The sequence below is a fragment of the Petromyzon marinus genome, chromosome 33 (assembly GCF_048934315.1).
Source record: "Petromyzon marinus isolate PM22_M1 ecotype Great Lakes invasive population chromosome 33, UKy_Petmar_22M1.pri1.0, whole genome shotgun sequence".
In the NCBI taxonomy this organism is placed as follows: Eukaryota; Metazoa; Chordata; class Hyperoartia; order Petromyzontiformes; family Petromyzontidae; genus Petromyzon; species Petromyzon marinus.
The window spans coordinates 180,532-435,701 of record NC_133699.1 but is presented as its reverse complement, the minus strand read 5'-3'; the positions used below and the strand labels follow the sequence as shown (position 1 = coordinate 435,701).

At 45.0% G+C, this 255,170-nt stretch overlaps 4 protein-coding genes and 1 long non-coding RNA gene across 18 annotated transcripts; 3 read left to right on the top strand and 2 right to left on the bottom strand.

Annotated features, from left to right (window-relative positions):
- Window positions 1-1,359: 1,359 nt before the first annotated feature.
- On the top strand, window positions 1,360-26,628 carry LOC116948266 (poly(A) polymerase beta-like). 4 transcript variants are annotated; one of them, XM_032964766.2, is made up of 23 exons: window positions 1,360-1,555; window positions 4,450-4,620; window positions 5,467-5,533; window positions 5,671-5,752; window positions 6,020-6,129; window positions 6,964-7,017; window positions 7,490-7,601; window positions 8,036-8,125; window positions 10,783-10,921; window positions 11,456-11,528; window positions 11,883-12,003; window positions 12,246-12,330; window positions 13,125-13,178; window positions 13,605-13,724; window positions 14,464-14,573; window positions 14,675-14,796; window positions 15,524-15,663; window positions 16,775-16,920; window positions 17,740-18,056; window positions 19,643-19,714; window positions 21,386-21,442; window positions 22,180-22,281; window positions 22,388-26,628. In XM_032964766.2, the coding sequence occupies exons 2-22, from the start codon at window positions 4,460-4,462 to the stop codon at window positions 22,273-22,275; spliced, it is 2,328 nt and encodes a 775-aa protein (XP_032820657.1). In that variant the 5' UTR covers window positions 1,360-1,555; window positions 4,450-4,459; the 3' UTR covers window positions 22,276-22,281; window positions 22,388-26,628. The 4 variants fall into 4 exon arrangements, with proteins under 4 accessions (XP_032820657.1, XP_032820658.1, XP_032820656.1 ...); XM_032964767.2 differs by having other exon boundaries at window positions 19,646-19,714; window positions 22,180-26,628; XM_032964765.2 differs by having other exon boundaries at window positions 22,180-26,628.
- A 10,454-nt stretch (window positions 26,629-37,082) lies between these two features.
- On the top strand, window positions 37,083-67,776 carry ZFYVE1 (zinc finger FYVE-type containing 1). The gene is made up of 12 exons (XM_032964756.2): window positions 37,083-38,308; window positions 45,401-45,682; window positions 48,471-48,693; window positions 51,144-51,355; window positions 51,726-51,832; window positions 52,420-52,528; window positions 57,341-57,438; window positions 59,599-59,716; window positions 61,818-61,988; window positions 62,653-62,830; window positions 63,785-63,907; window positions 64,620-67,776. Exons 1-12 carry the CDS (start codon window positions 37,460-37,462, stop codon window positions 64,853-64,855), a joined length of 2,706 nt encoding a protein of 901 aa, XP_032820647.2. The 5' UTR covers window positions 37,083-37,459; the 3' UTR covers window positions 64,856-67,776.
- A 187-nt stretch (window positions 67,777-67,963) lies between these two features.
- On the bottom strand, window positions 67,964-87,645 carry DCAF4 (DDB1 and CUL4 associated factor 4). 8 transcript variants are annotated; one of them, XM_032964763.2, is made up of 14 exons: window positions 87,466-87,645; window positions 85,816-85,883; window positions 80,815-80,918; window positions 78,479-78,636; window positions 77,698-77,777; window positions 77,175-77,253; window positions 76,311-76,448; window positions 75,952-76,001; window positions 73,937-74,028; window positions 72,857-72,943; window positions 72,012-72,109; window positions 70,670-70,849; window positions 69,941-70,055; window positions 67,964-69,061 (listed from the first exon to the last, which is right to left on the bottom strand). In XM_032964763.2, the coding sequence occupies exons 2-14, from the start codon at window positions 85,881-85,883 to the stop codon at window positions 68,868-68,870; spliced, it is 1,443 nt and encodes a 480-aa protein (XP_032820654.1). In that variant the 5' UTR covers window positions 87,466-87,645; the 3' UTR covers window positions 67,964-68,867. The 8 variants fall into 8 exon arrangements, with proteins under 8 accessions (XP_032820654.1, XP_032820652.1, XP_032820651.1 ...); XM_032964761.2 differs by lacking the exon at window positions 87,466-87,645 and adding an exon at window positions 87,053-87,458; XM_032964760.2 differs by lacking the exon at window positions 87,466-87,645 and adding an exon at window positions 87,073-87,458.
- Window positions 87,646-93,305: 5,660 nt separating this feature from the next.
- Window positions 93,306-223,982, bottom strand: LOC116948262 (regulator of G-protein signaling 7). Of its 4 annotated transcripts, XM_032964754.2 has the most exons (17): window positions 210,048-210,835; window positions 209,054-209,526; window positions 152,632-152,728; window positions 148,219-148,269; window positions 140,500-140,603; window positions 139,076-139,127; window positions 138,322-138,386; window positions 137,674-137,750; window positions 136,546-136,627; window positions 135,314-135,388; window positions 127,800-127,898; window positions 126,233-126,294; window positions 118,927-119,037; window positions 117,551-117,676; window positions 115,228-115,414; window positions 111,894-111,983; window positions 93,306-98,533 (listed from the first exon to the last, which is right to left on the bottom strand). In XM_032964754.2, the coding sequence occupies exons 2-17, from the start codon at window positions 209,165-209,167 to the stop codon at window positions 98,483-98,485; spliced, it is 1,443 nt and encodes a 480-aa protein (XP_032820645.1). In that variant the 5' UTR covers window positions 209,168-209,526; window positions 210,048-210,835; the 3' UTR covers window positions 93,306-98,482. The 4 variants fall into 4 exon arrangements, with proteins under 4 accessions (XP_032820645.1, XP_032820646.2, XP_075927522.1 ...); XM_032964755.2 differs by lacking the exons at window positions 209,054-209,526; window positions 210,048-210,835 and adding an exon at window positions 223,872-223,982; XM_076071407.1 differs by having other exon boundaries at window positions 209,054-210,835.
- On the top strand, window positions 179,078-183,601 carry LOC142929701 (uncharacterized). The gene is made up of 3 exons (XR_012945858.1): window positions 179,078-179,567; window positions 181,098-181,166; window positions 181,346-183,601. It is a non-coding gene; the product is annotated as an uncharacterized LOC142929701 (long non-coding RNA).
- Window positions 223,983-255,170: the final 31,188 nt, after the last annotated feature.

Below are 255,170 nucleotides of genomic sequence, written 5' to 3'. Positions count from 1 at the left end.
GTAATTGTATTATTTCCGTGTTTATAGCCTTTGTTAGATGTGTGGACTGCGTGTTGCCAGGGTTACTGAGATCCTCTGTGACGCGGGGCTTCCTCTCGACCCACCAGATACAATGTGGGAGTGGATTTTACTTAAAGCTTTCGTGACTGCAGGAATTCATATTCTTTGGGTGTTTCGATAAAGCCACGTAGATAGAATAAATAATAAAAGATTAAAAAAATTGGAGTGGTATTTATAGAAACCGTGGTGTATATATACTATATATAGTATATACTATATATAGTATATACTGTATATATAGTATATATGTATATATAGTATACATACTATATATACAGTATATACTATATATAGTATATACTGTATATACTATATATAGTATATATACTATATACAGTATATAGTATATATACTATATAGTATATATGTACTGTATATAGTATATATACTGCCCTCTCGTGGTGGGAAGCGGGTAGTGTAGCGGTTAGCGCCGCTGCTCGACAACCCAGCCACCCGAGATCGATTCCCGCTCATGGCCACCAACACCAGTGACGATTATCCGAACCGATTCTGGGCCTCCCCTAGGTCGATTCAGCCTGGTGCGATGTGTAAAAACATTTGCCATTAGAGAGACAAAGGCGACCGGGAGTGGTGCTGGCCACCCAGCCCCTCACGTGTGCCGTTCCAGCCGTCGTAGGTGCTGCTCGCTAACAGCACTTGCCTAAAAGTATTTTAAGTTTTTACGGGGGATTGTTTTTGTCTAATAGTTGAACACAACATACACAAAGTGGTAGATGGAAGTGAGCTCAATAATCATGCGAATAAATAAAACTCGTGTTGCAAGAGTGACCCTGGGTCACCGAAATGGCAAAAGTTATATCCGCTGCTGGATGAAGGCCACCCAAAAAATGACGACCATTTAAAGTGATGTCCATTCCAAGGTGTACGTAATGACGTCATACACAAGCGTGTCCTTTCGGTATCTACGAACTTCGCTGTGCGTAATGACGCGGTTGATGCGTGATGACGTCACTGCGTTTGAACTTCTGCCGCGTTCTTTCGCGTAATGAGGACGGTCACGCCGCTGCGAACCGTGCGTCATCACGTCATCATAACGCGCTTTTGTTTAGTTTAAAATAGACGATCCTTCCGTGATGACGTCACCCTCATTAAAACAGCGCGACTTGCCGTGCGCGATGACGTCACCACCTTGAACTTCTGCCGCGTTTTCACACGAGAGAACGTCGCTCGATGGCGGTAACCGTGCGCGATGACGTCATCACAACGCTGCTTTGTTTAACTTGCGCGGACGCGCCCTTTCGCGATGACGTCACCGCCGCTTCAAACAATAGCTTGCTCGCCGTGCGTGATGACGTCAGGCTCTCTTCCGCCGTCGTGACGTCAGCACGCCGCGGGAGAAACGCGTTTGGTGAGGCGCCATGTTGGAAAGGCGAGGGTTAGACGCCGCGGCGACCATGGTGGTTTTTTAAGATTTATTTTAACGACAAAGCTCCCTCGACCGCCTGGGGAGGCTCGCCAAGACGACAATAACATCGTAAGTGTTTGCTTTTGGAGACGGTGGCTTCCAAGCCGCGTTAATCGCTGTTGAACGGGACAATAGTGTACCTAGGCCGCAACACAGTAGGGGCTTCCTTAAATCACGCGTGTGTATCTCAAACATCGCTGGATTATGGGAGAAGCTGCTTACTCTTCGAGTGATATCGTGCTTTGATGTATTGTGCTTTGTAATTATTATATTTGTAGAGTCCTAAGTGTGTCGTTGAGTCGCGACCGCTTTGTGAAGCTTCCCGCGCCCGGGCCGCTAGTCTAGTGGTACTCGCTGGTGTAGGCCACGCGTGGTAAGTATTTGTAGTTTTATCAATTGATAACAACAAAAATATAATTTGTTAAGCCATTGAGTTATTGTTGAAGGGTTTATACACGTAATTTAACGTGTAGTGGTTGTGAAAACTGACATACATCTTCATTAGCTCTTAGAGCTCGTGTGTTGTGTAAGGGTCGTTCGCTGGCATTGTTGCTTGAGAAATGAAAGTGTTTGTTTAAGATACTCTTTGGTTCTATTCGGTAAAGTCACGTAGGTAAAAAATAAAACAACAAAAATCACGACGTTTCGGCCTACGTGACTTTACCGAATAGAACCAAAGAGTATGGATCCTTGCAGTCACGAAAGCTTCAAATATAAAATTCTTTTTAAGATGCCACGTTTATAATCATTACCTTAGCTAAAATGTTTTAACCTCCGTTCTAATTGTTTATAAGAATAGTATTGAGTTGCTGAATGCTGAATACGTTCTCTCCTGTAGTTGCATGGTTACATAAACAAAAGACGTCACGATTTACTTTGGGTGAGCTTGTTTCAATGATGTACACAAAAGTCGGGGCGACGGGTTTGGGAGGCTTTCATCCAGCAGTTGAATGATCGTGACTGATAATACAAACGCATTTAGCGTGTCCTCGGCATTGTGCTGTTTACCATTTATTTTTTAAACGATGGCAAACGTGGAATGTGTTCATGCCTGTGTTGGTAATATGACTTATGTGGGAATACAGTGTGGCCCAAAATTCAGGACACGACGTTTTATTTATTTTAACAAATCACGTAGGGTTATACCATTTATTTTAACAAACGTTCAAACTCACTTCCTTGAACATTGATTCATGTAAGACATTTGAAATTAATGTAGGTATTTTTTAAGACCACTTGTGTAATCTTTATACATTCATCAATTATATGTTGTCTCAATTCATTCAAGGTTCTTGGTCTAGTTTTGTAAATGTCATCTCAAGAAATAATATAAATATATAATTAATTCACTTAAATAATAAACAATTAAAATGTTTAATACCAGTATTGACTTTTGGGCAACCCTCTGAGCTGCATGGTGCTGTGAAACGCAGGCTGTATCTTACATCACTTTAACATGTGCACACTGGAGATGAATTAATTTAATACTCTGTTTTTATTTGTTTGGAAAATCATAACTTATTTCTTTATTTACATTCATTACGCGTAACTGATTGTTCAATACAATCTGAAGATTCTTAAAAATGCAACTCATACCCCTGCAAAAGCAATTCATATAGACCTGTGGCTGGTTGCATAGAACGTAGATCTGAGACTACCTCTCCCTGCACATACGGCGAAGAAAAGCAATCTTATGGATTACTATCTCCAACTCCTAAACTCAAACCCTCTCCCCTAACCCTTAATCCCCATCCGAAACCCTAAATACTAATCCCCTAACCCTACACGAAAATTGAAGTAGTATGCTTTAATATTTTATCAACGAAATTCTGAAGCGTGAATTAAAAAGGACCGCTCATGGGTAAAAACCCAAGGAAGGTCTGTGATAATAAATATATCCTACGGATGAAGAATTCTGTGGGGACAGTAGTTACGGTAGAAGAGTAAGTTATAACAACATAGATGGTAGTACACTATGGTACTGATTACATGCTTAGTACAAATTGCATCACATTAATGCCAAATGTGAATGAAAATCGTATACTTTTTGTTTTAATTTTATTTGAAACCTGTGTGTTTTGAAGGGTTTTTTTAATGGATACAGGTGTCTTGTGAATCCAATTACTAGTGTGCAAATCAATGGCATAGAGGTACTGCTACGAACTTAGCCACCTGAGTTTGATTCACAGCCATAGCAAACAATGGCAAGTGATATCCTTTCTTGACTGGTCCTGGGTCTACATCCTTCACCAACCCTCATTTATTAGTATGGTGAAACAACCTAAGACTAACCCCTGATGGGGAAACCTTCAACCATTAGTGTATTCACAAATGGATGTAAATTATTATGATTACGCTATTACAAAATCATCAAAGCTGAATGACAATGCGTTTGCAGTGAACTCCCACAATTAGTAACCTCAACTCACGTTATGACGTCTTTGTTGTATACTTTAACAATTAACGATGAAATAGTGACTTACGTAATTGGCGTTGTGTGGGACTTTGTGGACATCTTAATGTACAATTTGTACACTAGATTCTTAAAATTTTAAAAGGCATATAATCCATAATTCATCAAAGCATTTAAATACTGTAGTTGCAGTGAGATTTTACGTGGTTGAAGATAACTGGGCTTGCTTTGGAGACTGGCTGGCCTTTAAGCTTTTCATTGGGCACCCTATGAATCTGATGTTCCGTTTCTGTGGGCGTTATCAATATAAAATATGTGTTCAATAAGTACATTCATTCATTTAATACTTGACATTTTTCTCATGTAAAATACATCACTGATTAATTTTTTAAACGGTATGGAATGCCTGTAAAAAATGTACTTTGCCTGTTGAAACCTCTGGATAAATGGTGTGTTAGAAATATCATTGATGTTAATTACTTGCATACAGTGCCTGTAGTTAGATGTAAAATATGACCTTCATTTTTTGTTGTTTTGTCTGCTGCTGCAGCCTTCTCATAATGCAGGGATCTCAGTCTTCCCAGTCAGGGAGGCAGCATGGCATCACGTCGCCCATCAGCCTTGCGGAGCCACGCGAAGCCGACCGTGTTCTCACACGACACCTCATGAATACTCTTCTGCCATTTGGGGTCTTTGAAGAGGAGGAGGAACTTAACCACCGGTAAAGGAGTAGATTGTGCTTTTGGTTGTATCTTTAATTGGAGGTCCATCTCATTTATATCATTGTTTCCACAATGACCATGGCTTATCAGCTCTTATCAGCTCTTCTCGCTTTAAGAATTATGATCCACTATTCCTTGTTTAACAATTTCTCATTCATACGCACATTAAGCCTTTGTACTTTCATCACACATTATGAGTCTTCACCATTAAAACTGCAGTACATCACAGACTGGAGCACACAAATGCCCATTGTGAAAGTCTACCTGCTTTCGTGTCTTGTGATTATAATATGCTTTATTTATTGAAGGACAGTACATTCGTCACAGATTGTTGGATAGGCAGGCATTATTAGACCATCTTTCGTATGGCATTGTGAAAAGCAACAGTTTTTATTTTTTCTTAGTGATCATCATAAATTAACGCAAAGGTTCCTCATCCAGTCCAATGATGTGGTTGACGCAGTGTGGATTTCAGCGATACCGCCAGGATGTGCATGGATGGAGCATTCATCAACAGTCGCTGATGGGCGATTCCTTGATCTTCCATTTATGGGACGTGTACGCGCATCTGCCGTGTTGTGTTTTAGTGCTGTTTAGCGTGGTCCGTCGTCGTGGAAGAGAGACCATTATTGATATAGTCTGGAATATGATTAATATGATTATATAGCCTTATAAAAAAACTTTGATTTTGTCTGACCCTTGACCATTGCATATATTGCGATGCAACTTCCATTGTCACAGGGAAAAACTGCTATGAAAATTTCAAGTCGGATCAGTGCATAAGCCTGTGTTTGGATTTTACATTTTCTTCAAGATTGTTAACTATTAGACGTGTGTTTTTACAGGATGGTTGTTTTGGGGAAATTAAATAACTTGGCAAAAGCATGGGTCCGAGAAGTTGGTGAAAGCAAGGTAAGCTACAATATTAAAACAATGGTAATAAAACAATCATCACAGTTGCAATTACACGTCGTAGTTTACAAGTTGGTGCAAGTTAGGGTGCAGTTTAAGCCAATGCGCTTATATGGTGATGTTTTTTTCTTCTGCAGAATCTTCCACCAGCAATTTTGGAGAATGGCGGGGGTAAAATATTTACGTTTGGGTCCTATCGGCTGGGAGTTCACACAAAAGGTAATTGTTGTTCCCTTCTTCCTTGAAGCATCAATATAATTGTATTGAAAGGAAAGATGCCACCCACCTTTTCCAAAAATGAGGAAAAGTTATACAATTATTTTTGTCCTCGTCTGTGTCACATTTAACTCGCTAACTTAACAATTAAGAGTATGACCTGTGTTGTAAGTAAAAGCCGTCTTGTTCAAGAATGGTTATTGATTCATATCAATAAATAAAGTGACGTAGCACATCTATAATTATAACCCGTCACTGATGTATTTATAGGTGCCGATATTGACGCCCTGTGTGTTTCGCCGCGACACGTGGAACGTATCGACTTCTTCTCGACTTTCATCGAGATGTTAAAGAATCAGGAGGGAGTAAAAGACCTCCGGGTGAGAACTTCTGCAGAACCACACAAGCTTATTTTTCTCATTGGGGAATACATACAACTTTCTGTATTGAATGTATTCAATGGCAACTGTTTGTCTGGTCGATCAGGTGTACAGTATGAATCCATTCCTCCAGCTGCACCCTCAAGCACACACCGTGCTGTTCCTCTCCATTGAAGTTCACCTCTTTCCATTCACACTGCTAATAATAAAACAACAAAAATGTCTTGATCTGGATGTGTCTCTGATCATGAATTGTTCAGCATGAATGTTTGGTGTCAACAACACAGCTACATATTCTTGGTTCTTTCGGTAAAGTCACGTAGAAGGGAAACAAAAAATATTGTTTTATATTTTTATTATTTTATTGTTTCCCTTCTACGTGACTTTACCGAAAGAACCAAGAATATGAATCCCTGCAGTCACGAAAGCTTTAAATCAAAACACAACTACAGTTGAGTCATTTTGGTACAAGTGGCGTACGAGTCATCCATTGTATTTATTTCACATGGACGTGGTAGGCCTTGTTCATATTTCACAACCCTTTAGCTTCACAGCTGTGTTAGCCTGCTAGTACCTGTGGCAGAGTGTAAAAGAAAACTCCAAATTATATCACCATATTGATGTTCTTAAATGTAGTTCATGACTTCTGATGAGTTTTTAACAAAATGTGAAGTCCTGTATTATGCTCATTGTGAATGTGATTGTTTTGCCAGTTGTGTTTGCCCAAGCCTTTAAGAGAGTCAGGAAATCACGTTGATGTTTGGTCTCTTGATAGTGCAGGTTGACTTCCAATATGGACGCAGTGAAACTAATTTATGACCTTTTGTCCTACAGTCTGTGGAGGATGCCTTTGTACCTGTCATCAAGCTTACGTTTGACCACATTGAGGTAAGAAATACAAATCCACTGCGTTTTTAGTTGCACAAAGTGATAAGTAGCAGAAGATAAATATTAAATACAAGTGTTTTTCCCCAGAAACACACTAAACCTCTGCCATATAACTTTTGTACATATTTGCACGGAAAGATTTTACTGCATGGCAAATAATCATTTATATTGTTTCATTACTTTTCATTGTGGGATGTTGCAAGACAACAATTTGGTACTGTCCTTGTTGCAGCATATGCTGGATGATATTCAAATGCATTTCCTGCTTAACATAGCTTTGGAATTCAGCACGGTTATTTGTAACGGCCTTCACCCCAACAGTATGAAAACGTTATTTAAGCCTTTCATTGCACTGTGGGAAGTAGTTTTGTGCCATCCTGGCTTTGTGCCGACTCTTTCTCATTGTTTAATTTCGTGCATCTGTTGTACGCCATCACTATCGCTTGTCTCGCCTCGCCCCCCAAACACCTAGATCGACGTGTTGTTCGCACGGCTGGCTCTGCAGGTGATCCCCGATAACCTAAACCTCCGTGACAACGCACTACTCAAAAACCTCGACATCCGATGCATCCGCAGCCTCAATGGTAACGTGTGGCAGCAGTGAGCTGCGTCTTGTTGGAGTGTAACAGGCTGCTTTGTGCAGTTTCTGTTTTACACCCATATATTTTTTTGTTGTTGCCCAGTCTGCTGTGCTTACGTTGATTCATTTTAAGGTGTTTTTAATGTGGTTTTATATGTTTGGTTGTGAAAAAACGCATTACATTAAATGTCTGCTGGTCTATTATTTGATTGAAAATGTAGTTAATAAAGTAGTTTGTAACATAACTGTGAATAAACTTCTTTGGAACAGATTGTTGATATGCTATGCACCTAAATAATGGAATTGGCAGTGGAACAATTCCATTTAGATCACTGACTTGGGCACAATAGTAACATTCGCGTTCCAGCCATTGAGCAGGCGTGTATTTTTCTCTGAGAAAGTGAATCCTGCATTTATAACCACGTTATTCTCTTGTAGGCTGCCGCGTGACGGATGAAATTTTGCACCTGGTGCCCAACGTAGAACACTTCCGCATGACGCTGCGCGCCATCAAGCTCTGGGCAAAACGTGAGTGTCGTATTTCAACATGTCACTTGTACAATCGGCTTTATAATAATTATTTCGCACCTCCGATTAGCACGGTTGGCTACGTAAGGTGCGAAAGAAGTTCAACAGACGTACGTTATAGTTCATCAATGCTTTGGCTTAGTCTAATTTGTAGATACCGCAGCTACCGTGATGGCCGTTAGTAGATACGGTGGGACTTATTTTCGCCGACGCAGCAAGTTCACTGCTCAGGTGTATAACCCTCACCAACAGTAACAGAGAGCATGCCAAGGGTGAGAGGCAAAGCTTTTACTCTTGCCCGACCGAGAGCTCTGACAAACCCCTACTGGTGTTTACACACAGCGATCCAACTTGACTCGGGTACACTCCCATGATCTTGATGCACATTTTGAGTACACAGTGTTCCCGGTCAATGTTGACTGAATCAGTTTTAAATAACTCTCCTGACTTGCTAAAAACACACTATGAATGGTGACAACGTATTGTTAGCGCAAAATGCTATTACGCTTCAAGTTTCGAACAAGGAGCAACTTTTTTATCACAAGTGGCTAGTGATGCCAGGTAGCATTGATACCACCACATTTCATCATTGCTTCCTTCTGTTAGATATCTTAGCTCTTTTGCACTGTCAACACCCGACCTTTAAGGTTTTCCCTTACAGTATCCCACTACCTACAGTGAGGGGAAAAAAGTATTTGATCCCCGGCTGATTTTGTACGTTTGCCCACTGACAAAGAAATGATCAGTCTATAATTTTAATGATAGGTTTATTTGAACAGTGAGAGATAGAATTACAACAACAAAAATCCCGAAAAACGCATGTCAAAAATGTTATGAATTGATTTGCATTTTAATGAGGGAAATAAGTATTTGACCCCTCTGCAAAACATGACTTAGTACTTGGTGGCAAAACCCTTGTTGGCAATCACAGAGGTCAGACGTTTCTTGTAGTTGGCCATCAGGTTTGCACACAGCTCAGGAGGGATTTTGTCCCACTCCTCTTTGCAGATCTTCTCCAAGTCATTAAGGTTTCGAGGCTGACGTTTGGCAACTCGAACCTTCAGCTCCCTCCACAGATTTTCTATGGGATTAAGGTCTGGAGACTGGCTAGGCCACTCCAGGACCTTAATGTGCTTCTTCTTGAGCCACTCCTTTGTTGCCTTGGCCGTGTGTTTTGGGTCATTGTCATGCTGGAATACCCATCCACGACACATTTTCAATGCCCTGGCTGAGGGAAGGAGGTTCTCACCCAAGATTTGACGGTACATGGCCCCCGTCCATCGTCCCTTTGATGCGGTGAAGTTGTCCTGTCCCCTTATCAGAAAAAACACCCCTAAAGCATAATGTTTCCACCTCCATGTTTGACGGTGGGGATGGTGTTCTTGGGGTCATAGGCAGCATTCCTCCTCTTCCAAACACGGCGAGTTGATCTTCTTTGGTTCTTTCGGTAAAGTCACGTAGAATTAGAATAACATAATAAAATAAGACAATAAAATTCTCACGACGTTTCGGCCACAACACAAGCGGCCTTCAGGTGAAAGAACAGAACTGTCGGGACGACAGTGCTTCAGTGAGTGCTGCTGACGGCGAGTTGAGTTGATGCCAAAGAGCTCCATTTTGGTCTCATCTGACCACAACACTTTCACCCAGTTGTCCTCTGAATCATTCAGATGTTCATTGGCAAACTTCAGACGGGCAGGTATATGTGCTTTCTTGAGCAGGGGGACCTTGCGGGCGCTGCAGGATTTCAGTCCTTCACGGCGTAGTGTGTTACCAATTGTTTTCTCGGTGACTATGGTCCCAGCTGCCTTGAGATCATTGACAAGATCCTCCCGTGTAGTTCTGGGCTGATTCCTCACCGTTCTCATGATCATTGCAACTCCACGAGGTGAGATATTGCATGGAGCCCCAGGCCGAGGGAGATTGACAGTTCTTTTGTGTTTCTTCCATTTGCGATTAATTGCACCAACTGTTGTCACCTTCTCACCAAGCTGCTTAGCAATGGTCTTGTAGCCCATTCCAGCCTTGTGTAGGTCTACAATCTTGTCCTTGACATCCTTGGAGAGCTCTTTGCTCTTGGCCATGGTGGAGAGTTTGGAATCTGATTGATTGCTTCTGTGGACAGGTGCCTTTTTTACAGGTAACAAGCTGAGATTAGGAGCACTCGCTTTAAGAGTGTGCTCCTAATCTCAGCTCGTTACCTGTATAAAAGACACCTGGGAGCCAGAAATCTTTCTGATTGAGAGGGGGTCAAATACTTATTTCCCTCATTAAAATGCAAATCAATTTATAACATTTTTTACATGTGTTTTACTTTATTTTTTTGTTATTCTGTCTCTCACTGTTCAAATTAACCTTCCATTAAAATTATAGACTGATCATTTGTCAGTGGGCAAACGTACAAAATCAGCAGCGGATCAAATTATTTTTTTCCCTCACTGTAACTGCAATGCCTGTCTTGATAAACTGTTCTCCACCCTGTACACTTGCCCCACCCATACCAATCTTCTCTTCCTGATTACATATTTAACACTTAACACATCCTACGATGAAATTCCTAGTATCCCGTGCATCCACCAATGTTTGCACATCATGTTTAACAACGCCGTGGTGACATATGTTGGTGTGTGCGCATTATCCTGCCCGTTGTTGTCCAGGCCGTGGAATCTACTCGAATATGCTGGGCTTCCTGGGTGGCGTGTCATGGGCAATGCTTGTGGCACGAACCTGCCAGCTCTACCCCAACGCCATCGCCTCCACCCTCGTGCACAAGTTCTTCCTTGTCTTCTCCAAGTGGTGAATGGCAGCTGCATTCGTCCGCTTATTCGCTAATTCATTTATTCAATACATATGCCTTCTGCAAACCAGTTGACAGTGCGTTGTTGAAAGTGAGTAATTTATTATAGTGAACTTGATTAGGTGCAGTAATTTGTTGCCTCGCAAGGCTTTCTTGAATTTAATTAATAGCCTAAGAGCTCAGTGAGTGTGTGGATGCCAAGTCTCTTGTGCAAAGGAGACCCACTTGTAAGTACAGGAGAAATATTATCATGTAAAAAATCAGTCGAGAGAACACAACAATATAAATAGAACATGGCAATAAAATCTAAGTGCCTTTCTTGGGCCGATGGTGGCAATTCCACATTACCGTAATGGTTGAAGCCTTTCCATAGGATGACGGCTGTTGACTGCCCCACTTCGCGGTTTAGTAGAACTATAGTACAAACAAGCAAAGCATGAAAACCAAATAATTTTTACATTCATGTGATACCATTGTCTCCAATAAAATAAAAATGTTCAGCTGTGATGACATACATTTCTGTGTTTCTGCAGGGAGTGGCCTAAGCCTGTACTTCTGAAACAGCCCGAGGAATGTAACCTCAACCTGCCTGTGTGGGACCCACGGGTAAGCACTGCTTGTCACAACTCAGAGGTCAGATGTCCTGTCATGTTTGCTTGTTATGTTCCACATTCGATCAACTTGGCTGTCTCTCCATCACTGGTTTTGTAATTATAATTAATCTTGTATTCCTGCACATGCATGCATGTTTAGCATGATATATTTTTTGTTTGAGTCGGTCGTTATATAATTGATGTGTTATTATTTTCTCAAGGCATTATTCTGTTTATTAACCCTTCTATGATTTATTTTCCATTTCTGGCAGACCATTCTTTTCATTACACTGACAGCTTATATGCCATCATCTGCTGGTCAGCGTTTAACACATTTGTTTGGCCACCTTGATTCTTGTCCACCCAGGTGAACCCAACAGACAGGTACCACGTGATGCCCATCATCACACCCGCGTACCCTCACCAGAACTCCACCTACAACGTCACCATGTCCACACGCACCGTCATGGTGGAGGAGTTCAAGCAAGGTGGGAACTACGATTACCTCTTCTGTTGTAACTTCTGCGGGTGACTCGGTTGTAGTTGTGTAAATGGTTTCACCACTGTTATTCGATCGGCAGGTCCCGCCTCTTCCAAGATGTCTGGCCAGTGTAGAAGAGTCGGCCAACTACCCTCTGAAGCTCCCAATAATGGGGAGGCCCTTCCACCGGCTGTGGCGTGAGTGGGAAATGGCAGGGCTGCACCTTCACCTTTTCATGTCATTTTGCAGGACTCGCCATCACCGATGAAATTCTGATGGGCAAAGCGGAATGGAGTAAGCTGTTTGAGTCGCCAAACTTTTTTCTCAAGTACAAGTAAGTTTCAAATGTGTAAAACGTTTCAAGGGGCATCTTCCTGAAATACATTTGTATTTTTAGACAGGATCATTTAAACCTCCTTTGTGTCAGGGTTTGTTTCTAGAAAGTTGATGGTCTAAACCTGGCCATAATTAATTGCACTATAATGATTTTATATAATTTGGTGTTTTACTTGAATTAGGCTTTGGGCATGAACATGTGTAAACATTAGAAAGTTTATAAGAGCATGCAGGAGTAGCTTCTGGTGTTGGATAAGAAAGGCCTATTGAAGCGACTCCAGAAGTAGTTCTGTGGTGTCATTTTCCAGGGCCCTTTCCTGTGGTGATACGAGGTTCTCTTGACTGAAGGAGTCCTTGAAGTATGTCTATTTACCTCCTAGCATGGCTCCATTAGCACAATCAAGATATATTCTTGGTTCTTTCGGTAAAGTCACGTAGATGGGAAACAGTAAAATAATAAAAATATAAAACAATAAAATTATCACGTTTCGACTGCAATACAAGCAATCATCATCAGCTGTGAAAACCACAGCAAGAAATTTTTTCTTGCTGTGGAAATTTTTTTTCTTGCTGTGGTTCACACCTGATGATAAACGTCGTGAGAATTTTATTGTTTTATATTTTTGTATTGTTTCCCTTCTACTTGACTTTACCGAAAGAACCAATAATATGAATTCCTGCAGTCACGAAAGCTTTAAAAAAAAAATCAAGATATAGTTAGAAAAAAAAGTTTGTGTTTTCTAAAACATCTTGGATCTTTTACCATGATTAAAAGTTTGCATTATCTTGTAGGCATTACATCGTACTGACAGCAAGTGCACTCACGGAAGAACAGCACCTAGAGTGGTAAGTCCTGGATACCGTTTGGTCTTTTTATACACAAACCTTTTGAATGAATACTGCCTTATAAAATAAAATATATAAATAGTGGTTTGTTTTGGTGACAGGCAGCCATTCTATCATCCTGTACGATGACTTGTCAACAGTCAAATTGATCTGACATAAAATACCAATAATGGTTATTGCAGGAGGTAATTTAATTTATATTGCCTTTTTAAAATAATGAAGTTTGAACGCATGAAAACAAGTGCGTGAAATTGTTTACATAATAGACATTAACAAATAGTAATGATTATGTTGTTAAAGGCCTAAGGACATAGCGCCTGTATCTCTATCAGTGATATTGTAACTTTGAAATAGGTTTAAATCGTCACAAGCTGGTAATGCAACTAATGAAGTCGTGACACTGCTGCTAACCTGACCGTGTGTCAGGGTGGGACTCGTGGAGTCGAAGATCCGCATCCTCGTTGGAAACCTTGAGCGCAACGAGTACATCACTCTGGCTCACATCAACCCGCAGTCCTACCCCGGCCCCAAGGACAACCCGGACAAGTAAGCGGCGCGCTGAGCTCCCCTCCCCTCTCTCGGCAAACCCTGCACACTGATTCGCCGCAAGTGCTGAGTCTGCTTCACAGTGCAGTACAACGTGGGTTTATAGTCTCACTGGTAGCAGTGAAGAAAAGTGGTGAAAACACTGCGCAATGAACCTGGTTACCTGAGTTTGTTTTATGGCCACAACTAACATTAGTGATGAGTGATATATAAACCGATCCAGCCTCCACCAAGCAGTATGGTGAATTATGGGCAAACAGTGCCCATTACCAATGTAAAATTGGGAGGCCTCCATCCAGAAGTGGATTAAAATAGGATCAAATTTTTTTTATGGCACCACATCTTCAAACTGCTGAAGCTGCCCAGAAGATACAAATCTTTTCTGCAGTTTCCTTGGAATATGCTTTCCTATAACACTTCTAGCATCCCAGCAGAAGTTTTTTTAACAATCTGACTGCTGATGAGACCATGAAGGTTGAAACTGATCTAGTTCATACTTTAAACACTACAAACATTGAAGGTGTAGGCAGCCATGTTTAGAAGTTCTTCCGATTGCCAGGTTCTTCATGAATTGTATCTAAAACTGCATGATTGTACAAAATTTTAATGATTTGTATTGTTTTAGTTTCGTGCTCACACACAATCTTAAAAGCAAGGAAGCTCATCTTCATAAAACATTTTAGATATCTCCTCGTTTTGGTATTTCAGCTGTTGATTTCTATAACTTTGTTTTCAACAGGCAAGGCGTGACAACGGTTTGGTTCATCGGGATCATCTTCAAAAAGTTGGAGAACCCGGAGAATGTGAATGTGGACCTGACGCTAGACATCCAATCATTCACTGACACGGGTGAGTGCTCACCCACGGCCCTGGTCTCTTCTTTGAAGTGGTTGAGGTCTATGATTACTGGAGAACGGACATTACATGAACCGTGGCTTTGCGTGCTGCAGTTTACAGGCAAGCTGCACACATCAGCATGCTCAAAGAGGGCATGCAGATCGAGGCCATCCATGTCAAGAAAAAGCAGCTCAGCCAGTTTCTGCCCGGTGATGTTCTTCAGAAAAAGAAAAAGGTACCTGCTGATGAACATACAGGATTTTACGAAATAAAATTCCATTTTGTTGTGGTTCAGGCATCATGCCTCACCAGCACTTGTTTTCTTTGTAAATTCGAATTCATTCTTAACTGTTTTCATTCACATGATCCGTAGTATAGAGCACAGCATTATTTCATTGATTTGTGTACTTTTTTTAAAGGCAGGTCAGAGCCCAGTTCAATTAACCATCACCTTTTCAAGGATGACCTGGTTAAACCAAAGGAAAAACAGTAAACACTTGCTTAAAATGTAAATTGCAACATTGTAAAAAAAAAAAAATCCGAAAATATGTAGCATTAATAACAAACATTAACATTCAACTAGAGATTAAGCTTATATTGATATACATTTTAAGTGAAGTATCTGATATTGTTTAACCCCACATACATTCAGAATCAGAGTATTTGTTTTATTTATCCTGGAGAAATAGTGAGCTATGAAGCTCTTTTTTCACAGATGTCCAGTCGGTCCAAATTCATATTGCTATGTCAATTCATGTTGAACAATCATTCCAGCTTAACCACGAATAAATATGGTCATGTTTGCTCGTTCATTCACCTTCCCAAGACGTTTCACTTGTCACTCGTCCGAGCGTAAATGTTGTCACAGGCCACGGGGGGAGGGGGGCGGGGGCCACTCTATATGAGCTCTGACAAGGACGTTCATGATTAACCCACCGACGGCTCGGCTTGCGCTTTGGCAGGAGAACGGGCGAAGTGGCTCGGCGCGCACCTCCCTGAACAGCGGCAGCGTGCTCGACTCGTCGAGGGACTCCGACTGCAGCTTCTCGTCGCCCACCATCATCCGTGTCCTCAACTCGGACAGCAACCAGCCGTCCTCTCCGTGCGTAGGCGCTGCTGCTGCTAAGTGGAGCCGCATGCGTAGACATTTGTGGAGCCGCATGTATAGTGGTCGGCACACAAGGAGCAACTTGCTGTTTTGTTTTATTCTGGTGAACGCTAAGGTCCCCGTTGTAGATTTGATATTTTTTGCTCTAGTCCATGACAGGGCAAAGTAGCAGTACATGACAGTACTTAATATTAATGTTGTCCGTTTCCCTGTGGCTCAACAGGCCAAGCTGTAGTTACTATGTAAAATATTGGTTGATGTGTTAGCAGAAAACACTTGTCGGTAATTGTTATCGCATAAAAATTGTTAAATCAGATTTTTTAAATCTTAGTCTTGTTGGCTGCCATTTGACAAAGACGAATGCCTTTCTGCTGAAGTGTGAGTATTCAGCTGCCTCAATTATTTAATGCAGTTTGTTTTTACAGTAATAACTCGCTTCATGTTGGGGATGTGTTCGTGAAAAGAGCGACCAATATCGAACCGACGTCAATCAAAGCAATTTTTCCAAAAGAGCTAAACGACAACGGATTGCATGGTGAAGCTTTATGTTAATGCGTGCATCTTCATCCTAGACATACCCACAGCGTTACATAAAATTACAAAAAATTCTGTATTCCACATTAATGTACAACAGTAAGCTTTAAGATTAATTATACAGAGTACAATAAGATGCAGTCCACTATAAAAAAAACAATACAGTACATAAATACTATATTGTACTCGACAGTGGTACATTTCTTTATGCTCGACAAAAAGTAGTTCTTGTACAGGGTTGGTGAAGGCAAAGGCTGAGGTAATGGATAACAAGAAAGAACGGATGCTGTGTGGGTTAAGGCAACAGAAATCAGGTAGTGGCATTCATAAAGTGACGACGTTAAAGGAGACGTAAATCGGGGTATTGTAGAAAAGGGCAGACAAAGACCAAAGTTGTGATTAGGCACCCGGTAAAACACCGCGAACGTTGATGTCTTTCCCCGTTAACACCGACGCGTGCCTCTCCTCCCCAACCCTCGCCCTTCAACCCCCTATCCGATCTCTCTTCCTTCCCGTCCCAATCCCCCTCCCGCCCCCCATCATCACCCCGATTCCTCATTGCCCCCCACAGGGTGACCGGTGAGAATGGCAGTGTCTCCAGCCCTTCGGCGTCGCCCCCTGTGGCGGCCGACGACAAGTCGCCCTCGCCTCGGACGCCATCGCCAGAAAACCCCAGCATGCCCGTTGCCGGCAATGCCATCCCAGTTATCTCCACCAGTAAGCTTGCTCATCACGGCAGTTAAAACCTGCGCCAAAATGTCCTAATTCTCCGGCAGTTTTAGTCTAGCGTATGGCAATATGTTCAGGAGTTAAATGATCATGTCGACGTCAACTGGCCCACGACCGGAGGGCTTCAGGCGAGAGGTCCACGAGTTTTGCTGTTCATTCTCCATTGAAGGGGGCGCAGATTACAGTGGTATGATAGTGCTCTAGCACGATCATACATTCATGGTTTCATACTGTGACTCATATTTCACGTAGCCCGTTTTATGCACGATTAGTTTTCATTTTGTAAAATTGCAGCTGGGCAGTATTTATGTATGTTGAACTTGCACACCGTACATAGCTAACTGTGCTAATCGGCGGTGCGGGGGAAGGACAACAAACTAAACCCAAATCATTTCTACATCATTTTGTTTTAAATATAGATTTAACCATCGATGGAAATTTTTACTTTAAAAGCAGTCATGTGCTCCATCCTCATGTTCTAATGACATCACTGCATTGCCATAAATGCACAAACTGACAATATTTCATGCCATTCTAACAGTATCGCTGATAAATGTGTAAAAAGTAGATTTTGCAGACAGGAGACAAAGCAACTTGCTGTTTTTGGCTTGATGTTTATACAAGACATATACATAGTATGTTGTACAATTTGTGCATAGTTAATTTAAGAATATAAATTATTTTTTATATTATTTGAGCTACATCTTTGTTAATTTCGTACGGGAGAAAGAATTGTATTTGTTTTTAGTGTCGCATCGTCTTAAAGCAGACGAATTCTGATTCTCAGATTCTTCCGCCTTCCCCCAGGGTCCGTGCGTGTACCCCCCCATCATCCCTCCCTTCAAGTGTTACGGCTGAGTTACCGTGCCACGTTTGCGCTCGCAGGGCCTCTCCACGCTGCCTCCGTCCCGTCGGGGACGGTCGTACGGGTGGTGACGCCCACGCGGCTCGTGAACACGCCGCCGCCGGCCACCGGCGCCCCCGCCACTGCCGGACATCCCACACCGCCGCAGGGAGTCAAGCGGCCGCAGTCGCCCGGAAGCAAGACGTCCCCACCTAAGCGGCACAAGAGCCCCCCGAGCGAGGCTGCCCCGGCTGGCGACTCGGATATGGACACTGACTCCGTGAGCCTCTCTCACCATCGGACATTTACTCTGGTCAATGACGACCTCCGCTGGAAAATAAGAAACAGAGGTGGCCGCTTGCCAAAGGAGCCTCATTATGGCCGTTATGGAACGATGAGCCGATACCGCTGAGGGCCTAGGTTCGATACGGGATTTAGCCACGCGCAACTTAAACAACCTAATTTATTGTTATGGGTTTTTTGTGCAGTCATTGTCAGCTAAGCTGAGACCATCAGCTGTCTACACTTGAATTTGCAACCCAAAGGACATTTCTTTTTGTGTTTATAAGTATACCTAGGTTGCTTGTACTGGGTTATCCAACGTGAGTTTGAAGCATTGTTCATCGGAAAATTAGACTTTCAACTTAACAAGGCAAACCAGAATAGGATTATTGTGACTTAACATGTACTTTTAATACATCCGTGCAATGACATCACTAAAGTGCTGTGGTGTTTTTTTAAGTCTTTGTTTTCCCGTCTCATGAACGAAGCTTCACACTTGGGTAAAATAGCCTGGGACAGCTTCGGTGAGTAACTACAAATAATAACCTCTGCTTTTCATGTTGCATATTATTTTAAAATGTGTTCCCAGTTGTTGAGTCATTGGTGAACAGTCTCCACCTGTTCACAAATAGCTGCACAAAATTCCCATTGTGTTAAATTTCAACTTACAATTCATCGTATACTACCTCTGAGATTATTTGTAGTGTGGCCATGTTATTACATGGGTTTGATGCGGGTTCTCTGGTTTTCTTACATTTTTACACTGCACCAATGAGGTAACAGGGTAACACTCGCCCATGCAGCACCCTCCTGAAAGTCTGACACTCTCGTTGAGGCTTTCATGATAAAGGACTTGTAGTTCATAAAAGAAAAGATCGATATACAAAATGTGTTTTGTTTTGCATCGAATGTTTTGCTTTGGGCTGATTTATTTTTCTGCACGTTTTATTGGGATTTTTTGCTTCATTTGTTAATAAACATTTTTCACTGCATTCCTGTTTTATTCCATGAAACTCGTAATGGGATTTTACCTGTACAAAATAAAGATTGATTTTACTTACAAGTGAGAGTTCATTGAAATTCGTTTGTAAATATTGCAAGAAAGACCTAATAATGTAAATGAGAGTATTTTGTGTATTACAAACGTCCCAGTGAGATGCCGTGCTTTGTTGGTCTGGATATTTCATTTTGGGCCAAACTGGTTTTTTAAGTGTGTTAAGCACATTCCATTACTTCGAAGCCAGTTGTGGTGTGCACGCCTGTAATCCAGCACATTGGAAAATCGAGGATTGGTGGATCATGCAGTTGTGTGAGACTCCCCAAACCCACTGGGATACCAAGTGGCCAGGAGATGGCAGTACAGAAAATGGGTTCGTGAACCCTTCTGTGAGTTTACTCCGGGTACTCCGGTTTCATCCTGCACGCAAAACACTTCTAACAAAAATGTGTCAAACATTCCAACACGGGAACCAGCTGAAAGAGTCTTGAGGCTCGATGAGACTTTATGGCTTGCATAAATAAATGACATTTCCTTGCAGTGTTAACTAGGATAACGAGAGTACCTGTGTCTTTGTCATTGCGCAGCAGCCACTGAAAAACAGTGACACAGGCAACGCTGTCACGAAAACTGGCGCATCTGAGGACTGCGACATTCTGGTATGACCGTCCGCAAACACAACAGCAAGGCTTTTCCTAAATGGCACTGACACGTTTCATCCGTGGCCATGGAACATTTGAATTTCTTTTTTATTTAAACCAGGGCATACCCAATTTCCCCGTGCACCCATGTCTAGATTAATTCATATGGACTGTTATTGGAAAAACTCGACAGTTAATTTGGTGCATTCTTGATATGAGCACGCTGGGAAATTCTGTACAGATAATCTGCAGTGTTTTTGGGATTTGAAAGTTTTGTACTACAATTGGAAATTCTGTACATTAGATGTGAATGTGTTTAAAGTGGCTTGTGTAAACAAGAGCTCGTTGCCAGATCCTAATGAAAATACTTGCTCGACATGTCTTAAGTTTCCACGGAAGGCATTGACCTTTGTCGGCCAAAGCTCCAGAAAATAATTAAAAGTTGGGGACTGCACATTGTCTAAATTATTGTGGAAGCTCTGCAGATAACAAACTCGTGGATCCTGGAATGCAAATAGCCGTTTCTACGCATTGTTTAAAAGGTTCCAATGCTGGCAACCAGCTCCTAATTGCATTTTGATACAATTGCCTAGAGCAGTTAATGCCGCGCAGAGTACTGTTTACACACATACAATACGTAAGAGAAAATACTTCTCAGGGACGTGTAAGAGTTAATATTACTGTTCTAGTGATACTGGAGATGTATTTAGATATGTTTTTTAACGTTTTAGTGGACCCCATTCTACAATGTTCTGCTTTTTTTTAAACCCTAATAAAATGTTAATGTAAGTTTAAGTCGTATGATCTCTTGAATTTTATAAACGCATTCAAAGTATTGACTCCAGCTGTCATCCTCATTCCCTGAAGCAGCAATTGGTGTCTGCACACAGCACTACCCATGTGTTGCATACATTTCCGTGGTCTCCCAACAAACCAAATGAATTGTTTTCAGCTGACTGAAACTAAGTTAAGTTTTCAGTAACAAATGGAGCCTATTCCTGTAGTTGTGACAAACAATCCCAGTTTGCCTCACTTGTATAAACGTGCTGTCAGCCTATTACAGACATTGTACTGCATTGTACATTACAAGTGAGGTTTTTACTGCAATACATATAAGCATGAGAGGCTTTCCTTTTCCAGTTCTAAAACCCGAGGTGGAGTTTTGTTTTCAGGCAGTTGCCCATTGAATTCCACAGCAACCCATCGAGTTGGATTAATTATCCTTTCATTCAACAACTACCCATCCCCTCCCACTGGCCCAGAATTCAGTGGCTGCAAAGCATTGCCGTGATTAGATTTAAAAAAGGACTATATATTTTTTATTTTGGGATTCAATACATATTAAATCGTACAAGAAAATATTGAGTTGTAGCTATCATGTGATCCTCACCGTAACATTTAACCGCATCTTAAATCATACCTCGATGCGGTACGCGGGAGATGTGCAAGTTGTTTATAGAGAACTGGTCAAGCAATTGCAGAACTCATTGTGCAGTTACTGAATAGGAGGTGCAGCTGCTTGTTCATCCTCTTGGCCAGAACTTGTAGGTTGACCAGGGGCATCAACAACTTGACAATGAGAGCCACTGTGGTAGGGCAACATGGTGCCCCTGGCTGTACATTTTGAGCTCTTGCAAGCATGGAAGCCGAGGTGCTGCGCTTAATCCTTGCCTGCCGTCCCGTGAGCAGGAACTTCGGGAGGAGACGACGCCTATACAAACAACCGACGTGCAAACGGAAACGCAGGTGGGCTTCTCGCACCCTCCAGCACACACCGTCAACAGCCCTTGAAGCGTACTGTACATTATAAGACAATCTAAAAAACAGGTTCCATATTGCAGATGCACACCTAATCTGTGTGTCCCAGTCCGTCTGACACGAGTGACACTTTGTTAATGTGTAACAGAAATCAACTTTGTTGTCCAGTTTATCATGATGGTACTCGAGCAATATTACCGATTTATTTTTATAACAGCATCTCTTGAGCGCTATGACAGTCCCTGACCCTGGTTTTAAAGGCTCTGTTGTTGGGAAACCTTCAAATGTATGCTCAAGTGTGGGTGACTAGTGACATCCAGTGTGTATTTGTTATTATTGGGGAGAAAAACCTCATGCGTAGAGATTGTCATCCCACGCGTGTGAACATTTGCACGTGACCACATGTTTTGGAGAATGGAATTTATGCAGACATTAGTGTGGTGTCTTCGAGCATAATTGTGGTTTTAATAACCACACCTCTTTCACAATTTATTATTGCAGTTCACATGCTGCCATATGGAAAAAAAACTATATTTCTGTAGGTCTCCTTATTTTTATCACGATTCATGCTACATTATTGCACATTTTGACGACTGAATACTGGCCTTGGTCACATCCTAAATGGTTCACTTTGCTTGAAAGTTATACCAAGTGCCTTTTGAGACCCGCAGAAGCATATTTAGTGTCATGAATCCAATGACCACCTGGTGCATTTATGTTGGCAGAAACAGGCCAGCAACGAGCTGTCTGATGGCTCCGCGCCAGTTCCCACCGCCGTGAAGGTTGTAAAAAACTCCATCCGTCTCAAGCTCAACCGGTAGAGGCAGGTAATGCTGCCCCTTCTCGTGTGCCCTGCCAAAAGTACTCGCTGCACCAGTTGCCCTTCCTGGAGGGCGGTGTTGCTATCATTACTTATTTTTTTTACATTTTTAGAATGTGTTCCTTCGTTGCGTATTGTCACGTTCTTCGGAAATGCTGGAAGCCGCAGGAAACCTGAAAATGGCGCAACATAAAGAGCTGCTGGAATCATTTCAGAACTTTTATTTTTATCCGGGTCTTTTTTTTAGCTTCCACTTTTTCTTCTCCAGCGGCGGTGGTAAGCATGCCTCGTGTACATGAGAATGTTGGCCGAACTAAGAAGGAACATTTCTGCTAAAAATGTTGATACGTAAAAAGGTGGTGATTATTTAATATATACTTTCCTGTTCTTATTTGAACACGAGAGGCTTGTGTTGGGAGTGAGCAAGTGAGCAAACTTGTTTTTTTAGGCGGAACGGATTAAGGGGTGTCAGGGGTGCAGGGTGGATTTGGTTGGACAGCAAGTTTTTTTTTTCTCATGGAATGAGACCCAACAAAAATCTTTAAAAAAACATTTGGGGGGTCATATGACACCAAGCTCCCCCCCACCATTTAAATTCTTTACTGAATAATAAGCCCAAAAGAATCTCAGAGGAACTTTGGTTTTCATGTTGTTGACTTATCTTGAATTTGGCATTGGTCAAGCCACATTTTCGCAATTTTTTCTTGTTCTCATCAACTACATACGTGCAGCATGTAATTGTCTTTTCTTTTTTAATTTGCCTTTGGTTTTGCTTACAAAGACTCAAAAATGAAAAATCCTACCCATTAACAGTTTGAGACAACAATGTTATCCCCACTTTTAAATGTCCCGATAAAAAACTAGCAGCCACTTTTGTAATGCATACTACTGTGCAATTTATTAAGGAAAAACATTTAAAAACTTTGAATCTAAATGCCCTCAAAAGGGCTCCTGTTCATAGTTACAGTAAAACAGTTTTCAGTCAATTTCGCCATGAATTCTAATGTTTGACGTGAGCGGCGTGGGATGTGGATAAATACACACAGTGGCATTATTTGATGCTTGAAAGGGTGCATGCTTTTGTGTGTATATGTGGACAATTCTTTTTTCCCTCATTTTCCCCCTTTTTATCATCAGAGCGAAGTATATATTTTTTCCATTAATTTTAATGTTCATTGCTGCTTATGCTGCTAGACTGGATCGATCTGGCCACGTTGACGCTTGCCAATCTGCCTAGGCCGAAATTAACTTCTGTGAAACACTGGCGGGTCCTTGGAAGAGGGCACGTCTTGATTTCCTCTGATTGCTTTGTCTCACTTATTCTGTCAGGATGGCTGAATGCAATTGTTGGAATGCACAGTTGGCTGTCTTGCAGTTCCATGAACTGTTACAGTGGCTCTCCAAAACTCGCCTCGTCTTCTCCAAAGGAATGGGAATTTCATTGGAGTTGGCCCATTCATGTAAAAATGTTTACTCTTTTTACAACAAATCACATCTGCATTTGAAAATAAATGTGTATTTAGTGTCCATATTCACAGTGTTTCCTGTTCTGAAGGGAACTATTTGTCATGAGAGTAACATTCGTTTTACCACTATTCATCAGATTTGATTTTACCTGTCAGTCATTCACTCACTGCTAGAGAGTCCCCATTAGCTCATTTCATTTTGTGTGCCATGGCTGCACAGGGAGTGGATATTGATGATGATAAGCTCCGTTCACACTTGTGTGTACTAAGATGACTTGTAAACTTCTTTGGAACCATTGGAAAGATCCATTGGAGCATTTATGAAATATTTTTGCGAGCTGGTCATCCTTAGAATCAATTTATGCCCTTAGAATTATAGTGTGAACAAAGCTTGATGCATCATTTTGCCATGCCTGGCCTCATTAAAGCTTCCGTAATGTAAAATAATAAGCATTATAGAATATCCTTTTTTTTGGGAGTTGAGTCTGTATGAACTTTCTATTCAGCAGTTCCATTTAGAGCTGGAAATTATGAAATCACTGTTCACTGCATGCAGTATTGCTGTCATGGTATAACCATGAAAACACCGTTTTATGTTTTCCGCCATCTGGCGTGGAACAATCTAATCTAATTACCAACTTGACAAGTTGCAGTTACATTAGGACTAAAGTGAGAGTAAATCAGCTTGCCCCCTTAACCTGCTACCGTACTCTAATCCTCATACACATTTCAAGCCTGTACACTTGAATAATGCTGGCAAATGAATGAGCTATTTTTTTTTCATTTCTTTTCTAAAAAAAACTTTGCCTTGGCCTGTGCTTGGTTAGCCTCCCCACGTGAGTCTCCTAAAACGTCACACATGCAGCCGGGAATCCAACATTGACCTCTTAGATGTATTTATTTCACTTAATCCTAAATAATTCCGTAAGTCCGTTTTAAACATTTTAAATTTAATTTGTTTTATTCTGTTCGTTCCTCTTCGTTTTAACCTGAAGGTCTGTAATATATTTTACTAATAAATCAAATTGCAGGTTTTGTATATCTGGCTCCCTCTCCCGCCAGGGAGGGAGAGACGGATGTAGGGGAAGAGATCGGTCAGTGGTTACTTTTCCATTCCATTACCGCTCTCTCCTCCTCGCGATTCTTTTATAACCTGCAGGATGCGTTACATATTGGGGATGATATTTTTGTAACGGATGTCTGTTCTGGAGTTGTTTCTTTTCTGGGTTTCCAATAAACTTTAGAACATTTTCTAGTCTTAAAGCCGGTGTGAGACGCGTGTTCTTTGGTTTACAGATTTTTTAAAAAGTCTTTTGTTTTCTTGGGTGTTGGTGATCTGTTTTTCTTTGATTTAAACATATTTCCACCCTCACATTTAACAGGCAATATAAATAACAAATGTTTCATCTTAAACTTTACATTTATCTGGAAGTGCACCATACTACCTGTTAATGAGCGATTATATTTTGTTAGCTTGGAAATATTTACATGTTCCAACAGGCAATATGGTATAAAGTATGAGTAGCTCATTGCACAAACTTAAGTTGGGCAGTGCAGGTGAGATGCAAAGTTAGCATGCATTAAACATTCTAAACTGATCACTTGTAATTTGTGTTGTCTTAAGAGATTAGATCAAATATCTAAAACAGAGTGGCCATGCAACCAATCACATGAGCATTGGAGACACTGTAGAATTTTTGTATTTTTATGAAGTGCAACCTTGTAACATAACAGTGCGCACAGATGTAAAATATTCTCAAATGCTTGCATGTGATTGGCTGCACATCGCCCATAGTCTCGTGGCATTCAATCTGGACTTATATAAAGTGGGGTGGAAACTAATTAAATTAATCTTTGATGTTGTACACCCAAAGTTGCACAAGTTTCATATAGGTTAGACAAGAGAATGGCCCCATTGATCAATTGAGTGTATTGTGGTCAGACAAAACGAATCAGTTACTGAGTGTGCAATCTAAACCACTCGCCTCATGGTTTCAACCCTGCCTTAGCATAAGCCTATTAAAATGAGTGAAACCGTTCATACGTAACTAAAGGAAGGGAATGAATAAGCACTGCATAGGATCCCGTCACGTTTGTGGAGTTTATTCCTCACATGATTGCTTGCAAAAAAGGTTAAATAGGTACCTGCTCGCACCACATGCTGTCCTTTAGTAACTGCACACGATTGTTCCTGTCCTGTAGATATTTTAATCAACGAAGGAGAATGGGAGAGCCGTTATAAGCTCGCTCCGAGTTAATTCTATTCATTTAGTCTGCATCTAATTTTGTCCACGTAAACGGTCATTAAATTGTTCACAAGAGCAAGCCATTTTAACCTGGTGGCAATGATGCATCATCCTAAGGAGTATGTTACCAGGTTAGCGATTCTGTGTTCTTGCCCATATATAATCTTGGAGGGATTCGAATTGATTCAACTGCCACAAAGGTGGATTGATCTACAGGTGGTGATCATGGTGATGCCCCTGAAGTTGTCGACTCATGGTTGGGAAGCGCTGGTTTTCAGAAATTTGGATGCATTGTGGTGTATCCATGGAAGTCACTGTGGGAATGTATTGAATTTAATTGGAACTGAATTGAATAGTAAGCTTTCTTAAGGATTATTACTAAATACTTTGGAGTTTGTGTCAATAGCAGAATATTAACATTTACTACCTGGTCATGTGGATATCCCACTGTCTGGACAGAAAAATCTACTTTGCAACTTGAGCTTTGCTAGAATATAGTAAATTTACATTTGGTGATCTCTTTTGGCCTTTATGTCTATGAATTGAGTGTCTTTGTACTGTAATCTTTTAAATAAGTTGTCATGCCTTTGCATTGATTTTTTTTGTTTTGTAATAAATGCACCTTTGTATGTTTCTCTTCGATACTTGGCCGGTGTGTTTTAATTTTGTCTGGAGTTAGCATTTCGTTTATATGCACATTAAAACCTCCATAAATGGAGCGAAAGTATGGGTATACCGATTTTTGCATTTCACAATACAATGCATAATGACATGTTCCCTTTATATTAATGGTAATGGCCTTGAACAGACAAGGTCCATATGTCATCATAGCCAAGATGCTGATCCCACCACCACAACTCGCCAAAGCTTTCTACCTTCTTGCTAGATCCCACAGCTGCTGTGCGGTAGACATGTGACCTCCCAAAATCTGCCCTAAAAGTATCCCACAATCTGGTCTTCCCCTTGGTTGCAGAAATCGTGGAGACCATTACAAATCCTGTATCGATAACTGCTTAACTGCTCAAAAAGAGTGGGAAACAATACCAAAAACATTTCAAAAAGCTATTTGTACATAAACACATGTTTTGCTAAAAACGAAGATAGGGCGACCATTCACATGCAGCCAACTACCGGGTCGTGGTTTCATGAACTGCATGCAAATATTATTTTAAAGGGTTATTCTTCAAAGAATGCCTCCAACACATTGGACTGTCTTGGATGTGGAACTTGCTAGTTCCAGGTTTAACTTTTAAAAAAAACTCCACCTCCTGGAGATCCCAAAACATCGACCGACTGCAGGGATAACTTTATGCAACGATACTTTTAAAGTTATTCACAAATGACCTCAGCAACCACAGCCAGGCACTTTGCCTATGCAGATATGTAACAGTAGAATACGTAAGATTTCAGTCGCCTAGAAGAAACCCTGAAAGCTGATGAGAGATGGCCCGCTATCACAAAACACGGAGACTTCAACCAATTGCCGAATACAGGGTGTCCATAAAGTCCATATCTATTTTATTGAAATCAAAGGAATTTAGGGTAAATTAGGCAATATAATCAGATGTATATTTATTAGAAACACTTAAGCAATGGATTCTCCATGAGTACCGTCAATCTCTGCACAGCTCAAATCTGTCAGCTGCATTGTGGAACACATTTTGCAGCATCTGGAGTTGTTTTTGTAACTGCAGCCCTTATACAATCTTTGAAACCTTGCGGATCTGTAGCTCTTGTTTGATACCTCTGACTTGATAAAGCCCCGTGAAAAGACATCATAAGACGTTCAATCCGGAGATGGAGCTGTCCAGGGTCTGTTGTTGCCACCGAATCTGGCGTTTTAAAAACGTTCATTGAGGTACTCCAGAAACGATGTTTGCGTAATGACGAGGAGCCCCCATATTATTTAAAGGGTTACTACCATCACTTTCCTGTACATTCATATCCATGGGGTCCTGCAAAGAGACTACTATATACAGTATCTATCCTAAGCTCTCAATAAAATAGGGACTTTCTGGACGCCCTGTATATATGTTCTAGCTGTTTCTATTTAAACCATGCAAAGGACAACCAACAGCTCAACATCTTGAATGGCCACAAAAGGTGCTACCACAATTCAAAGCATGTGTATCATTTAAGAAACACCTAATGGGTTTGCTGAAAATAAAGACAAAAACACACTCGATCACCAAAGTAGCTGCTTTAAACCCGAGTTTACCAACTCACACGGTAAAATCAAACCTGTGCGTGGCTTGTGCTGTTATGTCGCTCAGCTCTTCTCCCACAGGCTTATTGCCTCGTGGCAGTATTGTATATGAAAACAGGCCTCGGGAGAGGCGAGGAGAAAAGACACACTGCTTGGCAGACCAAGAGGGAGCGACGTCAAGAAAAAGCAACAAACACCTCTGGAGCTGCCACTGCATTCGCTTGCAATTGCTGTGGCAAGGATTGCCACTCAAGGATTGGCCTACTAAGTCATTCTAGGCGCTGCGAAACCTACAGCTGACCTCGTAAGGCGCAAAAAGAATTTTCTCTCTAGACACAAAGGCCTATGAGAGTATTGTATGTCACCTGAACACCTGTGTGCCGTAAATCACCCCCACAGTGCCTTCACTATCATTGTCACCACCACCTTTCATCGTCATGTGATGTCCACTGCAAGGTGTTCAGTCGAAAGGTAAGTTGATGCGTGGCTGCATTTAAACTTCACATTACAATACACGCACAATACTTACCATGCTTGCTCCACGTGACAAGAAATTAAGAATGCTGCTGCCCATCCCAATCCTTATGAGCTAAGATGCTGGTGGCAATCAAACCCCATGATCAAAATCGCATGGGGAGGAGTTATTCAGCAATGGAATGCCAAAGTACTTAGTTATAGCTCGAGATATTGAATACATAAAAAGCCTGTACTTTTTCTTTATACCATTAATGGCTACTTATTATTTGAGGACCGCCCGTCCTCTGGACGGGGTGTATCTTTCCAATCGGCCCAGTCCCCTTGTCACAACTCTTCCCTCCGTGTACAAGTTTATCCGTTTTTCTGTTGGCCACTCAACACGCACCAGACACCTGGCACTACTCACGAGACACCTCACTACTCCGACGACGCCACTCACCAAGTCATCCACCTAGAGCTCACCAGCAGACACCTGGCACTACTCACTAGATACCTCACTACTCAGACGACACCACTCACCAAGTCATCCACCTAGAGCTCACCAGCAGACACCTGCCACTACTCACTAGACACCTCACTACTCAGACGACACCACTCACCAAGTCATCCACCTAGAGCTCACCACCAGGCACCTGGCACTACTCACTAGACACCTCACTACTCAGACGACACCACTCACCAAGTCATCCACCTAGAGCTCACCACCAGACACCTGGCACTACTCACGAGACACCTCACTACTCAGACGACACCACTCACCAAGTCATCCACCTAGAGCTCACCACCAGACACCTGGCACTACTCACGAGACACCTGGCACGACTCACTAGACACCACTCACCAAGTCATCCACCTAGAGCTCACCACCAGACACCTGGCACGACTCACTAGACACCTCACTACTCAGACGACACCACTCACCAAGTCATCCACCTAGAGCTCACCACCAGACACCTGGCACTACTCACTAGACACCTCACTACTCAGACGACACCACTCACCAAGTCATCCACCTAGAGCTCACCACCAGACACCTGGCACTACTCACTAGACACCTCACTACTCAGACGACACCACTCACCAAGTCATCCACCTAGAGATCACCACCAGACACCTGGCACGACTCACTAGACACCTCACTACTCAGACGACACCACTCACCAAGTCATCCACCTAGAGCTCACCACCAGACACCTGGCACTACTCACTAGACACCTCACTACTCAGACGACACCACTCACCAAGTCATCCACCTAGAGCTCACCATTAGACACCTGGCACTACTCACGAGACACCTCACTACTCAGACGACACCACTCACCAAGTCATCCACCTAGAGCTCACCACCAGACACCTGGCACTACTCACGAGACACCTGGCACGACTCACTAGACACCACTCACCAAGTCATCCACCTAGAGCTCACCACCAGACACCTGGCACGACTCACTAGACACCTCACTACTCAGACGACACCACTCACCAAGTCATCCACCTAGAGCTCACCACCAGACACCTGGCACTACTCACTAGACACCTCACTACTCAGACGACACCACTCACCAAGTCATCCACCTAGAGCTCACCACCAGACACCTGGCACTACTCACTAGACACCTCACTACTCAGACGACACCACTCACCAAGTCATCCACCTAGAGATCACCACCAGACACCTGGCACGACTCACTAGACACCTCACTACTCAGACGACACCACTCACCAAGTCATCCACCTAGAGCTCACCACCAGACACCTGGCACTACTCACTAGACACCTCACTACTCAGACGACACCACTCACCAAGTCATCCACCTAGAGCTCACCACCAGACACCTGGCACTACTCACGAGACACCTGGCACGACTCACTAGACACCACTCACCAAGTCATCCACCTAGAGCTCACCACCAGACACCTGGCACGACTCACTAGACACCACTCACCAAGTCATCCACCTAGAGCTCACCACCAGACACCTGGCACTACTCACGAGACACCTGGCACGACTCACTAGACACCACTCACCAAGTCATCCACCTAGAGATCACCACCAGACACCTGGCACGACTCACTAGACACCTCACTACTCAGACGACACCACTCACCAAGTCATCCACCTAGAGCTCACCACCAGACACCTGGCACTACTCAGACGACACCACTCACCAAGTCATCCACCTAGAGCTCACCACCAGACACCCGACACGGCTCCACGAGGTAGGCACCAGACAAGCGACGCTCCTGAAACACTCGGTACACATGGCCCACCACTCTCGCCTGCCAATCACCAGTCGACAGCTTCATCGCTTATAGACGCTCACCAATCCAACGGAGGAAACTCATCACGCACCCATGACAGATCAAGTACCGTACCGTACATGTTTCCCTCGTTTTATGCGGTAGATGTGTTCCAAAAAAGGGGCGCGCAAAGCGAAACCACACGAGACAGCTGCCGACCCAGTAGCGCGCAAACAGTACACGGTACACACACAGTACAGGGTACACGCACAGTACACACACAGTACACACACACAGTACACACACAGTACACGGTACACACAGTACATGGTACACACAGTACACGGTACACACAGTACACACAGTACAGGGTACACGCACAGTACACACACACACAGTACACACACAGTACACGGTACACACAGTACATGGTACACACAGTACACGGTACACACAGTACACACAGTACAGGGTACACGCACAGTACACACACAGTACACACAGTACACATACAGTACACGGTAGACGCACAGTATACACAGTACACACACAGTACACACACAGTACACGGTACACGCACGGTACAGGGTACACGCACAGTACACACACAGTACACGGTACACACACAGTACACACACACAGTACACGGTACACACAGTACAGGGTACACGCACAGTACATACAGTACACACACGGTACACACACAGTACAGGGTACACACACAGTACAGGGTACACGCACAGTACACACACAGTACACGGTACACACACAGTACACGGTACACACACAGTACACACACAGTGCACGGTACACACACAGTACAGGGTACACGCACAGTACACTGTACACACACAGTACACGGTACACACACAGTACAGGGTACACGCACAGTACACGGTACACACACAGTACACACACAGTACACGGTACACACACAGTACACGGTACACACACAGTACACACACAGTACACGGTACACGCACAATACAGGGTACACACACAGTACACACACAGGACACGGTACACACACAGTACACATAGTACACGCACAGGACACACACAGTACACACTCAGTACACGGAACACACACAGGACACGGTGCACACACAGTACACACACAGTACACGGTACACACACAGTACAGGGTACACACACAATACACAGTACACGGTACACACACAGTACACACAGGACACGGTACACACACAGTACACACTCAGTATACGGTACACACAGGACACGGTACACACACAGTACACGGTAGACAGACAATGTTGTCCCACGTCAACCGCACAACCGCATTTGAGTGGATTCAAACCGCATTCAGCGAATTTTGTAAATAAATAGATTATCCGCATACACCGCGAAACCGCACAAACCGAACCCGCGTCAAGCGACGTCACACCGTGTGTGTAACAACAGCTGTAGATGGAGCTCTTCGTCACTTTACTCGACGAGGCAACGCGCTCAGTCAAGCAGGGAGCGCATCGCCCAGAGCGAGAGGGTTCCTTGACCTGGGGCAGCGATGTCTCCTGCGTATACGTCTCTCCGTAAAGACAAATACAAGTGTTTGTTCGGTCAGTAAAAGTCACGTTCGGATGACTTTTATAGAGCCGATTAGTTTTACAAACGATTCTTTCTTCGTATGTGGAGAGCCCTTGCCAATAACACGTGGTATTCCAGCAGCATTTAGTTAACCATCCTTACTGCTGACCCAGAAAGTCCAAACAGGTGCATAAGTTGCTCGATACACTTGCATAAACAAATGTTGTATTATAACATTGATCTGGAAAGCCAATAAGCTGATGGACTAAGATATGTGTGTATTCATGTATTCATTCATGTAGAGGCACATCATGTATTATCACTTTACCCATATACCTTGCTTGTGACATTGGTTTAGGACATAGATAATAAACGAAAACTTTGGCCAGACATACGGTACTATATCATTGTCTAATTATGATTTAATATGGCTATACGATAGCAAAACGTTGAGGCAAACACAGGAAAATCCACCGTGCTAACCGGGATGGTGAAGTATACTGAGTCCAAAAACACCCCACAACTCGCACGGGTTGGGGAGGCACTCATCCAGCAGTGGACTGACGTCTACAAATTATAGCAAAGGCGTGGGTGACCCTGACACAGTCTATATTTTGCATATTAATGCATATCCGAACGAGTCTATTAGTAGGAATGGCTCACAACAGACGTGCAATAGTGATGCCCCATCATCAACATGGAGTACATTATCTCATCGTATACGTCTGTGGCTTCCATTGCACTGTTCCTTGTCTAGTTTTTTAAGTTAACCTTTATTTTGTTTAACCATGGGAGAACTCGACAGACCCGGCTCGTTTCACTTGAAAGTGTCCTTGGCCGGCAACTCGAGTCCAGATCCCATCCCTTCTGAATGTGTGTATGTTCAACTTCTTTCGCACCGTACGTAGCCGACCTGGCTGATCGAAGGTGTGGGGCAGAGGCAACAGACTAAACATTACAAGCAGCTCTCAAATGAATTTTCATTCTGGATGATTTAAAAGTGCATGGCTCCAGTGACTTCCTAAAATCGGATGAGCGTTCCAGACGGCCGCAGAAGCACATCTGAAATCTTTGTTTGATGGCTAGCCACGTAGTGACCGTCTTTGTTTGATGGCTAGCCACGTAGTGACCGTCTTTGTTTGATGGCTAGCCATGTAGTGACCGTCTTTGTTTGATGGCTAGCCATGTAGTGACCGTCTTTGTTTGATGGCTAGCCATGTAGTGACCGTCTTTGTTTGATGGCTAGCCATGTAGTGACCGTCTTTGTTTGATGGCTAGCCACGTAGTGACCGTCTTTGTTTGATGGCTAGCCATGTAGTGACCGTCTTTGTTTAATGGCTAGCCATGTAGTGACCGTCTTTGTTTGATGGCTAGCCACGTAGTGACCGTCTTTGTTTGATGGCTAGCCATGTAGTGACCGTCTTTGTTTGATGGCTAGCCATGTAGTGACCGTCTTTGTTTGATGGCTAGCCATGTAGTGACCGTCTTTGTTTGATGGCTAGCCATGTAGTGACCGTCTTTGTTTAATGGCTAGCCATGTAGTGACCGTCTTTGTTTGATGGCTAGCCACGTAGTGACCGTCTTTGTTTGATGGCTAGCCATGTAGTGACCGTCTTTGTTTGATGGCTAGCCATGTAGAGACCGTATTTGATGGCTAGCCATGTAGTGACCGTCTTTGTTTGATGGCTAGCCATGTAGTTACCGTCTTTGTTTGATGGCTAGCCATGTAGTGACCGTCTTTGTTTGATGGCTAGCCATGTAGTGACCGTCTTTGTTTGATGGCTAGCCATGTAGTGACCGTCTTTGTTTGATGGCTAGCCACGTAGTGACCGTCTTTGTTTGATGGCTAGCCATGTAGTGACCGTCTTTGTTTGATGGCTAGCCATGTAGAGACCGTATTTGATGGCTAGCCATGTAGTGACCGTCTTTGTTTGATGGCTAGCCATGTAGTTACCGTCTTTGTTTGATGGCTAGCCATGCAGTGACCGTCTTTGTTTGATGGATAGCCATGTAGTGACCGTCTTTGTTTGATGGCTAGCCATGTAGTGACCGTCTTTGTTTGATGGCTAGCCATGTAGTTACCGTCTTTGTTTTATGGCTAGCCATGTAGTGACCGTCTTTGTTTGATGGCTAGCCATGTAGTGACCGTCTTTGTTTGATGGCTAGGGTACGTGCCTCTGCTGTTGTCACCATCCTAACATTTCCCCCAGATCCGGGAGAACGCTGCTGCTGCTGCTGTGTGGAGAGAATGAAAAGGCGCAGACATCCAGAATCAACACGTCAATCGAAACCTAAACATCATCGTACTTTATCCTAATCATCATCGTACTTTATCCTGGCTTTGACATTTATTTTATCCTCGCAGACTTGATGATGTAACCATCAACCGCAGCAGAACATCAACAGGCCGATGCACACATTTCCTTGATCATGGAAAATTAAAGACAAGCCACAGTCGTGCGATTGTGGCCATGCACCACAAATTATGGACCATATAGTAAACCCAGAGAGACACACAGACCTACATAGAAACTCACGGAGACACAATTAGATGCACAGAGACACAGAGAGATGCATTAAAGACAAGTCACAGTCGGGTGCTTATTTCCATACAACCCAAACTACGGAGCAGATATTAAACCACTGTACAAGGGTGGTCCAGATGTTTTGTGACCCGTAACTTTTGTTTCATTTTTATTTGCATTTCTGTTTTAAAGAATCATTACTTTTAAAAAGTAAGTTTTAGAGAAATTGGGGCCACAAGACATGTGGACCACCTTGAATACACCCCCTTGGGTTCCTTCAGCAGAGGAGGACGCTCGAAACGACGCGAACTCTCTCCTGAAGAAGCCCTTCACGTTGTGGATAGCAGAGCACACGACATGGCATTTAGCTCCTGAACATATTGCCATCATACGCAAGAATAGAATATAAAGGGTTAAAAATAGGCGAGTATACATGCAGTGGTGATATGAGCATCATGAACACAGAGTACACCGTAAGTTTACGGTTTCCATCCGTACTATAGCTGGTGGAATGTTATTCATCACGTTATTCGACTGTATTTTGTATCGCCAAGGTGAGAGCGCTTTCAGAGACGAGGATTAGTCTCCATTACGAGTGGGCTGGCTCACACAAATAACGACGACATTAGAAATCAGTGGCAACACAACTTTTGTCACATGACAAATCTAAAAGACTGTACAATCACGCCAAAGTGTCTCTCAAAGAGACACTTTGGCGTGATTGCTGCTTTCGCCAACACGACGCGCAGTGAGATTTCATGAAGAATGTCACGAGACTCGTCCCATCTTTTGTATAGGCACTGTCCGACCTTGGTCAACCCTTGACCGGTTTCTGCTTCATTTGACTGCCATCAGCAGGGAGGGGGCCTGTTAAACAAATTGGCAGGTGACAGTGCTTAGCATTGCAGCGATAGCCCAGCGCCATACAAAGTACAGCACACAAAAAACTGTTCAGTCGTAAAGGAAACACGGTATGAGCTGGGTTATATGATTACTTCATAGGTTACAAAGGATTGCAGTTGTATTGGACTAATCGGATAAAACGAAAACGCGATACTGTTGGAGGGAGGTGGGTGGAAGTAACACGTCAGTGTCCATATGTGCCGCTGGACGGGAGGTGACAACAACAAAGGGTACATTCTTCATCGATTATATTTTGGACAGTGTTCGCTTGACTTAATCGTTCCATCTTTCAAAAGATATGACGTGATGTGTGCGTTAATGTATCCGTGTGAGATCGCAGTCACTGCCTTTGGTAATCGATTTTTATTACATTACTGTACAGTACATCGTATAATTTTCGAGTCGATGAGTCGACTGTGTTAGCTGGTAAAGAATTGAACGCAATGATAGCCGCATTGTATTGTTAATGTATTGCTGTGGGTTCGCAATCATTGCCTCCCTTAATCTATGGATAAAAAAACATTTCAAAATCCAAGTCGAAAATCGATTAGGGGTCGTCCATAAATGACGTCACGCGATTTTGGACGATTTTAGACCCCCCCCCCTCGTCACACGGCGTCACAAAAAGTCTGACCCTCCTCAAATATGACGTCACAAAGCTCTGTCCCCCCCCCCCCCAAAAAAAATATATAAAACATGCTTCAAATCGCTTTAAACTATTGTCATTGTAGTGCGTATTTCATGTGGCGCTGCACTCTGATGTAGGAGAAAACATTTATTAAAAAGTCTGTTTAATTTGGTAGAACGTGTTTATATTTATTTAAAGTTGCGCATTTTGATGTGACGTCACATTTCTCACCCCCCTCGTCACACATCGTCACAAATGTCTGACCCCCCCCCCCCCAGGTGCGTGACGTCATTTATGGTTGGCTCCTTATGCCCCACCTGTTTAAACATTGTACATGGAATCACCATTGTGTTGTTGTGGGTTAACAGTCACTTCATCCCTTGGCAATATATTATTTATTTTCACAGTATATCTTACATTTTAACACGTAGGCTTTCGATTTAGAAAATCTAAACATTTCTAAGTCGATTAATCGATTATTCCCCCCCCCCCCCCCTGCTAAAACCTTGTTACGTCACGCCATTCGGTTGTTGTTGTTGAAGTCGTGGTGGGGGCTTCTCTGTCGCCCCCCCCCGCTCCCTCCCTGTGTCGTCACTTCCCGTGCCGCCCAGCTGATGGCGGCCAGACCGGGCCTGCTTCACGCGACCCTCATCATCATCAGTAGGGGCTGTGAAGCAGCCACCACCAACACTTTCGCCGCTGTCACCATCGTCCTTGCCGTCAGCAGCAAGCAAGAGCTCGAACATTATTATTATGACGATGTGTTTGCTTGTAGGCAGTGTTAAACTGAATAACGACGTTTATAGGCATGGGTTGTTATTGTGGCTTTAACAGCGCTGTCGTGACAAGTATAATTGATATATAGTGTTAGAGTTATAAACGTATACTAGTGTTGCTATTATTATTTCTACCACTACTGTTATTGGTGTTTTGTTTTTGTGGATCGGAATGAGCTCCGGAGTGAACAAAAACGCAAATGGCTCCTCGGCCTCACCGACCAAGCCAGCGACGTCCACCACCATCTCAACATCAGCAATAGCTCCATCAATCTCGGGCAGCATCACCTCCACTGGCCGTGGCTCCAGCGGCCATCATCATCAACAGCAGCAGCAGCAGCAACTTAAGCAGATCCTCCAACCCTCGGGCACATCGACATCATCACCATCTCCAGGTGCTGCTGGTGGCCGTCCCAGCAGGACCCAGCAGCAGCATCATCAAGGAGGAATCCCCGTGACTGCAGCAGCGACCACCCCACAGACATCACCGTGGGGCCCCCCTTGTCACGAACGTTACGCCTGTGGGGGGGCCGCCCTGGCCGAGATCGAATGTGACGAGTGTGGCTCCTTGCAGTGTGGGGACTGTTCCACCTTGCTGCACAACCAGCCCAAGGTAGCCAACCACGACCGGCGGCGCCTCGTACCTCCACTACAGCCAGGCCACCCTGCTGAGGCCACCCCATCTGCTGCTGTTGCTGCTGCTGCTGCTGGTGGTGGAACTGCTGGAGCTGTGGCGACTGCAGGACCTGGAGGGTGGCAAGGCCCTGCGCCTTGCGAGGCCGAATCGTGCCGGCCGCGACAGAGGGCCACCATACGCTGCGAGCCGTGCGGTGTCAACGTTTGCCGTGCTTGTGCCGACAAGGCGCACAACGGACGAAAAAAGCACAGTCTCGTGGTGTTGGCTGGCCGTGGGTGGCTGGACGGGCCCATGGAGCAGGAGGGAGATATGGCCAGGAAGAGCAGGATGAATGCGGTGGATGCGAAGAGCTTCTTGCTGGTGGACGAGACGGAGAGGCTGCAGGTGAGTTGGGTGGACTTGGGTTGAAGTATTGGGTTCTGTGCTTTTAAATCGTGGTGTTCGGTTGGCCAAGGGTGCCAATGCCAGTGAGATTGGGCATCCTTAACCAGGTCGAGTCCTTTGGGATGAATGTGTCCGTTTTTGTGCTTCATTTAGGTTAGGTGAGGGCCCATTGCGATGTAGATTTAAGATGGCTCTCTTTGCGTGGTCCCGGTGAAGGGCCCATTGGTATGGACCTTTCAGGTGGCTTTCTTTGTCTCATTCAGGTGAGAGTCAATTGAGTTTCATGTACAGTAATGTTATCTAGGGGAGGCTATTGACATTTATTACCATTATTCAAAGTGTATTTGATTTGGTTTATTTAATTACATATCAGTCCATGAAGGTGCATCCTTAACGAGGAGATCATTTGATGTACAGTACTTATGGTGTTTGAATTTGTCCTTCATATAACCCAGCTGAGAAACCATTAAGATACATGCACTGTATTTTATTGAATGTGCTTTAACCTATGTGAGTGCCGTGACAGGTTTTTTTACTCAGCCAATTAAGATACAAATTTGAGGTGTCCTTTATTTAACCAAGGCTAAAGACCATTGTTTTGATTCATCTTTCACAAGGTGAGTGTTTATTAAGATTAATTAACCAGGTGATTCTATATACAGGTGGGAGGCCGCTGAGACATGGGTTTGAGTGAATGTCCGTTATTTTACCCAGGTGGAAGTCGATTGAGATATGGATTTGGGTAGCTGTCCTTTATGTAACCCCAGGGTGTGGTTTAATGCTTGTTAGCCAGATCAGGGTGCATTGAGCTATACACTGTGATGCTTTTCACTGCAGGTGCAGTACTGTACTTTATTTAAACCAAGTGGGAACCGTTTGAGGTGACTTATCTGTTAATCAGGCGAGAACCCTGACCATGCAGTTGGCGTCTCCTTTGTTTAAACTAGGCGAGTGCCCGAGAGGATACCTCGTTTAGCTGATGTCATTTGAACCAGGGGAGAGTCAATTGAGACGCATGTTTATCCAGGTGGGTCAATTGGATACCCTACAGTATTGGATTTGATATCCTTTAAATCAGGTGAGTGTCCACTGAGAAACATTTGGTTTGATGATCATATTTAGATAGGTTACAATTTCGACAGACTACAGTTGCTTAGTACGACAAACTGGAAATAGAGTACCCCCAATTAATCTCAGGTTAAACACTTTAACTGGTTTTCTGTAGAAGACTTCTGCACCTCTAGTCGAAACGGGGCCCCTTATCCATGTGTCTAGACGTTTCTTTATCTGCAGACACTTCTTTATTTGTCTGGAGGTATCTGTATTTGTAGATAGTATATGTACCATGGTGTCTTTAGAGATGCCATCATATTTCCAAATAACGACGGGCCAATGCTGATGAAAACATAAGTATGGGGGGACAACATATAACCATATAAACAGCACCGTACATACTCTAGCGTATTCTGTTAGACAACTAAGGGCAGATACATAAATTAGTTCTTGACATAATTTATGCATGATTGTAATTTAAAGCTTATCAATGTTACGAAATAATTTCATCCTATATAGGCTCTACTGTAACCATATTTCACCCACTTTACCCTGTAATGGGAGTTATGGGCGGCTACCAGGATGTGTGGTTTTATTTTATTATTTGGGGTTTTTTTGGGGGGGTCTTGGACAAAACAAAAGGCTTGCTGGAGCTGTGCACTCCGTTATGTAACCAGCAGCATGGGTTTAACATACTAAATAATAATGAAGCTTTGTTTGGCAGTACTATACCAACATACGTCCGACTGGAGAGAGTCCTGCACTGAGACACGGGAGATTAATCTCTCACTGCAGACGTTTACAAGGCAGTAACTTGGCCAACGGATGATTATCACAGAGAAATAACCCACACAAAAACTACGCAGTAGGTCCACTGTGTACATAACATTGTACTTTCCTACCAGACAGTATGAATTGCTCAACGCTCGGTGTGCTTGATTCACAATTGGAAAGGTTATGGGTTCAAATCCTGCGTGGTTGTTGACTTAGCCACCGTGTTTCTGTGCTCGTTTTAAATGAAAGTGAACGATAGTGGTCCTCCGAAAAGAACTGTAACCCACCATGGGAATGTGGAGTTCCCACGACTGGCTAAGGGCTGCTGCCATTGGAGACGAACTCCCCATCCCCTTGTGCCTTTAGAGCCGCGTGACTTTTAACTCTACACTGCCTTGAGAGCATATTCAATTGACCTGGCAAGAGTTTTGTAATCTGTAGATGTTTGTCGTAGCTCTAAATAATATATCAGCCTCTCTGGGTCATTAAGAACTGGAGTTGAGTCATGTGTTCAAATTGTAAAAAAAGGAATAGATTTTTAGTTTTCTCAGTCGTATATAATAGATAGGTTTTTGAAAAGTTTATATAATGTCTGACCGGTGTAAAATCTGTCGTTTGCAATGGATGAGCGTTCATATTTAACTTAAAGCTTTCGTGACTGCAGGAATTCATATTCTTTGGGTCTTTTGGTAAAGTCACGTAGATAGGTTAAAAGACGGCCGCTTGTGTTGTGATCGAAACGTCGTAGTTTTTTGTTATTTTTTTCAACATAGCTATATACGTGACTTTACCGAAAGGCCCAAAGAATACGTTCATATTTAATAACGCACAGTTATTTGTCAATGCATCGCTTGACCATACTTCACTATGCTGCTCAGTGCAAGGTTAGTGAAAGTGGAAGGAGCCAAGACTGGTACAGATATCACTCGCTACTGACGTTAGCTGTGGCCGGGAATTGAATTCGGGTTGCGGAGTTCGTAGCGATTTTCCGGGCCATGTCACAAATGTGGCCAAATGGCAAGCTCTGTAAGACAACACTGCATGACATCACACTGCAGCAAACAAGTATGTTGCCCAAGTACCATTGTCTTCCCCGTCTCGGGCGTGGTGTGTGTTACTTCTGTTTGGACAGTTGACCTAAGGCCGTAAGACCCGAAATGTTAACGACCTCGCCTGATATACAAGGAGGTCGTGTGTTCAATTCCGACCATGACGCCTGCTGTATATTTGGAGTGTGCATGTCTCTGCCTCTCTAGTTTCACGTGGATTTTTTTGGGCCCTCCGGTTTTCCCCTCCACAATTAGAATCAACGTGTCTTCAGAGTGGATGGCTGCTGTACATTTCCACGTGATAAGGCACTTTGTTGAGCTATCATTTGTCGCGAGGTCGCTGCTCAAAACGAGCTACATAGCTCAGTTAGCCTTACCTGGTAAAATAAGAAAAAAATATATATAGTTTAGTTTACATTCTTATAACCTTTAGGATCCTTTTAAAGGATGTGTATTTTCACGTGCCGATTGTGACGTCTGCTCACACACCTCAGGTTATTGCCAAAGACAGTGTTTGCTTGTGCCTGTGTGGTACATTTGTGAATGCACTGTACATCGGGCTATGTTTATTTTAGCGCTGGACACCAAGCTACCAGCGCAGGCTCCGTTTCCACATTTTATATTACATGAGACTGCAGTAGCAATAACAACAACAACCACAGCTTCAACAACAACAAAGTAGCCACGAAGAGAAAGGTACTGTTGTTACAAAGTGAAAGAAAGCTTTTGTTTGTATCGAGGCTGTGCACTGTGGTACATTCTGCGACATGTCTAGGCATGTGACGCTGACAGAGCCGCTGTCACTCACTCCCCTGCATTACATTGGAGCGTGCGATGTGATTCGTGGATTGACGGTTCTACACTGAACATGTTTATTGAAGCGAGAAGTGGGCGCAGTCGTTCCCGGACTGCGCTAGCAACCAGTTACGCACGGCTGACGATTTTCTCTTGGGCCTCTCCTAGGTCGACTCAGCTTTCAGTGAGTAGTGTTGTGCAAGATAAAGGTGCCGTGCTCCTGGCCACACCATTCGTTTCTGCACCATGGTAGTTCTAAGAACAACAGCTGGCTACGAAGGCTGCAATAGGGATGTTTGAGTTTAGTTTGTTTCGTCACTGTTTGAGCGTGTGGTATGTGAACCTGGCCTCGGCTGCTCCCAGGACAGCTGGGAATAAAATCAATACCTGGCGGCGTGGGGTCAGCAACTTCGGCAATGGGGATCCGGCAAAAGAAGGGTGTTTGGAGATGGCCACACTGCACCCTTGCGTGCCGTGCTGGCCTTGATAGGTACTTGCCAATAGTGCTTACTCCAACAGCATAAAACAATTATAACATTGTATCCATGTACGTATATACATACAACAGGTATTTCACCATCATAATCAGCCATGGTCAATCCACTGGTGGATGAGAAGGCCTCTCCAAGCCGCCACCATCTTTCACGATCATACGATCTAATCCACCAAGCTTCTGTGCATGACCTAATTTCATTGCTGCATCTCCTTGGCAGGTGTTCTCTTGAATGCATTCCATTCTTTGGCTGCGATTTCATTATTATTGACATTGGCCGTCATCAAAATTTGGCAAATTACCCACAAAATTACTAAAATTTGGTGACTATAAATAGCAATCAGACCTCTTCTGGCAGTCTACAGCCCCAGGTGACTTTCGCAAGTGATACTTTCCTGGTCTCTTGAGTTCTCACCTGGTTACACAATAAACTTGAAACATTCTTCCAGCTGTGTCCTGCCCGAGCCCACTTTACACTTGTGTTTTATACTGTACGCATTTATATGGTTATACAGTAGGTACATGTGTACGTCTAACGTGAATACTATATACACTAATTTACACATATATACACAAATTTACACATGTCCCACCAAGTGTCATACGCCCTATTCTACGTCAGTAGACCTGATAGAACGGAATGTACTGCTTCGGCATTCTTGGCCAGTCCCTGTTTCTGTTACTCTGCCCCTAGTCTCCTTCTGTCTTTGCCTCCTATTAACCGTGAATGTTAATTTCTCCATTTTTCTTGATCTACCTATGTGTATTTGTCTATCTTTGTCTCTATCTCATTTGCTAAATGTGTCCGTATCCTTTTGTGTTTTTGCATCTCTGCCTGTGTCTCTCTCTTTCTCCTGCTCTCTGGCTATTTGTATCTCCCTATATCTTCCCCTATATCTGTCTCCCTGTATTTCTCTCTGTGTCTCTGTCTTGCTTTGTCTGTGACGATCTCTCTCTGTTTCTGTCTCACTTTTTGTCTCCCTGCATATCCAACCGTCCGCCTCCCACTTCCTCTGTGTCTCTGTCTCTCGCTGTCCCTGGCTTTCTCCCACTCTTGCGTGTCTCTTGTTCTCTCTCTCTCCCTGACCATGTGTTCATATGGTGGGGGTTATTGCCGTCACAGCTCTTCCTTCCGAGCCCTTTTCACCCCACCCCGCAAGTCCATGGTGATCACATGACTATCGTGGCCTATGGTGTTCAAACCTAATATCTGCCTTAATATGTTTCACTACTTATTTATCGAGAGGATGCTGCTGTAGTGTAATCATTAACACACTCGACTTGTCATCCAGAAGTCACCGGTTCGATCTCCGAGCGTGACGGTTAAGAATAACGGTGCACGCTTTTATTTTGTTATTCCCTTGCCTCTGTCCATCCAGCGGTATAAATGGGTTTTTCACTACAGTAAGTCGATCGGCAGGTTGCGTGTGGTGAGGTAAAGTGTGAGTACTCCCACCTTTTCCAGGATGATCTGGCGAGTGTGAAAGAGTAGGCCAAATACCTTCTAGAGGGGCTCTGTTGCTTACACTCTAGGATACCCTGCTGCCATCAGTGGTGTGAGCAAGTAGTTGAAGGCTCCACCTTTTCCTTTTATAGATAGAGAATCGAATGCTGAACAAGTTACAATCATGCATACATGTGGAATGTGTAACGCTTGAGCAGCATTTTCACATTTTTACTTGTCATTTTTGCTCTGAATGTTTTGGCAATCCTTGGATCAATTTGGTGAATTTACAATAGGGTCCGTGCCTTATAGCAGCACCGCTTTTCCTACATGGTAGGTATTCAGTCATCTTTACAAGAGTTAAGCCCCCCCCAAAACAGATGGATTGACAGATAGCTCATGCATAAATACTTTAATTTGTGGTTGACAAGTGATAAAAAACTGGTATTTGGCTGGATTTTGAGTATTTTCGATTTACACGGGCTGAAGCCAGGATGTCCAAAGAAAACCCACAAATTTCAAGTTTCATTTATTAGGTATAGCCCTGTGAGCCATGCGGCTCTTAAGTCGGGTGCAACCGCAACAAACAAAATTTGAACACAGAACATCTTAAAGCGACAATGCGTAACAGAAACATCCTGGAATAAACCAGCAAATATTCCACACAAAAAAAACGTATTAAAACGCTGCGTGCAAAAATCAATGTGGTGCAAGCCAACAACAACAACCATAAGACAATTTAGATTAACCATATGTTTTCTAATCACCAAAATAAAGCTATAAAAACAATGTAACAACAGTAATCACAAAAAATACATCAAATTAACGCTCAACATCTGCAGACAAGGCGGAAATCCACTTTCTGCACTACCTTTTGCAGGCAATATGTTGCCCAGAAGATTAGTGCTTTTGCACATGGCTCCATCTCAATGTGTCCCGCAACTTTTAAGTCACTGGACACCATGCAACAACTCAGACAGTGTGCATGTGGGTTTTTAGAGTTCAATTATTTTTCCCCAGCTACATTCCAATCGTGTTAGCGGTGTCATGTCGTGAAGTGACTAAACGGTCTTTTGCAATATGTCAGCGAGCAGCATATCACTCTGTCAGAGAATGGCCCTGGTACATATTTTTAATGTCAGTTCAAGAGGCCTCTTTTTCCATATTTTTACGTACCAATTTTTGTTAAGTCTCCAGAGCTGAAGTTTAGTCAAATTAATTGAAACCCCAAACTTAATATGAGCAGTTGTTTATGCAGTCATTGGGGTAACCAGACTGAGACAAGAAACTCGCTACCTTTGAGAACCCAGTTTAATCACACGTCTTCCCAGAATCAAACCCGGGATTAGCAGCCGTGTCAGCTCAGTGATCCGAGCCAACTGGCCACCTCCTGATCTTTGTTACATTTTTTAAAATGTACACCTTGGCTGCAACATCTCGACCTTAACCCCTCCCTATCCATGTTTTTGTTGTTTCATCGGCAGATCTCCTCCGAGCAAGAGCTGATTGAGAAGCTCAGTTGCCACGCGGAAGACCTGCTCAAGGTGGTGTCGATCATAGGCAACACGGGCGATGGAAAGTCGCACACGCTCAACCACACGTTCTTTCACAAAGCCGAGGTCTTCCACACGTCGGCCACACAGGAGTCGTGCACGGTGGGCGTGTGGGCAGCATACGACCGCAACAACAAACTGCTCACCATCGATACCGAGGGGCTCCTGGGTGTAACGGCCAACAGCAGTCAGCGCACGCGACTGCTGCTCAAGGTGAGCTCCTTAAGTGCCTTTCCCTGGCAGGCCCCAATGGTGGTCGGTGTCCAGGCCCCACGTGCTCCGTGAAATAGCTCGCGCATGCGTTTGGAGTTGAGTAGATGTCCGCATTTTTTTTTAAACAAATTTAGTGGTGAGAATACTCTTCCATAAAGCGTTTTTTTACATTTTAGCCAGCGGTGATGATGATTTCGTGAAAATCATTGAGCATGCCGATGGTAGAAACTATAAACTATTTTTATTCTACCAGGTTAGGCCCACTGACCCTAGCTTTTTCAGAAGCGATCTGGCCACAAATGATAGCTCAACAAAGGGGCTCATTACATGGAAATGAATAGCAGCCAAATAATCTAAACACATGTTTCTAAATGTGGAGGTAAAAGCTGGAGGACCTGGAGTAAAATGCACACTACTATGGGGAGAACATGCAAACTCCAAATTTACAGCCATCTGTACCAGAATCGAACCCACGACCTCCTGTATACCAGGTGTGGGAGATGATAACACCTCTTGATCGCGAGATGTTTTGACTGCCCACCAAAGACCAAAGTATGACCGACCATGACGAGACAAATTAACTCATCTCATGAAGATGCAGACTAAGTTCATTTAGCAACGTTCGTCAAGACTGCAGTGACTTGAGGAAGAACATGACTGGTAATTGTTGATATATGCATTATAGAAGATTTACTGAGTTTTATCTGGTTTGGCTAACAAGATAATATTGAGAGGGAAGGAAATGCGCAACCCTCACACCAACATTTGTTACTGCTTTCGTCAACTAGACCGAGAGTACAACTAAATTAAATCCACGGACCAAGACTCAACTATAGTTCCACCGGTTGTTGTTACCTTAGGCTGAGACTATGACAAAAGTAAAATTGCTGATTAAATTATATCTGCTCACACCTTGATGGGCAGGCTGACCAGCGGTTCGCTTTCAGGTTGCATGCTTCATGAGATGCCACGCACTTGTTTAGAGTTGAGTAAATGTGCAGCGCCCCCGAGTAGACTACAACACCTGATTTATCCATTGCGTTCGCCTATCCAAGCAAACGCTGTTAAGGCTCCGAGATATGATGACATTGGCGCATTCCAGGTGATTTGGTTATAGGCTGTAGGAACACCTACATTCCGGAACTTTGTAGGTAGGGTTTGTTGATCACGCAAATATCATTAGTGCCAAACCAGATGGAATAGGTGGCCAGCAGATGGCAGAAGAAAACAATTCGGTTTGGAACCCTTCAATGTGTTTTCTTAAGCATCTTATCCTGTTATGAAACTTTCTCTGGGTAATCTTGATTCTGCTGACATGCAGAATATTAATTGCAAAGGAATTGTCCCATAATCTCAATGCAAAACCCTCCTGAAAATAGATTTTTATTAGTCGGTGAGGCTCACCGAGACTAATAAAGGAGTTATTTATGAAAGGCAGATATTTTTGCCGTTCAGGGATCATTCATCTGTCCACCCGTCCACTCGGAGCACTTATTCACTTTCTACTTGTCGTAGGAGCAACCAAGGACTGTAGCTGTTTGTGCTGCGCTGACACTGCCTGAAGCACTGATGAATGTAACTGCGCTTACCACCGGAGTGTCATGGCACAGAGATTTATAGCCGCTGAGCTACGCCGAGTGACAGGAAGAGACGGACTGTCTTGGAGAATGGTCGTTAGGGAGATTTTATTCCATCAGATTGATGTTCACAGAATCTGTCTTATGAAGACCTTTTGTGCTGAGCAGTGTAGAGCTCTCAATCTGTGATTGTTCAAGCAGTGACATGTAAGGCCCATTTTATTTTCATAAAATGTTCGATATTATTTGATTATTTAAATGCAGTTCTAATTTCTACTTGTTAGTCTCAGTACGGGCTCGATTGGCCTTTATCCCCGAGGTGATAAAATGAGTTTCACTTTGTGTTGTGGGAGCACTGAGCCGTGGAGGCATGGGAGAGTGCCGTGCTCTCTGGAGTTGATACCACTGGCTGAGGACCACCAATGCAGATGACTGCTGCTGCCCAATGCTTGTCTGAAGATGGAGAAATTGTGGGTCAGATTCACATATAAATGAAACAGCCAAAGATACATTGACTTTACATGACCCCCATTGGTGTTAATGGAGAAATCACCATAAGACAGACAACAAGGAGCATTCGTTGTCACGTGAATATGGCCCTACGACTTGGATAGTGAAACATAAAGTGATAATTTTGAGTCTGAGCATGCCTGTAATACCCCCTTGTAAGACCCACGATTTCAGCTGTAGATGAATAAACCAAATAATATAAAGTAATGGTCAAAGCATATCCATTCTCATTTCAGAGGCTCTCAGCCAAGCACAGTAGAAATTTTACATTCACATGGTAGGGGCCAGCCCCCACAGAACAGATTATAACTGGCCTGCGAATTTATTTCATATGGCCATGGCCACATGAGGACTAGCATTTTGAAACAATAGTTATCTGTCACTGCAGCATGTTGGCTGCACTGATCCGATACCAGAGGAAAATATATTCGATCTGGCAACACCTGTGTTTATAAATTCAGCACGCAGTTACAGGAGAGTGTATGTTAATGTGTGGCCCACGAAAGAAATTTGGCCCTCAGTAAGGAAATGGTTTCCCACTCTTGCCCTCGAGCCACCACGATTGGGCAGACCAGATGAAGGGCCGGACGTGAAGCGACACAGAGGCCAAAGCCATGATCATGAGCAGAGCAGCCACACGCGGGACCGCACTGGAGCGAGCGTGCGGAGAATCGCTTCTCACTCGATGACGCACGCGCCAGGTGATGGCCGTGTCGGACGTGGTGCTGTATCGCACACGCGCCGAGCGACTGCACAGCGACCTCTTCAAGTTCCTCGGAAACGCGTCGGAGGCGTACCTCAAGCACTTTACCGGCGAGCTGCGCGCCACGTCGGCCCGCTGCGGCATGGAGGGCCCCCTTTCCGTGCTGGGGCCTGCCATCATCATCTTCCACGAGACCCAGCACACCAACTTGCTGGGGCAGGGTGAGTGCCATGGTGATTTGTGCGAGTTGGGTCGCGGTCAGACTTTGTTTGTTGATCGCACACCGGTGTGTTGGAGAGTAAGACCACAACATTTATTATTGGGTTTACTCTCCAACACATGGGTGTGCTGAACTAGTTACTAATTGACACGTTTAGTTTACATGACAAAGCTTACTAATTGGCTGTGTTGGGTGGTGCCGGGTTTAACAACACATGAATATTTACGCGATCTAACCCAAAAAAAATGTTTTTATTGGATAATATTGGTCACGAAAGCCTACTACTATGCGTTAATCTATTGAGCGTGCAGGCAGTGCAATGGCACTGCAACTGCACTGGGGCTCACGGGCCAGAGAGGCCCAGCTGCCGGCCTATGAATAAGGGGCAACATTGGAAAGGGAGCCACAGATTTTATTCCGTGCTTCAGGGCCCATCCAACCTTGCTGCACTGCTGAAGCACCAGGCGTGTAACGATTTCTTGGTCATAAATTGGTGTCGCGATTTAATTTAAGAATAATTTGTTTCAGTTTTTTTACAGTTTTGTTTGTAAAATTAGCCAAAGCGTAATAAATACTACCATATCATTTGATTGTTATTTTCATAAGTTGAAGATCGTAAATCTTGCGTGCATTGTTCAGAATGTGTATTGTGAGCACAAAGATCAAATACGTGAGTATGATTCTCGAAAAATTCAAGGCAAATGGATTTTTCAACACATTCAGTGAAGGAAAAAAGTATTTGATCCCCTGCTGATTTTGTACGTTTGCCCACTGACAAAGAAATGATCAGTCTATCATTTTAATGGTAGGTTTATTTGAACAGTGAGAGACAGAATAACAACAACAAAAATCCAGAAAAACGCATGTCAAAAATGTTATAAATTGATTTGCATTTTAATGAGGAAAATAAGTATTTGACCCCTCTGCAAAACATGACTTAGTACTTGGTGGCAAAACCCTTGTTGGCAATCACAGAGGTCAGACGTTTCTTGTAGTTGGCCACTAGGTTTGCACACATCTCAGGAGGGATTTTGTCCCACTCCTCTTTGCAGATCTTCTCCAAGTCATTAAGGTTTCGAGGCTGACATTTGGCAACTCGAACTTTCAGCTCCCTCCACAGATTTTCTATGGGATTAAGGTCTGGAGACTGGTTAGGCCATTCCAGGACCTTAATGTGCTTCTTCTTGAGCCACTCCTTTGTTGCCTTGGCCGTGTGTTTTGGGGTCATTGTCATGCTGGAATACCCATCCACGACCCATTTTCAATGCCCTGGCTGAGGGAAGGAGGTTCTCACCCAAGATTTGACGGTACATGGCCCCATCCATCGTCCCTTTGATGCGATGAAGTTGTCCTGTCCCCTTAGCAGAAAAAACCCCCAAAGCATAATGTTTTCACCTCCATGTTTGACAGTGGGGATGGTGTTCTTGGGGTCATAGGCAGCATTCCTCCTCCTCCAAACACGGCGAGTTGAGTTGATGCCAAAGAGCTCCATTTTGGTCTCATCTGACCACAACACTTTCACCCAGTTGTCCTCTGAATCATTCAGATGTTCATTGGCAAACTTCAGACGGGGTTGGCTATGTGCTTTCTTGAGCAGGGGGGACCTTGCGGGCGCTGCAGGATTTCAGTCCTTCACGGCGTAGTGTGTTACCAATTGTTTTCTTGGTGACTATGGTCCCAGCTGCCTTGAGATCATTGACAAGATCCTCCCGTGTAGTTCTGGGCTGATTCCTCACCGTTCTCATGATCATTGCAACTCCACGAGGTGAGATCTTGCATGGAGCCCCAGGCCGAGGGAGATTGACAGTTCTTTTGTGTTTCTTCCATTTGCGAATTATCGCACCAACTGTTGTCACCTTCTCACCAAGCTGCTTGGCAATAGTCTTGTAGCCCATTCCAGCCTTGTGTAGGTCTACAATCTTGTCCTTGACATCCTTGGAGAGCTCTTTGGTCTTGGCCATGGTGGAGAGTTTGGAATCTGATTGATTGCTTCTGTGGACAGGTGCCTTTTATAAGGTAACAAACTGAGATTAGGAGCACTCCCTTTAAGAGTGTGCTCCTAATCTTAGCTTGTTACCTGTATAAAAGACACCTGGGAGCCAGAAATCTTTCTGATTGAGAGGGGGTCAAATACTTATTTTCCTCATTAAAATGCAAATCAATTTATAACATTTTTGACATGCGTTTTTCTGGATTTTTTTGTTGTTATTCTGTCTCTCACTGTTAAAATAAACCTACCATTAAAATTATAGACTGATAATTTCTTTGTCAGTGGGCAAACCTACAAAGTCAGCAGGGGATCAAATACTTTTTTCCCTCACTGTATACTGTACTCCCATTTCCGGCCACCTCACAACCTCTTGAAACGAAAGTCGAACGAAGGTAGACTTGTGACGTGCGCATGCCGCTTTTTCACTCAATGGCACGACATTCGTTTGTTCGTCTGCACAGGGGAAGGCCAGACGCCTGAGGTCTTGCTGCAGCGCAACTTCAAAGAGCTGAAGTGCACGCCGGAGGCGTTCAGCACGGTGGAGTACGTGGGCACGCGCACCTTCAACCCCCCGACGGACTTTGGCGGACTGTTGAGGGTCATCCAGTACCGCCTCAAGAGCAACAGCAATCGCGCCTCGCGCACCCCGGGTGTCATCTTCAAGGCCCTGGAGGTGAGCGGCACGGCTTGGCGTGCGTGCATGTGACCCTCTCAGCCCGCAGTTAGCTAGAATTCCCAGTGTGACCCGTGGTGAACTTGGAGATTCTCAGTAGCTAGGAGAGGTATCCAATGTTACCCATGAGGAACTAGGAAACCCTCAATGTGGCTTGTTGGGAGCAAGGAACTATCGAATGTTGCCTGTGAGGAGCTAGAAGATTCTTAGTGTATTCTGTTTGGAGCAAGAATATTTATGTCTCCCACAGGGTACTGAGAGATTCTCACTGTTGACCTTTGGGAAGCTAGGAAATACTCAAAGTCGACCTGTGACGTACAGAGGCTGCGTCCCCTTGGTAACGGCGTGCGGTCGCCTGTTGTGGGTGCAGGCGCTGAGCGAGCGATTCAGCGGAGAGATTCCTGTTGGCGACATGGCTCGCAGCTCCTTCTTCCCAGACGAGTACTTCACCTGCTCCGCGTCCTGCCTGAGCTGCGGGTTTGTGTTCCGTCCTTAACTACCAACTAATCTCTTCATCAGCGGAGAGACTGCCCTCCGCCATAAGAATGTGTAATTTTCATCACTGGCTTATTGTGTCTTGTTGTTAAGCACGTAACGACGCATCGATTCGTCAGTCGATTTTTAAGGTCATTATACGTGTATGTGAGCATCGATTAATTACGATTGATGCAAATCGTACACAAACAGTCTGTGACCAAATCACCCAGAATGCACCTGATACCGTCAGGTCTCGGAAGCTAAGCAGGTTCGAGCATGGACAGTGCTTGGATGGGCCAACATCTATGAAATAACTGTTGTGGGCCACTGCTGTGGTGGTATGTTGTCAGCAGAGGGCAGTGCAGACAAGTCCAAAGTTATGCTGTGGTGTCTGCTTACCGCCTACACCAACCCTCATTAACCAGTGTGGTGAAGTGGCATGGAGCTCCTCATCCAGCAGTGCTTTGACAAAATGTCGTGAAATACTGTTACCATGACAGGGCTTGTCTGTATTACATATTCATAATTGTAAATTACATCCCATTTTGCCGTCCCCCCCCGCCCGCTTGTTGCTGCCACCCATGCAGGCTTCGCTGCCGTAACAGCATGAACCACCACAAGGACGGGGTCCAGCACCTGGCAGAGGGACGCTGCAAGTACAACTACCAGTGCGACAATCGCGTGTTCACCTGCAAGGTGAGGTTCCCACACCTACACAAAGATCCCTCCCTGTAGCCTACACAGGCTCTTGGGTCAAGTGTTGTTTTAGTTAGAACCTACGAAAGACCCAACATGGCACACGAGGCAAGTGGGTGGCCAGCACCACGCCTGCTCGCCTTTGTCTCCCTAGTGGCGATGTTTACACATCGCACCAGGTATTCATTTGAGGCTGAGTCGACCTCGGGTAGCCCCAGGACCGGTTTTGATAATCGTCACTGGTGTTGACCATGTGCAGGAATCGAACCCGGTTCACCAGATTTGTCATGCATCGCGCTAACAGCTACACTACCGCTCCCCATATGCACACGACTCCATACACACTCATACCCCAGTGTTCCAGAAACGAGCACGAATCGATGGCTGTAGACGCTGCTCCAGGAGACCAGGTTCAGGCTGCGTTGTTGGATTTTCTCTGGGTTCTGTTGTGTACGCCTCCAACTCTTGTGACTCGGGCGTGGAGTTTGTGGATTGCTCCGAGATCATTGTGCTACCGGGCAGTGGTTGCGCATGCCTATAATCTGGTACAGTGTGGACGGGGGATGGTAGGTTTTTTTTGGGTTGTACCGCGTATTCCCTAGGATGTCAAAGTGTCACTCCATGTGCTGGGAGCTTCCAGAACCGAATGAGAGCAGTGAGATGAGTGCTTTCACCACTGTGCCGCCCGGCTCTATTTCATCACGACTTCCCGTGAATTTAGACCGTTGACTTCCAGCGAGCAGCGCACGCCAGTGCAGTGGCGCGTGACCTTTGTAAAGTGCGCAATCAGCAGGTCATAAAGTCCGCGATGGCCTTGTCAATGTAGCGGTGTCATGCATTACACTGTGCTCAGTTGAGTGCCAGGTGCAGCACCTGTTTGTCGAGTCAGCGTTTGCGTGACTTTTTGGCCTGGGGCGGTCTCCGATGAACAAAACTGCATGTCACACTGATGCCATGAGAGGCGGTGGTGTTTGGGTAGTAGAGCAGTTGCGGACCACATGGCTGCTGCTCTGGCTAGGACTGCAAGCGAAGAGGGATGCCGGATCTGATTTGCTTGTGGATGGGTGTCTGTGTCATGAGAAAATGGATGTAAGAACAGTTGTAGAACTATAATAATAAAAGGGATTCATCGATTAAAATCCACTTATACCCTATCCACGCATTAAGCAAATTGTGTGCCTCAGAATCGGTTATGATTAAAAAACAAGTTTTCATTGTAATTTACAGACTTTTGTCAATCCACTACTGGATGAAAGCCCTCCCCACCCTGTATCAGTCATGGTGGTTGATGAAGGGGGTCACGCAGGACCAGGTCAGATATTATTCGCCGGTGATGTGATGCCGGCTGCGGTCGGGAATCGAATCACGGATCTGTGGGTTCATCGTGGAATGGCCCAAACAGCTGGGCTACCACTCACCTTGTCAATGGTGTATACAAATGTCCATCCTAGTCTATATTTAGGCTATTGGAATAAGCAACACAAAACATAAGAGAGGGACAATACAATACAAAAAAACGGTCATTAATTTTCGTATCAAATTGTGATCTCGAATTGTGACAAGTCATCGATTTTCCTGATTATTTACTTGCATTAATATGATTCATGTACAAGTTTTAACTCCCACGTACACAAAAAAACATGATACCGAACACACAGTAACCAACGCATGGTAACATTACACGGAACACTCGTCGGATTGTCAGCTTTGTTGGAGTCGCTTCAAGATAATTTTTGAGCCAGCGAGTTGCACCACAAATACTGTGGTCAAAAGTCAGTGACCCCCCTCACTCGCTCTAAAGAGCACTGGACAATGTTCTGAGCCAGTTGTGGAAATTACTCATTCCTGTGGTGGAAGTTGTCTCTTTGGGGCGGCCGATATTGGATTCCCACCAGGCGTTGCTTATTGTAGCCACAGTGAGGCTTGCTTGAGCTTGGCCAGGTTTTAAACTCGTACATTGCTTTATAGGGGTGCCTGGATGCAGCAACAGCTTTGCCTTTCGTGTACACACAGACGATTGTGACATTCCTTGATGTGTTCATGTTTTATTGTTGGGTATCAGATAAGCTTTAACTGTTTATTTTCTTTCGTGTAATATTAAGTTTCATTCTAGATTTGAAGCTTTCATGACTGCAAGGATTCATACTCTTTGTTTTTTTTCGGTAAAGTCACATAGGTAAAATAAAATAAATGAAAAGAACTAAATTAAATCACGACGTTTTGGAGGCAACACAAGCTTCCGTCTTCAAGTGGAACAGTCACAGCAGAATAGCTGTATCAAGTGGAGAGCTCTGAGACAACCGAGATTATATACAGGTTAAGGGGGGGGGGGAGGAGCCAAGAAGGGACCTGGGTGGGGGGGAGGGCTGAGTTAAGCCGCCTTTTGTTATGCTGCAGGGGGTTCGGGGGGAGAGATACACGAGTACATACAACCCACTGAAAGCAATGGCAATGGCTGTACAATTATATAGCAGCTAAAGTTTGACTTGGTTTATAACATCTTTCCAATGGTTGCTCAATTTGAAACCATTCTCTCGGTTGAAGTTGTGTCTGTGTTTGTATATCTGGATGGCTTCATGGACAAATCTTTGGTAATAACCGGGAGGTTTGCAGAGCACTTTGGTGTCGGAGAAAACAATGTCATGAGAACCCGCTGTGTTGAAACAATGATCAGCCACGGCCGAATAATTCGTTCTGCCGTGTTTCAAGCTAGCCCGTTTTTTATCGGACACCCTGCTTCCCTTCACTGGCAAGACTACCTCAGCAGTACTTAACTCAACCCAATTGGTTTCTATGGTCAAGGACATTGTAGTGTCTTCTTGACGATATCCTCGTCAGCTTTGATGTGGTCTCTCTGTTCACCAAGGTCCCAGTGCCTCATACCATAACAATAATTGAAGATTTGGTCCAACATGGCCTGAACCCTGATGTTCCTGCGCTAGTTAGGCACTGCCACACCAACACTTACTTTACCTGGAATGGTACCTTCTACAAACAAAATGAGGGTACCCCTATGGGTTCCCCCTTGTCACCAGTGATAGCCAATGTTTTCATGGAGAAATTTGAATCAGACGCTATCCAGACATCCACCCTTCGTCCTTCCCTATGGTAGAGATGTGTGTATGACACTTTCGTCATTTGGCCACATGGCCTCCCAGCATTGAACCATTTTCTAGACCACATCAATTCCAGACACCCATCCATCAAATTCACCATGGAAGTGGAGAAAGATGGCAAGCTGCCATTCTTGGATGTTCTGTTTGAGAGGAGGACTGATGGCTCTTTGGGACATTCTGTTTACAGGAAGTCCACCCACACAGACTCCTACTTGAAGCCTGATTCCCACCACCACCCAGCTCAAAAGAATTATCTCATCAAACATTATACCATAGGGCTCATTGCATTTCTGACCAACACCACCTGGCCAGTGAATTAAAACATGTACATCTGGCCCTCAAGATGAACGGATACTCTGACCGTACTATCCGCCAAACTGTCTCTCCCACCATACAGAAACAACCACCTGATACTCCGATCAAAATCATCACGTTACCATACATAGCAGGCGTTACCAAAAATATTTCCAAAATTCTAAACAAACACAAGATCCAGGTCTGGTTCAATACAGTACACAAAATCCGTGATCTGATCCCATCCGTAAAGGATGTCATTCCTGACTTGCAGTACCCCGGTGTTTACAAATTGAGTTGTACCTGCGGTGACTGCTATATCGGGAAGACGAAACGACATATTTCTGACCGAATTCGCGAGCACAAATCAGATTTGAAACACGGCAGAACAAATTCTTTGGCCGTGGCTGATCATTGTTTAAAAACAGCGTGTTCTCATGACATTGTTTTCTCCGACACCAAAGTGCTCTACAAACCTCCCGGTTATTACCAAAGATTTGTCCATGAAGCCATCCAGATATACAAACACAGACACAACTTCAACCGAGAGGATGGTTTCAAATTGAGCAACCATTGGAAAGATGTTATAAACCAAGTCAAAGTTTAGCTGCTTTATAATTGTACAGCCACTTCCATTGCTCTCAGTGGGTTGTATGTACTCGTGTATCTCTCCCCCCGGAACCCCCTGCAACATAACAAAAGGCGGCTTAACTCAGCCCCCCCCCACCCACGTCCCTTCTTGGCTCCTCCCCCCCCCCCTTAACCTGTATATAATCTCGGTTGTCTGAGAACTCTCCATTTGATACAGCTATTCTGCTGTGACTGTTCCACCTGAAGAGGGAAGCTTGTGTTGCCTCCCAAACGTCGTGATGTAATTTAGTTTTTATTTATTTTATTTTACCTACGTGACTTTACCGAAAAAACCAGAGTAATATTAAGTTTATTTGATCATTCGGTATTTAGAGTAGAGACCATAAATGCAGAGAGGTCGTAACGTTTTGTAACACAGCGATTAATGAAACACCAAATCTAATACATCATGAACAACATTAAAGACACGTGTAAAGGTATCCTCTCCAACTCTGCTGGACTTACATATATGTATGTGGATGCTGCCGTGGTGTAATGGTTCGCACATTGGACCTGCAAGCCAGTCGATTAGCAGGTCGTGTGTTGCCCACCTTTTGCAACACGACGTCTGGTCACCGTGGCAGAGGAGACCAGATATCCCTCCAGAGCTCCCCCAAGTTGGAGGCTCTTTTGCCAGCGGTGGCGCAAGCCAGGGCTGCACCATAACAGACTGTGGGCTGATTGACATTTGTTGTGCGTGGCTGTGTCTAGCCATTGTACTCTTCTTATGCGCTAATCGCTCATGGTTGCTGCTGTAATCTGTGTTCCACAGCATTGTTATGAGAATGGGAAGGAGGTCATTGTGGTCCCCAAGACATCGGCTTCAAATGAATCGCCGTGGTTCGGCCTCGCAAAGTACGCCTGGTCTGGGTGAGTACTGGCAGTGTCAGTCCTGCTCACAGCGCCATTCCATCATTCCACTATTCTAGTAATTACGTAGCACTTTTAATAATGAGAGTAATAATACTAACGCTAGCATTTATACTGCGCTCATAACGTAAAAAAATATCTTCGGAGCGCAGTTTTCTTAGCTTAGGAGACCCCCTAATGTCAGCTCAGCACTATGTCGCACAAGGTGAACACAGCACTGTCCTGCAAGTGGACATCAAGTCTGCTGGTAAGGAGGGGGGGGCAATGTTGCAGTTCATTGTTCCAATTAAGTAATTTTCTGGTAATTTTTGAACTTGGGCGTGAAATTACCCAGTTCATTACACTAATTTGGCAAATTTGGATAATGATGCCGGCACCCATCACGGTGGCGAGATGTTAACTTCCTCGCCTAGTATGCAAGAGGTTGTGGGTTCGATGCCGACCCTGATGCCTGCACAATCGGAGTTTGCGTGTCTCTCTCTCCCCGTGGTCGTGTGGCTTTTTCTCCAGGTCCTCTGGTTTTCCCCTCAACATTAATAAACATGCTTTTAGAGTATTTGGCTGCTGTACATTTCCACATGATAAACCATTTCACTGAGCTATCATTTGTGGCCAGATCGCTTCTGAAAAAGAGCTACATAGCTCAGTGGTCCTTACCTGGTAAAATAAAAATGTGTTTTTTTAAGTGTTTTTCTTCAAATAACATTACTGGATTTTTTTTTTACCTCCACTGTGATACGAACGGCATGTATTTATGGTTCATACACCCACCTTATTGACCCAGGGTGCCGGTGGTCTCAATCCGCAAATCTCTGCAAAAAGCGGAAAATGCACTCCCGCTTGACAGTGCCATGGTCGTACGTGCACACCCTTTGTGTCAGTCCGCTGCTGGATGAGGGCATCCCCTCCCCTGTGCGGGTGGTGAGGGTTACTTGGCCTTACTTGTCCAAACTTCACCACTGGTCAGTGCGAGTTGGTGAAGGCAGGGGAGCATAAATGTGGAGGCATGTAAGTACAGTACAGCAATACATTTTGCTTAACTGCCAGGCCCTACAACAATCTGTTTGTGCATAGAGGTCACTCATTCGAGTATTCGTCAGGCTTATTCCTCTTAGCTTTTTATAACTGACAAGGTAGCTCTCATATTTCATTAAGTTAGCAATACATAGCTCGATAACTGCTATGTATGAGGCATGAGTCACAAGGCACCTATGTCACAGTAAGTCACTTAAAATTCTTAAGAGTTTAGTGGAAACACCCAAAGCTTCAAAGGCCAGATGTGTTGACTTCTCTGCCTATTTTGCTTTTCCTCCAACACAGGAACTCGTGACTATCTCAAGGTGCTGCAGTGTGTATGTCAGGAGTGGCCAAATTCTGTACCCTACGGGTTGCATTCCAACATCTTCACATGGCCAAGATCCATGAGATAAACGTGCACCGAGCAGCAGGTCACGTTAGTTGGTTACACTGGTTGCTTTGAATTTTTAAATCTAGAAAAATCTGGGAGCATTCATGTCTGGCTCCACTGCCAGGGACTTGTGCCCCATGCCACTCCCACTTCCGCAGACATACATAAAAATAAATTAGCTGCATCTCGATCGAACCGCAAGTGAACTATCCGAAAGCAGCATGGTTTTGCCACCGCTGGCATATGGTTGTGTGCATGTGTGAATTTTGCCTGGAACAAATTTCCCCTGGCGACTGAGTGACTTATCAAGATTTAGGGCCATAATTCCATGGAAGGTTTATTTATTTTACATTGCAGCTCCTGGACGTATGTGAAATAGAGCTGCATGGCTCATCGGATTCCTCCAGTCTAAATAAATATTATGATTTTCAGAAGAGACCACGTGAACTTATCACTTTCAACTTATACAAAGAAAAAATGTCTCACACTCATGATTTAATCTGTATTGTGAGCATAAGAATTGGATAATTAATCGATGGATTGTTACACCCCTAGTATACACGTTTCTTCATTTTAATGTTATCAAACCAAGGCATCGTACGGTGCATTATAAAGCCCGCAGGAGAAACCTGGCAAACTGGCCTACACGTCTGCCTTGTTACAGACAAGGGCATGCACCCAGGTTCGCTGTGCCTCCTCACAGTGTTGATCGGTGCCCCTCGTTCACCGTCCACTCGCCGTGTCCCCCGCAGCTACGTGCTGGAGTGTCCCAACTGCGGCGTGATCTACCGGAGCCGCCAGTACTGGTACGGCAACCAGGATCCCGAGGACACGGTCGTCCGTACGGAGCTGAAACATGTGTGGCCCGGGGTATGTCCTGCTGAGCACGTCCACAGCTCTGCTTTTAATGTGCAATAAGATCAGGAATTAGAGTGTTTACTTAAGAGCATCTCGCTTCATTGCAGAGCAATGACACCTTGAAAATATTTAATCATTTGTCACTTAGCCTGTTGGCCTTACGGAACGGTGGTGAACTGCAGCATTTGTTTAATCAGGCACACCTTTGGACCAATTTTTTTTCTGGGGCTCATCAGCAGTCAGGCCTGTTCAACAAATACAGCTGTATTGCCATGTCATTTCCAAGGGCCGTCTACTTAAGCTAGGGACCCATTCAGCACAAAACTGTAGAAGAATACAAATGTGTTATGCGCTGACATAGAGGATCATGGTTAACAAATAAAGAGACGATAATCCGTATCAATCCATGAATATTTATATAGTGCACTTATCTTTACCTATAAACATATTTTTTTGTCTGTCTGTCTTTGTCTGTGTATGCAACTTGCAACGATTTTAACTCGCAAACTGTGGGGTTTTCGTTTCTACAAAGTATCCATATACCACGCACTATTCGTATTTCACATCTGTCAACTTTAAAGTAATTAAATTAACTATTTATTAACATTAATTTTTGTATTACTACGCTGAGCGCGTGCCAAAGCCCGCATCTGCGCATGCGCGAAACGTTGACATGTGGTTCCCATAGCAACGTACACACACAATCGGTGGGAGCGGGGAAAAATTATCATTCGTGTTAAAAATGCAAAAAAAAATACGCCCCAATGTGTGCAGTTACTACTGTAGGGTCGGTAGATACTACTGTAGAGTTTGTAGTTACTATTGTAGAGCAGGCGGTGGGGGGGGGGCGGTGTAGCAGCCCAGCCCCAGCCTGCCAAGGTGCCACCTCGGCCGGCTGGGCAATCTAGGCGAGGCCAGGGACTCTGCACAGGACTAGGCCTCACCACAGAAGTTTTGAAATATATTTTCCCCCGGGCAACGCCGGGTACTTCCTGCTAGTTATCAATAAAATCATCTCAGGATCTTTTGATTTAAAGCTTTCGTGACTGCAGGGATTCATATTCTTGGTTCTTTCGGTAAAGTCACGTAGAAGGGAAACAATAAAATAAAAATATTTTTATTATAATAAATAAAATAATAAAAATATTTTTATTGTAATAGAAATATTTTTATTGTTTCCCTTTTACGTGATAAAATAATACAAATATTTTTATTATTTTATTGTTTCCCTTCTACGTGACTTTACCGAAAGAACCAAGAATATACATCTCAGGATCACTTGACATAAAATTAAATTGACACGAATGCCTTACATTCAGGACATGTAAAATAAGACATTTACTTTAAAATGACACTGTAATGTACCTGAGGCAATATAAGTGTAGTGACATATGTCACTACTGTGTCGGGACTGCACGAGCGTAGGGACATATGACGTCACTACTGTTGGCTCGATATGGGTACTGTAGGCAGGTGTCACGGGGGTTGTGTTAGGCCGTGACACTCTGCGTGAACCCAACAGGACACGTGACTGGATAAAGGGGGGCTAGGGACCCCTGGGGGAGCTTGGGGGTCACGTGGTTGGGGGCCCGGACCTTCCCGAAGGATCGAGAAGGGGGGCGTGGCCTGGGGCGGAGCCGGCCACACCACAGGAGTTATAAGCGGGGTGTGAACAGAGAGAGGGGCTGTTCGACCCCGGGATGAAGACGCCATCAGCGCTCCTCCAGGCTCCGACCTTCGTGACCAGGCAGCCCGTTAACCTGCCCTAGTCACGTTATGTAGTATTCCCTCCCCGAGTGTTAGTGAGATTAGGAATGGTGGTCACCACCCTGTGTATAACGTTTTGTTGGTTGGTATGCATTAATAGTGTTGCCTCCAAGTTGAGTGTGCACCTCAATCGAACCCATTACATAGGTAAAAAAAATAGTTATTTATATATCTGTACTTGACAATAAAGCGATTGGCGTACTGTACCGGGCTCGCGTTGATTTGCAATAAAAAAAATTGATTGAACTCCAGTAGATGATGCTGACATACTGAATGAGCTCTAGGTGGTGTAGTTATCAAGACCCCTGCCACTGTCTATTGTCACGGCATCACTACTCCTTTGCAGGCGAACGGCTTCATCCGGGAGAACCACAACGCAGCGCAGCGGCTGCTGGACGGCGTCAACCTGGTGGCGCAGTCGGTGTCGGACATTAGCTCGGGCCCGGCGCGCGCCGTCTCCGACTGGCTCACGGACCAGATTGCGCCGGCCTACTGGAGGCCCAACGCGGTCGTCATCGTACGTGCCCACACACACACGCTGTGTACAGTCGACAGCGTAACGAGCTTGGGGGCCAAAGCTACGAGTTGGGGCCCCCTTGACAACCACCATGAGTGACAAATCAAATATTGGGGCCCCACCTGACCGATTGCCACACCACCTGAGCTAACAATGTAGTTACGCCACCGACAGTCGACTCTGCGTTCTCCGGGGTGGTGAGGTTTAGAGGGTGGGGGCACAGCCACGAGATGTTGTGAGTGTCCGGAAACCTCTACTGCTATCGCACCAGATCTGCAATGAGTCGTGCGCCTTCCAGCTCTTGTTGGCCACTAGCAGCACTCCGTACCTCCAGAGCAGACAGGCCCGTACCCATCTCCATAGGTGTGACAAGGCCAACTGGCTAGACGCACCAGGAATATTTAGGTATGGCTTAGAGACGCCCACAAACTTTTTGACTCCAATGTTTTCTCCCTTTCAGAAAGGTGATCGACATAAATGTTGATTATGCCAATGATGGAATCTGGAAACATACACAGCGGCACAAAAATAGTAGGCTTAGTACTACATTGGAAACGAGCAGTTCTGTAGATGTAATTATAGTGAATGTGTGTTATCGATAACCCTCCGCGGCACGATTCTTGACGACGAAAATCCTCGCTTGGTGGCGGCGTATCACACACAGGCGTGCCACAATTGCAATAAGCAATTCGAGGAGAAGGACACGAAGCATCACTGCCGGGCGTGTGGGGAGGGCTTCTGTGGCGCCTGCTCGTCCCGCTCGCGGCCCGTGCCCGAGAGAGGGTGGGGGCCGAACCCCGTGCGTGTGTGCGATGCCTGCTTCCAACTCGCCCGGCCCCAAGGTGAGAGCCGAGCTGCCAGGGAAGCCCCCACGGTCAAGCCACTTTGCTAGCACAGCTTGCCTGCGTTATGAATAAGAAATAAAAAAAAAACACCCTGGTGCCCCCCTCCGTATTTTGTGCCAGCAGTCGAATCTGATCTGACCTGCACAATTCCATGTATAGAACAATGGTCCGCGTGCTTGGCTGAAGTGGCTGGGTGGGATGAGGCTCTTCATGATGGCAATGTGTTGGAGCACTGTGAGCCAGAAGCACTGTGATCCTGGATTAAAAATCAGGTTTTGTCCACTTGTGATGATATATCTTAAGGCATGCAGCAGCCCTTGCAGTTGCCAACGGAAGGACCTATGCTCGAGGGAGCTATAGAGAGACCCTGTGGGGGGCATTTGGCAAACTCATCCATGCTGGCCAAACGTCTTGGAAGAGGAGGGAGTACGTCCACTGTACACCACATACGACCTGCCGATCGACTCAGAATATTTATACTGCAGGAATTCGATGAGCTATAAAGCTATTTTTCACAGATGTTCAGTAGTATTCCAAAGTATAATTTTGGGCAGAGGTGTAAAGATTTAAGAAACTTTATCATTTCAACTGCCTTGCTGGAAGATCAAATCGAACTGGTGTCCTCCAGTGTGCTGTTCATTACACCACGACAGCATGCCTATACATACATGTCCAGCAGAGTTGTAACGGAGACCTCAATAAATATATTGCCAGCCTTTTGTACAGAACAGAGGCACTGGGCATGGTTCTAATGACTATTACAGTTCAAAACTAGCTATTTAATGTGCTTGTTAGTAACATTTTCCCTGATATGTCTGTTGAACTTCTTTCGCACCTTATGTAGCCAACCATGCTAATTGGAGTTGATAGCCTGGCTGACTACTAGGTTCCCTTGTATTTTGTATTAATTTGTGTGTGCATGTGCTGTGGTAACAAACCCGGTCTGCTCAGAACAAAAACAACAGGCGGAGGGGGGCGAGGAAGATGAGTCGGGCAAGGTGATGGTGCGGAAGGTTGGCGAGGTTGTGCAGAACACACTGGGAGCCGTGGCCACCACCTTTAACTACCCACTGGGTGAGCACCAAAACACGCACCCCCACTGGCATCCCACGTGTACCCTGCCACCCTGGCAAAAACACACACAATGAAGTTGTTGTGTGCTAGGCATCCCAATGTAGCAGGACTCTCCTGAATATGAGTCTGCAGACTACTCAAGCATGGCTCTTCTGTGTAAATAATTAATTATTGTCATATACTCCCTTGCCAACCTGCATCGCTGTGCTCAAACACTGGGAGACACCGCTCCAGGATCGAGATGCATATTGCGATGTTGTGAAAAGATTAGTACTCTGGCATTGTTAATATTGCCCAATAAAGGCATTGCCTGGGTATGAAACGGTGTTCTTGTATAAATTCCTTGTGAGGTGACAGAGATGTAGACAATAGATAGAACGGTAATAATATAATGTAAATACAGACAAAAATATTTAAGTTCTGGGAGATAAGAAAATAGATGGATGTAGGCAAGACACAAACACGACATTAAATGAGGAATACACAAGATAGGGATGAGAGCAATTAATTAGATGCTTTATAATCATTAGGATTTAAATTTAGGATGACATTTCGTTCGAGTTTGGGGGCCCTGGAGCTACTTGGGAGCCTCCACCTTTGCTTCGTGTTCTTATGCCCGAGCGCCATCACTGCAATTGGGGTACAGCGACGTGATGTTTTTGCACAGCCATTATTTCCCGACCGTGGCCGTACTTGCTTGCTTCCCCTGCAGGCCTGGTGAAGGACGTGGCGCGGCCAACCTACTGGGTCCCCGACCACGAGATCGCATCCTGCCAGGATTGCAACAAGGACATGACCTCAGGGAAGCTCGCCAAGCACCACTGCCGCGCCTGCGGCAAGGGCTTCTGCAACGAGTGCTCGACGGCGCGCCGGCCTGTGCCGTCGCGCGGGTGGGACCATCCCGTGCGGGTGTGCAACACCTGCAGCAAGTGCAAGGGGGAGCTCTGAGACAGCCACCATCTCCTGTTACTCCACGATCCTTTGACTCTAAACCTCTTGACTTCTGCCTTCCTCCTTCTCCTGCTCCTCCCCTTGCCCATTCACATTCTTGTAACTCTCGGAAGCAAGGGGCGATGTTTGGTTGATCCCCCTCCCCAAGTGGTGAAGTCTGGATGTGTAGTGAGAATGGTTGTGCGGTGACTTTTTCTGTGTTAATGCGATTCAAGAATCACTGCAGGGAACCCCGTGTTTGGTTTCCAATACCCCGTAAGACTTGTGTGTTTCCCCCGTGTATAAATAAGGGAAGCCAATACAGATGGATTCAATCAGGGGAGTTAGAGTCTGCGAATTAGGTGGCACATGGTTGGTTTGGGAGTCAACTGATTGGGGATGCATTAGTTGTTTTAGAGTTGTGGTGGAATAATTGCATGGCTGGTTTATTTGGGAGATTATCATCTTTCTTATGAGGACCATGGCTTTGCTTCCTTCCTATTGCAGGCCATAAATCGCTTGCTAAAGAGGACCGCAGTTGCACAAAAGGTAGAACTGCAGCTCAGCTTAATTGCAGGGACTTTAAAATAATCAGAAAGAGGGACGTCACTTCGTATTCAGGGAAGTACCACTGACGTGATGGAGGAACTTGGCTCTGTAGTGGGCAGGAAGCCAATGATGCTTTCGTGAAGACGGCTTTGTAATAACTGCATTTGCTAACAGTTGTTGAGCAGAGGGTGACCAAGGATGATGACTTGGGAGGGTGATAATCCCAGTGGATAGCCAAACATTTTCAAAATCACTCACCATTCACATTGCCACTGACACTAACCAACTGCATTTCTTTACCTCTATCATCTGCGGTGTGAAGAGATCTGCCTAATTTTTATCCAAACCAAACAGCCTCTCTGAGCCGTCGTATCTTCCAAGTTGTGAGGTTGATGTAGGTGCTTGCATCGATTGCAATTTAAGCTCTTCCTGTCCTTATGCGTCGCCTCTCCCTCCGACTCCTCCCTTTTGCAGTTATGTCGCTTTCGAACAACCTCAAGGATTACATATCTAAAGCCTTTAGAGCACATGCCCAACATTCGACCCTGTCATCGACAATCCGCGAGCGGCGACTAAGCGTTGGCATAAGTGTGCTTTGCATTTATTTTCCCTGTTTAGTAGTTCACAACTTGTGTATAACCCAGGCAAGCCAAGCACCACAAGCCGTGGAAGGGAGACTTCAAATGATCAAATTTGAAGTTTTAAGACAGTCCTACCTGTATCCAGCAGCCGTTAAGTGGGATATATATAAACACCACGCAAAGACACATTTTTGCTCGCACAAATATTTGATTTGTGTCGTGCTGCCACGATGTGGGGACAAGCAATGGGTTTGCTTCATTCACTTTAATGTAGCAGTTCTGCAGTAACTCTTAGCACTAGCTTTCAGAAGACGTAACATCGGTTTGTGGGAAGTTCCATGAATCTGGTGCTCTTGTACGAGGTGTGACTGGGTCGTCGTGGAACCGACACTTGGTGCTCTACTCTAATCATCAGATTTTTCTCTGACTTTATCTTGCAAGGACCCCATGGTCACAAAGTGTGATCACGAGCACCGCTTCAATGTCCAGCACGTCATCATTATGATGTATTGTCAATCACGGTAAACTGTAAACAAATTGTATGTTCTGGAAGCAATCTCTTTCATTTGCTTTTGTTTTGGAGGGGGGGGGGCTGTGATTTTGTAAGATAATTGTAGTGTATCTATATTAGCGTTCATGAGGATGTACTTACTATATATACACATTGTGTTATACCTTTGTCCTTTTTCAGGTGAAATACAATAAGATGCAAATGTTAAGCTATAATTACTATACAACAAAAATAAGTTAATGGTTACATGCTATAAAGGCGAGACCCCAGAATAAGTGGTAAATGATACGCACCTTGCATTGTTAGTGAATTAGATTTCCTTTAACACGTGAGTTCCGTTGCGCAAAAAAGGCACACTTTAAATTATTAGTGAAATATATGTAAATGAATAACTGCTTAAATATGTTTTAGACCTTTTGATGTTTGTAACTTTGATTTCGAATTTGCCACTCCTTATTCATCAGAATGATAAGCCCCCTATGACCAATCTGGGTTACCAGTCAATACATTTGTTTTGCCATCTCGTCCGAGAATATCATCCATCAGTGTAGCAGCAGAGAGGTGAGCGACAGACTTTTGAAGAATGTTGAATCACAGCGACAGGATGGCAAGCGACGTTGCCGTTACACCAAGTGCTGAATTTGGGTTGTGGCAATTCCAATGGCGTGTGTTTATACGAGTAATGTACCTGTGTAGATGTTTGTTTTCTCTTTTCATTTTACAGTTTGTCATTTTAAAAAAATGTTTAGCTTATTTTAGTGCTCATTGTTTAAACCAATTCATCATAATTCGACTCAAAGCCTATCGACAACGCTAAACTTTCAACATTTAACATCTCCATCAGCATGTTTTAATAAACTAACCTGCAGGCCTGCATTTCCATTATCTTAATCTTGGGCTAATTTTTTGTCGGGTTTGGCATTTTAATAAAATTTTGGTTGATAGGCATGTATTTAAAATCAAGTCCAGCATTGAAGCTGTATTCACTGCCAGGTCTCTTGATGTGTGGCCCCCCAGTTGTAGGTTTATCAAATTAGGATTTTTTTTTCTTCACTGTCAGTAGGTTTCATGAATACACCATCCGTGTTCATACAAGGTACTGGCATTGAGCACAAAAACCTAGCATTCGGTTATGAATACTTAATTTCCTTATCAACTAAGGAGTTTAATTTGCGACAAACTCTAATAAAACTTCTCAGATGCACTATTATACAATTTTAAGCTTTTAACTTGTCAAAAGTGATATTTTACAAGTTCTTGTCACTTCCAGGTGGAAAATAAAAAAAAATTACAAACTGTAGTTTTTCCATGTCTTTTCTTCCTAAACATGTGACATAAATAATTTGTCTATGTACAGTGATGTAAATATTTCCACAATTGTTTTTTACAGGCTGTGAGTCTACATGATGTGGTGTTTGTTCATAATGTAAACTGAAGCCAAAAATGGGGGAAAAATCAATCTTGCAATGCATAAACACAACTCCCTTGGAACACAAAGCTAATTTTAATGTGCAAATGGTTGAAACTAATTTTTTTATTGGACAAGCTTTAATTTAAAAAACAGGGATACTGACAGGATGAAGAATTTAAAAGATGGAAACAGTTTTGTCAGCTGATTTGTCTGAACTGCCAGAAGAAACTGAAGAGCTAGGGATTTTAAAGATTTAAAGTGAAACCTGGGTGGAGACAGAGCCATTGCAGGAAGAAGTAGGAACGAGAGAAAGGGAAAGCACCAGGTATTTTCACTATATGCCTACAGTCCATGAGATAAGCTGGATAAACAGATGTGTATCAATCGGAACAAACAGCTTCAGGATTGGAGGAAATTAGGTTTGTGCCAATACCAAAAAAGTGGGACTTTAATTGTATTACAAATATAAAACAATTGGCTTAAACTATTAAAATATGAATCAATAGAATAGTAAAATTAATAAATAGAAGAGCAGGCAGGGTTCTGGAAGGAAAGGCAAGCGGGACCTAAACATTGAACTGGAGGATTGTCATGGAAGAGTGTCGAGAGCATGTAACACGCTTGATCACCCTTGCCGACACCAAAGTGGTACACTGTCCAAGACACGATGTGGAAGACTGAACACGATGGGATTTCGCTGTGGCCAGGAATATTATTTGAATGTTAGCTGTGACTGGGATCATATTCAGGTAGCCAAGTTCATTGTGCAGTACGCAACCCACTGCACCCCGACTTCTATGCCGACGAGGTACGTACATGCACGTAACTAGTTTTTCAGGGTTGTCTTTAAAAACAGAATTGTGTTCTGCAGCGGTTTTTGAAACACCAACCTCGTACAAAAAGCTTCAACGGAGGGTGCACTGGAACACGGAGAGTTCTGTCTCACCAACCTGCCTGTGGCAACAGCAGGACGCTATGTCAATAGCAATAGTGGAAGAGGCGATGGCCGGCGGCCACGAGCAGACCAGGCGCCCCATGGGGGCGACTTAGACTCGGCATCAGTGCCACGCTCAGGGCGGCTTTGGTGCAGGACACGGGCACGGCCGACGGAATGGTGCGGAGGAGGAGGCCGTCGCGAAGCCGCCAAAAGCGCGTGGAGTTGTCCTGTCCAACTGAGCGATGCGCAGATATAGCAGCGGTGGACAACGGCAGCATGGGAAACAGTTATCTCGGCCACCCAAAAGTAGTAACAAAAGGTATGAGCAATAAGAATTAGGTGTCAGCAATCTGAATACAGCAGCAAAGCAGCAGTAGAATCGGCTATTATAATGACAGACGTGCACATCCACAATCTGAATGTATTCAAATACATCTCCAGTATAGACTACATAATTTGTAAGAACAAGTGCTCTTTACGAGCAACTTCTAAGGCTGGTGCAGAGCACGAGGGGTTGGTGTGGCCAACACCATGCTGGACGATCTGTGTCCCCTCAGTACCGACATTTACACACTGCACCAGGTGCTCATTTCAGGCCGAGCCGATCCAGGGTAGGCCTACGAAAATATTAGTTATGACGCACTACTGGCATTTGCCATCGCTTGGAAGTGAACCTAAGTTGATGGCATTGTGACAAGGGTGCGAGTGCATTCACAAATGATTAATGTCCACTTGGTGATTTTGGAGCAGCCAGTCCAGCTGTTCAATCAATGCACAACAATGGGATATTCTCATACACTAAAAACTATGATGACCTGTGGCACTATGCCTGTGGAGTGCATCTCACCACACCCTGGCACTCACGGACAACTTCCTGCTCCAAGGCAGCTTTACAACTGCTCTGCACTCCCATGCGTTTTCGTTTTACACAAAAACACGACATCCCCTTGCCATCAGGCATTGTGATGTTTTGAACACTGCAAATAAAAATCTTAGCCACCCATCCCCCCAAGTCACTGATCCAACAATACCCTAGATGAGTAAACATCTCTCCTGTGTATTCCACACTGAAGAATGCGACTTGACAAAGTGCTCTACGTGGGTGTGTGTGTACCGGCCACGATGAAGTTCTCGTCGTCGCTGACATGCAGAGGGAGGATGGCGTGCTCGTTGCGATGCCCATGGTACTCAAGCACGGTTCTCTGCGTCCGCACGTCCCACAGTTTAATCTGAATGTACAGGTGAGGCGGGAGGGCAGAGGTTTACGGGGGCGCGAAACATCCATGAGCCTCCCTAGCCCAATGTGTCTTGCCTTACCCTCGGCCACGCAACCCATAAGCTACAAATTCCACTGAGCTGCCAAGTCAGCCACCTATCCCTCTGAGCCACCTATCCCAAGCTACCCACCCTTCTCAGGCACCCATCCTTTTAAGCCACTCATCCATCTAAACTACCAGAGCCACCCATTACACAAAGCTAGACTAAGTCTGTGAAACATAGCGCCTTCGTGCTAGCATCGTGCTATAATGGCACGAATACCAAATGTATTGATGATACTATTCGATCGCCAAACGTGGCCTTTTAACTTTGAGTTTCCTTTCCACATGTGGTGCTTCACTGCATCGTGCGCTTTCAGATGCGCTTCTGCAGCTATCTGGAACATGCTTCCTTCCGACATTAGAAGCCACTGGAGCTACGCACTTTAAAATCTAGATAGAAAATAATTTCTTGAGAACTGTTTTTGTGTTTATTTTGTCCTTCCCCGCCCCCGCACCTCCGATTAGCACGGTTGGCTACATACAGTGCAAAACAAGTTCAACATACACACACACATACAACGCACCTTGCCGGCCATGTCACTGGCGAGCAGGTAGTTCTCATCGGCGAGCGTGCGCAAGGCCACGATGGCCGACTCGTGCCGGAGTAGTGAGCGTCGCCGTCGCGAGCTGTTGGGCCCTGTCCTGTCCCGCAGGTCTGCCCGCCACACCTTGCCCGACCGACAGCCGCAGTACAGCAGTGGGCTCTAACGGGCAGAGGCGGCGCGTACGCACACATACCTCTTGGTTAGAACAGACCAAATGTGTTGTTATTTCAACCTCGGTTTAGCACGTAGGCTTTCGCTATCAACAATGTCCATAATAAAGGTAAAAACAGGAAGACTTCTTCACCATTGCCTGATGAAGCTGGTTGTAGTCACCAGCAAAACGTCGTACTCGAATTGTAAATGTTGTGGGTTTACTCTACAACACACCAGTGTGTTGTAGTAGTAACTAATTGGCACGTTTTGTTTATGCGACAAACCTTACTAATTGGCTGTGTCAGCTGGTGGCGGGTTTAATGACATTTATATTCACACGATCAGAATATTTTTTTACTTCATTATGGATTAATTAACCCTCTCGTCCATCACATCAACTCTGGTGTGCAGATTTTCCGTGCTTTATGTAGTCAATGCATTCCAATAAAAGGGTGCACAAACCGCAGACAGCTGCCTGCCGACGAGCACAGACAGTACACAAGTTGTCCCACGGCTAACGGTATAGCCACACATGAGCGAATTCAAACTTTCTTGTGTTCTTTTGATATCACTGCTGTGATGTTACATTGAACAGTATGGCAGCATGCCACATTGAGCTCATCACAGAACTCCTAAAAGCCACCTTGATGTATTTTGCCAACTGCTGAAGCCTCCTCGTCACGTCAGCCACACCAAGTCACCCAGCCCAGGTGTTTAGCTTCAAGAGATCATACATTGCTTTAGTGGTTTGCTTCTTCCTTTTAAAAAGCAACTTTTCAAGATTTACTCTTTGGTTCTTTCGGTAAAGTCACGTAAAATAATAATAGAATACGTTTCGGTTGCAACACAAGCAACCATCATCAGGTAAGAATGAATGATAAAACACAGACACGGGAACAAGATTCGCTCGGTGTCTTTGTGCATCTGTGTCTGCCTATGCTGTTCCCATGTCTGTGTTTTCTCATTCATTCTTACCTGATGATGGTTGCTTGTTGCAACCGAAACGTCGTATTCTATTATTTGATTTGATTTTCTACGTGAATTTACCGAAAGAACCAGAGAGTAATTCCTGCAGTCACGAAAGCGTCGAATCTAGTTTTCAAGATTTATTTAACAAAACATCAATGGTAATGCTTTTGCGTTTGTGCGTGTGTGGGCGTGCACACACCTGCTCTGCAAAGCACTGTGCTAAGACGTCGCTGTGTGTGTGGATGGTCTGCTGGTGCCCGGTAACAACATCCGTCACCACCGCCTTCCCCGAGCAGCCTAGATGAGTGAACACAGAGAGGGGGACATCTGCCATCTGGCTTGGACAGGAAGTATTCTTTAAGTCATCTGCTGAACGGCAGGCGTTTGGCTCAAACTCCCTCCAACCTGTTGACCTTCAGCTTTCTTCTTCGTTTCACGGTGTGGATCCCCTTCCTTCAAGTTATTCAGCAACATTCACTTTACTGCCTCTTGGCCTCTTTCCCAGAACTTCCTTCATCAAGCTGTCACGTCTGAGAATGTGCCTCCCAATCCACATATCTTGCTTTCTAGATAGTTCTAATTAGACTTATCTCCTACTGAAGCTGCTCTGGAATTCCCTCATTTCTCTTTCTCTCCAAATTATTTTCTCCATCCCATGTCACAAACCACATCAAGACTTTCCAGTCTTATAAGAACACTGCGGCAAGTAGTCCCTCTTTTATGCCGAGTCGATCTTGGGAGAGATCCGAACAAAGGATAAATATGCAATGTAGCTATTATTTATTTTTACTGCAAACATGTCAGTCAGTAAACCAATCACTTTAAGAAGGAATAAATACAGATGACACGTCCTATATCTTCACCCCTGTTCTCAAACAGATAAACAATACATGTTCTCTCGACTAATTTTCATGTTGTGCACTGTCCAGTTGTTTTAAGTTCACTCCTACCCCATTAACCTAGATAATCGAGAGTTGACTGCATAGAGTTCTATGAAAGTAGAACATCTGTAAGTGTTGCATCATGCCAACGGGATAGGATCACCTGCACTGAAGCAGTGGTTGTGTTGAGGATGACGGCCATAAACGCAGGAAAAAGTCAGGATGGTGAAGTTGAAGATTGCATCAACGCCTGTAGAGTGAGAGAGAAGCATAAAGGAATCGTCTAGCCTGATTGTATTTAGCAGGCAGAAAAATACAGGTCTCAAGACTTATTTAGGAGGGTCTTGCTTCAGAGGGGCATTGATTGGTTTGCTTATGTGTTACTTGAGCGTGGGAGTAAACCTAAGGGCATGGCATGCGACTAATCCACAACGCCCCATTCCCATAGTTACAATAAATGCGCGGTTAGCACGGTTAGCTACATACGATGCAAAATAAGTTAAACATATATCAAATTCATATTCTTAGTTTTTTCGGTAAAGTCACGTTGAAGAGAAACAACAAAATAACAAAATATATAAAACAATAAAAAATTCTCACGACGTTATGAGTTATGGTCGAAACGTCGTGATAATTTTTTATTGTTTTATATATTTTGTTATTTTGTTGTTTCTCTTCAACGTGACTTTACCGAAAAAACTAAGAATATGAATTACTGCAGTCACGAAAGCTTTAAATCAAAAATATATCAAATTGTGTAACACAAATGCCACAAATCAAGATTGCCACGAGATATAAGACGAAACATTTTTATATATTCTCCAGATTATAAAACACTCTGCAAAGATGCACCACAAACTTTGGAGCCATGTTTTTTCAAATATATATTTTAAATCGGGAGAATATGGTATGACCAAGAGCCATCTTCTAAAACAGGATTATGAAGATGCCAATTTAAATTCGGGAGATGTCTTCCATAAGATGATTCTTTAGAGCTGGTGGGTGTCATCTCTCCTCTGGGTGATTATGCCGGAAGATGATTCTGAACTAGTTAAAACATCGGAAAATAATGTATTATCTGGAAAAGACATACTCCCAATTAAAATACAGGGAAGACATCACATTTTATAATTCCGAGAATACGCTATTGCATATAAACATGATGTTAAAATTCCAGCAGGTGTATGGGGTTAATTCTGTACAAGCAGAATCAATTCAAGCAGACACGCCTGACGAGCAGGACCTGTGCCTTCTTCGGTGAAATATGAGACGGGCACCAGCTCCACCGACGCGTGCATCGCGCCGTCACCCACCGCCACTTCATTGCGAGCAATTCTGAACGATACGGGCGAAGGTCAAGGAAGTGAAAGTGCACGGCGTGAGCAGTGAACAGCTAACGAGTGACACCAGTTTTGGAGGGGAGTGGGGGCAAATAACAGGGTTATGGCTACGAAGAGAAATTTCAATGTGCAGTAATACTCGGGTTTACTAAACTTACTAAAACTAAGCTTTTAATTTCACCAAGTAAGCCCCACTGAGCTGTGTAGCTCTTTTTCAGAAGTGACCTGGGCAGATAATAGCTCAACGAAGTGGCTGATCATGTAGACATTTATAGCAGAAGCCAAATATTTTGAACCACCCATCCAGAGCGTGTGCCTCAGTCAACCTCGTTGCACCATCTCCAAGGAGGATGACTTCTTGGGTGCATCCCCTTCCTTGCCTGCCACTAAGAAGTTGTTTTTGGCATCAGCCATCATCCTCACTAGCGACATGTCCGGCCCAAAGCCACTTAGTTTTATTCCCAGGTAAAATTACATCTTTAACGTACATATGTTCCTAATCCATATACTCCTCTTTGTCTGTCATTGTAGTCCCAAGAATGTATCTTTCTATGAACTTATGTTCCATATACTAACCAGTGGCCATGTTCCTGTATAGGCAATATGCACTGATTAATACATTCTAATTTAGATGCTTTAAGCTTGTTTAAATGGAAAACTACTTTGACTTCTATGTGAATGTTAGACGACCTCACTGGAACGAGCTTGCACTCTGTTTTTGTTCAAGAGCAGTGTCAAGGCTCGGTGTCCCAGCTCCCACGATCACGTGACTCCGTAGTGACTCATTGTACTACTCATGTACCATTTCTCTACAGCAGTAAACAGAAACTGTAACCAGAAACCAGGTCAGGTAGGAAGGAGAGTTATAATAGGTGTTTGTGAATGGTGCACAGGTTCTCGACAAACAGACAATTCAACTCAAGTCCTGTGCAACTAATGCTGCTTATGTTCCAACGGAATGTATAAAATGGAATTATGGCAAAGGTATTAAGCATGCAGTCATCCCAGTGGAGTCTCAATTTACCCTGCAAACAACGGTCTGTGTTGAACCGCGTCAGAACATCGAACGGCAGATGCGTCAATCTCTCACATCGATGGACGATTACGAACAGCCCACAGTGCGACTGCGGTCACCAATCTCAAACCATGGGCAACAAAAGAACACTGCTGCCCAATTTGATTGTTTCCACACAACTCAGACATGACTTCAACCGAGAAGATGGATGCAAAATTTAGCAATCTTTGGAAGGACGTTAATCAACCAGGTACAGTGTTAATTGTTGTGTTGGCCGACTCTCTGAGTTGCATTACATTTCTAAATGTTGCTAAGTTTCATATCTTTTTTCTTTTTTAAATCTCTATCACCTTTTCCCTCTGTAAATTTCACCCCCACCCTCTCGCCCTTTCCGGCAGCCCCCCCTCCCTCCTCCTCGGATTAGCCGAGGCCACCCACCCCAACCCTCTCTGCGATTACATTGACTTGCAAATTCCATCCCTAGTCCCGCCCACTTACCCCCTTGGGTTGTAGCCACCACAAACGTATATAACCTTTGGTTACAGTAGCTCTCTCGCTACATTTCCTCCTCAGCAGTCCACCTGCTGTATTTTTTCACCTGAAGACGATGGCTTGTGTTGCTATCGAAACGTCGTGATTAATTAGTTATTATTTTCTATCTACGTGACTTTACTGAAAGAACCAAAGAGTATGAATTCCTGCAGTCACGAACGCTTAAAATCAGCATTTTTTGTTATTCACCGGGCAACTGCTAAAGTTATCCACTGGCGCACTCATTCCGAAATGAGCATATGAACATACAACTGACACCATATCCACCCATCATGAAAAATCAAGGTTAAACCACAATGTATTGTGTAGTGACAAAATGGTCGTCACTTTGTAATAATGGGTAAAGGATACAAAATATGAGAGTCCTTCCCATTGAACGATGCCCAACTCATGGAGTTTAGCTGTTGAGGCAGACAGGCAGGCAGACACACGCACACACACCAAAACGTACACAACAATTTTAAATTATTTTAAAGCGTATATGGGTATGTACTAAATAACACTATTTATGGATTGTCTTTTTTTAAATAAAACGATCATGATACATATGTAGAAGGTGAGAACCATTGAGACCAAACTCTCTTTTGTAAATTAAGCACAATTCAATATTATTTGGTCACATGGTCCCAGAGTTTTCTATAAACACACGAACGCTCCAGAATGCTGCAGTGCACGTGGCCAATCAAGCGCTCGCTTGGTGACATCCCTACCTTGCAGGGAGAAGCCTTGAGCACACCGTATATCTTGGTATGGAGCTTGCCCTCCCGACAGGACAGGTCAAAGAGCCCATACTTGTAGTGGGTGTGCTCATTGTACAGAGCGAAGATGCGCTCCGATTTTGAGTCGACCTGTAGCAAATAGGACGTGCCAAATCGCGTCATACCAGCCACCGCAAATGTGGATGGGGAAAAAATGTTCCTTATAAAGATAGGAATGGTAGCTAAGTCACTGTAATTGTCCCAACAAGAGTGGTCAAACAACAGTTGCACAGTGTGACCTGCAGTTATTGCACCACAACTGTACCCATACGGAGATTTTTATTCACCCAGAAAAGTGTTAATAAATCTTACAAGATTTTTTTCAGGAAGGTCCTTTTCGATAAATTGGGCCAATTCCTTTGGTATGAAGAATCTGAAATTCCAAGCAAGTCTACATATTAGTAGAAGAGATAAACCTCATAAAACGGAACATGGGTCAGCAAACCTACTTGCAGTACTGCATAATACGAGCATCACTTTGTTGACCGGCTGGCGAGTGTTACACACACACACACAAAAACTCAAATCGCTCTCTGTGATTCACAAATACAGCATCCAGATTACAGGCATGGACTGCAACCAAAACCATCAGTGATAACTTAGCCTGACTCCAGAATCATCAATACTTTCCCTTCATTCATAGAAAATTGGTGTTGCCAAATGCCTGGCCTTCACACGGCCTTCTCACTGCAACTTTAAGCTTCTCATATACGAAGTTAAACAAACAGCATTAGACAGAGGTCCAACAGCGGTTAATCCTGGACCCAGAGGTTAGCTCATTGGACCACTCCGTCACCGGTAACGGGGCAGCCGTACCTCCATTAGCCCGAAGTCGCCACTCACGGAGTGCACCACCCGCCGCTGCATGGCCACAAGCTTCAGCTCGTGCATCAACCTGCATGGGAGAGGGGAGGTTACCAAATGCATGAATGAGGCCCGTCAAAACCAATCACTGCATTACTCAAGAGGTTAATTAAGCAATAATAGAGCTTAAGAGTTAAAGTTTAATAGCCTTAGCCTATGAGCAAATCACACGGAATGTGCCCGATCTCGTCAGATTTTGGAGCTAAGCAAGATTGATCCTGGATAATGCTTGGAAGGGTGAACACTATGCATAAATAGGTTGTCAGGGCTACACAATGAGCAGCAGAGGTTGAGTGCAGCAAAATCCATTGTTCTATACTCCGATGCTTCCACATCTACAGCTCCACACCTTCACCAACCCGTGCTCACCAGCGTGGTCAAATATGGTCAAATAACCCTCACAGCCGGCACAGGGTTTAGAGAGGACCTCAGCCAGCAGCGGATTCACAAAAGTGCTGTACAAAGTTGAACGGACCTGCTGTAGGATCGTGTTGAGTGGAAGCCAGCTCTTCGCTCGTTGAGCACCCTGGTGACCGGCACTCCATTTTGAGGGACCTCGCAGGGAGAAAGGTTAAGACACGCACACGCAAAAATCACAAACAGCGGTGAATTTACACCAGTTGGAATCATTCACATGACCGTGGGATTCATGCCACATGGTCAGGATAAAGCCAGCAGATGGAACATGGCCATTATTTGCAAATGAGCGGTAGGCAGCTCAGCTGAGCTACAAAGAGAAGAAAACTGACCACGTCACTTATTAACACTGTATTGTGAGAAACTGGCTAAGGTTATAGGGCACTCGGTATTCTTCAGAGTGAAGAGTCCAAAGAACGGATATTGCATCATGAAACAAAAGCATACAACACGTTTAAAGTGATCATGCAATGTGAATGGTGAACAGGGTGAATGTTTCTATATCCTGCTTGTGTACCATTCCCAATGTAGTTCCTCAATCTTTTATTTCAATTGCACTCCTCAATGTAAATACTGTTGTGTCAGTTAACATTCATCAGTGTCCTGTTAATGGTAATTTCAGTTTCAGAATTATGATTGTAGTTTTACAAATTAATAAAAATTTACGTTTCATTCTACAGTTTTGGGTAAGCGAGCAGGTGAGCGGGTGAGCGAATGAGCAAGTGAGAGGGTAAGTGAGCAGGTGAGCGGGTGAGCAGGTGAGCGAATGAGCAAGTGAGCGGGTAAGTGAGCGAGTGAGCAGGTGAGCGGGTGACCATGGGTGGGCAGTTGACCCTTACCCTGTTGGTGCTCTCATCCTGCTTGAGCAGCTGCAAACGCTGGCGCTCCTTCTCTCGTGTGCAAATGCTCTCCGTCGTCAAGGGGTTGCAGTTGTTGTGGCCGGGCAGCAGTCGAAAGTAACGGTTCTTCTCCCGGTCAAAGTAGAAGCCTGGGAGTTCTGAAACAATTACAAAGAACTCCCGTGAATTTTAATATGAACAAGTCAGGAAACATCGTGCGTAATCGAGGATAATATGAAAAAAAATGTTCAGAGTTATTTATGTTTTTTCGTAAATATTTGATTTTCAAAACATATACAAAATGTTTTTGTATATTTGCAAGTACAGCAATCCGTCGCCAGACGCGAACTTGTCAACTACGGAATTCATGTATACACGGTTTATTAGCTGTATACCCCCATAAGCCCCTTGTACTTTACCAACCGCGGCTTTGCCTACCGCGGCCTTTTCTAGGAACCTAACCCCCGCCAGTTGGCGAGGGATTGCTGTAGTAATTTTTTCACTGCCTTGTTTACAACTTTTGGGTAACTCTTAGATCAATGTGGCCAGTTTACAGTATGGCAAATCACTACTAGCTGCACAATGTTACACTTCAGTTTAGTTCACTCATCTCAGCACATTATAATTTAATTGTAGCATTTTTCTGTTAATCCAGTCTAATGTAGCCATCGGTGTTATACTTTTAAAATAGCGAATAAAGAATGACTGGCAAGCAGTCAAAAAATCTTAAAAGCGTATGAAGGTGCACAATCTGGTGTGAGGTGAGAAGCCGATTGAAGTGACTATAAGTGTGATCTTTAAGGGTTATGGCCATTCCCTGACAAGATGCGATATTTTGCTAACTTGGGGAGTTTTGACAAAATATTTCGTCACCTTTTCACTCTGATAGCACAACTAGCATGCAATGATTAGAAACAATCATAAAGCATAGTTTGTCAAAATCAGAATATATATTTAGACTGGAGGAATCCGATTAGCTGTGAAAATCTTTTTCACAGATAACAAAATATGACCTTCAGAGTAGAGTCACAAGTCATTTCAGCTTCCACCAAGGTTGTTCCTTTGGCTATTAGACATGGACATACGAGTATGCTACACAAAGACATAGGCAAGAAAAAGTCAAAAAGTTTCTAATATAATCCAAGCCGTGTAACATTATAATTGAATATGTGGCAGCTGCTAGTTTATTCCGCAATCCTCTAACTCGCCCACTAGAGTGTGCTTTCGTTTTGTGACCACCATCAGCAATGCATTTAAAAGACAGAATTGCATGTACAGTTTGTGACCTACAAAAATGAATTTGAAATATGCACAGGATCGAATATGCTTTAGCTACCAAAAACCTCTTAACTCTATCCCAATCATATTTGCAATGTCACTCACTTGCTGTAATGCCATTTCCGAGCCACCTCATAGCATAATAAATTTGGGAGTTTCAGAAATCTTTACGATCCTCCGACCCTTGCCTCCAAAACAATGGATTAGAGGTGTGTGCCTGCCTCCCACGATCAGCTCACTGCAACAGCGGGCATGTTCAGTCAGTGTGGCCAGCACCAATAACCGAATATATAAAAGCCCCTTTTCCAGTCATTGACTTTTGAAAGTTATTTTTGGCAACTCCTGACTCTGACTCCTATGTGTGTGTTTTTTTACCAGTTAAAGTTCACTTAGATATAGAGCTCTTTTTCAGAAGTGACCTGGCCACAAATGATAGCTCAACGAAGAGTCTTATAATATGGAAATGTATAACAACGAAACACTCTAAAGGTATGTTTCTAGATAGATAGATAGATCCTTTATTGTCATTGTCACCAGTACAACGAAATTTAAAGTGCTCACCAGTCAGTACATCATTCATAAATTAAAATAAATAAAAGAAATAAAAATAAAATAAAAGATAATCAATACATTTTATATATAAAAACTACCCAAGTATACCTACATACCCACATAAAAGTACATTTTATCATTGCACATACCTATTTTACAGTCAATTGTAAACAGTATTACTTAATAATGAATTAGCAGTATTGAGTGTGGTAATTGTTGTAGGATAAAAGCTGTGTTTGAATCTGTTTGTCCTTGTTTTGACTGATCTGAATCGTCTGCCTGATGGCAACAGCTCAAACAGAGTGTCCAGGGTGAGAAGAGTCCTTTATAATGTTGGAGAGAAAACTGGAGGACCCAGAGAAAAATCCACGTGACCAAGGGGAGAGAGACACGGAAACATACAAACTACACATATATAGGTGTCAGGGTCTGGATCAAACCCACGACCTCCTGTATACTAGGCGAGGTAATTAACATTTCGCCACCACAGCACCCCCGGCATTGACCTGGTGCGTCGCTCGTGTTCTCCGTCTGGGCCACCTGTGAGACGGCAGCTGCTGAGGACGTGCCCTCCCCATGTGCTTCACTCTGTCGGTGTCTGTGTCTCATCCTGACAAAATAGAGAACCCACAATCATCCCTCCTGCACATAACAGCGTCTGAGTTGTACCCACAGACACCTGATAACCCAAAAAGGCCAATAATCTTCATGAAAGAAGTTGAGACCAGGGCAATCAATAATGGTCATATGTAATTAAAGTAGATAAATCAATTCTAGATTTGAAGCTTTCGTGACTGCAAGGATTCATACTCTTTGGTTTTATTCGGTAAAGTCACGTAGGTAAAATAAAATAAAACAAAATAAAACAATTAAATCACGACGTTTCGGAGGCAACACAAGTCTCTTTCTTCAGATGGAACAGACACTGCGGAACATCAGTGTCAAGTGGACAGCTCAGAGACCGGGTCTATATACAGGTCGGGGGGGGGGGGAGGAGTCAGACCGGGATGTGGGTAGGGTGGGGGCTGAGCCAAGCCGCCCCTTGTCACGACGCAGGGGGCTCGGAGGAGCGGAGGTGCCTCTTGTGCAAAAACGGGTAAAACCCCTTTGTTATGCTGCCGGGGGTTGGAGGAAAGGGATGGCGCACTACAAGGGTGCAAGTACAGCTTCATTTTTTATAAAGCATTAGAAATGGCTGTATAATTATAAGGTAGCTAAAGTTTGACATACAACCACTGAGAGAAGGAAATGACTGTACAATTGAAAGGCAGCTAACGTTTGACTTGATTTAGAACATCTTTCCAGTGGTTGCTCAATTTGAAATCATCCTCTCAGGCCATCCAGATTTACAAACACAGTTGTGTCTGTGTTTGTAAATCTGGATGGCCTCGTGGACAAATCTCTGATAATAACCAGTAGGTTTGCAGAGTACCTTAGTATTGGAGAAAACAATATCATGATCACCCACAGCGTTTTAACAGTGATCAGCCACGACAGAAGAATTCGTTCTGCCGTGTTTCAAATCTGATTTGTGCTCACGAATTCGGTCAGAGATATGTCGCTTCGTCTCCCCGATATAGCAGTCACCGCAGGTACAACTCAATTTGTAAACACCGGGGTACTGTAAGTCAGGGATAACATCCTTTACGGATGGGATCAGATCACGGATTTTGTGTACTGTGTTGAACCGGACCTGGATCTTGTGTTTGTTTAGAATTTTGGAAATCTTTTTAGTAACGCCTGCTATGTATGGTAACGTGATGATTTTGATCGGAGTGTCAAGTGGTTGTTTCTGTATGGTGGGAGAAACAGCTTGTCGGTTGGTACGGTCAGAGTAACCGTTCATCTTGATGGCCAGATGTACATGTTTTAATTCCCTGGTCAGGTGGTGTTGGTCAGAAATGCAATGGAGCCCTATGGTATAACGTTTTCATGAGAGAATTCTTCTGAGTCGGGTGGTGGTGGGAATCAGGTTTCAAGTAGGAGTCTGTGTGGGTGGGCTTCCTGTAAACAGAATGTCCCAAAGAGCCTTCAGACCTTCTCTCAAACAGAACATCCAAGAATGGCAGCTTGCCATCTTTCTCCACTTCCATGGTGAATTTGATGGAAGGGTGTCTGGAATTTGTGGTCTAGGAAAAGGTTCAAAGCTGGGAGGCCATGTGGCCAAATGACTAAAAAATAAAAAATGACCCTACTAACAGCCTAACTATGAAAACCAACAAGATCATCACAAGTTCGACTTCCCTAATCGAACCAACTAAACGTCCCTCCCTAAAACCCTCCGCTGCAAGACCTCCCAGATTCTATAGTCTTCCCAAGATCCATAAAGAAGGTACCCCACTACGACCCATCGTGTCCACTATCAACTCCCCTACCTTCAAGCTGGCCCGTTTTCTGTCAGATACTCTGCTTCCCTTCACTGGCAAGACCACCTCAGCAGTACTTAACTCAACCCAATTGGTCTCTATGGTTAAGGACATTGTACTGTCTCCTGACGATATCCTCGTCAGCTTTGATGTGGTCTCTCTGTTCACCAAGGTCCCAGTACCTGATACCATTACAATAATCGAAGATCTGGTCCAACATGGACTTGACCCCGATGTACCTGCGTTGGTTAAGCACTGCCTCACCAACACCTACTTTACTTGGAATGGCACCTTCTACAAACAAAATGAGGGTACCCCCATGGGTTCCCCCTTATCACCAGTGATAGCCAATGTTTTCATGGAAAAATTTGAATCAGGCGCCATCCAGACATACACCCTCAGTCCTTCCCTGTGGAAGAGGTATGTGGATCATACTTTCGTCATTTGGCCACATGGCCTCCCAGCTTTGAACCTTTTCCTAGACCACATCAATTCCAGACACCCTTCCATCAAATTCACCATGGAAGTGGATAAAGATGGCAAGCTGCCATTCTTGGATGTTCTGTTTGAGAGAAGGTCTGAAGGCTCTTTGGGACATTCTGTTTACAGGAAGCCCACCCAAACAGACTCCTACTTGAAACCTGATTCCCACCACCACCCAACTCAGAAGAATTCTCTCATCAAAACGTTATACTATAGGGCTCATTGCATTTCTGACCAACACCACCTGACCAGTTAATTAAAACATGTACATCTGGCCCTCAAGATGAACGGTTACTCTGACCGTACCATCCGCCAAGCTGTTTCTCCCACCATACAGAAACAACCACTTGACACTCCGATCAAAATCATCACGTTACCATACATAGCAGACGTTACTAAAAAGATTTCCAAAATTCTAAACAAACACAAGATCCAGGTCCGGTTCAACACAGAACACAAAATCCGTGATCTGATCCCATCCATAAAGGATGTTATCCCTGACTTACAGTACCCCGGTGTTTACAAATTGAGTTGTACCTGCGGTGACTGCTACATCGGGGAGACGAAGCGACATATCTCTGACCGAATTCGTGAGCACAAATCAGATTTGAAACACGGCAGAACGAATTCTTCTGCCGTGGCTGATCACTGTTACAACGCTGTGGGTGATCATGATATTGTTTTCTCTGATACCAAGCTACTCTGCCAACTTACCGGTTATTATCAGAGATTTGTCCACGAGACCATCCAGATTTACAAACACAGACACAACTTCAACCGAGAGGATGGTTTCAAATTGAGCAACCACTGGAAAGATGTTATAAATCAAGTCAAACGTTAGCTGCCTTTTAATTGTACAGCCATTTCCATCTCCCAGTAGTTGTATGTCAAACTTTAGGTACCTTATAATTATACAGCCATTTCTAATGCTTTATAAAAAAATGAAGCTGTACTTGCACCCTTGCAGCGCGCCATCCCTTTCCTCCAACCCCCGGCAGCATAACAAAGGTGTTTTACCCATTTTCGCACAAGAGGCACCTCCGTTCCTCCGAGCCCCCTGCGTCGTGACAAGGAGCGGCTTGGCTCAGCCCTCCCCCCACCACCCACATCCCGGTCTGACTCCTCCCCCCCCCCCCTTGACCTGTATATAGACCCAGTCTCTGAGCTGTCCACTTGACACTGATGTTCCGCTGTCTGTTCCACCTGAAGGAGACTTGTGTTGCCTCCGAAACATCGTGATTTAATTGTTTTCTTTTGTTTTATTTTATTTTACCTACGTGACTTTACCGAATAAAACCAAGGAGTATAGATAAATCAACTTTCATTCTCGAGCTCAGAAAAAAATACATTTGTTAGTCCATCAGCATATTGGCCTTTTAAACTTATATTAAACAGAATATGTTTAAGCAAATTCTGGCCCTGTTTTGACATTCTGGGTCTCATTTGCAGCCAGCCTTGGTTATCAAATACGTTTGCTTTACCGTGTTTTTGGTGTGAGCACTCGCTCTCAATAGGATCCGTGTCTGTGAAAAATAAATCCTTTTCTACAACTTAAGTTTATTCTGAAGCAAAATGTTTTATGTAGCCAAACTGTAGTTCAGTTCTCAAGCTGCCAATCGCTTATGGGTTCAAACATCAGCCAGGGTGAACCCAGTGGGTTAGCCTTTTGGAGTAAAATATCTTCCCACAAGTAACTTCAAATGTGGTTGCATTTAGATTAGGAATTTAAAACGTTTATTTTAAAGTGCAATTAAAGACTTCAAGGTCTGCGTTGCAACATTTTAACTTGGACCTTAATGGGCTCCCACCTGGTTAATGTTGAAAAGTCTTCAAGGATTTAATCAACACCAAAGTAATGTATTTATCCAGAAAAGTCTCAGTGAATCTCGAGTCTATTTATAATTACGGTCCTGCATTGGGATATTGTACCATTTACATTTTAATGAGAATTGGACATTTGGGAGTAAGCCAGGCAAACTGCAGAAAAACCCCATTCATATTCAGGGAATAATGCTCAATCGTCCACACAAATCTGTGCAGAAACCCACGTGCTGTATTGCCATTTCTTCATCAACTCACAGTGCAAGATATTCGGGAGTTTCACAAATCTATGTGAGCCACCAACCCTTGCAATCATCTCTACTCTGTGTGATAATGGCCACAGCTATTATTGGACTGAAAAAAAAACAACCAAGATTGGCAAGCATATGCAATGTGCATGTAACAATTAAATTCATTAGGATACATTTTCCCTCGTTTGTATGGTCTCGTTTGTTGTTGTCTCGTTTGTTGTTGTTCGCCCTATAAATCTAATGAAAACTTTAGCATATAATTGATAGTAAAGCTCTATCCACAAATACTACAATATATGTCGTCTACTTATCAAAATCTTTTTTTAATAAATTAACGATTATATGTCCTATCAAGGCACAATTATTGTCGTTGGTTGTCTGGGTCAGTGACACAGAAAATTATCCGCACACGGCACACATGCAGTATACCTTTCTCAATGACTCCAGCTACAAGCCACGTACTTTCTTCCAGTCTACCAGTGTCCTAGAAAATATTCATTGAGAAATTAAGCCCTGTGTATTAATTAGTACGTGACTTAAATCTAAATCCGTGAACCATCGTGCACGATTGCAGGCCCGCCCTCACCGCCTGTGCCCAGGCTCTGGTGCCACCCAGTGGCCTCGCTTCCTTCCTCCGCGCCACCTTCCACTCATCTGTACCCATTCGACAAGTGGGGCATAGTTTGTCACACGTGAACAATTTGTTCATTTAAAAAATGGTCATCACATTACAAAGTAGGCAACACGACACAGAATTTGAATACGTTACAATCTCACCATAATTATCACAATGGCTGACAAGATATGGACATCTGTGAAAATACTAGACATTGTGAAAAAGAGCTTCATAGCTCATCGGATTCCTCCAATATAAATACAGATTCTGATATCGGCCTGAGACAGCCACATCGGTACTTGATATCGCAATTTGACTTGAAACTTTATACGGTCCTACGTACTCCAGCCATCACTGGACAATTCTCGGCTATGGTTCAGAAAATGTTCACCTGCCACATCTCTTGGAGGATCGATCAGCTGTTTCAAGCAGTTACGTGCACAGTACATACACAGTCCTGTTGTCAATTCACTGCTGGATGAGAGCGTCTCGAGCAGGTAACACGCACTGCACTACGTGCTGATGTACCCGAGTGGATATGTATTCGGTTTAAGGGCTTCACATCCCGGTTAAGCAAAAAAGTTAGAGCGGTTTCCTTTTCAAATGATCATGAGGCGATGCTCATACCCCATTTACAGCCATGAGGTAGTTGCGGAAATTCCACATTGCTTTGGTGGGGGCGAGGCTATCATAGGCAAACTACTGAGAGCTCTAATTTACCAGCACAATGCGAGGATAATAAACGCCATTAGTTATTATTCTAGAAAGTATATTAATGTTTTGTTTATATTTCAAAAGTTAAGGCTCATTGAAGCTGAATGCTAAACCCAATGTGTAATGCCCAAGAGGTTGTGAATTCGCTTAAGCCAGTGTGGCCTAAGTGCCCTGCTAATGCTGAGAGTTAGTCTCAGCTAATAGAAATATTTAATGGGATATTATTTTAAGTGCTTAATGTTAATTATTTAAATTCTAACGAGGCCTGGCAGTGTGACTTTACATTATTGTAACCATTAAATAACCGTTTAGAATAACCTTGCTGACGCCACTGCTTGCTGAAGAAGCCTCCACTCGAGGCAGATTTCGAGAGCCCCTCGAGAGGGTTTGTGGCCTACTCTTCCACGCTGCCGAGACGCCCTGCAGGTGAGGATACCCACACTTTAGCCCGCCACACGAACGCGACCTGTCCATCGAAACGACGGTGCTGTACCGAAAGTGGGAGCTGCTTGCCTGTATCGAAGTATGCAACAGTAGCTGGCAATGCAGCGGGAGGCGTCAAGATGTTCAAACACCAAATAAAAACTTGTTGTAAGGAATCAAAGGGGCCGTCGACATTTACACTGCGGGGTGAACAGCGGCGGAGGGGACGGCGCACGCGGACCCAGCGGCTCGCCTGCCGCGCCGAGAGATCGAACTCGCCACTCGCGCTCTCACCATTACGCAACGGCAGCAACGCACATTTTAAATAATCCGCGTTTTTTTATTACGAAAAAAGCCACTGCCGTGTCAGCTCCAGCAAGCAGCGCATGTTAATAAATAAAATTAAACATTGAATGTTTGTAAAAGTCGCGATTAATGTCGTTAAGTGTTGTACAGTGTAACTGTTTATACAGTATGCCATACCGTAAAGCCGAGCGTGGTGATTGGCTGCTGTCAATGGTCGGCGCGGCGACCAATCAACGCCCGCCTTGCTCAGCGCGGTTTTTACGTGAGCCTTGCTACAGCGGCCTCTGGTGGACGCTGAGAAATGTTCACTGCACATTGTAATGTAACAAATATATAATGTATATGAACACTTTGCAGATTCACTGCACATTGTAATGTGACAAATATATAATGTATAAAAAAAAGATCTCCAAAATCTTGAATAAACACAAGATCCAGGTCCGTTTCAACACATTGCATAAAATCCGTGATCTGGTTCCGTCTGTAAAAGATGTGATTCCGGATATACAGTACCCTGGTGTCTACAAACTAAGTTGCCTCTGTGGTAGTAGTTACATTGGAGAAACCAAACGCCATGTCTCGGACCGCATTCGTGAACACAAAGCAGACCTTAAACATGGTAGGACCAACACCTCGGCCGTGGCAGATCATTGTTATAATTCAGTAGGCACACATGACATTGACTTTTCCAAGACAGAGGTTCTTTTTAAGCCATCTGGCTACCATGTGAGATTCGTTCATGAGGCTATCTACATATACAAGCACAGAGACAATTTCAACCGAGAAGATGGATTCTGGCTTAGCAATCATTGGAAAGATTTGATAAACCATTTCAGGTCTTAATTGATTGTTCACGCTTACAGTGGCTTTCAGAGGCTTTCAGACAGCATATATTAATTTTTCGTCTCCCCCCTCCTCTTTTCAGAACATGATGGACTCGTCCTTCTAAATAAACTGCCAAATCGCTGCGCGTGGCGCTGACGTTTTTATAAATAAATAAATACACCGTTTAAAAATAAATACAGTTATGCAAACCGACACACCTGATGACGACCGTTTGCGTTATGGTCGAAACGTGAGAATTTTTATTGTTTTATATATTTTTTATTATTTTGTTTCCCTTCAACGTGACTTTACCGAAAGAGCTAAGAATATGTATATGAACACTTTGCAGGTTCACTGCGCATTGTAATGTAACAAATATATAATGTATATGAACACTTTGCGGGTTCACTGCGCATTGTAATGTAACAAATATATAATGTATATGAACACTTTGCGGGTTCACTGCGCATTGTAATGTAACAAATATATAATGTATATGAACACTTTGCGGGTTCACTGCACATTGTAATGTAACAAATATATAATGTATATTAACACTTTGCGGGTTCACTGCGCCTTGTAATGTAACAAATGTATAATGTATATGAACACTTTGCAGGTTCACTGCGCATTGTAATGTAACAAATGTATAATGTATATGAACACTTTGCGGGTTCACTGCACATTGTAATGTAACAAATATATAATGTATATGAACACTTTACAGGTTCACTGCGCATTTGTAATTTTAAAAAATATATGAACACTTTGCAGGTTTTCGCACTCAATTACGCGTATTACGGTTAATGATTTATGTGTTTTTTTGGGGGGGGGGGATTTGGAATTAGGCCACGTAATGATCTGGTCACGTTTGTGTTACAAGTCCCCTCCACCACCCGACATAACCAAATAGACCACCGCGTAAAAGTCCGTCGAGCATCTTGAAATTAAGAAAAATTAAGAAAGTCAGAGGTCTCGCTTGATAAAGACGCTGGGTGCCACGGTGGCTAGGAGATGTTAACTCCCTCGCCCGGTATACAGGAGGTCGTGGGTTCGATCCCGACCCTGTGACGCCTGCTGCTGCTGTATATTTGAGTGGTCGCGTGGATTTGTCTCCGGGTCCTCCGGGTTTTATTTAGAAAGCACGCGTTCAGAGTATTTGGCTGCGATACATTTCCACGTGATACGCCACTTAATTGAGCTATCATTTGTGGCCAGGTTGCTTCTGAAAAAGAGCTACATAGCTCAGTGGGCCTTGCCTGGTTAAAGAAAATAAAACATTGTGTACTTTGAACGCTTGCACGCGGTGGTGACGGAGTAATTCATTTGGCTCTGTCGGGTTATAGTGGAGCGTCCTGCCACTGACATTTGGCCAGATAATTACTGTTCGTGGCCTAATACGTAAATCAATTGCGAATTGCAATTATCGGCTGCGGAAAACGCCCGCATGTAGCCACGCAGCACAGGGAGGAGGCGCACTGCTGCCCCCCAACCTTGCTGAGATAGTTGGGGGCGGCGTTGCGCCTCATTGCAGGGCAGAGGAGGCGTTCGTCAATCAGCTGCCACTGACACCTCCCCACCAAGACACATCCCTCCTTGGTGCTGCTGTGGGTGCATTTGGACACCATCAATGCCTTTGGGAACATCAATATTCCAACCATCACACAAATACGGCGTCCTTGTATAATGTAGAATACTTATTCCCTCGGTGTCGTTTTTTTTCTCTCTGCGCTTGTGAATATGGAAAAGCCCCATGCATTTTTTGTGCGTGTGGAAAAAATGTGTCGGTGTTTGTCAAGGCCAAGTTTTATATTTGCCTCCACAATGATGCAAACGTTTGCTTAATCCGATAATAATACGGGAATGTAAACAAGCCGTGATTCAACCGGGCTTTTGTAAATTGTTCAAACACATCGCATACATAACCATGGTACCATGCTTTTAATAGTACTATGAATACACTGGCTACGTTTATGTTGTATGCCAAATATAATTGCATACATAAATCACTGTCCTCACATTTAAAAAACCTGGTTAAGAGTCCGAGTGCATGATCTCTCTTACAAAGGAAAGCTGGGGAACCATGTTTACATAGAGACATAGATCTGCAGTACGATTATGCGTACAGGATTGGAAAACTGTTTATTTTCAGGTAATTTTTATATTTTTTGAATTATTGCATTAACTACACAGTATAATGTAGATGTTTTACATATAAAGTCTAATAATCGGAATGGACAACCACGGATAACAGTGGTGCTACTGTGCACACATTCTTTAGCATGTGTGAATAAGGTTAATTTGTGAATCGGGACCATTTGAACGAGACTCTTGCAATAGAAACAATCTAAATATGCTGGATACTTATGCTGTATATGTTTAGGGTGGGTAATGTAGAGATGGTGTCAGGTTCGCTGGATAAATACAATGGATAAGGAATTGTGCTTGTTACTGTCCCTTGTTCAATACACCGTGGGATAGCTACGCATACACAACATCTATGGGGAGCGGTGGTGTAGCGGTTAGCGCACTGCCTTACGAACCTGGCCACCCGAGTTCGATTCCCGCTCACGGTCAGCACCAGTGACGATTACCTGAACCGGTCCTGGGCCTACCCTAGGTCGACTCGGCCAAAAAATGAGTACCTGGTGTGGTGTGTAAAAACATCAACAATCTGGGGGCGTCTTCTTTGGTTCTTTCGGTAAAGTCACGTAGAATGAGAATAAAATAATAAATTGATAAAATAAAATAACACAATGATATTCTCACGACGTTTCGGCCACAACACAAGCGGCCTTCATCAGGTGAAGGGACGAGACTGTCTGGAGGACAGCGCTGGAGTGAAAAAGCCACGCTCAGATCACGACATTTAAGCTGTGTGAGAAGAAACAAAGCGCCTTGACAAAGGAATTAGCATAGAATTTAGCATTGAAATGGCTGAGTGATTAGCTTGTGACTGGTCACAGAAATGGCTGAAACGTTGTGAGAATATTATTGTGTTATTTTATTTTATCAATTTATTATTTTATTCTCATTCTACGTGACTTTACCGAAAGAACCAAAGAAGATGAATCCTTGCAGTCACGAAAGCTTTAAATCGAAATCTGGGGGCGATAAAGGCGGTCGGGGGTGGTGCTGATCCACCTACCCCCTCGTCTACCGTGGCAGCCTTCAAAGGTGCTCATTTACAGTACTTGGCCTAACAGTCTGTTAAGGCTCTGAGGGGAACCTTTGTCTATTTACACATAATAGATATTGGACATGTGATTGAATTTATGTTTATTTTCAAAACTGAATATACAATGGTAATTGAAATAACCCTAGCGAATCATTCTGATTAAGCGCACCTTAATTCCTTACTCAAAGCCATATCCCAAAGAAAACGAGAAGACACAGGCAAAGGTTTGTCTTACGTAGACCAATAACGCATGGATGATTCTGTACACTGGTGATATCACCTCAGTGTGTAAAATTATTCTCTTACACCACAAGTACAAAAGCATTTTGCTTTAGTCATTAGCTGCAATGTGATTTTGCACCTGTACATTTTCAGCAGAGGGCAGTGCACCAATATTCATTGATGATCTTCACAATGGTCCAACTTCGATGCTCCTCACCAAACTGTAATGACCAACGTGGTGATAGTGACCATATCACGCCCACAACCTGCACGGTATGAAGAGGCCCTTAGGCCTTATCCAGCAATAGATTGACAAATATTGCATTAACCATTAAGACTACCGATCCCCATAATATCCCACTATCACACAATTTTGCTAAATATCACGATGGTGGATTCACAAATGGTTGTTGCTTGAGTGTGATTGCCTATAAGCCACGACCACAGACCTCAAATAACTATTATTATTTCGCGTGTTTAGCCAAGAAAGCCTGAGTCTCAAGAATATATCGAGGGTCCTGCCAAGTATTCACAGAAGGGGAAGATGTTAATTGAGTAATTTGCAGGTATTTTTCCAGTTGGCCAACACCAGTTATATGTTGGTCTTTTTCAGTATGGGAGGAAACCGGAGAACCTGGAGGAAACCCAATCAGAACAGGTGGAGAACATACAAACTCCACACAGAAAGGTGCCCGAGTCGGGACTCTAACCCAGGGGCTTCAAGCAGTGAGGGACAAGGGTTACCACTACGTCACTCTGCTACCCTTACAACGGTTAAATCTACTGCAGTACATGTAACATGAAATTGTATAATAGTAACCATGTGTGTTTCACCCACATAAATCAAAAAACAATAGAAAACTCGGCAATGTGGGGGACGGACATTGCAGATCCATCTTTGGGAATTATATCTACAAAGACACTTAACCTAACCATGAAAAATTTGTGGATAATGGGATAAATTTGCTTTCAAAATCCACTTATTTGCAAAAAAATCACGGATAATAGGAAGTCGATTTTCAATGGATGGACAATACTTTCAGATAATTGCAGATACTGTTATTTGAGTTTTTACGGATCCTAAAGCTCCTACGGATAATAGGAGGCATGGGTAATAAGGTCACACTTAAGATGAGTTCGAATGTACAATGCAAATCCTGAATTCAAAACTAAATATAGTTTTGGAAAAAAGTGTTTTAAAAAGATCTGTCCTTTAAAATCTAAAAGTGCCCGTGGTGTGTGCCAAAAGGTTAATGTACAGGTTACACTGTGATATTTAAGAACTAATGGGGTACTGAGTGTAGCTGCCAGAACTGCATGCCCAGAGGAAATAAATAGCCTCTGAAGCACGTGGGCACATCACCTAAATATTATGCACTTTCTTAATCTGTCATCTGCCTAATGTTCACACACAGCAGGATACGGTATTTGCATGCAGTGTGTGGTATTAGCAAACCATTTTATAATGCGTGATATTATGGGGAGTGGTAGCGTAAGGTTAGCGCAATGCACTACGAACCAGGACGCCCAAGTTCGATTCCTGCTCATGGCCATCATCGGTGACAAACATATCGGAACTGGTCTCAGGCCTCATCTAGGTTAACTCAGCCTTAAATTAGAACCTGGTGTGGTGTGTAAAACATCATCACTGGGGTGCTGGCCACCAACCCCCTCGTGTGCCATGACAACCTTAATAACGTGCTCACTAACAGCACTTACCCAAACAGCCTATTGAAGGCCATACGGGGGACCTTTGTCTTCAATTAGCAAGAGACGGTAGCGACACTTTGGCTGAGTGACTTCAGCTTTATTCACTGAAGTGTTGCCTTTTATTGCCCCATCAAACTATACATTGTGTTTACACATACAGATATACAGTTACACGTGTGCTTCTGTGCCAATGACCCTTTGGAGTCAAACTGTCACAAGGCAGTATTGCATTTGCCAAGTGTATGATAACATACCACATCATATAGGCTGAATACATTTATCCTCTGCACATACATAACACTACAGTACTGTGGTTCTCATATACGAGTGTAGGCATATAGATGTACATATGATCACATTGAGCATGGTATATTCGGTACTTTTACGCAGGGTATTTAAATAATAATAATAATGAAGTGTGAGGAATTGATACCGTAGCTTGGGGGAAACCTCCATAAAAAGGCATCTATTGATTGAATATAGTGCCGCTCAATAATTGGGAGTAGTTTCCACGTTGTCACATGATAGAATGTCTCAACCTTGTGTCTGCTATCAAGTGCTTTGTTACACACTCTTTTGCATTCTCATCCATGGGTCAAAGTACTCTGCAAAAACCAAGCCGAAGACACAGCATCATGTGAGACCGCCCTTCTAAAACAAGCGTCCTCCCTTACACAAATACAGGTGCTTTAGTTAATTAATGGAAAACAAACAAAATAATATTCACAACGAGAAAGCCAATGAACCCCTTCTTGGGTAAGAGCACAGAATCAACACTGCTGAGATCCTGGGTTCGAATCGAGCAGCCAACGGTGATTAAACCATTTTTTCAAGAGTAGTGAGGTGATATCTTCAACCTGGTTATAACAGTCGCTGAACAAACTGCTGATTCGCACATATATCTGACTGAGGTCCTTATATTGAATGAAGACTCTTAATTGAAGGGAGTACGAGATGGAGTGCCCTTTGGTATCTTGGTAAGAGAGATAGAGAAGAAATCACCTGGAAGGATGGAATTACGCTTCAATTCCTTGATTAATATTTGTCTCGAGGTGCGTGATCATAAATATACTAGGATCACGTTATCCCTATGGCCATTAAAGGTGCTTCAATTCATCGTGATATCCCCCAGTTTTTGTACCTCAGCTCATCATTCCTCTGAAGTAATTTAAATAAGTACCACTTTGTAAGGAAGTCAACAGTGGTTGTACAGTGGATAGACTCGCCCCCACCATAGGAATGTTGAATTTCAATCACTGGCTCAGGGAAGTAAACAGTGGACATTCAGGGCAAGAAATAACTTTGACTTTTAAATTCTGTTTTTGTGCCTCAGAAGTGGCAGCCCTGATCTGACTCCAGTAGCACAATTGGTACATGCCCATGCAGAGACTGGATCCTGCTTTGGCAATAAATATACAATATCTGACATTGGCTCAAGGCTGCTGAGAGAGATGATGAATGTCCCAAGCTCACTGGAGCGGGGAGAATGTTGACAAGACTATTGACTTTGTCATAAATTACCAAAAAGGTAGTGGAAGAACATATAAATAATTGATTAAGTACATCTTCTACATGATGTCTACGTTGTTTCATAACATTATTTATTTACATAGGATTTGAGACCTAGAAAATTCACCACACATTCAATATAGCACTGTAATATGAATGCAGGAGCAGTGTTAGCAATTACGGTGGAATAAGAGGTGGGGGAGAGACTACGTGTGGGTGGTGGTGGCCGTGACTTTCGACAATGTTCCATCAACTACAGAATGTGGGAATTTGTGTTCTTTATCTACGGTTGCCGATTCAACGCTGTACATTCGCGTGCATCAGTCCACTGATAAATAATTAAAAAGTAAGGCCTCCTGCTTCAAAATTAATGACACTACGAAGAATAACGCATCAGAGGATGTGTCTCAGAAAATCAAGTAATACATAGCTTCAAAGGGATTATTACTTGCACGTAAGGTTTTCTTATTTCTAATTATTAGTGTCGGTACAGTCACGTTTGAGCATTCACGAGAGACGTCAAATGGTCACGTAAGTGAACCGCGCCTCACTAACCAGGCCCCCTCAACCACAAGGCAGTGAACATGGCCTCACGGCAACTCATTCGCCGCTTGTTGCAGAGGTTCACCATTCGAATCTAGCGGCTGCCCTGGTTATTACTGTGGTTGTAACAACCATAATCAGAGTATATGTTAAAGATCAAATGATGTAATTTGCAAGAGTAGGCCATTGCGTGCCGGTATCACGGTCCAAATTTGCCAAATTATAAAAAAAATCCCACAAAATACTCAATTTGGGATTATACATACTAATCATCGCCCCCTACTGGTGGACAAATGCCTCAGGTCACTCTTGCAAACGGGACTATCCTGGTATCTTGAAGGCATGGATCCCAGCAGGAGACACGACGCTTCACGAATGTGCACTAGAATGACCTGCACACTGCAGTCAATGGGGGCGATCTGGACTGAGGCTCATGGCACGCAGGCAGCACATCACCGTGGCAGCACAACACCATGGCAGCACATCACCGTGGCAGGACAACACCGTGGCAGCACAACACCATGGCAGCACATGCGAGTGGCTGTTTGGAACAGCAGCCTCGCGTGCGCTCTTTTCACTGCGTGTTTCATTTTAACAGCGGTTTATTACAGCGACGATCCATTTGTTATCTGTGGAGTCAGTGCTGATGCGGATTTCCATTTGCCCTGAGCATGACTTACAAAGTTTTTTTCTCGCGTCTATTTCCTCTTTCACTTTCACGTAATGTGCCCTCCTCACTTTACACAGGCTTTCAACCCCCTTTGCGCATCACCTCTGCACAGATTGTCATATCTACATGGTGCAGGAGTTTGCTAATTGGTGCCCGTTGGTAGATACATCATCTTATATTTTATGACGGACTTTATTCCAATCGGCCCATGGATGTTATGTCATGAGGTGAATAAACCTATTTATGTAATTCTCACAGCCAACAGAGCACCGCATCACATTTGGGAATGGCCCAAGAAGAGAACACCACAGAACCACTGCTGAAGTCACTTCAAGTGGGGGTTTTCTCAACTAACAACGGGCAGCAGATCTGCGCTTGCCTACACGACCAATGGGAGCCGATCCGGGCTAGCTTGCACTAAGTCAACACCCACAGTTGACATAAAAAGCAGCGACTTTGTAAATATTTAATGTACAGATGGTGATGAGGGTGAGGTCTGTGTTTACATGGTATTCCTCCTATGTGCCATGTTGTAAGGTTCACTCATTTTAGTGTTAAAACAAGCAGTAGCAACAAAACATGCACAATTTCTTGTTGCATAGCCTTCGACTACAGAACATTTCCCAAACATTCGCTCATTCATTGTCTCACCGCTTTAAAAGCTCGTGTAAAAACCTCAACAGCAGAAACATCTCAAATAAATATTTTCAATTTATACACTTTACTAATTTTATCCACCGACCAACGATACAGTGCGAATATTAAAAATGTACATTGTACAATTTAACACCTTTTTAAAAAAAAACTAGCTCTGTGATATCGTGCTGGCAGTTGTTCAGCGACGAGCTGTGTAAGTATAGGTAGGAAGATGATTTATTTTATTTTATACCTACGTGACTTTACCGAAAGAACCAAAGAGTAGGAAGATGATCTTGCTCTGGCTGCTGTGTGAATGCAATCAACACAGAGCGTTGACGATTAGCAGGAAATCGGTGCTGAATGACTGGATAAACTAAGCCCTGCTCAACAGGCTGTGATCAAGCCAAGGCCCCCTGTGGGTCTGACGTTACGAACCGACCTTGAGCTGTGGTGCAAGACAGAGCGCGACACACGTTGTCTGAAGACCACGTCCGCTAACCAAGCCGAGCGGCAGGTCCGAGGACGCTGCTGCTGCTGCTGCTGCCTGGCTCGGCGCTAAATGCAGCAACTGCAAAAGCCAGACATGGATTCATAACATTTGGAGCCAACTGCTTGCATTTGCGGCATTGGCATATACACGTCCCATTTCCATTTTGCAACAGTGAGAAGTGTTTACTTGTTTAAATATTGCCACTGAAATACAAATGTGAAAAACACACTGCTGTTGAAGATTTAAAGAGAGCGAGGTGATGTCCAGCTGGCTGTGGTCTCCAGCCCCTGGGGACTGCCAGGCCAATGGCTCTGTGGGTGGCCGGTGACATGATGCACAACAGCATCCTCGTTACAGACACGAAAACAAAGACGTCGAGGGGGGTGCCTTGACCGAGCGTCAGGGCTGCGCGTTTCCTCCCAGACGAATGGCGCACACTCGAACGTTCGTTGTGGTTGCATCACGTGACGTGGTTCTGTACTCTCTCTGAGGTGACCTTTCCAGGGAGAGGTCTCGGAATGTTTCGCAAAGGAGGTCACTTCTGATGTACTCTATATGCGTACATGGGAAGAATGGATGACGTGTGTTGCATCCAAGTCGACCGCTGGAATATACCACAGCCGACTGTTGCCATTCGTCACTCTAAACCGTACGTAGTGGGCGCTTGTATCCCTATTCATATTCTTGGTTCTTTCGGTAAAGTATCTTTACCTTGAAAATACAAATAAAATAAAAACCTAATGATTGCAGAGCAGGGCTTGTTAATCCAGGTTTTCTCCACTGCCCACTTGTTAGACGGGACTATGGCATTGAACCCCACCAATATCGACTGGGAATTCGTCAACATCCGGCAGATACGAAACCCGAACAGCTGACAATGAGAAAATGACTTTCATTTGCAAACTCACTGCCGCCGAACTCATTCATCAAGCAACTGAATCTGACAAACTCTCCACAATGGATCTTCCAACATTCGGCACATTTAGGCGTGCCTGTTCACTGGTACATGCTGCACATCCGCTCGTTTACCATCAAGTCGAGAGCTTCTGGTAAAGGCTTTAAATAATTGCTTGACATTGACGTATAGACCAGGGTGCGTTTAAGTGGAATGGAATTTGCGTATTAAGAGTCAGTCTCTTCAAGGGCTCCACGTGCTCTGTTAACCCCCCCCCCCCCGTTAGTGCAGAAAACTTGGTCTTGCAAAACCTGGTCCCAAGAGCTCAACGATGTCCACATTTCTATACCGACCATTCTCACAGAAATCGGACACCGTGATTATAAATACGTGAAAAGTTTTTATAAGTCAGTCTTCGACCGCTCGTGTTGAGAGGCTGGTGCTTCTTGAGATGACTGGACGGTGTTGGAGGCGTTTGGAGCACGGCGACTCTCCCGGCTACATTGTTTTCAATCAGGACGACTGCACCAGGCTGGTGAGTCTCTTGGAGGTCAAGGATTTCCCCTGCAAAACAAAGATGTTCGAGAATAATTAGCTCTATGCAATGACACGGGTTTGACATTTCGATAAAGAGGCACACCTTTACACTCGGACTGCCACTCAAGCTGACCCTAGCCTCCCCTTCACTCAACTGTCATCAACTCCACGAGATGCCCATTGCGTTGGGTCGTTGAGCTGCGTCCTTAGCACCTGCAACTCGGAGGCGATTTTACGAATCATGGTAGAAGCAAACCACGTCTATATGCACTCATGTCAGAGTGGATGACCGCTGCGATGAGATCACATGGATTGTTATCAGTGAGGACATGGATAGGCCTTGAATTACCAATGTGTAGAACAAGAGTGATGATGAAAATGTACCTTGCAAATGCTGTACATGGTGATAGACTTGGGAAACTCACTGTCCACAGTGATAAGACCGATGCTTTTTCTAAAGATGTAAGACCAAAAATGCCTTTGCTAAACGTGATTTTGTGTGATTGTGTCCCAAGCTGAAATTCTGTTACCAAGGGACTGACAAATGATACTGAATTTTGTATGCAAATGACAAAATACAGTTACAAAAATAATTTTAAAAGCCTGGTGAATAGCATAAATATAATATATGGATAAGGCTGGCCTTTATTTAAATTAGCAATTAAAACATTCTCGAAAAAAAACCCATCGCTTGGTGCTAAATATATAAATAAATATAATTGCCATCTGGTATCCTTCCCCTTGCACCAGCCTCACCTGATGACTAATGTGGGTCCCTAGCGGGTGCAGCGCCCTGCGTTTGTTTGACTGTGGGCCTCGAGGGACTGTAGCAAGGTGGAGATGACGTCGTCGTCGTCGCCGCCGTAATAACGCATTTTTAAATGACTCTCGCAAGACCGCAATGAGACCGATGGGACAATGTTGGTACTGACAGGTGAAGGTCGAGAGGTCACCACGGATAACGTGGCTATCGCTTCCTTCCTTTTTATAGATTCCACAGCTGATGCAAAGCTATCATTTGACCTACAACGTCTGGCTTTAGGTCTTCCCCATTGGTCACAAACATCGGGTAATGACGTCAACTTGCAACACGCTGCACATCATTCGCTCGCTCTCCAAGAGAGAGAAAATTACTTTGAGGCGGCACGAGGAACCACAGACATGTGGGAAGGCAGCCACGCCGTGAGACGGTACCAACAAATGCCCTGGCTCTTCGGTACTCTATATATTAAAATGTTATCAGCCAATTCATGAGTGCTTACGTGTGGAAGAAACCGAAGCACCTGGAGAAAATCCACGTGTGCGAGGGGGGAAACACTATCCGACACTCGCTCTAGTCATCCTCTGCATGAGCTTTTAGCTGATCATCGAACAAGGATTGTCACTGCATCACGACCTTTCAGAAGCACTTCTGCGGCCGTCTGGAACGCTCTTACTTCCGAAATTAGGACGCCGCTGGAGCTATGCACTTTTCAGTCTAGATTGAAAACTCATTTCTTTCTAACCGCTTTACGTGTTTTGTTTGTTGTCCTTCCCACACACCTCCAACTAGCACAGTTGGCTACGTACGGCGCGAAAGAAGTTCAACATACATACAGAGAAGGTGTAATCCACATTTTTGCTGCACCGCGTTCTCCTAGCGAGAGAGGGTATGACAACTCAAAGCCTATGGCAAGGGAATTTCACAACATTTGTGCGATCCACCAACCCTTGCAGCCTCCACAGTGCTGGACTACAGGTGTGTGCCACTCCTGGCCGTTCGCCACTCCAACGCCTCTCTCAGTGACATGCCCTATTCCACACCCCATTCACTAATTTCCATGGGCAGTCAACTCGGTTCAACTCAAGTTGGCTTGATTTTTCCGAGAAACTCGGGTTTACGGATAACTCAAGTTGATGGACAATTCTAGTTGGTAATAAAACGAATTTCTATAAATTTCCCCAAGTTGTTCACGTTACCTCAACAGTTGGCCAGCTCCTTTCCAGAATTCTATACATCTGCTCGGCCCGAATTTCCACGTGGCCTTCAGGTCGAGCCCGAGAAATGAAACTGTGTGGGAGAATTTGGACTCCTGCCTGAACTTTCCAGACAAATAAGAGTCGTCTACAAACACGGTCATGGGATGGCCGTGTGGGGCTTGGAATCTTTGCGAATGCACTCCAGTTCTGTGATTAGGGTTACGGTTTGGAAACGGGATACGTGTGTTAACCTCCTCTCCCCCACTATGTTTTGAACGCTTTGTTGACATGTTTCATTCCAGACTTCCAAGTTGCTTAGTCTATCCCATGAACTTCCTAACATCTGTTCTGTAAGCACTCAATGCTGCGACTAAGAATAATGTTGAACAAACATTTGGTGATGCTGCTCTTGGTGGCAGTGGTGCACACACCACCAAAAACAAACTCAACACCATTCGTCAATAACAATGTGTGTGGTCTTAATAGGAAAATATCACATAGGTGACGTTTCAGGCAATGGCCCTTCTTCATAGCATCCAGAGCAGCCAATGATAATGTCGGACGTTAATACTCTATTGTAGCAAGAGCAATAATGCAAACAAAATTGGCGAAAGACTACGTGTTAAACCAAAATAACATTGTCGTAATATGATTATTACTCATGATGACACTGAAATGTAACCTGATTTTTGCAGTTTGTACATGTTATTGAAAATGCTACTGAAATGTCATTGTATTTTTGGTTCATGCATATCAAACATAAAACTATTAACATTGATAAGAGAAAAGTGATTACATGAATGATAATACATCATAAAAGAAAGCAAATACTCATGTTGTGTAGAAGATTAAATGGAAATAAATAATGGAAGATTGCTAGCCAATAAAGTCCCAAGTAAAAATGCTACATTGATCACGTACCGTTGTTACAACAACAAAAAAAACATTCTTATAATTTATGAATTAAAACACTTCTAGGAGTGACTCTGGTCCTTTCATTGATAACACAGCAATGCATAAATCAACGGTGAACACGATCCCTGCAATAACATTACGCTGCTGTTCAAAAGCAATGATTACCGTTAGTCTTAGAATGTATATTCGGTCACTGAGGACAACTCGTTTTGTACACGAATGGTGTGAAATTGTTTCACACACACGCGCACGTGGTGGGGGGCGATCTAGAATTACTGGGTCACCGCTGCGATCTCCACTCGGCAGGAACCAACCATGCACCATGCATGGCCTGCAGCCACGTGCAGCTACTGCGTGGCTGCAGTCCATGCACAGAAGCCACTAGAGCCGTGCACTTTTAAATCTAGATTGAGATCTCATTTATTTAGAACTGCTAATCGCGTTTAGCTTGTTGTCCTTCCCGTGCACCTCCGATGAGCACGGTTGGCTACGTAAAAAGAAGTTCAACATACATGCATACAACCGCACACTTGGGAGATTCATCTCCAGCTAAGGAGGAAATCCACTGCTGGATGAAGCCCCCCCGCTTTCACCCCTCACCTCCAGAAGCCACTGCCATCTCCCACAATCCTACGATGTTACAACTCACCCCGGCGGCACACATGCATGAGCCGTTTTCATCACTCCTCCTCAGTGGGCGTCTTCTTTTATTCCTTGGCTGCCTGCTCCTTCACTATTTTTGACCATTGGCCATTGTTTTGTTCTACTTTCCTGAACAGTTTGGTATGACGTCTTAAACCTGTGAGAATTTTATTGTTTTATTTTTATTATTTCCCTTCTACGTGACTTTACCGAAAGAACCAAGAAGATGAAACCTGTGTATGTTCTCTAAACCGTGTGGTCCTCTTCCTGTCTCTCAATGCACTTCCGAGCGTGCATTCTTCCATACTTCCCTTGTGCACCTTCCATTTTTTGTTCCAATTTCTGGTTTAATGACCACGTTCCTGAGCTGTACTTTGTACCATACGCCATTAGAGAATGCAGTGATTGGTAGCCTATCTCTCAAGATGTTTCATATGAAGAAGGATCATTCCCCCAAAACGTTGCCTATCATGTGCAAGTTTATTTTTCGGGCCACAGTGTTATTGAGGAACATGTCGAGTTTCGCTATCTTGCGTAGAGACGTACATCTTGCTTACCGTACACTCTTTCTGCAAATGCAGTTCGGGAACTGAACACAGAATGGACTGATGGGCAGAAAGTGCACCGCAGTAAAACACCCCATGAGAGAGCTAGCTGTCTGCACTTAGAATAACATACGAGATGTCCCATGTTCGAGCGCACGGTGAAGCATGCAGCCTTGTGCTGAACATGCATGCGTAACATCCCGGGCGCACGTACACATCACTCACGAACGTATATTTTCAATAGCGGTTCGGATGCAACGATAACTGCAATCGTGTCGGTGGATTGGCGCCGATGTCAAATTTGCACGAGACACTTGCAGGGCAATGGGTCGTGAATGATGGTGCTGAAATGTTGTTAGTCGTTCAACAGTAAATACATTCGGCAGCACAGAGTCGCCAACGTTGTTTTCCACGTGTTGTTTCTTTATGATCGTTCAAGATGAGACAACACAAGTGTCACCGACACGGTATTAAAACGAGACCGTGTTTAAGCGTGATGCTTCGGGTGTAATGGGAAATTATCTTTTTTTCAAATGCTAATAATTTAAATCAAGCGAGATGCTATATTGCGAGCCCTTGCACTCTGGTGAATCTTGTAAAAAAGTAGACACGGGTACATTAAATTGAATAAGATGAATAGGTGCATTAGCAAGAGGAATTTCTATTCCATGCTCTGACCTATTTAGCTCTGAACCGACTGAATTTCACATCACTGCTCCAGACTAGAAACCCTGCTGGTCTACTTAAAACCTATTTCTCATGTAAATAAATAAATAGGTAGAAAACTTCTAATGCAGAGAAGCTTGTTTGGCTGACATGTCAGTTCTTCCCTTTCCTACTCTTTGCATTAACTATGCAGAGTCACTCAAGCGGCAACATTTTATTTTAAGAGGATGGATGCAGTGACGGGAAGATTGATTGAATGGATGTGCAGGTAGACAAATACAGGTAGGAGTCATAATAATAAGTGCAGGTGGTAATCGGCCAAGTCAGAGGCACGTTGTAAGGCAGGCAGCCAAACAGACAGAGAGATAACAAAGACAGACAGGTAAGGTCGGTAATAGACAGATTAACGTACATGTATTAGCTCTTTGTTAATCTACTCCTGGATGAGGGCCTCGCCACGCTGTACAGGTGGCAGTGATTATTTGACCACACTTCACCATGCCGGCCAGTATAGGCTGGTGAAGGTAGGGAGTATAGATTGAGAACAGTGCAGTACAACAATGGATTTTGCTGCATTGCCCTCTGCTCACCACATGGTCCAGCAGAAGCCCACAGCACCTGTTTCCTCATGCTTAGTTTCCGAATTATGACGAGAATCGGGTGCACTCCAGGTAATTTGATCAAGGACAAGATAAATACATACACCTACGCACACACGTCCATATATATAGGTGAAGTCATGAATAACATTAATTCATTCGTTGGCAAAGATAATTAGTCAAGGAACACCATGAATGGGTGAGATTCAGCCTGTTGGGAAATCTGTCACATCCAATCGCCCGTACGCATGACTTAACATCTCTCTCCGGAAACACGCGCCTGCCAACATGCATTATTGAGGCTCTCAACACATCACAGAACTAAGGGCAAAAACTCGTGAGACCACGAGCGAGGAGCAAGACAGTTCTAGGACAAAGAGAGGAATCATGTTGTTGTCTTTAAAAACAAGAGAAGGAGCAGGTTCAATTAACGGGATGCGTACTCGCACTGTGCTTCATGGCGCTGCATAAACACAGAAAAGCGTTCCCCAAGTCTCAATCAGTTATTCCATTGCGGTCTCAATGACGTCGCTAGCTTTCGTTTTAAAGCTTTCGTGACTGCAAGGATTCATCTTCTTTGGTTCTTTCGGTAAAGTCACGTAGAATTAGAATAAAATAATAAAATAAAATACGACAATAAAATTCTCACGACGTTTCGACCGCAACACAAGTAGCCTTCATCAGGTGAAAGAACAGAACTGTCGGGACGACAATGCTCCGAAGAGCGTTGTTAAGATTCGTAGCGTCTTTTTAAGCTCGGTGAGAGGCGTGAAACCTCTTGACAAAGGAGTTTAAGTATCAAACCATGAGAATTTAGCTTTGAAATAGCTGAGGGATTAGCTTGTGACAGAAATAGCTATGTTAAAGTCAGAGTTTACCTATCAACAGATGCTGGCATTACCTTACCCAGTTGCTTTGTGATTAATAGCTCAGCTTATTGAAGAATATATTAAGTACATTTGTTATATTGATGTAATACAGACCCAGTTTTTTCACATCGGTTTACTGTATGATAGTTGGGTAGTTGGAGGCTTTTAGCGTCCATATACTAAATACCTCGGTTGATAGGTAAACTCTGACTTTAACATAGCTATTTCTGTCACAAGCTAATCTCTCAGCTATTTCAAAGCTAAATTCTCCTGCTTTGATACTTAAACTCCTTTTTTAAGAGGTTTCACGCCTCTCACCGAGCTTAGAAAGACGCTACGAATCTTAACAACGCTCATTGGAGCACTGTCGTCCCGACAGTTCTGTTCTTTCACCTGATGAAGGCTACTTGTGTTGTGGCCGAAACGTCATGAGAATTTTATTGTCTTATTTTATTATTTTATTCTCATTCTACGTGACTTTACCGAAAGAACCAAAGAAGTCGCTAGCTTTCATATAAAAAAGCCAAGTCAGTTCCGGTATCCCCATTTTACTCTTTGTTTGATTGAAAATCTTCACGCCCTTTGGCTTAACAGCTGTTTCAGTTACCAACGGGTTTTTTAGCTCTTGTTCTTGCTGGAAAGTCGGCCGTGAATGTACGAATGTATTTGTGTATTTCTTTGGTTTTTGATGTTGTCGAACGGACTACATGAGAATGAATATGATCGTATTGCTCACGTAACGATTCTGTCGCAAATTAACCTTATGACGGGACCCCGGGGTCCCATAAGCCCCCGGCTCTCGCATAAACTGCGTTGCGACGTCATTTTATGTCTGTTGAAGGCGAACGACATGGCAATCTATTCCCTCGACGAGCTCTGCACGATGCGCTAATCAACGTTTCAAAGTTTTGTTTATGACTACGGCACTTTTGGCAACGGTGGGTGCTTGGTGAAGAACGAGGAGAGGATTTATTTCTAGCCCGTGCCAACGGCGACCTTCTTCCTGGGGCGTCCCGGCTAAGCTGCCGGGCCGCTCTCAGCGGCCGGCTCCACCATCGCGTCAACGGCGGCACGCTTCGGTTTTATCGAGGGCGCAGCTCTTCTGCATATTCGTCCTCGCTGCTGCGCTTGGACATGACACGGCAACAGGGTTCAAATATCCGAATACACAAATGCACCAAACTACAGGGCACTTGGGGGCCGTCCATAAATGACGTCACGCGATTTTGGACGATTTTTGACCCCCCCCCCCTTCGTCACACGGCGTCACAAAAAGTCAGACCCCCCCTCAAATATGACGTCACAAAGCTCTGCCCCCCCCCCCCAAAAAAAACACATGCTTCAAATCGCTTTAAACTATTGTCATTGTAGTGCGTATTTAATGTGGCGCTGCACTCTTGTGTTGTAGGAGAACACATTTATGTAAAAGTCTATTAAATTAAGTAGAACGTGTTGTCTATATTTATTGAAAGTTGCGCATTTTGATGTGACGTCACATTTCTCAAACCCCCCCCCCTCATCATACATCGTCACAAATGTCTGACCCCCCCCCCTCCCAGGTGTGTGACGTCATTTAGGGACGGCCCCTTGGTGCTAAAGTTTGGTTCGATCGTTTACACGGGACGAGCGATCGAACCACGGGAGTGCTGGTATTCGTTAGTTGATATTCGGATTCATGGTGGAGCCAAACTGAAGTGCAGCTAGCACTTGGGTGGCATGGAATTGACCACTTAGCTTCTTAAGAAACGTCTCTTACCCGTTCTGGAAACGACTCAGCGTTTTTCCATTACATTTTTAACTACTTCTGTTAATGTCACATTTTAATTACTTGTGTATTCATAATTTACCAACGACAGGGGTCCGCTGTACGTGGTAAGGTGAACTAAATTTTGATTTAAAGCTTTCGTGACTGCAGGGATTCATATTCTTGGTTCTTTCGGTAAAGTCACATAGAAGGGAAACAATAAAATAATACCAATATAAAATAATAAAATTCTCACGACGTTTCGACTGCAACACAAGCAATCATCATCAGGTGTGAAAACCACAGCAAGAAAATCAACCACATTAATTGATTAAACCAAACAGTTCTCGTTGTAACCTTCTGCTGCCAGGCCACCAAGATTATACAGCTTACAAATAATACATAAAGTAGATACACCCCTTCGTCCCATCGTCTCTACTATCAACTCCCCCACCTACAAACTGGCTCATTTTCTGTCTGAAATCCTGCGGCTTTTCACTGGAAAAACCACCTCTGGGGTACAAAATTCTACTTACCTGGTATCGACAATCACGGGTATTTCCCTGTCCCCAGACGACCTGCTTGTCAGTTTTGGTGTAGTTTCCTTATTCACCAAGTTCCTGTACCTGACACCATCACAATCATTGAAGACTTGGTTCATCAAGGACTAAACACTGAGGTACCCTCCCTGGTGAGACACTGCTTAACCAATACATACTTCACTTGGAATGGAACTTTCTACAAACAAACTGAGGGCACCCCAATGGGCTCTCCCCTATCTCCAGTTGTAGCCAACATTTTCATGGAGTTTTTTGAGACTGACTCCATCCAGACTGCCACTCTGCGCCCAACCTTATGGAAGAGTTACGTGGATGACACTTTTGTCATCTGGTCACATGGCCGGCCTGCTCTAGACCAATTCCTCGACCACATCAATTCCATACACCCAGCCATTAGATTTACCATGGAAGTCGAAAAAGATGGCAAGCTACCTTTTTTGGATGTCCTAATAAAAAAGAGACCTGATGGTTCAATGAGCCACTCTGTCTACAGGAAAGCTACCCATACGGATGCTTACCTGAAACCGGATTCCCACCACCATCCATCCCAGAAGAATTCCCTCATCAAGACTCTGCACCATAGAGCCCAAGGCATATCCGACCAGGAACACATAGCCAGTGAACTCAAGCACGTACACCAAGCTCTTAAGGCGAATGGTTACTCCGACTACACAATCCGCAAAGCTATCACTCCAACCATGAAGAAGGACCCTCTTGAGGAGCCATTCAAAACCATCACTTAGCCTACATTGTGGGGATCAAAAAAAAGATCTCCAAAATCTTGAATGAACACAAGATCCAGGTCCGATTCAACACATTACATAAAATCCGTGATCTGGTTCCGTCTGTAAAAGATGTGATTCCGGACATACAGTACCCTGGCATCAACAAAAATATAGAAAACTAAGTTGCCTCTGTGGTAGTAGTTACAGTGGAGAAACCAAAAGTCACGTCTCGGACCACATCCGTGAACACAAAGCAGACCTTAAACACGGTAGGACCAACACCTCGGCCGTGGCAGATCACTGTTATAATTCAGTAGGCTCACATGACATTGACTTCTCCAAGACAGAGGTTCTTTGCAAGCCATCTGGCTACCATGAGAGATTCGTTCATGAGGCTATCCACATACACAAACACAGAGACAATTTCAACCGAGAAGATGGATTCTGGCTTAGCAATCATTGGAAGGATTGGATAAACCATTTCGGGTCTTAATTGATTGTTCACACTTACGGTGGCTTTCAGATCACATCCATTATTTTCGTCTCCCTCCTCCTCCTCTTTTCCGAACATAGATGGACTCGTCCATCTGAATAACTGTCAAATCGCTCTCCGTGGTGCTAACGTTAAAAATAACCAACACTTTTTTCAAATTTTCTTGCTGTGGTTTTCACACTTGATGATGATTGCTTGTGTTGCAGTCGAAACGTCGTGAGAATTGTAATGTTTTATATTTTTATTATTTTATTGTTTCCCTTCTACGTGACTTTACCGAAAGAACCAAGAATATAAGGTGAACTAATTTACTACTCCGCCTGTCATCTGCACTGCCTCCCGGCAGGTTAGTTCATCGGAACAGGATTGCTTTTTTTGCTCGTGCCGAATGTCTTGTTTAAAATCTTAATGTTTTGGCCCGCTGACCTCCATAAAGAGAGGAGTTTGGAGCAGATGTTTAAGAGGCTCGGTCCTCTTAAATAAAGGGGGTTAAAATCCCCGTAATTATACGAATTGTCACCATGCAATTCAACAGAAGAGTTGATTCCTGTTCATCTTGTCTCTACTGCAGTGTTTTATTCGTTCAGATTTTTCGTCTCATTTGCACAGTTTTGTCTTATCCATGCCCTTTTCACCACGCTGGTCGGTGTGGGTTGGTGAAGAGAGGGCCAAGGACCGGTTCAGATATCACCCTTTAAAAAAGTAAAAAAAAAAAATTACTAGGTAAGGCCCACTGAGCTATATAGCTCTTTTTCAGAAGTGACCTAGCCACAAATGATAGCTCAACAAAGTGGCTTATCACGTGGACATTTATAGCAGCAGTCAAATACTCTAAATGCGTGTTTCTAAATTTGGAGAGAAATACTGGAGGACCCGCAGAAATATCCACGTGACCACGGGGAGAGAGACATGTAAACTCCAAATATACAGGCGTCAGGCTCTGGATCAAACTCACGACCTCCTGTGTACCAGGCGAGGTGGTTAACATCTCGCCACCACGGCGCCCAAATGATATTAGCCGTGGCCAGAATTCGAACTCATCTTGCTCATTTCACAGCGCAACGCGTGAAACCAATGCGCCCACGCTCCATGCTATGTGCATATATTTTGTGTAAATCATAACTAATAAAATCTTACACGCATGATCAGATACATGTGTCGTGAACATAGGATTATATTTTGATTGGTGAATCAATGCATAATTACTTGCTTACTAAATATACTGAGAAGTGCCATGTGACTTCAGTACAACTCAGTTGGAAGGATAAGTGTCAATCATGGCATTTCGAGTGTGAGATTTAACGGTGTGCGAACGTGCACGTGTGTGGCCTTATACTCTGTCTATAAATAAACAATAACCGACGTGATGTCGTCTACCGGTGTCCCCTATCCGATTTCCCACGAAACAATTATTTTAGGTGTTTGCAGGGTCAAAGAACAGGTCAAAAGTGTTGCAACATTGATTTTTAGTTTCTAATTAGGCCAGGGACCCTTGAAAAGAGTTATTGGGCGTGGAATCTGGCGCGGTGCATTTCTTCAGAAGCCGGGGATTTATAGAAAAGCTTCGAATTTTGTCTCATGCACGAAGTAGACTGCAGCGGAACCCTATAGTGGAAAAGAGCATTAGTTACATCACTTCCAGTTGGCAAGTGTGAATGCGGCTTAAACCTAAGCCTGCTTGCTTGTGAATATAAATGCTAAATATATATTTTTTAAATCTATATAATAACAACGTCCCAAGTGGCACAGCGGCACGCATCCCATTAACGGATAATTTTATTCGCATGCCTCCCCAGCCCACGTGGGATGAAGAGCATGAAGCGGATTGAGCCTTGTCCCACTCATCACCTCTTGGGTGAATTTCTCAAACGAAGTTCTGCAGTCTTGCTCAAAGTCAAACTTAATGTGAAAACAAAAATGAGGAAGCGAGAAAGACAGCAGCAGCTGTGGCAAGCGGCACATGTCAAAAAGTAGCCGGGCATCGTGTCAACAGGCGAGTTGTTCCCAGCGCGGATTTTCATGCGTCGAATGTGAACATTTTCACAGCCTGTGTTGTGTGTGTGTGGGGAGTGGTAGTGTAGCGGTTAGCATCTACAATGTGATGGTGCTTGGCTTCAGGGTGCGACGTTGGCGAGATGTTAACTACCTCGCCTGGTATACAGGTGGTCGTGGGTTCGATCCCGACCTTGATGCCGGTATATTTGAAGTTAGCATGTTCTCCCCATGGTCGTATTCATTTTTCTCTGGGTCCTCGAGTTTTTCCCCCCACATTTGGAAACATGCGTATTAATAGCAGTATTTGCCTGCTATAAATGTACACATAAGCCACTTTGTTGAGCTATGCTTTGTGGCCAGGTTGCTTCTGAAAAGGAGCTACATAGCTCAATGGGCCTTCCCTGGTAAAATACAAATGTTAGTAAAACAAATATTTCAGCTGGTGATTGAGCTGCGTCCATAACTGCCCATCCCTTCCTCCACAATCATAACCCCAGTGTACTGTGCTTCCTCTAATCGCCAGCTACATCTTGGTGGCAGCGCGCTGGTGGTCATGTTTGTGTCTCATAGCAAGAAACCCCTGGGTTCGATTCCTCGATGGGGAGCCTGTCTGTGTGGAGTCAGTTATATCGCCCTGTTCTGCACGGGTTTCCTCCGGGGTCTCCAGTTTTTTCCCATAACTACAAAAGAAAACGTTAAACTTACAATATAACTGGTATTGGACAAACATCCCAATGCTGAAAAATGTACCTGGACATTACCCGAATGGGATTGTCCAGGTACTCCGAACACCTGGCAGGACCCTCCTGAATAAAAGTCTTCAGAGTTAGTGAGGCTTCCCAGAGTAAACAAGCATAATAATCAAATAATATTGAGTGGGGAATTTCAGGCCAATGTTGACTAAGGCCGATGATAAAATCATCCAGAATGCGTCCAATCTCATCAGATCCCAGACGGTTAGCCACCTAATAGGCTTGAAGGTCTACGATGTGGCAACATAGGGTAGTGCATCAAAATCCATTGTTGTACCAAGACAAAAATCCCCTGTATAGCCTTAACAGACTTTTAGGGCAAGTGCTGGTTGCGAGTTGCGCCTATGAATGTGGGCACAGCACACAATGGGGTGGGTAGCCAGCACCACACACGCCCAGTCGTACCATACCACTATTCTTGTACTTTACCATGATGCTCCCACATTTAAGTTCCCTGCCTTCACCAACCCACATCATGGTTAGATAACCCCACGAGGAGGCCCTCATCCAGCAGTGGAACAGCAAAGGGGCTATATATGTACAGGATGGCTCCTCTCTCCTCGTTGTAGACAAGACATTAACCCATGTGTTTAAAAAATGGTGGGTGGGCCCCAACCCCCTGTCATGAATATTCTTAATCTCAGCTTTACTGTGATGTATATTCACTTTCACTTTTGATTTCTAATTCAATAAAATCCAGTTGTCCACTTAAAATTGCATTCGGGCCCATTCCCATGCCATCTTGGTGGACTAAGATATCACAGTTTCTGGAGGTGCACTGCTCTGTATAAACAATTTGATAGTATAAATTAAGAATGTTTCCGCACGGTGTCCGTTTTTTATGTTTTAATTTACAACCAATCCCCCACCATGATAGTAAAATGTTCTACAGCCACGAGAGCAACGGCAGTGGTGGTGTTTACCTTCTTCTTGGCTTGCAGAAGCTCCTGGTAAGCGCTGGAGCGAAGGAACCGTGCGAAACTGTCACTCTTCATCAGCTTGTATATGTGCTCCTGCGACGGGAGAATGAGGAGCGCGTCGTTATGCTCGAGAATTAAAATGCCCGTCTCGTGCTCATGGTTGAATACACGAGGTGGGAATTCAATTGAAGGGCGCCTTTGCAAACACACGAACGACGTTTACGCGAGGGAAGCGCACGACTGTTGTGCGTGTCACTCCTTTCATTTTTTTTACTTGCTATAAAAGTGTTTTATTTTTAAGATGCAAGTTTTTGTTTTTTAAGCGGGGGTTTAAAACAACATTGCAGGTTTTCATTCAATCCACACCGCCCCCACCGCTGCTGCGCCTTTATCGATCCAGCAGCATTCATTGCTACACCACAATTAGTTACATCAAATGGGGTAAATGTGGGTATTCTCACCTCTTGCAATAAAACTGACCAGCGTGGAAGATTAGGCCAAATATCCTCTCAGTGGCTTCATCAATGACTTGCAGGGCATGGTTTTAACCATTTTTACCTTTTTATTCTTTAAGCTATGAAGTGATGTGTGCGTATGTTTTCTTGGGGTTTCATGCGCTTTATTAACAGTAAGAGGGCATTATTAGGCAGGTTATAACCCCCTCGCAATTTGAAGATGTGTCATGATTGGAGGTCATGGCTCAGAGAATCGATTGTTTTAATTTGTCTCGCTTTTTCTGCGAAGCTCGTTTGGTTCGTCATATATTTACTTTCATCCTTTCTGTTAACCTCATTGTAGCAATAGCATGTAATGTATATACAGCTTAAATAGATCGTAAGTAATCAAATAATAAACGGATGAAGTGATGCATGCATAGTTGCCCAACGAATCAGTACAGGCCTAGACATTATAAGTCGACGCTTTTTTGTCTTTTTTTATTAGCATGGTCTGAACAAAGATGTCATCGAGTTGTCATGGGAATATATCAGTGACACCAGGGTCAACACCTACCAGGGTCAACACCCACCAGGGTCAACACCCACCATAGTGAACACCTTCCAGGGTCAACACGCACCAGGGTCAACACCCACCAGGGTCAACACCTACCAGTCAACACCTACCAGGGTCAACACCTACCAGTCAACACCTACCAGTCAACACTCACCAGGGTCAACACCTACCAGGGTCAACACCTACCAGGGTCAACACCCACCAGGGTCAACACCTACCAGGGTCAACACTCACCAGGGTCAACACCTACCAGGATCAACACTCACCAGGGTCAACACCCACCAGGGTCAACACCTACCAGGGTCACCATGCACCAGGGTCAACACGCACCAGGGTCAACACCTACCAGGATCAACACCTACAAGGGTCAACACTCACCAGGGTCACCACGCACCAGAGTCAACACCTACCAGAGTCAACACCTACCAGAGTCAACATGCACCAGTGTCAACACCCACCAGGGTCAACACCTACCAGGGTCACCACGCACCAGGGTCAACACTTACCAGGGTCAACAATCACCAGGATCAACACCTACCAGGGTCACCACGCACCAGGGTCAACACTTACCAGGGTCAACAATCACCAGGATCAACACCTACCAGGGTCACCACGCACCAGGGTCAACACGCACCAGGTTCAACACGCACCAGGGTCAACACCTACCAGTCAACACTCACCAGGGTCAACACCTACCAGGGTCAACACCCACCAGAGTCAACACTCACCAGGGTCAACACCTACCAGTCAACACTCACCAGGGTGAACACCCACCAGGGTCAACACGCACCAGGGTCAACACTCACCAGGGTCAACACCTACCAGTCAACACTCACCAGGGTCAACACGCACCAGGTTCAACACGCACCAGGGTCAACACCTACCAGTCAACACCTACCAGGGTCAACACCTACCAGGGTCAACACCTACCAGTCAACACGCACCAGGGTCAACACGCACCAGGGTCGACACTCACCAGGGTCAACACCCACCATGGTCAACACCTACCAGTCAACACCTACCAGGGTCAACGCCTACCAGTCAACACCTACCAGGGTCAACACCCACCAGGGTCAACACCCACCAGGGTCACCACCTACCAGGGTCAACACGCACCAGGGTCAACACCCACCAGGGTCAACACCTACCAGGGTCAACACTCACCAGGGTCAACACCTACCAGGGTCAACACCCACCAGAGTCAACACTCACCAGGGTCAACACCCACCAGGGTCAACACCCACCAGTGTCAACATCTACCAGTCAACACGCACCAGGGTCAACACTCACCAGGATCAACACCTACCAGTCAACACTCACCAGGGTGAACACCCACCAGGGTCAACACGCACCAGGGTCAACACTCACCAGGGTCAACACCTACCAGTCAACACTCACCAGGCTCAACACCTACCAGGGTCACCACCTACCAGGGTCAACACCTACCAGGGTCAACACCCACCAGGGTCAACACTCACCAGGGTCAACACTCACGAGGGTCAACACCTACCAGGGTCAACACCCACCAGGGTCAACACCTACCAGTCAACACCTACCAGTCAACACCTACCAGGGTCAACACCTACCAGGGTCAACACCTATCATGGTCAACACCTACCAGGGTCAACACTCACCAGGGTCAACACTCACCAGGGTCAACACCTACCAGTCAACACCTACCAGTCAACACTCACCAGGGTCAACACTCACCAGGGTCAACACTCACAAGGGTCAATACCTACCAGTCAACACCTACCAGGGTCAACACCCACCAGGGTCAACACTCACCAGGGTCAACACCCACCAGTCAACACCTACCAGTCAACATTCACCAGGGTCAACACTCACTGGTCTTTATCAGAGAATGCCTTAATTGGTTCTCACTCACAATACTTGGCTCAACCGTTTAAACTGTTGTGTGTTTATACCTATATTAATTAGTTAATAGTAAAAATACATCTCAAAATGACATGTTTAACAACTAATGAGCGACTGTGTAGGAAGACCTAATGATTCATTACAATCGCCCCTTCAGGTCACCTTATTGCACGCAGTACTGCATGTCATACTGACGATAACAATGTCCTGATGATATCTGCCGCAGCAAACGATGGTGATGATGACTTGGGTAATGTCAATGGTGACAGCAAGACGATGGTGTCAACGAACAGCGACGGTAAAAACGTCAACGATGGTGACAATGATGATGCCGATGACAAAGATGTCAACAATCACGGTGACAATGACGAGGATGATGAAACGATGTTGTCAGTGATGACAACGATGGCGATGATGACGACCGGACTAATTTCCGCAAGTGCGTTACCTGCGCGTCCTCGAAGGTGTAGCGGCCGGGTTCCTTGACGTTCTGCAGCGTCTTGTCGTAGCTCTTCGAGTCGAGGTTGATGGCGCTGGGCGCCCCCGACGCCAGGAACTCGCGCCAGATCTCCTGCACGCGTTCGGGGACCTCCCGCATGGGCCGGCACTTGAGGTCCTGCACCGCCAGCCAGAATCTGCGCAATGTCAACCCACAACCCGACACGCACAGCTGTAGTAGCATGTGGAGCAGGGGCGCCACGGTGGCTCGGAGACGTTAACTGCCTCGCTTGGTATACAGGAGGTCGTGGGTTCGACCCCGACCCTGACGCCTGCCGTATATTTGCAGTTTGCGTGTTCTCCCTGTGGTCATGTGGATATTTCTCCGGGTCCTCCAATTTTTCCCTCCACATTTAGAATCCACGTCACGCGTTTACAGTATGTGGCTGCTATAAATGTCCACGTGATAAGCCACTTCTCGTTGAGCTATTATTTGTGGCCAGGTCGCTTCTGAAAAATAGCTGCATAGCTCAGTGGGCCTTACCTGGTACATCATGATTATGCTTGTTTTACCTGGGAAAGCTTCACCGACTCTTAGGACTATTTTTCATGAGGGTCCTGCCAATTTTTTGCAGTAGGGGATGATGATTGCTGTGTAAATTCCCAATGAGTAATTTGAGGGATAGTTTTCAAAATTGGATGATGATGGCAGCACACAATGGCCCCATGCTTGTGAATGGCATCACGGGATCTGTAACGTTCACTGTGAAGCAAATAGCACAGAGTATGTCGACGGTGAATACATCTGCAGTATTAATCAGGGTGGCCAATGGATTCGAACTGTGAACCTCTGCAACTAATGACAAACGTGCTCCCGCTGAACGATTTCACCACCCTTTTCTATGGCTAGGAAACTTAAAATCGGGAGAAAATGACTTGAAACATACGGATTTTCAAAGCTAATCATACCACTTTCCAAAGTAAAAAAATATATTTAAATAACTCATTATATATTTTATTGGCTTTTTCTGCGAGCCATCGAATTAAATGGGTTTAAAACTCGGCAGCCTGGAAAGGAGGCAGACTTCAAAAAAGATCGTGAGGTCCATTCTTAAAAAAACACATTTTAAACCCCCCCATTCCATTTCTGGAACCCTCAGGCACAGTGACACCAGAATCCACTTCTTGTTAACTGCGTGAAATCCACCCTCAGCCAACGCGCGCCGTAGCTCTTTACCCTCCCACGTGTTAGCCACCCCCCCCCCCCTGTACATTTCACCCCCCCCACCACCACAACTTTTACTGCACCTCTCGCCTGTTTATTTTAAGAAACGAACGGCCAACGATGGAAAATCCCAACTCTGAGCTCTATGCACCTGTAACCCCGGGTTTATCCTTGGAATGGACCATGCGTCCGAAAATGTGAATAAAGAAATATTTTTTTTTTAAATAAGCAAACTTGGCAGCCCTAGTGCTTAAACCTACAGGGTTAGCGAGTGTGCGTTCGTCGCGTGCGCGATGCTCGGCACGTCCTGACCACCTTCCCGCGTGCACCGCGCCGGGCGCGAGAGCAGCACTGAGTGTAATTGAGACGGATGAGGCCAATGACCCCAATATTTTGACCCGTTAGCGCGGCACACATTTGCATGAATGTATAATCACTGGCAACTTATCACGCTCTCGTGACATGCGCTGGCATGTGTGGGAAAGCCTCACGGTTTACATTGAACTATTCCAGCCCCGGCAACATCTCTCAATGTGGCGAGATTAGTTTAACCACATTTTTCACGCGATAATGTATTTAATTACTGTTTGCACGGGAATTATTTTTGTAAAATAGAATTATCTCTCCATCATTCTTATATTGAAAAAAAGCTGAGAATTTTTTAAAGAATTATTGTTTCCCTTCTATGTGACTTTACCGAAAGAACCAAGAATATAATTTTAAACCGTGAAGAGTTGCATGCTTGAAATTAGACTGAGATACAGAAAGGAAGGCATGGAACAGCAATTTAGAGACATCGTATTTCATGTTAATAAAACTACATAGGCTTGGGTTTGACATGCTACGAGTGGCTACCAAAAAAGAGAATATGCATCAGAGGGTGCCCACTAATGGAGAGATTAGAGCGATGAGATCAGCTCGTGATGGAATTTTGCATCACGGGACCATGACTGATAGCGACAGCATAAGGGGGACTTTCTCCAGCAGTGGATAGATAATGGCTTATGAGAAAGATGATGATGAACATTTTGGTCCCTCTTGGAACTTTTCGTCTATTTCCTTTAAACGTCACAAGAGCCTACTTGCTGCACTGCAGTCACATTCCCACCTCAGATTTTCGGAGCTGAACTCGGACTCGAGGAACCGCAGGAACTGGTCCCGGCCCACCGAGTCTTTGAGAGCCTCGTCGATGCCGAAGCCCCACCTCTTCACTCTCTGCTGACTCGGCTCTTTGCTGCGAAGAAGAGACAGCAACATGGCACAACGGGAACACCTTCCTGTGAGCGGTGAGTGGCCTCAAACTCCGAGCTAAAACACGACGGAGGAGCACGCTGGCTAGGTGGCTTAGGAAGCTAACGCCTCATCGGAGCATTGATCATGGAGTTCACGTGTGTGGAGCCTACGCGTGAGTACAAAAACCAGGTTCACAATATCCATACCTCCAATTAGCATGGTTGGCTAGGTACGGTGCGAAAAAAATTCAACATACACACATACGTACATACGTCATGTGGCGCATCATGCTGCTCTTTGCTACTGGCCGACTCAAACTCCGAGCGAGACTTCTCTGTATTTTTCCTCAGGTTTCTGACCAGGAAGTCACTCGAAGACCTCGTCTGATCAGTTTCTAGCCCTGAGAGGAGATTTTTTTTTTCAGCATTTAGGTCTACTTCGAATAAACGATGTCCATTTCGCCTAGGTGATGGTATTGTTTTTAAGGTAACGAGAGAGCATCTGAATTCCCACGGAACCGTAGCACCACAGAGTGTTTCCTTGGTTACGGAATGGCCAGAACCCTGAGCATGAGATCCAAAAGCTGAATCTGTCTCCCTTACAAAGGGGAATTTGCTAGGACGTCTGTGTAAAAGAGCTCCATAGCTCATTGGATTCCTCTTTTCATTTACATTATTGTCTTTCCGCAAAGGGCCTGTTCGCTTTTATCGCTGCAGCTGAAACATTCCATACATTTTGGTCTAATCGTAGTGAGACTGCTTAAACCAGATGGCTTCGCGAGTCCTTGCCTGGCCTCACCATTAACATTCCACTTGTGGTCATGAAATTTAGTTAATGCAATGATGGGCAAATCACAGAGATCTAGAGGCAAGGCCAGTTATTTATTTATTAACTCAATATATAACCTACATTTACTTATTTTGCTAACTCGGCAGGCACATTGGTATCAGGTGGGGATATTATTGTTCTCTGTCCTTAAACAGTCACACATTTCGGGTTGTTTTTTAATTTCAATTATTATCCAGTCAAGGTCAGTAAAGACATCTGACAAAGGTGGGAACGCACAGCACGTTGCAGGCACGTGACAGGGTGTGGCATGCTGCACCCAGTGCATGCTGGCCGGCCCTCCGAGGGACACGCTTGCGTCGTGGCTGGGATCGTAGCGGGGGCCATAGGGGGAGATCGTAAGGAGGGGGGGGGAACCGTAGGGGGGGCGGAGATCGTAGGGGGGCGGGGGTAGGGGGGGCCCACCTCGCCTCCACCTCCCACAGCGTGGTGTCGTCCGTGATCCACGGGTTGGAGGGCTCAGGCGTGGTCAGGAAGGGATCGTACTCCGTGTACTGCTCCCTGTAGCTGATGAGGCTGTGATGGAAACACAGCACCAATACAACACAGGACAACAGTACAAATATGGATCAGCGATGCCAGTGGCAGTGTTTTAAACAGCCCAGTTGGATATTGGAATCATGTCCCCAGACAGTATGCATTTTAATTTTTATCTTCTTAATTGCGTTTTTTTTATTGTGGGTTCTTACACATATGTACTTGCTAAAGCAATAAGACAAGAAATATCTATTCTGTGCTCTCCAGTTGCCTGGGTCTCTTGACCCAATCCTGGCTAGCTGGCTCAGAAACTCAATAAACAAACAGGTCAAGTCAAGTGGTTTATTTGTTTGACCAGGTGAGAAGTCCAGAGACCGGGACAGTCTTGTTTGCAAGTGACTTGGGTCACAGGCTGTGTCACATGATAAATTGAAAATATTGCAATGTAAAAAAACTCTGGAAGCCACATAAATAACCTCTTGTTGTTGTAACAGCTCTCTTCCTGGTTCCGTAGTTCCACTGCTGGATTATTTTTTCCGCCTGAGGACGACCGCTCGTGTTGCGATGGAAACGTCGTGATATATTATTTATTGTTTTATTTTTCTACCTACGTGACTTTACCGAAAGAACCAAAGAATATTGCATGAACATAAATAAACGTGACGTAACATATGTTTTGCAACACACGTGTTTTGCAACACACGTGTTTTGCAACACACGTGTTTTGCAACACACGTGTTTTGCAACACACGTGTTTTGCAACACACGTGTTTTGCAACACACGTGTTTTGCAACACACGTGTTTTGCAACACACGTGTTTTGCAACACACGTGTTTTGCAACACACGTGTTTTGCAACACACGTGTTTTGCAACACACGTGTTTTGCAACACACGTGTTTTGCAACACGTGTTTTGCAACACGTGTTTTGCAACACGTGTTTTGTAACACATGTTTTGTAACATATGTTGGCTCAGGTGTTTGTTCCAGCCGGCATAGCAGCAGACTTCCTGGTCGAGAATTTGAATCTTGAACATGGTTAACTCTGATTATTACTATTAAAAATCATGACCATTATCACCAACATGATAATCGTCATCATTACACTGTGTAACAATTTTTTTTGTTACTGGCTAGTAAGTGTTATTTCCTAATTGCTTATGCCTCAAAAGTACAGAAAATGGCTATTATTCCCCACAAACTTTGCTTTTGTGAACAAGACAGTGATATTTTGAAATTTACCTACTTTCCAGAACATTCCAGAGATTCAGTGCTGAGTTAACTTGGAGCAACTTCTAGAACATTCTAGAACTTTCCAGTAATATAAATAGTAGTATAAATGCAGGGGCCTTAAGCCCACCAGTTCAGTTTAGTTCCAGCTGCCTAAGTGGATACATATCTGCATTTTTCTGAGAGGCTGCAAGCATCCAGCAGACGCATTTTGCTATGTCTGCGGCCAATTTATCAAGACAAGAGCGAAAAATTACTCTGTGGAAGCATCTGCTAAGATGTGTGAGGCCTACAAGGCATAATTCGGCATGCCTGTCGGGGATCAAGATAGTTCATTTCATATTTCATAGTTAATTTATTTGGTATAGCCCTGTGAGCCATTCGGCTCTTGAATCGGGTGCAACCGCAACAAACAAAAAAAAACATGAACAAGAAAACATCTTAAAGTGATTATGTGACTGTGCAAACAGAAAATCCAGGAAAAAAAACATAAAAACTATTCCTGAAATAGCACCGTACACCAACGCTGTGTGCAAAAAATCCCAGTGGGATGCAAGTCAAAATAACAACAACAACAACCACAAGACAACTAAGATTAAGGACATCAGTCCAACTCCGTATACAATAAATAAAAACATGGCCAAAACAAAAAAAAACTTTTCGAAATCTCCAAAATAAAAGCCATAAATGCAATGTAACAGTGATCATAGGGACTGTGACCAAATTTTTAACAATAAACTACGTAAAAAAATTATAACACCAAAATCTAGGGCCATATTTTAGGCCACTGAATAGCAGTGGCAGCTAGGGGTGTACAACTCCTCTAGAGCAGTTTTGAGTGAAGATCTCATAGGTAGTGATTCAAGTTGCAGTTTATTGGCAATAGCATTCCAGACCCTGGGGGCATGAATAGCAAAGGCCCTTCCTCCGGTTTTTGTACGGCAATAGGGAATGTGAAGCTGGTAGATGAGCGAAGACCTGAGGTCAAATTTCTTCTATGAAACAGAGAGGAGATCCAGTAGGTAGTCTGTGGATTTTTTTTAAGTACATCGTGAATAAATAAGATCTGGCGCACAAGCCGTCGAACATTAAGATATGTTAAGTTAGACCCAATGTAGAGATCACAGTGGTGAGTCCTATATGGGCAGTTCAATGCAAATCTTAAGGCCGAGTGATAGATGGAATCAAGCTTTTTCAGTACAGTACTTGGGGCTGATTTATACACGATGTCACAGTAGTCAAGTAGAGGCAATATGGTAGCTTTTATCAATTCCAAACGGAACATTTGGGGGGAAGCAATGCTTGTGTCGATGCAGAAAACCAATTTTTATTTTTGTCTTTTTACCAATATAATCAATGTGATCTTCAAAATTAAGTTTTGAATCCAGGATGACCCCAAGATACTTATAGATCTTAACTTGCTCTATTTGATAATTATTGAAGGAATGTAATTGGGGAAAAATAACTTCCTGCTTTAGTCCCGGTGAGAAGCATAGCACCTTGGTTTTGGAGGTATTCAAGACTAGTTTAAGAGAAACTAGCTGATGTTGTAGTTTGTTGAAATCACCCTGGAGCTTAGCAATCACGTCATCCGGAGAGCGGCCAGCAGTAATCAGTATCGTGTCATCTGCAAAAAGATTAACCCTGGAATGATCCAGGTCAGTGCCCAAGTCATTGACATAAAGAGAGAACAAGAGGGGGCCGAGGATGGAACCCTGTGGAACCCCTTTTGTTATCTTAACACTGTTTGACCTCCAGCCATCTGTGAATACAGTTTGGGTGCGAGAAAAGAGGTAATTTTTTAACCATTGTACTGTGTTCTCGGAAAAACCGAGGCAACTTAGTTTACTAAGCAGGGTGTTGTGGTCTACTGTATCAAAAGCTTTGGACAGGTCAAGAAAAAGACAGGCACAGTACTGCTTATTATCAAGGCTATTGTAAATTTGATTGAGAGAGTCTAATGCAGCAGATGTGGTGCTGTATTTTTTTCGGAACGCAGATTTTTTTAGATGTAGTAGATTGTTGGTGGACAGGAAACTGCTAATTTGGTAGTTCAATCATTTTTCAAAAATTTTCATCAATGGGGACAAAATTGAGATAGGTCGGTAGTTATTGGGATCATCTTTAGGGCCACCTTTGTGAAGTGGACGGACATAGGAATGTTTCCATTCTAGAGGAACTGATGCTTCTTTGATGGACAGGTTGAAAATATGGGCTATAGGTTTGTATATTAGCTGACCAACAGTTAGTAGAGCAAAGACGGGAAAACTATCTGCTCCGGTAGAGGAGGAACCTTTGAGGTAGGACAGTTGTTTCAGAACATTACTTTCGTGGATTGGTTGGAAACTAAATTCGTTTAATGTTTGGACAGGGGTGTAGGAATTTGCAGGAGCAGGGGTGACTCCCAATACATTATCAAAAAGATTACCAGCTTCAGAAAAATGAAGGTTAAAATTGTCAACTATTTTTTGGGGATATGAAAAATATTCCCCATTTCGGTTAAGCTCAACGGGCAAATTGTCTGTTTTGGATGCCTTTTCGATAGATTTGATTGTTTTCCAAAAAATCCTGGCATTTCCATGTGATTCCAGGAGAGTGGAGGAAAAGTAGGCATTTTAGGCAAGATAAAGCCTGGGCACCTCATGTCACCTGTGAGCAATGCAAAAAAACTCTGGAAGGTAAGATGGACAATTGTTTCTCGGAATTTTATGTTATAAAATTAGTTAACATTTTAAAAATTGTAAACGTTTTTTATTTTTAAATGTTTTACAATTTTCAATGTTATTGAAAAAATATATCATATATGAAAAATGTTGCGAGAATCTCTTACACATTAGTCATGGGTGAAATTAATGTTTTTGTAGGATCGTACAGAGGGGAAAAGAGAGCCATGAAGTTCGCTTTCCCAATAATTTGGCGGGAAACCACTGACCACTCTAGCAACTGCTACTTCTGCATGATGGACCCTTCCAAACATCGAACTGGAAAGAATGCACCTGCTATCACGTATCGGACCTTCCTTCATCCATCGCCCCGGTGCCACGCTACCATGAGTTCCCCGTACCCACTTATCCGGTGAGAGAGCAGCCGTCTTTAGAAGAGAGCAGCAATTCAGAGAGCAAGGAAGACGTAGATCCAGATGACAATTTCAGAGGTGGAGCTGTGGAGAGAAACCCATACTACCCCAACCAAAAAGACTTCAACGACTTGATCAGAGATCTTTGTCTCACCAAGTCCAATGCTGAGCTTTTGACGTCTAGGCTCAAGCAGTGGAACTTGTTGGATGAAAGTGTGCAAGTCGCAGATCAGAGGAAGCGTCACCAACCTTTTTGCAGCCTTTTCACCCGTCAAGATGGGCTCTGCTTCTGCCACAATGTGACCAGTCTGTTCGAGGCAATTGGAATTGCCTGTAACCAGAATGAGTGGCGCCTCTTCATTGACAACTCATCCAGGAGCCTCAATGCTGTGCTGCTCACTAATGGTAAGAAGTACCAGTCTCTTCCTCTGGCTCACTCGGTGCACCTCAAAGAGGATTGCAAAAGCATGAAGACCTTGCTGGATGCCTTGAAGTATGATGAGTACGGCTGGGAGGTCATCGGTGACTTCAAAATGGTGGCATTCCTGATGGGTCTCCAATGCGGTTTTACCAAGTGTCGCTGCTATCTTTGCTTTTGGGACAGCAGGGACACCAAGGCGCACTACCACAGGCGGGACTGGCCACAGCGGACCGAGGTCTCTGTGGGGAGGAACAATGTAAAGTGGGAGCCATGGTGGATCCCCAGAAGGTGCTGATGCCACCACTGCACATCAAATTGGGCCTCATGAAACAATTTGTCAGAGCTGTAGATAAGGAGTCGGCAGCCTTCAAGTACCTTCAAGACTTCTTCCCTAAGCTGTCTGAGGCAAAGGTCAAAGCCGGTGTCTTCGTCGGACCACAGATAAAGAAGATCCTGGAGTGCAATGAATTCCCCAAGAAGCTCTCTAGTAAGGAGAAAGCGGCTTGGAACAGCTTTGTCGCAGTGGCTCGTGGCTTCCTGGTCAATCACAAGGTCGAAAACTACGTGGATCTGGTTGAGATTCTGGTGAAGAACTACGGCACAAAGGGCTGTAGGATGTCCCTCAAAGTCCATATCCTTGATGCTCATCTGAATAAATTCAAGGTGAACATGGGAGCATTCTCGCAGGAGCAAGGCGAGCGCTTCCACCAGGATATACTGGACTTTGAACGCCGCTACCAAGGACAGTATAACGAGAACATGATGGGAGATTACATTTGGGGACTGACTCATGAAATTGATTTACAGTATAATCGTAAATGTCGAAAAACTACTCACTTCTAAATCTTTTGTAGTAATTTTTGCGTTACTTTATTGTAAATACATGTTAATTTTGATTCATATGTTGGTTTTTTCTGACTTTATGTGAACGAAAAGACACAAATTCGCCCGTTTTCTCATTGAAAATAGGTACATTTCAAAATATCACTGTCCTGGTCACAAAAGCAAAGTTTGTGGGGAATAATAGCCATTTTCTATACTTTTTAGGCATAAGCAATTACGAAATAACATAGTGTAATCAATGCCACCATCTGCATCTTCATAGTCGGCATCATCATGAGAATAATCATCATCAGTATCTTCATCTCCACCATCATCACTATTCTCAGAATCGGCACCATGGTCATGACAATAATGATGACAATGAGGGTAGTGCTTCGCCACTTGAGCTACTCTAGCGGATAATAACAACAAAATCAACTGAAACTATAGTCTAGCAGCATAGTTGTCCATCATTTGGCATACTTTAAAGGACAATGCATGTTCACACTCACAGTATGAATCCTTTTAAATAATGTTTCATCATTTATTTATATATGATCATTCTGGATGGAACTTTCCGTCACTGGGGAAGTGATTTTATCGTAAGTGCAGCGATATTAAATTATCATGAAATAATACGTGCCTTGACTTAAAGCGAAATAATATTATTAAAGCACAATCCTTGCTTGCTGGTGGTTACACAGCAATAACGTCAGCAGCGACCATCGCTGCTTTAGTGGCAGGACCAGAGGGGCGAGCGCCGAATAGTGTGTGATGGCGTCGTGTGAGAATGTCGTGTGTGACGGTGTCATGTGACAATGTCGTGTGTGACGGTGTCATGTGACAATGTCGTGTGTGACGGTGTCGTGTGTGACGTGACAATGTCGTTTGTGATGGTGTCGTGTGTGACAATGTCGTGTGTGACAATGTCGTTTGTGATGGTGTCGTTTGTGACGGTGTCGTGTGTGACGGTGTCGTGTGTGGCGGTGTCGTGTGTGACGGTGTCGTGTGTGACGGTGTCGTGTGTGAAGGTGTCGTGTGTGACGATGTCGTGTGTGACGGTGTCGTGTGTGACAATGTCGTGTGTGACGGTGTCGTGTGTGACGGTGTCGTGTGTGGCGGTGCCGTGTGTGACGGTGCCGTGTGTGACGGTGCCGTGTGTGACGATGTCGTGTGTGACGGTGTCGTGTGTGACAATTTCGTGTGTGACGGTGGAGTGTGTGACGGTGTCGTGTGTGGCGGTGTCGTGTGTGAAGGTGTCGTGTGTGACGGTGTCATGTGTGACGGTGTCGTGTGTGACGGTGTCGTGTGTGACGGTGTCGTGTGTGACGGTGTCGTGTGGGGCGGTGTCGTGTGTGACAATGTCGTGTGTGACGGTGCCGTATGTGACGGTGTCGTGTGTGACGGTGTCATGTGTGACGGTGTCGTGTGTGGCGGTGTCGTGTGTGACGGTGTCATGTGTGGCAGTGTCGTGTGTGGCGGTAACGTGTGTGGCGGTGTCGTGTGTGGCAGTGTCGTGTGTGACGGTGTCGTGTGTGGCGGTGTCGTGTGTGACGGCGTCGTGTGTGGCGGTGTCATGTGTGACAATGTCGTGTGTGACAATGTCGTGTGTGACAGTGTCGTGTGTGACGACGTCGTGTGTGACGGTGTCCTGTGTGACGGTGTCGTGTGTGACGGTGTCGTACCTCTCTGCAACCTTTGACATCTTCATGCAGTGTCGGTCGAGTTGTCCCCTGAGAAAGATGATCTGCAGAGTTTAAGCAGAAATACTTCAGAAAAACAGGTCCGCCAAATTTCGATTTAAAGCTTTCGTGACTGCAAGGATTCCTCTTCTTTGGTTCTTTCGGTAAAGTCGTCCGACAGGTTTGTTCCTTTCACCTGAAGAAGGCCACTTGTGTTGTGGCCGAAACGTCGTGAGATTTTATTGTGTTATTTTATCAATTTATTATTTTATTCTCATTCAACGTGACTTTACCGAAAGAACCAAAGAAGACCATTCATGATGTAATAATAGGGTTTTTCCCCTTTTTTTCTGGCAACAAAACTGAAACCTTTTTACTAGGATTCATGTCTGCATTAACCACAATACCTGCTGTCAAAATGCATCAAAATGCATTTGACTGCAGGTATTTGACTGCAGGTATTGTGGTTAATGCAGACATGAATCCTCGTAAAAAGGTTTCAGTTTTGTTGCCAGAAAAAAAAGAGGAAAAACCCTATTATTACATTTTGGTACTGGCAAAGGAGGTCTAATGATGACCATTCATGATGACTGGCTTTTGTAGACAATAAAGCAGGTGTTTGACTAGAGAATGTAGCTGCCTGAATATTGTATTAGTTTAATCGTTTATTTCAGATATTACAGAAACCAGTTATTAGGATAGAGCAGCTACACTGCAACTGCGTGAAGATAGCAACAACGTACCAATTAAACACCAAGTCAGATGAGGAGGTGTGCTCTTCACTGAACACTATTCGCGCAGCAGCGACGTCAAAAGACGTTTTCCAAAAATTCCATTGGAGACATAATGGCATCAGCATAAATGGAAACTGTACTCAGAATCAAAATATTTATCTAGACTGGAAAAATCCGATGAGCTCTTGAAGCCCTTTTTCAAAGATGTCCAATAGGGGCGAGTCATAAAGTCACAACAACAAACAATACAAATCAATCAATAGGAGTGCAAAGTATACGAAAGCTGAGAAAATCACTATAAATAAAAAATACATATATGTAAATAAAGTATATAAGCTCAAATTGCATAAGTACATAAATTCCAAAGGTTTGGTAAGGCAGAAAAACAACAGCAAAAACAGTTCCAGACCACACCAAGACAACAACATACAGTCCCTCAATAAAACTGCACATTCACATTGAACTATTCACCATCTCAGATTAGCACACTGCAAGGGGATTGTCCCAACCAATAGGAGCGAACGAAGGGATCTATAACGGCTGTGGGCAACGTATTGCAGCGTTTACTGAGACCTGAATCTCCTTTTAGCACTTTAACATGAAGTATTAGTAATAAAAAAAGCATGTAAAGATATTTTAAAATAAAAAAATGTTCTGCTAGAGACTCCCCTATTTCTGATAGGATCTATGCTCGCTTCTACTTGTTCGGTGATAGGTGATTTGTCCCGAGCTCGCGTTGAGTCGAAATAAAAATGTAAAAGAAAATGCAGGAAAAGTTAATCCATAACCCAGAAAGCCCACCCCATGGACAATGAGAAGATAATGGTTGAACTCGCCTGGGTCCTCAGCTCGTCCTCCGTGGGGGGCTTGGCGTCGACAGGTAGAGCGTGCGTGGGACTCTGGGAGTGCGAGTCGCCTTGGAGACCGTAGACCGACTGTGATGAAACACGGCAACGGGGTGACTCCCAAGAAACACACGGCAACAAGAAACACATGGCAACGAGGCGACTCCCAAGAAACACACGGCAACGGGGTGACTCCCAAGAAACACACGGCAACGGGGTGACTCCCAAGAAACACACGGCAACGGGGCGACTCCCAAGAAACACACGGCAACGTGGTGACATCCAAGAAACACATGGCAAAGAGGCGACTGCCAAGAAACACACGGCAATGAGGCGACTCCAAGAAACACACGGCAACGTGGTGACATCCAAGAAACACACGGCAACGAGGTGACTCCCAAGAAACACACGGCAACGGGGTGACTCCCAAGAAACACACGGCAACGTGGTGACATCTAAGAAACACACGGCAACGAGGTGACTCCCAAGCAACACACGGCAACGTGGTGACATCCAAGAAACACACGGCAACGGGGTGACTCCCAAGAAACACACGGCAAAGGGGTGACTCCCAAGAAACACACGGCAACGTGGTGACATCCAAGAAACACACGGCAACGTGGTGACATCCAAGAAACACGGCAACGAGGTGACTCCCAAGAAACACACGGCAACGGGGCGACGCCCAAGAAACACACGGCAACGTGGTGACATCCAAGAAACACACGGCAACGAGGCGACTCCCAAGAAACACACGGCAATGTGGTGACATCCAAGAAACACACGGCAACGAGGCGACATCCAAGAAACACACGGCAACGTGGTGACATCCAAGAAACACACGGCAACGAGGCGACTCCCAAGAAACACACGGCAACGTGGTGACATCCAAGAAATACACGGCAACGGGGTGACTCCCAAGAAACACACGGCAACGAGGCGACTCCCAAGAAACACACGGCAACGGGGTGACTCCCAAGAAACACACGGCAACGAGGCGACTCCCAAGAAACACACGGCAACGGGGTGACTCCCAAGAAACACACGGCAACGTGGTGACATCTAAGAAACACACGGCAACGAGTTGACTCCCAAGCAACACACGGCAACGTGGTGACATCCAAGAAACACACGGCAACGGGGTGACTCCCAAGAAACACACGGCAAAGGGGTGACTCCCAAGAAACACACGGCAACGTGGTGACATCCAAGAAACACACGGCAACGTGGTGGCATCCAAGAAACACACGGCAACGAGGTGACTCCCAAGAAACACACGGCAACGGGGCGACGCCCAAGAAAGCAACGCGGTGACATCCAAGAAACACACGGCAACGAGGCGACTCCCAAGAAACACACGGCAATGTGGTGACATCCAAGAAACACATGGCAACGAGGTGACTCCCAAGAAACACACGGCAACGGGGTGACTCCCAAGAAACACACGGCAACGTGGTGACATCCAAGAAACACACGGCAACGAGGTGACTCCCAAGCAACACACAGCAACGTGGTGACATCCAAGAAACACACGGCAAAGGGGTGACTCCCAAGAAACACACGGCAACGTGGTGACATCCAAGAAACACACGGCAACGGGGTGACTCCCAGGAAACACACGACAACGGGGCGACGCCCAAGAAACACATGGCAACGTGGTGACATCCAAGAAACAAACGGCAACGGGGTGACTCCCAAGAAACACACGGCAACGTGGTGACATCCAAGAAACACACAGCAACGAGGCGACTCCCAAGAAACATACTGCAACGTGGTGACATCCAAGAAACAAACGGCAACGGGGTGACTCCCAGGAAACACACGGCAACGGGGCGACGCCCAAGAAACACACGGCAACGTGGTGACATCCAAGAAACACACAGCAACGAGGTGACTCCCAAGAAACACACGGCAACGGGGTGACTCCCAAGAAACACACGGCAACGTGGTGACATCGAAGAAACACACGGCAACGAGGCGACTCCCAAGAAACACACGGCAACGTGGTGACATCCAAGAAACACACGGCAACGGGGTAACTCCCAGGAAACACACGGCAATGTGGTGACATCCAAGAAACACACGGCAAAGAGGTGACTGCCAAGAAACACACGGCAACCAGGCAACTCCCAAGAAACACACGGCAACGTGGTGACATCCAAGAAACACACGGCAATGAGGTGACTCCCAAGAAACACACGGCAACGAGGTGACTCCCAAGAAACACACGGCAACGTGGTGACATCCAAGAAACACACGGCAAAGGGGTGACTCCCAAGAAACACACGGCAACGTGGTGACATCCAAGAAACACACGGCAACGGGGTGACTCCCAAGAAACACACGACAAAGGGGTGACTCCCAAGAAACACACGGCAACGTGGTGACATCCAAGAAACACACGGCAACGGGGTGACTCCCAAGAAACACACGGCAACGAGGTGACTCCCAAGAAACACACGGCAACGTGGTGACATCCAAGAAATATACAGCAACGGGGTGACTCCCAAGAAACACACGGCAACGGGGTGACTCCCAAGAAACACACGGCAATGGGGAGACTCCCAAGAAACACACGGCAACGTGATGACATCCAAGAAATACACGGCAAAGAGGCGACTCCCAAGAAACACACGGCAACGAGGCGACTCCCAAGAAACACACGGCAACGTGGTGACATCCAAGAAACACACGGCAACGAGGTGACTTCCAAGAAACACACGGCAACGGGGTGACTCCCAAGAAACACAAGAAACACACAGCAACGTGGTGACATCCAAGAAACACACGGCAATGAGGTGACTCCCAAGAAACACATGGCAACGTGGTGACATCCAAGAAACACACGGCAAAGGGGTGACTCCAAAGAAACACACGGCAATGGGGTGACTCCCAAGAAACACACGGCAACGTGGTGACATCCAAGAAATATACAGCAACGGGGTGACTCCCAAGAAACACACGGCAACGGGGTGACTCCCAAGAAACACACGGCAATGGGGAGACTCCCAAGAAACACACGGCAACGTGATGACATCCAAGAAATACACGGCAAAGAGGCGACTCCCAAGAAACACACGGCAACGAGGCGACTCCCAAGAAACACACGGCAACGTGGTGACATCCAAGAAACACACGGCAACGAGGTGACTTCCAAGAAACACACGGCAACGGGGTGACTCCCAAGAAACACAAGAAACACACGGCAACGTGGTGACATCCAAGAAACACACGGCAATGAGGTGACTCCCAAGAAACACATGGCAACGTGGTGACATCCAAGAAACACACGGCAAAGGGGTGACTCCAAAGAAACACACGGCAATGGGGTGACTCCCAAGAAACACACGGCAAAGGGGTGACTCCCAAGAAACACATGGCAACGAGGCGACTCCCAAGAAACACACGGCAACGGGGTGACTCCCAAGAAACACACGGCAACGAGGCGACTCCAAGAAACACACGGCAACGGGGTGACTGCCAAGAAACACACGGCAACGTGGTGACTCCCAAGAAACACACGGCAACGGGGTGACTGCCAAGAAACACACGGCAACGGGGTGACTCCCAAGAAACACACGGCAACGGGGTGACTGCCAAGAAACACACGGCAACGGGGTGACTCCCAAGAAACACACGGCAACGGGGTGACTGCCAAGAAACACACGGCAACGAGGCGACTCCCAAGAAACACACGGCAACGAGGTGACTCCCAAGAAACACACGGCAACGAGGCAACTCCCAAGAAACACACGGCAACGGGGTGACTCCCAAGAAACACACGGCAACGGGGTGACTCCCAAGAAACACATGGCAACGGGGTGACTCCCAAAAAACACACGGCAACGAGGTGACTCCCAAGAAACACACGGCAACGAGGCGACTCCCAAGAAACACACGGCAACAAGGCGACTCCCAAGAAACACACGGCAACGAGGCGACTCCCAAGAAACACACGGCAACGAGGTGACTCCCAAGAAACACACAGCAACCAGGCGACTCCCAAGAAACACACGGAAACGGGGTGACTCCCAAGAAACACACGGCAACGGGGTGACTCCCAAGAAACACACGGCAACGTGGTGACTCCCAAGAAACACACGGCAACGTGGTGACATCCAAGAAACACACGGCAACGAGGCGACTCCCAAGAAACACACGGCAACGTGGTGACATCCAAGAAACACACGGCAACGTGGTGACATCCAAGAAACACACGGCAACGGGGTGACTGCCAAGTGAGGTTTCATGGTTGTGACGTGCAGCCTCTCTCTGATGCAGCACAATGTCCAGCGTTTCGCTCCAGGTGCCGGGAGCTTCTTAAACATTCAGTTCATCAACGTTTACCTCCAGAAGAAGCTACCAGCAAGTGCGGCGATATGTCGGACATCGTGCCAAGCAGCAGTAAAACACTCTGGATGGCTAAACATGAGAACTCGCCCGAGGTCAGTCGCTTGTCATTCAATTTTGTACATACAATGTAACACCGATTGGTATCGTGAAGCGGCTAAATAATATCACTAAAATCTCCACCGCAACTTCTAATAATGCCACCCTTTATCTCAACCAGTTCAATCATATGTACCATTTTTTCTATTTCTGTAAAGCATTGAATTAAAGCGCTATATAAATCTATATAAGACAAGTGGGACACAAAAAGACACAAATCCCAGGTATAGCCTTAACAGACTGTTGGGGCAAGTCCTGTTAGCGAGTAGCACCTATGAAGGCCAGCACAGAACACAAGGGGGTGGGTGGCCAGCATCATGCTGTATGGAAGCTATCTCAAAGCTCAGGGTCTTCTTGGTCACTGTCATGCCCTCCCTTTTATTTGCTTGCGAAACGTGGACCGTTCTAATAGAACATCTCCGGTTTGAAACATTCAGGCTGTCCTGCCTATGATCCATCCTGGGTTAAACGACACATTCTGATCAGCGAGCTCCTCCGGTGCATGTAGCCCGCATGCCCAATCATCTTCTTTGGGCTGGATAGAGGGGACAAAATGGGTGCAGTGGGCTGAGAAGGGATGGATGCGGTACAGGAGGATGTGGAGCTGAGTGGACTTGCCGAAGACCGTTACCAGCAGTGTCAAGATCAGCCTCTATGGAGGAGGCTCGTGAAAGACGCTACTGGGCGGTTGGAGGCAGTTACCTTCCAAAAAAAACAGAGGAGTCACGCTCATAACAAGTGGAGTGCCGGGTAGCTAAAATGCAGCAAGTTGGCACAATTGGAGGCACAGGTGGTGCATCTGCCAGTCATCTCGGTCAGAGATGACTCCTGTCAACGAGCCTTCAACACGTGGTCTCAGAGTGCACCTGGCCTGGTACAAGCGCCACGGTGACGTCACTGCCACTTAGTAGGGAATGGCGGCTGTTGTTGTGTGTGTTGTATGTACAGTGAGGGAAAAATGTCAGTTTAACATGTAGGCTTTCGCGACCAATATTATTCATAATAAAGGTTTTTGGGTTAGATCACGTTTATTTATAAATGTGTCGTAACCCTCCACCACCCGACACGGTCAATCAGCAAAAAAAATTGTCACGTTGACAAAAGACAAATAATTCACTACTTTAGCCCACCGGTGTGTTGAAGAGTGAATTCACATTTACAGTTTGAGTACGACGTTTCTCTGGTAAATACATCCAGCATCATCGGGCAATTCGCCAGAATGGTAAAGCCCTCGCTTGCTCCCGGTTTTATATGGAGCAGCAGGGTGACGTCATCACTTAACTCATATCAGGTGCAGTGATTAGAGGCGGAGGGGGGGGTATTGTAATGATTTAATCGATTAGTAATCAGTCATTGGTTATGATTAGTAATGAGTTGTAGATTAGTAATTCTTTAAATCAAAAGTAGTGAATTATTTGTCTTTTGTCAACGTGACACTTTTTTTTCTGATTGGCCGTGTCGGGTGGTGGAGGGTTACGACACATTTATAAATAAATGCGATCTAACCCAAAAACCTTTATTATGAATAATATTGGTCGCGAAAGCCTACGTGTTAAACTGTATTTTGTGTGTTTGCATGCGCTGAAATCAACAGTCTCTTATTCAAAGGAAAAGCTTCAGCCTTGAAAATATTTATGAATGAACATTTTCTGGACGTTTTTCTTTGGTGACGTGACATCGTAAAAAAAAACTCCTTGTTCAGTGATTTTCATGCATTTGACAGCAGCTACCATTTCATATCCCCTATTTGAATTACAATAGAGCATATAGGTGAAAGGTTTTCTCTGAAGAGACCTAATCATCAAATAGGTGGCACTTTTGAATATTTTCCCGAGCCATTCGTCTAAATTGAGGCTGACGGATCCATCACCCTCAGGCTGCTTTTGTCAAGTAGATATTTTTTTCTAAACGCACTATATTGTAAACCAGGCAGCACTGCAATATATACATACATTGTTTGTATTATCAAACCTTACTGTTTCACAACAGGGAGCTCTGATCTTCGATATTACACAGCAATCGACAAGTCAGACACATTTAGCTTACCAGTTGTTTTGGGGTCTACTTTTGCTCGGTTTACGTTCGTTATACGAAATCGCTTGCTGTGAGGCTTGCGAGCGAGGCTTAGTGAACACTGTCCCACCCAGCAGGCTGCCAGCAGACATCATTAGACGTGACCCAGAAAGGTGTGAGCCGTGCGACGTGTACGTGCGATCCATCTCCCGTGCCTCTCAGGCTGCAGCCATCTGGGTGTTAACAGTCTCGGGTTCCCAGCCAAATGTGTTCCATATTCCTAGGGTAAAAGAGCTTCGCATGCAACTCTCTAGAATCGATCTTTCACGGATCCAGGCTGCAATTCCATTCAAGAATCGATTCTCTTTGTTGACATTGTGGAGAATGTAGCAGCCTCCATTGCTTGCAAATGTACACAACGAATTGATAATATGCAACATACACAGCAGAATTCCACTTATCCGTGGCCTTATTAACCATGACTTTTATTTTCCATGGGACCAATTGGATCTTTAAAAAAATGGGCCCCCATATTTTTCACAAATTGACCGTGTTTTTGTCTCTTTTCCTCATCGTGGAACGGTCTCCTATTCATCTGCACTTCTTTTGCGGTCAAGTGGAGACTCGTAGCAGATTCATCCCATTAGCCGTGGCATATCCACAACTTTTATGTCACGGAGACGTGAAGTAATTTTGCTAATAAACCCACAGATAACAGGACCATCAATGAGTGAGGATCAGATACTAATTAAACGAGCCCATGCTTGAATATATATATTTTATCACAAACCACGGTTAATCCAGAACTCGGATAATCTGAAAATGGGGAGTTGGCTGATTGCAAGGCCCGTGGGCCACGGGCGACCCCTGTTGGCCTTTAGGGCAGCCCCCGACAATACACAACACGTGACACCCCCCCCCCCCAACGTGCTGTCAAACCCAATAGTTTCAAATGTGTGGTGGCCCTCACACTCTGATGTTGGATAAAGTGGCCCCACTCTCAAAACTAGTGAGGAACACTGCTCCAGGGGATTTGAGCTCACCTTTCTGGTTTTGTGTGGGTCCTTCATGCGGCACGATTTCTTGATGTCCATCTCCGTCGTGTTCACACAGCCAGGCTGGGCACAAGATGAATTCACCACTTTTTAACCGAGTTGTCATGACAACGGAAACTCAACACGGAGTCATTCCGTCGTCGCTTAATGAATTGATTATGCACAGGCTAACTCTATTTTTAAGCAGGATATAGATTTATTTATTTTTAACGTAAAGAGTGGCACTTTGTTGGAGAGAAATGAGAAGTGGATTCAAGGACAGCGGAGATTTTGTTCGTCCACGCAGTTGTATCAGTCCAGTCCCAAAAATGCTTTGTTTAATTGCGGTAACGTTTTGGGGCCTTTGACCACACGCCCAAAGGTGAAATATGCAACAATAACTCGTAGCAACCACTCGAAGTCGAGCAGTGCGAGGAGAGAAGCAGAAGGCAGTGGTTGTTGCAACATGCAGCGTTGGTGGTTGAACACAAAATGGATGGCACGACGAAAGAAATCGTCTGGCAGACCTCAACATCTTCATAAAAATCATTGAGTGAAGTTAATTGAAACAGTAACCCTGGTTGTAAAAACATAACTCAAAATAAACTGAAGCCTCATTTAGGGCAATATAAATAACAACATACATAAGCGAACAATGTGTCTCCTTCTGTCTCTCTCCATGAAAAGAAAAGTATTTATTACACAACCCATTGGCTCCACGGCCTTCTGAGCATACAAAATTTCAGCAGCATCTTGTACTGAACCAATAGATTAAAAAGCCAGTGATTTCTGCTCAAATGAGTACTGAGGCAGTACTCGTCTCTTTAAAGCCCCGAGCTCGTAGTGGAAATTCCTAATTTCTGTGGAAGGGGAAAGGCTATCCAGAGGACAACCACTGTTGACATCCTCACTAAGTGGTACTGATTTTATCGACCTCATAAGGATGATGTGCTGAGTCAATCTCCAACCAGGATTTGAACTCGCGACCTTCTGATTGCCGGCCGCTGCCTCTGCCGCCAGGCAATCAGAGGGGCTGAATAATTAATGTCATCCTGAGTAAAAGCACGATTGGCACGTGCGTAGAACTGAAGTGGGAGGAAGCGTGCTCACACGTCCATTTACTTGCATGCCTCCTTGCGCACGTTGCTCTGCACTGTCGAATTTCTCAACTAAGTGGAGACTCCATTAACAGCCTGGCTTGCCACCCTGTCATAAATCAACCCAACGGAAAGAAGACTTACCACTGGTCTATGAACGTCCCAAAACGCACGCTCTTGGCTGTCCAGAATCTTCCTCTCAATCTTGTCCCGTTTTTTGTCGACTCTAATCGGATGAAATGACACATGTTGTGAACGCCACGGCCTTGGGAAAATGTGACATGTTTGGGGTTTTTTTTGTCTGAGAAAGCACAGCAGGGCAGAGTTTATTAATTGTCTTATGCCAGTCAGATGTTCACACAAGTACAAGGTGAGGGGGGAGCAAGGTCCTTTACTGAGAGACACTGTGGGCAAAAAATGAGGCCATGTGAGCTGACATAAATTAATAAGAAGCTCCGCTCCTCACTGTATGTGTGTGACTTTGTAGCATCGCTTAGCAACCCACAAATAGTCAGATATTGAAGCCGTTACACCAGAGGAAAAGAATTCCGAAAGCAATTTGGAGACTGTTTTGTTTTTATTATTTGTCATTTAATATGGGCCAAAATTTAACAAATGGCTGTTCATCCGAAGGATATAAAACTGCATCACGTTTCATCGTTTTATGTTTATTTTTTTTATTTCATCATAAATCTTGCTGTGATCAAGGCATCTGAAAAAAAGATATCCTTCCAGGACTTCAGTCAGCAGAGCCTCAAATCAATTGAATGGGCCTGTAAGACGGCACCACAGAACCACTCTCGGATTTACTGCGATGCGTCTCCTTCATACGCTGTATTGCGTGGGTCACAATGTTTTAACAACCATCAATATACATGTGTTGGTACTCATAACTGGGTTAGGATAAAACTAAGTAAGTAGAAAATAAAACAAGTGAACTCATGTTTTCTTTGTTTGTGACTGTATTAAGACCAGTGCTTCCCAATGCTTGAAAAGCCAGCTTAAACATTGATGGCTGCCTGGATTCGAACTCAGGAACAGCGGTGTCAGCTGAAAGGTTTTTGGAGGCCTGGGGTAAAATGCCAGACGAGGCCCCCTTTTGAGGCCAACTGTGCAAGCCCTAATTCCGACTCAGTGCTCTAACGTGATCATTATGAGTCCCCATTCAACGGATACAGCGGCGACAGACATGCTGCAGAGAGGAAACATTGAAACGCTCCGGGGAATGGCCGAATGTAAAAGGCGAATGTTAAAAACCAACTGGAGGCTCACTTAGCCTGCGCTTCGGCCTGCATGAAGATGAATTCCCATTTTCTGGCAAACGCTCGCTGGAGTCTAGCCAGGCTCTCCTGTGAAAACACAAACGGCAGATGAGAGTGCCAATGTCATAAGCAGGACCTAAATGAACCCTTAAGAGGCTTTTATAAGAAAACGCCTTCAATATATGGGAATTACATTTATACCTATTTTGCAAGGGAGATCTGGATTAAGTACAAAAAGATTAGAAGCTTACACTTTGTATAGAGATTATACGTACACAAAGCTATACAAAAGCATGCACATCCTGTAAAAAAATAAACCTTGTTTGCGTTATAAAAATTACGACTGTGATTACAAAGTTCATAATAATGTAACATGATAACATATTGTAAAAGGTGGTGTGATATAACTATAAAAAAATGTAAAATGCCAATTTTATAAGAAATACTTTGACTACTCCATAGCGAGACGGTGTTTTCTGTTGAACCAATATATAGATGAACCTTTGCAGTATTTGGTATCTAATGACGCATTTAGGGAGCAATGCGGTATGCAAGTGAAATAAACAACAGTTCCAGATATCTTAAAACAGAGTGACGTGTTTCAATAATATTCTCTGTTTTCAATAACTATCAAATTTCAGATTTGCGGGTGACTTACCGCTTCGTAATCGGCGAGCTCGAGACGAGCTTTGTTTTGCATGGTTCGTTTGCACAAATACACGGCTGCACGCACACAGAGGGAGAGTGGCGACACACGAGTTTAAACGCACGCACATTTCATGCCGCTTTGTGCGCATTGACTTGTTTTTAACACTCAAGCAAATGGTGACGGTGGCGAAATACTTATTTTCAGATCGTGTAAAGTCATGGTTTATTATTAATTACCGGTTCCAACCATCAGGAACCGGCGACCGTTTCCTCTGGAAAGTTCACAATGATTGCACCGATTGGCACGCATGGACGTTCAAGCGGTGAGGCGGACTCCGACTGGCTAGCAGCAGGCGCCTTACAGCGCCTACGCCTACAGCTGCAGAGTCCCCACGTGGTGCCTTCGTTTCTCAATTACCGTACTTATGAAGGGAAAGGCGCAGCCCTGCAATTTCTTGCTCACAACAAAGCTGGCAGAAGGGCCTCCACTGTGTCATATTCACCCGGTGTTATAGTTGCAAAAAGCACTTGAGGCATGGTATGGATTTGAACTTTACTTTGCGCTTGTGGCTGACCCGTGCATTTGTTTGCATAATCCACTCATGTGCATGCATTTTCTCCAGAGCTGCTTTCCTCGTACACACAAACTACAATGTACTAATCACAGACTTGGCAAATATTTCAAGCAGAAATCTCATCGGTAAAGAGTTGACAGTTGCGAATAAAATTGTAATATATGAACCAGAAGAAGAAAGACAACGTACCATAGTCTGTGTTCTCTGGATCCCAGCAGTTTGAAGGCCAAAAGAAGGGTGTCTGTAACAATACAGATAAGGCTCAGCTCCCAAAGAGCTCAAAGGTCTTCTTGGTTCTTTCGGTAAAGTCACGTAGAATGGCAATAAAATAATAAAAATAAAACATAATAAAATAGAATTCTCACGACGTTTCGGCCACAACACAAGTAGCCTTCTTCAGGTGAATGAACAGGACTGTCCAGAAGACAGCGCTTGAGTGAGCATTATTTTATTTCCATTCTACGTGACTTTACCGAAAGAACCAAGAAGATGAATCCCTGCAGTCACGAAAGCTTTAAATCGAAAGCTCAAAGGTCGCCAACTAAAAATAGGACCCAACGGTATGAGAACTTTTAACAAGAAGATGAGACGCTGTATTTAATATCCAGTGTTCCCAGAAGGCTGTGCGGCTGATGGGTTGTGTAGGAAAAACTTTTATGTTTTTTTGTGGAGATACGGTTATGTGAAGGAAACATTGTCTGCTTATTTATTTGTGTTGTTTACATTCACCAAAACTACGCAAATTATTATTCTGAGTGATATAAGAAAGAGCCACATTGAAAAACCCATTGTGGTGCAGTAGCTCACTGCAGGCAACACCAAAGAAGGCAACTCCCTTGAGCAAATAGTTTTGCTTTGGTGCAATCGCCGATGAGAAGAGTCTCATATGAAGGCCAGCATGTCAGTGCTGACATATAATAAAAAATATATTACCAGAATTGTATGGCAATCGCCTGATGATGCTGGTTGTAATCACCAGAGAAACGTCATACTCAATTTTAAATGTGTTGTGGGTTTGCTCTCTAACACAACCGGTGTGCTGAACTAATAACTAATTGCACGTTTTCATCACGTGATAAACCTTGCTAGTTGGCTGTGTCGGGTGGAGGAGGGTGTACGACAGATTTACATTCATCCGATCTAACTCAATAAACTTTATCACGAACAATATCGGTCTTGAAAAGCCTGCGTGTTATACAGTAATTCCGTCCTCAATGTTGTCGAGATCCTCCAGACATTCGCTCGTGTCTACTCCTTCCCTCTCATCCTCCGGTCACACGGGGGAGTGTGTTCCAACTACCAGACTTTCCATCACAGCCTCCAGTCAACTTTCATTTCATGGGAGATTGCTCCTTCTCCTCTGTTGCCCCAATGTCTTAACCCCCCTCACTCCCGGCCATGAGAGCTGCTGACTCTTTATCCCTGGTTCAAGTCCAGCCTCAGGAATAACTTTTCGTTTGCTCTACCAACTATGAACCTCCGTGGCAAAAAATAACAAATTCTACACTGCCACCCTCCCGATTGTCGGGTGTCTGCCTGCCACAGCCAGCGCTGGCCACGGGGATAGCGCGCGGCAGAGGGGGGGTGGCAGGGGGACGTTGGGGGGGGTGCACCTGGAAGCGGTAGAACGTGCCGTCGTCCTTGAGCATGAGCACGTGGTCGGAGATGGGGAAGAAGTAGCCGTGGGCCGCCATCAGGGTGCCCACGTGCAGCGCCTCTGCATGGTAGCAGCAGCGCGCACGCGGCACGCGTCAGGCATGCGAGCAAGCGACCCGGCTCGACGTGGCGCAGGCAGTAGCGCAGCTGCCGAGGGTGTAGCCAGTGTAGGGGGGCCCGTGGTTCACGGGGGGGGGGCTCAGATCGCCGGTAGAAATGCAGTTTAACAAGTAAGATGCCGACCGATTTGTACAGGTTTGTGGGTGTTTTTAGCTTCGGTGGCCGAAGTGTTTCATCAGGCACCATAGTTGTTTGACACATGCAAAACACAACAGTGTAAGAAAGTGAACACGTATTCCAAGCAGGACCCTCAGTCCAAGGAGTCTTTAGATTCGGCGAGGATTCCTCTGACGAGTGAAGGACTGTTCTCAAACTGCTGCGTAGCGCAGGAATAACATTGCACACATTTCACGATTATCCACATCTCATTCTGCAAGGGTTAACCCTGACACCAAACAGTTTGTAGACTTTGGAGCACAAAAGTTTGCTCGGTGAGATGAGGTTTCAAGTACACGGTGAAACCCGAGCCAGCTCTGGGATATTGTTGTAGGCTATCGGAGTGGATTGTGCAGCATGAAGCGGACACCAAATCCAGAGGGAGCGGCGTCACACAGAGCCTGCTTACAACGATTGCCGCCTCCCTGCTGCCACCTGTGACGTCGACGCAAGGGGCTTTCGACACGGAACTAGGGCTAACCTTGTGTAGTGGTGATTGTAGCATCAACAACAACCGCCATTCGCCACTAAGTGGCGGTGACGTCACCACGACGCTTGTGCCAGGCCATGTGCACCTTGAGGCCACGTGAAGTGTCGAACGCCCGCTGGCAGGAGGTCACGGGGCAGACCCAGGTGCCATGGGTCGACTGACTGAGATGACTGGCTGATGCACCACCTGTGCCCCCTACTGTGCCAACCTGCTGTGCTTTAGCCACCCGGCGCTCCGCTCGTTGTTGTGAGCGTCGCTCCTCCGCCCTCCGTTGTTGGAGGGCGACTGCCTCCAACTGCCCAGTAGCGTTCTTCACGAGCCTCCTCCCACAGAGGCCAACCTTGACACCGCTGGTACCAGTCATCGGCAAGTCCACTCAGCTCCACGTCCTCCTGTACCACATCACTCCATCTCTTCTCTAGCCCGTGCCGCGCCCGTTTAGCCCCCTCGATCCGGCCGAACAAAAGCTGTTTCGGCATGCGGTGGCTGGGCATGCAAGCTACATGACCCAGCCAACGCAGCCTTGCCTGCCGGAGGAGCTCACCGATGGGACCTTGCCCAGATCTTTCAAGGATTTGTGCACTCCTCACACAATACAGCCTGGTTAAACCCAGGATGGATCGTAGGCAGGCCAGCCTAAATGTTTCTAACCGGCGAAGATGTTCCATTAAGGGGGTCCACGTTTCGCAGGCGTAGAGAAGGGAGGGAATGACCGTGGCCGAGAAGACCTGAAACTTAGTGCCGAGCGACAGACCAGGTAGCTTCCATACAGCGTTATGCAACCGATGAAAAGATATTGCCGCTCGACTGATTCGGAGTGACACCTCTGCTGTTAAACTGGAGCCAGTCATAAGCACACTGCCCAGGTATGGGCTTCACGAACTACGTGGTCAAAATAGTTAAATAATGTGGGAGCCAGAGGACATCCCTGTCGCACCCCAAGGTGTACAGGGAATGGCTCGGACTCCCGGCCACGTAGTTTTACCCGGGCCCGCTCACCATCATGAAGGTCCTTAATGATCGTGAGCAGAGGGTCAGGTACTCCAAAAGCACGAAGAACAACCCAGAGCCCAGGCCTGCTGATGGTATCATAGGCCTTGACCAGGTCAATAAAGCAGAGATGTAGGTCTTGCTGGAATTCCCTACACCTCTGCTGTAGCAGACGGACAGAAAATATGGCATCTGTGCATGACCACCCTTTCCTGAAACCGCATTGGGGCTCCGCAAGCCTCTCCTCAGCGTGCCTGGCAAGGCGATGTTGAATAATCCTTGCCAGGACCTTTCCCGGCACACTGAGGAGTGAGATGCCCCTGTAGTTGTTACAGTCTGTGCGGTCCCCTTCTTAAAGAGGGGGACCACCAGGGCATCCTTCAATCCTGCGGAACCCATCCAGTGGTCCAGACTGTTGTTATGATGTCATATTGGGCAGTCTGTGCACAAACGCCACCCTCCCTCAGCATTTCGCTTGGGAGATCATCTCTGCCCGCTGCCTTTCCTGGTCTCAGACTCCGGATCGCCTTCAGTACTTCCTCAACAGATGGCACCTCAGCCAGCCACTCACAGGGGGTGACTTTTTCCAATATTTGAGGCACCGCAGCCTCAGCAGGGTCATCCTTACTTTGTGCCACCATGTTTTCCTGGCTGAGGGGTTTTCCCTCCCCCAGGACCTCACAGAAATGCTCAGCAAATCTGCAAACCTGTTCCTGGGGGTCGGAGATTGGATCACCGTTTTTTCCCCTAATGATGGTAATAGGTGTGGCGCTGCAGGTTACTTTTTTGATGGAGTTAAATAGAGATTTGTGATCGCGGGCCGCTGAGGCAGACTCCATCTCCTCAGCAACCTGCAACCACCACCCATCCTTGCAGCGCCTCACGGCTCTCCGAACCTCCGAGCGAAGGCTGTGGTAAGCCTCCTCATTCTCTGACGTGGGATTCTGTAGCCGATGACAGTGGGCCTGTCGCTTTTTCTCAACCATCCTGAACACCTCCTCTGTCAGCCAGGGTCTCTGGGGAGGTCTGGACCGCGTACCCAAAGCAGCCATTGCAGCTGCATGAGTCACAGTCCTATACCTCGCCCATTTACCCTCGACATCAGGAGGAGTTGGGGATGATGCCAATCCCAGCCGCAAGCGATGATGAAATTCTCGCTTGCAACTTTCAACAGATAACTGAGACCAGGCCACTTTAGGTTGGAATGGGGTCCTGGGTGTGCACCCACCACCGCAGTGGAAGAATGGCAGGCGCATCTTACAGATGACTAGTCGATGGTCAGAGGGCAGATCAGCTCCACGGTAGGTCCTGGTGTCAAGGACATGGGCTCGCATCCGCTGGTGCTTGGACCCAGCATGCATCCATGATGTTGTGTGGATGCGCCGATGCCAGAACAGCGTGTTGGTAATTACAAGCCCATGGGCTGCACAAAAATCTAGCAGCCTCCTACCGTTGTTATTGAGCTGATCTGGCCCATGCCCTCCAATTACTCCAGACCAGGTGCCAGCATCATGACCAACTCGGGCATTGAAGTCACCCAACATGATGACTCTATCCCGAGGTGCCACTTTAGCCAGCACCTGTGACAGGAGGTCATAGAAGGCATCTGACTCATCGGCTTTGCCTGCATCCCTCCACGGATGTTCGTCTTCGGTGGGGGCATAAGTAACCACGACCACCACTCCTCGCCTCCGGTTGATGGGAAGGCGAGCCCAAAGTAGCCTGGGGCTTACAGCTTCCCACACCTCACCGCCACGCTCCCACGCCCCATTCATTCTTTTGTTCAAAAGAAGAGCCACACCCTGTTGTTTGGCAGTCTGCTGCCCCGAGTAGAGGACTGTCCACCCCTCATGGTGGCAGGAGCCATAACCGGTCCACCGGACCTCCTGAATACCACAGAGATCCAGGCGGTACCGGTCCAGCTCCCGACAGAGGAGTGGCAGCCTCTCCTCCGCAGTGAGTGTTCGAACATTCCACGTGGCCATCCGTAGTGGCTTTTCGTTGTTTCTGGAGGAGCCCCGAGGGTAGAGATTCAATCTCCTGGCTCCGCCAATTGGGGTTTGGCCAGAAGACGTCATAGACGCCTGTCCCCCCGGGGCCTCCGGCACAAGCTTATTAGTTACATATTTCAGTTTAACTCGTGGTTTAGTGGTAATTAATTGAAGGCGGAGGGGTTACCAGCCCCTCGCACCCGTCCAGAGCCCCCGTTTAGCCACTGTGGTGGACACAGATGCCATGAGGGGAGGAGCCAATTGGAATTGGACCTCCCCCCACAACACTGTCCACGACAGAGTTGCCCATCCGGCACTGCGAGGAGGTAGGGGGTTGTTTTGATTGTAGCATCACCACTGTGTACACACGCACACGTGTGACGTCACTATGCGGGGGAGCGTCACTACCACGCGGGCCTACACACACACATGACGTCATCCCGGCTAGGGGGCGGGAATGACGTCAGAGCCAGTTCTGGACTCAGGAGGCCACGAGGGTGGTGTGAGGTCGTGGCACTCTCTGTGACCTCGGCTGGACACGGGACTGGACCCCAGTGGGGGGCTGTGCCTAGGGGGCACCTCGGGAGGCACGTGGACAGCAGGGGGAGGGGCTTCGAGAGGGTTCTCGAAGGGAGGCGTGGCCGGGGCGGGGCCCGGGCACGCCGAGGCCCATATAAGCAGCCTCCTCACGAGGTTCGAGGCTGCCCGTATCAAGAATGAAGATGCATCGTGAAGACGCCAAGAAGAGATCCGTGTGTAGGTCCCAGCCGGAGGATCTAGGATAGCGGTAGACGTGTACAGTGAGGGAAAAAAGTATTTGATCCCCTGCTGATTTTGTACGTTTGCCCACTGACAAAGAAATGATCAGTCTATAATTTTAATGGTAGGTTTATTTGAACAGTGAGAGACGGAATAACAAAAAAAATCCAGAAAAAACGCATGTCAAAATTGCTATAAATTGATTTGCATTTCAATGAGGGAAATAAGTATTTGACCCCCTCTCAAACAGAAAGATTTCTGGCTCTCAGGTGTCTTTTATACAGGTGTAGTGGAGTAGGAAGGTGTGCTGGGGAAACTGCGCGAGTGTATTGATCACACGGGCAGTGTGGGGTTTATCTGGGGTCAGCCTGAGGAGACGGCGGACACAGTGGGGTCGTGTTAGGACAGCCAGGTGAAGAGGCTGGGGTGATGAGGTAACGGTCGGGCCAATTAAGACAGAAGGGCTGTGATTGGTTGGAGCTGTTGCTGGGGCCGAGGAGGCGTCGAGGTGTCTGGAAAAAGGGAGGTGGTTGAAGACGCGAGGCGTGCGGAGGCACGCGGACCAATTAATTAGCGATAATGAGAATGGGGATAAATTGGGGGGAGACAGAGAGAGAGGGGGAGATTGGAGTTGGGAGCTGTGCGGTGAAGACGTGGAGTTCAGAAACAGAGTTTAGAAGAGAATTGGAGCATAGTGATAGCGAAGCCGAAGCAAGACGAAGCAGTTAGCAGTGGAGTGAGCATAGTGATAGCGAAGCTGAAGCAAGATGAAGCAGTTAGCAGTGGAGTGAGCATAGTGATAGCGAAGCTGAAGCAAGACGAAGCAGTTAGCAGTGGAGTGAGCATAGTGATAGCGAAGCTGAAGAAGACGGAGCAGTTAGCAGTGGAGAGAGCGTAGTAATAGAGGAGCTGGAGACGAGGTGTGCGGAGACAGAGAAGTGAGATTGGGTTTCGTTGTGTGCGACGACGCTGTATGGCGGAGGAGCTGAGGAGGATAGCCAGCAGTGGAGAGAGCGTAGGAATAGAGTTGAAGACGTGTGTGCGGAGCAAAGCGACGTGATACTGGGAACCAAGGTGGTGAGCGAGACGGGCGAAGCACGGCGAGCGAGCCGCGGTGTCCAGAATACGATGGAGTGTGGAGAACGTGTTAGACGATGAAAATAAAGAAGTGGTTGAAGAAAGACAAAAGTTGTTCGTGTAAAGTTCAACCACTACACAGGTAACGAGCTGAGATTAGGAGTACACTCTTAAAGGGAGTGCTCCTAATCTCAGCTTGTTACCTGTATAAAAGACACCTGTCCACAGAAGCAATCAATCAATCAGATTCCAAACTCTCCACCATGGCCAAGACCAAAGAGCTCTCCAAGGATGTCAGGAACAAAAATTGTAGACCTACACAAGGCTGGAATGGGCTACAAGACCATTGCCAAGCAGCTTGGTGAGAAGGTGACAACAGTTCGTGCGATTATTCGCAAATGGAAGAAACACAAACGAACTGTCAATCTCCCTCGGCCTGGGGCTCCATGCAAGATCTCACCTCGTGGAGTTGCAATGATCATGAGAACGGTGAGGAATCAGCCCAGAACTACACGGGAGGATCTTGTCAATGATCTCAAGGCAGCTGGGACCATAGTCACCAAGAAAACAATTGGTAACACACTACGCCATGAAGGACTGAAATCCTGCAGCACCCGCAAGGTCCCACTGATCAAGAAAGCACATATACATGCCCGTCTGAAGTTTGCCAATGAACATCTGAATGATTTAGAGGACAACTGGGTGAAAGTGTTGTGGTCAGATGAGACCAAAATGGAGCTCTTTGGCATCAACTCAACTCGCCGTGTTTGGAGGAGGAGGAATGCTGCCTATGACCCCAAGAACACCATCCCCACCGTCAAACATGGAGGTGGAAACATTATGCTTTGGGGGTGTTTTTCTGATAAGGGGACAGGACAACTTCACCGCATCAAAGGGACGATTGGACGGAGCCATGTACCGTCAAATCTTGGGTGAGAACCTCCTTCCCTAAGCCAGGGCATTGAAAATGGGTCATGGATGGGTATTCCAGCATGACAATGACCCAAAACACACGGCCAAGGCAACAAAGGAGTGGCTCAGGAAGAAGCACATTATGGTCCTGGAGTGGCCTAGCCAGTCTCCAGACCTTAATCCCATAGAAAATCTGTGGAGGTAGCTGAAGGTTCGAGTTGCCAAACGTCAGCCTCGAAACCTTAATGACTTGGAGAAGATCTGCAAAGAGGAGTGGGACAAAATCCCTCCTGAGATGTGTGCAAACCTGGTGGCCAACTACAAGAAACGTCTGACCTCTGTGATTGCCAACAAGGGTTTTGCCACCATGTACTAAGTCATGTTTTGCAGAGGGGTCACATACTTATTTCCCTCATTAAAATGCAAATCAATTTATAACATTTTTGACATGCGTTTTTCTGGATTTTTCTTGTTGTTATTCTGTCTCTCACTGTTCAAATAAACCTACCATTAAAATTATAGACTGATCATTTCTTTGTCAGTGGGCAAACGTACAAAATAAGCAGGGGATCAAATACTTTTTTTCCTCACTGTTAAGTCCCGCCAAGACAGGAGGCTGTACCTCCCTAGAGTATCTGAGAAGTGTGTGTTAGCTAGAGTAAGTCAGTGGTCACCACCCTAAGCGCAATGTAAGAGTTAACTGTTGTGTTAATTAATAAATAAGTGTTGCCTCCCAAGAAGTTGTGTGTTCACCTATTTCGAATCCACTACACTTGCAGCGTGGATCTCTATGTAAATCTATTGTTCTCTATATGCGTCTATGGATCTCTTTGTGAGTCTATGGATTCTGTATGCTAGTCTTCACTGAATCATAGTATGTATCTTTGTGCAAGTCTATGGGTCTCCATGTGAGTCTGCGGGTCTCTCTGTGAGTCTATGGGTCTCTATGTGAGTCTATGGGTCTCTCTTTGAGTCTGGGGGTCTCTTACACGAGTCTTTGCTGAGTCTGCTTAGCCTCGGACTGGCGCACGAAGCAGGGGACAAATCCTCCTCACTGAGGTCATCATCAATGCAACGGACGCCCAAGCATACAGCTGAGTGCAGGATCGCAGGATGTTAGTTCATGACACAATCGTGCTGCGGTGCATAATTTTTCATTTAAATGCAAAATGTATTCCCACCTTGATCATCAATAATCAGGTTCTTTGTGAGCCACTGCACAATGTCTGCACCTGTTGGCAGCAAAGGACAGCATTAAGAGTGCAATTAAACACAAACACACTCATCGCCGCACTCTTTTACTCCCTAGATGCGTCAAGTGCTTCGCGGTTGTGCGGTATAGTACAGCTCGCTGATACATTTTTCTGGTTGTACCGCACATTGTGCGACACTCAAAAAGCCTCCGAGCACGTGCAGTAAAACGTCAGACATACCGAACAACACTTTGCATGAAGGCCAGTTTTAACAAGCAAGGCTCCGTTCAAGCGAGCGAGAGGGGGGACAGAGGAGGAGCAACACGGACAGAGATGAGTGACAGTGGCAAAGGCAGCAAGGCTGGTGGCAGGAGCTTGGAGATAACGGCTTCGTAAAATGTCGTCGCATCGCTGTGCTATGCCCCTTGCACTGATCCAACACGCTGCCTCCTGCAGGACAGACCACCCGCAGATGTCATCTGTGAAAGAAAAGCCCCGGAAATAAACTGAGTAGCAAAACAAACAAATCATGAAGAGAAGAAACGGCGGAGCCCACAGATGGATGGCACCGAACAAGGTTGGGACGTTATCCGCGTGAGCAGATGACTGTGATGCTGAAATTACATCAGCCACTTTCTTGATCAGCTCATTCTGAGCCAAGGCAAGTCACGCAATTCATTGTAATTGACCCCTTCGATATAAATCCACAGAATGCCTTGTAAAATGTGCTGCGCTTGGCTTGTATTCGCGTCGACAGCTGCAGCACTCTCTGCGTGGGGCGGCAGCTCCACGCGACAAGCAAACGCGACATTCTTTGGAGCGCGGCCGCGCTTTGTGTGGAGGCGCCGTCGTTGCGTTTTGATCGCCGCATGCCGCCGTGCACAATTAATGACGGCAGCAGAGGCGCAGCGGAGACGCGGAGCCACACGCGGCCTCACAGCCGCATCGATGATGGCGCCGGAGGAAAAAAATCCCTTAATTTTTCTTTTCTTGGCTTCTCTGAAAGTCTGAGAGGTGAAGATTTAAAAGAGCTGCCAAATCGGATCCATACAAGTGAATGCCATGCTGACATCATATATAATTACATCCCAGTGCTCTCGTATTTACACGTTGGTTATGTTCATTTGGGGACATGCAGACCAGCCCCACATATTTAAGACTGACAATTGGTACTTCCTGTAACCAAGGATTAACAACTTTCCTGCCATGGAAATGTGGAATTTCCAGCAGTGGCCGCCAGGAATTTTAAACGCATTGTCCAGCACCAACCACCAGCAGAGGCGAGCATGGCCCAGTGTCTCGGTGCAGCAGAGACACTAACTGTATTGTCATGGTACAGTATTTTTAACAGCGTTTGGCAAGTCATGCCAAAGTTTCCATTTTCACAAAGCAACACGAGAGAACACATTTCTGGTGGCAGGCAGTCCCTGACACATAGCATAAAAAGCCACTGCTGACTTCTCACCGAATGATGCAGTCTTACCATTCAGGGCTTATACTATACCAGGAGGAATGATAACGCACTTCCTAAGCTCTGACGTACGTATATTGAATTCCTCTCGCACCGTACATAGCCAACCATGGTAATCGAAGGTGCGGGGGAACGACAACAAACTAAACACAAAATCAGTTTTAAATCAATGCGTTTTCAATCTGGGTTATTTAAAAGTGCATAGCCTCCAGTGGCTTCCTAATATCGGAAGGAAGAGCGTTCCAGACGACTGCAGAAGCGCATCCGAAAGCGCGTGAAGCTAGTTGTCATTGACCCCAATCTCTCGTTCTCTTCTCACGTAGCTCAAGTCTGCAGCACCCTATCCCTCAGTCTGCACCAACATCTCCCAAATATGCCAACTCCTTACACCAGCTGTCGCGGGCAGCCTCGTCGTCCATGTCTCCATTGCATCCCCACTCAACCACTGCCACTCTTCAACGGCTACCAGTAACCACATTGTAATAACCCATAAATAGGCTTGCTGCTTTGCTGCACGTGCAATTAAGTCTGTCGTGGGTATAGGCATGGTGGAAAGATGTTAACTATATCGTGTGGTGTACAGGAATTTGCTTGCTCTCGCCGTGGTCACGTGGATTTTTTTCTCCGAGTCCTCCAGTTTTTCCCTCCACATTTAAAATCATGCGTTGAGAGGATTTGGCTGCTAGAAATGTCCACGTGATAAGCCACTACGTTGAGCTTCATTTGTGGCCAGGTCGCTTCTGAAAAAGAGCTTATAGCTCAGTGAGCCTTACCAGGTTCAAATAAAAAAATGTATAGTTTAGTTTAGGTGCTGTAAGATGGCCACGCGTGCCAACCAGTGCTTTAATTACTAATTGCACAGGAAATGGTTCCTAGTATCTGACTATTGGAACCGGTAATCGATTATGAGAATGTCTACCAGTAGTCTCTTAACATGCCTACTCCAGATGATCTTGCTGCTGGGAGAATCCTCGCCAGCATCTACAAACAAGACTACATCACCCCAACACCGCAATCCCTCCACTGGCTCTCAAGCAAATCCAGCATCAATTTTAAGATTGCATTTACTATCTTTCAAGATCTTTCGTGAACTCGCTCCTGCCGACCCCTCCCCCCTCATCCCAATTCAACTCCTTTCGATGCACTCTCCATTCCAGAGACAGAGGTAGTCTGTCAATGTTTCAAGACTACCTTTACTCAGTGGGAGGTCGCTCATTTTCTTATGCTGCTCCCGAGTCTGGATCTCCCTTCCCCAGCCATCCTTGCTCCATGCCTAGGTTCACATCCAGGCTCAAGATGTTGCTTTTTTAATACTTTATCTCTTTCTCTGACGCTTTCTCTCCATAAAATAAATATTTCCACTGTTTTTCTACATAGTGCCTTCAAATACAGTTGCATTTACAGTAGATGCTGCATGAATCCAAGTTGGACTATTATTGAAGATGATTGGAACTTGATGATGACGATGATGATGCAGAGGATCATGAAGGTGGTAATAAAGTTGTAATGAATATATAATGAATGTATAATTTCGCACCGTACGTAGCCAACTGTGGTTATGATGGATGAAGGTTGACAATTGATGACGATAGTGGAACAGGTCCAGTGGGAAGTGACAGAACAGGAAGAGGGTGCGGAGAGGTAAAGAACCCCGATGACATCTCTCCCTGTGAACCTCCTACAGTTTCCTATTCGGAAGCCACTGGAGCTTAGCACTTTTAAATCTAGACTGAAAACTCATTTCTTGTGTTACATTTGCTGTCCTTCCCCCACACCTCCGGTTAGCACGGTTGGCTACGTGGTGTCAAAGATGTTCAACATACATACGTACAACGTACGAACCAGTCTCAATCAGTGCTGCGCGCAGCTTTATCGCCTGCGGTCATTTCACGGTGACTCACACTCGTGTCATTTTGTCCGCTGGATAGCCGGATAGCTACTCTTCCTGCACAGGTTACTGAAACTGTCGTAAATCACTGCATTAAAATGAACTGTACTGATTGGTCCCCGAAGCAAGCGTTCGGGAACGCACGACCGGCGGAGCGGGGAGCTCACACCGGAATTCTCTCTTCGTGGAACCAGGTCACAAGGCCAGTGGTCAAACAAAAGTCTGAATCATCGCACTTGCTCTTGTTCATGCCGCAAAGGCATTCAGCCGATTGGCACTGCGATGCTTTGCTCGTTTATTTATATATATGAAATGGATAATTTAAATGTGCCTCTTGTGCAAGGCCAAGGGGCCTTGATGTGTTAATTTAATTGAATAAATAAATAACAAACCCATTTCAAACAACTAATACATTGGTTTGCTCCACCACATGCGGTTATTTTGTTAATTAAAAATAGTTTTCCGTGAGCAGGCTGAACATCACACGATGAAAACTGTGATAAAAACAAATCATGTAAAATACGACTATTACAAAAATAAGTTCGCACCGAAAATAAATACTGAATTTGCGTCACAGTTATTGCGAAACCTTTCCATCAAAATGTACCTGTCAAACAGGATTATGTGATGACGCGTGGAAATTAAACTGTAAAAGCGTATTTCCCCTCGTGTTGTATGTAATTTAATATCTCTTTCTCAGAGCCTTGTGACCATGAGGTCAGTGCGCGTTTCAGACCGACGCGCAATAAAGAAGGCGTCCGTCAGGCTGCCATCGATGGCTTCGCCCATGAGGTCCACACCGGTGGCGGATCCAGGGGAGGTGCGATGGGGGCAATTGCGCTTCCCCCCTGCCCCCCACCCCCCGCCTCTCGCCCACCCCCTGGAAATCTCCGAAAATTCGTATTTCATTGACATTTACCAGAAAACGTACGTTGAATGTTTTTTTTAATTCCTAATGAAGGGTTCTGTTTAAAAATCTTGACATTTGAGGGCCGTTCCACCCCCCCTTCCTCCTCCCCCCTCCAAACTCAGGTCCACGCACCGGTGAAGACGCTGGGGATTTTGGAGAGGAAGCTTTTGACCGTTCGGATGGGGACACCGGACTTATCGTCCTGCATCCGCGTCACGATCTCTTCCATCTGCGGCACAAAATTGGCGGACGCACGGATGCACACAGACACACGGGCGGACGGACAATGCGGGAGGGGGAGGGCGGGGAGCGAGCGATTAGAGACTGCCGGCGCATTTCATGGCAGCATAGACAAACGAGGAAGTTCTCGCCAACCCGATGGGGATGGCAGCTGTCAGCCATCTACGCAGAAGCGATCGCGAAAACGAGTGACGGCACCTGACAAACAGCACGAGGAGACAAATGATCGGACATCCTACAAATCGTAAGCGTCTCTAAATGGACGGATATTTTACATGAACGAGGCCTTGGCCAATTTTTTTTATTGCGTTTAACCTTTTAAATAGGCCAATGTTGACAAACAAAATGCCTTTAGCGAGCACAGACCGGTGACTGCCATAGCAATGTGGAATTTACACTCTTCTGGCCCAGAGCCACAGTTCAGATGAAATATATTAAAGAGATGGAAGTACCCACACTTTATTCCACCGCACATGCTGCTCACAAGTCACTGCCTCGCATTTTTTTTCCGGAGCCCCATCGGCGCTCCATAAATGCCATAGTCTCGTGAGGATAGAAAGGAACAGAAACTAACGAGCTGGCACGGCTGTCGCACGGAAATCGTGCCCAGGGGGTTGCTTGTATGTGTGTATGTACAGTGAGGGAAAACAGTATTTGATCCCCTGCTGATTTTGTACGTTTTCCCACTGAAAAAAGAAATGATCAGTCTATAATTTTAATGGTAGGTTTATTTGAACAGTGAGAGACAGAATAACAACAACAAAATCCAGAAAAACGCATGTCAAAAATTTTATAAATTGATTTGCACTTTAATGAGGGAAATACGTATTTGACCCCCTCTCAATCAGAAAGATTTCGGGCTCCCAGGTGTCTTTTATACAGGTAAAGAGCTGAGATTAGGAGCACACTCTTAAAAGGAGTGCTCCTAATCTCAGCTTGTTACCTGTATAAAAGACACCCCTCCACAGAAGCAATCAATCAATCAGATTCCAAACTCTCCAAGGATGTCAGGGATAAGATTGTAGACCTACACAAGGCTGGAAAAAGGCTACAAGACCATTGCCAAGCAGCTTGGTGAGAAGGTGAAAACAGTTGGTGCGATTATTCGCAAATGGAAGAAACACAAAAAAAACTGTCAATCTCCCTCTGCCTGGGGCTCCATGCAAGATCTCACCTCGTGGAGTTGCAATGATCATGAGAACGGTGAGGAATCAGCCCAGAACTACACGGGAGGATCTTGTCAATGATCTCAAGGCAGCTGGGACCATAGTCACCAAGAAAACAATTGGTAACACACTACGCCATGAAGGACTGAAATCCCGCAGCGCCCGCAAGGTCCCCCTGCTCAAGAAAGCACATATACATGCCCGTCTGAAGTTTGCCAATGAACATCTGAAAGATTCAGAGGACAACTGGGTGAAAGTGTTGTGGTCAGATGAGACCAAAACGGAGCTCTTTGGCATCAACTCAACTCGCCGTGTTTGGAGGAGGAGGAATGCTGCCTATGACCCCAAGAACACCATCCCCACCGTCAAACATGGAGGTGGAAACATTATGCTTTGGGGGTGTTTTTCTGCTAAGGGGACAGGACAACTTCACCGCATAAAAGGGACGATGGACGGGGCCATGTACCGTCAAATCAGGGCATTGAAAATGGGTCGTGGATGGGTATTCCAGCATGACAATGACCCAAAACACACGACAAAGGCAACAAAGGAGTGGCTCAAGAAGAAGCACATTAAGGTCCTGGAGTGGCCTAGCCAGTCTCCAGACCTTAATCCCATAGAAAATCTGTGGAGGGAGCTGAAGGTTCGAGTTGCCAAATGTCAGCCTCGAAACCTTAATGACTTGGAGAAGATCTGCAAAGAGGAGTGGGACAAAAACCCTCCTGAGATGTGTGCAAACCTGGTGATCAACTACAAGAAACGTCTGACCTCTGTGATTGCCAACAAGGGTTTTGCCACCAAGTACTAAGTCATGTTTTGCAGAAGGGTCAAATACTTATTTCCCTCATTGAAATGCAAATCAATTTATAACATTTTTGACATGAGTTTTTCTGGATTTTGTTGTTGTTATTCTATCTCTCACTGTTCAAATAAACCTACCATTAAAATTATAGACTGATCATTTCTTTGTCAGTGGGCAAACGTACAAAATCAGCAGGGGATCAAATACTTTTTTCCCTCACTGTATGTGAGGGAAAAAAGTTTTGTACATAGCCAACCATAATAATTGGAGGTGCGGGGGAAGGACAACAAACTAAACACTACAAGCAGTTCTAAATAAATTAGTTTTCAATCTAACCAGGTTGGGAGACTCACACGCAGGCAGAATGCAACCTGCACGCACATTTCCATCGCCTCCCCGGTGCCGGTTGCCCTCCGACACTACAGCTGACAGTACCCGGCAGCAGCGATAGTTTCAACTCCTCCTGCCAAGTGGACCGTTGGCGCACGTCCAGACGGCGCATTTACATTCACAGCCCCAAGACCGACGTGGAAAATCCACGTTCAGAATCAGACTCTTTATTTGTACTGGAGATATACGATGAGCGATAAAGTTATTTTTCACAGATCTCTAGAAGGGGCGGGTGAGAAAGTTACAACAAACCATACGAAAACAAGATAGGAGTGCAAAGTATAGGAAAGGTACGCAAATCACTCACAACTAAACCTTTTATTTTACCAGGCAAAGCCCACTGAGCTATTAGCTTTCTTTTCAGAAGAGACCTGGCCACAAATGATAGCTCAACGAAGTGGCTTAATATGTGGACATCTATTGTCGCCAAATAATCTAAACGCATGTTTCTAAATGTGGAGGGAAAAAAACGAAGGATATGGGGAAAAAATCCACACGACCAAGGGTAGAACATGTAAACTCCAAATATACAGGCGTCATAAGAGTCGGGATCGAACCCCCGACCTGTATACCAGGCGACGAAGTTAACATCACGCCACCCTGGCACTTCTTAAATAACAGGGGTCAATGTAATAAACATTACAATTGGTTTGATTTAAAGCTTTCGTGACTGCAGTAATTCATATTCTTAGTTTTTTCGGTAAAGTCACGTTGAAGGGAAACAACAAAATAATAAAATATATATAAAACAATAAAAAATTCTCACGACGTTTCGACCATAACTCAAACGGTCATCTTCAGGTGTGTTGGTTTGCATAAATGTATTTTTAAACGGCGCATTTATTTATTTATAAAAAAACCCGTTAGCGCCACGCGCAACGATTTGGCAGTTTATTTAGGACTAGTCCATCTATATTCTGAAAAGAGGAGGGACTAGTCCTAAATAAACTGTCAAATCGTTGCGCGTGGCGCTAACGTTTTTTTTATAAATAAATAAATTCGCCGTTTTAAAATAATTTATGCAAACCAACACACCTAAAGATGACAGTTTGAGTTATGGTCGAAACGTCGTGAGAATTTTTTATTGTTTTATATATTTTTTATTATTTTGTTGTTTCCCTTCAACGTGACTTTACCGAAAAAACTAAGAATATGAATTACAATTGTTGTTGACGTTCCACAAAGTGGCACTGATTTTATTGACCTCGGATAGATGACATCCTGAGTCAAAAGCCTCAGCTGTATTAGAACTCACGACTGGGGAACCGAATCCTTCTTGGGGGAGGGGGGGTGAATACGACTCTCGAATATCTTTGGTGCGCCACCACACATTATCACACACATAAGTCAATTCAGTAACTGTTTAGAGGCCCTCACAGTGACAGAGGTGACTGAAAAGAGCTTCATAGTTCATGGGATTTCTCCAGGATTAATAAATATTCGGATTCTGAGTGCACTAAAATTAGTGTTGTTGCAAAGTTGAAAAATATTCCCCTTTAGTACCCGATTAGTGTGGCGACGATGCTTTAACTACATACACAGTTATCAGTGGACCGTTTCATGTGGCCACGGGTTGGGTACGTCACATGGAGCGTAGGTTCCCCACGCCTGCGCTAGACGGCTCAGATACAATCGTTTCACTCTGCTCATGTATTAACCTTTGCTCCAGAACCGTTTATATTTGGCCAAACATCCCAGTTTATTTCCACTCAACTCCATCCACATTCACCGCTTGTCAGTAGGCTTATTTTTTTAAATAAAAACTACTCTGTCCGTTGCTCAGTGTCATTAAACAACCTATGCAGCTGCTGCCAGTCAAATAAATAACCCTTACAGATGACCCTGACACTAATCTCTGTTCACACTAAGGCAGCCCATTACGGATCGCAGGTACGCATTTATGTGCAGCATAGATAAAAATGCCCCTTGAGGTAAGAAACAGTGGGAACAATGGAGGGCTTTCAAACGCACTCTCTGAAATACCGGTAAAGGTGTAGCCTTGCAATGTCTTGCTCCTGCTGGTGGGAGCAGAGGTGTATTTGGCTAACTCTTTCAGTCTTACATGCTCGTTGGACGCTGGGCAAACGCACACTTTACCCCACAAAACGGAACCTGCCTGTCGACTAACTGTGGTGTCACCCTTTTATGCTGCTGCGTGGACAGAGGCGGAGTGGGGAGGGGGAGTTTAATAAACTTGCTCCAGAGTTTCTCAACTGCCGCGCCGGGAGATGGAATCGAACCGGCCACCAAGTCCAGCGTTCTACCCATTGCACCACTGTGGCAACACCTACCCTCTATAGAGTTGTGTACAGGCCTGCATCAACTGACAGTTTAAAATTAGTTACTCTTTACTAACACCTTAACTGTAGCCCAAGCTATGTCCCGAGATAGTGCTATGGTTTCTGTTACATCACTTTGTGTGATTAATCTAATATGAAAGTGCCTGCTGTGATGGAACGTTTCTCACATGTTCTGTACGTGTGGGTCTGTTTGCTCTGCGTGTAAGATGATAATCCCACAAAAACTCTCCGGTATGTTTTTGGGTTGTATGGCGATTTGTTCGGTCCAATGTCCGACGTTTTGGTCCACGTGCCGGGACCTTCTTCAGTTCCTGAAGTAGCTTGCAGCACGTGGAGTGAAACGTCGACCACCATAGTAAACAGCACGCGGTACATACTCTTTGGTTCTATTCGGTAAAGTCACGTAAAAAACAACAAAAAATAAAAAATTCACGACGTTTCGGCCACAACACAAGTGGCCTTCATCAGGTGAAGGGACCAGACTGTCTAGAGGACAGCGCTGGAGTGAACACAGCCAAGCTCAGACCGCGACCTTTAAGCTGTGTGAGAGGAAGCAGAGCGCCTTGACAAAGGAATTAGCATAAAAATTAGCATTTAATTGGCGGACTTAGCATGATGAACGATGTACAGGGGGCAGCATGTGCAAACCGGCGAGGGGGGGGGGAAGTTTACATATTGATGGTGTGAAAAGGGAATTTAAGCAGCTGCGAAAGTTTGGGATAACAATACTTGAAAAAATATACTGTACCATTGAAAATTAGTTTAATGTTTGGTTTGATTCAGAACATCTTTCCAATGGTTGCTTAATTTGAAACCATCCTCTCGGTTGAAATTGTGTCTGTGTTTGTAAATCTGAATTGCCTCGTGAACAAATCTCTGATAAAAACCCGTGGGTTTGCAAAGAACCTTGGTATCGGAGAAAATTATATCGTGATCACCCACAGTATTGTAACAGTGATCAGCTACGGAAGAATAATTCGTTCTGCCGTGTTTCAAATCTGATTTATGCTCGCGAATTCGGTCAGAGACATGTCGTTTCGTCTCCCCGATATAGCAGTCACCACAGGTGCAGATCAATTTGTAAACTCCGGGGTACTGTAAGTCAGGAATGACATCCTTCACGGAAGTGATCAGGTCACGGATTTTGTGTACTGTATTGAACCGGACCAGGATCTTGTGTTTATTTAGAATCTAGGAAATCTTTTTAGTAACGCCTGATATATATGGTAGTGTGATGGTTTTGACCGGAGTATCAAGTGGTTGTTTCTGTATGGAGGGAGAAACAGCTTGGCGGATGGTACGGTCAGAGTATCCATTCCTTTTTAGGGCCAGATGTACATGTTTTAATTCACTGGTCAGGTGGTGTTGGTCCGAAATGCAATGAGCCCTGTGGTATTACGTTTTGATGAGATAATTATTTTGCGTCAGGTGGTGGTGGGAATCAGGTTTCAAGTAGGAATCTGTGTGGGTGGGTTTCCTGTAGACAGAATGTCCCAATGAGCCATCAGGTCTCCTCTCAAACAGAACATCCAAGAATGGCAGCTTGCCATCTTTCTCCACTTCAAATTCACCATGGAAGTGGAGAAAGATGGCAAGCTGCCATTCTTGGATGTTCTGTTTGAGAGGAGACCTGATGGCTCATTGGGACATTCTGTCTACAGGAAACCCACCCACACAGATTCCTACTTGAAACCTGATTCCCACCACCACCCGACGCGAAATAATTCTCTCATCAAAACGTTATACCACAGGGCTCATTGCATTTCGGACCAACACCACCTGACCAGTGAATTAAAACATGTACATCTGGCCCTAAAAAGGAATGGATACTCTGACCGTACCATCCGCCAAGCTGTTTCTCCCTCCATACAGAAACAACCACTTGATACTCCGGTCAAAACCATCACACTACCATATATATCAGGCGTTACTAAAAAGATTTCCAAAATTCTAAACAAACACAAGATCCTGGTCCGGTTCAATTCAGTACACAAAATCCGTGACCTGATCCCTTCCGTGAAGGATGTCATTCTGGACTTACAGTACCCCGGAGTTTACAAATTGATCTGCACCTGTGGTGACTGCTATATCGGGGAGACGAAACGACATGTCTCTGACCGAATTCGCGAGCACAAATCAGATTTGAAACACGGCAGAACAAATTATTCTGCCGTAGCTGATCACTGTTACAACGCTGTGGGTGATCACGATATAATTTTCTCCGATACCAAGGTTCTTTGCAAACCCACGGGTTTTTATCAGAGATTTGTTCACGAGGCAATTCAGATTTACAAACACAGACACAATTTCAACCGAGAAGATGGTTTCAAATTAAGCAACCATTGGAAAGATGTTCTGAATCAAACCAAACATTAAACTTATTTTCAATGGTACAGTATATTTTTTCAAGTAGTGGTATCCCAAACTTTCGCAGCTGCTTAAATTCCCTTTTCACACCATCAATATGTAAACTCCCCCCCCCCTCGCCGGTCTGCACATGCTCCCCCCCTGTACATCGTTCATCATGCTAAATCTGCCAATTAAATGCTAATTTTTATGCTAATTCCTTTGTCAAGGCGCTCTGCTTCCTCTCACACAGCTTAAAGGTCACGGTCTGAGCTTGGCTGTGTTCACTCCAGCGCTGTCCTCTAGACAGTCTGGTCCCTTCACCTGATGAAGGCCACTTGTGTTGTGGCTGAAACGTCGTGAATTTTTAATTTTTTGTTGTTTTTTACGTGACTTTACCTAATAGAACCAAAGAGTATGGATCCTTGCAGTCACGAAAGCTTTAAATCTAGAAGCACGCGGTACAACACTAGAAAACCATCAGAGAGATGTTTGTAAAAATGTTTAACGCAGTTGCAGAACACGACCCAAATTAAGGGTCAAAAGGTCAAGCAGATAGCAACAAAGAGCACGAGAGTTCACAAGATATAGGGCACAACCACAATTGAGAACCGACGAAGCAGTGATCCCAACGGTGTGTGTGTTTATTTTCGAAGACTGAAAAATGACATCAGCCTCACCCGTAATAGTTGTCACATGAAAGGATTACATTGCTACCGACAGTCATGCAATGGGGAGAAACGTACACTCTTTATAAGCAAAAACTGCAACTTTGCCAACATGATCACAACCTTTTACCTTAATTATCTCGTTTATCCGCAAAGCCAATTTTTTTTTAAACTATTCGTATCCACGAACTCTTCTCTACCTGTCAGTGGACAGTCACAGTCGTCTAGGTAAAAAGGTCACAGGTTCAAATCTCAGCAGAGCTGGCAATGTGCCTTTCCTTTCGCGTTACTGACGAGTTGTGGCACTAAACATTGGCGCATCATTAGACAGCTATAACGCATTACACATAAACGCATTACGGCCTAATGCACATTAACGTATTATTAACAAGAGCCTATTAGGCTGCATCGCGATCTGTGCTAAGGGTTGCATAAGTGGTTTACATTCCTTATCCTATCAAAGGTCTTCGGTTTGTGAATCAAAACACTTTGCAGTCGGTCACGAGAATACATCAACCGTCGCCACAAGAATACATCAATCGTAGTTATGGGAACACATCAATCATAGCACCTTGCTTTTAATGGCAAGGCTTTGGCCGGTTTTCAGATGCTCACTTACGCACGTCCGAGGATTGACTGTGGCCCAGCGGCAGCACGTTTGCCGCTTGTTGCAGAGGTTCACAGTTCGAGCCCCCCACAGCCATCCCCGTTAATACTGCGGGTGAACGAACCGTGAATAAATGTACGGTGGACTTTTTTTGATTTAAAGCTTTCGTGACTGCAGGGATTCATATTCTTGGTTCTTTCGGTAAAGTCACGTAGAAGGGAAACAATAAAATAATAAAAAATAAATTGTTTTATATATATTTTTATTGTTTCCCTTCTACGTGACTTTCCCGAAAGAACCAAGAATATGTACGGTGGACGTTTAATATCCTGGGTTGGTGTTTCCAAAAGAAATTGCCGTTAGGGACCAAAGTTGCCAAATTTGGACAATGTGCAGGCAAATGACTCAACCAGTAGTCCCGATATCAGACAAGCAACATCTCTTCCAGTGCAGACGATGTCTGTGAATCACAGTGCCTTCGTGATAGCTGACGTTGTGCGATCAGAATTGCACAGAAAATGAAGGCAAGCTCTCAGCACCTTTGTTAATTTATGCGACATGTTCATTCTGTCATTATTTTCATTTGCAGTACCACATCTATGGAATAACTTTCCTGAGACAATAATTATCTCCATTGACTCCTCCATCACTAGATTTAAATTACAACTTACCAACACATCTCTGATCGCTCACCAACAACCATTAACTATGTGGTGATGGTCGGGGCGAGGATCGTGGTGCTGCGGAATTGTTTTAAGAACGTAATAATTGTTTCATGCTTTTTAATTTAATAAAAAAAGTTTCTACTTTCACAAAGCTATTTTTGCTGCTATTTTTGTGTTCGATGCATCGGCACCTTGAATGGCAGATCTATACCAGATAGGCGTCGTTAAGTGATAAAAAAAAACTGACTAATGACAAATATTTTTGGTTCTTTCGGTAAAGTCACGTAGAAGGGAAACAATAAAATAATAAAAATATAAAACAATAAAATTCTCACGACGTTTCCACTGCAACACAAGCAATCATCATCAGTTGTGAAAACCACACACCTGCAACACAAGCAATCATCATCAGGTGTGAAAACCACACACCTGATGATGATTGCTTGTGTTGCAGTCGAAACGTCGTGAGAATTTTATTGTTTTATATATTTTTTATTTTATTGTTTCCCTTCTACGTGACTTTACCGAAAGAACCAAGAATATGAATCCCTGCAGTCACGAAAGCTTTAAATCAAAAGACTAATTACAAGTGTGTTGCTGACTATTCAACGTATTGGGCCTTTGGGCCTGTGCACAGCTGCTGTGTTTAGAACAACAACAACCCTGCTTCACTACATTCGTCAAAACGGTGCCAAGTGCCTCCCAAGATCCACGTCCTCTTATTCTCTAAGCTTCTGCAAAAATTCACAACTCACAACACACGACCTTCTTTGTTGCTTTGCTGTACTAACGTGTTTGTTATTTTTGTTTTGGTGCCATTTCTTAATTTGTTTATTAATTTTTGATTGTGCTTGGTAGTAGCAGCAGTAGTCGGGTTTTCATTTGCTTGGTAGTAGTGGATGTATATGAGATTTGTACCTTCTATTTATTTAATGTACAGCGTTATGGAATGATATTAGTATTGATGACGCTGTCTACAATTTTAGTATTATTACTAAATATGGAACGAGTCGCGAAAATATAAAAAGGGAAAATAAATAACTTGGTCGCTTTCGTGTGATTACATATTTACATAAAGTAAGTGTTTAACATTGACTCGAGTGCATTTTTGTTTTTGCTCCGAGTAGAAACGAGCCGCAGATTTTCGACCCCTGATGTCGACCACATAAACACAGGGAGGCTGCAATGCAATAGTGGTAACATTGCTTGCACACTGGATTTGTAATCCAGAGGTCACTCTTTCGATCACCGAGCGTAGAAGTTGATACAATGGTGAAAAGGTTAATCTTAAATCCCCGCCCCCATCCACCCGGCAGTATTAATGGGGACCACCACTGTTAGTCGATCGGCATGAAGGGTGTGGTTAGGCAAAGTGGGGGTATCCCCACCTCTTTCAAGACGTCTGGCCAGCATGGAAGAGTAGGCCAAAAATACCTGCTAGAGGGATTCTCAAGAGCTCGCTCTGGTCGAGGCCCCTTACACCAGCAGTGGTGTGAGCAAGCACTTGCAGAGCCGCACCTTTAGCCTTGAGTTACACTGTAGACTGTCAATCGAATAAACGCCGTTCAAGTCTGGTTTTGGGTTGTTTTTCAGGGCAGTCAGTGGCAAGAATATGTGACGTACTTTATTTTATAGTTGTGGTCTTCTCGCATAAAGTTCCATAATTGTCTGTTTCTCAGCTAATTTCTACAGTTATAAAACTAATAAATTCAAAAGGAACTTAATTGCCGCGAAAGCCACCGATAATTGTACTTTGTGAAAAAAAACGTGTTACTACAAAGGCGGATGCTAATTAACTGTTAATTAAAATTTTCTCCATTTCATGTCGTGGCGCGCTGCGGAAGGAGGTGGCAAGGGTGGGGTGGAAGGGAAAATCAAAAACACTCAGCGCATCACACACGACGGCCACCGCAAGCCCACTGAGAATTACAGAGAGCGTGTGCGTGTGTTTCAGCAACATTTCCATCCACGCCTAAGCTTCGTCTGCAAAACCTCGCTCACTCTCCGTGCTGTACGTATGTACTGTATGTTGAACTCTTTTCGCACCGTACGTAGCCGACCGCGCTAAGCGGAGGTGGCGGGGGAAGGACAACAAACTAAACACAAAAAGCAGTTCTAAAAAAATGGGTTCTAAATCTAGATTTAAAAGTGCATAGCTCCAGTGGTTTCCTAATATCGGAAGAGCGTTCCAGATGACCGCAGAAGCGCATATGAAAGTGCGCGATACAGTGACCGTCTTTATTCGATGGCCAGCCAAAAGCCGCTGCGGGGATGACCAGAGTTTGTGTGATGGTGTATGCTCCTTGGCGAGATTAGCAAGGTATTGTGGTTTATTTGTGGCAAGTACTTCGTGTGTAATGAGTACGACCTTTTAATGTAATCGTTTGGCAACCAGATGCCAATGCAGCTGGACACAAGCACTGGACGGACATGGTCAGATCTTGCAGTTAAAAAAAACTAAATAGAACCAACAGCGCTAACGATACTCACAGCAGAACTCTGAACGGATGTTAACAAACTCGTGGAACCTTTGCAAACAAAATAACCCACGGAGCGATATGAATCACGATAAATTAATATAATAGAATTGCGCAAACAGCTGAAACGTTATCGAATATATTTCATAACAATAAAACACCTCAAATCTTCCATTTGGACACATTCTATGAAAGTGAAATGTGACTGTTCAAACTTTTGTTATACATCGCCATTATTCTGTATGGAAAAAAATTATGTTGTGCAGGGCACTTATTCACGGATAAGGGCTAAATAAATGTTTGCCATCCACCATCGCTTAGTCGATGAATGGAAAAAAAACATAGTTAAAAGGTAGTGGCTCTATTTGAGGAAATTAGTGCTTTCTAATCGTATTGCAATAGCAGGGACTCCCTTGGGTCACTGTTACAGGACTCTGAATGAACCACTTAAACAAAAGCTGATATAAATCAATAATCATCAATAAAGCATTAACCCATGATGCCGCTGCAGTTACGCACGTTTTGTACAAATAATGCTGCTGACCGGTATCAGGACCACGAGGCTACAGTTAATGCACCGATTGTATAAATGTACGTATGTTGAACTTCTTTCGCACTGTACGTAGTCAACCGTGCTTATCGGAGGTGCGATTACCAGCCCTTTTTGCACATGAGACCTGTGCGGGGGTGCATATTAACGAATGATGATACGTACGTTTGGAAACACTTTGTCGCACACATACCTTGTTGATGCATACGATTTCACCTCGTCATTGTGAACGCCGTTAGAGCAGGGCTGATTACTTAAGTTTCCGTACCGTAACCATTTTCAGACGAAAATGATTGTGGGTTACTAAAAAAAGTCTGACCCCTGTTCCCACGTGTGCCGCTGGACGGGAGGTGATGGTGCGGCTTGATGATCGGCATCATCAGCCGCGTCACGCTGGGCGTGACTTGTAGGGGGGTTCCCACCTTCAGGAAGTTGGGTTAGGGGGCAGCCGAAAATGTTTAGGTAATCGTGGAATCGATTACAACTTTTAATTGTTAATTTACGATTATAAATACATTGTACCTTCCATAATACAGGGGGTTCTCAGGGGATCACGGAACATTAATTCTAATATAAAAAAAACATGCATTGCACAGCCCTTGTTCAATCCACTTTTGGATAAAAGTTCCCATGCCACCTCGATCACGGCGGGGCTGTCTGACCATACCTCACCTTGCTAAGCGCGGGTTGGTGAAGTGGCACGCGCAGAATCAGTTCAGAGATCACTCACTACTGATGTTAGCCATGCTGGGAATCGAGTTTAGGTCACCGAGTTCATAGCGCAGTTCACGAATCACTGCTCCACCCCATTATTGCCACTAAAGATTGCTCTGGCAATTTGCACATCATATAACTGGGGTCAGGCAAACAAAGAATTATGACTGACCTACAGTGACCATGAATATATAAAGGGAACATTTTAGTACACAGAGTAATCCAATTGTAGTCACCCCAATTATTTCCAATTATCCTTTTTCTTCCCAACAGGTGATGGAATATTGTCAAAATGATGGCTAAATATCTTAGAGGGTGTTAATAGATTTAATAAGTGTATAATTGAGATTGGTGGGCGATGTACAATATTCATAAGCCATGGCCAATTGACTCCTGGATGAAGGCCTTGACAGGCCTCCACGATGCTAGGATATAAACATCCAACCAAACACCTGCACATACAAGCTGATTTCATCACTCCATCTCCTCGGCAGACACCCTCTCAGGAGGTATGTCGGGGCTTCCAAATAAAACGTTACCTTCTATTACAGCACTTCAGTGGAGTGTCCATGAATGGCTCACCATGATTTGTTTTTGTTTAATTGGTGGGAGGGCAGCGGGTTCGACATATGACCCCCAAATACGATGCCCTTTGACCCTTGCTAATGAACCTCTGCTGTCAGCTTCCCCAACCCTCCCACCCAGCACAAGCTGCTGCTTGCCAGGAAACGCCACAGGCCAGGCTGATGAGCTCCCTCAGAGGCCAATTTCCATAATAGTAAGGGGCATCGCTCCTCCAGTGATCTTACAAGGAGGAAAACGGCGCGCATGGGGACACGAGACACACGGGATCTAAGGCCAAAAAACTGCCACGCATTTTATCTTTTTTGTCTACACCGTAAGCAATGGCATATGCAGTGTCACCAGTGTTACCTCCCTTGATGGTGCTGGTCTTAGTTTAATTGTATGTACAAAGAGAACACGGTAAACTACACCAGTTTGCAATTGCATTCGTGGCGTGAATCGTTTAGGAACCAGCTTGGTGTGGGAGGGGCAGGCAGGGGGGGAGGGCATCTGCTGTATCTCAGTCAACCCCTGGCACTTGGGCCGTCTTCTTCTTTATCATGGCTGCTGATGTAGATGCAGAGAACAACTACAATGTCACATTCAGGTGGTCAAGCCAGGCAGCCGTTGTCAGGAGCTGCTGCCAGGAGTTCGATACTTCATGTGGCCTCAAAGTGCACGTCACATGGCACAAGCGCCGTAGTGACGGAGTTGTTGTTGGAGTAAATCGTGAGGTTGGGTGGAATTTCTCTGAGCCCGCGGGCCAAATACGGCCCACAACGTCAATAAGTACGCAGCCTATGGCCAAAAGAGTCCCTGACACTTCCAAACGGCCCGCAAACGATATTTATCCATCACTGCCATGAAACCGGAGCCACACTAATTGGGTACTAGAGGGGTATAATACTTGAAACACAGTGGCAGCCACCTCGTTCTTATTTTTAGCGCACTCAGTCACTTCTGTCGTTATCAAGAAGGCCCTTGCAGTGCCAGAAGTCCCCGGGGGGGAAGTCTGTTAATCATTTTGGTTTGCCCGCCAAAAGGTATCATTTGCAAGCAACATCGGCAGCTGCTATAGGATGAGACTGCGAGAGCAGCGGACGCTCTTCCAACAGGGTCATGAGAGCCGGGAGGCGATCTGCGGGCGATGCCTGAACCACCTCCGTAAACCTGGCGGCTGCTGCAGCGTGAACCAGGCCCGGAAGGCGGGCGGGCTGCATCTGCGTAAAGAGCGGACAATGCCGCCTCGCTCATCCGCTCCAGCGTCGTCAGCTGGAGGAGCCGTGCACAGCTGACGATTCAAGCACCGTTAGTGCACCGTTGGCCAGGCCGCTGTGCACCTCCGATTAGCGTGGTTGGCTACGTACGGTGAAAAATAAATTGACATACATACGTACATGGTTCGGGATAGAACACCACTTCCCTCGAATGAGGAGCTGGCGCGGTGTGCAAGCACCGCCACGAGGGAGACAAAGGCGCTCGGGCGTGGTGCTGGCCCCCCACCCCCTCGTGTGCCGTGCCGACCTTCATCGGTGCTACTTGCTAATAGCGCTTGTCCATGCGGTGTGTACGGTGAAATGGGACGGTATGTAATTGTAGCACGGCACGCATGTTTGTGACAAGTACTGCATAATTATCACCATTAAAATTAAATCCCGACGCCGTACAATCACATTTGCATAATAAATTCATAACAGTGAAAATTACGCAAATAAATAATGGCGCAGAGCACAGAGATGTCATTGCGGATGTTAATTAGCGGCGTGCGACCGTCGAATCGTGCACGCGCGAGCGCGTTTGTGTGGAGGGCGCGGGGAGGAAGGTGTTGACTATGATGTTACGTTGACAGATGGATCACAGCCGCATTGCTATAGTAACGGGGGAGGCAGAGGCAACCGGGATGATGCTGCGGCGTGTTCGCTGTCAGTCAGTGAAGGGCGACGTCACGGAGGCTGCACTCATTTTCCCGTGCGGCCCCTTCCAAGCGGAAGCTTTTGTATTATTGTATTCGACTTCGTCTCGTCGATAACGAACTGTGGAGTTTTAGCCCCCTCTTAGGCTTTGGATTCCGTTTAGCCATTCTCTTAGTCTAGTCGGCTAAAGCAGTCATATTTAGTCAGACACCCTGAGTTGTTAAATCTTGGCGTTGAGTGGTCCCCCAAACCACTCAGAATGTGCCCAAACGCGTTGAATCGCACAAACTAAGCAGTGCTGAGCCTGGATAGCGCTTAGACGGGCGACCACCACGCACAGACGTCTTGTCACATGCCATGGGGCTGCGTGGTCCGAGCATTACAGTGCAGCAACATCCATTGTTGTACTGCACTTTTATATTCCCACATCTATGCTCCCCACCGTTACCAACCCCACACTGACCAGCACGATGGAGAAGTATGATTTCATAACCCTAACGGCCTTCAGAAACGTGGGGAGGCCCTCACTCCAGCAGTGGATTGGCAAAAGGATGTGCATGCAGGAGAAATGCCGTGGAGTTTTCACGTCCGGGGTTTGACTGGGCCACTGGCCAGCCGGACATTTGTACCAAGCCTGGCCCAATGACGATCTCAACTTCTAAACTAAACTTTGTATCTTACCAGGTAAGGCCCATTGAGCTATGTAACTCTTTTTCACAAGCGACCCGGCCACAAATGATAGCTCAACGAAGTGGTTTATCATCACGTGGAACTGTATAGAAGCGAAATATTCAAAACGCACGTTTCTAAATTTGGAGGAAAAAACCAGAGGACCAGGAGAAAAATCCACGCGACCACGCGGAAGAACACGCAAACTTCAAATATACGGGCATGGTCAGGGTCGAGATCGAACCCACACCCTGTATATGAGGTGAAGCAGCTAACATCTCGCGACCGTGGCTCCAACTTTAATCGGCCAACAAATGATTCAAGTTGAGTTGGGCAAATTCGTGTGGAAGCCTAACCTCCAGCATCAGCTTACAGGACGAACATCCGATTGCTCTGTGACTCAGTCCAACCCTGCACTGCATTTCAAACAATGTCGCACAATTCCTCCAGAGCTTGAGCAAATTATGGTGCCGAACGTTATTGCCAAGCATTACACCCACTGGTTGCTTCGATTGGTCACGAGCAGAATTTCAGATATTCATCAGGCTACTCCTGAAGACGTCCACTGGACACTGGCTCAATCACCAACCTCGATATGGAAGTTTAAACGTTGCTGATTAACTATTGAGAGACTGGTAAAGATGAAGACGCTGCCGTGATATAATGGTTGGCACAATGAACTTGCAATCCAGAGGTTGTTGGTTCGATCTCCAGGCACGGTAGTTGAAACAATGGTACGAGTTTATTAAATCCTCCTCCACCTGTCTACCCAGCAGGTAAATGGCTGTACCACAGTTAGCTGATTGGCAGGCCACATGCGGTAGGATACAGTGTGGCTACTACTATCACCGCTTCTAAGACGACTGGCCAGCATGAAAAAGTAGGCCAAATACAATCTAAAGGGGCTTTCTAGAGCTCTCTGAAGTGGAAGTTCTTCTACCGGAAAGACTGGCCCCCACCATGACAATGAGGAATTTCCACCACACACTCAGGGCACAGCCAAATGGAGAACAGCACTAGACGACTGCTCGTATGAACGCGGAGACACCGTGATATTTCTTGACTTTACCAACAAACAAAAATAGTTTACTCATCCAGCTACCGGCGTCGGGACATCTCCCTGTGGACTGCGAGGCGTCGGAGTGCGGCACGCCCACACGAGACGCTCAGCCGCCACGGCCTAAACACGGGGGGGGGGGGGGGGGCTCTCTCTCGAGAAGTCTCTTGAGAACTAGCGGCACTACAAAGGTAACGCGAAGGGCATCACGGACACCGGCGTGAAAGCAGTCACATTTCGTTCCCTATTATGCCGCTTATATAATTGACTATTTAAACTATTTTTTTTTAATTTTACCAGGTAAGGCCCACTGAGCTATGTAGGTCTTTTTTTAGAAGTGACCTGGCCACAAACGTTAGCTCAACAAAGTGGCTCATCACGTGGACATTTAAATCAGCCAAATACTCTAAACGCATGTTGATGCTAAATGTGTTGGGAAAAACCGAAGGACCCAGAGAAAAATCCACGCGACCACGGGGAGAGAGCCATGCAAACGCAAAATATACAGGCGTCAGGGTCGGGATCGAGCCCATTACCGTGCTAATGATATGCATTTCACATTCTGGAGTGAACCTAATATGTGTTCATTTTTGAAATATGCGTGTGTGTTCAGCGTATTATATCTTCACCAATATATAAAAATTATTGTCTCGTGGAATTACCAGTATTGTTTCCAACAAATATGTGAGGAAATGAGTTGTTACTAATTTAGCACCTAGACATACATTTGATTAAATATATACTATATGTGTGTCTTAAACAAATAAATGTGGGACATTTCCTCAATGGGGAATACAATTCAGTGTTTCGACTGACAGGTCTTTCGCATGACTACTGCTCTTGTATGGACAGCTCATTGACACTAAATGCCAAATGAATAATGGAAGCCACGATCTCGTATTAAAAGTGCCGTTGAATACATTCTTATTGTGAAAAAGATGTATACAACACAGTGTGGATGTATATGTATGCAGTTTGTTGCCCTCCCGCACCTTGACTATGTACGGGGCGAAAGAAGCTCAACATACATACGTATGCGTGTTCCGACAAAGTTCGATTCCCGCTCACGGCCAACACCAGTGACGAATATCTGCATCTGTGCAGGGCCTCACCTAGGTCGACTCAACCTCAAATGAGTACCTGGTTGTGGTGTGTAATCATCGCTACTCGGGAGACAAAAGCGACCAGGCGTGGTGCTGGCCACCCACCCCCTTGTGTGCCGTCCCGGCCTTCATAGGTGCTCGCTAACAGCGCTTGTTCCAACAGTCTGTTGAGAGGATACCGGGGATTTTTGTATCTTTGTGTCCCGACATTCATTGTCACCGTCTATACCACCACCGACACTGATTGCCTTGTCGCAGCTTGGCCTCTCTAAGATGCTACCCTGTTCTGCATGATGGTCATTTCACCTTTGCCAAGAGCTCATTAACCATTGCTGGTTGACCAAGTAGTTTCTAATGTCGATTTCACATCCAGGCACATTATCAGGTGGAGCATGTTTACATTTTTTGCATTCTACACATACAAGGTCAAAAGATCTCCAGCATCGCCTTAACAGACTCTTGGGGCAAGGGCTATTAGCGAGCACCTATGAAACCCGACGATGCACACGAAGGCATTGTGTGGCCAGCAGCACGCCTGACTGCCTTTGTCTCCCTCGTGGTAATGTTTACACACCGTACCAGGAAATTAATTTGAGACTGAGTTGACCTAGGAGAGGCCCAGAACCGGTTCAGATAATCGTCAGTGGTGTTGATGGTCATGAGCGGGAATCAAACTTGGGGGGCTAGGTTCGAAGTGCAGCGGGCTAACCACTGCAGCACCGCTTCCCACAAACACACACACTTATACATGTGCAAACACACAAAACATTGACAATGTCAGAACACCCCTGTTACTTTGAGCTTCCAAACTCATGGCTATAACAAGTGATTTATCCTGCTATAAATCCCAACAGGATACGGCACGGACTTTATGACAAGGTGAAAATGATGTTATTTTCACACTGGCTCCATGCTAATTGAGCAGCGAACTGGTCTTCACAATGAAGTGTGAATAGTAGCAAATATAACGAGAGTCTAATTAATGTTTATACCAACAGGGATTGAAAAAATTCATCCTATTCATCAGAATGACTTTGTAAGAACTATCAACAGTTTATCGTGTGGTGACTTTGAAGAAATACATTTATGGTTATGAATAAGGAGATAGCGTGATTGGTTGATACATTAAAACGTGCAATAATGATATGTTGGATTTTGTTGTTATTTTCATTTAATGTTCATGTGATTGCATTGCAATTCGCCTTCATCTGTCCCTGGTAGGATCAAAGACCAACATACTGATGGAAAGTGTATCTTTGTTAATTAATAACCTTCTTTAACCGTTTCTGCTAAGAAACTCAGCCAGCCAGGTGGCCTTGCAGTAATCGGAAGGTCGCGAGTTCAAATCCTGGACCATTTTCTCTCCAAGGTCAATTAAATGACTACTACTTTGTGAGGGTGTCAACAGTGGTTGTGCTATGGATAGACTCACCGCCACAATAGTAATGACGAATTTCCACCAATGACTCCGGGCTGTAAACAGGATATGTTCACCAACTCAATGCTCAATTTAGCAAAAATCATGTTGACGGTTGGTTCGATTTATGTTCTTGTCCACAATTTTCCTTGCCATTCTCCTATATCAAATAAATAACAAATAGAGGTCCACTGTCATGCCATATTCACCCATAAAAGTTTCAAGACCCGTGTGCAGAAGGGTAATGTTTAGGAATTTCAGTCAATTAAGTTTTTCGAAGGTAATGGGGAGTGCCCAAAGTAAACCCACGAAATATGAAGATGAATGTTGTTTCAGGATTTCGATGAGACTCAGAAACGCTAAATAGAAAAACGCAGATAAATTATGATCAAATTGTTCTCTCCATCAGCCATGTTCAATTTCTCAAATCCAATTTTTGGAAAAAAATTCTGGTTACTTTGAATAGCCTTGGGGACAGCGTATCTCCTTCGAGACAGCATATTTCCTTGGTGACAGCATATCTCCTCCACAACTTATTTTTGCGGCTCATGTTGCACTGCTTTATTAATTGACTCTCAATGTAGTGGAGGAGTTATGCTTCCTTTGTAAGTAAGTTTGATAATTTATGTGGACAGAGTGATAGCGTTGGATGACTACAGTTTTCACAAAATAAAAAATGCCTTTTCAAAACCAATGTTAATAAAATTGAAAATCAATAAAATCCAGGCACAGTGGTATATGATACTCCATTCGTCTTTGCTAGGATATAATGTGATCAACGATGGAGCGGGGGAAACAAATCTAGAAACCAGTCTGTTTACGTGGTTGATCGACCTCTAAAATTTCCACAAATCCAGTTCCATGGGATTTTGGGTGAAAAATTGTATACGTGTCCATCGGTTGTTATTGTTCAAATCTGTGTTGTTGGCCTTTTCGACCAGATAAATGGTATTGTTATATGATTGAGGCATTTCATTGCTAGGTAAACACATTCAATAATGCAGGTGATTTTGTTTCAACAGCTGGTCCCACTTCTTTGATTGAGTCCCCAGCTATGCCATCTGGTTCTGGAGCTTTCCCTCTCTTCATCTGTGAATCGGTGCTATGTGTTTCTTCGATGTTTGACAGATGGAACATTACGTTCCTCATGAAAAATATTTATTCTCTGGTGGTTGATATTACATTTTTTCTATAGAGATCTATGCAAAAATGCATCCACTGAACATGAAATCCTGTATCTAGCATGTGTTATTGTGAAATACCATCATGACAAATTCCTGCTTTGCAAATGTACATACATCATGACGTATGGTAAAATAATGCCCTACATGGCATGAGGAGGTCCTTATCCAGCAGTGGATTGGCATAACAGCCTGTACAGTATATGTACATTCATGCATCCATCCATTATCCATCCCCCAAATACTTACCAGTCTGCATTTGCCTTCTTGACAAAGTATATCCAGTACAGTACAGGCAATTACAATTTTTAAGTAATTGTTTTATAACTTTTGTGCGTATAATGATTATTACATTGTGCTAAGTGTTGCTGCTACTCTGAATTCCTTTGTTCTTCACTCTACACTTACGGCAGCTGAACTCAATTCCAACCCAGTTCAACCTTGACAGAGAGACTTATTTCATCTCAATGGTATCTTAACATGGTTATAAATAAGACTTGAATATCGATCGTTTGACATCTAATATACATAACATTTATTTGCGATGCTTCGTGGACAGATTCGCGCAAGCGCAAAAACTCAACACATTCGTCAAAAAACGTGGCCATAAATGTTAGGGCAGTGCCTGTTATTATGTATATATTTGCTATTTACAGCAGTGTCATTGACGAATGTGTGAGTTTTTACATACGCGGTACTGTGCATACACAGATATATACACAGATAGACAGGGCAAATGCCTTAGAGGCCGACTGCATCAATTTCCATTCAGGAGGAGAGGCAGCGCACGTGAACATGTATTATTACGGTATTATTAATGTCGTTGCATTGTCGTCCCGACAGCTGTGGTTTATTTCAGAAATTCAAAGGTCGTACGATTGCACAGCTTCACTGCAAGTGGGCGGCACGAGGTCACAGCAGCTGTGACTTATCGTCGAGCAAGCAAACACAAAAAACAACAACAGGGCACAGTGCCACCACAGCGGCCGCACGAACTTTTGGCACAACCACAGCGGTGTAAAGACACGTACTGTCACCTTGATTAATAATACATCACACGAGCGCACATGTATCGCGAATATCAGCAACGTATTTTTGTTACGTTTAACGCATCAGAATAAAAAAACATATCCTACCCATGGATATTTACAGATTTTTTTTTGTATTTACGGTATTTAGATTTGAAGCTTTCGTGACTGCAAGGATCCAAACTCTTTGGTCCTATTCGGTAAAGTCACGTAGGTAAAAAATTAAACAACAAAAATCACGACGTTTCGACCACAACACAAGCGACCTTCATCAGGTGAAGGGACCAGACTGTCTCGAGGACAGCGCTGGAGTGAAACACAGCCAAGCTCAGACCGCGACCTTTAAGCTGTGTGAGGGTAATTAAGGTGCCTTGACAAAGGAATTAGCATAAAAAAATTGCATTTTAATAGGCAGACTTAGCATGATGAAAGGTAGGGAGGGGGTCGACCTGTGCAGGCTGGCGAGGGGGCACAGCAGCGTCCACATGCTGGTGGTGTGAAAAGGGGATTTTCAGAAGCTGCGAAAGTTTGGGGTACCACTACTTGAAAAATATACTGTACCATTGAAAAATTAGTTTAATGTTTGGTTCGATTTAGAACATCTTTCCAATGGTTGCTTAATTTGAAACCACCTTCTCGGTTGAAATTGTGTCTGTGTTTGTAGATCTGAATTGCCTCGTGAACAAATCTCTGATAAAAACCCGTGGGTTTGCAAAGAACCTTGGTATCGGAGAAAATTATATCGTGATCACCCACAGTGTTGTAACAGTGATCAGCTACGGCAGAAGAATTCGTTCTGCCGTGTTTCAAATCTGATTTGTGCTCGCAAATTCGCTCAGAGACATGTCGCTTCGTCTCCCCGATATAGTAATCACCGCAGGTACAACTCAATTTGTCCTTCACGGATGGGATCAGATCACGAATTTTGTGTACTGTATTGAACCGGACCTGGATCTTGTGTTTGTTTAGAATTTTGGAAATCTTTTTAGTAACGCCTGCTATATATGGTAGTGTAGGACACATCCAAGCAGACGTCGTGAGAGCTGACATAGCTACTATTCTTAAGAATGCTAAGAAACCCGTTAGCAACATCAGCAAAGATGAACGCTCTGAACTCGCGAAATTAAAAGAGAGACATGATATAGTCATCCTCTCAGCCGACAAGGGCAATGCCACTGTAATTATGGATAAAAACTCATACAACAATAAAATTCAGGACCTACTCAATGATGGTAGTTACTCAAAAATCAAAAATGACCCTACTAATAGCCTAACTATAAAAACCAACAAGATCATCACAAGTTCGACCTCCCTAATCGAACCAACTAAACGTCCCTCCCTAAAACCTTCTGCTGCAAGACCACCTAGATTCTATGGTCTTCCAAAGATTCATAAGAAAGGCACTCCACTACGACCCATCGTATCCACGATCAACTCCCCTACCTATAAGCTGGCACGTTTTCTGTCGGATACCTTGCTACCTTTCACTGGCAAGACCTCCTCAGCAGTACTTAACTCGGCCCAATTTGTTTCTATGGTCAAGGACGTTGTACTGTCCCCTAACGATATCCTTGTCAGCTTCGATGTGGTCTCCTTGTTAACCAAGGTCCCGGTACCTGATACCATTGATATAATTGAAAATTTGGTCCATGGACTCAACCCCGAGGTACCTACTCTGGTCAGGCACTGCCTCACCAACACCTATTTTACTTGGAATGGTTCCTTCTACAAGCAAAATGAGGGTACTCCCATGGGTTCCCCCTTGTCACCAGTGATAGCCAATGTTTTCATGGAGAAATTTGAATCGGACGCCATCCAGACTTCCACCCTCAGACCTTCCCTGTGGAAGAGATATGTGGATGACACTTTCGTCATTTGGCCACATGGCCTCCCAGCTCTGAAGATTTTCCTACACCACATCAATTCCAGAGATCCCGCCATCAAATTCACCATGGAAGTGGAGAAGGATGGCAGGCTACCATTCTTGGATGTTCTGTTTGAGAGGAGACCTGATGGCTCGTTGGGGCATTCTGTCTACAGGAAACCCACCCACACGGATTCCTACTTGAAGCCTGATTCCCACCACCACCCAGCTCAGAAGAATTCTCTCATCAAAACTTTATATCATAGGGCTCATTGCATTTCGGACCAACACCACTTGACCAGTGAATTAAAATATGTACACCTGGCCCTCAAAAGGAATGGATACTCTGACCGTACCATCCGCCAAGCTGTTTCTCCCTCCATACAGAAACAACCACTTGATACTCCAGTCAAAACCATCACACTACCATATATAGCAGGCATTACTAAAAAGATTTCCAAAATTCTAAACAAACACAAGATCCAGGTCCGGTTCAATACAGTACACAAAATTCGTGATCTGATCCCATCCGTGAAGGATGTCATTCCTGACTTACAGTACCCCGGGGTTTACAAATTGAGTTGTACCTGCGGTGATTGCTATATCGGGGAGACGAAGCGACATGTCTCTGACCGAATTCGCAAGCACAAATAAGATTTGAAACGCGGCAGAACGAATTCTTCTGCTGTAGCTGATCACTGTTACAACGCTGTGGGTGATCACGATATAATTTTCTCCGATACCAAGGTTCTTTGCAAACCCACGGGTTTTTATCAGAGATTTGTTCACGAGGCAATTCAGATCTACAAACACAGACACAATTTCAACCGAGAAGATGGTTTCAAATTAAGCAACCATTGGAAAGATGTTCTAAATCGAACCAAACATTAAACTAATTTTTCAATGGTACAGTATATTTTTCAAGTAGTGGTACCCCAATCTTTCGCAGCTTCTTAAAATCCCCTTTTCACACCACCAGCATGTGGACGCTGCCGTGCCTCCTCGCCAGCCTGCACAGGTCGACCTACCTTTCATCATGCTAAGTCCGCCTATTAAAATGCTAATGTTTCATGCTAATTCCTTTGTCAGGGCACCTTAATTGCTCTCACATAGCTTAAAGGTCGCGGTCTGAGCTTGGCTGTGTTTCACTCCAGCGCTGTCCTCGAGACAGTCTGGTCCCTTAACCTGATGAAGGCCGCTTGTGTTGTGGCCGAAACGTCGTGATTTTTGTTGTTTTATTTTTTACCTATGTGACTTAACCGAATAGAACCAAAGAGTATTTACGGTATGTTTTATATATATTTTTACATCTCAAACTTGCATCTTGAATAACGTTTTACCTGTCATTTGAATAAAACTGACGGACGTTGTTTTGCTCGCTTTATTAAACAATGACAATTACATATCAAATAATTGTCATGAAATTTTACATATTATTACAACACGTGTATAGAGTATCGTGCTGTGCAATGGTGACAGATAAGGTTACATAAAGAGCTCTAATTATCATAGACAACCTCATTTGTACTCTTAAGAGTACAGCTCAATCATCGTTAGCCAGATAAAAAAATTTTACTATCAGAGGAAACAAGAAGATGCTCGGTGTAGTCGGCACTTTGCTTCGTTCATCATTTCGTTTTTTTTAATGCTTTGTTTTATGTAACCCCCCCCCCCTTTTCAAATGAAATATTTAACAAAATATTTCTCGCTCTGCTCTCCTTCCCCCTTCCCTCTCTCTCTACCCCCTCTCTTCTTACTCCATGTCGCTCTCTCCCTCTCGCTCTCTCTTTTTTTTAACTGCAAGTGCTGATTTTCATAACTGTGCAAAGTATAGTCTCCCTTAAAATGTTTGCGCATGATTACCCACAATGAGTGTTTGATTTGATTAAGCTCTCGCCTATTAAAAGGACACAAAAGGGGCTTCTTCTTCTTCTTGCAAGACGTTCCTACCTCTCCCCATGAGAATATCCCTGTCCCGCCCTCGGTCAGTCATCGTCTAAATTCTTCCCATCCACTCCACCCACACACAACCGCCTCGAAACGTTAACGCAATCAAAACGTATAAATAAACAAAATAAATAAACATTTCAACCTAATAATGTTTACTTCTGAAGTACCTAACGCAAATTCATTTGATGCTCTCGGGGGCCCTGTTGGCAATGGAGAATGGTATGAATTGAGAATGGTATGAATGGAGAATGGTATTTAAAGAAGGGCAGATTAAACTGAAATCCAATTTTAGCCTCGTCGCCGCCCGAGATGACAGCTCTTGCTTGCGTGAAGCGTGCACGGGGCTCCGTCAAGCACGAAACAACCAAACAATAACAGCTACAGCGGGCCCCATCTACAAATTAAAATAAAAACAAAGAAAAATTGATGGATCGCATTCACCACTGCACACTTCATCGACGGTGGAGTGTCTATTCCGCCGGACAATCTGTTCCTCGGCGGGTAATTAAGAAACAAATTTAGAAAAGAAAAAAACGTTAAACGCGAGCCGAGATGGCAAGGTATCGCTGCAAAGGCAGTTGCTGTTGCTACGGCAACAGCTACTGCAGAGGCAGTTGCTGTTGCTACGGCAACAGCTACTGCAGAGGCAGTTGCTGTTGCTACTGCAACAGCTACTGCAGAGGCAGTTGCTGTTGCTACGGCAACAGCTACTGCAGAGGCAGTTGCTGTTGCTACGGCAACAGCTACTGCAGAGGCAGTTGCTGTTGCTACGGCAACAGCTACTGCAGAGGCAGTTGCTGTTGCTACGGCAACAGCTACTGCAGAGGCAGTTGCTGTTGCTACGGCAACAGCTACTGCAGAGGCAGTTGCTGTTGCTACGGCAACAGCTACTGCAGAGGCAGTTGCTGTTGCTACGGCAACAGCTACTGCAGAGGCAGTTGCTGATACCAGCATACTTGAGCCATGTCGACGATTGGGCAATCCGAGTGTAATATGAGCGGGCATTCACAGAGATAGTACGAACGCATGTTGACACTACACAAACAAACGCCTCACTGAATCAGGGCTACAGTCACACACGTCCAGTACAGGGTTGGTATGGGCCGTTAAGCAACTAGGTATTATGCCAAAATGTTTCATTTAATTTTACCAGGTAAGGCCCACTGAGCTACATAGCTCTTTTTCAGAAGCGACCTGGTCACAAATGAAAGCTCAACTTAGTGGCTTATCATGTGGAAATTTATAGCAGCCAAATATTCTAATTGCACGTTTCTAAATGTGGAGGGAAAAACCGGAGGACCCAGAGGAAAATCAACGAACCCACACGGAGAGCATGTAAACTCCATAATATACAAGCGTCAGGGTCGGGGTCGAACCCACGACCTCTTGTATAACAGGTGAGGTATTTTACATCTCGCCACCGTAACACCCATCAAACGATTGGCCCAACCGTAGGTCAACCATCGTACTCCGGCTGAAAACACTCCTGTTTCTGCCTCTTCCCTCGCACTGCTCAACTTTGCAATTCACTCCCATCGCTTATTTTAATAACCTTACTCAACTCAAGCAATGTATTATCTCTTATCTGTTACACCTTCAATAGTGCTGTGCTGTTTGTCGATGGCTGCTTGGCTTTTGGGGACATTGGGCCTGCACTAAGCAAGTTGTGATTACATTTTTCGATCTCTGGATTATTGAAGGTGAACATTAAGTTGGATTCCATGACCTGGTAAATAGACAAGGACAGATTGCCTCGTGTCAAAGGCAGGTTCAATTCCTCTCACCTGCTCTTTGTGAGAGATGTTACAGGATCATAAACATCAGTTTCACAGCACATGGTGTACTTTTTATCATTATCATGGTCGTTTACCCAGGAAAGCCTCAACAAGTCTCCAGACTTTTCAGGAGGGTCCTGAAAAGTTTCCAGGAGGGTCCTGTTTCTGCTGTGTAGAACCCCGAACGAGTACGTTTTAGGTACATTTTCAGCATTGGCAAGTTTAGCTCATACCAATTACATTGTATGGTGGGTTTTGTTGTTATGGGAGAAGACCTATGCAGAACAGTGGAGGAACATACACACTCCATCCAGAAATGGTGCTCAATCAGAAATCGAACCTAGGGCCTTCTTTGCTCTAAGACACAAGCGTTGCCACTACGTGCCACCCTGCCACCCCTCTGTATATAAGTGGGAATCTAACCTTGTAGTTAACCTGAAATTACATAAAATCACCATATTTCTATACAATAAAGTAGAACAAATTAGTTCACCATTTCTTAAATACAAAATAATTTAATCATTATATTTTTTAAACATATCTTCCCAATGAACACAGGTTTCATTTGACAATTAAATCTTGTTCATATTTAAAACGTGTGAACACTGAGCATATCAGCTATTAGTTAGATTATGGTGCCAGAGATCATATGAGTCGCTTGTAATAAATCCACGGGTTAAGTGGAATTCTACTGTAACATATGTTACCGTACTCTCCCGGTTTATAAGATGAAATTTGAAAAACAAATGGAAATTAAAGGTCGGAGGTGTATCGTACAATCATCCGGGTGCGTGCATGCGGATTTGATAACTTCTTTGACACATGGAGAGTTTTACTTTCCGGAGCGTCACGTAAAACCGGATAATTCTGCATTACTGTATTACATCTAAAAATAATTTCATTTTATTAAGCGTCAGTCATGCAATTGCATCCCACAACGCTGCCAGTTCCGTACACAAATAATACAAAACAAACCCCGAGTCGGTACTGTACTGAGCCTATCGGGGACAGTGTTTTAAAGGCTGTCACGTTGGCACTAGCAGCGTTCATCACCGACTTTGTCGAACGGGGGGCAAATGTCGCGGGCCCAGAAGTCCAGAATTTTTGTCCCAAAATGTTGCGGTGTCTCTTATCTGTGCATGTAAACGTTAGGGTGGAGGGGTCCGTGCACCCATGATACCACCAGTGACAGCGACCCCGAGAGACAGCAGTGTTTAACAGGTACGCAGCACTCTCTGTCTCTGTGTGTGTGTCTCTATGGGCCGGGTGGCGTCTCTCTGTGTGTATTTGGTCAGGATTACCTGGCCCTAAGCCTAACTGAAACTCTGAGCGCCTGCGTTTGAGCTGCTGTTTCCTGCAAAGCCTTTATCTTTCCATGCCAGATTTCTTTTTTTAAACAGGCTCCAGGCCACGAGGGCCAACAGCTGAGCGTCAAGCCGCCATGCAGCGCCGCCGTGGCAACGGATTTGAGAAGAAGAGAAAAAAACCCCGCCAAGCTGTGGCAGTTTCCAGATTACGTTTAAGCGGCGGAACCCGGGTCGTACAGTCGTCGTGTTGCATCGGAAACGAACTTTGTTGCTCATGCGCATGTTGTGTAATGCAATTCGGTGGATCGTATGGTTGTTCTACCTTGATAATGCATTTACAAAGGAGTACACGGGACGATTGGGGAACACTGCTTGTTCCGCACGATCTTAATGTCCGTCAACAGAAGAAGCAATATCAGCGGCAACAACGGTGGTACCAGCAATCAGAGTTTTTAACATCATCATTATCATAATCACATATGCAATATCTGCAACATCATTTGCACCATATTATTGTGCATAATCTTCATGTTTCTCATCGCCGTCGTCTTCCTCTTGGGCATGTTTACCTCAATTCTGCAACTTTTGGCTATATTTTTAGCAGCAAAAAATTGGAAAATGTGAAAATTTTGCAGAATGGAGGCATCTAACTTGCACTTGAATTCAAGTATAATTGGCCAACATGCCCTCTTAGCTCTCCCTGCACAAACTACGCTCCATGAGCGTACTTGACGGCAATTGTGGAATGGCTGCTCAGCCATTCCACAATTGCAGAATGGCAAGTGGCAGATGGGTGTCTTTGCAGTGCCAAATGGTCCCTACACGAATTGCAAATTGTGAATTTGCTCCATTTTTTCTCACATGTAGAGGCAAAAAAAAAACCTTTATATGAATCACGTCCATCATCTGATAACCTGACATTGTGGCTCATGGGGCTCATTATGGCTGTAACAAAACACTGACCAGACATCACCAAGATCCTGGGTTTAAATATTTGTTTTAGCTACCTGCGATTAACCCAGGTTCTTTAGGCTAGCACACTCATAGTGTCAGCCAGCAATATCTTTACAATAAGGGAATGAGTTTAGTTTTGCACTGGTGGCTGCAATTACGTTTCATCTTGCCCAGAAGTATCAGATTAACGGAGGGTCTTTAATCTCCTACCTTAAGAGCAAAATGGGCCATTTTTAGGAATGTTTTGTTATAAATTATTGAGATTTTAACTACCGCACTATCTCAATCTGACATCTCAGTGGCAAGCACATTAACCACTTGGCAAGTGACCAATGCTATAATTCGTGTGAATTCGCTCTCTGTTTTACATTAGCTCATTATGTTTTATGCATTATCCAGCCTTGCGTAATATTCAAACTGAGGGCTGGCTGAGCAGCTCGCTGATCAAAAGCAGTGTCAGGAGCTACCACGGCAACATTGAGAACCTAGGTTTTGGCGTCAAACAGACACTATTAGATTGAAAACTGATTTCTTTAGAACTGCTTTTTGTATTGTTTGCCGTCATTCCCCCGCACCTCCAATTAGCGTGGTTGGTTAGGTACGTTGCGAAAGAAGTTCAACATACATATACCGAGCATTGTTTATTCAATGCAGAAGGAAAGCCGAGTTATGCGTCCACCAGCCCACATCGTCAAAGATCTTCCACGAAGCTTCTGCGCCACAACCCTAAACCACCAAATCCACACAAACCATGGCAGCAGCTGCAGACACTTAAATGCACAAATGGAAAATTAAAAACTCTCCGGCAGTGTCCGAGGACTGTGTTCACCCAGAACAGAACCATGGGAAAAATAACGACTCATTGCCCTCTTCACAAATATGAAGGAGGCACCATCACAGCGATGATGCACTCTATAACTCCTGATGCGATTATCTGGCTCAACCACCTCAATTTAAAATAGCAGGTGTTGCTCTACAACTACATCAGCTGTGCAAAGAAGTGGTAAAGTGGCAGAAGTGATTAAAACAAAATTTGGAGATGATTACTGTCCCTGTACATGGAGTGGTGGAATAATTTTGTGTAAAGCTGTGCTCAGATTGAATGGTTAAAAAAAAAAGATGCATTCTGTTAAAAGCAATGCCTTGAAATAGATGTACACTACCCGGAGCCGGGTGCTTAATATGAGTAGTGAAGGCAGGCCATCACTTGAGATACCTGCCCATATTTCACCGTGTCATCGGCTAAAGCCTTGAACCTGTCCACTGGGGATACATTGGGTGCAATGTGGTTAATGCGTTGGTGAAAATAGAGGGGCCTCCCTTGTTTCTGAGAGAAAGCCGATGCTATTGGCTGGTTGATTTTTTTTGGTAAATAAATTACCGCGCTTTTCTCGACACTCTCTCACACTCTATATCTTGCTCCCTCCATTATTCCCACTCACTCTATCACCACCTACAAACCACCTAAAAAATACTATATGTTATCATGAAAACACATGCTCTATATACAGCGTATGAGGTTATAAGCTGTTACAAGTCTATATGTAGCTAGTATGATACATTGTACCATGAAAGTCTTGAACACAAGGCTATGTACAGTGAGGGAAAAAAGTATTTGATCCCCTGCTGATTTTGTACGTTTGCCCACTGACAAAGAAATGATCAGTCTATAATTTTAATGGTAGGTTTAGTTGAACAGTGAGAGACAGAATAACAGCAAAAAAAATCCAGAAAAACGCATGTCAAAAATGTTATGAATTGATTTGCATTTTAATGAGGGAAATAAGTATGTGACCCCTCTGCAAAACATGACTTAGTACTTGGTGGCAAAACCCTTGTTGGCAATCACAGAGGTCAGACGTTTCTTGTAGTTGGCCACCAGGTTTGCACACATCTCAGGAGGGATTTTGTCCCACTCCTCTTTGCAGATCTTCTCCAAGTCATTAAGGTTTCGAGGCTGACGTTTGGCAACTCGAACCTTTCGCTCCCTCCACAGATTTTCTATGGGATTGAGGTCTGGAGACTGGCTAGGCCACTCCAGGACCTTAATGTGCTTCTTCTTGAGCCACTCCTTTGTTGCATTGGCCGTGTGTTTTGGGTCATTGTCATGCTGGAATACCCATCCACGACCCATTTTCAATGCCCTGGCTGAGGGAAGGAGGTTCTCACCCAAGATTTGATAGTACATGGCCCCGTCCATCGTCCCTTTGATGCAGTGAAGTTGTCCTGTCCCCTTAGCAGAAAAACACCCCCAAAGCATAATGTTTCCACCTCCATGTTTGACGGTGGGGATGGTGTTCTTGGGGTCATAGGCAGCATTCCTCCTCCTCCAAACACGACGAGTTGAGTTGATGTCAAAGAGCTCCATTTTGGTCTCATCTGACCACAACACTTTCACCCAGTTGTCCTCTAAATCATTCAGATGTTCATTGGCAAACTTCAGACGGGCATGTATATGTGCTTTCTTGAGCAGGCAGACCTTGCGGGTGCTGCAGGATTTCAGTCCTTCACGGCGTAGTGTGTTACCAATTGTTTTCTTGGTGACTATGGTCCCAGCTGCCTTGAGATCATTGACAAGATCCTCCCGTGTAGTTCTATGCTGATTCCTCACCGTTCTCATGATCATTGCAACTCCACGAGGTGAGATCCTGCATGGAGCCCCAGGCCGAGGGAGATTGACAGTTCTTTTGTGTTTCTTCCATTTGTGAATAATCGCACCAACTGTTGTCACCTTCTCACCAAGCTGCTTGCCAATGGTCGTGTAGCCCAATTCCAGCCTTGTGTATGTCTACAATCTTGTCCCTGACATCCTTGGAGACCTCTTTGGTCTTGGCCATGGTGGAGAGTTTGGAATCTTATTGATTGACTGCTTTTGTGGACAGGTGTCTTTTATACAGGTAACAAACTGAGATTAGGAGCACTCCCTTTAAGAGTGTGCTCCTAATCTCAGCTTGTTACCTGTATAAAAGACACCTGGGAGCCAGAAATCTTTCTGATTGAGAGGGGGTCAAATACTTATTTCCCTCATTAAAATGCAAATCAATTTATAACATTTTTGACATGCGTTTTTCTGGATTTTTTGTTGTTGTTATTCTGTCTCTCACTGTTCAAATAAACCTACCATTAAAATTATAGACTGATAATTTCTTTGTCAGTGGGCAAACGTACAAAATCAGCAGGGGATCAAATACTTTTTTCCCTCACTGTAAAAGGTACATGAGCCGTATGAAGACATTTATCAAATGCAGTGGTGATTCTGGCTCAGAATGTTGGCTCAGAATCACTAATAGAGATGGTCAAGGTCAAGAGGTCACCACAGCCACTTACACATACGTGACCATCACTCTCTCTCCCTGCAGGGATCATGTGAACCCCCTACATACATGAGAATGAAAAAAACCCTATAAGGTCTTACAACGCAAATGAATATATGTATCGTGAGCTTAACATTCCCTGTCAATAAATCAATACGTTGTTGGCCCACTGCAGCTACAGGGACTAACACTTGTAACACTGAGACTTCCAGAACTAATACTTGGACTACCAGCATTGCTGGGTACCACTTAGACCATCAGGACTGCACAACCACTACCGAAACCACCAGGACTATCACTTAGACCACTGGGACTGCCAGCAAGTCCACCAGGACACCACGCAGACCACTGGGGCAATTATATAATTGGATGCACACTCTTGAATGTATAAACATGCAAGCACTCGTTCATGTATATAGATTAGGTAGGTACATGTTCTCGATTTTCCAATTAATCTGAAAATACCAAAATTGGGCCAACATACAGAATTTCACAACATCCCAAAAAATACAATACTGTATTTCAGTTGTGCCAAGAGTGTGACGTCACTGGAAGTCATCACTTCCATAATGTGACCTCTGCTTTTATCACCACACGCGCCACCAAGTGAAGTAATATTGATGATACATGACATGACGTTTGCTTACATGATCACGTAAAAAAACATCCACGATAAAATTTTTGGTGATGTAAATTTTAAGAATGTACATTCACTGATTCATGTTTTAAAATATAACAGATGTTATATTGTTACATTTAGTGCAGGAAACGTAAAATGTAATACATTTATATCTAAAAATCAGAAAAAAAATCTGCAACTTGGGCCTAAAAATCTAAATTTATTTTATCCCAATTTTTTTTTTACATACATATGCAAAACTCATCACCCACCAAATAATTGTGATTCATGCAGCATTTGGCGAGGAAAACGTCACAGGAATCAAAAGCGATTATACATCAATCGAATGCAATTCCTGTAGAAATCTCCCAGTGGTATTGCAAGGAGGGTATGAGAAGTAAATTTGTCTTGCGGCAGTGGCGAATATATGCGGCAGTTTCCACGAGACAATTTGTAATAATGACGGGAAGAAAAAAATGAAGGTATTTTTTTCAAAGGACCCATAATTGGCAGGATCTCAGGTTTAGAAGTAAACTCCACATCACGTAATATCTCACAGCTCTTATTGTATTACCGTGATTCGAAGACAGTGACTGGGTTGGCTTGATTTCTCCCAGAAATCAAATGTTCAGCAGTGACATTGGGGCAGTGACATTGGAGCCTAGTTTAAAGGCGACAGTGCTGTCTGCACAGTGTTATATTTATCTTTGCATACAGTGTAGTACCGTGAGAGATGGTAATGGTCTGGGCATGCCTTCATTCAGCAGTGGACTGATCACGGCAGATGATGATGACAGTGTACTAATCAAAAAGTATTTCCCTGCCTAAATGAGCAATTGGGCAGTGCTCATCTCTATTAGCAGTGCAGGGCCTGTGGTAGAAATTCCTCATTCCCATGACAGGGCCAGTTTATCCTTAAGATGACCACTGGTTCGCTGGTGACTTATCGGCCCCAGTGGGATGAAAAGCAGAGTTTACCTGCCCTAGAAAAATAATAAATTTCCACCTTCCACTTAATATTTTTTACCAATGCAGTAGCACCTTCTAACGAATCAGAATATAGTTTAGTGCTGGTTGGGAGGTGTGGTCCCCGTGCAAAGGAATAACCAACAAAACGTGATGTATAGCTTAATTTTTTTTTATGAAATATTGTTTCAGCTGTGAAATTACAAGTTTAATGACTAATTTTTTAAAATCTAAATTGTATTATGATTGTTATTGTGATCAAACATCAAAATGGGATTTTTTTTGCATTTTTGTACGCAGCATAAACAAATGGTGCTTTTTATGGAAGATGTTATTGTTTTTGTAGGGGATGTTTAAATTTGCGTACAGTAAATTTTAAATGTATCTTGTAATTTTATTGTTTGTTGCGGTTGCACCCGAATCAAGAGCCGAATGGCTCACAGGGTTATTCCAAATAATTGAAACTGAAAACTGAAACTGGGTTCCATTGGTGAACCAGCACTTCACCATGACCCTGGCTCCCAGGTACCCTCATGATCTGTGTATACCATACACTTACTGAATCAAGTTTCGGTACTCTTTAACAGCTCTTTACAAAAAGCAGTATATATAACCGTAAAACATGACAAACATTTATTACGTCCCAACCGACTTGACGAACCCACTGACTGGCCCCACAGCACACAACACACAACTCTCGGCACACAACACTGCAACTCACAGTTCTTTATGTACTTATGTTCCCACATGAGTGGATGAGGCTCCCCTGGCCCTCAGTGTGGTCTTCTACCAATATATAAAGCATTCATAACTTTTGACGTGGTCTTCTCACAACTAACAATAGAAAGAGCATTCACCGCTGCTGGCGTGGTCCGTCTCCCTGCACATGAAATCAGAAGATGAGGCTCTTGCTTGATGTCCTTGTTGTTCTTGGTTGTGGCATGGCCCTTGGTATTGCGTGTCCCAACACTCCAGCAGTAGACACTGCACCCACACCTCTCAATAATACAGTACTCAGCTCCAGGTACAGCACTCGCAGTTTCTGGGGCAGCACTGCTTGAGACTCTTGCTGCACTCGATATGGTTGCTCCACACTCCAGAAACGAATCAGGCCTTCTGGCTGATGGGTTGTGGCTGATTCCTGCCATGCGAGTCTGCCTTCCTCCTTCTGCCCTTGTAGTATTCTTTCTGCGAACTTGTATACCACCCTAATTTGCATTAGCTAAAGGGGATCAGATATGAATGCGATGTGGAATGGGCCACGCCCAGACTTCTTCCACATTTTCTAACATGTGTAGGGGTGTTGTGGGAAGGAAACACAGTGTGGGAAGGTAACACATCAGCCACACCTTGGTGGCTACAACCACGTCCGCTATAGCCCCGCCCTCAGTGGTGTATGGGTATAAAGGGCGGGGAGCCAGAAAGCTCGGGGCAGTGTGTTGGGGCCAAGAATGAAGAACCAGTGAAGAAGGAAGGCCGGCTAGAGAGACCCTGGGACTTCCCTGACCGCAGTCCTTTTAAGTGCCGGCAGGGTAAGCCAGTGGTGCGGCCCCAGAGCCTCAGAGCCGGAGCCCTTTTAAGGGTCGGTCTGGTTGGTGGGGTGCCGTGATCTGTGCTTGACCAGGGCCAGATCAGATAGCCTCCTCTAGCACCTGTAGCTGGAGGAACTGGGAACACAGGAGTTAGGCTAGATAGCCTAGAAGGTGTCCCAGCGTGTATACGGGTGAAGGGGCTGTTACTCCTTCCAGTGTAACCCTTGTTACTACAACTGGAGTCAGAAGTGGTCTTTATAATGGACACCAGATGGACAAACCGCTTGCAAGAACCTGGGGAGGAAGACGACTCTGCTGGGGCGGCTGGGACAGCGCCAGCGGCCTTGGCCGCTGGAGAAATGGCCGCCGTTAGGGGACGGGTTACAGGCGGCTCACTCCTTGCCGAGCTGCTGTACGCCGCGGCATCCATGCTGGAAGAAATTAACCGCGCGGGGCTGGGGGTGCCGATGCGGCATGGCGAAGAACGCCGGTCAACGGCCGTTCCCGCCAGCACACAGCCGCCAGAATTTGGATTCCCCGCCATGACGGTGTCTACTACAGAGATTGGAGGGCCGCAGCACCACGTGGATAGCGGGGGCCAATCACCGGCCATAACGTCATCACCAATGGACGTTCACCGCCAGAACCAATCGGCAGGCGCAACGTCATCAACTGTGCGACCGCCGATGGGGACCCCCATCCCCTCCAGTGATGACGAAAACGGCGGGAACGCGCAGCGGCTGTTGGAAACGGAGCCAGCTCCTGGCCGACCCCCACCTCGGTGGCTGAGGTCAGGAGTTTCATTGGGTTCGCATCTTATTACCGGCGGTTCGTTGCGGACTTCGCGACCATTGCTAAACCTTAAATTTTGATTTAAAGCTTTCGTGACTGCAGTAATTCATATTCTTAGTTTTTTCAGTAAAGTCACGTTGAAGGGAAACAACAAAATAATCCAGACTGCCACTCTGCGCCCAACCTTATGGAAGAGGTACGTGGATGACACTTTTGTCATTTGGCCACATGGCCGGCCTGCTCTAGACCAATTCTTCGACCACATCAATTCCATACACCCAGCCATCAGATTTACCATGGAAGTCGAAATAGATGGGAAGATACCTTTTTTGGATGTCCTAATTAAAAAGAGACCTGATGGTTCAATGAGCCACTCTGTCTACAGGAAAGCTACCCATACGGATGCTTATCTGAAACCGGATTCCCACCACCATCCATCACAGAAGAATTCTCTCATCAAGACTCTGTATCATAGAGCCCAATGCATATCCGACCAGGAACACATAATGGTTACTCCGACTATACAATCCGCAAAGCTATCACTCAAACCATGAAGAAGAACCCTCTTGAGGAGCCTTTCAAAACCATCACTTTACCCTATATTGTGGGAATCACAAAAAAGATCTCCAAAATCTTGAGTAAACACAAGATCCAGGTCCGTTTCAACACATTACATAAAATCCGTGATCTGGTTCCGTCTGTAAAAGATGTGATTTCGGACATACAATACCCTGGTGTCTACAAACTAAGTTGCCTCTGTGGTAGTAGTTACATTGGAGAAACCAAACGCCATGTCTCGGACCGCATTCGTGAACACAAAGCAGACCTTAAACACGGTAGGACCAACACCTCGGCCGTGGCAGATCATTGTTCTAATTCAGTAGGCTCACATGCCATTGAATTTTCCAAGACAGAGGTTCTTTGTAAGCCATCTGGCTACTTTGAGAGATTCGTTCATGAGGCTATCCACATATACAAGCACAGAGACAATTTCAACCGAGAAGATGGATTCTATCTTAGCAATCATTGGAAAGATTTGATAAACCATTTCAGGTCTTAATTGATTGTTCACGCTTACAGTGGCTTTCAGACAGCATACATTATAAAAAATTTCTTCTCCCCCCTCCTCTTTTCAGAATATAGATGGACTAGTCCTAGATAAACTGCCAAATCGTTGCGCGTGGCGCTAACGTTTTTATAAATAAATAAATGCACCGTTTAAAAATACATTTATGCAAACCAACACACCTGAAGTCGACCGTTTGAGTTATGGTCGAAACGTCGTGAGAATTTTTTATTGTTTTATATATATTTTATTATTTTGTTGCTTCCCTTCATTGCTAAACCCTTACATGCCCTGACGGCAAAGGGAGTGAAATTTCACTGGGGCCAGGTTGAGGAGATCGCTTTCCGTTCCCTTTGCGACGCTCTCGTGGGGGCCCCACCATTGAGCTACCCCGATTTTTCTGAACCCTTTCTGCTCGATACAGACGCCAGCAATACGGGTATTGCGGGTGTGCTCTCGCAGGTTGTCGGTGGTGTGGAGCACGTCGTGGCTTACGGCAGTAGGGTCTTGTCCCCGGCGGAGCAGAGATACTGCCTCACCCGTCTGGAGCTGTTAGCCATTGTATTTTTTATACAGCAATATCGGCCATATCTGTACGGCCAACACTTTACCGTCCGTACAGACCATGCGGCATTGCAATATGCCTTGCGGGTGGAACAGCCTTCGGGGCAATTGTCTCGATGGCTCGTGGTCCTTCAGGACTATGATTTCACAACCACATATCGGAAGGGTGTTCGACACACTAATGCGGATGCGCTGGCTCGCCTCCCACCCGCCTCAGATTGCGCTTGTCTCATGGGATCGGGGCGTTGTAAGCCGCCGGATGACAGCCCCGTTTTAAATGTTCCAATTCTTGCTGCCGCCACCGAGGACCCTTTGTCTGCGGGTCCTATCGAGCAGGGGGGAGAGGACTCCTTGCTGGGATTGTCTGTTACGGAATGGGGGCGCCTCCAGATGGAGGACGCGTCCCTCCTCACGTGCGTTGTCGCGCAGGGGGTTCCATGAGGGGGGTGACGGGGGATGATTCATTCGGGCTGCACCAGGGGCTCCTTAAGCATTGGGATGGGAAGGCCCGCCATCGCAGGCTGGTGGTACCTTCTGCTCTGCGGGGTAAGGCCGTGTGGGCTGCTCACGAGCGACTGTTGCACCTAGGGACCCACAAGACCCTTGCCATGCTCCAGCTGGATTTCTTCTGGCCGGGCATGGCAAGGGATGTGGATGACCTCCTGGGTGCATGTACTCAGTGCGCCCAACGGAAGCCACCAGCGAGGAGCACCTGTCCGCCAATACAATTTATTACGGTCTCTCGAGTTAACGAACTCGTCGCACTCAATATATTGGGGCCCTTCCCTGCGACCCCTAGGGGTAATAAGTACTTACTGGTTGGCGTAGAATACTTTACTCGATGGCCTATGGCATGGCCCCTCGCCAACCAGTCAGCAGCAACCATCGCCGAGGCCTTTGTCCAGGGCTATGTCCTCGACAAAGGTGCTCCCGAACGGCTGCTGGCTGACCAAGGGAAAAACTTCTCTGGCGTCCTTCTGCACGAGGTGTGTGCGCTCCTCAGTACAAAAAAAATCCGTACTTCTCCCTATCACCCACAAACGGATGGAATGGTGGAACACCTTCATAGGACCCTCACGTTCATGTTGTGTGACCAAGTATGTGACTCCCAGACCGATTGGGACCTTCAGATCCCGGGGGTTTTGGCTGCCTACAGGATGGCACCTCACGCGGCGACCGGATTCTCACCGTTCATTCTAATGTACGGTCGCGATGTTGATACACCTATTGAGACTCAGCTGCGGGTCTCCAAACCAAACGAAAAATCGAAATTGGCCGACCATGTCAAATTTAATATCCTGAGGTTGACCGAGGCGCGAGAGGCAGCCGCCCAAAACTAATTCCCGACAGAAGGCTAACGAGAGATTGCCATCGCGCCAGTCACGCACACATGCGTGGAGACCAGGTGACAGAGCCTGGCTGCACTGCCCTCAAGTACCGTTGACAACCTCGGCGAAATTGTTGCGGCCATGGAGGGGTCCTGTGGAAATTGTGCAGGTCATGCCGCCACAGTGTATTCGTATTCAGTGGGGGAAACGTCGCTGGTATGTACACCCCTCGCGCCTGAAGCCGTTTGTGGCACCGCGCGTTCCTCCACCACATTACACAGGCCAAGCATGTGATGTGTCCGCTGACTCCCGGACGGCGACTTCGCCGCCTGCCCTTGATATGCCACTAACTGTTCCATCTTCAGGTGCCTCGAGAATGATGGCCTCCCAGCCACCTGCGCCACCCGGCGGGGACAGGGATTGTCCTCCCGGGATGTCGGAGAGTTGCGCACCCGAACGGACAGTGCCCACCGCCGGCCTGACCAGTACCCCCCTACGATGGGCCCACAAAACGGACTTGCGCCAAAACGCGCCGGTTTTTGTAATGTTGCCTTCTGGTTGCACTTGTTCTGTTCACACTGTTCTACTCACCTGTTACGTCTCCTTTTGCTGCGCTGACGGGTGACTCCGGTTGAACGCGGGGGCGGGGGGGGGGAATGTATATGCTGTATATAGTATATCTTTGTATAGGTGGGTTGAGTTATTTATTGGGGCGTTTGGTTGTTATGAGGCACGCACGGATGGGGTTTTGTTGCGTTATTATTGTTCAATATTGTTGCAGGCGGAACGGCTGCAGGCTGTACAGGAGGGGGTGATGTAGGGGTGTTGTGGGAAGGAAACACACAGTGTGAAAAGGTAACACACAGCCACACCTTGGTGGCCGCAGTCCTTTTAAGGGCCGGAAGGGTAAGCCAGTGGTGCGGCCCCAGAGCCTCAGAGCCGGAACCCTTTTAAGGGTCGGTCTGGTTGGTGGGGTGCCGTGATCTGTGCTTGACCAGGGCCAGGTCAGATAGCCTCCTCTAGCGCCTGGAGCTGGAGGAACTGGGAGCACAGGAGTTAGTCTAGATAGCCTAGAAGGTGTCCCAGCGTGTATACGGGTGAAGGGGCCGTTACCCCTTCCAGTGTAACTCTTGTTACGTTAAATAAAGTGCTGCCTCTACTCCACCGTCTCCGTGTCCCGTGAACCCACTACACATGCATTGGCATGCTCCAAATCCTACCACCATACACACACTGGACAAACTATGTCAAGGAGGGGGGGGGGATTCTCTTTCACATCATCACACACCTAGAGCCCAGAAATCAATGGGGGCAACATACATCTCGATTCTAGATTTAAAGCTTTCGTGTCTGCAAGGATCTATACTCTTTGGTTCTATTCGGTAAAGTCACGTAGGTAAAAAATAAAACAAAAATCACGACGTTTCGGCCACAACACAAGCGGCCTTCATCAGGTGAAGGGATCAGGCTCTCTCGAGGGCAGCGCTGGAGTGGAACACAGCCACGCTCAGACCGCGACCTTGTGTCTGTGCTTGTAGATCTGAATTGCCTCGTGAACAAATCTCTGATAAAAACCCATGGGTTTGCAAAGAACCTTGGTATCGGAGAAAATTATATCGTGATCACCCACAGCGTTGTAACAATGATCAGCTACGGCAGAATAATTCGTTTTGCCGTGTTTCAAATCTGATTTGTGCTCGCGAATTCGGTCAGAGACATGTCGCTTTGTCTCCCCGATATAGCAATCACCGCAGGTACAACTCAATTTGTAAACCCCGGGGTACTGTAAGTCAGGAATGACATCCTTCACGGATGGGATCAGATCACGAATTTTGTGTACTGTATTGAACCGGACCTGGATCTTGTGTTTGTTTAGAATTTTGGAAATCCTTTTAGTAGCGCCTGCTATATATGGTAGTGCGATGGTTTTGACCGGAGTATCAAGTGGTTGTTTCTGGATGGAGGGAGAAACAGCTTGGCGGATGGTACGGTCAGAGTATCCATTCCTTTTGAGGGCCAGGTGTACATGTTTTAATTCACTGGTCAGGTGGCGTTGGCCCGAAATGCAATGAGCCCTATGGTATAAAGTTTTGATGAGAGAATTCTTCTGGGCTGGCTGGTGGTGGGAATCAGGCTTCAAGTAGGAATCCGTGTGGGTGGGTTTCCTGTAGACAGAATGCCCCAATGAGCCATCAAGTCTCCTCTCAAACAGAACATCCAAGAATGGTAGCTTGCCATCTTTCTCCACCTCCATGGTGAATTTGATGGCGGGATGTCTGGAATTGATGTGGTGTAGGAAAAGGTTCACACATCAATTCCAGACATCCCACCATCAAATTCACCATGGAGGTGGAGAAAGATGGCAAGCTACCATTCTTGTTCTGTTTGAGAGGAGACCTGATGGCTCATTGGGGCATTCTGTCTACAGGAAACCCACCCACACGGATTCCTACTTGAAGCCTGATTCCCACCACCACCCAGCCCAGAAGAATTATCTCATCAAAACTTTATACCATAGGGCTCATTGCATTTCGGGCCAACGCCACCTGACCAGTGAATTAAAACATGTACACCTGGCCCTCAAAAGGAATGGATACTCTGACCGTACCATCCGCCAAGCTGTTTCTCCATCCATACAAAAACAACCACTTGATACTCCGGTCAAAACCATCACATTACCATATATAGCAGGCGTTACTAAAAGGATTTCCAAAATTCTAAACAAACACAAGATCCAGGTCCGGTTCAATACAGTACACAAAATTCGTGATCTGATCCCACCCGTGAAGGATGTCATTCCTGACTTACAGTACCCCGGGGTTTACAAATTGAGTTGTACCTGCGGTGATTGCTATATCGGGGAGACAAAGAGACATGTCTCTGACCGAATTCGCGAGCACAAATCAGATTTGAAACACGGCAAAACGAATTATTCTGCCGTAGCTGATCATTGTTACAACGCTGTGGGTGATAACGATATAATTTTCTCCGATACCAAGGTTCTTTGCAAACCCACGGGTTTTTATCAGAGATTTGTTCACGAGGCAATTCAGATCTACAAGCACAGACACAATTTCAACCGAGAAGATGGTTTCAAATTAAGCAACCATTGGAAAGATGTTCTAAATCGAACCAAACATTAAACTAATTTTCAATGGTACAGTATTTTCAAGGAGTGGTACCCCAAACTTTCGCAGCCCCCCCCCCCGCGCCAACCGGCATGTGCACCCGCATGTACACCACCTCTATGCTAAGTCGGCCAATCAAATGCTAATTTTTATGCTAATTCCTTTGTCAAGGCACCTTGTTTCCTCGCTTACAGCTTAAAGGTCGCGGTCTGAGCGTGGCTGTGTTCCACTCCAGCGCTGTCCTCGAGACAGCCTAATCCCTTCACCTGATGAAGGCCGCTTGTGTTGTGGCCGAAACGTCGTGATTTTTGTTGTTTATTTTTTACCTACGTGACTTTACCGAATAGAACCAAAGAGTATACATCTCGATGTTGGTGATCATAGATACTAACACCTTGGCAGCCAGGTGTTAACTTTGTAAGAGTGGTGAGCTCTAACAAAAAAGAAAAGGAAACAATGGCAAGGTGCTGTGGCAATAATGAAAGTGGGAGTAGTGACCTCTTGACCATGTCAGCATCTCGTTAATTTATCTTGCCAGCAATGCACCTGGCCCCACACGTCCACCCCTGACCAACGCATTTGACAAAGCGGCCTCGGTGTGGGGAGCACTTGCATGCACCACGTTTCTGCAAACGCCGCCTTGATTGACAGCGGAGAACATTATGGCAATGCGAAGCCCACGAGACAATGCCCATATCAAGGGAGCATCTCACAAAAAAGAGCAATTTGAAACATTTCCTGCAATGATGATTATTTGTAATAGCTCGTCACTCGGTGGCTGTGATATCCACGTACGTGAAACTTCAATCTCAGCAGAACGCTAGCGTTAAAATGCCTTGAGATCACATGTCAGCATCTCGTTAATAAAGCACCACCGGCTTTCCATTGCATCCAGAAACGCATTTGAGATTCTTTATTTCACCCCTCATATCTGTGATGCGGCCTCAGGCTGTCAATATTCACGCGATGATCTTTGTGATTAGCAAGCTGGCAGGCTTTCTCAATCGGCAAATTCAATGCATTTGGAAGTCTTGTACTCTAATTACAAGTATTCGCTTCAGATATTTTCCCATGCGAGTCTTGGAATTAGTGGAATTTTCCAATAACAGCTATCAAGTCAATACCTGTGCTTATTTAATTAAACACATATTTAAATAAAGCCTTGAAGCAATTTTTTGTGGTCTCATTGCTTTACACCGCTTCCCGTTTGTTGTAAATTATTCGTATTGTTTCTCATTATTTATTGTGCCAATTTACAGTAACGATGCGTGGGAAAGGTACAATAAAAACAAGCGGTGCTGGTGGATGAAGCGCGCCCATTGTTAAAAATTGCTGTGCCCTGTGTGATTCTAGGACATGTGCTGTCGAGGTATACACTAGTGCAGAGGCAATTTGGAGCTAAGCTGATTTAGAGGTGGATGTTGCTTCTATGCCAGCTAGCGCACACAGGTGCGAAGACTACCGGCAGGTGAGGTAAACAAACTTGATGAAGTATAAACAATTACACTCTTTTATTAGGAAGCAACCTTAAGACGTGGTTAAAATAGCTTAAATTGATGTCCCCCCCATACAAACAAAATACACATTAGGTGTAAAAATTTCAACGCATTAACAATAGAAGGGAAAATAAATGCTTGTTTATCTTTGCAACAGATTTATAGACAGAATACTGTAGATCTGCAATATAGACTGACAGAAACAGACATAAAACAACCCGATAAGTTAACATACATGTATTACTGATGATGACGTGTATGTACAATCACAGTATAACAGTATACCGTGGGATAAAGGGTTAACGAAACATAGCAATATGACTCATAAGCTAAGCCAAGCTCCACTGCGAGATATCCTTCTGCGGGGAGATAATTCCGGCATATTTTAGGCAAATCCCTACACGCGTAATGTCTGAAAAATCATCATTCGCAGACCTCATCCGCCTCAGTGATAATATGTGGGGCTACACAGGAAAGAGCAAATGTAAACCCAAAGTCCGCTTGTAAAACGATATGTTCTGTGCACAGCGTTTACGATTTAAAATCTCTACTCTATATGCTTACATTGTTTTTGTATTTTAAATGTCAATTGGGTGGCACTTTGGGGTGAGAGGGCTTGACTTGTAATAGGAAGGTTGCGAGTTAAATTCCTCGCCACGAGTCAACCCAACCCATCATTTATAGGGGTTCATAATATGACGCACCGCTTTATGGAAATTTAGCTCATCCTACAATATTGGGCCCTGCCATGGTAATGTGTAATTTCCACCAATGAGTTGGGAAATGGGTGCTGCGAAATTGCTCGATTGAATGCAGTGATACAGGAGAACTCATATCAGCAACCCTATACCCTATTACCTGTGAATGCTATAATCTGTTTGGTCCGTAAAAACTTCTATTATCCTTGACCCTATTCTTCTGTTATACACGATTATGCAAAAAAAATTCCACGTGAATAAAACTGTGGATAACTGCACAGATAATAGGATCTGTAATATTAGTCCCCCACATCACCATGGATGAGGATCTCTATATTTTAAAGGATATTTTTCAGAATAAAGGCTTCATGGGCAACATTATCTGTAGATGTTGAGGTTAACGAGCAAGTGGATGGCTTCCTGAGCGATGCTGTGAATGTCTTGAGACGCTATGAATATCTTGAGACGCTGCTGGCGAATGACCGATGCAGGAATTGTCGGTATCGAACAGTCGAAAATCCGCCACTAATTTCTCGAATGAGTTTCCCACAATGCACCGGCCATGTTGAAATTTTAAAAAGCTAAGTTTTTAAACCTGAAAAAAATCTCTTCAGGATCGACTTTAATTTGTTCAATGTGTTCCTAGAAAGAAATCCAATTTAATTAATGGAAGTTTAAACAAAAGGTTGGTAGTTATTGCAACTGTGGAAACTCAGCTGTGTATGTTTTTCAGATCACACACTGTTGAGTAAAATTAGTCCAGAGTTTTACCAGCTTAAATTAACGTTCCTGGAAATCATTGATGCGGATTATTTTATTTATACACAGAGAGAGGACTTTTGTCTGTTTATGTATATATTACCCAGAATCCTCAATAAAGGCACATAATTAGTTACGTTAACAGTTTTGCCGTTTTTTGTAGAACATGCCCCATGGCGTGAGTGTATGATTGCAGTGGGAAGACACTGCACCAAAAGACGCATAGGCTCGTGGACTAAACAGTTATTTATTTATTTTACTTGTATAGATGGCCATTTGTCTAATTTGTAATGTTTTTATTTATTTGGCAACCAGGGCTCTTATTCTTACAATCCAAACAGTTGAGGTATCTATGACGTAATCTTTGTTTTTTTCGAAAAAAACTAAGATTAATTCCTGCAGTTACGAAAGCATAAAATCTAGTATCTATGACGATTAAGGCTACACTTGTGGATCAGACTAACAAGTGCGATGGACATAAACATTCATGCAATGGTGAGAGACAACCTGCCTGTATGGCTCTTCTACCGGATCCCGCTATGAATGCGCTGTTTTGTTCAGTGCGCAAGCGTGTTTGCAGACATTATCAAATACAGGAGGTTCATCGGCTGGGTCAATTCAATTCTTCAGATCATACAAAACATCGCTGGACTCGACTAGGCATAAGTGCCTTTCCCCCCTCAAGTCTTTTAGTCTCTGCACTGTTTAGGGAAACTGATTTTGATAGTCAACCTCACCACTCAAGCAGAGACCGCCCACTTGCCTTCTACAGTGTTGTCTGCAACAGCGATTCCCTCCAGTGGATAAAAGAAGCTATATTTTACATTCTTAACCACATTGCTGCTAATATTAATTATTTCAAAGACCATTTTTCTAGTAACCTAGCATTTGTTTTTACTTCCAATTTGTATTTAATACGTTTAAGTTCAGATTTAAAGTAATTCAATTATATTGTGAAATTGCTCTGCAATTACTCTGTAAATGCTAACATTTCTGAGATTCCTGCAATTCCCACACATTTTGTATTGCTGACCCTGCAATCCATGCAATTCCTACACGATTAATAATTTCAGCAGAGACATCTACCACGATTCGTACAAAGGTTAACGGCAAATGCATTGGAATTTTTTTCACAACAAACCCCCACATGAAAGTTAAATCATTCTATAATGGGCACTCGCAGCCACAGCATTGCATGAGCAACCTGAGGAATGTAACATTACCATTTGAAAGAACAATGAGCTGTGGTGAATTGCTTGGTAACAGAATGTTCAATAATCCATAATAGAGGTTTTTGGGTTAGATCGCGTAAATATATAAATGTGTCGTTAAAACCCGCCACCACCCGACAGCCAACTAGTAATGGTTGTCACGTAAACAGAACATGCCAATTCGTCACTAGTACTGCACAATCATTCTCTTTCTTGACACATATGTATGACTTTGTGAGAAACATTCATTTTTATATTTCATGCATTTATGGTTATGTATTCTTTCGCAACATTATACAGACTGACGATACCGTGGTGCAATGGTTCACACACTGGATCTGCAATTCAGCTGCAGCGGACACAACGGGGCAAGTTTTTTTGCAATCCCTCCGAATAAATTGGATACTATTTTTTATTTTACCAGTTAAAGCCCACAGAGCTATTATAGCTCTTTTTCAGAAGCGACGTGGCCACAAATGATAGCTCAAAGAAGTGGCTTATTACATAGAAATGTATAGCAACCAAATACTCTAAACGCATGTTTCTAAATGTGGAAAGATAAACCAGAAGACCCGGAGAAAATGTCACGGGGAGAACATGAAAACTCCAAATATACATGCGTTGGGGTCGGAATCGAACCTATGACCTCCTGCATACCAGACGGGGGAGTTAACATTCCGCCACCGCGGCAAAACATCATGTTAGTCAGTCAGCAGGTCGCTTGTGGTGAGGTAAAGTGTGGGTACTTCCATCTCTTCCAAGCCATTTGGCAAGTGTGGAGGAGTACACCAAAATACCCTATAGAAGGGGTTTCTAGAACTCCATCTAGTGAAGGCCCTTCCACTCGCAGTAGCGTGAGCAGGACACTTGCAGGGCTGTGCCTTTACCTTTATTATTTCACAACATTATAGAGAGTGTAAACAACTTTGTGACAGAACTTTCATATTTGCAAGCATGCATGCATTACTATTAAAAACACTTGTGTTATTTGCTGCTTGCTGTTCAAGCTTGCATACTTTAATCACAATTCTGAGGTACATTAATGAGTTAAATTGCTAGTCAATGTGATGTTGGTAGGTTTTCTGGGGCCACTGTTGAGTAATGATGTCTGGCAGATTTCCTGTGGTGGGCTAAAGAATGGGCGTAGCCTGCATGGAAAGGCTAAATGTCAAATGCCCTCCAATGGAACTGACCTGCACCTGCAAAGGAGTGTACGTAGGGCAAGCGTTCACCTACTTTACATTGTTTTTGTTATTCACAGAACAGTAGACATTAGCAGATTATGACATTTGCAGCTAAGGGAAAAAATATACTGTTTTATTATGCAAGCACATTATCGTTTTAGGGAAATTAGTGTGCAGTAACTGCTCAAGCATCGTAATTGACAACAGTGGGAGTGACTTTTCATTGAACGGTAATGAGACATGGGCACTCATGCACGCTCACCGTCAATGCATTTCCACAAATATAATTTTATGAAACAATAATTAACAAAAATAATATACGAGCAACATTTTGCAAACAAACAACTACGAGAATTAAAAAAGGAAACAAAGAGCCAATTTCTCGGAATGCTGATCTGTACTCCGCTTCTTCAAATTTTAAATGTGTTGGCTCGCACACAGCGGTGGCAGACGAACGCCGGCCTGTGAACATTCCAGTGTAAAGTGCAGTGTTTGTTGTAAATATGCATTCAATGGATTGGAATCACAGGCACAATTAAACGTGGTGTTTGCTTGCAATTATAACACAATTAATTGCGTACACCAGCCAGAGGGCTTTTGGTGGTTTGTATTACTAGGCAGAATAGGCTTGGGGTAAATTAAACTAACACTAAACTCTTCTTTATCTAAGGCCCACTGAGCTATGTAGCTTTTTTGCATAAGCGACCTGGCCACAAATGATAGCTCAACGAAGTGGATTATCACGTGCAAACTAATGGCAGTCAAATACTCTAAATGCATGTTTCTAAATGTGGAAGGAAAGACCGGAGGACCATGAGAAAAATCCACGAGACCATGGGGAGAACATGCAAACTCCAAATATGCAGGCGTCAGGGTCGGAATCGAACCCATGACCTCATGTATACCAGGCAAGGTAGTTCACAACTCGCCACCATGGCACCCCAAATACGTACACCTACCAGGTGCACACTGGTGCCTTATGTGAGAGGTAGGCAATAAATATCTAAGAACCCTCTGATGGGTTTTCGGGTTGTACCATGTGTCCAACGTTTCACTCCATGAGCTGGGAGCGTCTCCAGGAGCGCCGAATAGCACATGGTGGAACCCATCGGAGAGATGTGTGGCTCATCTGCGAAAACCTGCACAATGGTATCACAAAACCCTTTTCCCTTGAGTTAGTACGCTCCATAATTCATGCTCCTGCTCGTCGCAGCCAACGCTTGCGCTTGTTCCATTTTCCACACGCCACCCCCCATCACTCCCCACTCCTACTACGTGTATCGCCCGAGTTGTTCAATTGTGGAAATCTCCTTCCGCACACGGCAACGGCATCACTCGTCGAAACGCAAAACTAATTCCACTTTAAAAAGCCACATGACCGGATAATCTCATCTCATCTGCTGTATGCGAATAATTTCCTTGGCTGAGAGTAGAACTCTTCCTCACTCATCACAGGAGATCCCTACCCTGGTGAGCATAGGCGAGGATTTTCCATTTATTATGAGTTTGCCGTTTTAGCGCAGGGCCCGATTCCCCTGGGGCCCCAAAGTAGAACAGCTTCGGGCCTCTTACACTGTTCACCTCAATGATAAGCTCCGAGCAACAAGAGTAAGGCTTTCGCAAGCCATGCCGGTCAAGGCCTGATTAGTCGATCAGCAATCAGACCTGGCTGCTACTTAAGGGCCCTGTGCTCAGGATAGGTTGGGAAAGCACAGATCCACAGGCACAGCAGTGGTGAAAGTATAATCCATTGGGGGCCCTCAGCAGAAATGTATTTGGGGAGTCCCCCCCCCCTTCAATTTGTAAACTCCTGGTGAGGTGACAAAAAATATATAGACGACAAAAATACAGTGAGATAAGATAAATGTATGAGTGAGATAAGAAAAGAGAGATGCATTCAAGATAGAGGTGAGAGATGTTTTTCCGTTTCAAGTTAATTCTGTATTTTGTTTTACTTATTAGGATTTGAATCTGAACTGGTAATTTATGCACCCCTATTTTTGCATTAATCTGGGATGCATTTAGCTACTTGGGGCCCGAATCTTTTGCTTGGTTTTGCTTGTGCCTGGTGCCGCCACTTGTCTAGGTATGGGAGGAAGAGACCAGGGTGACCTCAATCCAGGACTGACATGTGCCTAGGGGGGAATGCTTTTATTATTACACTAATGTGTTACCACGATTTAGTATTTGCAGTTATTTTTCAAATCTGGGCCATATCACCAATCTATTGCTATTTAGGGGCTGTAAAAGTGTGCTCTGTCGAGGCCAAGTGGCAGTTGCTGAATGCAGCCATCACACCCTTAGAATTTGCTGTTTCAGTAAAAACACATTCACCTTCCAGCTCCGATATTGTGACACACAGCGTATGTGACAATGCATTAGAATAATTTAAATCCACTGTATAATAGATAAAGATGCAGCCCTGCAACTCCACTCGAGGAAGATCTAGAGGGCCACTCAAAATGGTATGTTTAGCTTACTTTTAAAACACTGCCCAGATATCCTGGAAGAGGTGGGAGTACTCACACTTTACCCCAAAACGTGTGACCTATCAATCAACTGCGTCCTCTGTTGGATATACAAAAAAAACATGCATCGGTGCGGATGAATCTTTGGGGCTGCCGAATATGGGGACCCAATGCCAACTGAGGGCGTAAGTAAGCAATGAAGCTTACATATTAGGGGTAATACAATATTTGACATAAAATAAAATACTCTGATCATATAAAACTGATGATAATTAATTGTACTGTATGGTACTCTTCTATATTATCAAGGCCATTTAGACTATCACACACAGCAACACAATAAAACAGAACTTGGATTCATAAAGCATCTCGATTCAGCTGTATATTGTGTTTTGATGCTGAACAAGAGATGATAGGCATTGCATTGGTGGTTGGGGTTGGAGAAAGTGAGCGGTGTAGTGGGAGTTTAGCTGTGAAAGGATAACAAAGCCCACGATGCAATCAAAATTTGATCACATTTGGGATAGAGAGAAAAGCCAGCAATAAGCAGAGCACAATAGTATAGCACTGTACTCTTTATGTTACGTGTGTACAGCGCGCCAGTTGAAACAATGGTGCAAATTTCTAAAATTACCCTGCATCTGTCGACCAAGCATTATATAAATTGGTTCACCACAGTTTGCCAATCGGCAGGTCGCGCGTGATACGGCAAAGTTTGGGGACTCTCACTTATTCTAAGACGTCCAGCCAGTGTTGAAGAATGAACCAAATAAATCCCGCGAGGGGCTCTCCAGAGCTCCCTCTAGTGGCTGCCTTTCTGCCAGCATTGGCGTGAGCAGGAAATTGCAGGGCTGCACCTTAACCTGTCACTTTTACCATCGTTAAACAAGCAAACTCTGCATTAGCGTTTTAACAATTATGACTTGTACGTGCCACAACAGTCCATGCCTCTTATACACACTCCACTTCCACCGACGTACACTATGACGGAATATGAATTATGTCATCTGCAACCCTCAGTAATTGTTTATGCCTTGCCGCTGCCGTCTGTTAAGTCATCGCTGTTCAGAGTTTTTTTGGTCTTTTTTTGTGAAGGGGAATCTTTGATCTTCCGGCAGGCATACATGTCCCCCGTGTATTTGGTCTCAGCGGTGGTGGAAATTCTGTTTGTTTAAAATTGAAATTTCATGTGGGGCGATTGTCCCAAGTCACAAAAGGCTCAACAGTCGCCCCTAAAAGCATGACCCGCAAGGACACGCAGACCTACCAGCTGTGTACACTCAGGGACACACTGGGGTGAGTCAAAGCAGAGGTGTGAAGAGAGACCCTTTTTGGAAGACAGGGTTAGTGTTTTATTTATTGCTCATACCTATGCATACGCGTTGGAGGCAGCAGCCAGAACACTGAACTCATTTTCACCTGGATTTAATCAACTTGGTCTTGTGCGGCTGATAAATAAAACAAGGAGCAGACAACAATTACCTGCAAATTAAATATATCGCTCTGCGTTGATGAATTGGGAGTTACATATAGACATTATCGTACCCTAATTAATAAACACAGCCCCAGTAGTTTTCAGAGCCAATCATCATGCCTCCCCAAGGACCATCATTCCATGTTGACTACAGTAGAAGCATTTGCTTAAATAGTATCCTTGAAATACCGGGATAATTCAGGGGTAGGGTCACACGAACGGCAGAAGGGCCTCCAATACGCGGAGCTCTGGAGAGCCCTTCCAGAGTGTATTTGGCCTACTTTCCCAAGCTGAAAAGACGTATTTCAAGAGATGGCAGTAACCACACAATACCCCACCACACGCGACCTGCTTACTGCGGTGTACCCGTATACCGTGTACTGTGCTGCTGTGTGGACTTTCCAGTTCAGTTATCACACGCCACTTATGTTTGTCGTGGCCGGGAATCAAACTCAGGTTGCCGGGTTCGTTTTACAGAACGCTAAGGCACTGCTGCACCCCACAGAAAGGCATCTGTTAATATATCAGTTTACTCTTAAAATTTCTATGCAGAAAACACGATAGTGTCCAGAATGCAAACATTTGTGATAACACTTTAACACAACCATTATTTTCCAATGAAATACCACATGTGACTAAAACTCTTAATTTATTAAAATGGTACTCAGCATTGATCAATCAGCCAACAAACACTCTCGGGGAGGAACGTTTGCCAGCAGTGATGTGAATAAATAACTTTCGGGCTGCATCTTTAGCTTTCAAATTACCGAAAACACTTCCAAAATGTGTTTTTGGCTCAATCTATCGCTCACCCTTACGCGTACAATAGTGCCTGGATTCTGAAATTAAAGCTACAATATATACAGTTAAGAATCCTAATACCAGTATATTTTTTTGAAGGTATGTTTGTGATGTAGCTCACTGTGCAAGTGTATATTGGCAGCCACAAGAGTCACAGCACACGTTGTTCAAGAGGCCAGCTCTGTGCTGGCCTCTTGAACAAGAGTCACAGCACACGTTGTTCAAGAGGCCAGCTCTGTGCGAGTTTATGAAAAAGTTCTCGATAGCTCATCGGATTCCTTCAGGACAAATGATTCTGATTTTGAATAAAACACAAGAATATACGAATGAAATGCAGCTGATTATACTTATTACACAATTTTCTTAAAATGGCCAATTTTATAAATTGTATTACTTGACTATTGAGATGGAATTCATCTGTTTCTTTGGCAAATTCATTAAAACCTGCAGGCGATATGAAACACAATTTTACGAATGCACGTTTAGGACTACTGTACAGTACAAACAAAAGAGTGACGCACAATATTGACTCGTCTGTCAAACTTATATTGTGTAAAATATTAACTATACACATCTGTCAATAACATTGGCTTCAAAGTAAAAGTATGTAATCAGCGACGTTTTAGGCAATAGCCCTTCTTTATAGCATAATTTGTACTTGTGCACCACTCCTAATGCTGCAGCTTCACCAATTACTGTCAAAGTATATCTCTGTACTGTAGTCATAAAGTATAGCAACGTATAAGGTAATTATCCTAGCTTAAAATAAATGATTGACCTATTTATAGATTACACAGTACAGTACACAGTAGCAGTTTATATATAATGCCTTTGTGTAAAAGGTCAAAGTGTTACTCTGCTCAAAGTAGAAATGCCTATCCATGAGCCAGGAGGGGAAATTCCACATTCATATGGTGGGAGCCAGTCCCTCCACAGAATGCAGTTCATGAGAGATGATTAATATTGAGAATGGTAACATTTAGAACAAAATGCTGTTCGGTAGTCAAACATACATTTATTAAAACTACCAAACGTATGGGTTTAGCCGGTAAAGTGCCAGTGCTTTCAAAATAGCTGCTCCAGGTGTCACAATGCTTTTGTGAAAAATTGGGATTTTTGGCCGCATACTTGAGTTATGGTTGGCAGTGGAGAAGGCATTGGCCGATGAGTGATGGGTGTGGTCAGCATCACCAGGAGACATTGTGAGCGGGGCTAGTGGCTGGGTGGACGTTTGAAAAGTGGGAAGAACTGACAGGAGAGGGGCTGCCAGCTGAACACGTGCCCTGGTTGAGCCTTCAAGACATTTGGTAGCTTTAACGTTTATTTACTTTCAAATGGCCCCATTATGTACGCTTAGTTCTTGCCCACAATATATATTAATGCACTTTGGTGATTGTTTAACCAGCTATGAGTAAGAAGTGTATGAATCTTGCTCAAATCTGCCATCCAGGGTTTTTTTGCAGTTATTCGTGCAAATCATCAATCTTAAAGACCGGTTAACCCAAAGGTGACTTCTAGAACTGTATTATTTTGAAAAACAAACGTGTGTAAATCACGTATCACTCCAGTACAGTATTATGAATAATTGTTCGTGTATTAGTTGAGCATTAAAATGCATTTGTAAATACAATTCACCATATGAACCTTATGGCGGGACCCCGGGGTCCCATAAGCCCCCGGCTCTCGCATAAACTGCGCTGCGACGTCATTTTATGTCTGTTGAAGGCGAACGACACGGCAATCTATTTCTCTCGACGAGCTCTACACGATGCGCTTATCAAAGTTTAGAAGTGTTGTTTATTTTGCGCATTCGTCCTCGCTGCGCTTGGACATGAAATGACTACAGAACGATCCGCGCCGGGTAAGTCACGGCGTTTATGTGCGCGGTGGGACGGTGTCGCCAAAATAAATACATTAATTACCATTTTGACTTCCGTTTACATCGGGACCCCGGGGTCTCGCCATAAGGTTCATTTGCCCGACATTTGGTTAAGTGACTGCATAACCATAACCTTCAAGTCCATGTGACATCCCAAACAATAACACATTTTAGCCTCCTAGTTTATTGGCCTTCCAAACAAACACATGTGCTCACCAGCAGAATTTGTTTAAACACAGACCCTGGACTAGTTTAATTTTACGGGGTCTCATCAGCAGTCAGGCATGCAAAGCAAAAACTGCTGATGTACCAATGTCATTGGTCAGTGCCCTGCAATGGGCCGTCGGCGCAAACAAACCCAATATAGTATAACATTAATTAATGTATCACAGAGCGCTGCTGATGATCACCAGAAGAGAGAACCCGTCCGAAGATTTGTGTGCTTAAAGAAATGCTGTTGCTTAACTTTGGTATGTAAGTCAATAAAGCCCAGAGAATTAAACAAGCCGGTATTTTCGTACGAGTGTAGCGGTGGTGCTAGCGGTGGTACTGATACTGCGCTATAAACCCAGCAACCGAGGTTTGATTCCCGGGCAACGGCTACCATCAGTGGCGAGCGACATCAGAATCGGCCGTGGAAGTCCCCTTGACCAGCCCGCACTGACCAGCGTGGTCACGACGACTGTCTGGGCGGAGACGACGACGAGGAGGAGGCCTGCGATCTTCTCCCGCTCGCCGTGTCGGCAGAGTGCGCTAACCACTGCGCCACCGCTCCTCTCATTGACGGGTGGCAGTGTTGTCATACGCGCATCGCCTACGTGTGCGCTGTAGCAATGTGCATGGAACTGAGTGCATCGGTGTATGCGAATGTCCTCACCGATGCACACGCGTGCATCATCTAACGGTGTAATGATGCATTGTAGTGGAGGCCGTGGTGTAGCGGTTCGCGCGCTGCGCTGTACCCCAAACCCTGCGATCCGAGTTCCATTCCAGCTCACGGCCACCTACACGTGACGATTATCTGAACAGGTTATGGGAATCTCCAAGGTCGACTCAGCCTCAAGTAGGTACCTGGTGAGGTGTGTAAACATCGCCCTTGGGGAGACAAAGGTGGCCGGGCGTGGTCCTGACTACCCATCCTCTTGCGTGCCGTTCCGGCCTTCATAGGTGCTCGCAAACAGCACTTGCCCCAACAGTCTATTACGGCTATACTGGGGGATCTTTGTGTGTGTGTCAGTGCATGCATTCATGCACACACGTGTATGTATGCAATGGCAGTGTATGTCAGTGCATGTGCAAGTGTCTATAAGTGCATGCACGTGTACGTACGCACACTGTACATGTTAAATAAATAATAAACGATGTCAATGTCAGCAGCAGCACATGCGCACACACAATAGGCTAGGAGGTATCACACATTCACATTACTCGACTTATAACGCACACATTAATACTACAGCGGTATTACATATAGAGAGAGCCACTATATTATAAGCAGCACAGCAATACCAGAGCCTTGTAACCGCTATAATGTAAATACAATTGTGATGCGGGTGCACGTATCTCACCTTGTGGTAAACGATCATATTCGGGGGATCATCAATCGCAGCAGCAGCGGTAGTAGCTTCTGTGCTTGAGTTGTACCCTGCTCCTGCTCCTCCTCCACTGCTTCCTTCTGCCATAGCTCCACCTCTATTTATAGAGCGTGCTGCTACCACACTACTACCGTACACTGTTGTATACCCACGGTGTGTATGTAGGCAATTGTGGTACGAACGGGGGTTTTGTCACAAGATGTACAAATCTATGGCAATCGCGAACGCGATGCCAAGGTAACAACAACGTTGAGACTTAGAAAGACACTAGGGGGGCCATAGACCCAGATGAGGGTTCGAGGTAAGGCATTAATACAGAACACAGTTACCGCTTGACCAATTGTTTGAATCGTACAATGCAAATGTATTATAAACAGTAGGGTACAATACTGCGTTTACTCCATGTAAATGTATTGTAATGTATATGACACATGCACAGTCAAGGTCTATGCAGTATATGTGGTACACACACGGCATGTAGACACAGACAGTATGTGCACATTAGTCACATTGGGCTTGTGCCGTGTACACATAGACCACAATCGTCGTGTCTTATAGACTGCACATGGAAATGGAGTTACATTTACATGCACAAATCACATCGCTCTGTGCAGTATATAATGACACTACTTTTCATGCAGTGCATTAGCTATTCTGTTCGTAATATTTATATATCGTGCAAGTAATACTATAACTCCAGTATATGCAATGTGTACATTAAGTTATATGTACATATATACACAATTAAACAGCGCATTTATGTACACACTATTTACGGTACAATAGCATTCACCCGATGACGATATTGTTTAGGTACAATTATCCTACCACCACTCAATCATTGCAGTATTTTAATGCATGGAAAAAATATCTACGAGTGGATAACACCAACAAAACGCACACTCAATGAATACAACCGAGTACTACGAGACAAATCGTGAGATAATAAATAACACAAACTTATTACATGAAGATGAGCGCATGGATGTTCCTCTTCGCTTGGGTCTTGTGGCTCATTTGCTTCAACCTGCTCTGTTGCCACTCTCCCGCCTATAGCAGCAGCAGCAGCCAGGAGGCTATCCCTGCCTTCATAGCGAACATACACAGAGGATTAGGCTGCACTGATGCAGACATGTAATGCGTTATACACACACATAAGCTACACTTGTTCCTGAGAGATTGACCTCTACAAAATGCTGGTCCAGATGTATACAGCGGCATAAAACTATCAACAAGTCCCGGGGATGTTGAGCCTCATATCTTGAATATAAAAAATATAGACAATGCTGGTTCTGTTTAATATGCTCTAGACTACGCCGTTACAAGACATGCGTGCTATTCCGACCGCACACATACGTTATTATCCTGCTGAATTATTACTCTTTGCAGGTGAATGGGCTATGTTGCTACTTATGTGTACACTGCACAGATTAAAGTATGCTACGCTCCTGAGATATATACACCTAGATACAGTATGCTATGGAAACTCCAATACAAACACGACGTATATGCTATTCATATAAAAATCTTTTAATTCTGTAACCTCAGCTCACGCTATGTTGCAGCTGCTGTAACCACAGACACGCATAATAGCAGGCTATGCTCAGTGTGGTGCCCTTGACACGTAGACTGTATGTGCTGTGCTGATTTATAATGCTGCTGCTAAGTGGAGTGTTGATGAGCTGATTGCAGGCAGTGTGGCTCTCTCTGTGTGCGTGCGGTGCTGGGGCGATCAGAGAGAGTCAGGAATGACGTGGGCCCCATCCCTCCCTTCACCCCCCCCCCTGCCGGTTGGAACTGTGACGCACACAGGCTCAGGGATGGGCATACACGTGGGTTGTGCGCACATGCCTCCGTGTGTGTGCATCTTCTCACGGCGTGGTGCTCGCTCACAGCACTTGCCCCAACAGTCTGTTAAGACTATACAGGGGAACTTGGTCTTTGTTCTCACGGCCAACATGAGTGACGATTATCTGAACCGGTCCTGAGCCCCCCATAGGTCGACTTAGCCTCAATTGATTACTTGGTGTGGAGTGTAAACATCGCCATTAGGGAAACAAAGGCGGTCGGACGTGGTGCTGGCCACCCACCCCTCATGTATCGTGCTGGCCTTCATAAATTATCGAAATAACACTTTCCCCAACATGTGCGGATTAATAGGGATTTGTTTGTTTTTGTGTGTGTCCTCCCTGTGGGTGCACATTGTGTTCGCCAAGTGCTTTATGTGCAGTGTATGTACTTGTGTAGTGTTATATTCTTGGGTCTTTTGGTAAAGTAACGTAGATAGGTTCAAAGAAAATGAAAAAGAACAAAAAACGACGACGTTTCGATCGCAACACAAGCGGTCGTCTTCAGGAAAAGGGGGGGTTAGCTTCCAAGGCAAACTGTTTATAAGGATTTTAAATGGGCGTTGCCCAAATGTCAGCAGCCAGTGATAATGTAAGTGGTGGGCAGCTAACCCGACGGTGGTTGGTTTTCCACCAATCAAAGGGCTGCCAGGTGAAAATGAGCATGTTAAGAGAGATTAGCATGTTAATGGGAGATCGAAGAGCCGCAACCAAGGGGTCGGCGCGCGAAGTGACTGTGTTGGTGTGAACCCTGTGAAAGCGCAAGTTTGAAATGGGCATAAAGCACAACTCACATCGGAAGGTAGTAGGATGGGAGCATCATAGCCAATTATGACTTAAACTGGTTAATAACGTCCTTCCAATGATTGCTCAGTTTTTACCCATCTTCTTGGTTGAAATGGTGTCTATATATATGGATGGCTTCATGAACGAATCTTTGTTGATAGCCAGTGGGCTTCCAAAGTACCTTCGTCTTAGCGAAATCAATTTCGTGTGAGCCCACCGCATTAAAACAATGATCAGCCACGGCTGAGGTATTGGTCCTACTGTGTTTCAGATATGCCTTATGTTCACGAACACGGTCCGAGACATGTCGCTTAGTTTCCCCAATGTAACTATTGCTGCAGACACAGCTTAGTTTGTAGACGCCGGGGTATTGCATGTCAGGGATCACATCCTGCACAGATGGGATCAGATCACGAATTTTATTTACTGTGTTAAATCGAACCTGGATCTTGTGTTTGCTCATGATTTTCGAAAAATTTTAGTGACCCCTCCTATGTATGGCAAGGTGATGGTTTTGATTGGGTCCTCAGATGGTTCTTTCCCAACGGTTGGGGTGGTGGGAGTCAGGTTTTAGGTAGGCATCAGTATGGGTGGCTTTCCAACAGGGTTATGACTCAACTAAATTCCAACAGGGCAACTACATAACAAGGTCTGTCAGTAACGTACTGGCGACCATCCCATCTCGTATGCAACAAACGACCCAGAGTGAAGACCGGAGAGCGAGGACCGAAGACCGTAGAACGCGCCGACCTCCCACAGAGAGCCTCAATCGCTCTCAGGACCCCGGCTTTATGCCGCTCAGCGTGGCCTTGCCCCGCCCTCGGTCATGCCCCCTTCTAGATCTCTCCAGAAGCTTTTCGGCCCTTATCACGTGTCCTCCGAGCCCCCTTTCAGGCCCCCTCGCTACCCTGTCCCGGTCACGTGCCCTCTCGGGTTCACACAAAGTATCACATCCTCACTTGCTCTTTCTTCGACCCTCACCAGAACTATGCCCCCTATGGCCCGCTTCCATGTCAGCCGTATTCTGGTGGCAGAGAGACTCCCGACGTGCATTTCCACTCTCGTGACAGTAGTTGGCGCTAACGACATTGTGACCCCTTTTATGCCACTACACTTGTATATGCCCAGTTAAGACCTTGATAGAGTACTCGCTAACACCACTTGCCCCAACAGCCTATGTAGTCTACACAGGGGTTCTTTGTTTTGTGCTTGCTCCAAATGCATATCAAACCGAGGCAGAGAAAATGTGCCCAAATAAGGGGCCATCCATTTAGTATGTACACATGGAGGGGTGGTTAACTCAAATGTGTACGCTTGCGTATGTCCCTCATCACTGTTGATGGCCCTGCACCATTGGTGAAAATGTCATGTGCTCATGACAATCGAACAGATAGTGGCACTCATCTGATAGACATCGAAAATAGAACATTATAATTACTTAAATGTGGGCGATCTAACCCAAAAAAACCTCTATTGTCCTATGGATGGACTGGCCCTGTCAAAAAATTGGGATTTTTTTATTATTTGCTCAGTATTACCAGTACTAAATTTTCACTACTCAATGTTTAAACGTCAGGGCTCTTGCGTTTTAAAAAGGTGTTTTAAATATAGAATTTATATTTACTCATATTCTTGGTTCTTTCGGTAAAGTTACGTAGAAGGGAAACAATAAAATAATAAAAATATAAAACAATATTTTTATTATTTTATTGTTTCCCTTCTAATAAAAATATAAAACAATATTTTTATTATTTTATTGTTTCGCTTCTACGTGACTTTACCGAAAGAACCAAGAATATGAATTCCTGCAGTCACGAAAGCTTTCAATCAAAATTCTATTTACTCGTTAATTTATTATTTCCTCTATTTATTTTAATCAGGGCTAAGAGATCCTTGAGATATATTTCTTAGAAATTAATCCAGGATAAATACATGTAAAAATATAACAGCGTGAAAATATAACTACTGTACTGCCTATGAAGTAAAAGTTATCACTGCACGGCATTTTTAATATGAGTTAAATTATATAAGGGTTCCTCTTCATTGGCAATGCATATACACTAAAGGTTTTAGTTTTTTCTAACGTTCCCTTTTCCGGAAGTATCTTTAATTATATTTGCTTGTAAATATAATGGGTTTTTTTAATACTTTAATGCTGTCCATTCTGTACTTTGCCTTGAGATTACGTGGTGTGTTTTAATACCATGCAAAACCAAGATTTTTTGTATATAAAATATAAGAATTAGGATGCCAAACATACGGCTCTGGATTTTGTACACGTGAAGTGTTGAACATGGAGGCACACACTTCGACTTAGAGGCAACACTTTTATTACACGGCCCCAACACGGCTACTACTTAAACGTTACAGCGATCACAATTAACTAGACCCCAACGGGGTAACTACATAACTGGGTGAGTCAGCTAACACGCTGCCTGACCCACGATGCCGAGCGCGAAGACTGAAGACCGCAGACCGAAGAGACGTAGCATGACAGGATGATTCCAGGAGACAGCCAAGAACACTCTCGGGACTGCCCCTTTATGCTCCTGAGCGTGGCCTCACTCCGCCTTCGGCCACGCCCCCTTCGAGACCTTTCCCGAAGAATCTCGACCGAGCATCACGTGTCCCTCAAGCCCCCTCGGAGCCCCCCCTCACTACCCTCTCCTGGTCATGTGCCCTCTCGGGTTCACCCAGACTACCATGTCCTGACTTACCCTCTCTCAGGCCGCCACCAGGACTATACCCCCTAGGGCCCGTTCGCATGCCGCACTCACTCTGGTCCCAGAGAGAGGTTCCAGGCACACAGTAACACTCTTATGACAGTGCCTGGGGCTAACACCATAGTGACACCCTTAACGTCAATACGTATAATTTATCCACTGTGGCTGTACAATTGTCTCAGTTGTCTGCAAGAGGTGTCTGCCATTGACTAGAACTTGACTCTGCAGCATTATGAAATTTGACCTATATGCAGTAATAATATATGAGATGCTACCGTGGTTGTAATGGTGAGTACACCATACTTGTAATCTAGAGGTTGTCGGTTCAATTCGACCTCCTGGCAGTTGAAACAAATATCCAGGTTTCTTAGCCCCCACCCCGGACCCCCCCCCCGGCCCCTTTGTCCACTCAGAAGTATAATTAGGCACACTATAGTCGAACGGCAGGTCGCCCGTGGTGGGGTAAAGTGTGGGTACTCTCACCTAGTCCAAGATCTCTGGTAGCGTGGAAGATTAGCCCATATAAAATGCGGGTACTCCATCCGGCAGTGAATGAACAAGACATTTAAGAGGTGCAGTTTTACCGTCTTATCAGCGCTCTTGTAACGGCTTGCCACGTTACGGCACCACTATAGAACCTATCATTGTGATTGTTACAGATGAGGAGGGTAATGAGTCTGTAAAATTGAACATGTAGCAAATTGGTCACAAATATCATAGTGAATTGAATAATGGTCAATTTAGAAAAGATGTTTCTATGGTTGACCACATGCATACAGACAAATGATTATCAAATATCATTACGCCTATGAAAAAGCATATGATGCAGTGGAAACTGGTTAAGTCTTCCAAACTTTCACAAAACAAGGGCTTCATAAAATATAGATAAGTATCAAAAAGTTTGTAATCATGGAAATTCTACACAAAGATCACGTATATAAATTAATCAAATACACATCAGAAAAGGAGCCAGACAAAGAGATATGCTCTCATCAAGGCTATTTACACATTCATTGGAAAACATTGGATTAGATGAATAGACATGAATGGAAAAAGGAGTGACCATCTGAGATTTGTTGACGACATCGTCATTACCACCACGAATAGAAGTGAATGACAGGAAATTAGGGAATAACCGAACAATGGCTGCAAAGTGGAGCTAAAATATGATGGAAACAAAAGTCGTGTTAAACAAGCAAGCCGGATAAAAGGAAGTATATGTTGTCGGGACACAACTGGAAAAACAACTGGATGTGTATACCTAGGGCAAATATTGACTGCATGAACGTGATTACATAAAGAGGTAAATGAGGGCAGAATGAAGCACTTTTGGAAAATTGCATTTGATCGTGAAAAGCAATGCACCAATGTGCCACAACAAGAACGTTTTCAATCAGTGCATGTGACCTGCTATGCCGTGGGTTTGAAAACATGGACCGTGACTAAGCAAGTTGAACAAAAGATAAAAAAGTGACCAAAGAAGTTTGGAGAGGTGCATGCTTGAATGTACACTGAGAGATAGAAAGAAGAACACGTGGATTTGAGAACAAATGCAAATTACTGACATGTTATTCACTGTGAAGAAAAGGGCAGGACACATCACGAGAAGGGATGGTGGCCATGAGATGAGGCTGGTGATGGAATGGCAGCCAAAGAAGGAAATATGCTTGGGAGGAAGACCACCCAGAAGATGGAGTGATGAAATAAGCTCATGTGCAGGAGCAAGACAAATTGTGGTATGTCGTTGGACTGTGAGGAGAGGTGATTATGTGAAAAGGCCTTCATCCAGCAGTGACTAAATCATGGTTGATGATGACATTGATTTTATATATACTGTCATTTAAATTAGAAGGGTCCTCCCTCCTTCAAGATGTGTGCTATTTTCTATAATCTCAACTGCAGAACTCAGACCGAAACCTTCAACACTCATAAATCACCCTGCTAAGGGCATCTGACACAATGCTTCCTTTAAGGCCAACACATTTTAGCTCCTTAAATTAATGCAGTATGTCTAATTTATGAATTCACTCGGGGCGTCGTCACCATCTATCGTTTTTCTGACTCACGGGAGGCTTTGGTTTCAGATACTTCTCACCAGAATAACCTTCAGGGATAACTGGCAGCTGTGTCTAAGCCTGGAGAAGAAATTAAAGCAATGAGAAAGAACTGCAGTAACATGGCCCTTAGCATATCTTTATTTTTTTTACCTATAAAAGGCATGTCTGTGTGTGGCCGACACTTGCGAAGGTTTTGGCTCGCGAACCGTGGGGTTAACGTGTAAAAAAAGTACGCAGGTAGCACGCCATAAGCCCCGTGGTGAGCCAGCGCTATTCCGATTTCGCGTCCGTTACCTTTAAACTACTTTAATTAGAAATTTAGTGCTGTTTTGAGTTATTTATTTATAACGTCGTGCCTCCGAGCACGCGCCAAAGCACGCGCCTTGTGCATGCTCGCCCCTACCAAGTCACACGTGGGGGGGGAGGGGGAAATTCTCATTCGTGTGGACACTGTGCAAGGTAACGCACACAGATGTACAGCTCCCTTCAAACTTTATTACCATGACTCATTACTATTCCTGTTATGAACTATTTTATGGCAGGGATTAACCAATTTTGATGACAGTTACCCTAAGTAACACAATTTTTCTGCCTGAGTACTTAGTGCTAAAACTCGATTCGAAGCTTGCAGGAATTACTCTTTGGTTTTTTAGGTTAAGTCACGAAGAAAGAAAATAAATTAAATAATAATAGAATACGACGTTTCGATTGCAACATAAGCAAAAATCATCAGGTACATATACTTAATGCTACTTTTAAATTGTTATATACAAAATGCCTGTTATTCCCCACAAACTTTGCTTTAGCGAGCACGTCTTTATGTGAGGGAATGACACTTATGCACACGTTTTCTCTTTGAAAATAGGTAAATTTCTAAATATCACTGTCCTGCTCACAAAAAAACAAGTTTGAGGTTAAGCATAGCCTTGTTCTGTACTTTTGAGGCATCAGCAGCCGCGTAATATCACTGCACAGGGGCAAACCAATAAACAAACTCATTGCTATTACGTCTTCATTCTAACATTTACACTTGAGCAGTGACGTTCTGTCAGTTACGCTTCATTGGTGCGCGTCTCGTCATAGTTACAGGTAGGATAAGATGATTTATTAGTGCGCGTCTCGTCATAGTTACAGGTAGGATAAGATGATTTATTAGTGCGCATCTAGTCATAGTTACAGGTAGGTTAAGATGATTTATTAGTGCGCGTCTCGTTATAGTTACAGGTAGGATAAGATGATTTATTAGTGGGCATCTAGTCATAGTTACAGGTAAGTTAAGATGATTTATTAGTGCGCGTCTCGTTATAGTTACAGGTAGGATAAGATGATTTATTAGTGCGCATCTAGTCATAGTTACAGGTAGGTTAAGATGATTTATTAGTTCGCGTCTCGTCATAGTTACAGGTAGGATAAGATGATTTATTAGTGCGCGTCTCGTCATAGTTACAGGTAGGATAAGATGATTTATTAGTGCGCGTCTCGTCATAGTTACAGGTAGGATAAGATGATTTATTAGTGCGCGTCTCGTCATAGTTACAGGTAGGATAAGATGATTTATTAGTGCGCGTCTCGTCATAGTTACAGGTAGGATAAGATGATTTATTAGTGCGCGTCTCGTCATAGTTACAGGTAGGATAAGATGATTTATTAGTGCGCGTCTCGTCATAGTTACAGGTAGGATAAGATGATTTATTACTACGCGTCTCGTCATAGTTACAGGTAGGATAAGATGATTTATTAGTGCGCGTCTCGTTATAGTTACAGGTAGGTTAAGATGATTTATTAGTGCGCGTCTCGTCATAGTTACAGGTAGGATAAGATGATTTATTAGTGCGCGTCTCGTCATAGTTACAGGTAGGATAAGATTATTTATTAGTGCGCGTCTCGTCATAGTTACAGGTAGGATAAGATGATTTATTAGTGCGCGTCTCGTCATAGTTACAGGTAGGATAAGATGATTTATTAGTGCGCGTCTCGTCATAGTTACAGGTAGGATAAGATGATTTATTAGTGGGCATCTCGTGATAGTTACAGGTAGGATAAGATGATTTATTAGTGCGCATCTCGTCATAGTTACAGGTAGGATAAGATGATTTATTAGTGCGCGTCTCGTCATAGTTACAGGTAGGATAAGATGATTTATTAGTGCGCGTCTCGTCATAGTTACAGGTAGGATAAGATGATTTATTAGTGCGCGTCTCGTCATAGTTACAGGTAGGATAAGATGATTTATTACTACGCGTCTCGTCATAGTTACAGGTAGGATAAGATGATTTATTAGTGCGCGTCTCGTTATAGTTACAGGTAGGTTAAGATGATTTATTAGTGCGCGTCTCGTCATAGTTACAGGTAGGATAAGATGATTTATTAGTGCGCGTCTCGTCATAGTTACAGGTAGGATAAGATGATTTATTAGTGCGCGTCTCGTCATAGTTACAGGTAGGATAAGATGATTTATTAGTGCGCGTCTCGTCATAGTTACAGGTAGGATAAGATGATTTATTAGTGCGCGTCTCGTCATAGTTACAGGTAGGATAAGATGATTTATTAGTGGGCATCTCGTGATAGTTACAGGTAGGATAAGATGATTTATTAGTGCACGTCTCGTGATAGTTACAGGTAGGTTAAGATGATTTATTAGTGCGCGTCTCGTCATAGTTACAGGTAGAATAAGATGATTTATTAGTGCACGTCTCGTGATAGTTACAGGTAGGTTAAGATGATTTATTAGTGCGCGTCTCGTTATAGTTACAGGTAGGATAAGATTATTTATTAGTGCGCATCTAGTCATAGTTACAGGTAGGATAAGATGATTTATTATTCGTTAACTTTCAATTATTTGCCGCTTTTGCTCGCTGCAAATATTTGCACTAAAATGGCGGAACACCCTCGTCGCCGCTCTTAATTACTCTTAATTACTTACTTATTTTACACGCCGCTCTTAATTACTTACTTATTTTACACGCCACTCTTAATTACTTATTTTACACGCGTGCATTTCCCCTCTCCCTTGCTTCTTTCGATAAAGTCACATACATAGAAAACTATTATTTAAAAACTTACTTAGCAACTATATAAGTAATATTGTGTGTGCATACGTCGATGTGTGCGTGTGAACGTCGATGTGTGCGTGTGAGTCCATATATGTGTGTGCATTGTGTGTGTGTATAAGTCGCTGTGTGTGTGTAAGTCGATATGTCTGTGTATAATTAGATGTTTGTGTGTGTGAATCTATGTGTGTCAGTCGATGTGTGTGTACTTAGATGTGTGCGTGTAAGTTGATGTGTATGTGTCAGTCGCTATGTGTGTGCGTGTGTAGTTGATGTGTGTCTGTGTGTGAGTCTGTGTCTAAGTCGATGTGCGTGTGTGTGTGTAAGTCCATGTATTTGTGTGTGTAAGTCGCTGTGTGTGTGTAAGTCCATGTATGTGTGTGACTATGTGTGTGTGTGTGAGTCGCTGTGTGTGTGTAAGTCGATATGTTTGTGTGCAAGTCGATGTGTGTGTGGCTCTATGGGCGTGTGTTAGTCTATGTGTGTGTGTGTATGTGAATCTATGTGTGTCAGTCGATGTGTGTGTACGTCGATGTGTGTGTAAGTCCATGTGTGTGTGTTAGTCCATATGTGTGTGTAAGTCCATATGTGTGTGTGTACGTCTATGTATGTGTATGTTTAAGTCGATGTGTGTGTGCGTAAGTCCATGTGTGTGTGTGTAAGTTGATATGTGTGTGTCTCGGTGGTGTAGCGGTAAGCGCGCTGCACCACGAACCCGGCGACCCGAGTTTGATTCCCGCTTATGGCCAACACCGGTGACGATTAGCTAACCTGATCCTGTGCCTCCCCTACGTATAATCAGCTTCAAATGAGAATCTGCTGCGATGTGTAGTAAACATCGCCAGCAGGGACTAACAAAAAATATTTTTTTTGTTACACTACATTGTATTCTCCTAAACACGTAAAATGTATACACAAATACTTTATACATACATTACACTTTTCTGTATGTGTGAATGTATGTTATGTTTTTAAGAGCAGTTTTGAAATATATTTTTCGCCCGGGCAACACCGGGTACTTCCTGCTAGTTGTAAATACACGAGTTACGTCTAGTCAAGGTCTACCCCTGCTGAAATTAAAATTGGGGCAGTGGTCATCACAGCAGCAGCAACCATGGGGCATAGACTCTCTTGCATGGGTTGGATAATAGCAACCTATAGCGAGGAAATTGCTACATTGCATTTGCTGTGGATTGCTTCAATGCTTCCGTAAAAAAACAGGAATAAAATTAGAGTTCGCATGCCAGGCTTGTGAAGGTCATACTGGGCAGATGTGGTGTGAGAATTGCAGATTAAATTGAATGTGTACCATTATTGTCGAGGTAGATTAAATCCCGGAGGTTCTTTGGTGGGATTGGCGATCAGCTGCTTGTTGGCTATATTGGTGCTCACCCAAATTTGTCACCATTTCTCTGAGCTAAGCCCTGAATTTACAAGGGCTCTTGCTGTCTTCAATAACAATTTGGCGCAGCTCCCAGTATCGCTTGTGGACGTCCACTGTATATTTCTCAAACAGTGGCACAGCCTCACCACGTGGTAATTATTGTACCGACTTCGGCAGGACGCTGATGATGGTGATGGATGCTGCATTCGCCCTGGCTGGGATTTTAACCCGCAGTCTCCTCCCAGTCATAATTCCAAATGATTTTCATTTATCCAGGACATATGTGAAGTCATCAGCAAATAAATTGCAATCAAGCCCTGTGACACGCAATATTGTTTATATGGTGTGAAAACACAATGTATTTCAGACTCATAACTTACACGTCCACGTCACCAATTTGAACTTTTATTTATTAGGAAGGCCATGTTTGCTTTGGTGTGACAAACACGTAGAGTTGTGCGCACTAACCTAAATAAATACAATACTGTACACACAAGCTAAGAAAGCTTTGCAGTATTGGCTTATTCTTATATACAGCGCGGAATTTTTCTTTATTTCTACTCGCGCTGTTATCGTCGCGGCCTACAGAAAGTGCCTCTTGAGCATCATCACCTGACTACAGGGACAACAGCTGACCACCAGACACTTTTCACGTGTGTGGGGTTGTGTGTGTTTTCGGTGGCCATTGCATAAAGACACGTGCTATTTTTACAAGCTGCCAATTTCAGTGCCATCGAAACGGCCGCATCATTACTGTGAATCAATGAAGGTCAAAACTCTTGAGCCCAACCCAAGATTAATGCATAAGTATGAGGAAAAAATAATTAGATGTGCCATGTGTAGTGGTGCGCACACACACACATACACCTGCCATACAAAAAACCTGGAGATAGGGTTTGTGAATCATGCAAAAAATAGAGTTGGGATGTGCACAACATGACCTGCAGAGCAATGATGTGTTGCTTGTCGGAGGCAGTACAGCAAATTTGCTCTCTGGAGTTTTGAGTGTTGTCCTGAGTAGTTTCTCCAGGCACTACAATTTCATCCCACTTGTGAGAATACTATAAAAGGGAAGCTGTCATACATCCAGACCCTTATGAAAATGAGTTAACATTTTACTTAATTATGCTTTTATGTAATACAAACGCCTGTTACAGTTATATTAAATTTAGGCGCCGATGACTAAATCGTGAGAAATGTGCCCAATTTGATCATATCTCAGAGCATGGATAGTGCTTGGATGGGTGACTGACGTGCATAAAGAGCTAAGGTCAAGGTTCGGTGGATCGGGTACGGCACTGGGGTGGATTGAATCATGCCTACATGGTTGTTCACAGTTCATCAAGCTGGATGACAAAGAGTCATTGCCTATGCCGTGCCTAGTTGGCATACCACAGAGGTCCTTCCTCCGGCCCTTACTGTTTTCAAATGTCTCTCCAATCGCTGCTGTCATCTCATCGCATGACATCAACTTCTATCAATATGCTGACAATACGCAATTTTACAACACAGTGAAGTCAAAGTTATATATGGAGAGCCTCGGTAACCTCGAAGATTGCAGGCGAGCGGTGCACGTGTGGTTTGCACGAAACGAGATGCTGTTTAAACCAGGAAAATCGGAGATTCTGCTGGTTGGCACTCGGGCTCAGCGAACACATTTGTGGGAGGATTAGGTTTGGCGGTCGCAGACTCCAGGATTCAATTTTATATTCCTCTAAAGAACCTTGGCACCATACGCGACCAGGACTGTTTATGGCTTCCAGTTGCTGAACGAATACATAAGGTCTCGCTCATTACACACAAAGTGCTTGCGACAAATGAACCACAATACTTTGCTGATCTCCTCAAGGAGCATAAACCATCATACAAACTCCAGTCATCCTCGCAGCAGCTTTTAGCAAACCATTGGACAAAGAAGGTCACTGCTTTCAGATGTACTTCTGCAGCTGTCTGGAACGCTCTTCCTTCCAATATTAGGAAGCCGCTGGAGCTATGCATTTTAAATTCTAAATTGAAATCGACTTACACACACAGTTTAGTTTGTTGTCCTTCCCCCGCACATCCAATTAGCACGGTTGGCTATGTACGATTTGAAATAAATTCAACATACATACATAACACAGTTGTGGCAGCCTGCCGCGGGGCTACATTGTGAACAAAGTGCACTTTGCTAATATCCAATGTCTCTGCTCCACGCCTTCACCAACCTACCGGCATGGTGAAGTATGGGACCAACAATCATCGGCACAGCATAGTGTAGTGAGGTCCTTGTCCAGCAATGAATTGAAAAAGGGGCTCTACAAGTGCATGTACAAATGTAGGAACTACGTGAGGTGTTCTCTTTAATTAAAAACAGTCTAAATAGCGTGGTGCCCGTGCTATCCCAGGGCTCACCAAGCCCCGCTAGGGCTGGTACTACACCCACCTACGGAGTGAACACGATGACGGTGCATCGCACGCCACGGCCCTCCCGAATGTCACCACACATTCAAGCGTATTGGCCCATAAATAATGTATATTTAGAATTAATAAAACTTTGTTCTCCATGACAAAAAAATTATGTACAGTGATTGTAATCCAGCATTGCCTCAGTTTCTGCTGAAAGTCCAATTACGGGTTTGATTAAAAAAAAACAGTTGAATCCAATTAAAGCACTTAATCCAAATCGTGATTTTATTGTTCTCGTTTGAAAAGGCATTCTTATATGTGTAGTGTCTCGAAATTACTCACACAGACACGGAGTAACAGGTCACCTGCTTATACTTTATTAATCCTACTCTCGCACCCGTTGTAGGCACTCCTATGACTGCCTTCCACTGTCACCACACACTCTGCTTCTCCTACTACCCACTCTCATCTACTCCGCACCTCACCTACTGCGCACCTCACCGACTCTCTCCTATCTCGCCGCTGCCCTCTCCTATGCTGCCCCGTATCTACTCACCCGTCTGTCCCGGGCCGGCGACGGCATGAGGGACGAGGTCCCATTGACGGCTCGAGCGGCAGCGGCGAGATGTCTTTTCTCTTGCTCCCCGAACAACTCAACTTTGCTCATGCACACTCCCACTTATATACCCCTCCTCATTCCGAGTCCTCACGTGCTCCCCACTTAAGCTGTCGCTTCCATGGCACCTCCCGCACTCCTTAATCCCTAATCATCACCCCCATCTCCCGTCTCTCCGGCGCCAACCTCCTGCCACAGCTCGCACACCTGCTCGCCCTAGATTGTACCTGCTTCTCCCTTTAATTGCTCACAGCTTTCCGGCGCCAAGCTCATGCTCCAACGTGCACACCTGCTCGTCCTCAATTGCACCCGCTCAACTGCGCGCACTGCGACATCTCTACTCTACATCATCCCCCCCCCCCCCCCCCCCCCCGTGAATAAAAGCACAACCGTCCCAGCTGTCAATTCTACGTGCTTGTGTACGCATGTGTATGGCCGAACTGCTAATTAATAAAGTAATCATAAGCGTCTTCTGGTCCAACACCAATGGGGACTAGGCTCTAAGAAAAGCTGTCTCGGGTGTGGACCAATCAAATTCAAAGACAGTGCATATTATTATCAGAGTTGTCTTTTTTGTTTGCATTTTGACTGCTTGTGGTGTGGTTATTGCAAACATGATGCCTTGAATAAAGCTGTCAGTTTTTGTGTCAGTTAAAAGGGTAAAACCTATTCCAATAAATAGTAACGACAGTAATGTGAAGGCGGGAACAGTCCTTCCGATTAATGAAACATGACATGTCGTGAGCGAGTGCGTGCGGCAGGTTCGTCACCGGGGTCAGAGCTGGTATCACTCAGGATTGAGGAATGGTCTGACGGGTCAGTAGAGCGAGGCTTCTTCCCCACCGCAGGGGAAACAGTATGACTATCCCCGGGTGGTCCACCTCGGGAGTCTCTGCTGCCCCGTCCTTGGATGTTAAGCACTCCGGTCCTGTAGGCGGAACAGAACAATCCCCCTCACGTTCCGTTTCCAAAGGCATGGCAGACAGCTCGCCGGACACATCAGACATTGGCCGCATAGGATATGGGAATGAATTGACAGGACTAGGCGAGACATATCTTTAGCCATAACGGATGCACGAACCAGCGCCGCTGGCCAAAACGAATACGTATAAGCTGCAGCCGCTGGACCTCAACAACCCGACCGGCCCTTGCCAGGGATGGTACAGTTGAGGGGACATGCCTAGGGGCACCTGAGGGCAGTGTAACCACGCCCTGTCACCTTTTTGCCAAGGAACCCCCGTGCTTCCCTGTTCCCGTGACCGCTCGTTTCCGGCCTGCCTGCGGGCCGAGATGCTCCTGGCAGCTTCGTGGGCCAACCGCAGCTGCTCAAGCATTTGCGACATGGGGTTTGGCACCACCGACCCCTTCTTGGAAGGGCGCAAGCCCAACTGGACCTGTAACGGGGGTTCGGGCTCTCTCCCGTACATCAAGTAAAATGGTGAGAACCCCGTCGAGGCGTGAGGAGCTAGCCTGTATGCAGCGAGAACACCTGGAATGTGAAGAACCCAGTTTGACTGGCCCGTGGTCACCTACTGGCAGAGCATGGCTGTGAGGGTCCTGTGCAACCGTTTGACCATCCATTTGTGGGTGATAAAGTAAGGTACATATTTTCTGCATGCCCAGAGAGAAATTATTGCCCTGATCCATGAGGAGCTGCTCAGGGGCCCCCTTATCAAGAACGTAGCCATATAAAAAGGCGTCGGCTATGGACGCGGCCGATTGGTCAACCAGAGGCTAGGCCATAGGCCAACGGGTCAAGTATTCGACCACCACGAGGAGGTATTTGTGTCCTCTCTAGGAGACCGGAAAGGGCCCCAACATGTCAAGGGCCCATCTTCTTTGATTATTTTGGTAAAGTCACGTAGAATGAGAATAAAATAATAAAATAATAAAATAAAATAACACAATAAAATTCTCACGACGTTTCGGCCACAACACAAGTGGCCTTCATCAGGTGAAGGGACGAGACTGTCTCGAGGACAGCGCCACTTGTGTTGTGGCTGAAATGTCGTGAGAATTTAATTGTTATTTTATTTTATTAATTTATTATTTTATTCTCATTCTACGTGACTTTCCCGAAAGAACCAAAGAAGATGAATCCTTGCAGTCACGAAAGCTTTAAATGGAAATGTCAAGGGCCACCCGTGACATAACAATGGACTGTAGTAGGATCTGCGGTCGCTGGGCAGGAGATTTACGATGTGCACATTCGGCACAGCCTTTTATCAAGAGGAGTACATCGTTTTCCATGCCAGGCCAGTAAAAGTCCTTTTTTAACGTTGCTAACATTTTATAAACGCCCAGGTGCATACATTTTTCGTGTATGGCTTTGGTAAGTTTTCCCCTAAGGACCGTGGGTACAACCAAGGCGTAACACTGGAACTCCTTTTCCCACCACATGAGGAGTCCCTCGCGGAGCACAATAGCTGGCCAACCCATGGGGCCTGGCCCACAAAAAGCACGACGGTGCAGTCTCAGGAGTTAGGCGTCATCAACCTGTAGCTTGGCCCATGCATCATGGTCAAGATTCAAGACAGAATCCCGTGGCGTCTGAGCATCCTCAATCCGCATTGTCCCGGCCGCCGCAAGCACCATGGGCGTACCCTCTTGCGAGGGTTTACATCACGATGCACCCGAGGCACACGTGCATGCGATATGGGGCGGCAAGTGGGACAGTGCATCAGCGTTGACGTGCCAGGTGCCTTTCCTGTACACAACAGTAAATTAGAATCCCTGGAAGACTTCAAGCCATCGGAACAACTGCCCGGATGGCTGGTCGTTGCGCAGGGAGTACTGGAGGGCCGCATGCACCGTGCGGACGACAAAGTACTGCCCATACAAGTATGGACGATAGAGCTGGATAAAATGGACCATGGCCAGTAACTCCCTGCGTGTAATGCAATAGCCCTGTTCTGCAGGAGACAAGACTCGACTGACGTAAGACACGACCCTCTCTGTGCCCTCAACAAGCTGGGAAAGGAGCGCCCCAATGCCCGTATCGCCGGCGTCCATATCTAATATGAAGGACAAGGACCTGGTGAAATTGGGATATACGAGCGGAGGGGCATCGGCAAGGGCAGCCCGGAGAGCTCGGAAGGAATCCTCCTCAGCCTTTTCCCAGTGGAATTTCTGGCCCTTGGCCGTAAGGGCATGGAGTGGTTTAGAAATGGTGGCAAAATCCCTGACAAAATGCCGGTATTATGGCGCAAATCCGACGAAACTGCGGACGTCCGCCACCGACTTGGGCACCTGCCACGTGTGCACGCACGCGGTTTTTTAGGGATTCGTGGAACTCTGGCTGCGCTGACTACATGGCCCAAATATTTTACCAATGTCTGAAGTAAATTACATTTCTGAGGTTTAAACTTCAACTTAGCCGCAGGTACTCTCTCAAAGACCGAGCACAACCACTACAAATGTTCATGAAAGGTACGGCTAAAAACGATGACGTCCAAATAAATTAGGCAAGAATCCTATTGCAATCCTGCTAGGACCAATTCCATTAACCGCTGAAAGATGGCTGGCACTGAATAAAGTCCCACCGGAAGGCAATTTAATTGGTAGAGCCCCTGGGGCATGTGAAAAGCAGATTTTGGTTTAGATTCATCATCGAGGGGCAATTGCCAAAACCCAAACAGCAAATCGAGGGTCAAAAAAAATTGCGCGCCAAATAACGCATCTAGCTAGTTGTCCATGCGAGGGAGGGGATATGTATCCTTGCACAATCACAGCGGAACGAGCATCTGGGCACCCAGAGGAACTTTAACAGTTTGGCTAGCCATCGCTTGAATGACAGCGTTCTGCGATTGCTCTAGGCTGGGGGAGTTCAGAACAGCAATCGCTGTCCCAATGGCATTTCAATGCACCCCTGGTTGATGAGAATTTTCAAAGGCATCCTGCACAAAAAATGGGTGCCCAACAAACAGGGCATGACCAATGTCCGTGAAACCAACATTGGACCTTCCACAGTAATTTCCCAATTTGCACGGAGGCCAACATCTGACCCATTATGCCCAGCCTCCCCCCATTAGCTGCCACACAAGCACTCTGTACGGGGGCAAGACGACCTGACGATGAAGGTAACGTGCGAAACACAGCCTCGGAAACCATGGTCGCCGAGGCTCCTGTGCCTACCAGCAGACGAACCTGGATCCCCTGAATGAACCCCATGATTATTGAGAAACCCACTGCGGCGCCCACTATGCGATGAGCCAGTGCGTTCCACTGCTCGGCACCGCGCGGCCAACACGCTACCGACCCCGCACTCTGTGTATGAGACGGAACAGGATGAGTTTTCACAGGATGAAACCGCATCCGACCAAAGCTAGATGGGTGATGGGACAAAATATGCCGTGTGTCTGATGCGTCCGGACTCGCCTGTATACTGCGGGAAGAGGAGGTGTTGAAGCCGGAGGATGACGGAGACGACAAGAAACTGCCGGTCCCATTGCGGCAGTTGACGGCGATATGGCTGCACCTATAGCAGGTCCGGGAAGAACGCCCCGGTGGCTGGCCCAGCTTGGAGCGCCACTCCAGTGGTGGTGGACATAGCCCAGCGCTCCTTCCCTCCAGCCCCCAGGCGAAGGAGGCTCGCTCCTCCGTGGCCGGCTCCGTTGCACTGGCTGCCACCGCCGGCCAGTCCTTGAGGTTGAGGTGTGCTTGAATGCCGCGGGCCACCCTCAGAGAGGTCAGGTCATCCTCTTTCGCCACCTAAAAGGCGACTCCCAACTCACGAGCCAAGGAGAGAAGCTGCTCCAAGGCGAGGGAATCCAGGGCGACTCTGTCCATGTGAGGGTAAGCCGCGTGCCCCAAGGCAAGGAGTGCACTGCGATAAGCCAGCGGCGTCTCGTTCTCTCCGCGTCACTTCAGCATGAATCTTCTTTGAACATTAGACGGTGGGTCAAAAACAGCGGCCATTTCAGCACAGGCGCACTCGAGGGTCGCTCTATCCGACTCGGGGATGGCAAAAAAAAGCGGCCAACGAGTCATCATCGAGGGCCGTGGGAAAAGCTTGGAGCGCCTCATGTGATGTCCATCCCACAGAGGTGTAGGCGGCCTCGAATTGACGACGAAAAGCCATCCAATCTTTTCCTGCAGTGGTGAACTGGTGAACCGGTGGCAGCCGCCGAGACTTGGAAGCGTCCAGCAAAAGCAAAGAGGTGGCTTCAACCTTGGATGTCGGCGGCTGCTGCTGTGGGGAGAAGGTGGTGGCTGGCTGCTGTGGCGCGGGTGGATCGCTCAAAATGGAGGATGAGCGGAGCGCGGCTGCAGTCACCGAAACGACGGGAAGGTCCAGCGCCCCTGTCACCTCGGCCATGACAGCAGCAGGAATCGTGTCTTGGCGTCCTGTGGAAGTTACAGCTGTCATTCGCTCAACGAGATGAGTGGCAGCTGACAGCAATCTTCCAAGGTGACCGGCGATGTCCAGCCAGCTTTGCGGAGGAGGCGGCTGGGCTGGGCTCGCCATGCACTCTTGGGCAGACTGGAGCGCGTTGTTTGAACGGGTGAGCGGGGCTCCGGCACCCGGAGCTGTCGGAGGAACGACGTCTTGCTCAGCGTCGTCGTTGGACAACGCAACAGTTGGATTTCTGCACTTTACCGCTGCCTTGGACATGACGGCGAAGGATCTTTAGCACTTGACACCAAATGTAGTGTCTCGAAATTACTCACACTGACACGGAGTAACAGGTCACCTGCTTACACTTTATTATTCCTATGATTGCCTTCAACTGTCACCACACACTCTGCTTCTCCTACTACCCACTCTCATCTACTCCGCACCTCACCTACGCCACACCTCACCTACTCTGCATCTCACCTACTCTCTCCTATCTCGCCGCTGCCCTCTCCTACGCTGCCCCATACCCACTCACCCGTCTGTCCCAGGTGGGGGGTTCAAACAACACCCGCCTGGCGACGGCGTGAGGGGCGAGATGCCGTTGACGGCTCGAGCGGCAGCGACAAGATGTCTTCTCTCTTTGTCCCCAAACAACTCAACTTTGCTCACGCACACTCCCACTTATATACCCCTCCTCATTCCGAGTCCTCACATGCTCCCCACTTAAGCTGTCGCCTCCACGGCACCTCTCGCACACCTACTCGTCCTCGATTGCACCCGCTCAACTGCGCGCACTGCGTAGATCTCTACTCTACATATGTAACAAACACTCACAGCCATAGATGTAGGTTACGCAACAGTACGACTCCACACGTTGACAGCTGCGTTTAAAGGGAAAGAGCGACTAGTTACACTGATGGGATAAACCTGATAACACTGGGAGCATTCACCAGCAAAGGTGCATGTGTGGAGGGCGAAGCCATTAGCGTTGGAAAAGATCGTTCTGAAGGGGACCAGTGGGAAAAGGAGCAGTGTTATGCGGAACCTAAAACGTATTCTTGAGTGCAACATATTTTGAAGGCCCTCAATAATCAGTTCTTCATGATTGCAGACAAAAACAAACAATAAAACACACATTTGAGCAGCTAATTCGATCATAGCCGGCTCTAAAGATTCACGCAACTACTAAAGGGCTGACTCACATTCCTGGTTCAACCAGGAAGTGGCAGCAGGTCTGCGGCTTGTCGAGTCGTCATGAAAAGAACCTGATTTGATCCGGTGAAATCCTGTCACTTTCATCAGCATCTTTGAAATAAGAATTCAGATCTCCAAACGTATAAGTGGCTTGTTCAGCTGCTTGCCCTCGTTGCCTGACAATTTGACTAAACACTGAGGTACCCCCCCCCTGGTGAAACACTGCTTAACCAATACACACGTCACTTGGAATGGAACTTTCTACAGACAAACTGAGGGCGCCCCAATGGGCTCCCCCCTATCTCCGGTTGTACAGTGAGGGAAAAAAGTATTTTATCCGCTGCTGATTTTGTACGTTTGCCCACTGACAAAGAAATGATCAGTCTATAATTTTAATGGTAGGTTTATTTGAACAGTGAGAGACAGAATAACAACAACAATATCCAGACAAACGCATGCCAAAAATGTTATAAATTGATTTGCATTTTAATGAGGGAAATAAGTATTTGACTCCTCTGCAAAACACGACTTAGTACTTGGTGGCAAAACCCTTGTTGGAAATCACAGAGGTGAGACATTTCTTGTAGTTGGCCACCAGGTTTGCACACATCTCAGGAGGGATTTTGCCCCACTCCTCTTTGCAGATCTTCTCCAAGTCATTAAGGTTTCGAGGCTGACGTTTGGCAACTCGAACCTTCAGCTCCCTCCACAAATTTTATATGGGATTAAGGTCTGGAGACTGGCTAGGCCACTCCAGGACCTTAATGTAAGGTGTCACTTGGGGGGGGGGGTTGAGGTATCACTTGGGGGGTTGAGGTGTCACTTGGGGGGTTGAGATGTCACTTGGGGGGTTGAGGTATCACTTGGGGGGTTGAGGTGTCACTTGGGGGGGGTTGAGGTGTCACTTGGGGGGGGGGGGTTGAGGTGTCACTTGGGGGGGTTGAGGTGTCACTTGGGGGGGGGTTGAGGTATCACTTGGGGGGTTGAGGTGTCACTTGGGGGGTTGAGGTGTCACTTGGGGGGGTTGAGGTGTCACTTGGGGGGGGGGTTGAGGTGTCACTTGGGGGGTTGAGGTGTCACTTTTGGGGTTGAGGTGTCACTTGGGGGGGGTTGAGGTGTCACTTGGGGGGGGGTTGAGGTGTCACTTGGGGGGGTTGAGGTGTCACTTGGGGGGTTGAGGTGTCACTTGGGGGGGGGTTGAGGTGTCACTTGGGGGGGTTGAGGTGTCACTTGGGGGGTTGAGGTGTCACTTGACCCAAAACACACGGCCAAGGTGCCATGTCATGCTAAATTAAGAACAACCTTCACAGAAGTCAGCTTTGGTTGTATGGAGGGCATACGGTATGAATTGTTGGCGCGCGCTGCACTGAAATTAGGCCATGTCGCTGACAAAAAAATCGTCGAACAATTTAAAAAGCGTTTAGGGATCCCAAAGTCCTCAAGCAATTGGAAGCAAGTCAGCTCAACAGGGCGTCTGAAGGACGTTGTGGCAATGTGTTTAATGTTTTTTTTAAAAGTGGTTATGCAAAAAAGGCTATAGTGGGAGACTGTCATACATGAAACAGGTGCTGTAGGGCAGTGCAGCAAAAGCCTTTGTTGGACGGTACTATGGTCCTTAACATATGCTCCCCCCGTAGCCTGCACTGACCCATGTGGTGAAGTATGATCAAATAGCCTCCGCGACATGCATGGCATTGATAGGACCTCATCCAGTAGTGGATTGATGGACTGTGTATTCATGATGTCTGCAAAAAAGCGGCGGCGGTACCGTCACCACGCATGACCAGCCTTTCTTTGTCTTTCCTAGCTCGTGCTGGCGTTGACACACCTTGACCGATATTCATCTTATGTTGAGTCACTCTTAGAGAGGCCAACACCAGATAGACACACTAATTACTGTTCGACTGACGAGCATGACCACGCCTGAAAATTGTATGATTGGGATTGTGGTCCATTGCAAAAACCACCACACTAATTTCCTCTATGCACAATACCGTTGTGGCAAGAGTTCGCCGCTGTGGCAAGATGTTGACTACCTCGCCTGCTATACAGGAGGTTGTGGGTTCGATCCCGACCCTGACGCCTGTTGTATATTTGTACAATGAGGGAAAAAAGTATTTGATCTCCTGCTGATTTTGTACGTTTGCCCACTGACAAAGAAATGATCAGTCTATAATTTTAATGGTTGGTTTATTTGAACAGTGAGAGACAGAATAACAACAACAAAATCCAGAAAAACGCATATAAAAAATGTTATAAATTGATTTGCATTTTAATGAGGTAAATAAGTATTTGACCCCTCTGCAAAACATGACTTAGTACTTGGTGGCAAAACCCTTGTTGGCAATCACAGAGGTCAGACGTTTCTTGTAGTTGGCCCCCAGGTTTGCACACATCTCAGGAGGGATTTTGTCCCACTCCTCTTTGCAGATCTTCTCCAAGTCATTAAGGTTTCGAGGCTGACGTTTGGCAACTCGAACCTTCAGTTCCCTCCACAGGTTGTCTATGGGATTAAGGTCTGGAGACTGGCTAGGCCACTCCAGGACCTTAATGTGTTTCTTCTTGAGCCACTCCTTTGTTGCCTTGGCCGTATATTTTGGGTCATTGTCATGCTTGAATACCCATCCACGACCCATTTTCAATCCCCTGGCTGAGGGAAGGAGGTTTTCACCCAATATTTGACGGTACATGGCCCCGTCCATCGTCCCTTTGATGCGGTGAAGTTGTCCTGTCCCCTTAGCAGAAAAACACCCCCAAAGCATAATGTTTCCACCTCCATGTTTGACGGTGGGGATGGTGTTCTTGGGGTCATAGGCAGCATTCCTCCTCCTCCAAACACGGCGAGTTGAGTTGATGCCGAAGAGCTCCATTTTGGTCTCATCTGACCACAACACTTTCACCCAGTTGTCCTCTGAATCATTCACATGTTCATTGGCAAACTTCAGACGGGCATGTATATGTGCTTTCTTGAGCAGGGGGACCTTGCGCTGCAGAATTTCAGTCCTTCACGGCGTAGTGTGTTACCAATTATTTTCTTGGTGACTATGGTCCCAGCTGCCTTGAGATCATTGATCAGATCCTCCCGTGTAGTTCTGGGCTGATTCCTCACCGTTCTCATGATCATTGCAACTCCACGAGGTGAGATCTTGTATGGAGCCCCAGGCCGAGGGAGATTGACAGTTCTTTTGTGTTTCTTCCATTTGCGAATAATCGCACCGTTGTCACCTTCTCACCAAGCTGCTTGGCAATGGTTTTGTAGCCCATTCCAGCCTTGTGTAGGTCTACAATCTTGTCCCTGACATCCTTGGAGAGCTCTTTGGTCTTGGCCATGGTGGAGAGTTTGGAATCTGATTGATTGATTGCTTCTGTGGACAGGTGTCTTTTATACAGGTAACAAGCTGAGATTAGGAGCACTCCCTTTAAGAGTGTGCTCCTAATCTCAGCTCGTTACCTGTATAAAAGACACCTGGGAGCCAGAAATCGTTGTGATTGAGAGGGGGTGAAATACTTTTTTCCCTCATTAAAATGCAAATCAATTTATACAATTTTTGACATGCGTTTATCTGGATTTTTTTGTTATTATTCTGTCTCTCACTGTTCAAATAAACCTACCATTAAAATTATAGACTGATCATTTCTTTGTCAGTGGGCAAACGTACAAAATCAGCAGGGGATCAAATACTTATTTCCCTCACTGTATGTTCTTCTTGTGGTCGTGTGGATTTTTCTCTGAGTCCTCCAGTTTAACTTTATTGGCTTATGGCTGATACAGCGGAGCCTATCCAGCCAGTCGGCGACCGTCGGTGTATTCTCTTATTACACATTTCCACACGATGATAAGCCACTTGGTTGAACTATCATTTGTGGCCAGGTTGCGTCTGAAAAACACCTATATGGCTCAGTGGACCTTACCTGGTAAAATAAAAACAGTAAAAAAATATAGTTATGAAAGTGTTTATTCTGAATATGCATCTAGGGCTGCATTTATAGTGGATTAAAACAGTGATTGTATTTCCTATCAGAGCTCCAGCATTTTATCTGTCTAGTCTCCATTTGTGACTATTCCGTTCATATGTAAACCGGGTATCAATTTGGCATGAAAATTCCAGTAACAACTTTGCTTTGATCCATACGTGTTAAGTTAACATTGCTATGTAGGTCTAATTTGCCAATTGAAAATATAATTTGAGTCGTAAAAGGGTACATTACCATGTCTGTAATGAGAAGATTGAGACGCAACAAAAACGAAGTTCAGTGCAGGTGGTGCAACGCATCGCAGTGCTTCCACTAATTCCAAGTGACGAGTGCCCCCTGCTGCATTATGTGAGCAACACTCGACAAGTCGAGGATGTGTTCACGAGGCCCAGCAGAATCTGTTCATGGATCAGTGCTGAGCTGGGACTGCTGCCTTTTAAATACCTGACGCTGCTATTTAAATCTCACCATAGCATAGCCCCACCGTATCTTGCCTCTCTCGTCTCATATTTCCCCTCTCGTCCTCTTCATTCCCAGTCTTCTCTGTCTCTCTGTTCCTTCCCTCTGTGCCCCATCTCGTTTTCGGTCCCCCTTTCTTGCACCCAACTAGAAAAAACTCCTCCTCTACATTAACCTCTTTCCGTTCCTCTATTAAAGCCACACCTCTTCTCCATTGTCCATTCTCTTCCACTTCCCTCGCCCCTCCACGTCTTCCAATCCCTCCCCTAACCTCTCGTAATCCCCACACACCCTCTATTACGGTCATCCATTCCTCAGACCTAGTACGCCCCTGCCATCTAAATCATTCTTTTATCACAGTGTACGGTTTTCTAAACTATGTTAAGCGCCTATATAACATTGTGATTAAAGTGGGTTCTGAAGTGTATTGAACTTGATGGTCTAAGCCCAGCCACCAATGACCGCACAAAAAAAACATGTTAATATATAAAGAAAAATCACTTCATTTATTTTGTTCCAAGTCTGAGACTTAACAAACATACTTTAGTGTGATTTTCATAAGAAAATTTATTTTTGCATGGCATTAAAATGTGTTTTACACTGACACTGGACGATGTACTGCTGCTATCTGTCGCTTTTCAGTGGAAGCATCTCTCGTCTCGTGCCATGATGCAAATAGCAGAATTGAAATCTGATTCGGAGATAAGAAATATATAATATCTCATAAAATATTTAAATGTAGCACGTGTGCTTGTTCTAAAACTTCAGTAAGGTCAGCTATGAGCCTTTTACCTGAGATAGCACAGCTCATCTAATTTCATCATTAGATAATTCTAAAAAGGTGGACATACCTTGCTCTTGTGCTCTGTAGGCCCAACACAAGACTAACCTAGCAGGCCTTTTTCTGACCAACACAAGGCAAAAATAAAATAAGCTAACAGGTTATGTTAAGCCGCCCAGCCAATCATCCCTGCGAGATTGTGGGTAGACTCGCCCCTAACATAAGAATACGAGAGAAGAGCACCACCTCAATGCTCAATTAAGCAATATATCACTTTGACTTGTGTTTACCTGTCTGTCCTTCAGCCAATCTGTCTCTATGTAATTTTCTATGTTTGTCTATCTGCTGACTCCGTTTGTCTGCCTGTCTATTTGTGCTCACGGTAGAACATTAGCAAAACTTTTGAAGATTTGAGCTCACGAGTCAGCTGTTCCATTCCTTTAACGGCCTATGCAAACATTCTTGTTACAGTTCTCAAAAATATCCATAGGTGACACTCTAGCATTTCCATAACAACGTTCACAGATATTCTTTGGTTTTTCGGTAAAGTCACATAGAAAGGTTCAATGAAAATAAAAATAACTAAGAAACTACGTTTCCATCGCAACACAAGCAGTCGTCTTCAGGAAAAGGGGGGTTAGCTTCCAAGGCAAACTGTTTATAAGGGTTTGAAATTGGCGTAGCCCAAATGTCAGCAGCCAATGATAATGTAAGTGGTGGGCAGCCCAACCCGACGGTGGTTGGTTTTCCACCAATCAAAAGGCTGCCAGGTGAAAATTAGCATGTTAAAGATAGATTAGCATGTTAAAAAGAGATTAGCATGTCAAATAGAGATTAGCATGGTGATGTAACCAAGGGGTCGGCGCGCGAAGTGGCTGTGACAGCGCAAGTTTGAAATGAGCGTAAAGCACAACTAACATCGGAAGGTGGTATGATGGGAACATCATATCCAATTATGACTTAAACTGGTTGATAACGTCTTTCTAATTACTGCTCAGATTGTACCCATCTTCTCGGTTAAAATTGTCTGTTCCTACATATATGGATGGCTTCATGAACGAATCTTTGTTGATAGCCAGTGGGCTTGCAAAGTACCTTCGTCTTATCAAAATCAATTTCGTGTGAGCCCACCACATTAAAACAATGATCAGCCACGGCCGAGGTATTGGTCCTACCGTGTTTTAGATCTGCCTTATGTTCACGAACACGGTCCAAGACATGTCGCTTAGTTTCTCCAATGTAACTATTGCTGCAGACACAGCTTAGTTTGCAGACGCCGGGGTATTGTATGTCAGGGATCACATCTTTCACAGATGGGATCAGATCACGAATTTTACATACTGTGTTAAATCGAACCTGGATCTTGTGTTTGCTCATGATTTTGGAAATCTTTTTAGTGACCTCTGCTATGTATGGCAAGGTGATGGTTTTGATTGGGCCCTCAAATAGTTCTTTCCCAACGGTTGGGGTGATAGCTTTATGGATTGTGTAGTCTGAATATCCATTCATCTTGAGAGCTTGGTGTACGTGTTTCAGTTCACTGGCTCGGTGATGACGGTCGGAAACACATCGAGTTCTATGGTGTAGCGTTTTTATGAGGGAATTCTTCTGGGATGGATGGTGGTGGGAGTCAGGTTTTAGGTAGGCATCAGTGTGGGTGGCTTTCCTGTAGACAGAGTGTCCCATGGGGCTTTTTCTGTAGACATTTGTGGCCAGGTCGCTTATTAAAAAAAGTTATACAGCTCAGTAGGTCTTACCTGGTCAACTAAAAATTAGTTTATAGTTTTTGACGGCTTGGAAATACCTTAATCCTCTTCTCCATTGCCCATTGTTTTCCTCCTCCCTCCCTTCTACCCTTTTGTAACCCCTACTCACCCTCAATCATAGTCACTCATTCCTAATCCCTTTCGCACTCTTGCCATCTAATTTATGTATTTCTTTCTACCGTTTTTAAATGTTAAGATAATATCCAGCAGTGGGTTGACCATGGCTGATGTTGATGATGACACTTGGTTAAACCTTGCCCAGTGTTGCGGTACGGCCTTCAGGGCTATGTTTTATCATTGTGCATGGCATGGCCTAATACTTTAAATAACTGAACTTTGGACTGTGGCGTGCTGTTACACTGCTTACAGAAACGGCCTCCCAATTAATTATTGCACGAAGGTTGGCTCGACAAACTTTGTATTAAAACAAAAACTTGCACCATGTAATTCGTTGCCCCCCCCCCCACATCTGTGTATATGTAAATACAAAACTCCAATCAGACCTGGGAAAGTACGGAGACAGTGCGACTTCTCATTTGTCGCACGTTTACAGTATCTCCATCTCAGCACACAGATCGAGATATTAATGTATCAACTGAGGAGTGCTGCTTGGAACAAGACTGGGCCAAGCTTGGTTTTCCATCTTCATTTACCTACGAGGTTTATTTAGGCTGCCCAATGAAAAACACCAAGAACAACAATAATAATGCCACCCCTCACGCCGCTCCAGTCAATACCTGACGTGATACTGCTACGAGCCAGAAGTTCATCATCGAAAACTTCCCCTGCCTCTCGATGAAGACAAAGAGGCACCCCCACGCCCTAGGCTTAAATCCAGGAAGCCTTTCTGGATACGCACCTCTGCACGGGCAGCTGAAAATAAAGACGCTGGCACTCGATGGTCTGAATGGTGGCCGGCTACGAAAGTGGCAAACTAAAACATCATTGAGGACACGACCGTGGAAGTGCCGCGAATCTGTCTTTCACGACGGCGGTGGACCACGCTGGGCCGCGCTCGGACGCAGCACTGGAGATGCGCGTCGTGCCACGTTCCACAAATGGAAAAATAAAAGATTCACCAATCTGCAACTGTGGTAAAGCCCAAACCATCAAACGCATTACCGATGAGTGAGCCATCCATGCCACAGACCCTGGCTGCAATCCGTGTACAGCATCGACTGCCACCTTGGATTGGTTGAAGGACCTTAACAATCAGCTATGACATCTACTATACACGAAAGAAGAAGTGTGGGAACGCAGGTCCAGAGACGCAGTAGCACTATAAATCGCTCGGTTTGTTTCAGTGGCAGTGCTGCTGTCTTGTGAAGGTAGCAGCAGCTGCAGTGTCTCCTAATCCTAGGGGATTAGGAGACACAAAGCCGCGACATGGAGACACGGTGGTGGTGCACCTGGGGAGGCTACAAGAAACAAATCTGTCGAGATCAAGCAGCGGGGCATAACCTACTTGTTCAATTATCCCCATCCTTCAAAGGAACGACACAAAGGGTGTATTACAGTTACACCTGCAATACCAGCGGGGTAATAGTCGCTGTAAAAATGTTGAGGATTGGAGGTTGGGGTGTAGACGGTAAATGTTCAGCCATAACTAAATATTTATGCAAACAGTTTTTTTACATTGAATAAATTACAATTGCTTTCATTTTCCCAAACATCTTTATAATATACGTGGCAGAGCCCGCATTGCAACAACAAAATGTGAGACTGATTTAGAATTTCGCGCCGCCTAAGTCGTGCTGTGCTCAAGCCCCAGGCCTTCGCCTCCCCCTGCCCTGCAACGCGTTCCACTCGAGTCTCCGCGCTTGCTCCACACGTTCCCTCGTACAATAATTTGATGCAATCCACCATCGACTAGAGGTTCCACTACGTAGGCCTGACAAGGAACCGATTGGGCATGACCAGTTAGCACCGCAGGAGCCCCCTGAAGGATGTAATTTTGCTGTGCGTGGTGGTGGGCGCAGTGGATGGGTGGGTTGGGCCTCTGTGTGAGTGGTGGGTGGAACCCTAACGGCTCAAATGTTTATTTCCCACAATGTTTAAGGATGTCCCTGAACTTTGCCACTTACCAGCCGTAGTCACCGCGCATCGTCACTCGATAGACTTAAGGACACAGATTGTTGTGTGCGTGAACTTGTTTGCTGCAGGTGAGATACCACTCTGTTACAGCCAGCGGTTGCCACCTCTAAGCTACAAAAAACCCAGAGCTATTTCTACATGTAAATGCATTTTCCAGAGTGGTGGTGTATTATTCTGCAACTGACAAGAGGCTGGCCTTTTTCATGTCTCGAGTAGACTTGCAATGTCTGAGGACAGCAGCTAATCTATACCTCCTCCAAAAGAAAACGATCTTTGGAAAACCAGAACAGTTGGTTTCCCAGTTACTTAAGTTAATTAACTAATACACCAGCACCCTAGAGGATTATATGGATATATTATTTATGTTGGCACTGAGACATTATAGAAGATATGAAACATAATAATCCAGATACCTGTGTCTATGATCAAATCACATGGAACGACCCCAAATCTCGTTTGTCAGATCTTGGAAGCTCAGCAAAACTCCTTGGATGCAGGTGTTTCAGGTTGTGGAACTACATGGTGGGCAACAGAATGTCAAACTAGATTCGAAGCTTTCGTGACTGAAGGAATTGTTCTTGGGTTATTTTGGTAAAGTCACGTAGAAAATAAAATAATAATAGAATAGTATTATTCTATTATTTGATTTGATTTTCTACGTGACTTTACCGAAAGAACCAAAGAGTAACAGAATGTCAGTTGAATACATTCACTTTTTGTACTGTACTTCTTTGCCCACACGTTTGTGCTCCCTGCATTTACAATTCCACATTGACCAGCGTGGTGAAGTATGGTTTACATAACCCCCATGATCTGCACAGTGTGAGGAGGCCCTCCAGCATTGAATTGACAGAGATGTACCGGGTGGTCCTGATGAATTGTGACCCCCATTTCATTCTCAAAAAAATTACATTTTGTTAAGTAAGGTTTATTCAGATCAGAAATGAATATGCAAATGAATACAATGATGGGGATAAATTAACTGGGGGTCACGAGGCATCAGGACCACCCTGTACATGTGTAGTGGCATAGTGCAGGCTGCTGGCGAAAAAGGGGAACTGCGGTGTACGGCAGTACTGAAGTCAGCAGCCCATGATATACACTAGACGGGAAATCTAGGGGAAAGGTCACAGAGAGGGGCCCATCGGGAAGCCTCAGGAACCCGCTAGTAGGTTCCAGAGAGGGGGCGTGGCTGGGGCGGAGCGAGGCCATGCTAAAAGTATGAGAAGGGCCCCTGTGAGGGACCTCGGGGCTGTTGTTGGAGTGGGATCCCCATCGTGCTGTTCAAGAGCGTCGTTACCATCTCGTCGCCATCATCGCTGTCGTCTTCACTCGATATTGCGCTGCTACATAGTTGTTGGGTGTCTCGGTTCAGCACCGTCAGTGTTAGACGGTTAGTGTTGTGTATAGGCGAGCAAAAATAATAGTGTGTACCCACGTAGAGTTGTGTATAGGCGAGCGACTGTAGTGTGTACCCACATAGGGTGCGTATTATCCCGATGGTGTTCGTTAAATAAAAGAAGTGCCTCTAAGTCTTACTGTTTCCAAGTTAAGTCACTACACATGTACAGTAAACGTATACATGGCTAACCACATGCTATGCAACTACAGAATACTGCACTACTATAATAAATGGTTGCAGTTGTATGGACACGTGTACATTCTGTGACGTTACAATACTGTTGTCACCTGAGTCTATGCATACACAATGGTATAGTAAAAAATTAACAAGGTCTCGTTCCAACCATAGTCATGAGTCATGACACCATGAAATATTGATACATGACATCAATGTCTTGTGTGGCAAATATGAACACTACATTTCAGTGCTCTTACACTGACAACGGGACACATTGTAATGGTCCAACGTTGCAGTTTCATTTCGGGTTTTTAAAAAATAAAGATAATAATTCAATTAAAAAAACACATTCTATTTAGTTTTATATTACGAAAATATCAATTGAAAATCTTTTCCATGTACTATTACATTTTAATGCTATTGAAATTGGTTCAGAGACGTCCGTTTTATTTAACAAGGTGGATTGTAACCATCACAGGAGCATGAAAGGTATTGGTGGGTTGGGGAAGCCTCTATCCAAAAGTTTATTTATCATGGCTAATGATGATGACGAACCTTTAAAAAAAAATCAAGTTCAGTTACAGATAGCAATCACACATTTATTTCACTTTACTTTTTTTCTAGACCTTTTCTGTGTTTTCAATGAATCAACACGTTTACGTTATCTCACCAAAACAACACATTGTTGGCCCTATCCGTCAAGAAAAACATGCATAATGTATTTCACGGGCTGATATATGGCTGAATTACAGAAACAAATAATTAGTTATAAAAACATACATTATTCATGTTCACATAGAAATATGGGAACATATGAACAATCCATTTATAATATTTTAAACATGCACACAAAACAAACATCAGGTTTGCCGCACCAAATGTGTAATGTTGATGTATGATCTATGACCTATTTTGAGAAAGCTGTCGTCTTAATCTTTGCCATTCTATATATCTGTAGTGCCTTGGATTTCACTCGGACGACAATTGCCTTTCTTTCACCGTCACTTTTATTTCCATCGTTCCGCACACTATAATTTCTCCTCTCCGCGCTCCGCCAACTCGAACACTCGAATTCCCCTCAGCACCGTCCGCTCATACCCCTTGTCTCCACACACAGTCTCTTCTTGTCTCACCGCACACACAGTGATCCTATATCTATCTTCTTCCACACAGTGACTCGTCTATCTCCTCACACACAGTGACTCTGTCTATCTCTTCACACACAGTGACTCTGTCTATCTCTTTACACACAGTGACTTGTCCATCTCTTCACACACAGTGACTCTGTCTATCTCTTCACACACAGTGACTTGTCTATCTCTTCACACACAGTGACTCTGTCTATCTCTTCACACACAGTGACTTGTCTGTCGCTAACTCTCCCTGTACCTACCTATACCATAATCTCCACTCTCCTAACGCTAACTCTCGCTATCGCTATCTATTGTCATCTGGGTTCGGCTCTCAATCTATTCTCCACTAACACTTGCTGGGCTTCCACTCTTCACTTCTGTCTCCACTTCTCGCCAACTCTCCCGCCGTCCAAATCACCTAGCATTTTTATCTCCTTTCTAATCAGCCTTAATTAAATGCCACGTGCCTCGCTGGCATTTTCCCGCCAGCTCCACACCTGCCCAACGGCCCAGACTCCGTGACGCCGACACTTAACGCTAACAGCCTCTCGACCAATCACAGCCCTCGTCCCTTGACTCCCTTAATTACTTTGGCTTGTTTACGCCACCCGTGACTTCATCACCTGCCCGACCTTACATGACCCACACTGTTTGTATGTACTGTATATGGCAAAATTTACCCATGTGTATTTCTACTCCACTACATATCTAAGACCATAGTCATTTTCTTTGGTTCTTTCGGTAAAGTCACGTAGAATGAGAATAAAATAATAAAATAAAATAAGACAATAAAATTCTCACGACGTTTCGGCCACAGCACAAGTAGCCTTCATCAGGTGAAAGAACAGAACTGTCGGGACGACAGTGCTTGGAGCAACTGTCGTCCCGACAGTTCACAAGTAGCCTTCATCACCTGATGAAGGCTACTTGTGTTGTGGCCGAAACGTCGTGAGAATTTTATTGTCTTATTTTATTTTATTATTTTATTCTCATTCTACATGACTTTACCGAAAGAACCAAAGAAGATGAATCCTTGCAGTCACGAAAGCTTTAAATCGAAATTTAACCATAGTCATTCGTAACCATGGATCCTTTCTTCCTATTCAAAAAGTCCTATTACACTGTGTAACAATGTTTTTTTGTTCCTGGGTAGTAAGTGTTATTTCCCAATTGCTTATGCCTCAAAAGTACAGAAAATGGCTATTATTCCCCAAAAACCTTGCTTTTGTGACCAGGACAATGATATTTTGAAATTTACCTATTTTACGGAACATTCCAGATAGATTCAGTGCTGAGTAAACTTGGAGTAACTTTTAGAACATTCTAGAACTTTCAGTCATATTAATAGTAGTATAAATACAGGGGCCTTAAGCCCACCAGTTCAGTTTAGTTCCAGCTGCCTAAATGGATACATATCTGTATTTTTCTGAGATGGCATCAAGAGGCTGCAAGCATTCAGCAGATGCATTTTGCTATGTCTGCGGCCAATTATCAAGACAAGAGCGAAAAATTACTCTGTGGAAGCATCTGGTACGATGTGTGAGGCCTACAAGGCATATTTTGGCATGCCTGTTGGGGATCAAGACAAACCCTGGGCACCTCATTTCATCTACGAGCAATGCAAAAAAATCTGGAAGGTAAGATGGACAATTGTTGCTCAGAATTTAATGTTATAAAATTTGTAAAAAAATAATTGTAAAAGTTTTAAATTGTACAATTTTCAATGTTAAAAAAAAAACAAATCATATATGAAAAATGTTACGAGAATCTCTGACACATTAGGCATGGGTGAAATAAATGCATTTTTGTTGGATGGTACACAGGGGAAAAAAGAGCCATGAAGTTCGCTATTCCAATAATTTGGCGGGAACCCACTGACCACTCTAGCAACTGCTACTTCTGCATGGTGGACCCTTCCAAACGTCGGACTGGCAAGAATGCAACTGCTATCACGTATCCAGACCTTCCTTCATCCATCGCCCCGGTACCACACTGCCATGAACTCCCCGTACCCACTCCTCCGGAGAGAGAGCAGCCGTCTTTAGAAGAGAGCAGCAAGTCAGATGACAATTTCAGAGATGGAGCTGAGGAGAGAAACCCATACTACCCCAGCCAAAAAGACCACAACGACTTGATCCGAGATCTTGGTCTCACCAAGTCCAATATTGGATAAAAGTGTGTGCAAGTTGCAGATCAGTGGAAGCGTCAGCAACCTTTTTGCAGCTTCTTCACCCGTAAAGATGGGCTCTGCTTCTGCAACAATGTGACCAGTTTGGTCGAGGCAATCGGAATCGTCTGTAACCAGAATGAGTGGCGCCTCTTCATTGACAGCTCATCCAGGAGCCTCAAAGCCGTGCTGCTCCATAATGGTAACAAGTACCCGTCTCTTCCCCTGGCTTATTCGGTGTATCTCAAAGAGGGCCGGACTCTGTCTCTCCAGCCACCCTCAGGCACTGTGCTGACCAGCTGTCTCCGATGTTCACCAACATCTTTAACACCTCCCTGGAGACATGCCATGTACCAGCCTGTCTCAAGTCCTCCACCATCATCCCTGTGCCCAAAAAGCTAAGGCCAACAGGACTAAATGATTACAGACCGGTCGCCCTTACATCTGTGGTAATGAAGTCTTTTGAGCACCTGGTCCTGGCACACCTCAAAGCCATCACAGACCCTCTCCTGGACCCCCTTCAGTTTGCCTACAGAGCTAACAGGTCTGTGGACGACGCAGTTAACATGGCCCTCCACTTCACCCTACAGCATCTGGACGCCCCAGCATCCTACGCCAGGATCCTGTTTGTGGACTTCAGCTCTGCCTTCAACACCATCATCCCTGCCCTGCTTCAGGACAAGCTCTTCCAGCTGAATGTGCCCTACTCCACCTGCAGGTGGATCACAGATTTCCTGTCTGACAGGAAGCAGTGCGTTAAGCTGGGAACAGAAGTCTCTGACTCCAGGTCCATCAGCACTGGAACTCCTCAGGGCTGCGTCCTTTCCCCACTGCTCTTCTCCCTGTATACCAACAGCTGCACCTCCAATCATCTGTCCGTCAAACTCTTGAAGTTTGCGGACGACACCACCCTCATTGGGCTGATCTCTGGTGGGGATGAGTCTGACTATAGGTGGGAAGCTGACGACCTGGTGACCTGGTGTAGCCAGAACAACTTAGAGCTAAATGCTCTAAAGACAGTTGAGATGGTTGTGGACTTCAGGAAGAATACAGCCCCACTCACCCCCATCACCCTGTTAGACTCCCCAGTCAAAATTGTAGAGTCCTTCCACTTCCTGGGCACTATTCTCTCCCGGGACCTCAAGTGGGAACTGAACATCAGCTTCCTCACCAAGAGAGCTCAACAGAGGATGTACTTTCTACGGCAGCTGAAGAAATTCAACCTGCCAAAGACAATGATGGTGCAATTCTATACAGCGATCATTGAATCCATCCTCACCTCCTCCATAACCGTCTGGTACACTGCTGCCACTGCCAAGGACAAGAGCAGACTGCAGAGTATCATCCACACTGCTGAGAAGGTAATTGCCTGCAATCTACCAACCCTCGAGGACCTGCACACGACAAGGACCATGAGGCGAGCGAGGAAGATTGTGGCCGATTCCTCCCACCCTGGACACTCTCTGTTTCAGCTACTCCCCTCCGGCAGAAGGCTTCGGTCCATCAGGACCAAAACCTCACGCCATAAAAACAGTTTCTTCCCATCTGCTGCTGGCCTGTTAAACAAGGCCAAGGGCTTACACTGATTTTAACATTTTATCTACATAATGACACCTTGCCGATATTAACTATGTTAACCTATTTGTATTTTTTTATTTTTAATTATATCTTAAAGCTATTTTATATTTGATATTTATTCAATTTTATATACTTCAGCCCCTTGGTGTTAGTTAGACTTTTAACCCCTATTATTATTATAGTAAGACTTGTTTAAAACTTATTTAAGATTTTAGATTCCTATATGTTGAATGTATGCACCATCCTGCCAAAGTAAATTCCGTGTCGGTGTGAACTTTCATGGCGAATAAAACCCTTTCTGATTCTGATTACAACAGCATCAATACCTTGCTGGATGCCTTGAAGTATGATGAGTACAGCTGGGAGGTCAGACTTCAAAATGGTGGCATTCCTGATGGGTCTCCAAGGCGGTTTTACCAAGTTTCCCTCCTATATTTGCCTTTGGGATAGCAGGGACACCAAGGCGCACTACCACAGACAGGACTGGCCACAGCGGACCGAGTTCTCTGTTGGGAGGAACAACGTCAAGTGGGAGCCACTGGTGGACCCCCGGAAGGTGCTGATGCCACCACTGCACATCAAATTGGGCCTTATGAAACAAATTGTCAGAGCTCTAGATAAGGGGTTGGCAGCCTTCAAGTACCATCAAGGCTTCTTCCCTAAGCTGTCTGAGGCAAAGGTCAAAGCCGGTGTCTTCGTCGGACCACAGATAAAGAAGATCCTGGAGTGCAATGAATTCCCCAAGAAGCTCACTAGTAAGGAGAAAGCGGCTTGGAACAGTTTTGTCGCAGTGGTTCGTGGCTTCCTGTGCAATCGCAAGGTCGAAAACTATGTGGAGCTGGTTGAGACTCTGGTGAAGAACTATGGCACAATGGGCTGTAGGATGTCCCTCAAAGTCCATATCCTTGATGCTCATCTTAATAAATTCAAGGAGAACATGGGAGCGTACTCGGAGGAGCAAGGCGAGCGCTTCCACCAGGATAGACTGGACTTTGAACTCCGCTACCAAGGATAGTAGAACGAGAACATGATGGGAGACTACCTTTGGGGGCTGATTTGTGAAAGTGATTTACAGTATAATCGTAAATCTCGAAAAACTACTCACTTCTAAATCTTTTGAAGTCATTTTTGCATTACTTTAGTATAAATACATGTTAATGTTGATTCATATGTTGTTGTTTTTCTGACTATGTGAACGAAAAGACACAAATTTGCCCGTTTTCTCATTGAAAATAGGTACATTTCTAAATATTACTGTCCTGGTCACAAAAGCAAAGTTTGTGGGAAATAATAGGCATTTTCTATACTTTTTAGGCATAAGAAATTACGAAATAACACTTATTACCCAAGAACAAAAATTGTGTTACATAGTGTTATTGTATTTTCTGCGGTTCTCTATCATGTGCCTCTTCTCCGGTCACATCCACTGCCCTCATCTCATTCCACTGCATCCTCCCATCTTAATCGTAGTCTCCTATTTGTACTTTTGCCCTGCGCTAATAGCATATCCTTAGCCATTTTAATTACATCTTCATTTTCTCTTTTCAACACATGAATTGATTGGCGGTGACCCAGGTCACCATCGTGACCCGGGGGTGCCAAAACCGCTATAACTCTGAAACCAGAAGGGCTATGAAGACGGGAGATGTCACTGAGCCCGATACGCACGCCAAATACGGAAATAAAAAAGACACGCAAAACACCCATAAAAAAGGGGGCTGCTGGGGATTTGTGCGTGGCAACGGCTGTTTATTGCTTGTTTTGAAAGTACATCAGGATGCTGGTCTGGTCATTCCCCAGCACGTTCTGCTTCTTATGCGGGCGGCCACCACCTTGTCTTTGGGAGCGAGACCACTTGGAGGCAATGGCGCACCAGGCACTCTCTTGGTAAGGCCGGCAGTCATGGTCGTGGTGGCGGGATCGACATCGTTGTCATCATCGCTCCAAGCATCGCTCTCCGGCAGGACAGGGTAGTACCAGCGATGCTCCCAGAAAAAACCCTTAAACTATGCCCGGCCCACTAATATTTTGCGGTGACCCGGGCTACTGCCAATCGATTCACATGCCCAAACCATCTGAGTCCACCCCACCTTTTCAAGAATATTAATAACTCATGCTGAGGCTCGAACTTATTAATTCTGCCCTTTTCATTTCGAGATATCCCCAACATCAACCATATAATTGTTATCAATGTTCTTTCAACTAGGGTTATATGACTATAACATCTATCACTCACATAATACGAGTCGTTGAGTGAACATTTGTAAAGGTTACACAATGGTACGACCACAGTAAATGTATGCATACATTACATATTATGTACCTATTGTCATATATTAACTAAAGTGTCATCATTCCATGCATGCTATTTTTTTGTCAAAATCAACGTCATGCTATAAAACAGGTACATATGTAAATCAAGCATAGCTTCCCAAAATGCATTTTATAAGTGGTACTGTACGTTACATTATATAAAGCATTTAAACTTAATCACCATCAGCCATGGTCAATCTTCTGCTGGATGAAGGCCTTCCCAGCCATCTCTCATGATAATTCGATAAAACTAAACAAAACTTTTTTATTTAACAAGATAAGGCCCACTGAGCTATACAGCTCCTTTTCAGAAGTGACCTGGCCACATAATAACTCAACGAAGTGGCTTATCATGTGGAGATGTATAGTAGCCAAATACTCTAAATACATGCTTTTAAATGTAGGGGGAAACCGGAGGACCCACATTACAATCCACACGACCACGAGGAGAGACAACATGTAAACTCCAAAATATACAGCAGGCGTCAGGGTCGAGATCGAACCCACGACCTCCTATACAGTGAGGGAAACATGTATTTGATCCCCTGCTGATTTTGTACGTTTGCCCACTGACAAAGAAATGATCCGTCTATAATTTTAATGGTAGGTTTATTTGAACAGTGAGAGACAAAATAACAACAAAAAATCCAGAAAAACGCATGTCAAAAATGTTATCAATTGATTTGCATTTTAATGAGGGAAATAAGTATTTGACCCCTCTGCAAAACATGATTTAGTACTTGGTGGCAAAACCCTTGTTGGCAATCACAGAGGTCAGACGTTTCTTGTAGTTGGCTACCAGGTTTGCACACATCTCAGGAGGGATTTTGTCCCACTCCTCTTTGCAGATCTTCTCCAAGTCATTAAGGTTTCGAGGCTGACGTTTGGCAACTCGAACCTTCAGCTCCCTCCACAGATTTTCTATGGGATTAAGGTCTGGATGCTGGCTAGGCCACTCCAGGACCTTAATGTGCTTCTTCTTGAGCCACTCCTTTGTTGCCTTGGCCGTGTGTTTTGGGTCATTGTCATGCTGGAATACCCATCCACGACCCATTTTCAATGCCCTGACTGAGGGAAGGAGGTTTTCACCCAAGATTTGACGGTACATGGCCCCATCCATCGTCCCTTTGATGCGGTGAAGTTGTCCTGTCCCCTTAACAGAAAAACACCCCCAAAGCATAATGTTTCCACCTCCATGTTTGACGGTGGGGATGGTGTTCTTGGGGTCATAGGCAGCATTCCTCCTCCTCCAAACACGGCGAGTTGAGATGATGAGACCAAAATGGAGCTCTTTGGCCTCATCTTACCACAACACTTTCACCCAGTTGTCCTCTGAATCATTCAGATGTTCATTGGCAAACTTCAGACGGGCATGTATATGTGCTTTCTTGAGCAGGGGGACCTTGCGGGCGCTGCAGGATTTCAGTCCTTCATGGTGTAGTGTGTCACCAATTGTTTTCTTGGTGACTATGGCCCCAGCTGCCTTGAGATCATTGACAAGATCCTCCCGTGTAGTTCTGGGCTGATTCCTCACCGTTCTCATGATCATTGCAACTCCACGGGTGACATCTTGTATGGAGCCCCAGGCCGAGGGAGATTGACAGTTCTTTTGTGTTTCTTCCATTTGCGAATAATCGCACCAACTGTTGTCACCTTCTCACCAAGCTGCTTGGCAATGGTAATGTAGCCCATTCCAGCCTTGTGTAGGTCTACAATCTTGTCCCTGATATCCTTGGGGAGCTCTTTGGTCTTGGCCATGGTGGAGAGTTTGGAATCTGATTGATTGATTGCTTCTGTGGACAGGTGTCTTTTATACAGGTGTAGGGGGCGGGACAGTGACGTCATGTCCCCCTGGGGGATTTAAGCTGGAACCCGTCACGGGTTCAGGGTCGTTTGGAGGGTCCGGGCACGTGAAGGGTGAAAGTCGGGACCCAGGGTAGGGGGAAATTGGCACTAGGCTAGTGTAGCCTGCGGGTGCTAGGGAATCCCCAGTACCCTTCCCCTGGGGTGTGGAGTGTAGGCAGTGAGGGGGCAGTACACAGAGTCGTGTGCGGAGAGGTCTTTAATAAAACAATTGGCGTAAGCCCTTATAAAACGTGGCGTGAGCCCCTACACGAAGATCTGCCTCGGAGTCATTATTTACACCTCAACAACTGGCATCAGAAGTGGACTTTTTCAAGGCGATGCTCTTGAAAAAGCGGAACCCACCTGTTGCGTCTTCCAATGACGCAGAGGCGGCGACCCGGGAACGGACGACCCCGGGCTCCATGGCCCCGGTTATTACGGCCACGGCTGGTGTGTCTACAGCACCAGTGGAGGACATCGGGCACGCTGGGGAGACGGCCTCCATTACAGGTCCTCCAGCGACCACGTGGCAGGCCGCCGCCATTGTGACCATTGCGGCGGAGCAGTGGTTGGGAGCGGCCATTTTGGAGGTGCCACGTGGTGCGCAGCCTGCTGCTGAAGCGGCTGTGGCGCGGGAAGGAGCCGCGAGGAGAGGACGCCGTCGTCGCTGTGGGGGGCTGGCGGGGGAGGCCCGGAAGGCGGTGGGGCCGCCATTTCGGTGGCTGGCCGGGACGCTGTTCCCGCCAAAACGCCGTTCCCACCATTTTGGCGGGGGCGCTGTTCCCGCCAAAACGCCGTTCCCGCCATTTTGGCAGGGGTGCTGTTCCTGCCAAAATGCTATTCCCGCCCACGTCAACACCTGTGGAGGCTGAGCTCCAATACTTCAAGTGGCGCCCCGACTTCTGCTCGAGCGCGGGTGGCGGCTGCAGTCGCAAGAGGAGTCCGTGTTGGCGTGCAAGATTCTTCGGGGCATCCCAGCGCTCCACCCTGCCGTATTCCGCTCTTCACAGCTTGTGAGGCAAAGCGTGACGCGACACACACCGGCCCCTGTTGACACCTCATCCATCTTGCGTGCGCCGGGTTGTGAGTTCATGTTTTTTTTATTGTTTTCCCGCCAGTATGCGGGGCATCCCATTGCTTTTGATAACTTGCGTCTGTCCGTGGCGTTCGTGTGGAGTGTCCACGTGTTACATTATTGGTTCATTACGGCGTCGGAAGAGTTATCTTAAGGAGCCAGTTAATGATTAATTCAGCTAGATGGGGGGTCTTGGGCTCCGTTAAGATCCAGTGGATTGCCGAGTTAATTATTTTTTGACACTGTTGGTTGCCGTTGCGGAGTCGCGAGTGTTTTGGGTATACAGAATGGAGCTTCGCTTGTGAGTTGTCAACGTGTGACTGTGGAAAACTGTTCATCATTGTTAATGTATAGCTGTGCTGTGTTAACAGTGTATGGACTGTATGGAGCATTGCTCGAGATGGTTGTCTGTATGCAGACTGCATAGACTGCATATACTGTCGGCGATTATTGGGCGTTTTGTGTACTAATTTTTTTTCTGCTCCTCAAATTGGAATGCCTGAGTCCCATGGTAAATGTTGAGGGGGATTTTGAAATGCAAATTTCAAATTGTATGTGTTGTGAGGGTGTGAGATTGCAATTGTGCGGGGGATGATTGCCTTGGTTTGTGGCTCTGCCGTCATTGGTACGGAGCATTTAAATCGAGATGGTGACATGCTGCTAGTGTTGGAATTGTGGTGCTGGCTGTCAAATTTCTTGGGGCGCAGATCCTGACCAGGATGGTCCAGGGGGTGTTGCGTGCCTGACATGTCAGTTGTGGTCCCATCATGCTATGGCTGACGTCTTGACCTGGCCGCCCGGAGATTGAAACACTCCGTGGTGTGGATAGCCTAGTGGGCTGGGCGCTCACATGGCTCGGAGAATGTGGTCCCGTCGTGTTACGACTGACGGCTTGACCTGGTGGCCCGGAGGTTGAGACCCTCCGTGGTGCGTCTGGAGCTGTAGGCTCGCCCTGCCAGCCTGGAGATCGAGACACTCCGAGGCGCGTTGCAACAGAGGGCTGGTGATTCGTGTTGTTCGGGCGTTGTTGTCCGGTTGCATTGAGACTGTATCCCTCCGTTGTTAGGGTGCATGTTGTGCACTAAGTGAGCGCTAGGCGGTTCTTCCGTCTTCGCTCCATCACCGTCTAGTGGATGGAACGGTGGCTGGGGGTCGGGGAACCCTGCCACCCGTGTTGTGTGGGTGAAGGTGAACATACAGGGGTACCCCGGAGATCAAACTTAATTCGTTCCAGATGGCCATTCCAACACCAATTTGTTCGGGTTCTGGTGCATTCCATCTCCGAGGTTCTACTGTATTTGGGTTCATCACGGCGTTGGTTGTGCATCCAACGCGTCTGAATTTGTGTTATTTTTTTCTTCTCTTCTCTCGTGCTGGCCGGAATCCCCTCATCTCCACTACTCAGGGGCCAGGTGTCTGTTGTGTTTGCCGAGCCGGGCCGCACGAGTTGTGATGGCGCGAGCGATGCCATGCCTTTGTGTGCGCCTGCAGAAGCCCCGCCAGTAATTCCACCAGCGGCGCCTCACCTGGCGGATTGGCCCGCGGACTGGGCACCTGCCAGCACGCCGCCGATTCTGACGCTGACGCGGCACGGAAGAGCGGGCCGGCATCACGCACACACTCGCGCGGCGTGTGGATACGGTGACGGCCAGTGAGGCCGTTTCTTCGTCCCCTACCTTCGTCGGACACGTTCCGGTGTCCCGTGTGGGGACTGTCTCCAAGTTGCCCCGTACCGTGCTGCCCTAGTGTTGGGTTATGTTCTAGCAGCCGGTCCTGTTCTCTTCACACACATGTCACTTACACTCTTTTGATGTAGTTGTCTTCCCATTCGGGTTGCCGGGCTCTGCTCTCGTAATGGTTGCAGCCGGGTCGGCTGATTTTTTTTCACGGGGGGGGGGGGGGGGTGATGTAGAGTAGGAGTTAGTGACGTCATGTCACGCTTGCCGTCTGGTACGATGACGTCACGGATGGTGACGTCATGTCCCCCTGGGGGATTTATGCTGGAACCCGTCACGGGTTCAGGGTCGTCTGGAGGGTCCGGGAACGTGAAGGGTGAAAGTCGGGACCCAGGGTAGGGGGAAATTGGCACCAGGCTAGCGTAGCCTGCAGGTGCTAGGGAATCCCCAGTACCCTTCCCCTGGGGTGTGGAGTGTAGGCAGTGAGGGGGCAGTACACAGAGTCGTGTGCAGAGACGTCTTTAATAAAGCAACTGGCGTGAGCCCCTAATAAAACGTGGCATGAGCCCCTACACGAAGATCTGCCTCGGAGTCATCATTAACGCGTCAACACAGGTAACAAGCTGAGATTAGGAGCACTCCCTTTAAGAGTGTGCTCCTAATCTCAGCTCGGTACCTGTATAAAAGATACCAGGGAGCCAGACATCTTTTTGATTGAGAGGGGGTCAAATACTTATTTCCCTCATTAAAATGCAAATCAATTTATAACATTTTTGACATGCGTTTTTCTGTATTTTCTTGTTGTTATTCTCTCACTGTTCAAATAAACCTACCATTAAAATTATATTCTGATCATTTCTTTGTCAGTGAGCAAACGTACAAAATCAGCAGGGGATCAAATACTTTTTTCCCTCACTGTATACCAGGCGAGGTAGTTAACATCTCACCACCCTGAAGTCCTCCCTAACCATCTCTCATGATCCTTCGATACAACAATCAACCCAGCACCTCTCTTGACGTAATCTTGGATGCGTTCTATTCCTTGGCTACAGTAGTGTTGCTATTACTATTGACCATTGGGCATCGTGCCCAATCCCACAGTTTGAATGATGTAATTGACCTGCGTATGTCATCTAATATATGTTCCTCTTTCATAAGCGCAATGCAATTTCAAGCACGCAACTCTTCATACTTTGCGCACTATTCAGTTTTTGTTACATTGTTTGTGTAAATAACCATGTCATCGTCATGAGTTATATTTATACTATAAACAAGCTGGATCGCTTAACGATAGCCATTTTATGCATTCAAGTTATTGACTAATATTTTGACAGATACTTGCCAATTATTGAATACAATGTTTAAACATAGCTATGCTACGAATGCCTGGTAGATTAGTACCGTACAAACATTGAACAGTTTACCCACAACACGATTCGTCACTTGTAGATGTGAAAAATGCAGTGTCAGAACTGGTTATCTGCAGATCATGCATATAAAACAATACGAATAACTGGTTTAGCCATGGCTATGCTATTGATCCTTGTATAATTGTAGTCTATTAAAAGAAGCACACTATTTTAACCGAACTGAACATTGCGTTTCCAATAAGTAGCAGAAATATTTCAGCCTATTCTAATTAAATATACATATCTACTGCATTAAAATGCGTTTAGTAATGGGCAGTTTCCACGGCAAGAAATCGTTTCTCTTTCAGCCATTGCTGGCGTCGTGTGTGCGACTGGCGTTGTTTCTTGAGTATCGTAGTGATTGTAACCGTCCGTGATTGAATGGATTCTGTCACGTACATCTTATTTACACCGAAACACGTGTTTGCTGCGTCCTTGAATTAATTTATTTGAACAAAATGTAAAAGACGAGTACAGTAAATCGTTATACTGTGTGGGTAGGACACGTTTTGTGGAAGGACGTGTACATTTTTTTACGGTTGTAGAAAACTGTTTTCTTTCGTTAGCGGTAACCACATTGTAAACAAGGTAAAAGCCGGTTTGCCGCGTGTGCATATTGCATAATAAACACAATTGTACAACCCTGAATGTTGGTGTTTTCGTATCCAAGATCTTATATAGGATACAATGGAAAGAACACTGGATTATACTGGTAGGAACGAAGTTGTAAACTGAGTGTACCAACCTGCAATAGATTAATGCGTCCGTCCGTCCCCTTTCAATACTTTAACGAAGTGAAATCTCGTGCTGTTGGGTGTAAAATCAGCAATATACAGCGCAGAGACTTGATATGTCTT

Excerpts from the sequence above, each read along its gene's own strand:
- LOC116948266 (XM_032964766.2), top strand. The coding sequence starts at position 4,460 with ATGCAGGGATCTCAGTCTTCCCAGTCAGGGAGGCAGCATGGCATCACG. Across the intron at positions 5,534-5,670 it reads GAGAAGTTGGTGAAAGCAAG|AATCTTCCACCAGCAATTTT; the intron begins GTAAGCTACAAT and ends TTTCTTCTGCAG. Across the intron at positions 13,725-14,463 it reads CCCAAGGACAACCCGGACAA|GCAAGGCGTGACAACGGTTT; the intron begins GTAAGCGGCGCG and ends TGTTTTCAACAG.
- ZFYVE1 (XM_032964756.2), top strand. The coding sequence starts at position 37,460 with ATGAGCTCCGGAGTGAACAAAAACGCAAATGGCTCCTCGGCCTCACCG. Across the intron at positions 51,356-51,725 it reads TCATCTTCAAGGCCCTGGAG|GCGCTGAGCGAGCGATTCAG; the intron begins GTGAGCGGCACG and ends TTGTGGGTGCAG. Across the intron at positions 62,831-63,784 it reads CCAACTCGCCCGGCCCCAAG|AACAAAAACAACAGGCGGAG; the intron begins GTGAGAGCCGAG and ends CGGTCTGCTCAG.
- DCAF4 (XM_032964757.2), bottom strand. The coding sequence starts at position 87,033 with ATGGACAGGTCGCGTTCGTGTGGCGGGCTAAAGTGTGGGTATCCTCAC. Across the intron at positions 78,637-80,814 it reads GAACACGAGCGACGCACCAG|AACTCCCAGGCTTCTACTTT; the intron begins GTCAATGCCGGG and ends TAATTGTTTCAG. Across the intron at positions 72,944-73,936 it reads TTTCACCGAAGAAGGCACAG|GCGTTGATGCAATCTTCAAC; the intron begins GTCCTGCTCGTC and ends CTCACTCTACAG.
- LOC116948262 (XM_076071406.1), bottom strand. The coding sequence starts at position 208,288 with ATGACAACACTGCCACCCGTCAATGAGAGGAGCGGTGGCGCAGTGGTT. Across the intron at positions 136,628-137,673 it reads CAGGCCGAAGCGCAGGCTAA|AGTCGACAAAAAACGGGACA; the intron begins GTGAGCCTCCAG and ends TCATCCGATTAG. Across the intron at positions 126,295-127,799 it reads AGGACGAGCTGAGGACCCAG|ATCATCTTTCTCAGGGGACA; the intron begins GCGAGTTCAACC and ends TAAACTCTGCAG.